General features: G+C 33.2%; 5 protein-coding genes and 2 long non-coding RNA genes across 12 annotated transcripts; 3 read left to right on the top strand and 4 right to left on the bottom strand.

Moving 5' to 3' along the window:
- Nucleotides 1-7,036: 7,036 nt before the first annotated feature.
- Nucleotides 7,037-21,002, top strand: LOC145328697 (uncharacterized). Of its 2 annotated transcripts, none has more exons than XM_080172493.1 (19): nucleotides 7,037-7,275; nucleotides 7,717-7,808; nucleotides 8,177-8,358; nucleotides 8,851-8,892; nucleotides 9,580-9,662; nucleotides 10,041-10,131; nucleotides 10,694-10,768; nucleotides 14,169-14,266; nucleotides 14,646-14,748; nucleotides 15,065-15,138; nucleotides 15,871-15,971; nucleotides 16,265-16,385; nucleotides 16,804-16,920; nucleotides 17,197-17,300; nucleotides 17,600-17,744; nucleotides 18,089-18,210; nucleotides 18,725-18,836; nucleotides 19,179-19,254; nucleotides 20,829-21,002. In XM_080172493.1, the coding sequence occupies exons 2-19, from the start codon at nucleotides 7,724-7,726 to the stop codon at nucleotides 20,925-20,927; spliced, it is 1,830 nt and encodes a 609-aa protein (XP_080028619.1). In that variant the 5' UTR covers nucleotides 7,037-7,275; nucleotides 7,717-7,723; the 3' UTR covers nucleotides 20,928-21,002. The 2 variants fall into 2 exon arrangements, with proteins under 2 accessions (XP_080028619.1, XP_080028620.1); XM_080172494.1 differs by having other exon boundaries at nucleotides 7,264-7,434.
- Nucleotides 21,003-31,221: 10,219 nt separating this feature from the next.
- LOC145328696 (uncharacterized) lies at nucleotides 31,222-37,156 on the top strand. The gene is made up of 3 exons (XR_013882549.1): nucleotides 31,222-31,793; nucleotides 36,692-36,782; nucleotides 37,045-37,156. It is a non-coding gene; the product is annotated as an uncharacterized LOC145328696 (long non-coding RNA).
- Nucleotides 37,157-40,557: 3,401 nt separating this feature from the next.
- Nucleotides 40,558-43,305, bottom strand: LOC145328681 (uncharacterized). 2 transcript variants are annotated; one of them, XR_013882548.1, is made up of 2 exons: nucleotides 42,971-43,305; nucleotides 40,558-42,113 (listed from the first exon to the last, which is right to left on the bottom strand). It is a non-coding gene; the product is annotated as an uncharacterized LOC145328681 (long non-coding RNA). The 2 variants fall into 2 exon arrangements; XR_013882547.1 differs by having other exon boundaries at nucleotides 42,982-43,305.
- Nucleotides 43,306-54,822: 11,517 nt separating this feature from the next.
- LOC145327472 (soluble guanylate cyclase 88E-like) lies at nucleotides 54,823-93,418 on the bottom strand. The gene is made up of 28 exons (XM_080171019.1): nucleotides 93,362-93,418; nucleotides 91,032-91,088; nucleotides 90,113-90,214; nucleotides 89,562-89,641; nucleotides 89,116-89,201; nucleotides 88,331-88,404; nucleotides 87,733-87,810; nucleotides 87,117-87,205; nucleotides 86,487-86,556; nucleotides 84,588-84,707; nucleotides 84,423-84,487; nucleotides 83,857-83,950; nucleotides 82,996-83,105; nucleotides 82,358-82,445; nucleotides 68,381-68,467; nucleotides 67,052-67,111; nucleotides 66,724-66,790; nucleotides 65,923-66,001; nucleotides 65,177-65,216; nucleotides 64,609-64,716; nucleotides 64,213-64,252; nucleotides 63,792-63,874; nucleotides 63,297-63,358; nucleotides 62,651-62,687; nucleotides 60,093-60,152; nucleotides 57,482-57,586; nucleotides 57,089-57,202; nucleotides 54,823-56,699 (listed from the first exon to the last, which is right to left on the bottom strand). The coding sequence occupies exons 1-28, from the start codon at nucleotides 93,416-93,418 to the stop codon at nucleotides 56,613-56,615; spliced, it is 2,199 nt and encodes a 732-aa protein (XP_080027145.1). The 3' UTR covers nucleotides 54,823-56,612.
- Nucleotides 93,419-94,081: 663 nt separating this feature from the next.
- Nucleotides 94,082-106,159, bottom strand: LOC145328695 (uncharacterized). Of its 2 annotated transcripts, XM_080172490.1 has the most exons (16): nucleotides 106,067-106,104; nucleotides 104,872-104,910; nucleotides 102,494-102,538; nucleotides 101,913-101,967; nucleotides 101,567-101,614; nucleotides 99,992-100,076; nucleotides 99,000-99,072; nucleotides 97,939-97,981; nucleotides 97,567-97,640; nucleotides 97,153-97,194; nucleotides 96,670-96,723; nucleotides 96,090-96,156; nucleotides 95,778-95,834; nucleotides 95,321-95,404; nucleotides 94,885-94,968; nucleotides 94,082-94,234 (listed from the first exon to the last, which is right to left on the bottom strand). In XM_080172490.1, exons 1-16 carry the CDS (start codon nucleotides 106,095-106,097, stop codon nucleotides 94,150-94,152), a joined length of 966 nt encoding a protein of 321 aa, XP_080028616.1. In that variant the 5' UTR covers nucleotides 106,098-106,104; the 3' UTR covers nucleotides 94,082-94,149. The 2 variants fall into 2 exon arrangements, with proteins under 2 accessions (XP_080028616.1, XP_080028617.1); XM_080172491.1 differs by lacking the exon at nucleotides 104,872-104,910 and having other exon boundaries at nucleotides 106,067-106,159.
- Nucleotides 106,160-109,042: 2,883 nt separating this feature from the next.
- On the top strand, nucleotides 109,043-120,769 carry LOC145328693 (uncharacterized). 2 transcript variants are annotated; one of them, XM_080172489.1, is made up of 16 exons: nucleotides 109,043-109,195; nucleotides 109,887-109,927; nucleotides 110,270-110,320; nucleotides 110,742-110,834; nucleotides 111,350-111,444; nucleotides 111,717-111,774; nucleotides 112,437-112,486; nucleotides 113,092-113,131; nucleotides 113,718-113,993; nucleotides 114,380-114,447; nucleotides 114,803-114,895; nucleotides 118,527-118,613; nucleotides 119,214-119,355; nucleotides 119,741-119,813; nucleotides 120,160-120,227; nucleotides 120,649-120,769. In XM_080172489.1, exons 1-15 carry the CDS (start codon nucleotides 109,164-109,166, stop codon nucleotides 120,212-120,214), a joined length of 1,254 nt encoding a protein of 417 aa, XP_080028615.1. In that variant the 5' UTR covers nucleotides 109,043-109,163; the 3' UTR covers nucleotides 120,215-120,227; nucleotides 120,649-120,769. The 2 variants fall into 2 exon arrangements, with proteins under 2 accessions (XP_080028615.1, XP_080028614.1); XM_080172488.1 differs by having other exon boundaries at nucleotides 109,141-109,204.
- A 900-nt stretch (nucleotides 120,770-121,669) lies between these two features.
- On the bottom strand, nucleotides 121,670-198,822 carry LOC145328692 (inter-alpha-trypsin inhibitor heavy chain H4-like). Of its 2 annotated transcripts, none has more exons than XM_080172487.1 (32): nucleotides 198,672-198,822; nucleotides 195,488-195,544; nucleotides 189,441-189,512; nucleotides 187,809-187,856; nucleotides 173,369-173,470; nucleotides 171,513-171,616; nucleotides 171,145-171,220; nucleotides 170,855-170,923; nucleotides 170,562-170,627; nucleotides 169,648-169,706; nucleotides 169,334-169,364; nucleotides 168,748-168,808; nucleotides 168,364-168,444; nucleotides 163,589-163,671; nucleotides 163,030-163,119; nucleotides 153,225-153,307; nucleotides 152,698-152,754; nucleotides 152,433-152,468; nucleotides 151,767-151,849; nucleotides 130,337-130,385; nucleotides 129,610-129,685; nucleotides 129,190-129,230; nucleotides 128,558-128,632; nucleotides 128,178-128,215; nucleotides 127,609-127,689; nucleotides 127,173-127,231; nucleotides 126,462-126,503; nucleotides 125,547-125,619; nucleotides 125,398-125,452; nucleotides 124,943-125,015; nucleotides 123,213-123,267; nucleotides 121,670-122,424 (listed from the first exon to the last, which is right to left on the bottom strand). In XM_080172487.1, exons 1-32 carry the CDS (start codon nucleotides 198,773-198,775, stop codon nucleotides 122,293-122,295), a joined length of 2,211 nt encoding a protein of 736 aa, XP_080028613.1. In that variant the 5' UTR covers nucleotides 198,776-198,822; the 3' UTR covers nucleotides 121,670-122,292. The 2 variants fall into 2 exon arrangements, with proteins under 2 accessions (XP_080028613.1, XP_080028612.1); XM_080172486.1 differs by having other exon boundaries at nucleotides 124,943-125,018; nucleotides 198,672-198,821.
- Between the last annotated feature and the right edge of the window lie 3,959 nt (nucleotides 198,823-202,781).

Here is a 202,781-nt window from a genome sequence, read left to right as displayed (position 1 = left end):
CTAAGAAAAGTGGCCCAGCATGATTTCTACTTTAACAGAGGTTATAATCTTGGAGAGAGAGAGAGAATAGATGAGAGATTTATTTAAAGATAGAAAGAGAGAGGTAAGGAGATCTAGCGATAGATGGATAGCAAGACCTCTGCCAAGGAAGGCTACAGGTACTGGGCCTGGCCGCCCTGCTGGTGGCTGCCAGGGAGGAGGACAGCCGGTACTTTCAGGCCGCGTCACTGAGTCTAGTCTCAACACATTTATTTTAAATTTTTAACTTTTACAAATTTATTTTCTGCTGCTTTCTTTTTCAAATAAACAATAATGCTAAAATTCATATATGATATATGTCTTGTAGAAAAGCATTTTTTTCAAACTTAGCTTATTATCTTAAAAAGGTAATTTGTATGCTAAAAACAGAACACTATGAAACGGTCAAGCAATTGTATGAACTGTAAGAGTGTGTTCAAGGGGTGGTATATTTAAATTTAGTTCCTGGATAAAAAAAGTTATACAAAATAAGAAAATTTATGACGTCTTAATGAAGATTTTATTAGATAAAGTGTTTTTCCAATTATTTGCTAATTTGACTTAACAAAAACGTTTGCTATACAACCCATCCCCATCCCCAGCAAAAAATACAAATTAGGCCCCTAAAATTAGCTTTTCCCTTTTCATGACTTTTTTTGTTTAACAAGAATAGGGTTAAAGAGAAAAAAGGGGGAAAGTCAACCCCTTGAGTGATTTGAAAGTAAATTGAAAGGGAGATAATTTAGGATGTAAAAAAAGGAGAGGTCAAAACTAAAAAAATATATATATAAAGGATTTAACCAGGAAGGGGGATTTTTTTCTAATTTCCCAAGTTTATTATGTTAACAATCAATTCTACACTTTTAACAGTTATAAATTTATCTCAACAATAACATTTATAAATTAGTAACTACTGCTGCTTCATAACGAAATATATTTCAAAGAAAAAAATCTTCATTATCAATCGCATCTGTAATAGAAAACAACAACATAAATAAATGAAAAAAAGCATTAAGAATTATACAAAAATAGTCAAAATGCTGACAGTAGGTACCTGGCCAGATGGTAGGGCCGAAGTAATCTGAGAACATGGAGGGCTGGAAGCAGGGCGGGATAAGGCGGCATCCGCCCCATGGCCTGGGCCCGCCTCCTGCTCAACACTGTTGTGCACTGGAGATATACTATTTGTAGTGTATGATAACAAAAAGTTAGAATCTGTCTCAAAGATCACTGGAAAAATTACTATGGGATACAGTAATGTATTCACAAGGGATAGAATTTTCATCGTAAGCACTTTTAACAGTTATAAATCTATCTCAACCATAATCAATTCTACTTTCATTTATTTATCGCCTTTTTCTTTTATCTTTTCAAATTTATGTGTTATCTATTTTGCTTAATACATTATTAATACAACTAGCGGAAGCGTCCCTAGTACCTAGTGCATAATAATAGCATTAAACCATACCCAGACCTTTTTTTATACAAAATAGAATAGCTTTAAACCATTCCATGGCCTATAAAAGGCTTTACTAAAGAGGAGGATCATATTGATTCAGCGGTTAGCAAGATGGGCCGCTACAGACAAAAAAATCATACTACTTTACATAATTGGATATATTTTTATACTAATTAATGGGTTCCTGGTTCGGCCTTAAATCATCCAAAGAACTTCCCTGATAGGCACAATTTAAACCATCCAGTAATTTTAGAGATACTTTGATTTAAACCCCCCAAAAAACTTACTACTTTATAATATAAACTTGAGGATGCCCCTAACTATCCAGCCTCTAGGGGTTTTGATAAACAAAGAGGTAGGAAAGGCCAGGATATAGCCTAAAACCTTCCTGGGACCAAAAGGACTATTTCTTAGGATAGAGCATTCAATTCGTTCGGTCGTTAATGCTATTGAATTCTAAAGCTACAGATGAAAAGTTTAATAGGATATAAATATCGGCTGCGCCCTAGCTACTAACGGACCCAGAAGGGGAGGAAAGGAACAGAAAAAAACATCCCAAAACTTGAATTTAAACCTTTCCGGGACCTTTGTGAATCTCCCTTAAAATGTAGAGCCTGACCCGATTTTGAGGTTTGAGAAAACTTAACGGACAGACATAAAAAAAATACTAGTTTACATAATAGGATAATTGTGTTTTTATAAGAAAATATATTGATTAATTAGTTTTAACTAGCATTGCAGGGCTCAGCTAATCTCAGTCTTCTAGAAAGGAGCTTCTAAAGAAAAACTTTATGAACAAAATACTCTAATTGGGTAAGCTATAATAAAGAAATCATTTTTAACTGTTAGGTTGCGAGATTTTTATTAATTATCTTATATTCTAAAGCATCATAATGTCTACAATATATTAAAGTATGCCACTAAGATATCGTAAAAGTGGGGATCATTCACTCTAAAATGCACCAATAGAGCCTTGATTTGGAGGCGGGGGGGGGGGGGGGGGGTGAAATTAAAAAAATTTGAGAGGACCAAAATATCAGATAAGAAGTAAGGTTTTCTTCGGTTTTCAATAAGATCTCAGTAAACATTGAACATATTGAGATCTGCAATTTGGAAGAGCCTCAAATCGATGGTTTTTATTTAAGTTTATAATTTTAGGCTACTTTTATGCTCCTTTAATATCATACCCCTTAGTTGCTAATAAATTAAACAAATTATTAGAGTTAGACTTTGATGCAAAAGTTTTTAACTCAAAAAACTAAATTGATGAATTAATCTGCCAATAATCAGTTTTAATTTTTTAGCAGTAAAATTCATTTGAATAATTTGATTGTTGTAAAAGGAAAAGTGGGTTGAACAAATGAAAGTAACAAAACAGTGTTAGCACTCAATAATCATTTCAAACTTTTTACATCAACATTATTCTATGTCATTTCTTTTCTTAGATGCGCAGCTACTCTACTTAATTGCAGGTATCTTAAGTGATAAGACAATGGACTTTAAATGAATGTCCAACTACACCCTCCATATACGATAAACACAATAACCCTTTCGATATATAAATATTGGTAGACACTGCTGATTCGCACAACTTTGATGAAAGTCTCCAAAGGTTTTAGGGAATGAAGAAATTGTTTACAAAACTTTGGAGACCAATAAACATTAGAGTCAAGTGTCCTATCCCTCTCTCATACCTGGTAAAATTTACTCGTAAGGAATAAAATAAGATAAAATTTACTTGTAAGGAATAAAATAAGATAAATGATTTTTACTCTTGAGATTAGTTTGAAATCTTCGCCCCTGTTGGAAAAAAATATACTTTTCTTGTTTTTTACTTCAATTTCTTAATGTAACAACTTTTTGTTACCATCTTGTTGTTTTAATTTTCAACATACTTTTTATTTTTGACAAGGAAAGTTATTCTGAAAAGTAATGTTGAATCGAAGCAATAAAAAATAAGTGAGTTAGGTATATTCTTATTTAAAAGTAACAGGATGTATAACTGTCTGAGGGACCACGCTAATCCCTGAACCGATATATAGTTATCCTTTACATTGAAGCTTATCATTTGACTTTTTTAGGGGAGGTTACAACAACCCTTCCAAGATAAACCAACCCCCAAAAAGGTTTTGTGTGTTTTTTTAAAATAATTTTTATGAAAATTTCGCTTCATCTATCTTTAATATCAGCCCAGAAAATAATGTTTTCCTTTTACTCTTAAAATCTTTAACCATCCTGTTTAAGAAAATATTTGAAGAGTACTTATGTATGCTTTTTTATAAATAATGTATTTTTAGCTGTAATAATAATGCCTCTACGTGATTTTCATAGAATCAAATAAATAGAATGCCTATAAGAATGATAACATTTTTATCCCAAAAAGGCCTAAGATATCAAAGGGGGAATTCTCAATAATTTTTCTGTGAGTAAAAGATAAAAGGGCATGATTAATTTTGAAGTGTAGTAATCAGACAAAAATTAGAACTATAATTCTTATGATATAATGATGCTGGCTGGCACAGGATGCCAGCAAACCTTGCTGGGCTATCCGGGTAAAGGACAAAAATATTTTTAGGACTTTATTGGCATTAAAATATGATAATTTACTGAAATATCTCCTTATCAGGGTCAATGGACCAGTTTCTATGTGAAAATATTTCCCTCCTATTTTGCCCACTTCCCTTTAGTTACTACACAAAACAATTACGCCAAATAAATATCCAATTTTTCCTATCAAGATCAAAAAGAAATTCATTTGCTGAATCACGGCAACTGTCCCTAATAAAACAAGTTTACAAATCACATATAGATTCAAATTATAATCCTGCAGGTCTCCAGCAATCCATAAAAATATACATTTTAATATAAGTTTTACTTATTCTATGCAGTTTTTTATTGACAGTAGGCTGCTATTTTGTTCTAGCCTTTTTATGGCCATGTGTATAACAAGGAACATTATGTCCATGAGCAGCGAAGCAAAACAAATTGATAGCACTTGTAAAAAATAAACAGAATTGTTGTATAATAGAAAAATTTGTGTTTAGGTATCTAAAGGGATATGACAATAGCCGATAAATTTATGTACATCCTCAATGATGATACACAAAATTATCCCATTTGTAGATTACAATTAGTGGTTGAAACGTTTAGACACTCCGCTTAATGAACAAGCTAATCAAAATTCAACAAGAGTCTCAAAAGTGGTTAAGCCAACGAATAAAAAAACGTTCTGATAAAACTGTGGGGACTAGTGTAACAAACATTCCAAAGTACCCTCCTTCCCTTAAAACTGTTACGTGTTGCATTTCTGAATTAATACAAACAATACAATTATGGACGTGTCTAAAATATATTTATGAACGTAATAACGGATGTACGTACATACCGTAATTGTAGTGAGCAGCTAAGATAGCAAGATAAGCGTTTCCTTATAAGTAATTGTTGACTGTATAAACATTACAAATAATGATTAGGTTCTTTTCCCGCAGAAATACCATATAACAAATGCAGAAAATACATGATTTACCAGAGATATTTAGAGGGGGCAATGGGCTGTTTATTACAATAGTCCCCAAAATTTTATAACGTTTTCTTATTCGTTGACTTAACAACTTTGAGTACTTAAATAAATTTTAATACTTGCATAAGTTGCATTCATGAAGTTGAGTGTCTAAACGATTCTACAACTTATTGCAATCTAAAGAAGGAGTAATTTTGTGTGCCATCATTGAGGATGTACATCAATTTATCGGCCATTGTCTTTAGATCCCTGACGATGTACAGAACTTGCCTTGCATTTTTTTGCCTCAGAACCGTATCACCAACGTACGGATCTAGAAGTCTATGGAATAGTTCTTCCTCGATACTTAGAAATAGATAGAAATTCTATAGAGAAACAAGGATGACAACGTCCATAAAAGGAAAGCTCTAAAATAATTGGATAAACGAACTTAATAAGCAGAATATAATAATAATATATTTATACTATCTATTAATGATATTCGGATTGCAATGCTGCGCTACTTATGAAAATAATATTTCATGTTCTGTTAAAATTTTCTATCTGCGGCGGTCATATCTAGCCCTGCAGGGCGCTAGCCCTGCCTGGCTCTCCTAACCCTTATTTATACAAGACAAAACCTAAAAAAGTTTGATTTAAAGAACAGTAATAAATTGCCAGTGGCGTGCACAGCGATTTAAATGGAGAGAGGAGGGAAAAAAGGGAAGATAGACCTCCCAATTTAAATTTGCAGGGGGTTGTTGTGTTGACACTCTTTTCTTACACCTCCCTACGGCACGCCACTGATGTCAATCCAAAAAGATCTAAATCCAGAAAGAAACATGCTTCTTATAAGTACGGATATTATCTTAACCTTCGCCTAGTTCATTTTGGCCTTAGTAAAGTACGCTACTACACGGGAAAGGGATTAGTTATTAAATGCATCGTATTATAGACAGCTATACGTGAAAATTAAAATGAAAAGTTATAAGATTAAATCAGTTTTGTTAGACAAGAGGGGCCGAAGGTACGGGCTAATAAAATTGGTACTAATTTTAATTTTTTTTAATATTCGAGGGAAAATTTTGTAGTACGGTGCTATACATGATTTTTCAGTATGGCTCAGAACCAGTTCTAATCCAACCGATATTAATCGGTTTCGAAGACAAACTGGAAGAGTAATTATATCTTTTAGCAATAAGTTATTGGGAAAAAATATTAAATTTTTTATTTTTATGCAATCAACATTTTTTTCAACCATTTTAGCTTTAATAAAGTAAACTACAAGAAGGAAAAGGTAAGAGTTAGAAGGATAATTATGTCATGTACCAATAATTTAGTTAGAAAAAAAATATGATAACTAAAATTGATGGAAGGACAAACAGACAAAATGAATTATAGAAAAGATGTTCAATAAATAAATGTGCAAAAGTTCTTAGAAATCAGAAGAAACCTTTCTGAAATCTGAAATAGTCTTTTATGTATAAACGACACACTGATGGACAAAGAAAATAAAACACAAAAAATTAGTCGTCAATCTTCAATAGCAGCCGAATCAATTGCATTACTCCCATTGCGTTACGGGCGGACTGGCGGACAGATTGACGGTCATACAAAGTGAGTTATAGAGTAGCTACGCTACTGAAAAGTATTGTCACAAAATCAATTATATTATTTTAGATGGTTCGCATTTCTATTTAATAAAAAAATTTTAATTTTACTATTTGTCTGTTACGGATGGGCAGACGTTTAAATAGGTCAAAGGGAATCAAATGGGTGGAGGATTCTCCGACCTCTCAGGAGATATCGCCCCATGTGATTAGTCTACGAAAAAAACATTGGAACATGCTCGCATACATTTTTTATATGAGCCAAAATTAAACTCCCCCCTTCCCCTTTGGCTTGCCTTGGATTTATTATTTTTTTTTAAATTTTTGTGTATAAATTTATTTTTCTATGGCACTAAACATCGCTTTTTAACTGACTTTGTCTTTTTGTCCATGTATAATTTCTTAAGCTTTGCTACTTACAGATGTTGACATCCTTATTTGTTTAATCTCAATAGGAGTTCTTGACAATTATATTTTAATATAATAATAAATTTTAAAGGAACTTATATAAGTGGTCTTTTTTATATTTAAACGTAGGGGATTAAGAATATATTTTTTGTACAATGTTTCAAAAGTACGAATAGTACAATTCATTTTTTGTTTTGTTTTTATTTTAAACTGGTTTCTACTTAATATACCGAAATTTTACAAATAATCAGTAGTTGAACTATCTTAGTGGGTGAAGTAAGGTTTGTTAATGTGTTAGTTTTATCATCTTATGTTTTATTTCATTTTTTAGTTAAATATGTTTTTTGCATAAAATTGTATTTCTATTTTATAATGATACAGATTTCAATAACAATTTAACAAAATTGTTTTCTCCCGTACCGTTAAGGAAATATTTCTGGGTAGTTTTTATTTTTTAATTTAGTTTCTGATGGTTATAATAAATTGTTTTTAAAAAATAATGCCTTTAAATTCTATGGGGCGCATTAGCTAGTTAATATATTAATATATCTTAAAAATTCTATATTATGATTTTTAAATAGCTGATCTACTCTAATTTTAATACTAGGAAGTGCTTTTTTTGATTATGTGTTTTTCAACAGTATTTGAAGTCCTTCACTTTATATTTGTTAATTTGTTAAGGCTATTGTTAGTTTATTTGATGTATTACTATTTATTTTTAGGTGAATCATGCGTGGAATAATTGTATTATCCGCGCTGATCGCTGTGGCGAGTGGGTATAAAGTGAGTGAAGAATATCATGCTCATCCACCAGGTTTGTCAGCTTTTGTGTGTGCTTCGCGCACAATACTACAAAATATTATGTTAAATGCCTAAAGACTAAATGAATCGCAGGTGTTTTTTTTTATTTTCAGAGGGTAAACTAACTTTATTTGGGTGTAAAAAAAATCCAGTTTGTTAAAAGAAATAAAAATCGTCTAATAAGATTGGGGATTTTTTACGTTTAACTAAAAAAAATATGACTTTTTTGGGTGTTAAAATCCCGTACTCCCCTTCCCTTATCCTTTCGCAAAAAAAATTGTGACTGACCCTTGTACAAACACTTCCTTCCCTCCCCCCCCCTCCCCAAACAAAAAATGTATGTCTCTTAATTATTAAAACTTTATGTTTATTATTTTTAAGGGTATGGTGCAGAGCCACCGCCACCAGTATACCATCCAACAACCCCACCTCCTCCTCCAAGCTATGAACCGTCAACTCCTCCCCCCAGCTATGAACCTTCAACTCCGCCCCCTGCCTATGAATCCCCTGTTTATGAACCAGAGTATCAAGGAGAGTATGTTGAAGAATACTACACTGATAATGTAAGTTTTCTGCTTAAGTGAATTTTGCATCTATCTTAATGGATATTCCATTCCTTTATTTTGTTTGTTTTTTAAACTAGCGCTTACGCCCCCTAGAGGCCTCTAGGGGCACTTGAGAAGGGTGTAGTTTAATTCGATAACTAAATTTTATAATTTCAGGTTTTAAAAAAAGTACAAAACAAATTGGGAACTTATTTTGTTGTTTTTTCTTAAGGGATGGTACCCTCCCATAAAATAGTTATAAACCTTCCCGGGACCTATGGAAGATCCCCTGTAAAGGAGAACCATGACGGTTCAGCGGTAAACGAGATCCTTTGGTACAATCAGACATCCTGCTACTTTGTTAAGGATAAGACTATGTACCTAATATTACCTTGAGTATAAAAAGACTCCATATTTCAAGCTTTAAATAGATATTCCATATTGGGTTAAATATTTTTCTTTCTTTAAAGATATTTTAGTATGTGATTATAATGCTCTTGCTTGTTATAGGCTCCTGGACCAAAACCTTACTCTCAGCATCCTCAGTACCAGGTAAACTTTATTTATTTAAATTTTGTAAGTTTAATGAGGGATTTAAAGGGATAAGACAATGGCAAATAAATTGATGTACATCCCTAATGATATACAAAATTACCCCCTCTCAGTTGATTACTATTAGTGGTTGAGACGTTTTAATAATCAACTTAATGATTGAACAAATCAATTCATTTAAGTCCTTAATTTTAAGCTAATGAATAAGAAATCGGTATTTTAAAACTTTGGGAACTATTGTTATTTGTTTTTAACAGTTAATGTCTCCTCTATCTGAGCAGATTTTATGTTAGTTAGGTTCAACCATATACTAGCTCAACAGTAAAAAAAAAAAATCAAAGGGTGCTGAATAGATCTTTGTTTTGCACAATAAAAAGAATAACCTTTCCAGTATTGCTTCGGAATTTATTAATATACGCTAGATTAGAACTGGTTATATGCTATACTGAAAAACTAAGTATATTATTAACATTGTATTATATTCATTTTTCTATGAATAATTAATCTAAGCCATTAGATTAATACCATTTTAGCCCGGGCCTTCGGCAATCAGGCTTAAAAAAACCATTTAATATCTGCGGAATGACGTCTATAATACGATGCGATAAAAAAGAATGAATTTTATTGACTGTTTTTTTTGTTATACCAAATTTCTATGAAGAGTGCTAATAAATTAACATATTTTAGAACTTTTACTATGAGGATGATAATAAAGTAGTGACTCCTTCAATGTCTTTGAAAAATGGATACATCCCAAGAGAAATTGTACAGTAAGTTATTATATTTTGTGATTTTGTGGATTTTGTTTATCTATTAAGATCCTTAATGCTACCTTTTTATGAAAGTTAGAGTTATGTTTATCTCACTGCCTGTACCTAAAGCTCAAGATCTCTGCTCGATTGAACTAACTTCCTTTTATTTTCCTGAATACAAATTCCTTGATTGAATAAAAATTACTTTATACTTATTTTAAAATTTTACATTAGACATATGGCAATTTTTAAAATGCTAATTTAAATTCTGTTAGCCAGAGTCCCATTATGGGTAAGTTATGTACTTACATTTAATACATAGAGAAGTTGTGCTACTAAAATTTCATCTAAAACTATATAGAAAAAATCATAGATTCTATGGCGTTTATAATTTAGGTTCCGTGAAAATTTCAATGCTCTGCGCAGAAGATATCCCAACCTTCCCCTCTTGGCTCCTGAGGATTTCGGTTATGATCCTAAGAAATCGGTTTGACTTATTTCAATTTTATCTAAATTTATTTTCTAAATCTATATCCTCTTTAGTAAATTGGACCATTTAGAACAAAGTTATTGGTTAGAGCTTTTCAAGATTTATATATAGATTGCTTTAGTTGGTGAGATAAAGCAAGTTTGTGATAAAATATTTGCTAAAAACTTTTGTAGTATTCTTTTGATTGAATTTTGCACTGATTATTGTTAGACTTATTCTGATTATTTTTCTATCTATACAAAAATAAGACTCTTAATTTTTTTAATTTTATAAATATTTTGTAATTCTCATACTACCAAACTATTAAATACCATAACATCTCATAACCATACTCTCCTGCAATGGATATAGAATACATGAATATTTTGACCGGGGAATACATTATCTATGGCAAGGGGAGGGGATGGGGTAAAGTCATGATGGGTGGTTGAATTTTAGTCTCCTGGAAAAATCATTTAATCAGGTTATGCGAGAATTTTGCATGTATTTTATATCTGTTCTAAAACCATACCATATTTCCATTCATCCTTCATCTGCATATTCATATTCAATATTTAAGAATGGAGGAAGAGATGGTAAGATTTTTGGACCTGGATTTCCCTTTGTTGGATGGCTACCATATGCGTTTGGAATTGTAAGTTTTATTATTTGTTGCATTTAGAACCTTGATAGGAATCCTAGATTTGGGTTTCCTTTGGAGTTTCCGTTTGGAGACTGGTTTCAAAATCCAGTTAATCTTGGCTTTTAGTTTGAGGTAGTGATGATAATTATTAAAATAATTTGATTGTTTTATTTTATCGAGCTTTATAAAACCTTTTCTTTGAAACTAATTAATATTTGCTGGATTAGAACCGGTTCTCAGCCATACTGAAATGAAAAATCATGTATAGTATCATATTATATAGTTTACTACGAATGTAAAAATTTAATATTTTAAGATTTGAAAAATTTTTAGCCTGTAACTTAGGCATATTTAATATTTATATCCGCGTAAATTTGTTTATAATACAATGTGGAGTTTGGAGTTTTATTCTTTTTTGTTATGGTCTCATTATTAGCGAGCTACACTATAGTTAATTTTGTCTGCCAGTCTTTCCGTAACAATTTTGGGAAATGGGGTATTCATATCCAGTTTTTTTTGTTTAGGAATGAATATTTTTTGCCCGAGGGAATAAATGATGGAGCGATAGCTCATCATTTATTCACGAGATTATTTTACAGATTGAATTTCAAAAATCAGTTTGACAGTTTTTCCAAAGTCGGGAAACTATCGAATGGAAAAGGTTTGAAACTGATAGAACATTTTTTTTATCACACCCCACCTGAAGGCGTGTTAGGTTAGAAAAAACCCCCCGCAGAAACAGTTTACACAGGATGTACTGGGACCTTATGGTGGTTTCAGAACATGCTTTCCCAAAATTGAGTTAGTACCTTCCCATTGTAGAAAATTTTAAAATTACTTTTGGTGATCAAATATTACTTTTATTTTTAGACTACCTTCACCTAACCTGCTTTATTGTCTTATTTTGTCTTTCATGTTTATCATGCAAATTCCCTGACATTGCAGTTGAAATGTCAGATATTGGAGCTTTCTAAAAAGGTCTCTAACATTTTTCTAGCTTTAATACTTTTTTAAATATCTTATTTCAAAGTATTGCTGTAAAATCATCTTTAATACAGCAAAAAGTTGAAATATGAAATTAGTTATTTTATAGAAAATTACAAGTATCTTCATGTAAATCTTTCTAATATTGCTCCAAATTGACCAAATTGGACAGTTAATGTGCCTAAAACTATCTACTTTCAATGGACAATCCAAATACATAGTTTTTAAGACTATATAAGCCAATAGGAGCATGCTGAAATGAATTTTAAAAATGCTAAAGGAAAAAATATTTCCTATTTTTTAAAATAAACTGAAATTTAATCGACTTTAGAAAGGATTTTAAGGTAAGTTATGGTGTATAAAGTTGTCACTTTGTAATTAGAAAGCCAATAAAACACAATCATCTGATATTTTGAACCAATAGAAACATATCTTATGAAAAATAGACATAAACATTGAAAATAAACCAAAAATTGGTTAAAATTTTAATCATTTCCAAGCAGGTTACAAATGTAATCTACTAATTCTAGTAATTTTTTAAAGAATAGTTGATTGGCTTTTTTGATTTTTAATAACCTTATGAAACAAAATTAGTTTTTGCCATCTTAACTAAAAAAAACGTAGTAATTAAAAGACTTTTATGGATGATCTCACATAAAATAAAAGAAACAATTTATTCTTAGGCCACATTTTTTTTGTTGATAAACACTATTAGGTACTCTAAACTAGTGCTGAGATTTTTAAAAATAATAAATCATAATTAATTATGAGTTTCTTGTACCTTAATACTCCTTTTACATTATTAAAAATGCCTTAATAGTGATTTTTAATTAAAATTAAATTACATTTGTTTCTTTGATATTTCATTTTACCCTTCTCCTGTTGACTTATAAAGTCTCAAAAAGTGTGTATTTGGATTGTCCATTGAATGTAGATAGTTTTAGGCACCTTAACTGTCCAATTTGGTCAATTTGGAGCAAAATTATAGTGATTTATATGAAGATACATCTAATTTACTCTAAAATAACTAATTTTATATTTCAACTTTTTGCTGTGTAAAAGATGATTTTACAGCAATACTTTGAAATAAGATATCTAAAAAAGTATTAGAGCTAGAAAAATGTTAGACCTTTTCAGAAAGCTCCTATATCTGTCATTTCAACTGCAATGTCAGGGAATTTGCATGATAAACATGGAAGACAAAATAAGACAATAAAGCAGGTTAGGTTAAGGTAGTCTAAAAATAAAAGTAATATTTAATCACCAAAAGAATTTTAAAATTTTCTACTATGGGAAGGTACTAACTCAATTTAGGGAAAGCATGTTCAGAAACCACCATAAGGTCCCAGTACATCCTGTGTAAACCATTTCTGCGGGGGGTTTTTTCTAACCTAACACGCCTTCGGGTGGGGTGTGTTATATTAAAACATATTTTAAAGAAATGAGTTATTTAAGCATAAAAATGACTACCCCCAGGAAAAAAATGACTACCTAGCTCCGGGAAATAAATGACTACCTCAGGGAAATAAATGACTACCTCAGGGAAATAGATAAATATTTACATCCACTATTTAAGGGGTCGTTCATATGAGAATGCAAATTTCTCCAAATTAATACTAATATTGATATTTAGAATAATGTTAAGATTTTAAAAGCTAAGCTTTATATCATATATTATGTAAGTCCGTTAGGGTGGGTCCATTTCCCCCTTTTTTTTAGATTTTACTGTTATCATAAGTTGTGGAAGTCATATATATGTATGATAAGCCCCATTCAAGTTTCAAAAGTGACTTTGCTCTAATGGCTGCCGGCGCGCGGGGGGGTATAAAAAGTGCCCACCCCCTTATAAAACCAAAAATTTAAATTCCTTTAAACACAGGCATGTTGCATATCAAAATGACCGCATTGAAATGCTGATTACGAATCTGAAAACCGTTTTAAAAAATATTGCTCATAGTTCGAATAAGATTTTAAGTACCTAAAACAGCTGATTTAGTCAAAATATTTCATTTTGGTGGGTTTTTTGAAAATCATTTCAGACTGAATCAATATTTTTCTAAACGGTTTTCAGATCTGTAATCCGCATTTCAATACGGTCAATTTAATATGCAACATGCCTGTGTTTGAAGGAATTTCAATTTTTGGTTTTATAAGGGGGCGGGAACATTTTATACCCCCCGCGCGCCCGTTTTTTTTTTTTGATTAAAAAACCTCTTTCAAGTTTAACAGGGTTTAATATTGGCTCTGTAAACCTTGCCAATGTCTACTAATGTAAAATTCCAAAATCGACCCACCCTAATATCCGTCTGTAAGTAAGTGTTAGCACTTGGTAAATTTAGGCATATTAGAATTGTCCTAGATTTCTAACTTTGCTGGATTCCTGTAAATTTCCTTGTAATGTTATATTTCACATAATCTAATCTTGTAGGGTGGAGGTGTTGGTGGTGGTGTCGCAACTGCCAATGAAACTGTTACTACCCCCCCTCCAACTGGTCCACAATGTTATGATTATCCTGGTGTTTGTAGGTAAGAATAATATTTTTTCTCGTTTTCATTCGAATCCGGTGGATAAGAACCGGTTCTATTCTATACGAAAAAACTATGTCTAGCTTTGTTTTATATTCAGCTTTCTACCAATATAAAAATGTACAATAAAAAGATTAAAACCAGTTTTTAGGCTCGTGCCTTCGGCACCTCAGGGTTAAAAAAACTGGTATTAATATTATAATTGTACATTCTAATATTATTTGTTATTTTCGTTTAGTAATGTTATGGGGATAATGTGATATATGTATTTACAGGGTTAATCTGTGATATATAAAATTAAGCTGATGGGTTATTCTAAATTTTCTTTGACAAAAATTTAATGGAGTGTGGATGATGGTATTATATTTACTTCCTACAGAAATGGGGATGGATTATGCCAGAGCGAGGAAAGATGTTTGAAGAATGGAGGAAAGCCAATTGGGAGATGTTCATACCTTGAAAATAATAATATTTGCTGCCAGGTATTTATTCTTATAAAATTAAAATTCCCTGGCTAATGTTTTAAGTCTTCTTTATAAATATAAAGTTATTTATTTATTGAAGTAACTAGGCTTCTTAAATTTTGGGTGTAAGAAATTTTTTTTGAAGACTGTATTTTTTTAGTTTCTAGAATGTTATGAGTTTAATATGGGAACCTTAGATTGTTTGGGTGTAGGTCATTAATCACTATTTTATCTCTTCCCACTCTTTTGGCATCCTTGATAGGCATTAGATTGATCTGATCTACTGGTAAATATAAGTTTATGTATGATTATATTTTTTTTTCTTTACAATTAGTACAACTTTTCTGAAGAGTCTACTACTGATGCAGTCATCTCATTCTTGTCCAGCCCTGGATTTCCTAACCCTGTGTAAGTATTGGAATTTAAATTGCAGTATAGCAGCTTTAAAACTGATTAATATCCGCTGGATTGGAACTTTTTCTCAGCCATACTGAAATCCTATATACTATCATATTACAGTCAGCTTTCGCACATAGTGGCGAAAAAAACTAGTTATAATTTTAATGTTTCATTTTGATATCACGGAAAGCTTATGATTTTACTGAAAAAAAATTTAAGTGTGATTTCAGATAATATACTTTCCATTCCCATTCTGGGTCAAAGTAAAACTTTATTTAACTTTTATAAGGGGGGGGGGGGGTAATGCAATCATCTCGTTATCAGTGAGCAAATGGTACTTAGAATTACGTAGGAATCAACTTTTTAAAACATATTTTTGGTATTCATGTTAAATGATAGCAATAACCATTTTAAAACTTCTAATACCAACAGCTACCGTCTAGAACCATTTGATAGCGTTTTGGAGTGGAAAAAAGTATTATGTGGAGATAGGTTTTGTGACTAATTTGCAATAGATATTCAAGAAATGGCAAAACGGCTGAGCCGCCAGCCATTAGCAGTTACTTTTCCAACTTTTTGTTCGATTTAGGGAAAATAGACCTACCAAGGATTACTCAGACGGAAATTCGAATTCTAAGTGCCATTTGCTCACTGATTACGAGATATTAACCCCCCCCCCCTTATGTTAAACTTTAGTCTACAATCTATTTTGAATTCTGATAACTTAGTAAATATTAATAGGAGAGCTGCAGAGAGTTATACTTTGTCTCTGAAAGTGAGAAGTGACGTTGATCAAGTCTTGGTGGAATTCATCAACTTTGAACTTGCTGTTGGACCCACAGGTATTACACTTTTTATATAGGATTACATTATTTGTCTATCTAAGGTGTGCGGACTGTAAATGGACTGTATTAATCACTGTAATTCATTTCAGTAAATTTAAAACTTAATATTTAAAAGCAAATAGTTATCACAAAGTATATATTTCTGAAGTGTTTGATTTGTTCCTGCATACTCAATATAACTCAAAGCTAGATAAAATGTAAATAAATGGCTACTAATATAACCAAAAATTCTGTTTGATATTGTCCTTTTAATTACTTAGGTAACATTTCATACACTTTTGTTAATTTAGGATGTAGCCAGTTGGAGTATGTTGAAATCATAGCCCCATCATATGCTGGAGGTTTATTGGGACCTGGTAACTCCAGATTGTGTGGAATGAATACCGATCAACATTTGTACATGGATGTCAAGTCAGTATATTTTTTATTAATATACTCTGCTCAATAAATGTAATAAGTATAGGATATTTAACTCAGACAAGTACATGGCCCCTGTTTTGGACCTTTTATGTCTGCTAGCAAACTGCTTTCTGCTCTTTTGTAGCTACTTAGTTGCGAAAATTTTTCTGACCCTAATCAATGTTTGCACATGGTCCACAGGTTGGAAAAATAGTTATTTTACCCCTTCCCCCTCTATTATTTTACTCTAATCTCTGATCTAACAGATGATTGAATAGATTGTTATATTTTCATGCATTATTTTATTTACTTAATTCTGATTTTTACCCTAGATTTTGTTTCTATTTATTTTAAAATTCAATTTAATTTGTTAAATATTAAGAAGTTAATATTAATCTCTTTAAAAAATTAATATTTTTTTTTATCATAGGCCTGGAGACACCATTATCTTCAAAGTTGTTCTGGCTGGTCTAGTAGTCAAATTTGATGAGCTTCCTCCTACTGTTAAAAACAAATATATGTACCACTACCGTTCAGACGATTCTAGGTAATTTTAGTTACTTACCTAATGCTTTTTATTATTTGGAAATTAAATGCATATTAATACCGGAAAATTTTCGGGTTTGTTATAAAATAGACCTTTTAATTTTTGTTTCCTAAATTCTTCAAAAACTTATTAATCTAATACTGAATTATGTTTTAGTTAAACAGTGTTAGTTTTATTTTAATGCTTGTTAATTTGGACCAAACATAGCATGACTTTTTATTAATCGCATCAAATCTGGTTCAAATAGTGATACATAATTTTTTATGCTCATTTTAGATTCAAGCTGAAGATTACTCAATTGATGTCTCCTGTAATCTATGAAGAGAATGTTCAAACGTACTATTACAGAAATATTGCAAGGCCTGGCATGATTAGCTATGGTAATGATTAACTTTGCTTAAACTAAAGTCTGACTTTTATTTCCTATAGCTCATTTAATCTTTTTTTAGTAAATTTTTTTTTAAACTCTTTCTGCTTTGGTATTAAAAGATTTTTAAAGTTTATTCTAAAATTTCGATTCTAATCTGTCAAATCAGCAAAAAATAATTTAAATGTATTTGTAGCAAATATTTTATGAAGACTTCAGATGTATTAAGCTGAATTTGTTAAATATCAATGTCTAAACGCTGTCCTTTGTATAAAGTTATAAACACAGCTCACAACTAATTTTTACTTTAAGAATGTATTCCCGACTACTACCTGAAGCTTAGACGCCCTAAGAACTGTCTCCAATACTACGCGGACTTCAGAGGAACCTTCATGAACTTCAACTTTGATGGGAAGACCTGTATGCCCCCAGATCTAGACTACAAGATTTGCTTTGCGTAAGTTTTCATGCATTTTTTCTTTACTTTCTATACAACTTTCATGAAGTATTAATTTTAACCTTTCCTAGTGTTGCTTCTAAACCTATTTATATCAGCTGAATTAGAACTGGTTCTCAGCCGAACTGACATTATTTGTATCATCTTATTGTATAGTCTCATTTGTGTTCTTTAATGTCTCTGGAAAGCTGTCAATAATGCGATGCATTTCAAAACTATGATCTATATATTATTTTAGTAAGATTGTACATTGCCAAAAATATTTGAAATGTAGATTCCATCATAATCAATATTTCGAAGTTACCATATTATTAATATTATTATATAAGATTATTTAATTTCAGCCACCCTGACAAATTTTGCGGTATTTCACTGTCTGCCCTAGAGTTTGATATCCCCACAATTGCGCCCAAATGTATGGATGGGCATGATGTTGTGGACGGGCTTTATCCTTGTTGCACTGGAGGTAAAGCTGAGTAATCTTATTTTTCTTTATTTGATAGTTTTTTTTGCAAGAATAGGTGTTGGAATTTAATAGTGAAGTCAACTGCTGTTTTGCCATATATTTATATTTTTTTGATAAGGTGTAAACTCTCAATTTTATTGAAGGTGGTGGGATTGCACCCCCTTCCGGATGTTTATATTAAGACATTACAATTTCTTTTAAACTTACAGCTAAGCTCTAAGTGGCTTCTAGGGCCAATATGTGATTTGAGCTGAACACTACCATATTTTAGTAAGAAAAAGTAATAAAATAATTTTTGGGGTAAATTTTTTGGTAGCGGTAATTGGACACTCTCCCAAAAAAGCTTCTTTCCAGGGCCAATGAGAAGCTTCACTACAGGAATACTGTATTGTTCAGCAGAACCCTTCCTTATGACAACACCCTATTACTAAATATCAGTGTTATCTTAGACTTAAGCCTTTTTTGAGTCTGTAAAATTACAAGCTTATATTATAATTATCTATATTTATTGTAGCTAACAAGAGAACTGGAGAGGTATTGCCAGGATATGTGCAGAAGTATGTTGGTCTGGATGGTTATTCTGATGGCAACACAAAGGGAATCTCTTATGTTCATAACCAGATGAGGTAACATTTAGATCAATTAATCTTTACTTTTTGTTAGGAACCTTGTTTTTTATAAATTTAATTTAAACTTTATCTGTTTAGTAAGCTTTATTCGTTTTTCACTTATTAAGAGATTCTCCCAAACCCTGTTAAGTTGATAGATTTCTCACAGCTGGCTGACATAACTATCCCCTACCTCCCCTCACCATCTAAACAAGTATTGAACAATTTGAGAATTTTAGCAATCCTAATTTCATAGAAATTTCTTTTTGTCACAATATTTACGAAGTAATATTAATAATTATTAATATTAAGCTAGGAAAGTTTCTTATTTTCATTGATGGTAATTCTATAAATCTTTAGATATTTCTTCTGTGGATCTAACCTTGGCAGGACAAACTATGTTGTGTCCGAGGCTCGTGGTCCTATGGTTGTACAGGTAGCATATTTTCCAGTATAGCTTTGAAACCTTTTATCTGCTGGATTAGAACCGGTTCTCGGCCGGTTCAGGGCTTTAGCCGCTAGTAGGATAATATTTGATAAATCAAAAATTGAATTTTACTTAGAGTTGATTTCAATCTTAAAAATTTTTATTATAATATCTGCGGAAAACTGTCTATAATATGATTCGATAAATAACTAATAAAAAATCTAAGTAGATTTTATCACTAATTTTTTTATCTTTTTAAATTGGCACAGTACGTTAAATTATACTTTATAGCTTAATTTGGGGAAGTGTGACTCAAAATTATATTTCTACCCAATATTACTGACTTTGAGACTTTTGAAATTGAGATTAGTTTGTTCCTAACTAGCAGTGTTACAATATTTAACCATTTATTTAAAGGGGGGGGGGGCGAAAGTGACACTTTTTGAAACTAAAACTAAAAGTCAAAGGAACTCCACTAAAAAAAGAGTTACAGGTCTGACATTTTGCATGGCAGTTGCTTTATAGGGGTACATTATGGAACTGTGAAGAAACGGCGTCGCAACCGCCGAAAACCGCTGAGAAAAGGCAAAAAAAATTTCGGTGGGAAACGGCGGTAGCGCCGCCGTTTCTTCAGTTCCATATTTTTCCCCTATAAAGGAACTGCCATGCAAAATCTCAGACCTGTAACTCCTTTTTTAGTTGAGTTCCTTTGTTGACTTTTAGTTTTGGTTTCAAAAAGTGTCACTTTCGCCCCCCCCCCTTTCTATGTGTTATGATTTTCTTATGTTTACCTTGTTTAACTTAAAGGAAGCTTGCAAGAAATACCACGTTTTAACTGCTGAAAGACTGCCACAAGTAGACCAAATACCCCAAATTTGAAGCCTTCAGCTTCTATAACAAAAGAGTTCTAGGCATTTTAAAATGACATTTTATGTACAATGAAAATTTTGAAAGAATTGCAATGTTCATGTTGAAAACTTTGAAATTAAACTACGTGGCCTAGAAACAAAATTATAAGCTTATTTTTGTCATAAATTTAGGTTTCCAGTAACTAATTATATTTTTACAATAAAAATACCCATTTTTATAGTCAAAATCATTAAAAAAATTAATTTTAGCTTGCGTTGTACCGAGTGTACTGTAGCCAATCAGAAGGCTGAGTCAGCTTAATAACCAATCACAGCTGAGCTTGTAATCGTTTCACCCTTTGTATCCGCTATGATTTTCGTTTAAAAATGCAATTTAAATCTATTTTTTTCACAGATTTTAACTATGAAATGTGGTGTTTTTATTGTAAAAATGTAATCAGTTACAGGCAATCTAAGTTTCTGACAAAGATAAGGTTATAATTTTGTGTCTAGGCGACGTAATTTAATATTGTTTTTTTCTTTTATGAGCATTGGATATCTTTCAAAAATTTCATTGTACATAAAATGCTATTTTGAAATGCCTAGAACTTTTTTGTTATTGAAGCTGAAGGCTTTAAATTTGGGGTATTGGGTTTACTTGTGGCAGTCTTTCAGCAGTTAAAGCGTGGTATTTCTTGCAGGCGTCCTTTAATCTTATATTATTTATTTTTCTAGGTTTATTCTGATTCTACACCTTGCACTCTCTGTGATGGATATAAAAACCATGGAGTCGGCTTCAAGATCAAATACAACATTAACCTTGGCCACTGCTAGTTTCAGTTTCTAATTTTATTTATTTTAACACTATGTATCTATAGAAAATTATTAAATATATCTTAAAAATTTTAAGTGGTTTGTTTCATTTATTGTTTAATTTGTTGGATTTTTTGACTGCTCCGTTTTTTTGCTCTGTTATTTTTTCTCTGGTTCTTTCACTCTTAACAATATCTGTACCTTAGTTATTTTTTTTTTGTAAGATGCTGATTCTGAGCAGAAGTATTATAAAATTGCGGATTTTTTCTAAATAATATTTGATAGTAATGTCGCTATTTTTGCGTTTTAATAATTTTAAGAATCTTATTTGCATAATCTGTGAAGCTGATTAATATCTGTCGTAAAAGATTGGTCATAATGAAAAATCATATATCATATGGAGAATTATCAACTAATTGAAACCATAATTATAACACTTGTTAAAATTCTTTAAATTTTTAAGTAAATGCTAAAAGTTTTCTTGATATGAAGCGATAAATAAATATTCTAGCTCTTAAGACTAAAATTTCGTTTATTGGCTTATTTTTTGTCTGAAGTTGTTCTTCCGTATGTATTAGGCGTGCACAGGCAGAGTGTATAGTTTAGTAAGGTAGTTATAAACTTAAAACTACAATAAACATCTCCAAAAAATAAAATTGTCTAATAAATGATTTTCCTTTTAATATTATCTTCTTAAAAGTCAGTATCTACATATGGCCAAAGAGGACTATCCACGAAACAGAGCAAGTGATTCTAAGCATCTTTCAGCATTGACCTATAGTATTTTTTTAGTGAATATACTAGGTATATGTTTAATATTTGCTTTATCGTCTAAATTGTTAGGTTTCACTATGGTTTTATATGAATAAAACTTTGAAATGTAAAGCAATTTTTAAAGCAATATCATCAAATGCTTTATTGAGTTCAAAGGACAAAATAAAATAACACTGCAGAAAAGCATCAAATGTTGTAAATTGCAAAAGTACATTAACTGAACTGTTACAAGTTACCAACCCTTTTTCTAAATATACATTTTTAATCACAATAATATACTTTTGTGTCAAAGCTTTTAAACAATAGTTTAAACTCATCAAAACATTCGATGATATTGCACCAAACACTGCTTAACATTTCAAAGTTTTTTTCATATAAAACCATGGTGAAACCCAGCTCATACCAATAACGAAATTAATTCGGAAAAAAATCACGAAACCTATAAGTGTTTTTCAGCTGTCGTTGGGGGGCAACACATCGTAAAATTGACGACCTCTCCATGTGCCCCCCAAATAATATTTTAGATTTAATTCTCTTGTTGGTTATACCTTATTCCTGGGTGAAACCTAACTATTTAGTCGATAAAGCAAATATTAAACATATACCTAGTATATTCACTAAAAAAATACTATGGGTCAATGCTGGAAGATGCTTAGAAACACTTGCTCTGGTTCGTGGATAGTTTTCTTTAAAGTTGATATTTTAATCCTTATATAAAAGTAACCCGAGAAAAAAGAGATCTATCTGTATTGAAGAATCTCACTAACCTCTGAACCGATATATTTCTCCTTTTCATAGCTCCTGGGAATGTTCTATTTTTGGGGAGGGTACCACCACCCTCTCAAGAAATCATCCGTAAAAATATCCATGAAAAAATAAAATAAAATGCAGTTAGTAGGTAGCCTTCCCCTCCACCTATAAAACCTTCTTAAATCTAAAATAAATAATGTGCCCATTTAGGCCTCTAGGGGCGTGGTGGCTAGTGAAATATATTGTAAATTTTGATTGTCAAGTAAATGAACAGACCTTACTTATAGAATAAACTTGATTTTCTAAATGATTAATTATTATTGCTAACAATATGGTAGAAAACTATTGACAATGCACTTGCAATGCAAGTATTAACTAATCAAGATTCAATATAAATCGTCATAGTTTTCAACCCAACAAATGAGAGAACCTGTTTTAAAAAAGTAGGAAGTATAATTAATATCCAGATGCCCTACCTTCCCTTATTCTATTATAGATTGTCTTTGAGCTTCGATTATTGTAATCCTTGTTTTAATTCAAATTCAATTTATTAACCATAGATCCAACAAACCCCGATCTTGGACAATTATCCTCCACCAGGAAATAAAATTCTTTATGATAAATTTATACAAGATAATAAATATGATTTTAATTGCATATTATCACATTTTACTATATTTATATGATGGTTTATATTTATTTCCCATCCAATCATTATGACATATTATTAGCGATAATAATAAATAAACAGTTTTAATAATGATAGCGGATAATGCCCATGTCTGACTAGCCAGGTGCAGTACGTAGCCCTAAGGCTGGAGCACGCCCTTGATGACGTTCGAGCGCTATTGCTGGCCGGCATAGTCAGACTAGTGAATTTGAACATTGCTGTTATAGTTCAATAATAATAAAATTCCGCAATTATGCTTCAATATGCTTGCTACACCCCCAGAAGTCAGTTCGCCTCCCTCTTTGGTTGTCCCCCACCGCCGTGCAATGCCTCCAAATGTGATTCCTAAATAGTAAAGTTAGTACAATTCTTTGGTCCTAGGACCAAGGAATAAGGTTATCAATAGATAGAAGCGCAACTCGTAACAACAATCCATAATTCATCCTATACGTCTATATTCAGTAAGACTAGGTACCTAATTACAGGGAAGTAAACAAAAAATAAAATAAAAAGTCAAGAAGTCTTAAGAATAGGTACCTAAAGAGAGTTCTACTTGCAGTAACCATGCTAGTGAGAGGGAATACAAGGGGTAAGGACAAAAGGAAGGAAAAAATAAAAATAAAAATAAAAGGTGAAAATTAAATTAAATTGGAAGTATTTTGATTTTAATTTAAGTTTTTAATTTTAGTCCAATCCTAATAAATGTATATTCAAGCGTAGAAAAGATTGAAGAAAATGTGCCCATGACCCCCCCCGCTCGGGGTGCCGCACCCCATCTGCCAAGGTCCGAACAACTATGCGTCATGAATCATGCGTCATGAAGAATAAACGAATAAAATTAACAAAAACTTGAGAATTGGATGAGTTCCAATATTCATGAATGCAACAGAAAATATTCAAAAGTGAATATTCTAAAACGTGGGTTTTGTTGCAACAAAACTGCGTCAAAATTCAATTAAGTCTGACAAAAACAAGGACAAAAAATCTTCAAGCGAGAAAAATAACGCATTTTTGTTCGAAAAACGGCATAGGACGCTGTCACCGTCGCGGCGGGAGTCACTCACCACAAGTTTCTTCACCTAACCCCACAGCATTAAGCCGTAGTCCCAGCTCAACAACAACTCCCTAAAAAAGAGAAGATTAATAAACAATTTAAGATAAGTTGAAGGAAAGATAAATTACAACCAGGAATGTAGTTAAGAAAAGAAAAGAAAATTAAAGTATTCTTTCCGGCCGCAGCCCGCAATCCCAGCCCCCGGACAAACTTAGCTTCGATTAAAGTAACTTAGAAAATGACTAAAAATAGTCAATATATCAAGTACATTAAATATTAATCTGCCACACGTCATAAAAAGGTTAAATTTAAATTTAATTGTAGTTAAGAAAAAATGAAAATTTAAACAAGTTAAAATAAAATATTTGGGTTGACATTTTACACAATTCTATTGAGTAGGTAGTTAAAGACTCTTTTTTTGAAAAGTTTAAAATCTTGGATAGTTTTTAAGTTTTCTGGTAAAGAGTTGTAAAGAGTTCTAAGACAACTTTAGAAATTTTCATGAGATCTGGAAAAACACCTGTGCTTATGCTCAGATTATAGATGTATTGCAGTGGAGCCGTAATCGGCCCCGCTGTTCTACATAACAATTTCATAGATACATCAAAAAAATCCTGGCTTTCTTTTGGCTTAATACTAGTTATTAACTCAAATGTTTTCTGCAGTGTAAGGGGGGGAACAAAGATAGTCTCTTCAATTTGTGGAGGGAGAAAATCCCTAAAGTTTTTGTTTGAGATGGGGATGTCTGGGGTTAAACTAGCACCCAAATTACCGAAGAAATTGTTGAAATGGTTGGCGATTTCTTGCTTATCGGTGATCTTGCGATCACCGACTTCAAGATAATCCATTGTTTTTGTGTGCTTTTTTACTCCCAGAACCTCCCTTAATACAGACCATACTTTTTTCCCATCCTTACCCGCAGATTTAATTTGGCTCTGAAAATAATTTTTCTTAGACCTACGGACGCTTCTAAAGTACTCATTGCGGTACGCATTGTACCGCGCCGTATTAAACTCAGAGGGATCATTGCATTTTATCCTATAGAGTGTGTTCTTGAAGGCTTTGCATTTTAAAATGTAATTATTAATATAGGGCTCCTGGGGTATGCAACGCCTGTTGTTTCTAATAGAAACTTTGGGGCAATGAATGTTATATAGGTCAATGAATATCTTTAGAAACGTCTCATAGGCCAAATCAACATTATTTAGAGTAGTAACCACAGACCAATCGGTATCATTTAGCGCATTACAAAGGTTATCATAATTCTCATCTGATAACAGGCGCTTTGTGAATGTTTGAGGTTTTTTTGTTTGTTTGAAGTTTTCTTCATAAAAAACACCAATAGTTATTTTATTTATTGCTAGCGGCTTCGCCCCTAGAGGCCTCTTGGGGCACTTGAGGAGGGGAGAGTCGAATTTGATAAACGCATTTCCTATTTCAGATTTTAAAAGAAAAAAAAAATTTTGAGGGCGGCGGGAAATTTTTTTTTTTTTGGTGGGGGTGGTTGCCCCTCCAACCCATTTTTAATTTGTTAAAAATATAAAAAAGAAATTTTTGGGGAGGTAATTTTTTTAGGGGTGATTTCTCTTGGGAGAGTGGTGGTACCCTCCCCCAAAATAATTATAACTCTTCCCGGGACCTATGAGAAGCTACCCTATTAAGGAGAACCCGATCGGTTCTGCGGTTAGCGAGATCATTCGGTACAAACAAAGAGACAGACATATAGACAAACACACTTCCTGTTACTTTATTATATGGATAAAAAATGCATATCTTGCAGAATCAATTATTTTATGAATCTGAACTGTGGCGTGCAAAGCACTCTGTCTATCCCCCCCCCCCCTCTCCCCTAATAAATTTATGGGAGGATTTTTTTTTTTGGGGTAGAGGGGTGGGGAAGGGGTATTCAAAAGCATATTTTGGATGTAAAAAGACGAGAAAATTACCTTATATGTTAGGCTTTCAATTATTTAACAAAGCGCTTAAAAATATGATAGTTAATATTTCTTTATTGGCTAAATAAAAGTTGAGACAATTTATTTTTTAATGAGGGGGGGGGGGGGGATGGTGCATTTTGTTCAACAAGGGAGTAGTTCGCACGCCTCTGTATTTTATGGAAAATTGCCTTCGTTTAGAATCAAGTTTCATATGAATCTGAAATGTTAACATAAAGGGTCTTTCAAGAGAAATGGATTTTTGCTAAAGAAAAAAGGCTCCAACTCAAAAAAATATTTATATTTTATTTTTTCGAAACTCCGATATTTACATTGCTAAATATGAAATGTTAATTTTGTAGATGCGGACAATTTGGCAGATTTTTAAATTAATTATTGGATTTTTGCATCCATAATTGAGGTGCTTCTACAAGCCTCCAAAGTTTTATAATAACGTTTTCTTATTCGTTGACTTATTAACTGGGGACTTTAACTAAAATTTGATTGGTTAGTTCATTAATTTGGGTGTCCAAACGTTTCAACCTCTAGTAGTTTCTTTAGGGGAAATTTTGTGTATGATCATTGGTGTTGTACATCAATTTATCTGCCATTGTCTTATCCTTTTACGTAATTATGTAATTTTAAGTATTCTTAAGCCTGTAAAATAAAAGTTTAATCAATGAGTGATTTACAAAACAGGGATATAGGAATGGGAATATTGTGAATTTGGCAGTCTCATTGAATTTCATAGGTGTGAAAAACACAATATTATGACAGCGGTAAAGGTATAATATTGAAATTTCTATCATAAGCAATGAAAATCTTTCAAAATTTTCATTGTACTAAAAAAACATTTTGAAATGTCTGCAACTTTTTTGTTATTGAAGCTGGAGGCTTCAAATTTTGGGTATTAGGTCTACTCGTGGCAGTCTTTTAACAGTTGAAGCAGTGTATTTTTTGCTGGGTTCTTTTAAATGTTAATGCAGTGTTAGATCCCCCCCCGCAGAGGCTAGAAATAGGAGAACGTCTACTGTGAAAATACGACGAAACCCGCTACTTCGTTTTCTTTCCATTGTCCCATCCATGTTTTATTTCAGGCCATATAGAATATGCCTGGCATGGAGATGGCGACCTGGAAACTGATTTTAATCAGCTGTATCCTGGCTGTTTATGTTGCCCAAGTATAAATTTATTATGCATGCTCTAGTAACATTTAAGTGTCCATTTTAAGAATCCCTGATTTTAAGGAAAAGTCATGGTAATGGATAAATAGACCGCTTGGCTTTCTGCTTTAATGAAAGCTTACAAGTGGTAGAGTATAACTTTTTTCAAAAGGTAGGAAATATTTACTTCTATTTAGCGGCGGTTTTCCTCAAAGTGCTTATTAAGCACAACCCCCCCCCCCCTTATCTTGAATTAATTAAAAAATAGGGGTTGAGTGAGCCGGATTAGTTGTTTAAATTAGGTAAGGATAAGATAATCTGGGTACTGTGTAGCCCCTGCAGGGATAATGTACCATAAATATAGGTCCCGCAGGCGTAAGACATTGTAAAATAACCATCCCCCTCTTTCTTTAATTCAGTTTATAAATAAGTTGAGGGGGGTGGGGTGGATAATTCAGTGCTTAATATACACTTTGAGGTAAGGTATCCATACTTTGAGGATGATGTCATCATCTTTCTTTTTCCTATTTGAGTAAATCTCTAAGAGATGTTAATCTGTTTTTTTTTATTCTAGATTTCTGCTACGAGTAAACTAGAACAAGCATATGAATCACAGATTAAAGAGGCGTAAGTATAAATTAGTAACTTGATCTTATATATATATCTGTTTATCCAATAAGATCCTGTAAGCTGCTTCGCAATCAGATCATACTTTACACAAATCTTTATCCTGGTCAGTTATTAGGCCATTTGACGTTAGGGTTGAGTTGAACTTCAACTAAAGACTAAAGTGCAAACTTTGACTCTAAGGGCACTCTAGAAATAAATAGTATACGACTTCGCCTCTATTATAAGATACTTGTGGTAGGAAGGGGATAGGGGAGTCATTTTTATGGGCGATTTCTCTTGGGGGTACGGTGTTGTGGTACACCCCCCACAAAAAAAATAGTTATAAACCTTCCCAGGACCTATGAGAAGTTACAATGTAAAGAATAACCATAACGGTTCAGTGGATAGCGAAAATCTTCGGTACAGAAAGACACACTTCCTGTTACTTTTATAAAATAATACTACATTTTTGTTGAAATGAGTAAGTCAGTAAGGAAAGGTTATACATTTAGAGATGCTATGCACCTCAAAACAATGTTAGATGTAAAAAAATTAAATTTTGTTGATCTTGTATAAAAATCATTTTTTGTCTTTTTTTAGAAATATGTCTAAAGAAGAGGCAGGACTTTATACAGCTTTGTGGGATAAATATTTTCCACCAGATAACAACAAAACAGAAACGTAAGTAAAATTTAATTTTAATTACATTGTTGGTGTTTGCTAATCTTCGGGAAGGTAAGGAGGTCATATCTCGACACCACGTCAAAACTAAAGACGTTAAACTGTTTCCTACTGCTGCTATGTCAGATGCACGACATTAATGGTTAGAGTATGGGGAATTCATTAGCCCAAAACAGGCTTGACTCAATGCCATGCACAGTTAGAACTTCTAGACAAAGATCGTGGAATCAAAGAGTTGGTTGTCTATTGGTTGTTACCTTACTTAATACACTAGGCGATTACACTAGGCGTTACACTGCAATTCAAACGCTGAGTATGTTCAAGGTGGTGTGGAGAGGACTTATACCCAAAGCGTTACTGAATATACCCAAAGCGTTACTGAATATACACATACCCAGCGAAACCTTTTAAAAAAAAGGTAGCATGCTACCTTTTTCGATATCTCTAAGAGTAGCATTTTGGCGAACTTTTGTGAGCTCGTATGATGGTAGCTAGCTAGTATTTTAGAGCTCCTACTTTAGTAGCTTCCTACCTCATAAATTATTAGCTTTTCTGCTAACTTTGGCGACCTCGAAAATACTAGCAGAAGAAATAAACGCGATGCCGCTCAAACGTAGCATTTTACAGTGTTAACACACACATACATCAAACACACAATCAACCCATGATCAAAATTGATAAGGAAAAAATATAGTTTATAAATTTGCCACTAGGGACTCAAATAATTTTTTAAAGACTCTATCAATCTTTCTGTTTTCAAACTGAAAACAATAAAAATGGTATACATAATGTTATAGAGTGTTGATAGTCTTTGGTGAAAAAAGTTATTTTTAAAAGGCATTCTTTTTTTTAAAACAACAACAATTATAGAAACATATCTTAATGATCAATATATTAAGCTGAGAATGGTATGATGTCTGCTATGTTGAAAATTTATTCAACTAAGCAATGAATTAAAACATGAATACATTGAGAGACATGAATGAGAATGACATATTCTTTCAATCTTCATCTCTCTCTCTGTCTCTATCTCTCTCTCTTTCACTCTCTTCGTCTCTCCCTCTATCTCGTCCCCCCCCCCTCCCTACATGCGCCTTCCACTTTTCTCTATGATTATAGCTTCCCCCTGAGTTTGGAGCATTTAGGAGTTCGTATAAGAAATGTTTCGAGTCGCCGTCGATATCTCCTTTGACGCATTTTAATGTGTGCTACTATTGTGCGACTTCGCTTCATACTCTGCTACGATATCGATGGCGAACTCGCATGCTACCTTTTGCTTGAAAGGACGATTTTCCAACGTTGTTCGCCAAAAAATTAGGTGTTAATTCATGGCGAATGGGATTCGAGGTAGCATAGGACTCCATACATATATTGCACGAGCTCGTAGGCGACTCTACGGAGAAATGTCTCGCTGGGTAAGGGCTATAGTAACGGTGTCAGGGACTAGTCTCTTATTTGTATTGTGGCCTCTAGAGAGGGTGGGAGAGGCTGCCTTTTCTGTTTAAAAAGAAAAAGTAAAATATATATATATATATTTTTTTTTTTTGGGGGGGGGGGGGCATTTTGTATTATGAGGTTGGTTGTACCCTTCTTCAAGATAGTAACCTTCCCTGGACCTTGAAGAAAATTCACTGTAAAGGAGAACCATTGCTATGACTATTTATCTTACTAGAATTCGAAGCTCTTGAACGGTAGGTCAAATGAACACTATCACGTGTAATGTGCAAGAACTGAATAATCAGAATATGTTCGAGTCTAAACATAATTGAAAGTATTTATTGCAAAACTGCTTAAATACAGGATATTGTTTAAGAACATACTTACATTTTTAGGACTTATTTATAGAGATTCTTCGCTTAAAACATAGTACCTTGATGTAATTCCTATTATTCCAAAAATCAGATGAATAGGATAATTATAACACATAAAAACAGTTTGTAGAATAGCAATAAGATAGGAAAATTTTAAATAGCTTCCCTTTTAAAAATAAGAAACTTTGTTTGAACAGTTATACCTACACCCCGCACTATTCCCACGTTGGATATGAAGTTATCATAATTATACCAGGTAGGAAAAGTAATCTATCCAAGCATATCAAGGTTTTAACTATATTTGGATAGAGTATCTACACCCTTCCATTAAAATGTACACATCCCTCCAAAAAAATATTTTTTCTACTTTTTCTTGAAAGAAGGTGTCCTAAGCCCAGTTCACAAAAGGTAAAAGGTCGACTGAGAGAAATTAGAGGTCAACCTTTTTTGAGGTCAACCGTTTTTCAGTCGTACTTTTGAAAATATACTCAGAAAAAAAAATATTTAATGTTCCTTTTTCCCTGAGCAAACAGCTGTTCAGTTAGCTTCTAAAAATTTAGACGGACGTCCTCATGATCCCTAAAAAATAATTTCAATAATATTAAATTTTTCTTGAAAATTAAAAAATGATATCTGCAATCTTAAAGTACTTTGAATGTAATTAGTTATCGAAATCAAAATTAAATATTTTGGTGTTAAATTAATTATAGAAATTTTGCATTGTTGAAGAAACGTCTATCAAATTTATAATAATTTTTTTACAACCTACAGCTGTGAATTGAGCTTAATCAGCTGATAAAAGTCTGACTAACTTTGAAAAAATGGCGGACCAAAACAAACTTATCGAAATTACATTAAAATTAACATTTGTTACAAATAATACTTATTCTTTAAAATGCATTATTATATTATATTTATTTTATTTGTGATATTTTCATGTATCACAATATTAACGTGTGCTTAAAGTTAATAAAAATCTTGCGATGCGAGGCGGGGAGAAGGGTTGGTTTGGGATATAGGTTACTTGTGCCATGTATAATTGTGTTTGCTTAAGCATAAGCTCTTTAAATGAAACTCATTAGTTATTATGTACACTATAAACGTTGGAAACAATATCATCTGATTCTCTTTATAAATTAATACATAAACTGTAGTTAGGGGGAATTTCCAGACTTTATATTATTTTTTTACGTTGTTAGTTTACGTTATATATGTTTAAAATATATATATGTTTAAATATGCAAAATATAACATTCCTTATAGGTATGGTGTATAGGAGGACGCAAAATAATTTATCTTTTGGTGATATATCCCTGTTTTGTTACATATACTCAAACGTTGAAATCTTTTCAGATATTAACTGAAAATGAGGTGCAATCTTTTTTCAAGAAGATGAGTGACGCGGGATAGATTTTGAACGATTTTTTATCAAACAAAACAGGTTTTACATTTTTTTCTTTTGATGTACAATACAAACCACATACCAAAACTTGCAGCCGACACTATTAAAATATTCAAAAAAGTAAAAAGGCAAAAAAGAACTAGAGTAAGTTATTTTTCCTAAGCTTTTTATGTTGTTTAATATATTACGTTTCTGTTAAAATAGTTCAACGAATGCAAAAGTTTTAGCTAATCACCCCCCCCCCCTTTGGCTTCCCCTTTTTTTATCCCTTAAAGGTTTTACACCCCCCTAGTTAAACTGGATTTTGACCTCTTCGCTCATGGTATTATTAAGTAAGGTAACACCACATAGACAACCAACTCTTTGATTGCACGACCTTTAACTTGAAGTCTTACTCTTAACTATGCATGGTAATAAGTTGTGTTTGTTTTCGGCCAATGCATTCCCTTACTCTAACTATTCAATTGCGTATATTGCATAGAAGCAGTAGGAACCATTTTTAACTTCTCTAGTACTGTCGCGGTGTTAAGCTGAGATTCGTAACTATCACATCCCCGACAACGAGCGGATGCAAAATGTGTTAAACCATGGTCACGGGGATAAAAACGCTGGATTTTAGAACAGCAATATATTTATCAATCGGGATTCATAATATTAGTGATTGCTTCGTCCCTAACCTCTTGACGAGGCGAGAATAATAGTCTAAAACCTACCCAAAGCATTTATAAAGTTTCGCTGTAATAAATCAATTAGGATGAGTATTTTATAAATTTATGAGATCTTAAGCTTCAAACTGTCTTCTTTATTATTACAATTTGTCTATTTGCTTCACCTCTAGCCCCGAGCTAGGTCAGAAAAATAGCACCCAACGAAATGTATACAGCTTCTATGAAAAGTAAAACCACGTTGGACCAGCAATATCTGAGATATTTATCTACGCCCTAGCCTCTACATGACGAGATCTTAGCTTTATTCATGAAAAACGTTTCTACTTTATATTTTAGGAAGTATGTCCTTCTGCCTTTTATTGAATTAAAAGATACTTTAGTCGTTGATTCTTTCATTAACATGGAATTGTCGTTCACTTAACCATACCTAACACAACACTAGAATATTCTAGATTAATTTAGAGTTCCAGTTACTTCATTTAATCTTAACAATAACGAGAAAAAACTAATAATGACAACACTGTGAGCTACAATTGAATCAAGACAAAAGTAAGTGCCGAGCCCTGGGACCTATGTAGGGTGAAAATAGACATAAATCCTTGATGATTCCAGGTGGAGACAAAATATTTCAGCGGGGTCTTTTGGTTTTTTTTCAATTTAAAGTTCTGAAAAAAAATTAAAAAAAATATGAAAATCATTAATAAAAACCAAACAAAAAATAATTTTCAATATTTTTTTTCACAAAAAGATACAAACAACTTATATACATGCCATAAGCTTTAAAAAAATCATAATTTTCAAATTTAGACCTTTAATATAACGATTTTTAGAAAAAACCTAACAACAAATTCTAACATACTTCTGATGAACATAGCAATAAAACGTCTTTTGCAAAATATTTAACATCAAAAATAAATAGCACTTACTAAAGACTTTTTTTCATTTAAACTTATACTTTTCACATTAATTAACTTTAAAGATTGATTTTTTAAAAAGAAAGGTTGCGTGATTTTTTTATTCATAATTAATTGCCTAATTTTGAGATTCAGATAAAAAACCTTACTGCTTTATATCATGGGATACTCTACGAGCAGCGGCTACGCCTCTAGAGGCATTTAGGGGCCCTTAGTTTGGGGGGGAAGACGAACCCCCCCTTACAGTTACAGTTTTTTTTAATGAAAAAGTTAAAAACATTTATTTTGGAGAGTTAATTCTCTTGGGATAGTGATGGTACCCTTACCCAAAATAGTAATAAACCTTACCAGGACATATAAGAAGCTACCATGTAAAGGAGAACCATATTGGTTCAGTGGTTAGTGAGATCCCTTGGTGCACAAAGACTCACATAGAACCTGTTACTTTATTATAAAGATACATATATACACAGAAACTCTACAATCAGAGTATGTCTGTTTGTTCATCCGTCTGTCTAATAACATTACAGAATATATTTATTTGGTACTAGCGGCTACGCCCCTAGAGGCCTTTAGGGGCACTTGAGAGGGGAAGAAGTGGTTGAATTCTACAACTAGATTTTTATTTTAGACTTAAAAAGAAAAAGTTATTTTTTGTGTGTGAAATGGGGTCCTTTTTTAGGGGGTGATTACTCCTAGGATGGTGGAGGTACCCTCCCAAAAAAAGTTATGAACCTTCCAAGAACCAATGAGAAGGTACATAGAAAAAAAAGAACCATTGATCATTGTTAATTACTATTCAGGGATCTAAAGGAATAAGACAATGACCGCTAAATTGATTTACATTCCCAAATATGATACATGGATAACCCTTCTGTATGTTTCAGTTAATAGTTGAAACGTTGGGCACTTAATTTAATAATCCAACCAAACAAAAATTGCAACAGGTCCCCTAAGTAGTTAAGCCAACGAACAACAAATTGCTATATTAAACTATGGGAACTAATAATGTAATAAACAGCCCATTGTCCCATCTCGTTTTTGTATCTGTATGTTACACTTGATATTTTCTTTATTTGTATTCTTTTAAACGTAAGAGCTTCACTAATTATGGATGTTGTCTTTTTCCCTTGTTAAATCCAATTACCTAAATCTGAATATTCTTTGAGGTTGATAATTACAATTATATTTTATTAAATGGAAAAAGAACAATTTAATCATAATTCAAGATAAAAATTATTTCATCACTAGCGGTTTTGCCCCTAGAGGCATCTAGGGGGCTCTTGATAAGTGGGGGGAAGTTGACCCCTCCCCTACTTTCAGTTATAGTATGTAAAAGAAATTTTTTTTTTAAATGTTTGGTAGGAACTCATTTTTTTCTAAACTCAAAACTTCTCAATACCATGAAAAGCTGGAACCAAGAAGAACTATATCAGTTAAGCGGTTACAAAGAATCTTCGGTACCGACAGACACCCTCACACACACACACAAACACACAAACAGACGGACAAAGAAACTGTTACTTTTATATAAGGATTAATAGACACTAAACTACTCCTTAATATGTTGATCCTATTATCAGTCTAAAAGATAGGTCAATAAAGAAGAACCAAATTGGTCCAGCGGTTAGCAAGAATTTTAGGCACAGACAGAAATCACACGGACATCCTATCTTTTTTATACAAGGATATAACTTTTAAACGATAGGAAATTTTTTTTTTCCAGATGATATTTCTCTCCCTTCTTTAAAGCACTAAATAGATTGATGTCTGTTTGTCCATCTTTCTGATGCTTAAGAACTGATATGGTTCTTTTTTTACTTTATTATGTAGCTTCTCATTGGTCCTTGGAAGGTTCATAACTTTATTTGAGAAAGAAAAGAGAAATTGCCCCTTAAAAAAGGACCACAACACACAAAAAAAAACTTTTTCTCGTATTCATTCGAATCCGGTGGATAGGAACCGGTTCTCATCCATACGAAAAAACTATGTCTAGCATCGTATTATATCCAGCTTTCTACGAATATAGAATGTACAATCATAAGATTAAAACCAGTTTTTTTAGCCGGTGCCTTCGGCACCTCGGGGCTAAAAAAACTAGTTTTAATCTCATAATTGTACTTTCTATATCCGCGGAAAGCTGTTTATAATACGATGCGAGAAATAAATATTCTTTTTAAGCCTAAAATAAAAATATAGTTGTTGAATTCAACCCCTTCTTCCCCTCTTAAGTGTCCCTAAAGGACTCTAAGGGTGTAGTCGCTATAGCAAAATAAATATATTCTGTATTGTTTTTATACAGACGGATGAACAAACAGACATACTCTGATTGTAGAGTTTCTTTGTATATATGTTTCTTTATAATATAGTAACAGGTTCTATGTGAGTCTTTGTGAACTATGGTTCTTCTTTACATGGTAGCTTTTCATATGTCCTGGTAAGGTTTATTACTATTTTGGGGAAGGGTACCACCACTATCCCAAGAGAATTAACTCTCCAAAATAAATGTTTTTGACTTTTTCATTAAAAAAAACTGTAATTGTAAGGGGGGTTCGACTTCCCCCCCAACCAAAGGGCCTCATATGCCTCTAGAGGCGTAGCCGCTGCTAGTAGATTATCCATTAATAAAAAGTTTTTATCTGAATCTAAAATTAGGCAATTAATTATGAATAAAAAATCACGCAACCTTTCTTTTTGAAAAAATCAATCTTTAAAGTTAATTAATGGGAAAAGTATAAGTTTAAATGAAAAAAAGTCTTTAGTAAGTGCTATTTATTTTTGATGCTAGATATTTTGCAAAAGACGTTTTATTGCTATGTTCATCAGAAGTATGTTAGAATTTGTTGTTAGGTTTTTTCTAAAAATCGTTATATTAAAGGTCTAAATTTGAAAATTATGATTTTTTTAAAGCTTATGGCATGTATATAAGTTGTTTGTATCTTTTTGTGAAAAAAAATATTGAAAATTATTTTTTGTTTGGTTTTTATTAATGATTTTCATATTTTTTTAATTTTTTTTTCAGAACTTTAAATTGAAAAAAATCCAAAAGACCCCGCTGAAATATTTTGTCTCCACCTGGAATCATCAAGGATTTATGTCTATTTTCACCCTACATAGGTCCCAGGGCTCGGCACTTACTTTTGTCTTGATTCAATTGTAGCTCACAGTGACAAGATACTTTTAATTTTAAAAGTATGAACTAAATTTTGAACTTAATCAGAACCTTCACTGTAAGAGAGAACCATAGCGGTTCAGCATTCAGTTAAATCTTTCAGTACACACAGAAAGACATCCTATTACTGATATTAGGATGTATACCAATAATACTGTTGTTTATGTTATTTATAAATTTTAGGGTGTAAGCAGACTGGCCTACAAGCACTTATATACAACACTCCTTTCACCACCAACATAATAAAATTTGTCTGCACACTACATCCTATAAGGTAAATATGCGCAGCATCTCTTTTAAAGGATAAGACTTCACTTTATTTATTTAAAGACAATAAAATCCCCTCCTTTCGTAAAGTTTTCCTATGTGGCTTTATAAGTATAGCCGCTAGTACCTATGTATCTTGTATGTATCTTAATTACCAAATGAGAAAATATTTCCCCCATAAAACGAAAAACAAAATGAATTATGCAGTACCTTTGCTTCTAAAACAAATGGTTAGAATCTACTATTTAATTAAGTATTGTTTTTTTCAGGAAACAATGACGTTTAGTTGCATGGAAGAAAAAAAACATTCAAATATTAATATTTTAAGATTCCTAATTATACTTAAATGATTTGTAACAAAATAAAATAAGATAATTCTTATATTTTTATTAATTCTTTGGTTTAATGTGTGAAGCTACTCTTTAATTCCACGTTTTAAATATGATCTTTTCTGTTCTGTATCCCATAGCAGCTGGTCATCCCTATGGTATGGGAGGCTATTATCTCAGACTCATATTTTTTTTCGATTTTCTTTATATTCTATTATATTTATCAGGAATCTAATGGGATAAGACAATTGCCGATAAATTGATGTACATCCCCAATGATAACATAAAAATTACCCCTTCTGTAGATTAATATTAGTTGTTAAAGAATTTGAACACTCAACTTAATAAACCAACCAATCCAAATTCAGTAAAAGTCCCCAAAGTCAAATGCAATGGTAGTATCCTCTATATTATGATAAACAGGTATGAATCTGTTTTGCTTTTATTCTTTATGAAAAAGAAAAGAGGAGGCGTCGAACCTAACACGTTTTTCTGTCTGACTCAAAGGAGCTCGCTCATTACTGGAATTATATGTTTCACCTTTACAGTAAAGCTTCTTACAAGTCCTGGTAAGGTTCATTTTTATTTTGTGGAGTAGGTTATTCACCAAGATGAGAAAAAAAAAATTAAGATTTAAGGGTAAACCACACAGCCTCCATCCTCTTCTAGAAGCGTAACCGATGTATTATATACAGTAAATTGGCCCAGAAAGAGGCCTAAATCATATTTCAATGTGCTGGACCGAGCCTAATTATAGAAAAGCTTCGCTTAAAAAAAATAATTTAAAATATTCATAAACTGTAAAGATATAGTGGCGAGACCGCTGCTGTTATCGAAAACAGCTATCTCCTGCCATTTTTTTGTGCTATTTATCGTCAATAATTTTGAAATATTTGCAGGTAAGGGGCGGGGGGAGGCTGTTTATTACACTAGTCCCTAAAGTATTATAAAAACATTTTCTTCGTTGGCTCAACAACTTTGGGGACTTTTATAGAATTTTGATGTTAATTTATTAAGTTGGCTATCCAAACGATTCAACTACTTTTTGTAATCTACAGAAAGGGCAGTTTTGTTATTCATGGTTGGAAATATACATCAATTTATCAGCCATTGTCTTCAGATCCCGGATTATTTAAGACAAAATTATTAATTTCTTTGATAAAAGTTCACCTTATGTTTGCACTTATTTTTTTTTGTTCTTGTTTTTTAAACAGGAAGCAAAAAAAGTTTTCTCAATGATTTAAACTTGTCTAGGTAATTTAGAGAGAAATAACCAAAAAGGACGGGAGTAGTTTATTATTGAACCACATTAAAGAACTGCCATGTTTAATCTTTTTAGTACAGAAGCTACTCTATAATTTGAAATGTCTTTTTGTTGAATAAGGATGACAAAAATCCATAAAAGTGAAGCTCTGAAGTGAAACGGTAGTATAAACAAACATTATTGAAATGTAACAGGATCTCTGTAAGTCTGTTCAAATGGATCCCTCTTTAACGTGTAACTTCTCTTTGGTTGTGGAAGGTTTTTTAGCTATTTTTGTGGAGGGTACCAATACATCCCCCCCGTCTAAATTTAAAAAACTTTTTTTTTTAAACTAAAATAAGATAGGTAGTTGAATTCAACCCCCCCCCCCCTTCCACTCTAGTGCCTCTAAGTGTATATTTACACTAATAATGAATAATTATCCTATTATTTAAAGAAATCAGTTTTTGTTTGATTATTAAGATCTCGATACCAAACCACTGAACCACTAAGCTGTGTTGGAACATTTCTGTCGCCTTTTGATGCTCAGCATGCATCTGCTAGTCATCCTGATATAAAACCAATGGGATGTTTGTCTGTCTCTACCAAAGGATTCGCTTGACCTATAAGGTTCACTTTAACAGATTCTAATAGGTTCTGGGAATTTTCAGTAGTAAGGTATAAATCGCCCTTGGAAAAAAAAATTAAAGCTGAAGGTAAACTACACACACCTCCCTTTTAGGATAAAGAAACCCCTAAATGCTAGAGTGTAGCTTCTATTTGAATATAATATCACGCAGTGTCTAATTTTTTTGATTGTTAAAAAATCAAGGTTAATAGAAGAATAACTTAAATAAGTTTCAATGGACATTCAGACTTTCCAGAAATGTACAGTTTATATACACGCTAAATTTTGCATATTACAGAAATCATCTTTACAGGACTAAGTTAAAGGAATCATCAAGCTAAGTTTGAATTTAATTACATTTGAACTAACCTAAGAACATCCATAAAAGCGGAGCTCTAAAAGTAACAGTACAGTAACAAGCCCTTTTCACTCCACAGGGGGAGCATAGGCCGCTGACAATATGTCAGTGTTTCTGTAACAATGTGGCTTTTTTTATGGATATGGGATCAGGAATAAGGTATAACCAACAAGCAAAATAAATCTAAAATAATATTTGGGGGGCAAATGGAGAGGTCGTCAATTTTACGATGTGTTGCCCCCCAACGACAGCTGAAAAACACGTATAGGTTTGGTGATCTTTTTCCGAATTAATTTCGTTAATGGTATGAGCTGATATGGGATAGGGTTGTCAGCCCTAAGCCCTATGATTGCGGTGTAATGCATCCATTTGCCCATCCGACAATCAACCCTTTGATTGCACGACCTTGGTCTGAGAAGTCCTAACTGTGCATGGTAGTGAGTTGCGCCTGTTTTGGGCCAAGGCAATCCCCCTACTCTAACTGTTTATGTCGCGCACCTGACATAGTAGCAGTAGGAACCATTTTTAACGTCTTTAGTTATGACGCGGTGTTGGACCGAGATTCGAACCTATCACCTCCCTGACGACGAGCGGATGCGCTACGAGTTGAGCTCTAAAACATTAGGACAAATGTGCATTAACACTTATAGAGTGTCAAAACTGAATAATCAGAATTTAAATGTATAAGAGTTGAAGCAAAATTGTAAGAAAATTTGTTGAAAAACTACTTGATACAGATTAATGTTTATGGACATACATACAATTTTAGGACTTGAATATGGAGTTGCTTTGCTTATAATATTGTACATTGTTGTCTCAGGAATTAGTATACAAACAAGGGTGACAACATCCATAAAAGCGAAGCACTGAAACATTAGGACAAATGTGCATTAACACTTATAGAGTGTCAAAACTGAATAATCAGAATATAAATGTATAAGAGTTGAAGCAAAATTGTAAGTAAAAAAAAACTGCTTGATACAGGATAATGTTTATTTCTAAGTCGTACCTAGCTATTTTAGGAATCAACATGCAAAGTTTGAAATTAATAAGACAATTCTAACCTGTTTAAATTAACGAAAAAAACTAACTGTAACGGACGGACGGATGAACGGACGTACGGATGGACGGACGGACGTACGTATGGACCGACCCTAATTATAGAAAAGCTTTAAAAACTCTTGTTAAAAAGAAGCCATGATGTTAAGAAATAAAAAGGATTGATTGAAGGGATGATTATATTTTATTATAGATTTGAATATCATTATACAATCATAATTTGAGGATGAAATTGAGTAAAATATGTAAAAGTTATCACAGAAACATTGAAAGCAGGTTTTTTTTTCTCGAAATGTTGATGCTTCAAATTACATGTGATTTTGTTGCTAAAAACTTTAATTTAATAATTTAACATAAGGGATAGTTCTTTGACAGATATAAAATATAAAGCTTGCGAAAGTTGATTTACAAAAAAATGTATTAATAATAAAACAAAGTTGACAATGTACATTAGAATTGAAGCATAAAAAATTAAAAGATGACTAGAAAACAGATTAGGTAACAAATTAGCATTTATAATGAATGCTAATAAATAAGATAACTCATCTGGAATAATTTTATAAGCATGTATAATAATGCAATTGAGTTACATGCATCTTTATCTACAATAAAAAAGCCATTAGAGCAACGAGAACTCAAGTTCTTGCTAAAACATAGAAAGTAAAGATACTTGTCCTTTCATCTATAGACACAAAAGTCTCGTAGAACAAAGTCAAACTTTAAATTGATAGGTACTTTTATCTAAAAAAAATGAAAATTAAAGGGGGGGGGGGGGAATGTGGTGACTCGTCACAAGACTTACCAGCAATTTTATTTTGGGTGCTACTCCCTAACTTTTAGAGATAATTGGGTAAAATTTTAAATTTCTTTTGGTTGTGTCTCTAATTACCCCAAGTTTTGGTATCTTTAAAAAACGGCGGACATACCGCCATTTTCCGCCGCCAAAAAATAACATGGCGAGAAATGCAATAAAATTTTTTTTTTGGAGGCGGCGGAAAACGGCGGGAGCGGTGGTACTGCCGCCGTTTTTTATCAAAATATTTTTTACTGACCAACCCAAATATATTTTGTTTCAATATCTTTAAAAGTACAGGATAACACTGAATTTAAGATATACCTTGATAAACAAGAATTTGAAAAAAATGACGTGTTGCTTGTAAAGGAAAAAAATTTTGCAAAAAATAACATGGTCTTAAATGATTCCAAAGCGTAATTCGGGGAGAAATGCATTAAAAAAAAAATTTTGGGCGGCGGCGGAAAATGGCAACGAACGGCGGGAGCGGCGGTCCCGCTGCCGTTTTTTTTAAAGATACCAAAACTTCAGGTAATAAGTGACACAACCAAAAAGATTTTACCCAATTATCTCTAAAACTAAGGGAGTAGCACCCAATATAAAATTGCTGGTATGTCGTGTGACGAGACACAACATTTACCCACCCCCCTTAAAACACCAAAGATAGACGGACATTTCAATTAAGAGTTGAATTTCATAGTTTAAATATAAGAGGGATGTGTGCAAGGGCAGATTATTTATTTTTTATAATAAAGTTGTATCAAAATCTTTTCATTGGTTTGGTATAGACTTTGGGCTAAACCATGCACACATTCTTCTTATTATATTTATTACTATACGTCGACAGATGATTTTTCTTGTGTGTTGGTATAAAATTGAGTTTCATCTCGTTGGTTTGATTTCCTCCTACTTAGGCTAACTGGAACCTCTAAAAAAGTAAATACTTTTAGTTGCAAAGGTACTCTATAATTCGAAATTTCTGTCCATTTTCACATTGTGACATATTACAAGAGGAGCTTTGGACAAAAAGAGCAACTACATCTGTCATAAATGATTACAATCTTTTACTAGCGGATACACTCAAGAGCACTTACCTGCACCTATAGGAAGCTTCACTGTAAAGGAGAACCCTATCGGTTCAGCAAATAGCGAGATTTTTCGCTACAGACAAAAAAGCATACTGCTTTATAAAATACTATTGTTATTTAGGGCTCTGTATTCGAAAATGGCAGAAATGGTCTAGGAAGATAGCTTAAACCCATAAAATCGGAAATTAAACAAGCATAAAACCTTCACAGGACCAATGTGAATCTTGCATAAACTAGAGAACCCAATCGGAACACTAGTTACTTAAATCTTAAGCTTCAGACAAAAAATCGTATTACTTTATATAATAGGAGGAGGAGGATAGGATACAAAGAAAGTTTTTTTTGTCCGTAGCACTTATCATTGAACCTATAGTTAACTATTTTGAGGAAAGATTTCTCCACCCTCCCAACAAAAATTGACCTTGCCCCCCCCCTAAATTTTTTTTCTTTAAAAATTAAAAATGAAGGGGGGGGGGGAAAGTCGACTACCACCTCTTTTGCGCACACCCTCCTGGCACAACACTGTGCACGCCACTATATATTTATCTGTAAGTTCTAATTTAGCATGGTTATAAGTTGCACCTGTTTTGAATTTTAACGTCTTTAAGTATAACGCCGTGTGGGGCCGAGATTCGAACCTAACACCTTACCAAAAACAAGCGGATGCGGTTCGTGTTACGCCTCAGCCGAGACTTACCTTTATATTACCTTTTATAAATAACGGAGAGAAATAAGCTGAAAATCATTTCTTAATCTCTGAAATTTAACACGGAATAATACTCAACATTCTAATTGTTCACACTTATTTAACTAAGATATAATGGAATAACATAGTGGACTTCTAGCTTTCATTAAAGATTAACAATGAAAAATACACGATTAAAAGGTAAATAAAAGTTTCAAACAAATTAATATTTTTGATGATTGCTAACAAAATCACTATCCCTTTTATAATCACATTTTTCGACTTGCAAATAACTTCTTGTAAAATTAATTCTTCCCATATTTCAAATCTTTAAACTGTTGTTTACAAATTACGAATCTCTTCAATCATATCAGCTGATCATTAAAATATTGATTTTTAAAAAAATACAAATTGGTGAGTAGCTAGCTCAATATAATTTTTTGGTAAAGGTCTCAAAAAATAAAAAAAAATCATTATTTTTTTCCCTTCAAAGTTAAAGTAAAAAGAAATATTATTACAAGTTTTAAAAAGACAGCTTTTGAATAATTTTTAAATAAACTTTGACCACGATCAGGGATAGAAAGATAAACCAACGATTTATAATATATATGCAAAATGAGACAAAGTATAGAGTAACTTTTTTTTCGTTAAACAATATAATTATACTTGTAAATAGGAAAAATGGGGTTATTATTTCAATCTCTAATTATTTTCATGTACAAAAACTTTGTAATAGCAGCAAAAAATAAGAATGTGTTTAGGTTGGGTTATATTTCAGTTGTACTAAAATCGGTTGACCTACTGAAAAAAAGGTCGACCTCTAAAAAGCTTTTGTGAACCGGGCTTTAACTTTTATTTGTATAGCTAGTCGGTGTTTTTAGTAAGTAGTAGATGTAAAATTTTCCATAGAATTCAGATATACAATCGGTTTTTTTTGTAGACCTCTTATTTTTTAAGTAATTTGAGTTTAATAAAAATTAAGTTGGTTTTAAGGTACTAAAACGCAATAAAAAAAAGAAGAAAATGGCCATTGTGAACAAAAAAAGTAAGATCTTTAATTTGACACCTTACTTTTTGAATTCTGTCAGGTAATTATCAAAAAATCGATTTTTTAAAACCTCGGTTTAATCAAAACTTTCAAGGTAAATATCCTAAAATAGGCATAAAAAATATGTGTTCTTATATACTTTTAGAATCAGAAAAATATTACGAATCCATTACAAGCAAAAATGAAAAAAGTAAAAAAAATAAAAATAAAAAAAAATGGCCTGACATATTATTTTGTACAGTGTGTCGGTATGTATTTCTTGTATTCCCCGGCAAGTTCGAACCCATTAATCCCTTTTTCCTTACACCAGAATTCCCCAGAGAATGAGTGTGTTACGTGGCATTCCTAACTATCTCCGCGCGTGGCTTGTAAACAAACAAAAGAGACGCGCACTTTTCCTTTGATATTTCCCATGTGAGGAGCTACGTGAATGAAAATAATGTATTGCTTGAATACATGTGCTCTGATATGTGGAAGATCTCAAATAAGCCTTCCTGCTTAGTTTGACATCATATGTGGTAAGAATTTATCTTTTAATTCTTGAAAATAAGCGTAGAATGGTACAAATTTATGAAGAAATTTAAATCATTAATTTTTCAGCAAATAGACCATTTAACTGCTAAGTTTTGATATACGAACATTTACTTTTATATTGTTGATTATTTTATTTTAAAATTATCAATTTCTGATGCGATTTAATATGATTCGTGCCAATTTTAAGTTTTTTAGAAAATTCATATTTTTTATTAAATTAAAATCACGCAACCTCGATGCTAAAAAATAATAACAATTAATTTTATGTAATTAATTCTTATATTTCTGTTTTAGACTTACTGTTTTCATGGTAATAAATACACATTCGTAAACTTCACTATGTTGGTCATTCGGGAGGCTTCGAGATAAGATTTCGAGAACGGCTAGGCATTGCGTTCCGAAACAATGAAAACAAGACAGAACAGATGCAGCTAAGAAGAATCTGTGAAGTTTTGTGAATGTGTTGGTTGTGATACCTTACCACACATTATTATAGTCATAATCAGTACAGTTAACTTTAGTGACAATCATGGGTCCTAAAAAGAATAAAGGTGATCAATTGGGAAAGCGGCTGCGCCCAGCCGTTGAGGCCCTAACCAGTGAGCTAAGTAGAGTGATGAAGTTGGTCAGTGATACTTCAGAACTTGATGTTAGACATCTCACTAAGGAGTCAATCCTTGTCCACGACAAGTTCGAAACATTCGACAGCATCATGGTCGGTTTTAGCAAGCTTGGTTTGAGAATCCAAGAGCTTGATGAGTTTAGTGACATTTATTCTGATATAGTTACTGTGCAAAAAGACTATAGTGCCTTGAAGGATGCTCTTGATGCTATAGAAGAGCTTAGTGACATTCAAAGTGTTGTTGATTTAGTTGGTGATAATTTGCCTAACCATCAGGCTGAACTATATGATCGATGCTTGAAGATCGTGAAAGTTATTAAAGGGTCATATTTTCCCTTGCCCGATCCAATTATAAACACTTTGTCTGCATTGATGAAACAATTGGCTGAGGTTAAGCTTGAACCTGTGAAGCCACCCACGACGACGGCGGGTGCCCCAGCAGCATCGCCATTTGTGTCACCGTTTGGCACACCACAGTTCGCCACCGGTTCTATGTTCACGCCAGGATATATGAATCGTGTTGATGAGCGGCTTCTCCCCTCATTCGACGGCCAGGAAGCATCTTACGTAAGTTTTAAGGACAATTTTAAAAAGCTTACTGTAGGACAGGACCCGTCGTATTTGCAGTTATTGTTGAGCAGTGAGAAGGTCTGTAAAAATAAAGAGCTGAGACTCCAATTAACTCAGATTCAATCGCATGAATCTCAGTGGGCTTACCTTGACTCGCGTTTCAAGTCTAAGACACGTCAAATGCTCTGCCTTTTCAACCAATGGGAGAAAAAGTCTAAGCCGTCGGACTCCAACCAGATTGTGACTGTGTTAGCAGAGTTCGGTGGTGCAGTTAGCCAGCTGGAGCAGCTGACTAAAGATGACGAAGATGATGAGGTTACCACCAGCCAGTGGTTGACCGTGATCCTTCTGGAGATGTTATCCAAGAAGTTACCTCGAGACTTTCAAGACAAGCTTAATTTGGCATTGGGCTCAATGGACGTCCCAAATGTGCCAAAGTTAATGCAGATTATCGAAGAGCAGAGGGGCGCTATTTTAATGCGGTGCTCGACTGATATGGACACCCCCTCTAAGAAGAAGGGTAATCCTGCGGCAGCAGCTACAGCCGTAGGTAAACCTGGGTCTCCAGCAAAGACCAAGAAGAAACAGCCTTGCCCGTCGGAAGGTTGCAGTTCTGAACACTTGTTATTTAAGTGTTCCAAGTTTAGGGATCTGTCTGTTCCTGAACGTAAAAACTTTATCAAGAAGATCGGCGCCTGTTTGCTTTGCCTTCAAAAAGGACACAGGGTTGCTGATTGTCCTAAGGCCGATAGACTTGGCAGCTGTACCATAGACAGCTGCAATCAGCCTCATAATTCATTATTACATGAATCTGTTGCTGGTGGACAAGTTGCGGCAGTTTATGAATCACAGTTGTTCAGCAAGAACAATTATATGCTGATGTTGCAGCAGCTCCCAGCCGTGGCGGCTGACAAACGCCAAGTCACCGTCAACGCGATGTGGGATAGTGGAGCAAATCTCACACTAATTTCTAGAAGTATCGCCAAGAAGTTAGAGTTGCCATCAACTGGTCGCACAGCTACTATTTCTTTGGCGGATGGAAAGAGCCAAGCATGTCCTACGGTTAAAATCTGCTTGGTTGACCGCAACCGGAATTGCCATATTCTGGAGGCGGCGGTAGTGCCCAGCATTGGTACTGATGAAGGGTTACGTTCTATTGATCCTGCAGCCGCCGCCGAGATTTTCGATATGAAGCCTGATAATTTCTCTATGGTTGATGGTAAGATAGATGTTCTTATTGGGCACCTGACACCAGCTATGTTCCCATGTGCAGATAAAATGGTTGGTGATTCTAGACTGTACAGAAGCTTATTTGGTACAGGTTATCTAGTTGTGTCTGCAGACGGCAGGACTGTTGCTAATCCTGTCGCTTGTAAAGCTACTAAGCTAGAGGTCAGCAAGATGGAGTTCCTTTCCACGGAGAGTCTGGGAATACAGCCGCCATCAATGTGCAGCGGCTGTAAGAACTGCCGCCATTGCGCTGCCATTGCCGCTGGGCAGTCCGCCTTGGACGTGCGCAAGCGGCAGCTGATTGAAGAAGGTTTGACGCTGGATCTTGAGAGCCGTATCTGGACGGCTTCATATCCTTATAAGACGCCGCCAAGTGTGTTGTTTGATAATTCAGAGCAGGCGTACAAGATTTGCCTGCGTGACCGGCAAAGAATGGTCAAAAAAGGCGAATATGATACTTTCTGCCAAGTGTTTAAAGAAGCTGTTTCTCGTGGCGTGTATGTTAGAGCGTCGCCAGAAGATCTGTCTTATACTGGGCCTGTTTATTATTCGAGCCTGGTGTGTGCATATAAAGAAAGTATTTCCACGCCGTTGAGGATATGCGCCAACAGCAGCCTCTGTTGCAAGGGGATGAGTCTCAACAGTATTATGATGGATGGGCCAGTTCCATTATATTCCCTGATGCATAATCTTATTCGGTTCAGAAGCTACAAGTGTGCGCTTGTGGCTGATATCCAGAAGTTTTATAACAGTTTGTTAGCTACCTATGAAGATTCTCAGCTGAAACGCGTATTTTTTGCTGATACAGTTGATGGAGAGCCGGAGGTTTACCTCACCAAAACTGTTAATTTTGGCGAGGCCCTCGCAGGCGATATGGCCGTGACCGCCCTCAGACTCACTGGTCGTATTTTTGGTGGAAGATCCCTGCAGGATGTTCATGATGTTTATGGATCTGAGAAGATTAGAGGTTCTGATGTTGTAGCCAAGCAAGATGTGTGGAGAGATGTTCAGCAGCCGCTCAGATCTGAATTTGTGTTGTATCAAGATCCTCCTTCTGTGAAATTGGAGACTTGTACTTACGTAGATGACCACTTAAGCGGTCATAACAGTAAACCTGAAGCTGTCCAGCTGGTCCGAGAGCTGGAGCAGATGATTGAACCTGGAAATTTCAGATTTAAATCTGTTATTTATTCTGGAGATGATGTTGACAGAGCAAAAGTTTTGGGCATTGTTTGGGACCCAAAACAGGATATATTGTTTTTGCCTGTTAGAGCCAACCACGGCGCGAAGATTAAAGGTAGAAAGTTGCTGGAGGACCTGGACTTGGAGGATCTCTGGAGAAGTCTACCTGAAACGATAACTAAACGAGAAGTTTGGAGAATCGTACAACAATTGTACGACCCGTTGGGTTTAGCTTCACCATTGTTGCTTAAATCCAAGCTGTGTCTACGCTCAGTTTGCATACATGGATGTGACTGGGATGATTCCATACCTGGAGAGTTGAGGTCTGAGTTTGTGAGCAGCCTCCAGGACAGGGCGGCGCTTGGAAATGTGTCGTTCAGACGTTCGATGGTTCCTGATAAGCCATTGGGGCTTCCAATGGTAATTGGTTTCTGTGATGCATCAAGCTCAGCCTATGCAGCCATTATCTACCTGAGGTGGCCAATTGCTGGAGGATTTGATGTAGTTTTGTGTTGCGCCAAGTCACGTGTCGCACCAGTTAAGATGGAGTCTATACCGAGGTTAGAGATGCTATCTTGTCTAATCTTGGCAAGGCTTGTGGATACAGTTGTCAGAGCCCTACCATTTGACATCTCTGGCAAAGTATTTTTTAGTGATAGCAGCTGCGCCCTAGCACAATTATCTAGTGACAGTGTTATGCTAAATGTCTTCAACAGTCATCGTGTTTCTGAAATACAACAGTTGACGAGCCCTGAAGATTGGAGATGGGTACCTACCCAACACAACATTGCGGATTTAGCTACGCGAGGTTTGTGTACAATTGAGGATGTACAACCTGGATCTACTTACCAGGAAGGTCCAAGCTGGTTGCGCCTGGAACAGGACCAGTGGCCCGTTAAAACGGCGGGTGAGGTTAACGCATCTATTCCTGAGAGTGAGCTTAATCCAAAGATGGCGAAGCTCAAGGTAATGTTCACACAAATGGTGGACAATGATTTCTGGAGGTCGCTGGCAAGGAGGACCTACAAGCAGGCAAGAAGGACTGTAGCTGCAGTTCTTAAGGCTGCTAACCTTTTCAAATTGTTACTTGTCAAGAAACGTGGTGTTGCAACAAATGAGGATGGTGGTAGCAACAATGATAGTTCTAGGTATTATGAGAACTATACTTTCACAAACACTTACTTGGATTCTGTTTGTGACCTGTTTTTGACATCCTTCAACCAAGAGAAGGAGATGACCATGGACGCCGAGGGGAAGTTCGATTCTCTTCAACCGTATCATCACAAGGTCCAGGTTTGTTGGCCCATAGTGGGTCACGATGGATGTTTTCCTCTTCGGACATTTACAATACTTAAAATGGCCGCCAGAGGTGACGAAGCTCTTGAGGCCGCAGCTGGAGGCCCAAGGAAAGTTATGAAGGACAGCCCAGGTGTTGTCTTGCTTAGCCGCCACAACAGGCTGGCAAAGCTGATTCTACAACAGTCTCACGATGAGCTGGGCCATGGAGGCCATCGTAAGACTTTGGCGCAAAGCCGAAGGTATGCTTGGATCACACATGGCCGCATGGAGGCTATGAAAGTGGTCAAGAATTGTGCTGCATGTTCCATTGAGTATGCCAAGCGTTCGAGTCCCGCAATGGCTAATATTCTGCCCGACCGTGTGGAGCCGTCAGTACCCTTCAAAGAGGTCCATATGGATCTTGCGGGACCCATAGAAGTTGTAAAACCTGGCGTTGGCCTGACATATTATTTTGTACAGTGTGTCGGTATGTATTTCTTGTATTCCCCGGCAAGTTCGAACCCATTAATCCCTTTTTCCTTACACCAGAATTCCCCAGAGAATGAGTGTGTTACGTGGCATTCCTAACTATCTCCGCGCGTGGCTTGTAAACAAACAAAAGAGACGCACACTTTTCCTTTGATATTTCCCATGTGAGGAGCTACGTGAATGAAAATAATGTATTGCTTGAATACATGCGCTCTGATATGTGGAAGATCTCAAATAAGCCTTCCTGCTTAGTTTGACATCATATGTGGTAAGAATTTATCTTTTAATTCTTGAAAATAAGCGTAGAATGGTACAAATTTATGAAGAAATTTAAATCATTAATTTTTCAGCAAATAGACCATTTAACTGCTAAGTTTTGATATACGAACATTTACTTTTATATTGTTGATTATTTTATTTTAAAATTATCAATTTCTGATGCGATTTAATATGATTCGTGCCAATTTTAAGTTTTTTAGAAAATTCATATTTTTTATTAAATTAAAATCACGCAACCTCGATGCTAAAAAATAATAACAATTAATTTTATGTAATTAATTCTTATATTTCTGTTTTAGACTTACTGTTTTCATGGTAATAAATACACATTCGTAAACTTCACTATGTTGGTCATTCGGGAGGCTTCGAGATAAGATTTCGAGAACGGCTAGGCATTGCGTTCCGAAACATACAGGCAACACTTACTTTACCCCCTCTTTACCCCCTATTTACCCCCTTCCCATTTTCACTCTCAATGATTTTACTCTTAAAGATTTAAGATGGTTGCCTGTATAATATAATATAATATTTTCATATAATTTCTTTTATCGTAGTTTATTTATTATTTTGTAAACTTTTTATTTCAATTTTGCTTAGAATGGATTTGTAATATTTTTCTCATTCTAAAAGTATATATAACGCCTATTTCTTATGCCTCTGTAATGATATATTTAAGTTGAAAGTTTTTATTCTTGTGGGTTCAAAAAATAGATTTTTTCAATAATTACTCAACAGAATTTAAAAAGTAAAGTGTCAAATTAAAGATCTTACTATTTTTGTTGCGTTTTAGTACCTTAAAACCTACTTAATTTTTTATAAAAAAAAAACTTAAATTACTTTGAAGATAAGAGGTCTACAAAAAAAACAGATTGCATATCTGAATTCTATGGAAAATTTTACATCTACTACTTACTAAAAACACCGACTAGCTATAAAAATAAAAGTTAAGACGCCTTCATTTTCAAATTGATTATTTCACCTTATGTGCTCCCAGAGGCTTATGACTGTGTGTATACCAAAGGATCTCGTTAACCACTGAAGTAATATTGTTATTCTTTACTATGTAGCTTCTCTTAGGTCCCGAAAATGTTTAGCTGTAGCATAGCCGCTAGTCCCAAAATAAGCGTCGAAGTAATAGTAATCTTTTAGCTGCAACTAGATTTATTTGTTTTACTGTTAACCAAGGAAGGGAAGCTGCAAAGGGCAGTTTATGAGACTAGTCCGCAAAGTTTTATTTTAGAAACTTCTATTAAAATTTTGATTGGTTGGTTCATTAGGTTGAGTGTTCAAATGTTTCAACAACTATTGTAATCAACTATTGTTTCATCATTGGGGATGTACATAAATTTATTGGCCATTGTATTATCCCTTTAGATCCCTGGGACAGCCAAACTTTTTGTATTTTTTAGTTGGGGGATTCACGTATTGTCGCCGTAAGAGACAGAAAAAGGAGATGAAACAGGCAGGCAAAAATGGATAAGTATAGTAATTTATCGCATCATATTATAAACAGCTTTCCGCTGATATTAGAATGAAAAATTGTAAGATTAAAACCAGTTTTGTTGGCCCCAAGTAGCTTTGTACTTAAAGCCTTATGATAAAGTAACATGATCTCTGTGTGCCTGTCTGTGTGTGTACCGAAGAATCTCGATAACTACTGAACCAATAGGGGTCTACAGAGGGGGTAATATTTCGTATCATAATTGGGATGTACATCAATTAACCGGCCATTGTCTTATCCCTTTAGATCCCTGCCAATTTCCCCTATCTCCCTGTTATCATCCATATACTTATCTCTTTACCGTGTGCTACAGGCGCTGGTAACTGCAGAGCAACCTCCCGCACAAGATCCAGAAAGCCAGGGCCCTCCTTCATACGAAGCAGCGTAAGTTTATAAAAAACGTATTTGTTAGATTTCCTGCCCCAATATAAAAATATGCCCCCAACACAAATATCTTATACCACCTAAAATAATATTGCAGAATGAAACAGAATTGAACTATAACAGGAGACGAGATCTTTGAGGCTGTTGTTTTGTTGGACTGGTAAATAACAATGTGATCTACGATTTTACTCAAAGTGACTAGTCGAGCATACAAAACTCCCTCCCCCCTTATTTCGAAATAAGTTTTTTAAAAAGGTGGCGTTGGTTTTTTCGTGTGATTTATAAGGTCAGGTTAGGTAACGTTACATAGGGTTCAGGGTAGCCCTGCAGGGCTAGGACAGGCATGTATAGGCCAGTAAGGTAAGGGCCTCTGTAGGGTTAGGCACAAAACTTCCACCTCTCTCTTATTTCAAAAATATAGGATTGGAGATTTGGGGGGTAATATCGATATGCACTTTCAGGAAAAGCACTCTGTAATCAATTGGAGAAAATCAAGTTTTTAATTCAATGATTTTTTCTCTTAATTTAGAGTTCAACTGAAAAAATAAGCTAGAAGAAACAAATGAGAGGATGCCAAAGTCGGCCCCCGACCAAAGACAGCTTACCAACCCCCTCGGGGATGGTTTAAGACCTGTTTGCTGATCATACCCCTGTGGGGCCTCTGAAAGTGATGGCTTGCACCCTTTTGAGCAAGTTTTCTTTTAAATTAAGTAACTCTTGTAATTTGTAATTTTTTTTGTATCGTTAAAGTTCAAATTTTCTTCAAAAATCTAAAAAATTGGAAAATGATCTGTAAGAAATCTCATAATTTCTAAATCAAAACAAGTATGTTTTGCTTCTATTGAAATTGTATGTCTATAGCTCATATGTTCATTATTTTGTATGACATTAACTCTTAATATTCACTTGCTTTACATATAATTGTTTCCGCTTTATTAGATGAATCAAAATCAATTGATTTCAAACGCACTAATCAACATTTATATAATCTACAACGACCAAGCTAATATTGCTTGATTCACTTCTACAAGAGACAAAATGAATTGAAAATGATAGCTAAGATATAAGTATATCTTCATGTCTTAGAATAGTGTACTTTTTAAATAGGTTTAAAAGCGTCGTAAAATTTATTAAAATTTGAGCCAGTGCAGTGTTGTTCAATATTCCGTTGTCAGCCTCAGTTTTTCCTTTTTACAACTTTAGGTGGTTCAAAAATTGATACTTTGGGACTTTTGATTAGTTGGCTCATGAAGTTAGGAAAACGTTTCAAATTGTAATCTACAAGAGAGGTAACTTTGTGTATCATCAATGGGTACGTACATCAATTTATTGGCTATTCTCTTTATCCCTTTATATTCCTGCTTAAATTTAATTTCCTAGGGTACAATTAAAGGATTTCTTTGTGGCTTTGATTAATAGTTTAATTAAAATTGGATTAAAAAGCTGACTTGTAAACACTAGAGTTATGCTTTCTAGAAGCATCACTGATTGTAAACAACCATGTTATACACTTTATCCTTATATAAAAGTAACAGGATCTCTGACTTCATATCTGATTGCCTCTCTGTTTGTCTGTCTTTCTGTTTGTCTGTACTGAAAGATCTTGAAAACTGATGATCCGGGGTGGTGAAATCCCTTATCCCACCCCCCAATTTCTTTTTCTTTTTAAATCTAAAAAATAAATTTGTCGAATTCAACTCCCCCCTCATCAAGTTTCTCTAGCGTTGCTGCAATTTGTTATAAGTTTAAATTTTTTTTTTTTGGGGGGGGGGGATCTGGAAACGGGGGGTGATTCATCTTTTAGGAGTGAAAATAACTTGAATTAGTTTTTTCCCACCACTCAAAATAAGAGACTTTAACCATAGGCAATAAATGTGAAGCACACCCCTAATCTGGAAACAAAATTACCCATTCTCTAAAATAAAATTATTGGTTAAAAAGTTCGGACATTGCTAGTTTAAACTAATTTAGTACAATTCTGAGCTTCTCTACTAAAAACATTCTTAGCTCTAATATAAAGAAAGAATGGATAAAAAAAATCCGGAAACATTTATTTGAGTGCATATCACTAGGGTTATTCAGGGAGGGAGGGGACATTCGGATGTTTATTCCACAAGGTCCCAAAGTTTTATAAGAACGTTTTCTTGTTCATTGGCTTGACAACTTTGTGGACTTTTATTAAATTTTGTTTGGTTGGTTTATTGGGTCAAGTATCCAAACGTTTCAACCAATATGTTTTTACAGAAAGAGTGTTTTTGTGCAAAATCATTGGGGATGTAAATCAATTTATCGCCCATTGTCTTATACCTTTAGATACCTGCGGGTTACAACTCAGTGTTTTAGGGAAGGAATAATGGACGATAATTTTTTTTCCCTTTAATGTCAAGTGTTATATTCTACCTTTGGTAGCTTGTAGATTCTAGTGGGAAGAAAAGGTGGTGTAATAGTTTGACTTTCAGTGTCCCCTCCCTCCCTGTTTAGTTTACATCTAGTTGATAATGATTTAGTTCATTAAGCATTCGCAGAATTGTAAGTCTACTAATTATCAGTACTTAATCTTGGACTTTTGCGTAATATATATTCTAATGGCCCTCGAGGCTAACAAAACTGAATTCAATCTTTTAATTTTTTTATTTTAATATCCGCGGAATGCTGTCTATAATACGATGCGATAAATAATTATTCTATGGTTAAGAAAATTATGTAATACCCAAGTTAAAGCTCCACAACTAAAGAAAATAATAACATTTCCAAGTGATAATATTTATTTACTTTAAACATATACATTCATATATAATATAATATAAAGAGTAAATATGCATCAAAAAATAACATTTAAAGCTCTTTACACACAAATCAAGATAATCTATCTAAGCTAATTATCTAAGCTAATGATTAAATATAACAAAAATCATATGATTTTATGAAAAATGCTTCCCTCCAAAAGTTTTAAATAATTAAGGCAGAATTTACATATTTTGATGTGGCTAATTGTGAAAAAAATATCTAACCACTGAACCAATGAAATTCTCCATATCAAAGAAGCTTAATATATTTATTGAGAATCTGTGCCTACCCAATAAAGTATACCTAATGAATCCGCTAAAGGGTTAAAGTTAAAACATTAGTCTTTAACTTTCAGTTAGAAGGACAAAAAAGGATTTAATTTTAGTATTTACACAAATAAGCTAAAATCATATACCTTCGAAAATATAGTTAATATTATGACTAAACGCAATTTCTATGTTTTATATGGCATTAAATTAAAGGGGTCATGACTGAGTTTAAAATACGACATAAAGTTGTTGTTTTTTTCAGTTGACATCAAAGATTATTTATGTCGACTATACACGGCATTAAATATGCGCGGTCATGGCTTACTATTTTCACCATATGTAGCTAAATTTATTTATTATTGCTTGGATCTTTCACTAGATTTGCATGTTCTCTAATAAAGTGAAACTTGTAGCTGGCTAAAATAACGATCCCCGACATCCACCCCATTTACACTATTCCCTCTCCTCCTACTTGTCAAACGAACTGGTCAATAAGTAACGCCGTGATAGCAACCTAAATTGAAGACATTTTTATTGTCATAATATCCACGTATATTCTATATACTTTTGTAGCTATAACTATCCTAAATAATATTGTGTGGGAACATTTTTATTTTTAGCAGGAATTCCTACTACAACACTCACAAGGAAATTTTATCAGGTTTTTTTTACTGTAAAGGAATTAACACAAATGTTTTGTTTGAAAAAAAACTTATTTAATTGAAAACAGCTATGGGAATTTCTAAATTTAGTTTAGGGGGTTGTTTTTAGCATGTAAAGAATTTTTCCTTAAATAAAATAATTTGAAACTATTGAAAGTTTTATTTATATATTAATATTTTATAAAGTCTAATTCAAAACAGCTTATAGTCCATAATAAAAAACCGCCATACAATACAAACGACCAATGATGGGCAGAAAACATTTAATTGTCCAAAGGTAAAATGAAACTGGTCTATCATCGGTCATACTCATTTGTATTGTATGACGTCATTTTATGCACTATAAGCTGCTTCGTCTAATTCATATTGAAAAATAAATTGCCACATAGAAAAAGATATGTCTTTAAAGTTAGAGCGAATTATAAAAGCTTTGTATGTCTATTTACAATGATTACAAGTTATTACAGAATTTTACAATTAATTATTGTCTTATTTGCGCAAAGGCTTGCCAATTTTTATGCATTAATAATGTATAAAGATATGTTTTTTATTTATTATAATTTACAATTATGTGGATCAAAAACCTATTAAAAACAAGTTACTTGATATCAGAGGCGTTCAGAAGGGAGGTGTTTTCACATAATTAAGGAAGGTTGTTGAACAACCCTAGGCAAAATTAAAGGGAACTGTAAAACACCCCTCTTGGTTTCCACCCCTCTACATCTCACCCCTTCCTAATACAACCCCCTTAAACAGCCAAATACTATATTGATTTACTAAGGTGTTAAAAGCCATTAGACGCCATTACAAGCTTTTTGTTTACAAAAGATTGCAGAATCCACTTTTAACCACAATCTGCGCAAACTTTGATCTTTCCTTCATTGGTTTACCCATTATTTTCGTATCCTGAAAAAAAACATTTTCTAAATGCAAAAGCAATCCAATAGCTAAAAACTTCAGTTCAGACGTTTACGAGATTTTCAAGAACAAAAAGCGACAGCATATGAGGACATTTTTCTCTTCAATGTTTTAGGGTCAAATATCATTTTCCTTAAAATGTTTTCACCTTTTTAATGCTGCGCCTCTTGCAACGCAAATTTACTCTCAAAAATGCACAGGGAGAAAGGAGGCATTGGGCTGTTCATTAAACTAGTCTCCAGAGTTGGCTCAACAACATTGAAGACTTTAATTGAATTTGATTGGTTGGATGATAAACTTAAGTGTCCAAACGTTTTCAATAGGATGTACATCAATTTATCAGCTATTGTCTTATCCCTTCAAATCCCTGGAAATACCTCATAGCCAGTAATCTTTTTGGCCACCTTGCTAAACTTATCTTTAGCAGTTTCCTCCTCATTATCCGCATTTTCTTCATGTGCTTCATTATCCTCGTTTTCATCTGTTGCAGCCTGTTACATAGAATACTTTTCATAAAGATTTGGACAGATAAATATTTTCTTACTTACCTAGTAGTTTAATAAAATCTTTAAGTAAAATAAAAATATGTAGGAAATTTTGACTAACAATCTTTAATTTTCAAAAAAATGAAATATTATCATTCTAGTTTATATTCCTCAATCTAACACTAGCGGCTACGGCCCTAGATGCCTTTATGAGCACTTTAGAAGGAGGGAGTTGATTTCGAGTTGGGGAGGATAATTTGTATAGACAGACAGACATCCTGTTACTTTTATATTTATCATATAAGTAATCCATTCCTGTTCAACTTTTGCAGATTCTTTTACTTTTCCATTTACCACTTGTACTGTAGACTCTCCTTTTCCAAGATCTTTCTAAAAATATGGAAGAAATGTAGCTGGACAAACTGTCCCAAAAATCATACATGAGACGTCATAAAAATGATGGCGATGATAGGAGAAGTGGGAAAGAAAACCCCTAAAAAAGAGATGGATAACCCCCCATTTTAATGACATCTGGAGGCTGATTTTTTGGGACACTTTGTCCAGCTACGAAAAAATCTTTGTTAATCAACATTTAAAATATTAACTTGATAAGAATGGATATATAAAATATGTAGATATTATGATATGTGAAAAATTGTCATTTTTGGTTACTATTTAGCATTGACATCACTTATTGGTCTGTTCATTCATCAAGAAGAAGGGACGGAATGGGGTAAAGGTGGGGGGGGAGGGTGTTCGCTATTTCAGCCTGCTAAAATTTTCACTTTATTTGAGTACATGATAATCTGGTGTAAGAATTAATGAATAATAAATTCATTTTGATAAGTTCACTTTCACACAATGTACCTTCCTAATCACTGATACCCCATAACACTTATTTTTCAAATAAATTGAAAATAAAGGAAGGGAGGGGTTATTTATTTATTAGGTTGTTTATTGCTTACTTTAGGGGAGGTTAAGTCTAATTATGTAGGGTTTTAACAGTAAGTAGCCTCGCAGGGTTTGAACAACTCAGGTAAATGCCTCTCAATTTTCTTTTAGGACGGATGGACGGCCACAAAAATAATATAATGGGTGTAGATAGCTTCGCTACTATTAAAAAAAACGGTAGGACAAACGAACATTACCACTTGTAGAGTGTCAGAACTGATAAATCAGAACATAATTATTAGGGTTGGGCCGGATATCCGGCCATTTTTAATATCCGGCCGGATATCCGGCAATATATTATTTTATATTTTACAACAAATATTTCTGCTTTTTTTCTTATAAATGGCTGTAATTTTCTTATTATTGAAGCTATAAGAACAATTTTTTTGAATATGTTTATCTTTATGTAAATTTTATATTAGAAATCTCAAAACATAAATTTTGGCGGGGGCAGCAGTTCTTGGCAGCTGCCAGCCTCAAACTGGCAGTCGGCAGGTAAACAGCAACGGATTTTATGAAATTGTAATATGTCATGAAGACATATAAAAAGCCTAAATTTATAATTTGAAGTGTCTAAGTCAAAAATTGCTGTCACAGGAACCGTTTAAAGATTTCTGGAAACCTATAGGTTCAGGACTTGCAGGACTATACCTGGAACCTGAAATCGACTTGAACCACTATATTTCTTATGGGGATGTACGACTTTAGAATATTTAATTATTTGATAACATGAAATGCTTTGTAAAAAAAATGTTTTTAGGATGTCTATAAGTTTGTCTGTCTGTCTGTACTGAAGAATCTCGCTAACCGCTGAACCGATCGGGTTCTTCTTTACAGGGTAACTTCTCATAGGCCCTGGGAAGGTTTATAACTATTTTGGGTGAGGGTACCACCACTCTCCCAAGAGAAATTGCCCCTAGAAAAAAATACCCACCCCCCCCCAAAAAAAAAAAAATATTTTTATTTAATTATTTAACTAAATATAAAAATAAGTCAGCCTCCCCAAAATTCAACTCCCCTCCGCCCTCAAGTGCCCCTAGAGGCCTCTAAGAGCGTAGCCGCCAGTTTTATATAATAAGACGCCAGTAATTTGGCCGGTTATCCGGTATCCGGCCAAAAAACTATCCGGCCCAACATAGACGTCCAAGGGGGGGGGGGGGTAATGGGGCGATTACCCCCCCCCATTTAAAATTTACCCCTACCCTATACCCCCCCAAAATAAAAAATCTCTAACAAAAAAATTTTTTGCGCGCTTCGCGCGCATTTTTAATACTAATTTGTCAATAAAATTTAAATTACCCCCCCCAAAAATTTTACCCTGGGGGTAAATTTTGGGGGGGGTTACAAATTATACCCCTGCCAACAGATTTCAGGGGGGTAATTACCCCCCCCCAAGCCAATTTTACCCCCGGGGTAAAAATTTTAAGGGGGGGGTAAAAAAAATTTGCGGCGCGCTTCGCGCGCCATTTTACCCCCCAAAAAACGAATTACCCCCCCCCTTAAAAATTTTTACCCCCCCAAAATAAAAAGCTTGGACGCCCCTGCGGCCCAACCCTCATAATTATATAAATGTCGGATCAAAATTCTAAGTGAATTTGTTGAAAAACTGCTTAAGTACAGGATAATGTTTAAGGACATACTTACGTTTTTAGGACTTGATTATAGAGATGCTCCGCTCATAAAATTGTACTTTGTTGTCCTAGGAATCAGTATTCTAAAAATCAGAAAATGGAAAAATTCAAAAAATGGACGTACGGACATTCGGGTAACGATTATAGAGTTGCTACGCTATCTAAGTCGTACCTAACTACTACAGGAGTCACTATGCAAAGTTTGAAATCGATAGGATAATTCTAACATGCCTAAATTAACTAAAAAAGCTATCCGTTCCAGACGGACGGACGGACCCTAATCATAGAAAAGCTTCACTTTTAAAAACACTTACAGAAATGGGAAGCAAAGTTTTTATGTTGGATTCCTTTAGTTTTTGTCTTCCTTGTCTCTCCTAAAAAATAGATTAATTTATATTAAAATGAAAAATTATAAGATTAAAACCAGTTTTGTGAACCCTGAGGGGCCGAACACCAGGGCTAATATTCGCCCATTTCTTATACCCTTAAGCTAAAATAATATCCGGTCACAATAAATTACAGACAGACAGGCGTACATTAATATTTACTATAGTAAAATTATATTTTATTATATATACATATATATTTCTTCGACAAGGATGACAACATTTATAAAAGCGAAGCTCTGAAACGGTAGGATAAACGAATATTAACTCTTGTCAGAACTGAATATGCAGAATATAAATATATACAAAATTGTAAGCAAATGTGTTGCAAAACTTCTGAAATAGATGATACTGTTTGGACATACTTACATTTTTCAGGCTTGAATTTTAAAAAATCAGATGAATAGGATAATTATATAACATATTTTTTTGTAAATAAGGTTAACAATCAGTATGTTTTAAATGGACGTACAGACATTCTGGTGACGATTATAGAGTTGATTCGATTTATAAACCATACCTAAATGTTATAGGAATCCTCATGTACAGTTTAAAACCGGTAGGACAATTCTAACATGTCTAAATTAACGAAAAGAGCTAACCGTTACGGACGGACGTACGAACTTACCTACCCTAATTCCAAAATACTATTGAACAAGAATGACAATATCCATAAAATCGAAGCACTGAAACTGTAGGACAAACGGACATTAACACTTGTATAATGTCAGAACTGATTAATCAGAATATAAGTGCATAAGAGTCGATGCAAAATCGTAAGTGAATTTGCTTTGAAAAAACTGCTTAATACAGAATAATGTTTATGGACATACTTACATTTTTAGGACTTAATTGTAGAGTTTCTTCGCTTATAATATTGTACTTTGATGTCCCAGGAATCAGTATACAAAAAATCAGATCGATCGGATAATTAGATCATATAAAAATTTGTTGTTAAAAAAGTAAAAAAATCAACATGTTTAAAATGGACGTACGGACATTTTGGTAATGATTATTGAGTTGCTACGCTTTCTAAATCGTACCTAACTACTACAGGAATCACCATGCAAAGTTTGAAATCGATAGGACAATTCTAACATGCCTAAATTAACGAAAAAAGCTATCCGTTACGGACGGACGTACGGACGGACCGACCCTAATTATAGAAAAGCTTCGCTTTTAACAAAACTGTCCTTTCTAAGTGACAAGCGTATTTCGTCTGAATGTCAGTCATAACTTCCAGGGAGGAAGGGGACAATGGACTGTTTATTATATTAGTCCCCAGAGTTTTGCAAAAATGTTTTTTATTCGTTTGCCAAACAACTTTGTGGACTTTTATTGAACTGTGATTGGTTGGTTTATCAAGTTAAGTGTCCAAACGTTTCAACCACTAATTGTAATATACAGAAGGGAAAATTTTGTATCATCATTTAGGATGTATTATTCGGCCATTGCCTTATCCCTTTAGATCCCTGCATAACTTTACTTCAAGTAAAAGTTTGCAATATTTGAAATGCCAGCTTGCTAAATCTTTGCAATACTTGCAAAAATTTTCATACATGAATATGCTGCTTAATTGACAACAAGGGCGTTCAAAAAGTATGTCTAAACAAGGGGGTACGTGTGTTAACCCGATTTCAAGTCATTAATTTTAGAGCTTTTGGATCATGGAAAGAAACCGAAGTTGCGGGCTTCGTCGTATTTTCACAGTAGCTTTTAATAGGTTTTTTTTAAGGTTAGGTAAATGAAAATGACTACCCTGCATGGTCAGAGCCTCCTGCAGAAGTTAGAAATAAGAGAAAGGCTACTGTGATAATACAATGAAACCTATTACTTTTCATGGTCCAAGTTTATATAAAAATATCAATGTTATTTATAAAGAATTATAATGACAAGTTGAATTATAAAAAATCTTATTTCATATTCAAATAGTTTACCCTCTGGTATAATCTTGATTACGCTTAAGATTTTCTGATTATATACTATTTTCTTTGCATTCGAATAGTATTCTTCAAAGCTTAGATACAGAAATATTTAAAGAAATAGGATTTAATTAATTTTGCATTATCTAGTAGTCTAAAAATATTATGTTGCACTCTTTCTATGTTCGCATAAAAAAATATGAAAAAGGGCGAAAAGATTAACATAAAAAATTTGATACATTGATTTTTCCATCAATCCTAATATTTCTATGTATTCATTAATTGCTAAAGATACATGAATAAATCCAAATGCGTTCACATTTTTAATGAAGTTGTTTTCATATAAAAAGAAGGAAATAAGAATAACTATTCACTGCATCCTATTATAAACACTTTTCTGCGGATATAATGAGAACCGGTTCTATTCAACCGGATATTAATTGGTTTCGAAGCCATACTGTAAAAAATTTTTCAAATAATTAAACAAAATTTATACTGTTTTATTATTGGCTGGAAAAGGTTTCGTGAATTTTCATAAAAATCTATCAAATATATTTTACTTACCTTCAATTCATAAACTTGACCAATTTCTGGAATATTCCTTAATAAAAATAAAACATTAATTAGTAGCGGAGCTACTGTACATCTAAGGTATGTCCGGTTGTCAGACCGTCAACCAACATTTAATAAAATAATAAGGTTTAGTGGTTATTCTATCTTAATTTTTTTTGTTTAAATCATAATTACTTTTTTCTTTTATTCGTCTATATTTTTGTTCAAATTCATAAACAAAATGATATTGTTACCGTTTAGGTATTAGAGCAGAACACTAAAGGGGGAAGGGGTTGAATAACTTTCAAGGACCTTTTGCCGACTTTCAGTTTGGTCTTTGAAAATCAACGAAAAGCGTCGGGAATATGAGAAAGCCTAAAATGTCATGTGCGACGTCATAAAAATACGTCTAAAAAGGAAGGATGAGATGAGAAGTGGGAAAGAAAACCCCAAAAAGAGATAGATTTTTATGACGTCAAACGTGACATTTTAGGCTTTCTCGGGAGAATATTAACACAGCCAAGTCGCTCCAAAAGAGCAGAAAGCAATTGTTAGCAGACAAAAAATATCCTTGGAAAAGGGGGGAAGGTAGTTTGTTATATATCTTTACTATACATTTATTAATTACACTATTCTTCTTTTCATTTATAAATCTTACTTTGTTTGTTTGACATTATAGTCACCAGATAGAGAATTCTTGGCTTCTTCTGTCAACAAAATCTAAATTATTAGTATTATTAAATATTAAAGTATTATGATGATTGTCTGTGTGTAGCTAAGAATTTGCTAACCAACAACCGGATATGGTTTTCCTTCTCATAGGACCGGAGAAGGACTTTTTAAATCTATTTCAGAGGTCACTAGAGATGTTTTTAAAGAAAACAATGATGGACAAGGTCCAAAATATGACAGACAAACCTTATAACTTCATAATTGTTTGGTCGATGACGAAACCGCCACTTTTCCAACAAGTTTCAATACCTTATAATGAAATGTCAAAGCAGCTTATACTGCCTAATAAAATGATGTCATACAAATGACCAATGAAAGGCCAGTATATTTTGCCATTGGTCAATTACAATGGTTATTGTATGTCATTGTATGACGTCATTTTTTATTAGGCACCATAAGCTGCTTCTGAAATGTGAGGTACCTGATTTGCAGAACATTCCAATAACAGATCTTCTGCCTCATTTATCGGAGCTCCAAGAATATCATACTTCGGAATTACACTTCCTGGGTAAATACAGACAATTTTACGCGGAGCACCATTAAGATTATCGCAAGCATTATTAGATGTTTTTAACTGTTCAATGAGTAAACTTGTAGCATAGAAGATGTAGCAAACATGTTGAAAAAACATCGAATTTCAAGAAATTAAAGAAATCTAAACACATAGATAAATAAAATACCTATAAAGATCATTCGTGATTTACCAATACAATAAATATTTTCTTCACATTACTTCAAATCGTAGGAAATGCAACAAGACATATGTACTATGTAGTGTATTTACTACAGTTTGACTTAAACAAAACATTTAACAACTAAATAAATATAAAACTTAGTGTTACCTCGAACTACAGTAGCAATGTTACCGGATGATATACCTATCTAAAATTAGAATAGATTTAGTGTCCAATTTTAGTGGCTTTAAATGCTACCCATATGGCATTTCCCTAAAAAGCTGATCTATCCTAACCTAACTATGATAAATCTTTCAAAATTTAAAATAATATGTAATATGCATGACAAAAAGGTATATAAAAAAGTATATAAAAAGAGAAATAAAGGAAAGTGTTTATAATATTTCAATGTACAGACAAACTGACTGAATAATTCAGGATTTTAGAAGCTAAGCTACTCTATAGTTCACATTCCATTTGCCTGACAGTTCGTCCGTTACGCTATGGGGGGAAATTTAATTTTCTTAGCTGATATTCAAGATAACCTGTAAAAAAGAAAGTTACCTTTATTTTGATAGTACTTTTTGGATTAGTAGGATCAGCTAGTGCCCGGCTGGTAGCATCAATCATATCCAGTGCCAGGTCGCATATAACTTGACTCGCATTTGCTACCTATGTAACTTTAGTTGATTAACTAAATAATCTTTATGTTATAAAGTTTAATGTGTTTTCTCTCGGTTTAACGAAGTATCTTGTTAACTGTTTAATTCATATGGTTCTCCTTTAAATTGAAATTTCTCAAGGATTTTAAGGGTGGTCTCTCACCCCCCCCCCCCCTCCCTTATCATTCTCATGCCCATAAAGGCACATAAATCATTAGATTTGTATATACTGATCCAATATTTTCTTGTCTCTAAATGATCTTCGTTTACAATATAGCCAAAAACCATCCCTGGAGATATTAAAATCTTTTGTGAACTCAATTGTAGCACTGCACTGGTTGGCGAGATCTTAACAGACAGACAAAAAGACTTGAAACATTTTTGTTTCATTTCAATAGGGAGATTCTCTGAAATACGTATTCAACGGTTAGCTAGATCTTAAACAGACATCCCAGAATGAAATAGTTTACCTGGGTAGATGCCCCTGCTTCAATTATGTAGCTTGTCTTACTAAAATTATATAAAAAAAGGTTGAAATGAAAAGTTTAGGTCTTAATAACAACACACACAATAGCCTAGGGCTCGTCAGCCGCGCGTAAGCCGTCAGTAGGCCTCAGAAAAAACCTTTTGCAATTTAAAAAATCAGCTTAAAGTCTAAACATGACCCAAATATGACAATCCCTTTTTTAAAAGAGAAATTAAGTATCCAAACGGGTTTTGATTTGGGGCTTATTCGCAGCTGACGCACGGCTGCTGAGGCCTGTAATAGCCTTGACGTTAGAGTGGTTTGCTGTAAGATAGTTGTGTCGGATCCTAGTCTGGATCACACTAGAGACGTTAAAATATTACTTGCTATATCAGTAATCAGACACGTCACATTACTATAAGTTAAAGTATGGGGAAAGCCTTGACACATAATTAGGAGCAACTCATTACAATGAACAGATGATACTTCCGTGCAAAGGTCTTGTAATAAAAATTTGGTTGTCTGAGTACGCTCCCATTGGTTAGCTTTGGTTGTTGGACCTGGTGTCAAATTGTAATGGACAGCAGTCTTGCCAATAAGAGGTAATCTACTCAATAAACAAGATAAATCTGGGGACACTTTTCCAAAATCAAATGGCAACAATTTGCACCTGGTGTTTAAATGTTTGAAGCCTAGCAAAATGAAAGTTTCTTGCAATAAATAAGATATAAATAAATTGTTAATTGTTACCTATCAACTCTGAAACAGTTGTGCATCTTGACAAGATGATCAAAAACATTTTCCATGTTTGTTATCAGATCAATCAAATCTAAAACATATAATTTCACACTAAAAGGTAAAAATAGATGTATATTGAAATGTCTGTTTTTTAAAAGTATTATCTAGTTAACCACTGGACCTATTCGGTTCTCCTTAAAGGTTAGTTTAACACAGATCCATAAAAGTTTTTTTGTAGTGACTTTTTAAATGTGAGTGGAGGTTAATTGTAGAATTGTTATTTATCGCATCGTATTATAAACAGCTTTTCGAGGATTTAAAATGCGTTTAATTATAAGATTAAAACCAGTTTTGTTAGCCCCGAGTTTTAATATTATGATTGTACATTTTTATATTAGTAGAAAACTGAATATAATACGATACGATAGATTATGTTTCAGTATTGCTGAGAACCAGTTTTAATCCACGGGTTTCGAAGCTATACTGGAAAATAAATTGTCCACTATTAAAGTTTATCCCCCTAAGTACCCCTATTGATTAATGATTATACCATTGCATTGTTTGCACTTATATTTATTGATATTATATCCTCTTATACGAAGTAATAGGTTGTTTTTGTATGTAGCGAATGAGCTCCCTATTTGCTGAACCGATATGGTTCTCCTCTTCAGCAAAGCTTCTTTTAGGTCAAGGGAAGGAATATTATTTTTTTGTTGGGTGGGGGGGGGGGGGGACGGTAACCACTCTTTCATTCCATCAAGTGTCCCTAGAGGCCACTAGGGGCGTAAACGCTGGTAATTCTTGAAGTATAACCTGCTCCGGATTTTAGTTTACTGCATAGCTTTTCAAACTCAAATATTTCTACGATCAGAATTGACACCTGAAAAAATAATACCGAGATGAATTATCTAATGAAATAAGTCGCTCAAAAAATCAGCATGTGACGTCATAAAAATGAGGGATTATCCATCTCTTTTTTAGGGTTTTTCTTTCCCACTCCTCCTCTCCTCATCCCTCATTTTTATGACGTCAGAATTATTTTTAACGACTTTCTCCTTTAACGACAATTAAACTTAAGCCAACTAATAAGATAAACATTACTTGAAGATTGTCTTCTATTAATTTGTATTTTATTTTTTACCTTATCTTTTTTAGCTGCAAGCTCGGTTGCTGGCTTTCCTTGAATAATATCAACTGCCATCTAAAGTAGAATATATATTATTTTCATATTTCTAGTAGTTAAGCATTAACATGTTTAGAGCATTATTGAACAATCATTAATGGTATCAGAGTCCAAATTTCATGCGGTCATACCGTCATTAAAACAACATTGTGTAGATATTATTTCAGCAATTACTACTTTTATCTAATTCTAATGCTATAAATTCGATTTCAACATGTATATTCTGTAAGTAAACAAAGTTTCTTCGAAAGGTTTTCGACAGTCGAATTTACATACACTACAAATAGAGTAGCTCTACTATTAAAAGGCATCTTTTGTATGTTCAATAAATATCTAGCAACTGTTCTCAAATAATGTATGTATGTGGAAGCTTTTGATAGTGCATATAATAAATGGCGTCATATTGGCCTACCATTGATCAATTAAAATTTATAATGTCCTGCCATTGGTAATTTAGTCGCTATATTGGCCTATAATTGGTAATTTCTATTGTATGATGTAATTTTTATAGGCACTAATAAGAGCTTATATTTTGTTATGCAATTCAAATGATTTAATCTATAGGTATAGCATATCCTCCCTAACTCGACTACCTTAACTACTGTTTTAAGAAGAGGGCTGTTAATTTCACTAATCCCCAAAGTTTTACTATAACATTTTCTTATTCAGTGACGTGGCTTAACTATTTTGTGGACTATAGGGAATTATGGTTGGTTGATTCTAGGGTTGGGCCGGATATCCGGTGTGGCCGGATATCCGGCCATTTTCAATATCCGGCCGGATACCGGATATTGAAACTATCCGGCCGGATATCCGGCTCTATAATTTTTTATACTTTACACCAAAAATCACTGCTTTTTAAAATTTTAAATGGTTATAATTTTCTTATTATTGAAGCTAGAAGAACTTTTTTTCTGAACAAGTTTAACTTTATGTAAATTAATATAAGATTTTTGAAGAAATTTTTTTTTGCTACTTTAGTATCAGGTAATTTGGCCGGTTATCCGGTAATTTGGCCGGATAACCGGATATTTGCCGGATATCCGGCGTTAGCCGGATATCCGGCCGGTTACCGGATATCCGGCGTTTGAAATCAGCCGGATATCCGGTATCCGGTATCCGGCCAAAAAAGTATCCGGCCCAACCCTAGTTGATTCATTAAGTTGAGTGTTCAAACGTTTTAACCACTAACTTTAATCTACAGAAGGGGTAATTTTGTATGTCATCATTGGGGATGTACAACAAGTTATCTGCCATTGTCTTATCCGTGTAAATCCCCGTTCTTACCTCTGTAGGAAGATACATGTAGCCCATGCTATCATTCTTAGATTTCAAATCAATAATTTTCTCTGTATTATTTGTTGTTGTAGTCACCTAAGTAAACAATATAATAACTAGAAGCGAAAATTTTCTTACATTTAATGCTCGTTTGTAAGCTTGTTGATTTAGACATGTTACACTCATCCATATATACATTTAAAACCATACACACTGTGGAACATCACGAACTTGGCACCTATTCGAGCTTTATTCAGATTATGTATTTGAATAAAAATGCCAATACAATATATGGTATATTGAAGGGCAAGCATATCTTTTCAAAAGTAAGTATACCTACGTTTTTACAAACAATTTTATGAAACATGAAAAATAAAGCAATCAATCTTTTTTTTAAATTTATTTCAGAATCTGTCAAACGGAAAATTTTGTTATAGATTTGGAGCTCTACGAAAAAACTAAATGAGAATAGTTATTTCGGGTATAGTCCTTTCCATGACATCGCTCCATATGGGGCGATGATTTTCTATAGCTCCTTCAAGGAGCTATAGCATAGCTTCTTATCATATGGAGCGATGTGATAGCCCCTTTTAAGGAGCGTTCATATCGCCTCTTATGATAAGAGGCTATGCTATAGCTCCTTCATGGCCTCTTAATAGCTCCTTTGAAGGGGCGTTAATATCGCCTCTTATGATAAGAGGCTATGCTATAGCCCCATGATGGCTCCTTCATAGCCTCTCCATCGCCCCTCCGTAGTCCCTTACCTTAATTTATATAACAACCCACTTGATGGCCCCTACATCGCTCCTCCATCGCCCCTTCTCCAAATTTATATTACATTGTACTTTGATGGCCCCTACATCGCTCCTACATCGCCCCTACATCGCTCCTACATCGCTCCTTCATCGCTCCTTCTCCAAATTTATATTAAATTGTACTGTGATGGCCCCTACATCGCTCCTACATCGCTCCTTCTCCAAATTTATATTAAATTGTACTGTGATGGCCCCTACATCGCTCCTTCATCGCTCCTACATCGCCCCTTCATCGCTCCTTCTCCAAATTTATATTACATTGCAACTTGATGGCCCCTACATCGCTGCTACATCGCTCCTTCATCGCTCCTACATCGCCCCTCCATCGCTCCTACATCGCTCCTTCTCCAAATTTATATTAAATTGTACTGTGATGGCCCCTACATCGCTCCTACATCGCTCCTACATCGCTCCTACATCGCTCCTTCATCGCTCCTACATCGCCCCTTCATCGCTCCTTCTCCAAATTTATATTACATTGAACTTTGATGGCCCCTACATCGCCCCTCCATTGCCCCTCCATCGCTCCTACATCGCCCCTCCATTGCTCCTTCATCGCTCCTTCTCCAAATTTATATTACATTGTACTTTGATGGCTCCTACATCGCCCCTCCATCGCTCCTACATCGCCCCTCCATCGCTCCTACATCGCTCCTTCTCCAAATTTATATTAAATTGTACTGTGATGGCCCCTACATCGCTCCTACATCACTCCTACATCGCTCCTACATCGCTCCTTCATCGCTCCTACATCGCCCCTTCATCGCTCCTTCTCCAAATTTATATTACATTGTACTTTGATGGCCCCTACATCGCCCCTCCATCGCTCCTACATCGCTCCTTCATCGCTCCTTCTCCAAATTTATATTAAATTGTACTGTGATGGCCCCTACATCGCTCCTACATCGCTCCTTCATTGCTCCTACATCGCCCCTTCATCGCTCCTTCTCCAAATTTATATTACATTGCAACTTGATGGCCCCTACATCGCTCCTACATAGCTCCTCCATCGCTCCTCCATCGCTCCTTCATCGCTCCTACATCGCCCCTTCATCGCTCCTTCTCCAAATTTATATTACATTGCAACTTGATGGCCCCTACATCGCTCCTCCATCGCCCCTTAATAGCCCCTTACCTTAATTTATATAACAAAGCTCCTATATGGCCTCTCTATCGCCCCTTAATAGCCACTTAATTTAATTATATAACATTGCCCCTACATAGCCTCTCCATCGCCCCTTAATAGCCCCTTACCTAAATTTATATAACAAAGCTCCTATATAGCCTCTCCATCGCCCCTTAATAGCCCCTTACCTTAATTATGTAACATAGCCCCTACATAGCCTCTCAATCGCCCCTTAATAGCCTCTTACCTTAATTTATATAACATAGCCCCTATATAGCCTCTCCATCGCCCCTTAATAGCCCCTTACCCTAATCTATATAACATAGCCCCTACAAAGCCTCTCCATCGCCCCTTAATAGCCCCTTACCTTAATCTATATAACAAAGCTCCTACATAGCCTCTCCATCGCCCCTTAATAGCCCCTTACCTTAATTATGTAACATAGCCCCTACATAGCCTCTCCATCGCCCCTTAATATCCCCTTACCTTAATTATATAACATAGCTCCTACATAGCCTCCCCATCGCCCCTTAATAGCCCCTTACCCGATTTTATATAACATAGCCCCTAAATAGCCTCTTCATCGCCCCTTAATAGCCCCTTACCTTAATTTATATAACATAGCCCCTACATAGCCTCTCCATCGCCCCTTAATAGTCCTTTACCTTAATTTATATAAAATAGCCCCTATATAGCCTCTCTATCGCCCCTTAATAGCCAATTTATATAACATAGCCGCTACATAGCCTCTCCATCGCCCCTTAATAGCTCCTTACCTTAATTTATATAACATAGCCTCTCCATCGCCCCTTAATAGCCCTCCATCGCCACTTAAAAGCCCCTTACCTTAATTTATATAACATAGCCTCTACATAGCCTCTCCATCGCCCCTTAATAGCCCCTTATATCCTCCTTCAAAACAGTTATACACCTTCCCAGGATCTATTGGAAGCTACCCTATAAAGGAGAACCATATTGGTTCTGCAGTTAGCGATCTTCTTTGATACATACAGACAATGATCCTGTTACTTTTTATAAGGATTAAAAATAAAATGGCCTAAAGCCATCTCATTACCCATAGGAAGCTTCACTGTAAAGGAGAACCATGTCGGTTTAGTGGTTAGCAAGGTACAGACAGACATACATACAGACAAAGATCCTGTTACTTTATTATAAGGATTAAAATAAAATAGTTATTAACCTCCCCAGGACCTATGAGAAGCTACCCTATTAAGGAGAACGATCTCAGGACCTATAGGAATCTTCACTGTAAAGGAGAACCATATTGGTTCATCGGTTAGCAAGATCCTTCGGTACAGACAGACATTCATACATACAGACAAAGATTCTGTTAATTTATTTTAAGAAATACAGATAAAATTGTTATAAACCTTTCCAGGCCTAAAACCATCTCAGGACCTAATTTCTGCCGTTGACAACTCGAGTTAAGTTACTATATTATTTTTACAATGTTTAACTTATCTGTTATTATTGGCTGACGAAAAGTTTGGGCAAAAAAAAAATTTATTCTTCAATGAAATATCTCTCCAGTATAATTTTGCCAAGTGCTAATTTATTAAGAATAAAGTTTGCCACAAATTTACCAAAAAATCTCATTGTCATTTCGCCAGGGAGGATTAGGATAGTTCCCAAAGTGTTATAAGTTGGCTTATCCAAGAGTGCTGTCTAGTCTCCAAAGTTTTATAATACCGTTTTCTTATTCGTTAGATTAACAACCTTGGGGACTTTTTATTGTTTTGTGATTGTTTAGTTCATTAAGTTGAGTGTCTAAATGTTTCAACCACTAATTCTAAACTAAAGAAGGGGTAATTTTGTGAATCATCAATGGGAATAATTAATATATAAACATACATATATATACAGTGTTTTTTTTTATGAGAGCATTTTTGAAAGCAATTTTACCCTACTTATAGTTATCAGAATTTAATGATTAATGGCTTATTCTCTTCGTTTTTTATAACCATTAACAGAAAAGCAAAAAAATATTTCAGTTTTTATTTAAAAAGTACAGTAAATTCAAAATTTCAAAACATGGGTGTCAACATCTAAAATAGTTATTTCTCGCATCGTATTATAAACGGCTTTCCGCGGATATAGAAAGTACAATTATGAGATTAAAACTAGTTTTTTAGCCCCGAGGTGCAGAAGGCACCGGCTAAAAAAACTGGGTTTAATCTTATGATTGTACATATCTATATTCGTAGAAAGCTGGATATAATACGATGCTAGACATAGTTTTTTCGTATGGATGAGAACCGGTTCCTATCCACCGGATTCAAATGAATACGAGAAATGGTTTTAGCGCATTTTTCTTATGCTCAAATCTTCTACCCTTTCCAAGAATGGAGGGAGTACATTGGGGGGCCAGTATTCCCTCCCTGGTTGAGATATGGCCTTCAAATTTCAAAATGTTCTAGTACATGTCACAAGTAGTATCTATATAAATTTTTAGCTCAATATCTCAACTTTGAAGCGTTTTGCAGCCATTCTTGCAAAGGTAGATTATAAGAAAAATGCACTAAAACCATTTTTAGATGTTGACACCTAAGTTTTAAATTTTTTAATTTACAGTACTTTTTGAATAAAAACTGAAATATTTTTTGCTTTTCTATTAAAGGTTATAAAAAAGAAGAGAATAAGCCATTAATCATTAAATTCTAATAACTATAAGTAAGGTAAAATTGCTTTCAAAAAAGTTCTCATAAAAAAACACACTGTATATATGTATATATATCATTTTATCGACAATCGTCTTATCCCTGTAGATCTCTGATTATCAGAGCATTTTTGAAATATTTGCTGCTTATTTTTTGGCTGCCTTTGGCAAAATAATTTTTTTTCATAAAAAATGTATACAAAATTATCGTATTAATTTGGTAAATATATCATTGCACTTGAATTATTTTTAAGTCACTAACGGCTAATCCCATAGATGACCCTAGGAGTACTTTAATGAATAGATGTGGTGGAGAGGGGGGGGAGGGGGAAGGTTAAGAATTTAAGGGAAGTGATACCTTCCGGGGGCTGAAAGTGTTAGTCCCCTCCCCAAAATGAAAACTTTTCCTGCGAGTAAAATAAGCTTCAATGTAAAGGAGAAGCATATCGGTTCAGTTGATACTGATAAACATCCTGTTACTTTAATGTAAATATTAGTTTAAGGATAGTCTGTATAATCTCAGGGATAAAGGAAACATTAGGCAATTTTTACAATAGTCTCCAAAGTTTTATAATGAAGTTTTCTTATTCGTTGGCTCAAAACTTTGGGGACTTTTGTCATATTTTGGTTGTAGTGTTGCAATTTTGTGTATCGTTATTAGGGATGGATAAAAATTTATCGGCCATTGTCTTATTCCTTTAGATCCTTGGTATAATCAACTGAATAACAGTTCCAACAACAAAAATTAAGATATTGCTTCGCTTTTTATGGACAAATATCCTGTTATTTTATTATAAGGAAAAAAAATAAACTATCTTAAAATCATCTCAGTACTCAGCGGTTAGCAAGATCCTACGGTATAGACAGACAGACATACATCATATCGGTTTAGCAGCAAACGAGATCCTTTGCTACAGACAAAAAAAAACTTTGTATATCGACTAGCGGCTACGCCCCCAGCATCTATTGGCTCTGTATTCAAAGGGGAATGAATAAAAGCCTAAAGCCTTCCCAGGACTTAAAATAGAATAGCCTAAAACCATCCCTCGACTTAAAATAAAATAGCCTAAAGCCATTACAAGACAAATATTAAGCTTACCTGAAATAGAAAGCCCAATCTGTTTAGTAGTTATTGAGATCTTAAGTTTCAGAACAGAAAGCCTTACTAACGTGGACAAACACAGGATATTTCGGACAAATGTCGGAGTGGACATTATATAAGTAAAACGCAGAAGTGTCTATAATATCTTAAAAATTAGGTTTCAACAACATTTGTTTAGTTATTTCTACACAGGTTAGGTTAGGTTAAGATATAAATATACAAATAAGCCCCCTGCAGGGGTTAGGCATATAAAAAAACCTATTTGACAGTTGTAAACAATGTGAGAAAAAAATATGTTTTAGTTTAATGAAATGTTCTATCTGTTTCAAACCTTTGCCTTTCGATAGAACTTACCTACTTTGGAAAACTGTTAGACTGATTTTAAAATTTCAGTCTGTGAGAAAAGATATTCAAGATTTTTTTTTGTTTTGAAAGATTTTTATCTTATAAATAAAATAAAAGACACTCCTGCGTTTTACATAAGCAATGTCCACTCCGACGATTGTCCCATTCCTAGGTTTGTCCACTCCAACGTTTGTTTATGTTTTACTACTTTATATAATAGGATAATATGTATTCTTCTTTTATATTTCTCTTTTCTTATTCACTTGCAGCTGCGCTCTTTTTAATGTAAGGAGGCAGAAAAATAGCCTAAACCAATTAGGGGCTTAAATCTGAAAATGAAAAAGCAAAAAACCATCCCATGACCTATGTGAAGCTTCCCTTAAATGGAGAATTTAGTCAGTTTATGAAATTTTTAAGCTTCAGACCAAAAAAAATACTTTTTTTGTTAAAAGAGAGACTTTTCTACAATTAGGGCTAGTCCTTTCGTCATTGCTCTTCTCATTAAGTTAAGCATGTGGTTTTCTCTGCTATTGTTAAAGATAGACTGTTGAGATTTTTAGTGAATATTCCCATGACATATGTATATCCAGTCTATAAATTATTTTGTCTGTCTCTCAATTATGCTTCAAAAGACTTAGGTTTCGTGATAATCTTTGAGTAATAGCATATTCTCTTAAAGTCTGCTCTATAACTTACTTTGTCTGTTTGTCCATTATATGATCCTTATTCAATATTCTATTTAACTAAAAAATTTCATTCTCTTAGTTTATTTTTTTTCTTTATTTCATTATGTTATTATATTATTTATATTTATTTTATTAATTCATTATATTTTCATTATAATTTTCCTTTTTAAATGCGAAACTTTTCTATAGTAAGGATTGGTTTGTCCGTACGTCCAAACGGTTAGACGACATTTTCTTTAATTTAGACATGTTATAAATATCCTATCGATTTCAAACTTTGCAGAATGATTTCTATAACAGTTGGGTACAATACTATATTCATTACTAGAAAGTATGTACGTCCATTTTTTTGTATAATATCATTGTCCCATTCATCTGGGTTTTGGAGTAATGTTTCTTAGGACAACAAGGTTTAGTATTATAATCAAATACTAAAAATAAAATTATGCCCTTTTACTATATTCTATACTAGCAGATTCGCCCCTAGCCTCAGGGGCTTTGCCCCAAGAGGTGATAAAATTTTTTTTTGGCGAAATTCGTAATAGGACCAAGAAAATCTTCAGCAAAAAAAAAAATGGGGGGGGATTTTTTTGTTTTTGGGGGGTTTGGGGTATCCCACCCCCCAAGAAAATAGCCTAAAACCACCACAGGACCAGTAGGTATATTCCCTGAATAGTAGAATATAATCGGTCCAGTGGTTACCGAGATCTTAAGGGACTGACAGACGGACAGACAGACGGACAGACAGACGGACAGACAGACGGACAGACAGACGGACAGACAGACAGACGGATGGACAGACATCATTCTACTTTGTATTATAGATTTACGCTAATTTTAACAAAATTTATGTTTGACCTCCTGATTTTAGAGCTTTGCTTTTGTGAATGTTGTTATCCTTGTTATCTTGCTTTTTTTTCCTTTTTCATAACCTATTATATAAAGTAGTAATCTTTTTTTTGTCTGTAGAAAAGCTAACCGCTGAACCTATATGGTTCTCCTTTACAGTGAAGCTTCTTTTAAGTTCATAGAGGGTTTATAATTATTTCGAGGGAGGGTATCTCCACCCTCCCAGAAAATTCACCCCAAGAAAAATATTACCCCATCCCCTCAAAAAATCTTTTTAACTTTTTAAAAGCAAAGCTTTTCTATATTAAGGGTCAGTCCGTACGTCCGTAACGGTTAGCTATTTTCGTTAATTTAGGCATGTGATTCCTGTAGTAGAAAGGTACGATTTAGAAAGTCTATAATCATTATCAGAATATCCATACGTCCATTTTAAGCATACTAATTATTAACTTACAACAAATTTTTATGTATCAAAATTATCCGATTAATCTGATTTCTGGGATACTGATTCCTAGGACAACAAAATAGAATGTTATAAGCGAATCATATCTATAATCAAGTCCAAAAAATGTGAGTACGTCCTTAAGCATTTTCCTGCATGTTAGCAATTTCTCAATAAATTTACTTACAATTTTGTTTCGAATTTTAAATTTATGTTCTGACTATTCAGTTCTGACACTCTACATTATTAATGTTCATTAAAGGACGCCTGCAAGAAATAACACGCTTTAACTGCTAAAAGACTGCCACAAGAAGACCCAATACCCCAAATTATAAGCCTTCAGCTTCAATAACAAAAAAGTTCTAGGCATTTCAAAATAGCATTTTATGTACAATGGAATTTTTGAAAGATTTCCAATGCTCATAAAAGAAAAAACAATATTAAATTACGTTGCCTAGACATAAAATTATAACCTTATCTTTGTCAGAAACTTAGATTGCCTGTAACTGATTACATTTTTACAATAAAAACACCACATTTCATAGTCAAAATCTATGAAAAAAAATCGATTTAAATTGCATTTTTAAACGAAAATCATAGCGGAAACAAAGGGGTAAACTAATACAAGCTTAGCTGTGATTGGTTGTTAAGCTGATTCAGCCTTCTGATTGGCTACAGTACATTCGGTACAACGCAAGTAAAACTTATTTTTTTTTAATGATTTTGACTATAAAAATGGGTATTTTTATTGTAAAAATATAATTAGTTACTGGAAACCTGAATTTATGACAAAAATAAGCTTATAATTTTGTTTCTAGGCCACGTAGTTTAATTTTAAAGTTTTCAACATGAGCATTGCAATTCTTTCAAAATTTCCATTGTACATAAAATGTCATTTTAAAATGCCTAGAACTTTTTTGTTATAGAAGCTGAAGGCTTCAAATTTGGGGTATTTGGTCTACTTGTGGCAGTCTTTCAGCAGTTAAAGCGTGGTATTTCTTGCAGGCTTCCTTTAAACTTTTTTCTACCGTTTCAGAGCTTTGCTTTTATAAATGTTGTCATCCTTGTCATCCTTTTAAAACTTAAATTTAAAACTGTAGAGGGTCACATTCCTTCCTTACCTTAATGCCCTACCTTCTATAATGAAGGGGCAATACAATTACAGAGGCTGTACAGGAGCCATAAAGGGCCTATGTTATATAAATTAAGGTAAGGGGCGATGAAGAGGCTATGAAGGGGCTATGTTATATAAATTAAGGTAAGAGGCTATTAAGGGGCGATGGAGAGGCTATGTAGGGGCTATGTTATATAATTAAGGTAAGGGGCTATTAAGGGGCGATGGAGATGCTTTGTAGGGCCTATGTTATATAAATTAAGGTAAGAGGCTATTAAGGGGCGATGGAGAGGCTATGTAGGGGCTATGTTATATAAATTAGGGTAAGGGGCTATTTAGGGGCGATGGAGAGGCTATGTAGGGGCTATGTTATATATATTAAGGTAAGGATTATATAAATTAAGGTAAGAGGCTATTAAGGGGCGATGGAGAGGCTATGTAGGGGCTATGCTATATAAATTAAGGTAAGGGGCTATTAAGGGGCGATTGAGAGGCTATGTAGGGGCTATGTTACATAATTAAGGTAAGGGGCTATTAAGGGGCGATGGAGAGGCTATGTAGAGGCTATGTTATATAAATTAAGGTAAGGGGCTATTAAGGGGCGATGGAGAGGCTATGTAGGGGCTATGTTATATAAATTAAGGTAAGGAGCTATTAAGGGGCGATGGAGAGGCTATGTAGGGGCTATGTTATATAAATTAGGGTAAGGGGCTATTCAGGGGCGATGGAGAGGCTATGTAGGGGCTATGTTATATATATTAAGGTAAGGATTATATAAATTAAGGTAAGATGCTATTAAGGGGCGATGGAGAGGCTATGTAGGGGCTATGCTATATAAATTAAGGTAAGGGGCTATTAAGGGGCGATGGAGAGGCTATGTAGGGCTATGTTATATAAATTAAGGTAAGGGGCTATAAAGGGGCGATGGAGAGGCTACGTAGAGGCTATGTTATATAAATTAAGGTAAGGGGCTATTAAGGGGCGATGGAGAGGCTATGTAGGGGCTATGTTATATAAATTAGGGTAAGGGGCTATTTAGGGGCGATGGAGAGGCTATGTAGGGGCTATGTTATATATATTAAGGTAAGGATTATATAAATTAAGGTAAGAGGCTATTAAGGGGCGATGGAGAGGCTATGTAGGGGCTATGCTATATAAATTAAGGTAAGGGGCTATTAAGGGGCGATGGAGAGGCTATGTAGGGCTATGTTATATAAATTAAGGTAAGGGGCTATTAAGGGGCGATGGAGAGGCTATGTAGGGGCTATGTTATATAAATTAAGGTAAGGAGCTATTAAGGGGCGATGGAGAGGCTATGTAGGGGCTATGTTATATAAATTAGGGTAAGGGGCTATTTAGGGGCGATGGAGAGGCTATGTAGGGGCTATGTTACATAATTAAGGTAAGAGGCTATTGTGGGGCGATGGAGAGGCTATGTAGGAGCTTTGTTATATAGATTAAGGTAAGGGGCTATTAAGGGGCGATGGAGAGGCTTTGTAGGGGCTATGTTATATAGATTAGGGTAAGGGGCTATTAAGGGGCGATGGAGAGGCTATATAGGGGCTATGTTATATAAATTAAGGTAAGAGGCTATTAAGGGGCGATTGAGAGGCTATGTAGGGGCTATGTTACATAATTAAGGTAAGGGGCTATTAAGGGGCGATGGAGAGGCTATATAGGAGCTTTGTTATATAAATTTAGGTAAGGGGCTATTAAGGGGCGATGGAGAGGCTATGTAGGGGCAATGTTATATAATTAAATTAAGTGGCTATTAAGGGGCGATAGAGAGGCCATATAGGAGCTTTGTTATATAAATTAAGGTAAGGGGCTATTAAGGGGCGATGGAGGAGCGATGTAGGGGCCATCAAGTTGCAATGTAATATAAATTTGGAGAAGGAGCGATGAAGGGGCGATGTAGGAGCGATGAAGGAGCGATGGAGGAGCGATGGAGGAGCTATGTAGGAGCGATGTAGGGGCCATCAAGTTGCAATGTAATATAAATTTGGAGAAGGAGCGATGAAGGGGCGATGTAGGAGCAATGAAGGAGCGATGTAGGAGCGATGTAGGGGCCATCACAGTACAATTTAATATAAATTTGAAGAAGGAGCGATGAAGGGGCGATGTAGGAGCGATGGAGGGGCGATGTAGGGGCTATGTTATATAAATTAAGGTAAGGGGCGATGGAGAGGCTATGTAGGGGCTATGTTATATAAATTAGGGTAAGGGGCTATTCAGGGGCGATGGAGAGGCTATGTAGGGGCTATGTTATATATATTAAGGTAAGGATTATATAAATTAAGGTAAGAGGCTATTAAGGGGCGATGGAGAGGCTATGTAGGGGCTATGCTATATAAATTAAGGTAAGGGGCTATTAAGGGGCGATGGAGAGGCTATGTAGGGCTATGTTATATAAATTAAGGTAAGGGGCGATGGAGAGGCTATGTAGGGGCTATGTTATATAAATTAAGGTAAGGAGCTATTAAGGGGCGATGGAGAGGCTATGTAGGGGCTATGTTATATAAATTAGGGTAAGGGGCTATTTAGGGGCGATGGAGAGGCTATGTAGGGGCTATGTTACATAATTAAGGTAAGAGGCTATTATGGGGCGATGGAGAGGCTATGTAGGAGCTTTGTTATATAGATTAAGGTAAGGGGCTATTAAGGGGCGATGGAGAGGCTTTGTAGGGGCTATGTTATATAGATTAGGGTAAGGGGCTATTAAGGGGCGATGGAGAGGCTATATAGGGGCTATGTTATATAAATTAAGGTAAGAGGCTATTAAGGGGCGATTGAGAGGCTATGTAGGGGCTATGTTACATAATTAAGGTAAGGGGCTATTAAGGGGCGATGGAGAGGCTATATAGGAGCTTTGTTATATAAATTTAGGTAAGGGGCTATTAAGGGGCGATGGAGAGGCTATGTAGGGGCAATGTTATATAATTAAATTAAGTGGCTATTAAGGGGCGATAGAGAGGCCATATAGGAGCTTTGTTATATAAATTAAGGTAAGGGGCTATTAAGGGGCGATGGAGGAGCGATGTAGGGGCCATCAAGTTGCAATGTAATATAAATTTGGAGAAGGAGCGATGAAGGGGCGATGTAGGAGCGATGGAGGAGTTATGTAGGAGCGATGTAGGGGCCATCAAGTTGCAATGTAATATAAATTTGGAGAAGGAGCGATGAAGGGGCGATGTAGGAGCAATGAAGGAGCGATGTAGGAGCGATGTAGGGGCCATCACAGTACAATTTAATATAAATTTGAAGAAGGAGCGATGAAGGGGCGATGTAGGAGCGATGGAGGGGCGATGTAGGGGCTATGTTATATAAATTAAGGTAAGGGGCGATGGAGAGGCTATGTAGGGGCTATGTTATATAAATTAAGGTAAGGGGCGATGGAGAGGCTATGTAGGGGCTATGTTATATAAATTAAGGTAATGGGCTTTTAAGGGGCGATGGAGAGGCTATGTAGGAGCTATGTTATATAAATTAAGGTAAGGGACTATTAAGGGGCAATGGAGAGGCTATGTAGGAGCTTTGTTATATAAATAAAGGTAAGGGGCTATTAGGGGCGATGGAGAGGCTATGTAGGGGCTTTGTTATATAAATTAAGATAAGGGGCTATTAAGGGGCGATGGAGAGGCTATGTAGGGGCTATGTTATAAAAATTAAGGTAAGGAGCTATTAAGGGGCGATGGAGAGGCTATGTAGGGGCTTTTTTATATAAATTAAGGTAAGGGGCTATTAAGGGGCGATGGGGCTATGGAGGAGCGATGGAGGAGAGATGTAGGGGCCATCAAAGTACAATGTAATATAAATTTGTGGAAGGAGCGATGAAGGGGCGATGTAGGAGCGATGGAGGAGCGATGGAGGAGCGATGTAGCAGCGATGTAGGGGCCATCAAGTTGCAATGTTATATAAATTTGGAGAAGGAGCGATGAAGGGGCGATGGAGGAGCGATGTAGGAGCGATGTAGGGGCCATCAAGTTGCAATGTAATATAAATTTGGAGAAGGGGCGATGTAGGAGCGATGAAGGAGCGATGTAGGAGCGATGTAGGGGCCATCACAGTACAATGTAATATAAATTTGAAGAAGGAGCGATGAAGGGGCGATGTAGGAGCGATGGAGGGGCGATGTAGGGGCCATCAAAGTACAATGTAATATAAATTTGAAGAAGGAGCGATGAAGGGGTGATGTAGGAGCGATGGAGGGGCGATGTAGGGGCCATCAAAGTACAATGTAATATAAATTTGGAGAAGGAGCGATGGAGGAGCGATGAAGGGGCGATGTAGGAGCGATGTAGGGGCCATCAAGGGACTAAGATATATATAATAGTGAAGGGGCCATGAAGAGGCGATATTTAATTAAATAGCCCCTTGGGATAAGAGGACATATCATCTCCTCTTTAGAAGGGGCGATAAAGGAGCGATAAAGGATCATTTAATCGCCTCTTAGGGCAAGGGGCTATTAAATCGCTCCTTTCAAGGAGTCATAACATCGCCTCTTGTTATAAGGGGCTATTAAATCGCTCCTTTCAAGGAGCCATTACATCGCCCCATGTCATAAGAGGCGATCAATTAAAATCATCGCCCCATATGGAGCGATGTCATGGAAAGGACTATACCCGTTATTTCTCGCATCGTATTATAAACGGCTTTCCGCAGATATAGAAAGTACAATTATGAGATTAAAACTATTTTCTTTAGCCCCGAGGTGCCGAAGGCACCGGCTAAAAAACTGGTTTTAATCTTATGATTATCTTATGGTTTTTTCGTATGGATTAGAACCGGTTCCTATCCACCGGATTCGTATGAATACGAGAAAAAACTTACAATTCTAGCCAGCTGGATTTTCTTGATATTTTCCTCCATCTGGTGCTGGGCATTCGCCAGCATAATATCTCGAGAATAGTCATGCATACTACAAAAATAATGTATATTAGCGTATACGCCTCTAAAATCCTCTAGGAGCACTTAGGGTGGGCGGGGAAGTTCCATTTTTATTTAAGTTTTAAAAAGAAAAAGAAAAAATATTTTTTTTTTTTTTGGGGGGGGGGGCAATATTTATTGGGATGGTAAAGATACCCTTCCCTAAAATAGATAAGATCCTTCCCTGCACCTTTGAGAAGCATTATCGGTTCAGCGGTTAGCGAGATCCTTCGCTACAGACAAAAAAGCTCACAATTTTATATTATAGATTTACATTGACATCTCAAGAGAGCAAACATGATCAAAACATTTTGTAATGTCTGAAGAAATATGTAAAATTCATATATTGATAACCGTTTATGTAATACTAGCGCGCCAGCCGCCTGTAAGCCCAAGGGAAATCAAACTTTTAAAATTTTAAAAATAAGTCGGAAGTCTAAACCTGACCAAAATATGGCATTAAAAATCCAAATCCAACAGGGTTTAAATTTGAGTCTTAGTCGCGGCTGAAGAGCAGCTGTCGAGCTCTGATCATATCTTACCTAAGATCATTGACAAAAAGTCCCGACCAAACTAGGTTATTCAAATTCTTCATAATGGGACAAGCTAAGAATAACATCAAGTTCCACTGCGCAACATAAATCATTTGACCCTAAAAAAGCAGATTTTTTTGTATTAAAGCTACTCTATAATTCGAAATGTACGTCTGTTTGTCTTTCCCTTATCAATTACAATCCAGTGTATAATTTACTTGGTCCGTCGGTCTATTGATCATGCTTTAAAGATCAATACAAAGGTTTCGAGACTTTTCCTATCTAGGCATATGTTATTTTTATGAAACTGAATATCTGGTCTACAACTCACTTTATCCGCTGGTGCATCCACAAATTTGCTGCTCCGCTATTCATAGATAATTTCATCTTTGTTTATTTTCAAGAAATAATTAGTCAATCATTTTTTTATTCCTTCCATTCCTTCCTGATGTTTTCCTTCTCGTTAATCTCTGTGCACGCCAATGATTTATATCTTTAAAGAAGCAAAACTACTCAATATATCTGTATGTCCGTAATGTTCTGGGTAAATTGAGATTTTCTCAATTGCTATGTATATAGGCTAGATTGCTGTTTTTTTTTTTGTAAAGTCATCCCTTTACAAAGAGCGGTTCGTAAGTCATGCTATATAGGTTATAATATTGCTGATTGTTCTTAAGGCATGCTATAATCTACAGAAATATTTTTCTATGAAAGTTTATGATGTTCTATCATTCTTCTATCCCATCTTCTATTCTAATGTCCTCTTGTATAATTCATTTTGTCCGTTTGTCAAGCCTTGACTTTTTTGGAACTTCGCTACTTATTGATGTTGTCATCATTGTTAATGCTATGGTTTATTGATTTTCTTACTTTAATATGAAGGTTCTTGTCATTTTCATCCGCAATATCAAGCAGGTCTCCACTAGTACTACTCTTACCTACACCACCACCAGTTGTTGTTGTTCTAGATAGATAGCTAGATTTAAAAAAAAAACAGTACAAGCCGTTTTCACTCCACAGGGGGAGCATAGGCCGCTGACAATTTGAAAATGTTTCACTTACAATGTGGCTTGTTTTATGGATATGGAATAGGGTTGTCAGCCCTAAGCCCTATGATTGCGGTGTAAAGCGTCCATTTGCCAATCAGGCAACCAACCCTTTATGATTGCACGACCTTTGTCTGAGAAATCCTAACTGTGCATGGTAGTGAGTTGCGCCTGTTTTGGGGCAATGGCATTCCCTATACTCTAACTATTTTTGTCGCGTACCTAAAATAGCAGCAGTAAGAAGCATTTTTAACGTCTTTAGTTATGATAATGTCGGACCGAGATTCAAACCTATCACCTTCCCGACGACGAGCAGATGCGCTACATATTGAGCCACGGTCGCGGGTAAATAGATAGATAGATAGATATGTAATATAGTGATGTATGTACCTAAGTTTATCAATTTCATCTAGTGTAGCCAGCTCAAACATGCTGTTCATTCTCGTTTCTATTACCTTAAATTGTTTTAGGTTAGAATTTGAAATATTAAAAAAATAAATTATTTGTAGGAATATATATTTTTTTAACATTTTAAAAAAGGACGGCATCCCCTACCTCATATTTAAATTCCACTAGGGGCTTGATGAGTTCAAAGAATTCAGTAATTTTTCTGCCAACCATTTGTGGGATACAATTTCTCAAAGCAGAGCCCATGTTCTTTACCACCATATTTTTCTAAATAAATTTTTATAATAAAGTAACAGGGTGTCTGTACCGTAGGATCTCGCTAACCGCTGAACCAATATGGTTCTCCTTTACAGGGTAGCTTCTCATAGGTCCAGAAAGGTTTATAATTATTTTAAGGGAAGCATACAACCACCCTTCCAAGAGCAATCTCAAAAACAACATAACCAACCCCATTTTGTGGCAAAAAATTATATTTGGTAAACAGCTGATCTCAACATAGATTGAAAGGAAAACATTTTACGTGCCCCTAGAAGCCTCTGGTGGCGTAACCGCTAGTTTCTATAAAAAATATTAATCAGAAATATTCTCTTACATACTACCATAGATGAATCCACAAGGTTTTTCGGCCATATATATTCACATATTCTTTTAGTTATTAGAGCGCAGGGATATTTCAGTAAGTTTATTAATTTTTCATGGCTGAATATCCTCGAGCGTTTCCTATTTGTGTCCTTTATTACAAGTTTTCAAGAAAAGAATTCCACTAAAAGTATTTAGATTTATGTAGATTTTTTCCGAGATGTAAAATTGTATCAAATTGATATCTAGTTTTCTGTAACTGCAAACCCTGGGATCTAAAGGGATAAGCCAATAGCCAATAAATTAATGTACGTACATCCCAAATGGTGATAAACAAAATTACTTCTTCTGTAGATAATAATTAGTGGTTGAAACGTTTGGACACCCAACTTAATAAACCAACCAATCAAAACTCAATAAAAGTCCCCAAGAGTGTTAAGTCAAAGAATAAGAAAACGTTATTATGAAACTTTGGGAACAAGTGTAATAAACAGCCCAATGTTCTCCCTGAAATTAACTTTTTTGTTGGTTGAGATTAATTAAGGGTATAATTAAGTCAGTGTCATTAGATCTATACACATCTTATAAATTCGCAGGAAATGAAGGTCCAAAGTAGTTTGATTGTAATAAAGTTTTCCCCCAATCTTCCATAGCTTATAAGGATGTTTTAAAACAAATAACATGTTAGGGACTTATTATAACCCTATCACATAATTTCCAAAACAATTAAGATTAAAGATTTAGGGTTATTTTTTTCCTGTCAAAAAACAAAAAAAAAATTTAAATTGGGAGAGATTATTTTATCATCCAATTTCCTATCCCTGTTGTAAAACTGAGACTGATAATAAAAGTTGGCAGACATCATTGCAAACTTTTATATTGCACAGAAATCTAAGGGATTTGATATGAAATACACAAAATTTATAATTCAACATCAAATGATATGATCAAAACTAAAAGTAAGTCTTAGATAAGCTTTAGTATTATCCATTTTATTATAGAAGCTACTCTTTAATTCACTCGTCAGTATGTAACGCCATGTGGGAAAAGTATTTTTATTGGATGATATGGTAAAAGATAACCATCTGAAATGTTATTATTTGAGGAATTTAACTTTAAGGATTCATTATATGATTTACTTAGTTTGTCAGACAGACAGTTATGCTACAAAAATAGAATACAATAGCTTTTAAAATTGTTTCTAACTAACATCTAGGAGTGTTTTTTAAAGGGCAAGAAAATCATACCTAAAAACATTCAAAAACCTAAATCTAAAATGGAATTTCATTAAACCTTCCCGGGACCTATGTGAAGCTTCCATAAAATGATGAACTCATCGGTTTAGTAGTTCAAAATCTTATAGACAGAAAACCTTACTACTTTATATAATAGTATTAATTTTGCCTAATTCTTTATAAAATCAAAAAATAATATTTTCAATAATGATTGTATTCCGTGTAAAATTACCTCAAATAGTATACAGAAAGGAAACATGCTGAATAAGATATTTGCTCGAAACGGCATAGAAGATTCACTCCTGTAAATAAAACACAAGTATGCATTTATCCACAACTAGCTAATACGGACAAACGGCACTTTACCTATCCTAACCTATTTTAAACCATCCAATAGGTTTTTAAATGTCTAACCCCTGCGGGGCGTTATTTGTATATTCATATCTTAACCTAACCTAACTTGTATAGAAATAATTAATTAACATAATATTTAAGACACAGCTGCGTTTGTCCACTCCGATATTTGTCACTTCTGCTTTTGTCCTGGGACTTATAATGGTAAAAAAAACTTGTGGATAAATTGGGCAAACTAAACTTACAGAAATAATATGGAACTATTATATTTATAAAAAGGTTTTACTTTTGTTTTATATAGATCCAACAACAAAATAAACTTTCGGAAAAGTTCAATTTTTGTACATAGCAGTAAAAATCCATATATTTAGAATATAAAAATATAATGAGTTAAAAATTAAAAACACTCATCTTAATGAACCAACCAATCCAAATTCATCTAAGAATCTTCTAATTTAGATCAACTTATTATTTGAAAGCCCTACATTATTTCAAACGAATTTAACACCTGTTTTCAATAGATTTGGTAAAGTCCATGTATCCAGAGTTGTCAAACTTGAGTTCATAATGGTACACCACAGTGTCAAAAATAACCTCCTGAAATAGATATTAGAAGTTTGGCAAAAAGATTATTAGAGGCGGTTTCCCTCATAGTGTCAGTTGAACACTATTAAAAAGTTAAGTTAGGTAATAATGGTAGTGCGGCATGGTTTTGGCTTCGCAGGTAATGGCCACGCAAGGGTTAAGCAATAATCATAGGTAAAAATACTAACGACACCTATTTATTTTAGAATAAGGAGAAGGGGGTTATTAGTGCTCAACTGGAACATTGAGGTAAAGCAAGTAGATATAAAATGAAATCCTTAAATATTGGACAATATTTAATCCGTAAGGACAAAAAGATTGAAAAAAACTAGAAGCTTCTCTACATAGCTGCACATAATCAGTACATGATTTTGCTTTCAAAGAAAGACAAACAGAGAAACTTATATATACTAGTATTTACTAGCTTCAGAAGGCACAATTTCAAACATAAGATTTATATATCATCAAATGTTTAATCCTTATTATATTGATTGAAGAACCTAAAACATTTGGAATAATATCGTGATCTTCAATTTTACCTGCTTCATAAGCTTGATTGCCATCTTATTGTTTGCTTGTCTGGAGGCCAGAAATAACATTTTTGCAATCTCTTTTACCTTAGAAAAAATTCTTGTTTTATCAAAATAATCATATTTGAAAAAAAAACCTAAATTGATGGTATATAGGTGTCCTAGTCTAATAATGTGACAATTCTTTATTATAGAGAAAAATATTAGTACCAGGTTAGGTTTTTAGAAGGTAAAATATTATATGTTTAGTGATTCAACAAAATAATAACTGAAAGAGCTTTCTTAATTAACCCTGGCAATGTGTCAAGTGTCCCATTAATAAAATAATCTCTAATAGCGGCTGCGCCCCTTTAATATATGGCTATGTCTTCAAAGGGGTAAGAAGAGAGCAGAAAAATAGATTAATGGCTTACTCTAGGATAATATAGCATAAAACCCTTTTGGGACCTATGTAAAGCTTCCATAAAAAACTAACTTAATCAGTTCTTTAGTACTCGAAATCTAAAGCCACAGACAAAAAGAAAACTTTACTACTTTATAATGATATCTGAAGCACGTGTCTCTTTAACTCTTTATTTAATATTAATTAATTGATTATGCTATATACCTGTCCTTGAACATAGAAATGGAAGCCTCTCCTCCTTGTTCTGTACTGCATAACAATACTATCTGCTGTCTCAGCTTAACATTATCATTATGTCATGTTATGTCATGCTAATACTTTATTATGTCTTAGCTAAAGATAAAATTTATGTCAAGCTATGTTATGATAATACTTTATTATGTCTTAGCTAAACATAAATTTATGTCAGGTTATGTCATACAAATACTATATTTGTTTTAGATGGACATAAAAATTATGTTAGTTTATGTAACTTTTGCTATATATACTGCATAACAATGCTATCTGCTGTCTCAGATAAACATAAAATTATGTCAGGTTATGTATACTATTTTATGTATCAGCTAAACAAAAGAACTATATTAAGTTAAATCATATCAATACTATATTATGTCTTAGATAAACAAAAAAATTATGTAAGGTTATGTTATACCAATATTATATTATTATTAGATAAAAATGAATTTATGTCAAGTTGTGTAACATACATCTATACTGCATAACAATACTGTCTGGTGTCTCAGCCTAACATAAAAATTATGTCAAACTATGTCATAGCAATAATATATCATACAATGATAATATTAATTCATGTCATCTTTATATCATAATATGTCTAAGCACAAGTTTTAAAAGAATATAATTTCTTCTATTTATTTGCTAAACAAAATATGATACCTGTCATAAATTTTATACTACATAATGTATGTATTAGCTACATATGAAGATTATGTCAACGCTTTATGTATGGTTTATGTCGTTTGAGTTACCTTCAATAAAAAATGAAGGAGGCTTCATTTTTGGAAACTTGTACTTCAGGTAGTCATGAAGGTTATCCAGATTCAGAAAAAAATCTCTGAAATTTCACAATTTTTATTTCAATTTATACCAAATTCTTCTTTTAAATATCTAATTAAACAAGAATGGCAACATCCTCATAAGGTTATAAGACAAAACTTCAAAATGGACCTACAAACTTTAATTACATAATTCTAAAGTTGATGTAATAGATTTTCTTTTATATATTTTTAAAATAGCTTTACTCTAAAAATTTCTCCAAAATTTATTCAAGATTATATATTATTCTTTTATCAAACTTGATTTAAAAGTTCAACACTTCAAATTAATGTTTAAATACATGTTAGCGAGTAATAAGTTATTATTTATTTGAATTTTGTATGCCATAGTTATATACAATTAATGAAAAAAAATCTACCTTATTCGTCTACCAAGTTTAAGAAGTGTAGTTTCATATCCAAGACCTCGAATGATTTTCACAAAATACTTTCCCATCCCCTGGAAAAATATTAAAATGTGATAAGTTTTTATCCAGGGATCTAAGGGGATAAGACAATGGCCAATACATTGATGTACATTCCCAATGCTTACAAACAAAATCATCTCTTCTTTAGATTACAATACGTGGTTGAAATATTTGAATCAAAATACAATAAAAGTCTCAAGAGTTGTTGAGACAACGAATAAGAAAACGTTATAATGAAACTTTGGGGACCAGTTTAAACACAACCTTCACGCCCTTCCTCTCCCATTAGACATTTAGCCCCTTGAAAAAATACTTCCTTCTGTACCCTCCCCAAAATGTTTTCTTTAAATAAGAATTTTAATTTGCATTGGGAATATCAATATCCGCTGGACTACAACCGGTTCTCAGCCACACTAAAAAATCATGTAACAAGACAGGTTTAAATTTTCATTTTCTTTATTTTAATATCCGCGGAAAGCTGTCTATAAAATGCTACTAATTACCTCATAGAACTCTTCATCTCTCATACCAATATGTTTCATGGCTACCTTACCAATCTTAGCTACTTGTGTCTCAGGATAAGTTTCCATTATATCAAATTTATCCTAAACAAAGTATTATTTTCATTTCAAGACAGGTAGATGGGGTTACCTTCTTTGTGTGTGACATTATCGAAAAAAATAATCAAATTGAAACATAATTTAAAGTAAAAAATAACAAAAAAGATTTTAATATTTAAAAATATGGTTAGCAAATATTTATTTAAACTAATTATTCATATTTTACATTATTACATATATTGTAAAATATCCTTTATTTATCTTTTACTAGCCGTTAAAAATTTCTTTTTGGAGTGAGACATTTTTTTCTAGAGTCAATTTCTCTTAACGAGGTTGTTGATACCCTCCCCCCCAAAAAGATATAAATCTCCCCAGGACATGTGAAAAGTTAATCTGTAAAGGAAAACTATAGCGGCTAGCAAGATCCTTTGGTTCAGACAGGCAGACAGACAATTATTCTGTTACTTTATTATAATGACCAGCGGCTTTGTCCCTAGCCTCTAGGGGCTTCGCCCTATGAGGTAATGAGAAGTCAACCCTCCAATATATAATTTTTCTTATATTCTTCTATAGATATTTTCAAAATTGTCAAATTACTCTGTGGCAAATTTAAAGCCAGCTAGGTTGTTCGCTATATATACAGAAATTAAAAATTTAAATTTGTAAAAAAAAAAGGGTGATTTTTTGGTTTTTGGGAGGCTTAGGGGTGTCCCAACCCCCAAGAAAATAGCTTAAAACCACAACAGGACCAGTAGACAAATTCGCTGAAGAGTAGAATCCAGTCGGTTCAGTGGTTACCGAGATCTTAAGGGATAGACGGACATACTTTGTATTATAGATAATTATTTTTGAATGAAAAGACCTGTTCTATTTTCATATGCTCCTTCACTGCCTTCCACACGTCATCTCCATAAACATCCTAGTTCCAAAAAAGGGTTTTTAGCGGTACAGAAAAAGACAGAAGTTCAAATTCTAATTGTTGATATAGACTTAATTCTCAACTATGTGTAGTATCTTTTGCTAAAACAATGGAAATAATCAGTATTCTATTCGTAATTTCCTTCGTACTACTTTGTTCAAACCTGCTAGCAAATACCTGGACAAAGTGTCTAAAATATCAGCCATGTGACGTCATGAAAATGAGTTAGATGAGAGGAGAAGTGGGAAAGAAAACCCCTAAAATAGAGATTGATAATCCCTTATTTTTAGGACGTCACAAGGCTGACTTTTTTAGACACTTTGTCTAGCTACGCTAGCAAAGTTTTTATCTCAACATCTATCTTTTGTAAAAAGTCGATATATTATTACTGGATGTTGCACCAGATTTTTATGTGTGTGTAGCCATAGTTCCTTAGTGTTTGGATCTAAGTAGTCATGGAGTAGGACGAGACACTTCAAGGTCCACGCTCAAGTACAAGTACTTGACCCGCTGTCTCAAGGGCCCTACTCTTTATTACCTCACCCTCGCCAAGTATGGCAGGTGTCCCAAATTAAGTCACCGCAATTAATGACACTCTCCATAGAGGAGCTTGGGTAAGGGTTGCACTGATATCATGTACGAGACCATTGGGTATCCAAACTACCCAATTGTCACCATTCTTACACAACCAAGGGTAAGTTGCGTGAATGAATTGCGACTGAACGAACTGACCAACAAACTTTCCCTGTCAATATATCCACGTATATCTTATATCCATTGGTAAAAACCCATTCCTGAATATATTCCGCCAAGTTCTGCACTAGTAATCCGTACATTTTGTCTTAGCATGTATTCTAAGTTATTATATGGTTGTATTAATGGGCATAATATAAAATGATTCTGTAATAAGTCTTTTTTTAACATGTAATATAACATTAGATTATGCAGAGAAAATCAGTAGAAAAATGGAATAATATACTTGGTAAGGCTAAGAAACCGACTAATATCCGCTGGATTAAAACCAGTTCTTAGCCATCTGATTCTTAGCCATCTGATTTAAACCAGTTTTGTCTGCCCTGGCTATCGGCTTCTCGGTGCTAACAGACTGCTTTTCATCTTATAATTGTACTGTGTACATTTTTATATACGCGGGAAGCTGTCTATAATACGATGCGATAAATTACTATTTGCGTCTGCTAATGTAGGGATGAAAAAAAAAGACATATATCTAAGTTTCTTTGAAAAAGGCACGTTTATTTTTTTACATCCATGACTCTAATCTTATCACGAAAACATTGAAAATAAAAAAGCAAATCCATGCATATTGACAAATTAAAGAAATATTTTTAAATAGATATCATATTATAGAAATGTATTATCTGTAATAAAAGTGAATCACATGACAAATGAATAATAACTAAATAATTTTCAGATAATTTTTGTTTCAACTTTCCTTGATCTTTATTTTTCATGTCAAGATTCCAATTTAACTTTCTAACATGTGGACACAGAATAGAATTATAAAAATAACTGTTGAAAATATGGAGGGAGTGGACATTAAGCTGTTTATTACACTAGTCCCCAAAGTTGTATAGGAACGTTTTCTAATTCGTTGGTTTAACAACCTTTAGGACTTATATTGAAAATTATTGGTTGGTTCATTAAGTGCAGTGTTCATATGTTTCAACCATTAAGTATGTAATCTATAGAAGAAGCAATTTTGTGCATCATTATTGGGGATGTACAAGACATTTATATATTGATCGTATTAGCAATCCACGTATATTTAAAATGAAAATTACAAGTTAAAACCTGTTTTGTTAGCCTGGATTTTCTGTTAAACGAGGCTATGCATGAGTTTTCAGTATGGCTGAGAACCGGTTCTAATCCATCGGACATTAATGATTTTTTCTTTCACTCTTCCATTTTCGCATGTTCTCTGTTTTGCAAGGTCACATGTGGTAATTAGATATTGGTTTTATGATAATCCATTAAGTTTTAAAGTTTTATTGGAATTCATATCAAAGGAAACATATTACTTTCAAAACTATACTGTTGCATGAAATAACAATATTTCTTTTCTTGAAATAAGCTTTTTGACTGGGAAAATCTGATGCCTTTAACCATAAGGGTACCTATCAATCACCTCATACTTAAAACGTCAGGTCCAACTACCAAGGATAACTAAGGGGAGCCAAATCTTTCCTTTTCTGTCCAATCATTACCAGTATTAGGTTATGTAACATCCAACAGACAGCTTTTAATTGCACAACCTTTGCCTGGAAGTCCAATTTTTGTGGCACCTCAGACTTAGTTGCAGTATGAAACATTTTTAATGTCTTTAGTTATGACGCAGTATTGAGCCAAGATTCGAAGTCATCACCTCCCGACGACGAAAGATGCGCTAAGTGTCATGTCAGAAGGCTTGTTCATCAGTCTCTATAGATTGTATTAATTACTCGCGTGCATCTTGCGAAGGAATTGGGACTGAACTCTGTTTGACGTGGAAAATGAAAGAAAATAAAAATGTTAATCTGCTCAACTGAATTAAAAGATATTAGAGGCCTTGTTGAAATTTAAGGTTAATAAATACGAATGATTTGCAAATATAAAATTTACCATCCATTTCGTGATAAAGCCTCTTAAGGGGCATTTCGTCTTATTTTCACAATAGCTTTTCTCCTATTTCTAGCCCCTGCGGAGTGCAATCACCTGACCTAACCCGAAACATAATCATATGAAATACAAAAAAATTAAATAAAAATTAGATTAATATTAACATATGGATTCAAAATTAGTAAGTAACCAAAGTTTCAATGCTTTGTTACTCCCATAATACTAAATATATTTCATTAAGAATACTTGATCTCTTTTCTATAACCTACTTTGTCTCTTTGCTTTTTAAAACAATTAAAAGAAAACTTTGCTTACCCAAAACAAAACTATGGTAATTCCATTTAAGAGATCTTATTTGAAAAAAAAAATAAAGTACATTAAATGGAATAAAATTGTATTCTAATTTATTTATATTTCAAATCATGCTAATCAGATAAAATATATATCAATAATAATGTTCAAAAAATGTTTTTATTATTTCAGCAAGTTTTCTTCCATATTTAGCATTCACTTCTGGTCCTCCTTCATACCTGAATCAGGGATTTTAAGGGATAAGACAATGGTCTATATAATTCATATACATTCCCAATGTTTATTAATTTTTAGATTTCTATTATTTGTCGAAAAGTTTATACACTAACAGAATTAAACTAGCTTACTAAAATTCAAAATAATTACTCATCGATTTTTATATCGTTGTTATAAAACTTGTGGTACCAGTGTAATTTTCAGTCCTATGTAATCTCCCTTCCTTGTATATTTAATTTGAGCTCGTTTGACTTAAATAAAGGGTTCGATAGATACAACGACTCCCACATTGCCAAGTACTGTACTTGGATGGTGTAAAGGAATTCCTTTACTAATAAACAGGCAATATTAATCAAATTAACTTTAGGTCAGGTTAGGTTATACTTGGTACTGGGTAACCGAAAGGTTAGGCATGGGAAAAATGAACTCTTCCCCCTTTGAATTCAATATATTTCAAATCTAGAGGGAGGGGGATCAGAGCTCGATAATCACTTTAAAGAATAGCAAGAATTCAATCACTTACCAATTACTACCGGAAATTTAAAAATATTTCAAATTAGTCTCAGGTTTTGTAAGGTCGTGTAATAAGTCCCCCACCTCAAAATCCTTATTTCAAAAGGGGTAGGAGCTTTTCTTTGATTTGTTGACTTACCTTATTTCACTTGGAACCTCAATCTGGATTGCATCAATGTTTCCCCCATCCCTGGATCCATATTCTTGGGTTATATATCCTCCCCTGGAAAATTGTAAAAAAAAAGATCGATCACAACATCCATAAAAGCGAAGTTTAATTCATCAAAAAGTCAGACAAATGAACATTATCAAATATATTAGAGTAACAAATTTTATTTTCAAAATTTTTTACATATTTGAACAAGAATTCTGTATAAATAAATTCCAAAATTACTTTTTTTTTGGATGCTTCATATTTAAATATTTATTTTCTAATGCTTGATTATATATAGAGATGCTTCGCTTATAACATTATACCTCTTGTTCCTCGGAATATACATTTCCAAAATAAAGTAAAGAGCAACAGGGGGATTCAGGTAGTTTTCCTATTATATATCTGTATTTATATATTATACCTGTAATATCTATCACTGCCAGGGTTAATCTGCCTGTTGGATGGGACAGCTTTATACCCTGCCTCTTCAAGCATATACCCTAAACTAAACAGCAAATACATTGATTCATATCCTATCATATAAAGTTGTAAGCTTTGTTGTATGTAGCGAAGGATATCAATAACCACTGAACTTATCTCTTCTAGATAAATGACGCCCCAAAAATATTTTTTTCCTTTTTTTGCAACTTGAAGAGAAAATCGGGGAGGGGTCGACTTCCCCTCTTTCCCACAGTAAGTGCCCTAGAGGATTCTAAGGGGCGTATCCGCCAGTAAATACCAAATTAATTCTAGAAGAATGTGTTAATATAATCAAATATTCATTTCTGTTTATTATGCTTTTTTGATGGGACACCTCCGATTTAGGGTCTGAAAGGGGGGTTTCAGTGCTTGATAGGTACTTTGTTGGAATTCCATACCTGGTAAAACCAGAAATTATTTCTTTGGCTGTAACTCCTTTCCTTTTCATTAAACCTCTAAAACATTGTATATAGATAAATTGTTTTTTAGTCTTTTAAAAGGTTTACACTACACATACATACAAAGTATGTCGGTTGATCGGTCTGTAATGCTAAATCAGGTGATTCAAACATTTTTACGGTATCCCCTTTTTTTCTCCCATATTTAAAGTGAATAAAAGCTTTAATAAAGTATATATTGGCCTTAAAATATTTTTTTCTTTGCATATTTTGGACTTTGTCATCCTTATTTTTTTAGAATATAAATTTTACTTGACACTTGAAGGAGAGGTGTAATCAAAATTATCCAATTCATCTTTTGTCCATAGATATCCGAGTTCTGGAATAATCAACAAATTACAAAAAAAAGTGTTATTTTTAAACGTCCCCCCTGCCTCCTCCCCCTCCACTAAATTTTCAGATGTAAAACAAAATGATTATTTGTCAATGTGTAGGACATAGACCTTATTTAATAGTAGTTGCTGTTTAGTCAGGAGAAACTTTACTTACATTCATAACATTTTTCTTTTACACAATTGATGGACTAGCAAAGGTAAATAATAGAATTTCATTTCAATTGTAAAAATGTTCGGTTATGGTCCATTTCGTGACAACGCCCCTCTTACACATTAGCTTTTGATAAGTTATTGTAGGTTATATTAGAATTGGTGTGATTGCCCCGCAGGGTTAGAGACCAGCGCAGTGGCTCGAAATAGGAGAAACGCTACTGAGAAAATACGAAGAAACGCCCCTTAAGAGGCGTTGCCACAAAAGGGACTATACCCAAAGATTTTTTTTACAAAAAATTGTGTCACGTTTATGAACTTGATAAATAAATAATAAATACCCATACCTGTTGAATTTTGTTTATGATTTTGTCCATGTAAATCTATAACAAGTCCCTGTCCTAAATTTATTTTAAGATTCATATCTAATAAATAAGCATTCTCTATTTTAAACTTTTAATTAAAGTATTTCAGATGATATAGAGTTACTCTATAGCTTTATTTAATAAACTTTCTTTCCCTATTTAAAAATATAAATTATTAAATTTGTTTCCAAGCTATGTTAAATATTTGAAAATACATGTTTACCAAAAAATCATTTGTTACATTTCTCTTGGAGGGTGGTCGTACCCTCCCTCAAAAACGCTATAAACCTTCCCAGAGTTTAAAAAGCTTTGAACTTTGAAAAGCTACACTATAAAAGATAACCATATCGGTTCGGCGGTTAACGATCTCCTGTGGTACAGACAGTCAGATATCCTGTTACTTTTACATAAGTATAGATACTTCTAGTTTCTTATGTTCTACCTAAGATGTACTTATTGTTTTACCTCTAAATGTTTGACGGACTTTCTTGATCATTTCATGGTAATCTAAAATACACAACAAAATTTAATTTTATTTATAAATAACACTATTACTCTGCTTCTCTGATAATTTTAGAACATTTTCATACAATACAAATGACCAATGATAGGCTGTATACATTTTAAATGAACAAAAATTGGTAAAATGGTGTATACTTGCATTTGGTCATTTGTATTGTATGACGTATTTTTTTTAATGCACAATAAGCTGCTTCAGTATTTAATTATTCCTTAAAATTTTTATGAAAGCTTCCAAGACATTAAATATTGTAGTTTTCCCTAATTGTAGTATAAGTAATTTGTATTATCTGAAGTTTATACTACTATAAACTGTAAAATTAAATATAATTGTTTATTTGTATATGTTAATAATGTAACCTTTGTAGATGGTTTCAGCTAGCGGGTGTTCTTGGGCAGCCTCATTTATACCACGGTTAAAATCTACTTTGGTCCTTTAAATGATAATATATAACTTTTGCATGGCGTATACAGAAATTCACGCAGGGAAGGGGGTTGGGTGATATGTTTATAAAAATATTTTTTTTAGTAAGTGTTGGCACCCCCTTAAATCATTTTATTTTCACTTTAATGTGCAATTAATCTATGATTATTATTGACTATTTTAAGACTTATGTGTATCGTATGGTACGTATTATATACAGTTATCCACGGAAGTATGGCACAGAACCGGTTTTAATCCAGTGCAGCGGAAAGAAACCAGATTCGGAAAATAAGTTAGAAAACTCTTGCCTGTGAAGGTTGGCTATAACAATATGTGGCATTGCTGTAAAACCTGAAAAAATAGAGATTCATATATGTAGCAATGTTCATTCAAATTATATAATTAAATTAAATTATTTAAATTAAGGATGGATTTAGAATATACAAAATATATTTTATGACAGGAGAAAAATTGTCGTCAATTTAACTTGTTGACATGGAACTCGTGTATTGGTCAGTTCATTTATCCAAAAGGGGAGGAGAGGATTGGGTACATGGGATGGAAGGAAGAAAAGTTATCTTGGCCCACTACAATTTTTATTTTATTGTAAAATATTTATAAAAATAGCTTGTGACGGTAAGCAATAAAAAGTATAATTTTCAATTCACATTTTAAGAATTAATTGATACAGGAGGGTAAAAATCTTTAAACCCTTCTGAATAATAAAGATAACAAATGAAGGAAATTTTTTAGGCTGCAAAATAGATAATTCGGAATTTTTCCCTTTTTATTAAATGTTTTAAAAATATAAATTGGGGGGATTTCAGTGCTCAAACGGATCTTTGAGGGAAAGGGTAAAATTTGGGTCAAGTAGAAATGAAGTCTAAACAGCACAAACGTTTTGCCGAGACAGTTTTAAATTAATTTTCCAGTTTGGCTTCGAAACCGATTAATTTACGCTGATTAGAACCCATACTCAAAAAATATATATATATAGCATCGTATTACAGACAACTTTCAACGAATATCAGATAAAAATAATAAAAATAAAAATGATACCAGTTTTGTTACCTAGGACTTCGGCCCCTCGGTGATAACAAAACTCGTTTCAATCTTATCATTTTTCAGACAAAGACCAAATTGTGTCAAAAAGGATCCATGTGACGTCATAAAAATGAGGGATTATCCATCTCTTGTTTAGGGGTTTTCTTTCCTACTTCTCTTCTCATCTCCCTAATTTTTATGACGTCACATGGATCATTTTTTACACAATTTGGTCTTTGTCAATTTTTCATTTTGATATCCGAGGAAAGAAGTGTATAATACGATGCAATAAATATCTATTCCGAATTTGTGTCACATTCTTTACCTGACAAAGTTTGATATTCTTGTAGCAAAGTTTTGGCAATATCTGAGGCATATAAATCTCTTCCTGTTACTATCTAATTTATCAAATTTTAACTAAATTCATTTATTTACATTAGATGAAATAGCATGTAGCCTAGAATATGTCAATATTTCATAAATTTACTTTTCGTGTATTTTATGTTATCATATAATAAAAATTCACTTTTTTGGGGATGGTAATTGGTTCGAATCTTAATTTAAACTACGTCATAACGAATAAATTTGAAATTCACATTGCATTGTCAAAAATAGATACAACTCATTGTCATTCACAGTTAGGGATTCCAGCAAAAAAAATATGTTATCAAGGGGTTGGTTGCCTGTAGGATGTTGGCTAATTTATCTATCATAGACTTGAATTAGCAAGATTTGTTCTAGGTGCACTAAATAAAGTAATAAACGTTTTTGATGTAGCATATTTATCAAATTTTAACAATTTTACAATTTATTAAAAATATTGAAATTAAATTTGAAAATGAATATGGATCTTTTGAAGAAAATAATATTTTTTACATTCATAATACTCGCAAATATGTTTTAGAAATTTTTTTAATTTTGTATATTTTTATCATGATTAATGATTTATTCAGTATATACTTGAATTATATTACTTTACAAATAGCCACATGTTTAAAAATTACTAACTATTCATAATTTAAAATGATTTAATTGAATAGCAGTCAAAAAAGTAGCTGATCCAATGATATACAATTTTTGCACAAAACTGAACAAAATTGGAATTAAATTAATAATATCTATAGGCCAATATAAATAATTCAACTAATAACTGGTGTGTACAGTTACACAGTACATCGCAATTAATATTTAGTTAGTTTGAAGCCAAAGAATAAGAGAACGTGTGGGGATGAGTATAATTTAAGTCCAATGTTCCCTCCCTTCAAAAAGCAAATGAAAAAAAAAAAATAATTGTCAATATGAATTAAAATTGCCTACCTTACAAATATCGCTTGGGTTTACAGCATTTAGGTTTATGCCAAGAGTATTATAGTTACACATCCCATTGATTTTAATTCCAGCTCTAAAAAAATAACAATTAAAAATAAGAATAGCTATTTATCGCATCGTATTATAAACAGTTTTCCGCGGATATAAAAATGTACAAATAAAAGATTAAAACCTTCGGCATCTAACAAAGCTGGTTGTAATATTATATTTATACAGTGTGTTTTTTTCTATGAGAACTTTTTTGAAAGCAATTTTACCCCACTTATAGTTATCAGAATTTAATGATTAATGGCTTATTTTCTTCGTTTTTTAAGGGAAATTATGAAACAACAAAAAAAATACAGTTTTTGTTGAAAAAGTACAGTAAAGTTGAAAATTAAAAACTTAGGTGTCAACATATAAAAATGGTTTTAGCGCATTTTTCTTAAAAAAATGGATTTTCTGTAGTCGACTTTGGAGGGCCAGTACTCCCTCCCTGGTTGAGATATGACCTTCAAACTTTGATATGTTCTAGTACATGTCCCTAATAGTATCTGTATACATTTTTAGCTCTATATCTCAACTTTGAAGTGTTTAGCAGCCATTCTTGCAAAAGGTTGATTATTTGAGCATAAGAAAAATGCGCTAAAACCATTTTTAGATGTTGACACCTAAGTTTTTAATTTTCAACTTTACTGTACTTTTTCAACAAAAACTGTAATTTTTTTTGTTGTTTCATAATTTCCCTTAAAAAACGAAGAAAATAAGCTATTAATCATTAAATTCTGATAACTATAAGTGGGGTAAAATTAATTTCAAAAAAGTTCTCATAAAAAAAAACACACTGTACATACATTTTATATTCTTAGAAAACTGGTTATAATACGATGCAGTACACGATTTTTCAGTATGGCTGAGAACCGGATCTACTACAGCGGATAATAGTTGGTTTCGAACAAAACTGAAAAAAAATTATAAAAAAGATAGAGAGGACTATTAAATTTTGCATTTACCTTTCCCTGTAAATCGTTTTATCGTCCATAGATCGATCAATTTTAATTATGCTATTGTTATAAAGTACAAGTCATAACATTCATATACAATCAAGTACTTTGATAAAGTTAGGAAAACTTAACCCTTTTTAAAGATAATAATGTAATTAAAAAAACCTTAAACCGAAGATAAACTTATAATATATCTCTATACTTTTAATCCTTTTAAGGGACTAATTAGTAGGTTTAAATACAAATTATATAATGTTAGAACTAAATAAGCAGAATGTTAATGCCCAAGACTAAAAAAATTGTAAGTAAAATTTTTGTAAGAACTGCTTAATACATGATATTGTTTAGTGACATACATAAACATTTTTAGGACTTGATCATAGAGACATTCTGGTAACGATAATTGAGTTCTTACGCTTTCTAAATCGTTTCTAACTGTTATAGGAATCATCATGCCAAGTTTGAAATCGATAGAACTATTACAAACTTGCGTAACTTAACTATAATAGCTATCCGTTAAGGACGTACGTCCGAACCGACCCTAACAATAGAAAAGCTTATCTTTTAAAAAAATACTTACGTCCTATCTGGAATAGTTTCCAACTTTACGGTGCCATCATGAGGGACACTAAGATAAAATAGAGTACTGGTAATGATTAGTTTAGGTTAGGTTAAGTAAAGGTTAGCAGAGCATGCAGGGAGTGTTTCCCATGGGGAAAGAGCCCCGAATCATAAGATACTCCTACAGGGGCTGGGAACAAGTGATTCATTTAATTGTTTGAGTAAAAGTACTAAACTTTTTTATTAATTATTATAATCATTTCAATATCTTTATTTCCATTACTTGTTTGTGGTTTAAAAGGCCCTGAGGGATAATAATAAAGCAATGGAAATAAGTTTTTAGATTAAAATGATAAATTGTTTACCTTATTAGAAGATTAATATTACCAGGAATATATTCTACATATTCAGTCGTTGGAGCTAGAAATTATAAAAAAAAGTTTCAAATATTTCGAAGTTACATATTCCCCACTTTAAAGGGCCGGTGCATTCCCTCAAAGTGTATGTGGAGCTTTGACCCCCCCCCCCCCCCCCTTCAATTTTCTATAAACAAATTTGAAATATGGGGGGGGGGGTTAGGTTTTTACCCGCGGGGACCTTAACCATGCGGAGATACTAAGTACCCTTTATAACCCAACCTAACCTGAACCAAAGTTTAAACAAACAAAAGAAGAGCGTTTTTATAGATCCTTATATTAGATTAACCAGCGGCTACGCCCATAGAAGACTGAGGGATATAGAGGGACTGCTTCATATAATAAGACTAGATATTTCGCCCCTAGCCTCTAGGGCAGGTCAAAGAATGTCAGATACATTGCTTTAAACCATCCCAAGACATTTATAAGGCTTCACTGAAAAGTACAATCGATTCGGACCAGTAGGTACGAGATCTTTAGCTTCATACAAAAAAAAACTATACTTTATATTATAGGATTACTATTATTACCAATAGTTGATGTTGGTAAAGTTAAACTCGTTGTTGAGGTCAAAACTAAAATCATAAAAAGAAAACATGATTAAAATTTTAAACTTTTACATAATATAAATAACATTAATTAGTAATGATAATTTTAAAATAATCAACAAAATTAGTTGAAAAATAAGAAAAAAAAACACCATAATCTACATAGGTAAAGTTAGATTAGTTCAGTTGTATCAAAGTTATGATATGATAGCCCAAGAAGAGTTTAAACATCACAAGGTTAACCCTCTTTCCTCCCGCAGGGTTACAGTTAGGGGCATGTTCTTGATGCATCCTTTGAATTGAATTCCCATAGAACAGACATTCCATACAAAAAACATGAAAAATTGAAAAAAAGAGAGAGAACTTACAAAGAAATAAATCAAGAATTTAAAAAGTCTTAGAGATAAAAGCAACATGCGGTTGAAGAAAAATTGTAGAGTAGTTTTGCATTCAACAAAAACAAGTGCTCGGCAGCCGCGCTTAAGCCATCTATAAAAGTTCTTTATAGGCACACAAAAGGGTGTAATTTGACGACTTAAACGTGGTTGTTAAGCAACACAACACAACAATTTTCAATTAAAAAATGTATGCAATGTAATAAAAAGCGTCACACATTAAATACAAATATTTAAATAACTAAAACACTTTTTTATTATGATTATATTTAATACGATTTTAAATGATCAGCAGTGGGTATTTTTATATAGTTTAATTGAATATTTTATTATTCTGTAGCGCAACTACAGTGTAACTTGTACTGTATGAGAGGCCAAAAAAATCGAAGTGAAGATTTCCCTCCTCATTCAATAAATTTGAAGCTATAATATATTTGACACAATAGGACAAGATAACCTTCTAGGTTTCAAGAATAATGTACAATATAGAAGTCCAATAACCGATCATCCAAAGTATTAAAGTAAAGTATTCTTTTATTGATCATATCAAAATAATACACTTGTATAAATATGTACTTTTGTATTGCAAATATTCAACTTAAAGCAATAAATTAGATAAATTTAAATATTTATGTAAAGAATTTGTACCATCATGTTTTGAAAAATATGAAAACGCCCAATATTTAAAAAACGCAGATACCCTATAAAATGGTACAAATGGCTGTTCAATAGACTGTAAGTGAAACTAAAACACAACCACACATAAGCTATGTAGACAAATCTGGGAGAGAGGGGTCATTGGTGGGCTGTTTATTATAATAGTACCCAAAGTCTTATAAAAAGAATTTCTTATTAGATGGCTTTGGGTACTATTCTCAAAATTGATTGGTTAATTCATTAAGATGAGTGTACAAACGTTTGAACCACTAATTATAATCTGCAAACAGGGCAATTTTGTGTATCAAAAATTCCAATTTTGTTGGCGCCAACCAAAACTTTTTGCTCTACTTATGGATATATTTTTTTCTTATTTTCTAAGCTTTAAATAGGATAATGCATTTTTTTTCATGGATATTGGAATAAAAAATTGAACCAAAAATTAATTTTAAAAAGTTATACCTAACCTAAGTATCTGAAATTTATCAGTTCGAATATTTTGGTACATTTCTAAATAACAATACCACTTTATTTTAAAAATCAAGAATGAGGGCGGTAAAACATGAATCTTTTTTTCAATTCAATTATATAAAGGTTTAACCATATGTATGAAATATTTAGTTTCAGACTATAATTTTGTTATTAAAAACTAAATGAGAAGCCATATAGTTATTATTTGTTGCCTTATGAATTCGCTGATCCAAAGATTTTTTGAGTATTTTTCTACCTAGGTTTTAGAGAGATTAAACGACGGCCGCTCGATTTAGGATGGATCAAAATGATTCCAGAAATAAATTGTACACTCTATAATTATATGTACATATGGCTAATTTAATGATACCCCTCATCAACCACATGTACCCCATCCCCTCCCCTCCTACTGGCCAATAAATGAGGACCATATTATTAAAACAGTAAAAGTGTCTGACTATGACGTCAGAAAAAATTAACAATTAACCAATGAGAGGCCGCTATATATTTTACCATTGTGAATACTGGCTTCTCATTAGTTAATTGTTAATTTTTTCTGACATCATAGTCAGACACTTTTACTGTTTTCATACTATGGTCCTCATTTATTGGCCAATAGGAGGGGAGGGGATGGGGTACATGTGGTTGATGAGGGGTATCATTAAATTAGCCAGCTGGAAGTAGCATATTTTTAGTGTAAGCAAGAATCTCTCACACTATTCACGTATTCTGTATATATTAAGATTCAAGATTCACCGCCCTTATACATTATATTTGCAACAACAACAACAACAAAACTAACAAATTTCAACACAAAATAAATAAACTAAAATTTACTCTGTTTGCATGACAAAGTTTTGCCACAAACCAAATAACCTTAAGAAAGAATATCAATTCAGAAAAATGTATATATATAAAATATGTAATATTTTGTTACATTAATTTATTATTAGCGGCTGCTCCCCTAACATCTAGAGGGCTCTGTATTCAAAGGGTATATAGGGGACAAAATAATAGTCAAAACCTATTCCTTGACCTATGTAAAGATAAATGTAGAACGCAATCAGTTTAGTAGTGGAAATCTTTAACCTTAGTGTTTTCTATTATGGAAAATGATGATTTCAGAACCATGATAAAAATTATAAAAGCATTAAAAATTTATCTTAAAGCCTTCCAGTTCTTTTTTAAAGTTTATACCAAATTATTGCCTTCTTTGAATTTGAATTTGGTGGGGTGTGTTATCATTTGCTTAGCTCTACTATTAAAACTGAATTTGTAAAAATAAAATATGCCTATATAGATATTTAATCTAAAAATATGTTTCAGATTTTTTGTTAATATAGTTATCTCATTCATATAATCTAGAAAACTGAATAATTCTAGATTATGACTAACATTTATTTGAAAGTTCAATAATAATGACAAGAATCACAAAAAGTGATATCACAACAATAGTTTTGACTAAAATATTATTGAAATAATAATAATACGATCATTTTATAAAAATATTATTCTTGTTTTAGGTTAGGTAAGATTCAGTAGAAAATCCCTGCAGACAAGATTTTAAAATTGTAGGGTATTATTGGCAAAGATGATTAAAGTCCCTCAACAGATTATGACGTCATACGATTAAATAACCAATGAGAGGCCAGCAAAAATTTTACCATTGGTTAATTACACTGTATACTGGCCTCTCATTTGCTATTCCATCGTATGACGTCATAATCTGTTGAGGTACTTTAATCATCTTCAATGTTGGCCAACTTTCCAAATAAAAAGTTCTTTTTCCTAATTTCAATGTAACTTATTAATTTATGTAAACACCATGTTGGTATGTTTTCCCACATGATTATGTAACATTGTTCATTATGTTGGAGTCTAACAAAGGTTTTCAATATATTTAACAGTTTCATTACACATTTTAAAAATAAAATAGACAAGCAATTGAAAAATACACTGGTCCAACCCAAATGTAGAAAATCATTGCTCTTAAAAAGACTGATAAATATACATATTAATGAATAAAACTCACTAGCCAAGCAGAGTTCTAACAATATCAACATCTTGTTCGCAACTGAGTTGTTTCAGTAGTTGTAAAGTTGTAGGCTTTCACTTCAGGGATCTAAAGGGATAATACTAATACTTAAATAATAATAAATTTATGTACTTCCCTAATGGAGATACACAATATTACCCATTCTGTAGATTATAATTAGTGGTTGAAACGTTAGGCCACTTAACTGAATAAACCAACCACTCAAATTCAATAAAAGTCCCCAAAGTTGTTAACCCAACGAATAAGATTATTATAAAACTTTGGGAACTAGTGTTATTAACAGCCCAATGTACCCTCCATCCCTGCTTTAACAAGTCGGGAGAAAACGAGAATCACAGGGGTAAAGTCATAAATAAATATAGAATGAAATTGAGTATTTTAACCCAGGAAGGAGCGAACATTAGACGTAAAAATAGTTTAATAACAAATGTATCTAATTATTTGGCTAAACTATCTTGGCTTATTGAAGCTAGGAGTGTCAATATTTAAAAATCAACTCTCAGACCCCTTTTTTAAATCTGGATCTCATGGGGGGCGGGGAGGAGGGTGAGAGTAGGGTGTTGAATGCCCTATCCCCCTCAATTAAATAACAATTATTTAAAAAATAATTATCCTATCTATTTATCCATTGAGTAAGCAGATATTTAGAAAAATATAATAAAATGAGTAGGACAAAATGAAGAGAAAAAAATATGACAAAGGAGATAAAAAATAAATTAGGATGAAAAAAAAGAAGAGAGATAAAACAATATAAAAAGTAATATAATTAAAAATATAAAATATAAAATACGAGAACAATTATGTAGTAAATTCTCCAAAAGTAGCACGAATTTGATGACAATTAAAATATATACATCAACTTTCATTAACCTATCTTTTAATCCCTGGTTAAAATGAGCTGAAGCATAACTGATTTAATAAATTTGTGATAATTTAAAGCATAGCTGCTCTATAACCCATGGTATAATGCATGTCTGTCTGTTTTTGTGTAGTATTATAAAAACTAATTGCCTTGTAAAGATCCGTAATTACACAATTCTGGCTTCGTAACCTATTAATATCTGCTGGATCAGAACCGGTTCTTCGTCATTCTTAAAAATCATGTAGAGCATCGTATCATAGACAATTTTTGGCGTTATCCTCTTAGAAATTTTTTTTTTAATTTTTTTCAATTTTTTTAAAAATTCGTTTTTTGTATAATTCTTTATCTAAAAGCAGAAATACAAATTAAGTTAATTAATTTTGACCAATAGGATAGGTGGATTAGAAACTACCTGCGCTCTAATTGGGTAAATAATGTACGACACTTAAGCTTCTCCAACCAGAGCGCAGATAGTTTTCAATCCACCAATCACAGATGTCAAAATTAATTAACTTAAATAGTATTTCCGCTTTTAGATAAAGAATTATACAAAAAACGAATTTTATAAAAAAAAACTTAAAATTTGATGCAGATTTCAAATCTCCCTCTAACATTAAAATTCCTTCCAACTTATATATCCTACTAGGTATATTGTTTACACAAATCAGATATAAATGATATAACCAGGGATAAGACAATGGCCAAAAATTGATGTACATCCCAAATGTAAATACAAAAAATTACCCTTTATATAGATTACAATTAGTGGTTGAAACGAATAAGAAAACGTTATTAGAAATCTTTAGTGTAATAAAATTATCCCCATTATCAAAACATATGTTTTATATTCTTAGAAATTTAACGCTAAAATGTTATTTTAAATGTTTACTCTTTTTTTAAAAGTCAACTTTTAAGAAACGCAAACTTTTTAAAGCTGTGTTTTAATCGAAAGAAATTTGTTTAACTCTCTCAACTGTACAAATAAAGATATGAAAAGATAAGAAAATCTCAATCTTGAACAACGTTACAGATTATTCTGGTGGCTTTGTCCTAAGCCTATGCAGGAGCTTCAATATTCGAATAGCGTCAAATAATCATAATGGATATTTCCTATAATGATGTAGATAGTTAGCTTAATTCAGACGGACAAACTAACGTTCATAGACAGATAAACTTTATTTTAGTTTATTTTAGATTGAACAATTAAACGGCCAAGAAAATTAGAAAAAAAATAAAATTACTCGTTTGGCTAGGTTGGCCAGAAAATTTATAGATCATCTATTTCATAAAAAAAAACAAGGATGACAATTTCCATAACAGCGAAGCTCTCAAATGGAAGGACAAACAACATTAACACATGAAGAGTGTCAGAACTGAATACACTGAATATTAATGCATATGTATATCCAAATACTAAGTAAAATTGTTCAAAACTGATTAAATACATGTTACTATTTAAGGACATTCTGACGTTTTTAGGACTTTATAATAGAGATGCTTCGATTATAACACTATACCTTGTTGTAAAAGAAATCAGTATTCAAAAAATCTGATGAATAGGATAATTTTAACATTCATAAATTTTTTGGCAAAAAAGTAAAAATCAGCTTGCTTTAAATGGACGTACGTACTTTCTGGTAACGATTTTAGAGTTAAAATCGATAGGACAATTATAACCTGTTAATATTAACGAAAATAACTAAATGTAATGGACGGACGGACGTACGGACTGACCCTAATTATAGAAAAGCTTCGCTTTTAAAAAGAAGGTAATTAAAAATAATATATGTATTATACTCTTTGTATGTTGTGAATTCATTAGCAACTCTTTGTGTCATAGAAAAAAATAAGGATAAAATGTATCTATAAAACATTTTCAATAATCCAATAAATATAATAAGGCAAAATAAAATCTTATAAATAAAATCTTATAAATAAAATCACAATAAATATTTTTGTTAAAATTACAACAGACTTCATGGTTACCAAATAAAAAATTTATTTCTTTATTTTCTTATAGGTAATTAAATATCAAAGAAAAAAAAAGATTAATTGATGCTCCAATAGGTAATTCTATTTCTTTTTAAATATTTCAAAAATAAAAATGTAATTGTTATCATTTATTTTTTTCATTAAAAAATATTGTGGGTTTTGGAAACCATGTCTTATATACATTACAGCTAGTACATAAATTGGTTAGTTATTATCAACATGCGGCGGGTACCACATCTATCCTGTGTCACGTACGTCAGGAATGATTTGTGATCATTTTTTTTAGTAGCGAAGCTACTCTGTAATTCGAAATGTCCGTCCGTCTGTCTGAGAAAAAATGGGGGAAACGTGATTTTCTCGGCTCCTATGACAGATAGAAGGCTGAAACTTCTTGACAACATTCACATTACTAAGGAGCATAATTAACTTTAACACATCAATGGCGGTCGAACTGCTTTTTAGCTGGTTTTATGCTATTTTTGTATTTTTCACATTTTTCACCATAACTTTGGCATTTATGGTCCGATTTTCAAAAAAATTTAGTTATGGAGGTTGAACAGCCGATTTAAAATTTTCAAAATTAGTATGTAATTTACTTTTAACGTTGGTATGTCATACGAAATAAAATAAGGTTTTGTGTTTTTTTCTCCAATAAATCTATTCTTGATTTAAAAGAATAATCTTCCTTTCTACTTGTACGCATTTCCATCCACAATTTTTGTGCTTTGCTACTTATGGATGTTGTCATCCTTGTTAAACTTCTAACGGTTATTTATAGCATCTCATTATAGACAGTTTTCCCCTGATAGTAATAACCAAGATAAAAGATCTATAATTATTCCATTTTCGGTATGGCTAAATATTATTTTCGTTTAATTTCTTGATATATCTTCAAAATTGGTAAATCAATAAATATCACAAATCATTGAATATATTTTTTAGTATTTTGTGTCTTTTATTTTGCGTTACAAATGTACACGGAGGTAAGATCATTTTTAACATCGAAGCTACTCTATAATTAACTTTGTTTGCCTTGAAAATCTAAACAAAGCTTCTAGGTAAGATTTTACAAACTCAAATCCATCCGAATGCAATTAAAATAATGAACGATTATTTGTCAAAATTTTTGTATCACTGTTAACACTCTCCCCCGCTCCCTCCATTAAAAAAAATTTATGACCCCATTAAATTTTTTGCTACTTTGCTGCTTTCAGTTAAGCTTAGACGTCTTTGTTCATTGATCTTTGTTAATTTACCTACTACTTAATTTACTATTGCAAATAAATTAAATGTTCATAATGTTAATCTAAATACCTATATTATAGGAAAACTGTTAAGAAATCTAGAAAATGAAGATTCTCCTTCTACTGATACAGGCAATTTTATAAAAATTTGCATAAGCTTCGAGTGTGTAAAAATATCTAAATTCCTTATATAATAGCAGATTTTACTACTAAAAACAGTCCTATTATATAAAGTAGACAGCTTTTTTGTTTGAAGCAAAGAATCTTGCAAACCGCTGAACCGATATGGATCATCTCCATTACAGTTAAGCTTTTTAATGGTCGAGAGAAGGTTATAAGTGTTTTGGGAGAGGGTATCTTCACTCTCGCAAGAAAATTCGCCCCTTCCCCAAAACTCAACTCCCAACCCTCTTCCTCAAGTGCCCCTAGAGTTCACGAGGGGCGTAGCCACTAGTCATTGATAAAGGAAATGTTTAAAGAATTGCCTCCATAAATTATTTTTGTTTGTCTTATCCTTATTGTGTTACTTGTGTAAATAATTGTCCTTGCTTAGATAAACCTACTGATGTAAAAATCGAGTCTGCTCCAATTGAGAATACAGACACAGTGACAGCTACATCTACTAAGGACGATCATGATGCTGCAGGTATAAGTAACAAGATAACCGTTTGTCCGTCTGTCTGTAGAAAGGATCTCGCTAACCACTGGACCACGATATGGTCTTCTTTTCAGTTCCACCGATCAATTAAGCTTTTTTCAAGTCCAGAGAAGGTTTAAAGTCGTTTTTGGGAAAGTACATAATCTTCCCAATGGAAATCACCCATAGAAAAATATTCTAACCTAAGTATTTTTTTTAGATTTTTACTACCTACCTATTAGTTTGTAACTAAATTAAAGATGGAGTGTCGATTTCCCGCCCTTAAGTTCCCCAAGAGGCCTCGGTGGGGGGGGGGGGGGAGGGGGGGGGTTAACCTTAAGTGATTAAATATAAAGTAGTAAGATTTGTGTATCGACAAAAAATTTCACCCATCACACCTTTTTAAAAATATATTTAAAAAATAAGAGGGAGGTGATTCTGAATAAGCTTAACAAGGCACTTTGTTTGAAAGCCCCAAAATATCTTTGACTAAATTTCACCTTTGTTAATCTAAATATTTTTAGTGAAAGCCTATGACGGAAAGGGAGCAAAGGTGCTGCCAATTCTGGCAAAACTTCAGGCTAAATATGAATCTATGAATGATCAGGATAAAAGTAAGGTAGGATAATAGATTTTTTCAGCGAAGTAACATTGAAGATAACATCAGTCTGGCCCTTAGCCTTTATTTTGTATCTTAAGTCCGCAATGTTGTTAAGCCAAAGAATAAGAAAACGTTATTATAAAACTAGTGTAATAAACAACCGAATGTCCCCTCCCTCCCTTAATTTTATGAATCTCTGCTTTTACCTAACAAACTGACGTTTTAGATAGTACATATATGTAGATGAACATAGAAATTTAACTGAAAATCAATCTTTTTTTTAATTCTAGCTGTTAGAAAAGGCTGATACATACAGAGCAAAATTCAAGAGTGCCATCGATAAAATAGGTAAACCACTAACCACTGAACCGATTGGGATTTGCTTTGCTCTTAATAGTTATTTCTCGCATCGTATTATAAACGGCTTTCCGCGGATATAGAATGTACAATTATAAGATTAAAACCAGTTTTTTAGCCCCGAGGTGCCGAAGGCACGGGCTAAAAAAACTGGTTTTAATCTTATGATTGTACATTTTTATATTCGTAGAAAGCTGGTTATAATACGATGCTAGACATAGTTTTTTCGTATGGATGAGAACCGGTTCCTATCCACCGGTTTCGAATGAATACGAGAAAATAATTTACCATAAGCCTATATATAAAGTAGTAAGCCTTTTTTGTCTGTAGTGAAGGATCTCGCTAACCGCTAAACCTATATAGTTCTCCTTTACAGTATAGCTTCTTAAAGATCCTTAGATGGTTTTAGGCTATTTTATTTTCATAAATAAGTAGGGGTATGGTTTTAGGCTATTTTTCTGTCCTTTTTCTCTTTGAATATAGAGCTCCTAGATGCTAGGGGCACAGCCGCTAGTTAAGAATATATCAGATTACAGTTTTACACTCAAAAGTTTCTAAATCTTTTTTATACAAAACTTGGACAAAAAACCCTGGAATTTGAAATCATTTAACTTATTCACATTTGTTAAAATTATATTATTGTCTTCATTTAGATGATGAAACTGCAAAGCTTTTTGGTCTTAATAGAGAATTAATCAATAAGGTAGAGTTTGTTTTATCAAATTGACCCATTTTTAAAAGCAAAGCTTTTATATAATTAGAGCCGGTCCGTACGTCCGTCCGTCAGCTAAAACATGTTGATTTTTTACTTTTTTGTCGACAAAGACAGGGGTAGGTTTCTGGTAGAATCCGTAAAAGTGTGTGTTTTAAGGCTTAAAAATAGTAGTAGAACGATAAAGTTAACATAAATTTTTATCGTTCTATTACTGTTTTTAACTTACAACACAACCTTTACGGATTTTACCCGAAACCTACCCCTCTCTTTTTTAATGTTATCATATTCATCTTATTGGTAGAATACTGATTCCTATTACCACAAGGTATAACGTTATTAGCGAAGCATCTATATAATCAAGTCCTAAAACGTAAGTATGTCTCTAAACAGTATCCTGCATTTAAGAAGTTTTGCAACAAATTGACATACAATTTTATCAAGATTTGTGTTTTAACATTCTACTTATTCAGTTCTGACCCTTTGTAAGTTTTAAAGTTCGGTTGTCCTACCGATTCAGAGATTCGTTTTTTTGGATTTTGTTATCCTTATTTTTTTAAATTTTGAAAATAAAAAGAACAAGTTTTATGTTTTAGATTTTGGGACTAGACAAAGCTAACAAAACGAAGGAAATAGGTAAACAAGATTTTAAAAATTTCAAGAATACTGTTTAACATATATTAATTTTGTATTACAATAAATATTAAACAATTAGTCACTATTAAAATAGCCGTTTTTCTTTTTTGTGTGAAATTAAGACAGTCATACAAGTTGCATATATCATAAGAATAAGTTTTTCAAGTTTTGATATTTTTAAAACTACGTGATAGAAAATGTAAATTTTTTAAAATATACCTATAGATGTGGTTTATACCATTGAACAGGAACATATATATGTAGTTCACTTAATTCAAGTTTAAAGGCAATGTGCAACTACCCCATTAATTTAACATTACTTAAATAAAAATATATACTGAGAGGTTTAATTAAGCATAATAAATACAGAATACAAAACATAAAAATCACGGAACCTTTCTCAGTAGTAGTTTTGGAAATATTTAATTTATACTTGCTTGCTACTAGTGACATTACAATCTTTAATAGATTTTTTATCAGATCACGTTGATATTAAGTTTATATCTCCCAAAACTTTATATTTACCATGTTAAGTATAACAAGTACTTCGTTATTCTTGAATTTAATCATTCTTGTTTTAAAACAGATGAAGCTGTTGTGGAAATAGCTGAAGAAACTCCCGAAGAAAATATTCCAACTTCAGATGATAACCCCCAACAACAAACAGCTGATGAACAGCTGGAAGATGGACAAGGCAATGTTCCAAGTGAAGAAATGAATGGACAACAAGATGAGTTACCTCCCCTGCCGTTCTTTGGCAATAATGATGCTTTCTTACCATTTTCTGATTCTATGGAGGTTATTTCAACTATACTTGGACAACAACAAGAATTATGGTCACCAGAGGATATGCAAAGTTTTGGTGAGGCTTAGGAGTACAATTGAAAATTAATTTATCTTATCTAAATACCTCATTTTATGAGTGGCTTTTCCTATAGATAGGGTAGGGGAATATCCAAAATTTTATATAGAAATTAAAATTTAAAGAAATGGACAATTACCTTTTTAAATAGCCTTAAACCTGCCCGTACTCAAGTAGGTATAGTAACATTTAGTCCAAATTGATTATTTGATTAGACATTTCTAATGTTATAAAATTCTTTTAGCAGTTTTGTCAGCTTATTTACTAAAATTTGCCTTATTTTTGCAGCAAAAATACAAGATTACGAATTTCAATTTAAGAAAGATTATAAATCTCCAATCTCCCCCCCCCCCCCCTTCCTCTAATAGATTGTATTTTTTTTGTAGAAGGTGAAACTTCCGAATCAGATTCCACAGAAGAGAATTATGATCACCTTCTGAGAGATTACACCAAGGTGTTTCTGATCTGTTTTAATTTCTATTATTAGTGTTGTATTTTTGCATCTTAATCAATGCAGTTAATTAACTTTCTTTTGATTAAGCAGCTAAACTTCTCTATATAAAAAAATGCTTTTTGTATGCTTTTCCGTTTATGATCATTGTTTTAAGTAAGACAAAATCTCCGCACCCCCCCCCCCCTTTCTTACTTTTGATCAAATTGAAAAAAAGGGGAGGGGGGTACTTTTTGCTTCACGTAAAAAACAAACTAAAATCTCTTATTTGTAATTTATTTTAATTAATAAGTGGGAGGGGGGTTTTGTGATCAACTAGGCATATTGAGGGTATACGCAAAAATGATGATTGTTTCAGGAATTTTTACCTGTACCCGATAGTTTCAACATTGCTGACCATCTAGCTGTAGACCATGTTTATGTCCCAGGGGAGGATGATCACTATAGAGGGGTAAGTATTTATCTAGCTGTAATCCATGTTTATGTCCCAGGGGAGGATGATCACTATAGAGGGGTAAGTATTTATCTAGCTGTAATCCATGTTTATGTCCCAGGGGTAGGATGATCATTATAGAGAGGTAAGTATTCATCTAGTTGTAGACCATGTTTATGTCCCAGGGGAGGATGATCACTATAGAGAGGTAAGTATTCATCTAGCTGTAGCCCATGTTTATGTCCCAGGGTAGGATGGTCATTATAGAGAGGTAAGTATTCATCTAGTTGTAGACCATGTTTATGTCCCAGGGGAGGATGATCACTATAGAGAGGTAAGTATTCATCTAGCTGTAGCCCATGTTTATGTCCCAGGGTAGGATGGTAATTATAGAGAGGTAAGTATTCATCTAGTTGTAGACCATGTTTATGTCCCAGGGGAGGATGATCACTATAGAGAGGTAAGTATTCATCTAGCTGTAGCCCATGTTTATGTCCCAGGGTAGGATGGTCATTATAGAGAGGTAAGTATTCATCTAGTTGTAGACCATGTTTATGTCCCAGGGGAGGATGATCATTATAGAGGTAAGTATTCATCTAGCTGTAGACCATGTTTATGTCCCAGGGGAGGATGATCATTATAGAGGTAAGTATTCATCTAGCTGTAGACCATTTTTATGTCCCAGGGGAGGATGATCATTATAGAGAGGTAAGTATTTATCTAGCTGTAATCCATGTTTATGTCCCAGGGGAGGATGATCACTATAGAGGGGTAAGTATTAATCTAGCTGTAGACCATGTTTATGTCCCAGGGGAGGATGATCACTATAGAGAGGTAAGTATTCATCTAGCTGTAGACCATGTTTATGTCCCAGGGGAGGATGATCACTATAGAGAGGTAAGTATTCATCTAGCTGTAGCCCATGTTTATGTCCCAGGGTAGGATGGTCATTATAGAGAGGTAAGTATTCATCTAGCTGTAGACCATGTTTATGTCCCAGGGGAGGATGATCACTATAGAGAGGTAAGTATTCATCTAGCTGTAGCCCATGTTTATGTCCCAGGGTAGGATGGTCATTATAGAGAGGTAAGTATTCATCTAGTTGTAGACCATGTTTATGTCCCAGGGGAGGATGATCATTATAGAGGTAAGTATTCATCTAGCTGTAGCCCATGTTTATGTCCCAGGGGAGGATGATCATTATAGAGGTAAGTATTCATCTAGTTGTAGACCATGTTTATGTCCCAGGGGAGGATGGTCATTATAGAGAGGTAAGTATTCATCTAGCTGTAGACCATTTTTATGTCCCAGGGGAGGATGATCATTATAGAGGTAAGTATTCATCTAGCTGTAGACCATTTTTATGTCCCAGGGGAGGATGATCATTATAGAGAGGTAAGTATTTATCTAGCTGTAATCCATGTTTATGTCCCAGGGGAGGATGATCACTGTAGAGAGGTAAGTATTCATCTAGCTGTAGACCATGTTTATGTCCCAGGGGAGGATGATCATTATAGAGAGGTAAGTATTTATCTAGCTGTAATCCATGTTTATGTCCCAGGGGAGGATGATCACTATAGAGGGGTAAGTATTAATCTAGCTGTAGACCATGTTTATGTCCCAGGGGAGGATGATCACTATAGAGAGGTAAGTATTCATCTAGCTGTAGACCATGTTTATGTCCCAGGGGAGGATGATCACTATAGAGGGGTAAGTATTCATCTAGCTGTAGACCATGTTTATGTCCCAGGGGAGGAGGATCATTATAGAGAGGTAAGTATTCATCTAGCTGTAGACCATGTTTATGTTCCAGGGGAGGATTTTTGTTTAGAAAACCCTAATTCTATTATCCTTAAATAGCAACGGGATGTTTGTTTGTGTGTCTGTACCGAAAGTATGTTAAATCTATTCTAAAAGTATTTTTTCTGTCTTAAGCTTAAAAGAGGACTATCCAAGAGCAAGTGATTCTATGCATCTTCCAGCATTGACCCATAGTATTTTTTTAGTAAATATACTAGGTTTATGTTTAATATTTGCTCTATCGACTAAAAAGTTTGGTTTCACCATAGTTTTATATGAAAAAAAACTTTGAAATGTTAAGCATTGTTTGGTGCAATATCATAGAATGTTTTGATGAGTTCAAACTGTTGTTTAAAAGCTTTTTTTAGTAAATATACTAGGTTTATGTTTGATATTTGCTTTATCGACTAAAAAGTTAGGTTTCACCATGGTTTTATGTGAAAAAAAACTTTGAAATGTTAAGCATTGTTTAGTGAAATATCATAGAATGTTTTGATGAGTTCAAACTGGTGTTTAAAAGCTTTGACACAAAATAAATTATTGTGATTAAAAATGTATATTTAGAAAAAGGGTTGGTATTTTGTAAACAGTTAATAAAGGGGGGGGTTTTTAATGCAACCATCTCGTAATCAGTGATTAAATGGCACTTAGAATTCGAATTTCGATCAGAAATTTTGCATGAATAATCCTTGGTAGGTCTATTTTCCCTAAATCGAACAAAAAGTTGGAAAAGTAACAGCTGGCGGCTCAGCCGTTTAGCCGTTTTTTGCCTATTTTCAGGACAAATTCATCATTAATTACGTAGGAATCAACTTTTTAAAACATATTTTTGGTTTAATTCATGTTAAATGATAGCAATAACCAATTTTTAAATTTCTAGTACCAACAGCTACCGGCTAGAACCGTTTGATAAGGTTTTTGAGTGAGAAAAAGTATTATGTGAAAATAGGTTTCGTGACTTTTTTTGCTCTTAAGATAGTAATAAAATAGCAAAACAGCTGAGCCGCCAGCCGTTAGCCGTTACTTTTCCAACTTTTTGTTCGATTTAGGGAAAATAGACCTACCAAGGATTATTCATGCAAAATTTCTGATCGAAATTCGAATTCTAAGTGCCATTTAATCATTGATTACGAGATGGTTGCATTAAAAACCCCCCCCTTATTGTGATTAAAAATGTATATTTAGAAAAAGGGTTGGTAACTTGTAAACAGTTTAATTAATGTACTTATGCAATTTAAAACATTTGATGCTTTTCTGCAGTGTTATTTTATCTTGTCCTTTGAACTCAACAAAGCATTTGATGACATTGCTTTAAAAATTGCTTTACATTTAAAAGATTTTTTCATATAAAACCATGGTGAAACCTAACTTTTTAGTCGATAAAGCAAATATTAAACATAAACCTAGTATATTCATTAAAAAAATACTATGGGTCAATGCTGGAAGATGCTTAGAATCACTTACTCTGGTTCGTGGATAGTCCTCTTTCATTTACTACTGAACCGAGGGAAGCTTTATTAGATAGATGCTTGGATGGTTTTAGGCTATTTTTTTTTCAAATACAGTGCCTCTATATGCTAGGGGTGGAGTCGCTAATAAACAAGGTGTAAAAAAATATAAAAACTTCTACCGAACATAATAGAATTTTATTAAGAAATAACACCCTATATAAATACTAGCTGCATAGTTCTAGCCTCTAGTGTTGCAGGTCTCGAAACTATCCTGAACCATCCATAAGACAATTTTGAAAACATAACTAACTTTATTATTGCATTATATTATGTTTTGCAGTTTTTATTTACAAAAACTCCTAATCTAAGACTTTTCATGTAAAAATGCCTATTTCTAGTGGGCTGATAACGTGATGGATATGGCTAAATCTCTGGATAGAAGTCCTGAATCTGTTTATCAAGATATGCTTGGTATCCCTGATCAGGTAATGGATATGTTATTACTTGGATGTTGCACCAGATTTTTAAATACTGTGATAAAGTGATGCTCGCAGCGGTATACATTAACAATCCATACCCTTTACCTCATTCCCTCCCCTCCAACTGGATGAACCAACTGGCCAACAAATGGGGTCCATATTAGCAAGCTAGATTGACTACAAATTTTCCTTTGTCAATATATCCACGTATATCTTATATCCATTGAGCAGGTAGATGTTATATTTAGTCCACAATTATAATTATTTTGCTGCCAAAATAAAACTAAAAAAAAATAGCGAGTATGCCCCTAGAGAACTCAAAAAGCACTTGAAGGATGGGGGGGGGGGGAGGAAGTAGACCTTCTTTTTAGTGGGTGGTGGTACCGTTGCCAAAATATTTATTAACCTTCTTTGGTTCTCTGTTAATAAAAATTATCCTGTTACTTCTTTAAATGTATTTCGTCAACTGTAAATAAAATTGTTTTAAATTCACGAAACCTCATACCATTGTAGCTAAGCTAAATTACGTACACGTATTGACTACTGTAAGGACATACACTAGTCATGGTATTGCTACGCTAATAAAATGTTTATATAAAATTTCAGGGTTTCCACGCTGGGCTTCCATATGACCCCTATTCCTATGACATGATGGACCCTCTGATGTATGATCCAGAGTATCTTCACTTCCTGGAGGTTCAAGCTGCATTGGAACACCAACAATACCTACAATTTCTACAGATGCAAGGTAAAGCTCTAAAGTAGAGTTTGATTACAGCGGTTTACGTCAGGTATATTATCATTTTTTGTCTAAATAAAGGATAAATGTTATAAATATAACTATTTGAAACCTATATTGCTATTCTTTATGGCAATAACTTTAGTTTAAAATTGTAAATTTTACATTCAAAAATTGCACTTTTTCAATTCAAAACAGCGTTGTGAAAGTGCATGTTTTAAAGTTGACTTCTATTTGTCATATTCTAGACAAGGGAGGACCACTCCATTTTACCTTAACCTATTAAAAACATTTTGTTGAATTATCCCTTTAGTTGTAAATAGCTATTAATTATCTATTCAAATAACTAAGATTTACTCAACAAAAACTTACAAGATTTTTTTTGGTAATGAAGGTATGGATGATTATATGATGTGGCCGTCCATCCAGGTGTCTAGTGGTACTGGAGGTCCTACAGGATACAACAGGTTGGATTACAAGGATGTGCATGGGAAGGGATGTGGAAATGGGTGTTATATCTTTAAAAAATTTTGGTGCACCCAAATTTTGGAATGTAAAAAAGTATTATGGAACTTGTCATAATCAAAAAGTGTTCTTGAAACATATTTGATCATGTATTTACATGAGAGGATTTTTATTTTATAAAAATATTACAATACAAACTAAACATTCCTCCCGTTCTTTTGGGGGGGATTGTAAAATTAAAGAAATTAAAAGTTGTATGTAATATTTTCTAGGAGAGATTTCTCTTGTTAGGGGGAAGCAAAAAAGAATACTCTCGATTGTTTTAACAAAATAAATCTTTTCATTTAGGATGATACATTCGGATGCTGAACTTCACCCTTCGTACTATGAAAATTATTCATAACATTTCTATCAAGGTAGATTTTATCTGCTCCTGTCAATTTTGTGATTGATTTCTAGGACAATAAGACAAAAGTTAAAGGCTAAATAATTTTATAATATATGATCTATTTTTATTATTTAGCTTGCCACTCAGTTTGTCTGTAGATTTTTTTACTAAAATTCTATAATTGAATTTATATTTATTCATAGAAATGCAAAGTATAGAACATAATTGATATATTATTACTTGGATGTTGAACCATATTTTCATATACTGAAGCTCGCAACTGGCTAAAATAACGATACATTATCACAATCCTATCCACACCCTCTATCCCATTATAACCATTACTGACTATTTAATGAGGTCCAGATTAACAAGCTAAATTAATGGAAAGTATCCCCTGTCAATAAATCCACGTATATCCTATATCCATTCAATTATTATTTTTACAGGTGCTAAATGTGTAAAGAACCTAAATCCAGTGATTGAAAAGAACAATAACAAATAAATAAATTAAAATTGTTGATAATGTTTGGATTGTTATTATGTAAATAAAACTTGTTTTATATTTAATAAGACTAGATTTCTTTTTAACATTACAAAAATATGTTTTTTTTCGGTTTAAAATTTATTTTCTCTTATTCATTCGAATCTGGTGGATAGGAACCGGTTCTCATCCATACGAAAAAACTATGTCTAGCACCGTATTATATCCAGATTTCTACAAATATAAAAATGAACAATCATAAGATTAAAACCATTTTAAAAAAACTGGTTTTAATCGTATAATTGTACATTCTATATCCGCGGAAAGCTGTTTATAATACGATGCGAGAAATGACTACTATCCTGTTTAGTAGCAAAGCTGCAGTATAATTCACTTTGTCTGTCCATTAGTCAGTTAGTTTTTTGGAGCTAATTTTATATATAACTGGCGCGTATTTGTAGTTACAAGTAAATTATTTTTTTGTGATATCCATATCCTTATATTAAACGCTTTTAGGTATTCTAATCTAGAGGACCAAGGCTACTAAATTTTTGCCAATATTTCTCAGAATCTAGCCCATTAGTCACTTAGTTTAGAGTTTAGTTGTTAAAATGGATGTAGAATAATCGTGGATATTATGACGGAAACTTGTCAATTTAGGCTACAAGGACTACATGATAATTTAGTAAGATCCAAGTAAAATAAATACATTGCTATTTAAATTTCTGTTTTTTGCTCAGGGTATTGTAAAAAGCTATACCAATAATGAAATTAATTCGGGAAAAAATCACGAACCTATACGTAATTTAAGCTGTTGTTGGGGAGCAACACATCGTAAAATTGATGACCTCTCTATTTGCCCCCCAAATATTATTTTAGATTTATTTCACTTGTTGGTTATACTTCATACCTGTAATGTAAGTCTTGCAAAAAAAACGGATCAAATAGGTTTAAAAACATAACTTTTTAAGAATTTAAATAAAAAATAGGGTAGTAAGGTACTTTTATTATATACACGTAGTAAAATAAGAGATTATAATACAATATTAAAATAATCAGCAAGGAGCAGAGACATAACCTTCTATCAAAAGATGTAAAAATATAGAAGATTAATAGCGACAACTAAAACAGTTTAAAGGAAGGTTTTAGGCTATTAGGGGAGACATTTCCATCTTTATGACCTTTTGAGATGGGTTTTTAAAAGTAGAATGCCGCGTTTTGTTATGAAATTATTATGAAAATGCCTCGTAGGATTTAAACAGAGTATTCAACTATTTATTTAATTATTTCGCTTTTGTTGGTACGGCTTTTATAGAAGAAAAATAAATAATCTTAAATTCATTTTTACCGTATATTAATTAATGCATCTTTTTAGAGCTTTATTAGAAATTATACAAATGGCTGAAATAATAATTTTAAAATTTTGAATTCCTAAGTTGTATACTCTGTTAAAATCCTACGAGGCATTTTCATAATAAAACGCGGCATTCTTCTTTCAAAAACCCAACTCTGGCCAAAAAATAAATTTTTACTAAAATTAAAACTTTCCTTTTTTAAAATTATTCTCTCCCTGCTTTATAAAATCACTAGGTATACAACTAAGCAATTATTATGCCTGTAAAGATAGATAGATAATTATGCCCAGGAAGATAGAAAGATAGTTGTGTTGCATTATTTGTTGTGCAGAGTTGAAAGAGATTTCTTGTCCGTATTTATCTGCTTCTCCGAATTCACCGTTTTCCTAAAAAAATATTAATGTATCTGAAAATATTTCTAATTTAATTCATTAATTAATATAACATTTAAGATCAGGAAGAACGGGTCATTGGATTGTAAATTATACTGGTAGTTTTAAAACATTTTCTCTTTTTGACTTTGCATATTTTTATAAGATCTTGATTGGTTGGTCCTAGCTAATGAATAAAAAACGTTTCAACAAATAATTATAATCAAAAGTTCGAAAGGGCAATTTTGGCAATCCTAAATGGAATTGTATTATCAATTTATAGTACATTGTCTTATCCTTCAAGATTCCTGTTTGATATTAAAGTGTTTATAATTGAACTTTTGATTGTAGCAAAGCATTTGATATATCAAGATGGGGGCTGATGTTATTTTGAGGTAAAGTGCAGTGTTGTAAGACTTTCAAATGCTTTTTAGAAAATAAATTGGTAGTATAGATATAATACATATAACTACCTGCCCCCCTTTTCCAAGGACCTTTTTCGTCAGCCAGCAAATTGTTTTCTGCTATTTGGCTGTGTTGATATTCCCGACAATAGTGGTAAATTTGAAGACCCAATTGAGAGTTGGCACAGGGTCCTTTGGATGGGGACATACATACAGTTATTTAACCCCTTCCCCCTTTAATGTTTTACTCTAATGTTTAGAACGCTGAAACTTATGAAAGTATTTATTATTTAATTAGAATATAATAAAGTCAAGTTGTATTTATTTAGCTTGATATAATTTTCACCAAGCCAGAAATTAAGCTTATTGGAAATAAAGCTACTCTGTAGCAAGTTTTACCTTTTTATCTGGTTTAACCACAACCAAGGAAGTTAATGGTGTTACAAACTCGTATCTAAAAGTAAAAATGATGTATCAAATTTTCTACAATTTTTAGGTACTGTATAAGTTTTTAGAATATTTTTTTTATTTTCTAAATATAATTTATATATACTTCAATTCAACAAGGCTAATTAAAAATATATTCATTTTAGTAGGGTTGGGCTGGATATCCGACCGGATATTGAAATTATCCGGCCGGATATCCGGTAATACAATCTTTTTTTGATGTGCTGAAAATGGATTGCATATTTCTTCCCTAATTTCCAAAGTTGTACAGCAGATAACCATATTATTGCAAACGCTATTTTCAGCTACTCCGGTCAAAAGGATTTATACATTATACATTCAAAATTTTAATTTTTAAAAATTTTGATTTTTTTGGATGTTTGAAGCTTTTTTAGCTAGTAGTAAATATTGAGATAGGACGCGGAAGCTAGGTACACTTTCGGAAACTAAAATTCAGTACATCCACTTTTTATACAGTAAAGCTTACTACCCCTTCACCAGAATCTATAAATTACTCCCAAACAAGGAAGGTAACATCCATAAAGCGAATCTATAAAATCATAAGGAAGAACAGACAATAACTCTTGTAGGGTGTCAGAACATAATAAGCAGTACAATTACTAGTAGGTCTAAATAAAAAAGCATTTTTTGATATTTTAAAGGTTTTTTTATACAAACAGACATATAAACATTCTAGTACTTTACATGAAGAATACTTTAATGAAAAGTCATTCCCATATAAACAACCCCTTAAATAGTAAATGTAAATATTCATTCCCATATAAACAACCCCTTAAATAGTGGATGTAAATATTCATTCCCATATAAACAACCCCTTAAATAGTGGATGTAAATATTCATTTATTTCCCGGAGGTAGTCATTTTTAGAAGATTTTTAATTTTTTTTTGGAAGATTTTAGAATTTTTATTAATTATTAAAAGAAACTTGATATCAGGGATATAAATGATCATAGCCGGGAAATAAATGAAAATTAAAAACCAAAATTAAACCACATTTTAGCATAAAAAATGAGTTTTTTGTTTAAATGAGAATGATATTCCTGTCCAGTTTTTTGTTTAGGAATGAATATTTCTTACCCGAGGGAATAAATGATGGACCGATAGGTCATCATTTATTCACGAAAAAACTGGACAGGAATACCCCATTTATTTCCCGGAGGTAGTCATTTATTTCCCGGAGGTAGTCATTTTTAGAAGATTTAAAATTTTTTTTTGGAAGATTTTAGAATTTTTATTAATTATTAAAAGAAACTTGATATCAGGGATATAAATGATCATAGCCGGGAAATAAATGAAAATTAAAAACCAAAATTAAACCACATTTTAGCATAAAAAAATGAGTTTTTGTTTAAATGAGAATGATATTCCTGTCCAGTTTTTTGTTTAGGAATGAATACCCCATTTCAGTAAAACTTTAAAGGGACACATAGACTTTTTACTACTTTATATGTTTGAAGCAACTTACTTTAATGAGAGGTAAAGAGGTTTTGGAAGATTATTGCAGTTAAACTTTAAACAGACACATAGACATTTTACTACTTTATATATTTGAAGAATACGTACTTTAATGAGAGGTAAAGAGGTTTTGGAAGATTATTGCAGTAAAACTTTAAACAGACACATAGACATTTTACTACTTTACATGTTTGAAGAAAACTTACTTTAATGAGAGGTAAAGAGCTCTTTGAAGATTATTACAGATAACCACCCCATCTCCTGCAGATTCCCCATCCTCTCCTAAAAAAAGTAAAAATATAACAAAGATAAAACGTTAACATCCATAGAAGCGAAGCTTGAAAATTTAGAGGAAAAGTCATACACAACATAACCAAATATAGATTACCAGCTAAAAATCTAAAATGTAAAATCATTATGATTAAAAGCGACCTAATGACTATCTTGTAGTGATTATAGAGCTGCTACGCTTTCTAAATATTACCTATATGATATATTTACATTGTCAAGTTAAAAAGCACTAGGGCAAAGCAATTCAAACATGTCAATAATAACGACTAGCCAGCTACTATTTATGAATAGATGGGTAGACTCTAAATGCAGAAAATGTCTGTTTTTAAAATATCTAATTCAATGTGTAAACGAAAAGATTTTTACTTACCAAAAAGTTTTGGAATAGGTATGCTAGGTTTTTCATCACATGCGACTAACTCTCCCTAAAAGCAGTTAAAAAGCATTAATAAACAAGGATTATTATATTTCTATTAAGAATAATAGTGTCAGTTAAAAACAAGGATAACAATAATTTACCTTTGAGAGTTTTATAAATAGATTCTGTACAGTTAAATATGCCCATAGTCTTTCCAGAAAATTATACTCAATTCTATAAAAAGAAAAAGTTAATAAATGATATATTTTGATTTAATGATGATTAGTACAAGGAGGATATAAATAAACAAATAAGACAAATATTCAATATTAGAAATATATTTTGTTTTGAAGAAATAATATATTCTAAATAAAAAATAAACTAAAAATGTTCATAATATTTGTAAATGATAAAAATGAGACGAAGGACTGTCATGTACACATCCGCAGGGTTGCTTGTAAGGAGAAAAATAAAAAAAAAATAACATTTTCTCAAATGATTACCCAATTCGGCGAGAAATGCAATAAAAAATTTTTTGGTGGCGGCTGAAAACGGCAGTAGACGGCGCCAATGCAATGGATGTATTTATGACAAACTGAATTTTTACTGTACAAATGACAGTAAAATCGATTCTCTTGCCATTCTCTTGCCTAATCATACTAAAAATCACCAAATGAAAAATAAATTTACTAGAAATTATTACTTTTTTTAAATATAGTCCATTCTAGACAAAAAGAGTTATTTATCTCATTGTGTTATAGGCAGCTTTTCGCGGATATCAAAATAAAAAGGCCCGTGCAGAAAAAAAACTGGTATAAATTTTATGATTTGTATTTTAATATTCGTGGAAAATTGTCTGTAATATAATGGTTAACATGATTGTTCAGTATGGCTGAGAACAGGTTGTAATCAAACGGATTTTAATAGGTTTCGAAGCCATAATGAAAAAAAGGTCATTCTATAATAATCAAAGACACAGCGTACAAACTGGTTTAAATTTGAGACTTAGTTGCGACTGACTCGCGTCTGCCAAGCCCTGGGATTTTAAATTAATAATGAAATGATTAGGTACTTACTTTTGATTTGGAAGAAAATCAATATAAGTATCCACAGTTTCACTAAAATAAGGAAAGGATGACAACATTCATAAGTAGCGAAGCTCAAAAATTATAAATGGATATCGTGAAAAATTTACTATAGAGCAGTGTCATATAATAATCATAAACTTGATAAAATAGGGAAATCACTAAGCCTTTAAAATCACGCAATCATTTAATCACAGAAACTTAAAAATCTAGGAATCGATCTAGCACCCCAAGTAACAGACAGATGAACAAAACAATGTATAGATTAGATGGACATATGTCAAAGGAATCTTCACTATAAAAATTTTAGCTGTCTATCTTAAATAGGAGCCGAGTAAATCACGTTTCCCCCAATTGGTTTCAGACATACAATTACAGACATACATACAGACGGACATTTCAAATTATAGAGTAGCTTCGCTACTAAAAAGAATATTTTAAAGATATTTTCTAAGAGTAAAGGAATGACTTGAGTCATGAAAAGGTGCATGTGAAGTGTTTACAGTCTGTAAAGCACAGGGACCTTAAGGTTGATAATATGGACGAATCATTGGTTGAAAAGATTAGACACTGCTAGTTTGTAACAACCTATTAAGGATTTCCTAAAAACTATGGGCATCAATATAACATATAGTCCAATCGGTTCAATAGTTATAGAAATCTTAAGCTACAGACAAGAACCTTACTTACAGGAAAACAGACCTGATAGGAACCATATCCTCTGCGGGGGAGAAACCTTCTTGTCTGTATAAACCATCATGCTGCAATAAACAAGAAGCTCTTTATACCAACCCAATGATAGGCTAATACAAAGAATAGATTACCAATGGCAGGCCAGTAAACATTTTAATTGACCACTGTTAAGCCAGTATGACGTTTTTTTATATGCACTGTAAAAAGCTTTAATACACAAGAATGATTATTGAGTAACCAAACGTTTCAACCATTAATCTACAGAAGAAGTCATTAGTTGCAACATCATTGGGGATGTACAGTACATCAAATTATCGGCCATCGTCTTATGCCTTTAGATCCCTGATGTTTTTATTTTTGTTGCAACAAACTTCGCTACGCATTCGTCCTTGTTACATTTTGTTTTCATGCATTTGTTTCGTAATTTGAATATCTGTAAGTCTACCTGATGTGCAGTTATTTCATATTCTATTATTGGATACTGGATGTCAGGATCCAATAATCCTGCCACTACAAGCTCACTTCCCTGAAAATATAAAAAATGACGTCATACAATACAAATGACCACTGAAAGGCATTATACATTTTAATTGACCAATAGAAGGCCAGTATAACGTCACTTGGCACTATATGCTGCTTCCTAAATAAATGCACCACTTTTGAAGCAATAACGTTGTCAATGCTTATTTTAGTTTAGGATAAATAAAAGGATCCCCACAGGGATGTTGTCCAAGGTCAGTTAGAACCCTCCTCAGGTGCTAAACCATGTTCTATTATAGTTAAAGTAAGGATGGTTAACTCTTAATTTTGTAAAATTATAACAATATTTTCAGAGTAAAATTTATTTTTTGTATCAATGAATGAATAAGGAATTGAAATTCTATAGATCATCTATAATTGTCAACAATCCAATGAAATTTTAGGAGTCGTCATTTAGTAGAATTTACCAAAGTAAAATTTTATTTTAGTTTTTTTTACACATTTTAATTGTATTATATCTGAAAATGATTTTACCTGATAAAATGTATGAAAAACAGTCTCTGTCACCGACTAGGCGTGAAAAATCATATCATAATTTTATTCTTATTCATTGGTTTAAAAAACTTTGGGTACTTTGATTAAATCTTGAGTTTTACAAGTCTGTCAATAAAAATAACTGGTGAAAAATTTTGTGTCTTAGTTAATTATATTTTATTTAATATTTGTTGTTTGTTTGTCCGTTAAGATCTCGCAACCGCTACACTGATCAATTAATTTAGTCTATTCATTTAGGCTATTTTAACTTTAGTCTTGGGATGGTTTAAGGCTATATCAATGATTACCCTCGATCAAATCAGAGAATTAGATGCTAGGGGCGCGACCACTGATATTATCAATTTTGATATAATTTTCCTGAGTTAATAATGATGAATTCAAATAATCAAATGCGACATTTGACAATATTGGACTTGATACTTCTTTGTATAAACCTACACACAAAAAGAAATATTAAATGATATCCTTATATATACTAAAGTAACAGGATGTTTGTGTGTCTGTGTATCTGTGTGTCTGTACCGAAGGATCTCGCTAACCGCTGAACCAATCAGGTTCTCCTTAACAGGGTAGCTTCTCATAGGTCCCGGGAAGGTTTATAACTATTTTCTTGGGAAGTGGGACACCCCCAACTCCCCCAAAAAATGAAAAATTCCCCCCCCCCCCAAAAAAATTTTTTTTTAATTTTTTTAACTAAAATTAAAAATGAGTGGGGGGGCACTCTCTCCTTCTTAAGTGCTCCTAGAGGCCTCTAGGGGCATAGCCGCTAGTACAAAAATAAAGCTACAATTTTAAACTTTATATTTGAAAGCCCTTTTGTAAAATATCTGCAGTGTAGGAATAAAGAACTAAATCTAACCCCCTTCTCCACTGAATAAAGATTATCGGGAGCCCGACCCACATGTATATAACATGATTCCTACTTGAAAAGTATCTGTAATTTACTATTTTTTATATCATTTTACAAAATATCTATAAAGATATAGTTTACCTTCAAGTTGTAATTCCGCGTCTGCTGCTGCATAAATCTTTCTAAAAATAAAAAAGAATATTTAGTACAAACATTTTTAAAAACAGCTATTTACATGATTTTTTTTATATTAACTAACTTAAGTTCTACCCTATAAATCCACTTCACTTCCGCTACATTCAAAATCAATATTTACTTCTACAAAATACAAACATTTCCTCAATTTCAAGTTTAATCAAGTCGCGGCTACATTGTAAACGGAATTTGATATTTAAGTAAAATTAATTATCATTTAAGGATTTTGCTTATTTATTAATAATATTTCCATCTTAATCTTGTTTAATAAGATGAAGAATAAATAAAATTTGTTTAAAAATAAATCGATTAAGTAAAAAAGATAAAATCATTTTCCTTTATTCTTGCCCCTCCCTTTAAACTTACCTAGCAAAACCATTATTTTGAAGAGAAAGTGTTTTGAGCATATCAAAATCAGTATTCATTCCAAATGCCAAACTGATAGCAAATATTCAATTTCTTCAAATATTCAAATTATTTTAGACATATACAACACGTTTTTGTATGGTTTCGCCCCTAGTATACAGGGGCTATATTTTCAAAGAGGACAAATATTAGCCTAAAACTATAAAGACCTAAACCCATAAAAAATAGCCTAAAACAATCTATAGATTATGTGGTAATATTAAGTAGTTTATTAGTGAGATATTAGCAGACATACCAAAAGCTTTACTTTTTTCTGTATAAAAATAATATACATAATATATCTAGTTGGTCCATCTAACTCCATTTATCTTTAAACTTTAAAAAAAGGGATTTTTAGCAGACAAAAACCTTTGCTTATTTTTTGTCATACACGAAATTCTTCGATAAAATAATTTTTAGAAAGCTAACTTTATCCTAAGAAATTTAATTATTCATAACTATTGTATTATAAGTTTTGTCTGTGTCATTCACATTAGACGAAGCTTTATCCTAACATATGCGACAATTTATAGATAAATCATAATACGAACGAAATAAAAAAAATTATTTCCTTAATACAATGACATGTCTGGAATGTATGTCCACTATTATCCTATTGGCTGATTTAGAGAGGGTGTGTCTCTAAAGTATCTCTATTGGTACAAGTATTGAAGAAATATTTTCCTGAAAATGGCCACATCTGCAGCCTCGTTGGCGTCTCGGACATTCTTCATTATCTAAATAACAACAATTATTTCAGTATGGCTTCAATTCGAAACCTAATATCTGCTGAATTAGAACTTTAAAAGCATAATATGAAAACTATCTTTAATAACTAATCATGAAAACTAAACTTTAAACCGAAAAGTATCCTTACTCTTGTTAATTATGTAATAAAAAAAACACTAAACCCTATAGAATACTAAATGCATTTTTGATGAAATTATAAAGATATCAAGCAATAGCCTAATATCAAAATGATATTAAATGTCCCTAATTATATTTTACCAATATAAATGATCCAATCACAGTATGCTTCTTTGATACTCATCATAAATGTCTATAAATTTATCATTTTAATGCACATTTAAGTATTTATAGAAAACAGTATAAAAATTATATCCTAGGTCCTGTAAATGTTTATAACTAATTTTGGGATGGATACCACCACTCTTCCGTGTCAAAGAACAAAAAAATACGTTGAAAATGTGAAGAAAAAAACAATAATCATTTAATATATATGATAATCATTTAAATGATCCAATAACAGTATGCTTGTTTGATACTCATCATAAATGTTTATAACTTTATCATTTTAATGCACATTTAAGTGTTAATAGAAAACTGTATAAAAATTATATCCTAGGTCCTGTAAATGTTTATAACTAATTTTGGGATGGATACCACCACTCTTCCAAGAAAAATCGCCCCTAGTAATAAAATAACAAAAAGTTGCACATTTATTTAAAACAAAAAATGTATTACTATGATTAATTTGCTTTCTAAAACAATGTTATTTTGTATGAAAAGCGTCATTTTTCTTGGAAAATGTGAGCTGACAATTTTAAGTTTCTCCATTTAGTCCCTTATTGGAATACAAAACTTTACAAAAATCTACTGTATCTTAGAAATATTAAAAAACAATCCTATAACAGTTAGGGAGTTGAATCCATTTTTATAGAAGCAGAAACATAATCTATGATTATGGTTTGGACCCTATAAAACTGTAATCTACCCTTTCACTTTCCCCTCTCTTGGTGAAGATATCTTCAACGCCGATACGATTTTTGAAATGTAAGATTCCACTTTCAATAGAGGCGAAACTGGAATCATACATTCATGTTTATGTGGTATCCGCCGAGGATAAATGGCAGACACCGGAGTTCAATTAGATTACGGCAGTGTGACAGACGTGGACACCTTACTATAGAGAAGCTACGCTTCTCTAGCTTTCACTAGATAATGATCAACATCTATTTTCAGTTGTCACTTTATTGAAGGGTTAAGAGATACTGAAGCTATATACAACAAACAATAATTACATGGATAGGAATAAATAATCATAACATAAAAGCATAAATAATACATATACAATGGTCAGTTTGGGCAATAATGATTCCCCCATCCCTGGAAAGGGTGGGGGAGAATTAAGAATACAGTTAACCATAATAAACATGACAGATGCAATCATTAATTCTAAGCGTAGGGAGGGGGTCACTAGACCCCTTCCCCAGGACTCGGGGTAGGGCCATTGACCCTCCACCGAACCCCAGATCAGGGGTGCCATAGACATGGCTCACGGTTGCCGAATACCACAACTCTCCCCTCGGAAGGCTGGGAGGTGGTTTCCCTACCAGACTTCCGACAGTGGTTGAGGCCTTCGGCCCGCTCCTTAGGGCTAAAATATATACAAACGATAATGATTCAATGGAATCCTAGTGGTGAGTATCTTCTTAGGGTTGATGGGCTCCCAATGTGGGATAGAAGGCAGAGGCTGACTTGGGTTGGATACGTTGGTCAGCGCCGGCAGGTATCAGGTTTGCTGGTGGCACAGTTGTTGCTGGAACGGTCAGCAGTGGGGCCTGCTGGTTGTTGTTGGCAGCGGCTGGGGCACTGGCTGCCAGGTTGATTGTCTGAGCAGCGGCCTGTCCTCCTGAGGGGCCGCGGGGTCTGCCAGAGGGCGGTCCTGGCCTACCTGAGCGGTCATGCCCGCTGTCAGTTGATTTCATTGACACCATTTCCTCGGCTGCTTCCCTGCCGATGGGAATGGCATCCCAGTCCACTGAAAAGTCCCGGGACTTGGCATGGTTGAGCCTGGCTCTGGCCAGCGCCTTCCTATATAAAGCTGGATGGTACAGGAACACTTGTGATATCGCATTCAGGGCTGCCCGGACTCCTCCCTGTGCTGCTGCCAGAGAAATGATGGTTAGATCCCCCAGCAGTTTGAGGATCAACAACAGCAAGCACAGTATGGCTGCGCCATCTCCCCACTCGTGGATGGCTTGTCTAGATCCTGCCCAGACATCCAGGGCTGCCTCTCCTTCCTCCGCCAGTCGGTCAATGTTGTAGGACACTATCCCATGGTCTCCTGTGGCCGAACAGCTGCCTTGCTGAACGCAGGAGCCATAGGATAGGCCGGTCAGCATGGCACTCTTGTATGCTGGGAACGCCAGCAGTTGTTGCCAGTCGTTCAACTCAGCCTGCGAATACAAACCACCTGAACTGAAGTCATCCAAGGGTTCTGTCAACAACTGCTTAGGCGTATCCAGCGGGGGTGGCCTCTTCTTGGGAGCAGGGGTTAACTCTATCCAGCCTTCCTCCGCGTGCACAGTCAGGGGGTAGGTGGAGGAGCAGGGAATCTTGGTGGCGTGCTCACTGTATACCCGTGTCACAGCGTCTACAAAACCTGTGGGCTCTACTGGCACTTTGTCCCAACACTCCTTGTGTTCGCGGACAACGTACTTGTGCCTTTGGCAGGTCAGCTGCAGCAGGATGTCTCCCCTCAGTACCGAGAACGTGCTCCCCTGGACACGCACCGGGTGGGCCGGATCTAGTTGCTGGAGCTTCCAGCAGTTGGCCGCTACTTCTTCTGCTGCAGTGCTTTTCATGCGCGTTTCCAGGGTAAACCCAATATAACCTGCATGGATCTGTGCTTGAAGGGGAACGTCAACATCCCTGGCCGACACTCTGGGCAGCGCAGCCGCGGCTGGGTCAGCTGCCACGAACAACGCTGGATGGTTGGTGGCATGGGCCTCGAAGTCGCAGTTCACAATCGAGGTGGGGTTGGTCATGTTGATGAAAAACTGGGCCTGATGGTCAACCAGATATGCATCCATCACCAGGCTGGGCTGGAGGCTGCGGATCAGCCTCAAGGGGCAATCTCTTCCCAGGTGGTCCCACACGTAGGTTGCTTCCCCAGTGATGCAGGACAGCTCAGAATGGGGACACTCTAGGGTCAGGTGGTCAGACTGGGACTCCACCCGTCCATCCTCCACCACATAGGTCTCCTCCTTGACCAGCAGCCGCCGCTCCTGGAGCACTAATTCGTTGCGGTATAGCTGGCCCTCAAAGTGGACGTCCTCCCCCTCGCAACCCACCCCCTCGGGGCTGTTGACGAGGGCGCCCACCATGTCGATGGTGAAGAACAGGGGGTGGTTCAGCTGGAACGTCAGTGGCTGGGTCTTGCCTGGCAACGTGTATACTCGGTTCCTGGCCAGGTCTCGGCACGCTTCTGGGTCTATCTTGGTTGGCCTCATGAGGGTGGGGACCGAGGTCACCTTGAGGTGACCCCATACCCCACACCTGAATGTCCACTGGGACACGGTGAGCTGACAGCTGAACCCAGTGGTTTCCCTCACCTTGACTTGCTGCAGGACGTGTACTTCATGGCCCAGGGGCACCTCCTGGTGTAGGGGCTCCGTTTCACACATCTTTTCTTTATTGTAGGACGTGACATGGGTGGGGTTGGCACAGTCCCACCCCACCAGGACGTAGCTGGTTGTAGGCCACACGGCTGCCAGCAGGAGGCCCCACAGGACCATCCACCAATGGGAGAGGCTTCCAGGTAACCATCTTCCTCGTACACGCGGCTGGGGATCTTCAGCTCTGGTCACGGCTGCTTCTTGGGGCTGGACACGGCTGGGCTGCTCCTGGCTAGATACAAATTTCCATTGAGCGTTATCTGTATGCGGCCGAGGCACCCCGATACCCTCCCCAATGACAGACTGGCAAGCGACTGGCACTTGCCTGGGTGTCGGCTCCCCTAGCCCTAAGTGCTCCCTTCCCTTGTCCAAGGCATGCCCAGTGGCATGGGGCTGAAGTGCATGTGGCACAGGCTCGCCCTTACTCACTGCCCTCCCCTGCCCTAGGAACTCAGGTGCATGTGGCACAGGCAAGTCCTTATTTTCCCAAATTTCAATCTCCCCAGCCTCAGGTGCAGGGGGCACAGGCAAGGCTGGGTGTTTACAATATTTTGGATACAACACATTTAACAAATTCAACTTATCCTGATGTTGAGCAGCTGGGTTCCCTTGGTTGGCAGGGGGCTCTGGATGGCATGTAGCTGGACTCTCCCTGCAGGCTGGTGGCGCTGGCTGGCATGTAGCTGGGCTCTCCCTGCAGGCTGGTGGCGCTGGCTGACTGGGGGTGACGGGTGTCACCCCTTCCTCTGGGACCGCTGGCTCGTTCAAGGACTCAGGTCTCTCGGTGGCGGCGACGGTTGTCGCCCCAGACATCAGGTTGGAGGCTGGCTCATTCCAGGATCCAGGTATCTCGGTGGCGGCGACGGTTGTCGCCCCAGGCACCAGGTGGGAGGCGCTGGATAGCACCCCCCCATCATCCCAGGTGGCGACGCCGGGTGGCGTCCCATACATCGATGCAGAGGTGCTGGCTAGCACCTCCTGCCTATCTCGTTCAGCGGCTGCCAGGGCCTCCCCATACACCGTCTCAGGGACGCTGGGCAGCGCCCCTCCACTCTTGCTGGGTAGGCTCAGTCGGGCAGGTTCCATCATGTTGAGGCTAAAAGGCTGGGGCCTCAGCACCTCTGGCTCGGCTATGTTGTTGGGCTGTATCAGCTCTGGCCCCAGATGGTTAAGACTGAAGCCTAGGCCAACCCGGTTGGGTTCAGCCGCGCCGCCCAGTACGTTGATCCTAGCTGGGACAGTCCCGAACTGCGGCATCCCATCGGCTCGGTCCGCAGCTCTGGGGGCGGCTGCTTGCTGTGGTGGTGCTGGGGGCGCGCTCCCTTCCATATGGGCCACTCTGCTGGGCTACCCTGGAGGGGCACCCTTGTCGGCGGTGCGCCTGCGGCTGGCTACCTGGGCCCAGTCGGCTCTACAATCGGCCGCCGTGTGACCGTCATAGTGGCAACGCTCACACTTGGCAGAACGGTCACGGCGTGGCTGGGTGCGTCTCTCCTCTAGGCTAACTTCCACAGGCGTTGGGCAGTCTCGAGCTCGGTGGCCTCTCCACTGGCAGCGGTAGCAGCGGCCTGGAACCTTGTCATCTGGAGCGACCTTCCCCATCTGGTGGAGACCCGGAGCCAAGGAGCCAATCTCCATTGGCTCCGACTCGTCATATTGGGGCAACTGGATGCAGGCAGATCCAGTCAGCCCGTCGGTCGAGTCCACTAAGCACACACCTTCCTTCAGCTGCTTAGTAACCATGGTCACGGTGAACATGGCCTTACGAGTGTACTCAGGTACACTCGTAATTTCATGGTTCATCATGAGGCGTTTTACGTTGGCGTTACGAATTCCACGATTTAATTCGTCCACCAACAACTCAAGATCCTCATGGTTGTAGGCGTCCCTATACAAGGCGCACTTAGTTGATATGTACGCTTGTATAGGTTCTGTCGAGTGTTGCTTGTAATCCCTAAACGCTTGTTTAAGCGTTTGGGATTCAAAAGCAGGGCGAAATAGCAACTCACACTCGGTCTTGACCTGTTCGTAGGTCAAGGCTTGGCCTGCCTCGCCAAACAGATGGGACGCCATTTCCGCCGCTTGCCCTACCAGTGACAGTAGTAGGGCGTTGCGGCGGTTGAGGGAATCATGAGGTGGTACGCGGTAAGCCGCCCATGACATCTCAAGTCTGCGGATATGTGCCGACCAGGATTGCTTGGGCGGCCCTCTAAACTCCGGCAGATTGCTCAGCATCAGCTTGCGGTACTCGGCTGGGGCCAGCTGAGGGTCATCCTGGAGCCATCCTGGGGCTTGGTCACCTCCTGGGGCTTGATGCTGGTCCATTGGGTCAACGGTGAAACGGCGGGCACAAAGTTATACAGTACTAAAATTGAATGGTTTGTCACTTGAGGCTTCCTAGCCTAACAGCCAACACTGTTTGTATCACTAGGTTGGGAGTTTAGTTACAAAGATATAACTTAGCTGTACTTATCACTAGTTAGGTGTTGAGGTTGTAGGGTAGGCTGGTAGAGGTAGATAGGTGTTGAGGGTCTGAACTGCTGTCAGGAACTGATTGGGTTTTCCCTTATCACACTAGAGCTAGAAGGGAAGAAACTTGCAATTCTTTATTTGCTAAAAATACCCCTACTAAATGCTATGGAGTAGCTCCGCTCTGGTGTGAGTGTGTGTGTGTGTGTGTGTGTGTGTGTGTGTGCGTGGAATCTCCTGTCCTTGTAACGCGCGTTCGCGCCGTCAAATCCGCGCACACGGGGAAAACGCGCTCTCACCCCTCAACTCGCTCTCTCATTGGTCCGCTTCGTCCGTTGGCTTTATGATATTTTCCGCACGCTGTTGCGCTACCCGTGAATGGCGCTCTGTGTATCCGATCGCTCGCTCCACACTACAGACGGACTTAGTCTAGTGTGGGTAGGAAGGGGGAAGCGCGTGAGGGGACGGGGGTAACTCCGTCCGTTCCCCCTGTGAGGGAGGGGGGGTAACTGTGTGCTGGTGTAATAGGGCCTTTTCTTCTTAATCTTAGGCTTATCTATTATATCACCCTGATTGTATTTGCCTTCAATGGAGAGGGGCCCCCTCCCTTTCCCTTGGAATAAGGGGTGTATTGTTGTTGTGCTGTGGGCTTGAGATTGTTTTGATTGTATATCAGGGTCTTGATTATATTACATCTAGCTTCTATTTTTGTCCTTATCACAATTGCATAACAGATTTGTTTACCAACTCTGTTCTATTTTTAGCTGTTATCACAATACACAGTAATCCAAGCCTGTTCTATTCTTAGATTTATCACAACACAACAATTTATTTGCCAAGCTTTGCTCATAAATCTATTGTTTGGCCATCACACTAGGGTGGTAATCCCTGCAAATGTGATATAATATCTGTTTTCTAGATGGGTGGCTGCGTTGTAGCTTCTCAGGATACTCGGGGTTGACGTAGTTTTTCTCTGTTCTGGTGCACTACACTCGTATGTTAGCTCGCAGCTTGCAGCTATGTGGCATGTTTCAGCCTATCGGCGGCAGGGAATGTCCCGTCCTGCTAGCGCCGCTGATCCAAATCCGGCTGATGGCGGCAGGGAATGTCCCGTCCTGCTAGCGCCACTGGTTCGGATCCTGCTATTTCTTGCAGTAAAGTTGGCCTATTTCCAGCCGTTTACACTTATTTGGCTTGTTTCAGCCGGTCCGCAGGCCTGTTTCAGCCCTTTTGGCGCTCAATTCTCCGTTAGATATCAGCGCTGCTCGCGGTTATTCGTCAGATTTCGCTGTCTCGCTTCCACAACTGCCGGATGCAGAGTTAAACTTTGCTGTCCAGGGTGGGTAATTCAGGTTGCTTGCGTCAGTTTTGCCAGATTCACTGCTGGGAGTACCTTAGCCTCAGATGCGCGTCTGCTCTACACTTGTGGTTCACCGTAATCTCACACAGCTGTCACCAAAGTTGTGGTATCCGCCGAGGATAAATGGCAGACACCGGAGTTCAATTAGATTACGGCAGTGTGACAGACGTGGACACCTTACTATAGAGAAGCTACGCTTCTCTAGCTTTCACTAGATAATGATCAACATCTATTTTCAGTTGTCACTTTATTGAAGGGTTAAGAGATACTGAAGCTATATACAACAAACAATAATTACATGGATAGGAATAAATAATCATACATAAAAGCATAAATAATACATATACAATGGTCAGTTTGGGCAATAATGATTCCCCCATCCCTGGAAAGGGTGGGGGAGAATTAAGAATACAGTTAACCATAATAAACATGACAGATGCAATCATTAATTCTAAGCGTAGGGAGGGGGTCACTAGACCCCTTCCCCAGGACTCGGGGGAGGGCCATTGACCCTCCACCGAACCCCAGATCAGGGGTGCCATAGACATGGCTCACGGTTGCCGAATACCACATTTACATATCAGCGTTTTCATAAACATTGATTTCACTTTTTATATCGACATAATAGTAATGTATCATTCTACTTTCAATAGAGACAAAACTGGAATGATACATTCAAGATAACATATCATATATTTAAATCGACATAGTAGAAATGGTACATATTAGTTAGTTTTTTTTATATTTTTATTAGTTTGAAGTTTTTAAGAAAAAAAGGACCTAAAAATAAAGGTTGCTAACACTTAACAACCAGGCCCATTTCCGGACCTTAATAGTTCAACGCTCCCCCCCCCCCCCCCCACATATCATCTCAGCTCCTATTAGAGTTAGATGGCAAAAAAAATTGTGCATGTTCCCTGTTAAATAATAAATTTCCGACTTTAAGTGAGACAAAGTCATTTTTTGCTTACTTCACCCTTTCATTTAACAACTTTCTTTTTAAGGTTAATTAAAATGTTAAATGGTTTTAATTTCCTTATTTTTGAAGCTAGAACAATTTTTTTCAGAAAATTTTTATCTTAAAGTAAATTTTATATTAGAAATCTCAAAACATAAATTTTTTTATTCGTTGGCTTAACAACTTTGGGGACTTTTACTGAATTTGGATCTACTATCTATAATACAAAGTAGAATGATGTCTTTCTGTCCGTCCATCCGTCTGTCCCTTAAGATCTCAGTAACAACAGAACCAATCAGATTCTACTCTTCAGGGTATATACCTATTGGTCCTGTTGTGGTTTTAAGCTATTTTCTTGGGGGGGTGGGACAACCCCAACCCCCCAAAAAATGAAAATTCCCCCCCACCCAAAAAAAAATATTCTGGTGATGCTCATAAATTATGGGCGCAGCACCAGAATTTTTATTTTTTTAAAAATTACCTCATGGGGCAAAGCTCCTAGAGGCTAGGGGCGAAGCTGCTAGTACTTAATAACCTAACCATTCAAAATCCAATAAAAGTCCCAAAAGTTGTTAAGCCAGCTAATAAGAAAACGTTATCATAAAACTTTGGGGACTAGTGTAATAAACAGTCCACTGTCCACCTCTCTCTATGCTAGTTCCCAAAGTTTTACAATAACGTTTTCATTTTTGTTTGCTTAACATGTTTGGGGACTGTTCCTGAATTTTAATTGGTTAGTTTATTTAGTATAGTGTCAAAACGTTTCAACCACTGAAGGCAAATTACAGTAGGGGTATTTTTGGGAATGTACATCCATTTATCGGCTATTGTCTTAAACTCATCAGATCACTAGTGGCGATAAACTTGAATTAAAGTACCTAGAGGTTTTGGACCAGCTAAGAAGGTAATTTCAGTTCAATGTTCCCTACCTCCCTGGGTACAATAAAAGTTGTCTACAGGGAGGGAAAAATGGACGAAAAATTAAATAAATTCTGTCTATAATAACATGAGAAAACAGAATAAGAAGGACAGTAACACCCTGTAATCGTTATCAGAAAGTCCTGAATGTCCATTTAAAACATTTGACGAAGCTTATTATAATAAGAGTTATGACAATATAAATTGATAAGATACATACAAAATGTTATTGCTTCTAAGTGACGTTTTCTACAAAAAGGGTTGGTAGAAGTCTATATGTATGTCTAAAAAAATCACTCTTATGGTTTGCAGGTTTCTATAACTATGTCTTCATAATAATGCCTATAATAAGGGAGGGTTTAAATTTCAGTAGTACCCAAAGTTTTATAAACAATTGTTGGATTTATAAATTTTTTTACTTTTATTTAATCTTAATTGGTTGATAAAAACTGGCATTGTCAAAACTAAACAGCCAAGATTAGTTGTTTATTGCATCTGTTTTTCCAGTTTTGTTAGTCCTGAAGGGGCGAAGGCCCAGTCTAACAAAACTGGTGTTCATATTACAACTTTTTACTTTACTATTTATAGAAAAATGTCTATAATACAATACAATACATGGTTTCAAGTATGGATTAGACGAGTCTAATCCAGCAGATATTAATTGGTTTTGTAGCCATACTGGAAAATCATAAAAAATCATGGACAGAATGGCGGACAGGCAGAAAAGTGAATTGTAGAGTACCATCGCATTTTATTCTTTCTTAGTTAGTATTCGTATCCAGAGAGGGAGGAGACAACTGACTGTTTATTACAATAGTACACAAAGTTTTACAACAACGTTTTCTTATTCATTGGCTTTGGGGATTTTTACTGAATTTTGATTGGTTGATTAAATTGTGTTTATAAACGTTGGAACCACTAATTTTAATCTACAGAAGGGGTTATTTAGAGCGTCATCATTATGAATGTGCATTAATTTATCGGCCATTGTCTTATCTCTTTATATCCCTGATATGTTTCATAATTTTATTTGTTTGCTTTGCTTAAAGGGACTGTGAACGAAAAAATTTCTCATCAGATTATCAAACCTTAACATCATATCATTAATATAATCTCAAATATAGGGCAAAACTGTCTCTTGTTTCCTTAAAAAACGGCTTTTTCCAACGATTTTTACTATGTCCAAGTTTGGGGAAAAAATTTCCTGACTATATAAATGTGCAGTTAATTGTCTTTTTTTCCTTCTATAGCTAAAACTAAACTTTTTGACATAGTTCTCTATTTTTCCTAACGGTTAAGCTCACCTTTAACAATATCCTTTCTGTAAACCAATGTATAGTTACTTAAAAATTGATAAAGTAATATTTTTTATTGAAAACCAAATACAATAACAAATCTAGAAACAGGTTATTTTATTAGTTTCCAAGTAACTTTAGATGGCCCATCTCTTGCCCACCTTTATTTACAAATTTGTAAATAATAAAGGTGCAATATTTCTTTATAAACAGTCTGATAAAAGTGTAAACTAATTCTTCAAAGTAGGTTATTTATTGTCCAACACAATAAAAAAGGATATCATTATTTTAAATAACCTATGATATTCAACCCGTTGTAGACTTTGAGGTATTTTTTTGTCAATAATACAAATTTAAGATAGATCTTTATTACCTAATTACTACGTTATAAAAAAAACTAATTGGCAATTTTATATTACAAAATAAATTCCTTAACAGTAACTAAATTGTTTCAACTATATATGACAAGTTAAATACCCCTACAAACATTTTAAGAAACAAAAACGTTCAGATTTTCCTTGTTTTTTCCTTTTTCCCTCCAAAAAAAACCCCATAAAATCAATGCATTATTCCTAGATATTTTTGTTAATAGGACATTTTTGGTTGATCAGTGTAGTGAAATGTGCTTAGAAAATGTTAAGATTTGATAATCAGATGAGAAATTTTTACATTCACACTCCCTTTAAGTGAAAGCTTTTCATTACATTAGGTTTTATTAAGTATGTGTTATAACATATAACATAGGCCAAAGTTTAAACTTTATCTGAGAGTGATAGGACAATGGCAGATTGGTTATCATACCTTTTTACATAAAAATGAAATGGTTTGGCAAGGGTAATTAATATTCCATTGTCCTTTACCATTATCCCAAAGTTAATTAAATCTATAAGGCCTTTGAATCTAATTTATTAAGATCTTAATGCTAGCAGACATATGTTTATCAACATTAGCAGAAAACTTTTTCCACAAGAAAAATTATTCAAGTTTCTACTTTATAATTTAAAATATTTTTTCTGATAAAATGTTTGACATATATCGTATAATCATTTACCAAAAAATTATTTTGATAATTTAGATTTCAGAGAATATAGATCCCTTAGAAAAACTAAGACGACATTTTTCATCTTCTACTATGACATTTTTCAAAAACAATAAAAAAACAAAATTTAGTATGAAAACTATTTTCATCGATTTTTCTGAAGTTATTATCGTATTTTATGGGTTTTTTATTATCATTTACTTATATCGAAAGTGCCAAACATTGTACCCTAACTTATTCATTTAATAAAAAACGAACCGTGATGCTATTTGCTAAAAAAAACTCCAACCAATGAGAGTCACACTCGGAGGAAGGGGGTAGTTACCAAAATTTTCAAAATTGATTAAAAAAAATTCTAAGAGGATAATTCCATTTCCTTTTATATGCACAGATACCAAAAAATCAACAGAAAAAAATACTTATTTTTTCTTTTCTCTCAGTGATAATAATCAGCCCAAAAAGTAAAACAAAATCATGCATGGTATATTTATCTTTTCTTAGACAAAGATTATTTTAAATGTGCATTTATTTCAAACCAATAAAAATTCAAACTGAAGTACAAAATAGAATTAAGAAGTTTTGCCTGATATTCTCTGAAATCTAAATTATCAAAATAATTTTTTGGTAAATGATTATATGATATATGTAAAACATTTTATCAGAAAAAATATTTTAAATTATAAAGTAGAACTTGAATAATTTTTCTTGTGGAAAAAGTTTTCTGCTAATGTTAATAAACATATGTCTGCTAGCATTAAGATTTTTGTACTGCCAATACATGTTGAGTTTTATATTTAAAGAATTTCTTTAAAATGTTGTTTTTTTACCTCGTATACCAATAACGCAATATTTGCTATCAGGAATTTAGGTACATTAAAAAATCATATTATAAAGCATTTGAATTAACAAAGGTTATGCTAATATTTTTACCATTTAAGTTTATTTAATATTTTAAAAAATATCACAACCCTCCAAGTTGTAGCTACTTTTCCTGGACATATGATTTGAAGAATATGATGTCATATAAGGAAATTTTAATATTCATTAAAAAAATGTTATTTTTGCATATATGAAACATTTTAATGTGTTTGATGGCTAAAAAGAAAGATAATTAAAATTTATTTCATATTATATAGTTTGGGCTTGTAAAGGAACCATTTGAGTATCTTTGGTCGAAAAAGGTCTGATTTGTGAGCATTTTTGACCAAGTTGTGGCCAAATAATAATGAAACATATAAAAAGGTAGCACACTTTAAATACTCAGTCATTTATAGTAAAAGTAGCTTATATAAGTTGAAGTGAAGAAAAAGGAGGAGTAATAATTGATCCCTTCCTTCCTGTATGCAGTTAATGAAAAAAATTAAGATTTGACTGATATAAGCCAAATAAGCAATGTTTTTCATTGATTACCTGTAAGTAATTTATCAAAAATAGCATAATTTGTTATATAAGCCAAATAAATAATAATTTTCATTGATTGCTTATATGTAACTAGCGGCTTCACCCCTAGCCTCTAAGGGCTTTGTCCCAAGAGATAATAAAAAAAATATAGTACTACTGGTGCTGCTTATAGTCTAATGTGTTCCCAAGAAAATTATTTTTTTCGGGGGGGGGAATTTTCATTTTTGGGGGGGTTGGGGGTGTCCCAACCCCCAAGAAAATAGCTTTAAACCACGCAAGAAATACCATGCTTTAACTGCTGAAAGACTGCCACAAGTTGACCCAATACCCCAAATTTGAAGTCTTCAGCTTCTATAACAAAAAAGTTCTAGGCATTTTAAAATGACATTTTATGTACTATGAAAATTTTGAAAGAATTTCAGTGCTAATGTTAGAAATTTTGAAATTGAACTACGTGACCTAGAAACAAAATTATAAGCTTAATTTTGTCATAAATTTAGGTTGCCAGTAACTAATTATATTTTTACAATAAAAATACCCATTATTATAGTCACAATCATTAAAAAAAATTAAGTTTAACTCGCGTTATACCGAGTGTACTGTAGCCAATCAGAAAGCTGAATCAGCTAAGCAACCAAACACAGCTGAGCTTGTATTAGTTTACCCCTTTGTTTCCTCTATGATTTTGGTTTACAAATGCAATTTAAATCGAATTTTTTTCATAGATTTTGACTATGAAATTTGGTGTTTTATTTAAAAAATATAATCAGTTACCAGCAATCTAAGTTTCTGACAAAGATAAAGTTATAATTTTGTGTCTAGGCAACATAATTTAATATTGTTTTTTTTTATGAGCATTGAAAATCTTTCAAAATTTTCATTGTACATAACATGTTATTTTGAAATGCCTAGAACTTTTTTGTTATTGAAGCTAAAGATTTTAAATTTGGGGTATTGGGTCTAATTGTGGCAGTCTTTTAGCAGTTAGAGCGTGGTATTTCTTGCAGGCGCCCTTTAAGGGTCTCAAAGTTGGACAAAATAGTAGGTGTTAAAGATCGACCTACATAAAAATTGGTAAGACCTAGAACTAATCCGTAAAAACCTTTTTAACGAAGAATTGTCCATACTTTTCAAATCGGTTGAGTGCTTTAAAATAGAGTTAATATTTTTTTTTAAATGTCCAGAGTTGGTGAGGGGGTATTTTCAGGTAATTTTGAAAAAAAATTTAAATTTGATTTTTAAGGTCCATTTTCAGGTTTTCAAAAATTCAATATGGGCTTTTTAAGAATTAGGCCAAAAAGTGGGTAGGACAGTGGATTTTTATGAAAATATTTTATTTTTAAAGAAAATTTTTGCAAAAAAAATAAAATTTCCCATCTTTAAAAAATATGATTTTTGACATAGAAGGAATAGTCTAATCCTTATGAAATTTTTTGTGGATAATCCCTCTAACCTAACCTAATTATGTTTGATTGACTGTTTTTCATTGATTTTTTTAGGTTGAAAAAACGTTATTGGTTTAGCCCCCCTGTGGGGTATTAATCAGTAACGACTTTAAGTCCAATTATATCAAACATCTAAAATCCTAGGATAACCTGATAGTCTTTTCCATAAGCTTTCTAACATTCTTGGTTTCATTAGAAAATATTAAACTGTTTTTAACCTATTTTTATATGGGGTGTCAAAAATATACTAGGACATCTATAGAATCAGACTGCAGAGCCCAAATTTGAATTAAGTCCCCAATAAACTTTTTTGGGGGGATTTAAAAATTATTTTTTAATGTTGCTCTGGTCATTTTGATATAGAGCAAAAGGTCTTTTTTACTCGGGGTAATATTGTGGCATTTGGAACAATTTATATATAATTCACTTTATATTGATACAATAAAAAACATAACTCTGTTCAATGGAAATATTTTTTTTTCTAAAACAATTAATTTCATTGAAAAATCTAACATATACAATAAAACATATAATTCTAAAGTCTGAACCAATAAGAAGTCTTCTTTCATTTCAATTCTTTACATTTCAAAAAAGAGTGTTTTCACAAAGTGACTCATTTCCAATGTAGTTAAATAATTTTCATTTAATCAAAATGAAAAGAATGAAAACCATACACATAAAACATACATACTTTTTAAAAATATTTTAAAAAATAAGTTTGAATAATCCTATATTATATCATATTTGTATAAGTGACAAAAATAAATTTGTTGTATTGCATAAACATTTGTTGTCATCTTACATTATTAATAATATATTTAACCCTTTACAGCTGATTTTTATGTGTTTTAAATAAGTGATAGAAAACAAACATGATAATGTTAATTCATTGATATATTGTAAAGAATTAACTTTTTAATGAATTAATTTAGATGAAATCAAAAGGCCTAATTTTACTCTATACCAGAATACAATATTTATGAAGCAAAACATTCTAAAAGCTATGAATTTTAACCAAATAAAAAAAGAGCGTTTGCTCTGATCACAAAGGACCACAGCAACAGTAAAAATTAATTTTTAAATCCCCCCAAAAAGTTTATTGGGGACTTAATTCAAATTTAGGCTCTGCAGTTTTATTCTAATGGTGTCATAGTATATATTTGATATATGTTTTAAAAATAGGTTAAAAACAGTTTAATATTTTCCCTATTTTCTTTCTTCAAAAACTGAAAAAATTACCGGTTTAGTTCGCCCTCACCCTAATGCAAGAAAATTTAACTCTTTCATTTTGTACAAAAAGAACTTTTGATTAATTGTTTATAAGAAATTAATGAAAGTTTTTGTATATTAAGCTTTTATACCAAATCATGCCATTTGTTGATAAATTACTTTCAAGCAATCACTCAAAATTTTTGCTATTGTCCAAATCATGGTAATTTTACGAAAAAAATACTCAAAATCAATCAATAAAAACTATTGCTTATTTGGCTCATATACCAAATCATGCTATATTATGATAAAATACTTTTAAGTAATCAATTTGATTGATTAGCCATAGATTTGTATAGTTTTGACCTGGAGTAGGCGGAGACACTTTTCCATAGAAATAGGGCTATCAGGCTCCATGTTCAAGCACATTTTGACTTGACTTGCTATCTCATAAGATCTACTCTTACCTTACCCTTGCCGAATATGGCCCAAATTAGTCCCAAATTAAGTCATGGTAATGAATGACGCTCTCCAAAGAGGAGCTTGGGTTAAAGGTAGTACTGTAAGTAAGTGACTATTGGGTATCCAAACTTACTCAATAATCCCCATCTTACACAACCAGGGGATGATGCACGATTAATGTTGCGAATGAGAAATTAGAGTCAACCTATAGAGAATTGAACTTGAACTCTCACCAATTTAGCTCAGTGTGCTACTACTAAGCATGACACCCCTACTAAGTAATCAATGAAAATTATTTGACTTATATATATATACAAAATCAGGCCTCCAGGTGGTCTCTCTACAGGTAAAAATGAAAAAAAAAATTTTTTTAAGAGTTAGAAGTCAGCTTATGAGACAAAATATGTATGTTTTTTCTTCAAATAAGTGAATAACAACAAAAAAGAAGCATATTTTGTTTTATAAGTTAACCTTTAACCCTTCAAAAAAAAATCTTATTTTTAATTTTTATCGGTACAGAGACCACCTGGAGGCCTGAAGCTCCGGAACCTGGAGGCCTATCCAAAAAATCTTAAATCTGGGGGAAATTCATCATATAAGAATGATTTTATTCCTAATAACCTATCCTCTCAGTCCAAAGATAAAGCCTATACACCAGGTTTACGCAAATGTGTCAGAACTTCCCCCCCCCCCCTTATTACTGTCATATATTCAAGTTGCAGACAAGTTTAAGTTTTTACTCTTAATTACTCTTAATTATTCTGGAAGAGTTAAGAGAACATTTATTAAAACAGTTGCAATTGAGAGTCCACACACAGAACACTTCTGGTTTGGAGTCGAGTCTTATTAGACCAATTCAGCTATTTACAGACATCCTACTACTTCAACAAGTTTGCACAGGCAGATATTCCACCTCTTCAAAGTGCATAGTTAATTAATACATTTGTATTAATTAAACAGACAGCCATCCTACTGCTTTGGTGTCCTTACACACAAACAGACATCCTGCTACTTCAGAACTTTCCAGCTTAAATAATCAATAGTTTGAATCATTTAATACATTTAACCATTTAACCATTTCTAAATAAAGTATACATATTTAATCATATTTACCCAAAACTGCATTTAATCCAATATAAATAAATACTTAAAAAATCTGTTTGTATTTTGAATTAAATATTGAATCTACTCTATCATTAACTTGTGTAAGTCTGTCTACATTTCATTACTCCTCCTTCTTTTTCTTCACTTCAACTGATACAAGCAACTTTTACTTTAAATGTCCATTTATTTACTCCATCCACTTTTAACTCACAAATCAGACCAAATTGTTCAGTAATTGATCAGTAATTTACCACAAAAATGCACAATTAGATCAGCAACTAACCTTTAAGTGCTTACTTACACGGTGAGAGATTACTAGGGAAATATTAAGATGAAATAAATTGAACAAAAAAATTACAAATATATACAATTGAATTAATTAATAAACGACTTTCTTAAAATAATTTTCATTACTCATTTGACACACTTTTAAAAGTATTTTTTAAAATAAACAAAACATCTTTTATAAAAGGCTCTTTGTATGTTTTGTTTACTTAATTAAGAATATATAACAATGTTTAAATTATGTATAAAATCTATGCTTTTTTTCACAATTGACATAATTTTAAAATAGTATGGTACATTTCTATTATGTCGATGTTAAAAAAGTAATGGAAGATTACAGAAACATAGATATTAAAAATGTAAACCATGATTCTAGTTTCGCCTCTATTGAAAGTGGAATCTTACATTTCAAAAATCGTATCAGCGTTGAAGATATCTTCACCAAGAGAGGCAAAAGTGGAATCTTACATTTCAAAAATAGTATCGGCGTTGAAGATATCTTCACCAAGAGAGGGGAAAGTGGAAGGGTAGATAACAGTTTTAGAGGGTCCAAACCATAATCATAGATTATGTTTCTGCTTCTATAAAAATGGATTCAACTCCCTAACTGTATAATATAAAGTAATAAGCTTTTTTTGTCTGTAGCGAAGGATCTCGCTAACCAATAAACCAATATGGTTTTTCTTTACAGTGAAGCCTATTATAGGCTCTGAAATGGTTTTGGCTATTTAATTTATTTGGTATGGTTTCAGGCTATTATTCTGCCCTAGATGCTAGGGGCACAGCCGCTAGTTTATAATACAAAGTAGCTTGATGTCTGTCTGTCCGTCCGTCCATCTGAAGCTTAAGATCTTGGTAACCACTGAACAGATTGGATTCTACTCTTCAGGGTATATACCTATTGGTCCTGTGGTGGTTTTAAGCTATTTTCTTGGGGGGTGGGACACCCCAACCCCCTCAAAAAATGAAACCTCCCCCCCCCAAAAAAAAAATTTGGGAACATTAATCTATGAGAGCATTATTTCTTGGGACAAAGCCCCTAGAGGCTAGGGGCGAAGGCGCTAGTAATATATACAAAATTATATAAATTCTTGCAATAATAAGATTTGTTGACATAAATAACTAACAAAACAATAAAGAATATTCAATGTTATATTTGGTGTCAAAGTTTTTAAAAAATATATAATGGGGGAAAATATTAACATAAAAACTGTTTTTTTTTTTTATTTAGAGGGTATTATCAATTATTTATTGCATCGTATGATAAAACAGCTTTTCGCTTATATTAAATGAAAAATGATAAGATTAAAACCAGATTTGTTAGTCCCAGTATGTGTGTGGAAAATTTTATGTAATACGATGCTTTACATGATTTTTCAGTATGGATGAAATTAATCGATTTGGAAGCCATCTGGAAAATCTATTACAGTTAGGGAGTTGAATCCATTTTTATAGAAGCAGAAATATAATCTATGATTATGGTTTAAACCCTCTAAAACTGTAATCTACCTTTCCACTTTCCCCTCTCTTGGTGAAGATATCTTCAACGCCGATACGATTTTTGAAATGTAAGATTCTACTTTTCCCTCTCTTGGTGAAGATATCTTCAACGCCGATACGATTTTTGAAATGTAAGATTACACTTTCCCCTCTCTTGGTGAAGATATCTTCAACGCCGATACGATTTTTGAAATTTAAGATTCCACTTTTGCCTCTCTTGGTGAAGATATCTTCAACAAGAGAGACAAAAGTGGAATCTTATATTTCAAAAATCGTATCGGCGTTGAAGATATCTTCACCAAGAGAGGGGAAAGTGGAAGGGTAGATTACAGTTTTAGAGGGTCCAAACCATAATCATAGATTATATTTCTGCTTCTATAAAAATGGATTCAACTCCCTAACTGTATTATTATCAAATAATCAGCGTATTTAGAAATGCACAAATTAGGAGAAGTGTTATGGGTAGATTTATTTTCGCTCTATTAGAGGAATTCTAAGAATAGAGGGTGTGTCATACATAATACCTATCTATACGAGCTAGCTTTTAGTAAATATAAATATAGATTGGATATCAACAGATATCAATAGAAATAGATAGGTTAAATCAAATCAAAGTCAGTTATACCTATCAACTTGTATTTATTACCTTGGTAGGGTGGTGGTACCCTCCCCCAAAATAGTTATAAACCTTCCAAGCAGATCCATCTGTTCACACAGAAAGACATCCTGTTACTTTTATACAAGAATTACAAACAAAATAAATAGTAAACGGAATGTCTATTTATGACTGTTTAAAAAGTAAAGATAACATATTTTCCAGTATGGCTTGGCCTCCAAACCGATTTTTTTCCGTTGGATTTGAACCGGTTTCAGCCATACTGAAATAACATGTTTTGCATTGCATTACAGACAATTTTCCACGAAAATTAAAATACAAAAAAATCAATACTAGTTATGTTAGCCTTGGTTTTTCAACCCTCGTGGTTAACAAAACTGGTTTTAACCTTATAATTTTTAATGTTGATATCCGCGAAAAACTGTCTATGATAAGATACAATAAATAACTATTATGTGTAAAATTTTTCTTTTCTATGAAAAATACCCTGAAACCATAAATTGGAAGAAAATGTGAGGTCTATACATTTTAAAATGACCAATACTATTACGCTTCCTTTGTATTTTTTGTTCATTTCAAAAAGTACCATTTTTATTATAAGCAGCAAAGTAACATCACTACGCGAAACGTACACGAGGTGCGTGCGAGGAATGATGTTATAATGCAAACATTTATTAAAACTATACAAAGAATTGATTCCAAGCGTTGGTCATAATTTTTTCATGAATGTGAGATCTTTAATTCATCAATCATTGATATCTTTAGAATGGATGTATCATTACTTGGATCTTACACCAGATTATCATATACTCTAATAATGTGAAACTCAGAGCTATCTAAAATAACAATACCCTCCTATCCATCCTCATTACCCCATACCCTCCCCGCCTACTAGAAAAAAACGAACTGACCAATACATTATGTTAATCTCTGTAACCTAAATTGTCGTTAATTTTTCCAATATCACAATATTTACGTATATTCTATATACATAATCTTTAGCCATTTTATACAATTCTAGGAAATTGAAGTATTGGTGTTTTTGTTGTTGATTTTCAAATTATTTCTTCTTTTAATAAATATCATCTGTTAGTTAATCAATATGTTTACCCGGCATTGGGCTGTTTATTACACAAGTTTTCAAATTTTTATTAACTTATTCATTGGCTAAGCATCTTTGGGGACTTTGGTAATTTTGAATGGTTGATTGAGTTGAGTGTTCAATCGTTTCAACCACTAATCTGCAGAAGGTGTGAATTTATGCTTCATTGGGGATGTACATTAATTTATCAGCCATTGTCTTATCCCTTTATATCCCTGAAGATGTTAAATCATGTATGTCCATCTAGCTTCCAAAGTCAATCACCAAAAAAGAGAGAGAGGGGACAATGAGTTGTTTATTACACTAGTTCCCAAAGTTTTATTATAATGTTTTCTTATTTGTTGGCTTAACAACTTTGGGAACTTTGAACTTTGATTAGTTGATTCATTAATTTGAGTGTTCAAACTTTCAACCACTATATTAATCTGCAGAACGTGTAATTTTGTGTTTCATTATTTTCCCTCAGTTGGATGTCCATCTGTGAGGAAGAATTTCATGTATGTCCATCTATATATACCTTTGTCCATCACTCACCTGCATTGTGTCTGTTACTCCTTCAGTTGGATGTCCATCTGTAAGGAAGAATATCATGGATTGGACATCGTCATCTAAAACTCCTAGAAATAACAAAAACTATTATGTGCATAAAAAGATTGCCAAAAAGCCTACCATATAACGTAGTAAGCTTTTTAGTCTGTAACAAAGAATCTCGCTAACCGCTGAACCGATCTGGTTATTCTTTACAGGGTAGCTTTATATAGACCCTGAGAAGGTTTAACTATTTTGGGGGAGGATACCACCACCCTCCCAAGAGAAATCGCGCACAGAGAAAAAATACCCTGCTCCAAAAATTTGTAAAACTTTTCCTTTTCAAAAATACAATTGAAAATATGGGGGTGGTCGATTTCCCCCCACCCCCTACACAAGGACCCCTATGAGCCTCTAAGGTAGTATCCGCTAGTCAAATACAAAAGGAAGATCTTAAAGGTACAAAGTTAAAACCTAACTATACATATGTGCAAGAAAGTCATAATCATTGTTTCTGCGCGGTACGTAAAACTAAAAAAAGCAGACGTACAAACCTTATCAAATTTATAGAGAAGCTTTGATTCCCAAATTATGCAAAAGATAAAACTTCAAAGAGATCTTTTAACAAAAAATACTACTTTATATTATAAGATTGATTAAAAAGTAACTCACCTTTTTGTTTTACGTGTGTAATAATTGTAAGAGCCTGAACAATATGACAAATAAATAAAGATTTATTTTGTGGACTTATTTTTTTTACTTTTCAATTTTGAATATTATTTGCCTTATGTAGGGTTTGTGCTTATTTTTTTTAAGTGAGTCTATGAGAAAAACTATCAAATTGTAAAGAATCGTTTAGCCTTTTAAATATGCAATTAAAAATGAAAAGTCGATCTACTCTAAAAATGTTTAAAAACGTAATATTTGGTAAATTCCTTAACAAGAGCTGAGTTAATATTCGTGCCTCCTTGTGCTTCTAAATTTCCAACATAATCTAAAAAATAAAATAAAATAATCAATAAATAAATGTTAATTGTTTTATTTAACAAGGTCTGTGGCATAGACGTCCAAGGGGGGGGGGGGGGTAAAGTGGGGATTACCCCCCCCCCAAAAAAAAAAAAAAGCTTGGACGCCCCTGGTCTGTGGACTTATAATCGAATGGTCGAACATATCCAAAAAGTTAGACACTAGACAATAGTTCTCTACTATCAAATTGCCTGAATTTTCCTTATCTCAGAGAAAGACTGTTATAAAATAAGCTATAACCGGTTTCAGTAAAAATAATTGCTTACCCTTTTAAAATCAATTTTATAAGCTATTATCAAAATATTTTGGTACAGACAAACACTAAAATCCTCTTTTATAGGAAAACTAATTAAGGGACCAAGAAAATATATACTGGATGCTAATTAGTAAAGGGAATCTTCACATAAAAATCAACAGTGTTCAACTAAGAAAACAAACCTATAGCTGCTCGTCTATTTTCCGGGGTTGCCTGGACGATGGAATCATCATCTACTTCCCAAACACTGATGTTGTTGGAAAACCTAAAATGGAAATGATGTTGGATCTTCTTTAAATTAAAATGTTACTTTTGATTTGAACGTAAAGAGACAGATCACACTGAAAAAAAACATAGTCAAAGGCGAATAACCATAATGTAAGTGAATCTTTTACCAACATTATGATACACATTTTAATGGTTTATATTTACGTATTGGAATCTAAGTCAAAATCTCAAAATGGATCAAAGTCGGGTATTACCAAATAGGGCCAATACAGTATTTAAAACAGGGCCGCTTGTAGGCCTATGAGAAATCAACCTTTTAGCTTTTTAAAAATCAGCTGTAAGTCTTAAAATGACCCAAATACTATTTCAAAAAATGTCAGAGCACCCAACCGGATTCGAATTTGAGGCTCCGTCGCGGCTGACGCGCTGCTGCCGAGCCCTGATTTAAAAGGGCACAGTATAGTTCTCACAAATACTAAAATTTTATTTCACAGTCCCTTTAAAATTGCCATGTATGTAATTTTTATTTGCATAAACACCTTGATTTTCTTAGATGTTTATTCAATACTGCATATATGTATTCAAAATAGTGTTTTTAAATATTTGTAACTTAAATAATGTCATGAAAAAATCCTGTAATGTTTTTGTAAAAATCTTTGAAACTTTTGATTTTGTTGTCAGTATTAAAATATAATATACTAGCGGCTACGCCACTAGAGGCCTCTAGTGGCACTATAAATGTTTGTTTAAAAAAATAATAATACTATGCCTTGCAATGTTACGTAGGAGTCTCTATTCGAGAGAAAAAAATTTCGATTTATTGTGATCTTGGGAGGGTGGTACTGGTACCCTCCCCCAAAATAGTTAAAAACCTTCCCGGGAACTATGAGATGGTACCCTGTTAAGGAGAACCCGATCGATTCAGCGGTTAGCGAGATCCTTCGGTACAGACACACACAAAAACACACATAGACATCCTGTTACTTCAGTGAAAGGATAGCTTATTAAAGGACAACAATTAACTGGCATACCTTATTATAATTATTTATCACAAAAATAACATTTTTGATGACATGTTAGCGTTAGGTTATATGGAAGATAAATTATATGAACCAAGGGATCAATTTGACAGTTATTCAAAGGAGTATGAAGGAGGTGCGTCTGACGAGCCCTGATAAATATACTGTAGTTATATAATGGCTGTGTTACTAAAATCTATCAATTTACAACTGTTTTGTATGACAAACCATTGATTTTTGCTCATATACTGCTTATGGATAATAAACCAAGGATCTAAAGGGATAAGACAATAGCCAATACATTGATGTACAATCCCAAAGATGATAAAGAAAATTACCCCTTTTGTAGATTACAATTTGTGGTTGAAACATTTGGACACTTAACTTTATAACTAACCAATCAAATTCAAGTCACCAAAGTTGTTGAGCCAACGAATGATTAAACGTCATTAAATTACTTTGGGGACTAGTGTAATAAACAATCCAATGGTCCCTTCCTCCCTAATAGTAAACTCTATAAATTCAACCATTACACAAGTTACATATAAAACTGACACACAGGTGTGTTTTTGATTAAAGGGAATGTAGGGAGAGGTAAGTGAGAGAAAAATATGTATGCATAACATTAAAGCGTTATTAACTGGCATATGTCGATATGCTTTTATAGGAGCTAATTTACCTACATATCGACATAAGCACTAAAATCAATCATACATATTTCAACATGCGTCTATCATCTTAATATATTTATCCTGTTAGATAAAGTAGTAAAGAGTTTTCATCTTAAGCTTAAAATTTAGAACTACTGAACCAATTGAGTACTTCATTTTATGGAAGCTTCTTATAGGTACCTTTATGGTTTAAGGCTATTTATTTATCTAAGTTTTGTTCCTATTTTGCTCACTCCTTTCAATAAAGAGCTCCTAAAGTAGTAAGGGTTTTGGTATCAAGCTAAATATTTCGATAACTACTGAAGCGAATGAGTTCTCCTGTTAAGGGAAGCTGGGCATAGGTCCAGGGATGGTTTAAGGCTATTTAAAATGAATTTACATAGATTCCTATATTGTTTTAGGTTATTTATTTTCCATAGTAGTGCCCCTAGATGATAGGGGCGCAGTCGCCAGTATATACATATCATTATGGCCTAATTTTGAATATATTTATCATAGATATTATGGTAGTTTTTTTGCCCATAACACCTACTCATATAAAATTAATGTTCTATTTTTTTCAGGGCAGAGGATTGTGCCATTGGTGCTTTCACTCAAATTATTTTTTGGTCAGCTACCAATTACCCCTACCCCTTTTGATTTTATAACCTTTAAAAAAAAAATTTTTTGGTGAATTTTTTTCTTCGGTGCTCTTCTAACCTTAACTTAACTTAACAATAACATATACTTTTTTAAGTTCGATTTTAGGCTAGTACAATAAGATGGAAACCGCCAAAAGGATAAACAGAGAGTCTAACAATCTTAAAGTGATGTACAGTTGGGCGGACAGCAAAACGTACAAACTTAAGCATGCTATGAAAATATTTGCATTACTCTATCCCTTATCTCTGAGGTATAATAATGTTAATTGTATATAAAATGGTTGTAAATATTCAAGCTCCTAGTTAATAGCTATAACTATATATGGAAAGAAGTTTTTATACTTCTTATAGATTATTTGGTTTATGTTTTTATAGGGCATAGATACCCTATAAAGATGGTATGCCAGTGCGTCTTATACAGGTCACTCATACAGTCACTGTATAATACCCTCACCCGAACTCGAACACAGAGAAGCTGTAAGTATTCTGAATTTTTAGAAGCAAAGCTTTCCTATAGTTAGGGTAGGTCCGTCCGTCCATCCGTTCGAACGTCCGTCCACAACAGTTAGGTCACGGTTAACTCTTTACGTTAATTTAAATATTATAGAATTGTTATATCGATTTTAAATTACAACGTTATAAGCGGAGCATCTCTATAATCAAGTCCTAAAATGTAAGTATATCCTAAAACATTATCCTGTATTTAGGCAGTTTTGCAACAAATTTACTTTCAATTTGTTTTTACATTTGTATTCTGATTATTCAGTTCTGGCACTCTTTAAGTGTTTATGTTCGTTTGTCCTACCGTTTTAGAACTTTGCTTTCATGGATGTTGTCATCCTTGTTCTCTTATTAATTGTTGACTTGCTATTGCAGGCTACTTTTGACACCATACAACCAACTTTACCTATTATTATGTTAATATTAAGATATATAGTAGCTACACTCTTAAATATAAGAATAATAGCTCTAGTTTACCTATTATTATGTTAATATTAAGATATATAGTAGCTACACTCCTAAATATAAGAATAATAGCTCTAGTTTACCTATTATTATGTTAATAAATACTTACACCCATATATGTTTTACTTGGAAAAGATTAGAAAATTTAGTTTCAAAACTTGTTTAGTTTGTGAAATATTGTACAGGAATAATAATTTGATAAAATACACTGCAACTGAAAAAAAACGAGATACTCGAAGCCGCAAAAGGGTCATTAAATCCCAATATCAAAACCTTCGGATGCCTTATTCATGGAAATTAGCTGAGACTACAGTGGCTTTTGTTTTCACAAACAATAATTATTGTCAAAAGGGGTAGTTTCACGAAATGCATTTGAACTTAATTTAGTGAACCGCATATTTTTTCCTAGTTAATGGGTTAAACTACATTTATTTACTAAGTATATTTGCGATAACTTTTATTTAATGAAATCTTCCAATTTTTAACATGTACAAAACGGCCTGCTTAATTGCTTCAAGATCCATGTCAGACCTATATAGGAAATAAATGTCTATAAACGAGCTTAAGTTTTCCAAGTAATATTCGTTGAAAACTCATAGTGCTCCAATAATCCATAATAAACTCTCATTGCCCAGAACGATAAGACCCATTATTTTACTTTATTAAAAATAAATTCATTTTTTTCATTTCATGTTGCTATTTACATTATAATGAAGTATTTAATTTCTAATCATAAAAAAGAAAATTTAAATTTATAATATAATGAATTAAAGAAAACTCTGTTTTAAAAGAGTTCGATTGTGGCGACACTTTGTGTGTTCAAATATTGAACTAAAATTGTAATCATATAATAAACCCTTTGGTGATGGTAATGTAAAGAAAAAAATATAATTTAAAAAATCTTTTTAAGATCATTTAAATTATTAAATATTTACTTCCATTTAAATAGTAATGCCCGGTGAGTAAAATAGATTTATTGAGAAATATAAATGCATATAGAAAACTAGCCAATAGGGAGATAGTTATATCGAGCCAACTCTAGTATAGCATATATTTGAAATAAATTCAATTTTCTACTACGTAATTTTAAAATATCAAGACTTGATAATTGTCTTTTTGTGATATATGCAATTTAAAAAGATGATTTTCAAGTCTTGGTATTTTAAAAACTACGTGGTAGAAAATTGAAATTCTTTCAAATATTTGCCATATAAATGTAGTTTAACCATTTAGCCAGAAGAAAATATGCGGTTTACTAAATTAAGTTAAAATGCATTTCGTGAAACTACCCCTTTTGTAATAAACATGGAACAAATCTTGTAATTTAGTGTGAGCGACCGTTTCAAGTTTCTTACTTAGACAACAATATATGGAAAAATCCACACACAAAAAATATGAAATTTATCTTAGAAAATATATCTTAAAGAATAGCTACTCTATAATTTGATATTGCAAAAGCAAAAGTTTATTTCTAACAATTTGTTGCAATGGCCTTAGGATATGAAGTTAAAAAGACAAGTGATGCCAGTTCTCGATTGAGGGTAATTTTAGCGTTTTCCTTGTCGAGCACGGTAGTTTGGAGAAAAAAAATTAATTAGGGGCAAATTGCTTTTGTTTGATTATAAACCCCGAACAAACATATTATGCAAATCTGAATTTTCAAAATAGCAGCTTTATTATTCATTTAGGATGATTTTACAATAAAAATGAAATGTAGATGCCTCTTTTGGTTACAAAATTCCACTGTTATTTTTTGATTTATCAGCACCAATAAAGCACAAGATCTCAAAAACAGCATTTGGGGGTAATACTGGTGAACAAATATATTATGCAAATCCAAAACAAAGCAACAAAAAAAAGGTTTTTTGGCACTTTTCTCCTCTTTTAAAGATTGATTATGATAAAATAATATTTCTTTAAGGGATTTATGCATTAATTTTTATGAAATATAGTATAAGGTAGTAATTAATGATTTTTCTAAATAAGAAATAATTGAAAAAAATAAATTCGATCCCTATCACTTTAGAGGACAGCTGCTGACCCCCAGTCTTATGGATGAACCTAAATACATGTTAAAGATAAAAATTACCCTGAAAATTATACAAAAATGTTTTTTTATGTGTTAAAAAAATTCATTTTAAAATCTTGATTTTGAGAATGATGACCTTTCAGATGCTCCTGTTGGTGGTGATGGTGAGCCAAATGTTACCTAAGTACATGCCCATTACAACAACTTGTCTATTAACCTATGTACCATTTTTTGTAGTCATAGCTGCCTCCAATGGAGCCTTCCGACAAGAAATATAACCATCTTCTAAAAACTACAGTATTCACCTTTGAATTGAAGTAAATAAAAATGCAATTCTTTTCTTTTTTAATAAAGCTGGGCTGGAGGATGCTATAACTACAAAAATTGGATCATAGTTTAATATATAAGTTGTCATCATGGACATGCACTTTGATAACATTTGGCTCACTATCACCACCAATAGGGGCATCTTACAGGTCATCATCCTCAAAATCAAGATTTTAAAATAGATTTTTTCAACACACCAAAAAACATTTTTGTATTTTCAGGGTAATTTTTATCTTTAACATGTATTTAGGTTCATCCATAAGACTGGGGGTCAGCAGCTGTCCTGTGCCAAAAAACCTTTTTTTTGTTGCTTTGTTTTGGATTTGCATAATATATTTGTTCACCAGTATTACCCCCAAATGCTGTTTTTGAGATTTTGTGCTTTATTGGTGCTGACTAATTAAAAAATAACAGTGGAATTTTGTAACCAAAAGAGGCATCTACATTTCATATTTATTGTAAAATCATCCTAAATGAATAATAAAGCTGCTATTTTGAAAATTCAGTATTGCATAATATGTTTGTTCGGGGTTTAGCTTAAGGTTAGGTTGTAATGGTTATTGAATAGTCCCGCTCAACGGGTATAGATCCTGCATGGTTAAGACTCTTCGCAAAGGTTAGGCATAGGGTTATTTATTAGGAATAATGCTTCGCTTAGCTGGAATATTATCATCCTTGTGTTTATATTGTTCTAGTTTTTTAGGGGTGAAACGCAGGATTTAAAGGGAAATGAAAATGACCGATAAATTGATATACATCCCCAATGATGATTCACAAAACTATTAATTCTATAGATTACTTTAGTTTTTGAAACGGCTGGACACTCATAATTCAATATTTGTCCAAAAGTCATTGAGCCAACGAATAAGAAAAACTTTGGGGACTTGTGTAATAAACATTCCAATGTCCCCTCTCTCCCTGGGTGAAACGTGAGATCCTCTCAGTAGGATTAAAGTCTCACAATGACACAATGTATCTTTGGTTATATTCAGAGGGAGGGAGTGGACATTCGGCTGATTACACTAGTCCCCAAAGTTTTATAATAACATTTTCTTATTAGTTGGCTTATCAACTTAGAGCATTTTTATTATATTTTGATTGGTTGATTGATTATGTTGAGGGTCCACACGTTTCAACCATTAATTGTAATCTACAGAGGGGGTAATTTTGTGTATCATCATTGGGTGACAATGTACATCAATTTATCGTCCATTCTATTATCCCTTTTGATCCGTTGCATTGTGATAATTTATAACCGTCTTTTGATTTTTTGATGACTTGAAATTGAAGCAAATATAACAACATCTATAAGTAGCGAATCAAAAAAAACCATGAACGGACAAACGGCAAAAGTGAGTTATTGTGATGTTCAGAATTGTCATAGAGAGATTATGTGTAAAATAATTTTGATTGTGATGCAATCTAAAAAAATGTATTCTACGCCTTTTTGTCAAGTAATTTAAATACTGGTTGCTCATTGGTACAAGGAATTTGTACCAAAATTCTTAGTCGTCTACCTTAATTAGCAGCTGAGAAAATCACGTTTCCCCCAAAGCGAAGGATCTCGCTAACCGCTGAACTGATATTGTTCTCCTTTACACTGAAGCTTCTTAAAGGTCCTGGGAAGGTTTTTATACTATATAACCGCAAGTATATGTATATTCGACCCGCAGGTATTTGGACACAAGAAAAAAAAAACTCTCCCTTCCCCTTACATTATTTTAGATTTATTTCAAAAAAAAAAATTGATGGTTAGTTAGCACCTTTTTAATATTACTTGAAAATTTACCCCTTCTCTCTTAGAGAAAAGAAGCCCCAGAAACTAGGGCCAACGCAACTTAACTTAACTTATAATTGAAATATCTAAAAAAAGGTTTTCTTTGCTTAAAACAAAAAAAAGATATATTTTCAAACAATATCAAATATCATTACAACATTTTAGTTTTACAAACACGTTTTCTTTAAATATCACTTATCAAAATATACATTCTTATCAGGGATCTAAAGGGATAAGACAAATTGATGTACATCTCAAATGATGATACACAAAATTATCCCTCCTGTAGTTAAACTTAGTGGTTGAAACGTTTAGACACTCAACTTAATAAATTAACCAATTAAAATTTAATTAAAGTCCCAAAGTTGTTAAGTAAAGAATAAGAAAACAATATTAAATCTTAAGGGACTATAATGTAGTGAACAGCTAAATGTCCCTTCCTCCCTGCATTTTTTACACATGAGTGACACAGAAAAATATAGAATGAAATGAGGAGAAATCATATATAATAAAAATATAATTGTTTGTAAAGGTTAAATAAGGTGATTTTGATACGGCGTTGGTAGCTTCCAGGATCTATAAAAAGATACAATAGAAAAGAAACATGTCGGTTCTGCGTTTAGAGAGATCCTTCGGTACAAACAGACAGACACAAATAGACATCCTATAACTTTCAAATAAGGATTAATGTGTATTAAACAAAAAATAGACGATTCTTAACTGCAAATTTTATTTAATTATCTATGAGATAAATAAAAATGATCTATTCCATTACAAACATAAAATTTTTCGGCTTCATATTGAATCATGATTATCCTTCACAAAATAACAGTATCCATACTTTTCCACCAATAATGTACTTTTTAAGGTTTTAATTTTTATCATTCATTTATCGTCCATTGTCCTCTTCCTTAAGATAATTATTTGTCTATTAAGGGTAAAAGTAATCTTAAACATACACAAAACCATCCTAGGATTAAGAAATTTTACAACCTCCCTAAAAAAGCTAAATCTCTATGTCCTCTGGTTAAATAAACAGACGGACAGACGTACAAAGCCGAAGTTATGAAGTAGCTGCACAGTAATAAAGACTCGTTTGAATGGAATGTACAGACGCGCTTTTTGTGGATTTATGATAATTAGAGTCGCGCAGTTTCTTTAAACAAGGATAGGGATAAATATTATGTAATTTAATTCATTTCAATTATATACAAATTGGGCACAGTACTAAATCCCTCCTTTTTAAAAATATTTTTTTATTAACTTTATTGTTTGTTGATGTCCCTTATAAGATTAGTTTAAATAAAACGACACTGAAAAAAAACAAAATTTCCCCAAGAGCAACTGAGCATTTAATTAGTTATAGCAACACATTGTTTCCGACCTTTGTCTTAAAGTCCTAATTTGCACCAGTTTTTATGGGTCAAGGTATTCTGCCCCAACCCCTGGTATGAAAAAGCAGTAGGAACTGTTTTAATGTCCTATCCTTATTCAAAACTTCTTCATGTTAATGTCCGTGTTCAATATTCAAATTGTATTTTTGTGTGATAATCCAACCCCATCCCTGTTTTGACATTTTTGATTTATAGACCCAACACCACGCTTAACTTATTAATATTCTAGTGCTGCTCAAAAAGGACAAATTTTCTGAAGAAGGAAAAACCTACAAATATATATATTATAGCAGGGTCAGTGAAGTTCAAGAAATCTAATATGTCTCTAATTCATACGCAGATTTCTTTGCCTATAAACAGACACACAAATTGCCTTTAAAGTAATATATGTAATTTTCTACCTTATCTTTTCCAGCATGGAATCAAAACCGATTAATATCCGCTGCATTAGCCCGGGCCTAACAAAACTGTTTTTGATTTTTAATATCCGCGGTAAGTTGTCTATAATACGATGCTATGAATAACTACTCTAAAATCTTTATTAGCATTGGCTTCATTTGTTTTTTTTTTAGAATAATTGCCCTTTCAAATATTTTGTAAAACAGTTACGCATGTTAACAATTGTTGGTTTTAAGATGTTAGAATTCCATTGTATTCAGAAGAAACATTAAAATTTTATGAAATACATACAAAATTGTGCTTTTCCTCATTTCCCGGTTGAGCACTGAAACACTCCAGCCTCCCGTATTTAGAAATAAATTGAAAAAGGGTAGTCTCATTATGCCTTTCCACTCCAAGTGAAGGCTTTTCGGCGCTTGACAAAGCACAAAAAACATTATATGGTAATATTGTGGATGATTGTCTGTAATACGATACACTGGAAAAGAAACTATTTTTTCCTAGAATGGAAGAAAAAATATTTTTTAAATTCTTACCTTAAGATTGTGATAAAGTCTTGGTCCCTCATTTCTCCAAGAATTGTTTTCATGGCATTTTTGGTCTGCTGCATTTTTCTTCGCATCATACTAAATATATTAAAGTTATATTCTCTGTAATTTGATAGCACAGTTACTATATACATTTGTTAGTATCTAAGACACAGTCTAACATCAATTGATTATTGTGCAATTTAATAAAAATGACAACTATAAAGTTGTTATTTTTTCTTTTCTTATTCATCCAAAATTTTATTTTGCTACGACGATGATCTAAAATATGATTGTTCTTGGAAACTCTGTCTTTATATTGTTCTATCTAATTATTTTCTTTTTCTCAAAATCTTAAACTAACATTCTGAAGAAAATGGCCGGAATTTTATGGGGGGGGGGTTTTTTTTGGGGGGGGGGGGGGGTAAGGTTAGATAAAAAGAAGTGCCCAAAATTGAAAATAATAAGAATTCTTTCCAGTGGTTCATAAATAGATTTTTATGGTAAGCACAATTATATATTTCTATCTAATCATAAGTAAAAAATCTATAAATCTACGTTTGTTTACCTGCCCGAGGTATCAAGAACAAACACTACATGTTTCGGAATTGGGGGTAGATTACTTGGAGCAACAAAATGCACAAAATAACCCTGAATAATTAAACAATTATCAAATTCTATATATTTTTTGCAAACAACTTTTCTGAGGGTGAAAACTAACATATTTTTTTTAGATTTGGTAATCACATCATATAATATGAAAAGTTTTTTTTTATAATCAGCTTATTTACAATATTATAAAACTGAGGTTTTTAAGGTATAAGAAATGGATAATAAATTAATATACACCTCTAACAATGATATGTAAAATCATGAAATATACTTTTATGTAGGTTAAAAACATTTGTGCAAGTTTTTACCACCCAATCAAGATAAGTCATTAAATTTGTTAAAACAACGAATAAGAAAATTTGTTTGAATTTTCAGTACAATGTCCCCTCCCTCTCTGATGAAACTACCTACACAGAAAATTTAATTTTGATTTTATTGCAGTTTTTTTGCAAACAAAAATATTTTGCTGATCCTTTGTTTAATATTGTTTGCATAGCTGTCTGATAGCTGTCTCCTGGCTATTTATTAAACAAGGATGTCAACAACCATAAAAGCAAATCTATGAAATGGTAGAACAAACGAACATTGTGGAGTGTCAGAACTGAATAAAGATAATATAGATATTTAAGTTTAAAATGGACGTATAGACATTCTGGTAGCGATTATAGAATTGCTACGCCTTCTAAATCGTACCTTACTGTTATAGGAATCTTGATGCAGAGTTTAAAATCGTTAGAACAATTTTAACATGTTTAAATTAATGAAAAGAGCTAACAGTTCCAGATGTACGAACGGACCTACCCTAATTATAGAAAAGCTTCGCTCTAAAAAATGCACATGAACAGATATAAGTATTACGAATTACAAAGAATAATAATATTTTAATTTATATGGTTTAATACAGTGCACATTGGGGCATATCAGCCAAAAAGGGGATTTAATTATTTAGAGCCCGAATTTCGTGTTCAAAATGTCAAATTAGAATGTTTGAGGTCAGGGAATGCATTTCTCAACTTATCAGAGCAATACAAAAAAATTTCAGTAGCGCAGCTACTCTATCACTAGCTTTTTGGGCCCTTTAAAGTGTATCTATGTCAATTGTAGTCCGATTTTAGTGTTCAAAGTGTCAAACTAGGGGTTGTTGGGGCCTGGGAATTCATTTCGGTAGAAGGGGAGGGGATGGTGTAAAGGGGGTGGATGGGAAATCCTTATTTTAGTCAGCTACAAGTTTGTTCAGTGATGATAAATCCATTATAAATGTAGGCATGATTGACATCAATTTTAATAAACTAAAATCTATATTTATAATGAAATTATGATTCTTGTTTACTGTTTGTGTATATTAAACCTTAACGGTTAGGGGGAGGGGGTCATTTCCCCCCCCCCCTTCTCCCCTCCGTTTTTTCTATCATATTTTCTGTGTGTGAAAGATAGAGGGCTATAAATGAGTGACTTCTTAACTATGGCTATGCCACATAATTGAGAGTTGGAATTTTTTGAATATCTCCAGCCTGGCGGGCACTGCATGCCAGCAAACCTGACAGGTTTATCCAGATAAAAAGCAAAACATTTTTTCTGACTTAAACAAAGCCTTTTATCTTACTAGAATATCATCTAGTAGTAAACCCTTATGTAAAATATAGGTATTCAAGTCAATTTTAGGTTCCAGGTATGATCTTGAAGGTCCTGATCCTCCAGAGGTGGGTTCTTAAAAAAACTTACCCCACTGAACTTTGGAACACTCCTTTGGAACACTCAATTGCTCCCTTGTTTTTCCCATTTTTTTGGAACATTAAATGGGGTAAATGCGAATGTCATTCTTAAAAAAAAAGACCGAGTGGGGTACCCACAATTAAATTTGAAATATTTTTGTTTTTTAATTCAGAGATTTTTCAAATTTTCAAATATCTAAATTAAGCCTAAAAAATATGTCTAATATTAAATAGTAATGTTTATTGTAAGAGAGAGTGTATTTTCTGTCCACACGCACAAGTACAGCTGCGGCCGCCAAAATTTATGTTTTGAGATTTATAATATAAAATTTACATAAAGATAAACATTGTACTTGTAGCTTCAAAAAAAAGAAAATAACAGCTATTTGAAATTTTTAAGTAAAAAAGGACCTAAAAACAAAGGTTGTTAAATAAAAGAGCGAAGTAAGCGAAAATTGACTTTGAATCACTTATAGTCGGAAATTCATTATCAATCAGGGGACCTGCAAAAAGAATCCCCGACTGATAAATGTGCAACAAGGGGCCCAACTGTTAAGGGTTAATTAACAAACAGGGATCTAAGGGACAAAACAATGACCGATTAATATATGTATCATTGTATATTGTATATACCTACATAATATTGATACATCAAATTATATTACGAAATTGATTTCTGTAGATGACAATTAGTGATTAAAATATTTCAACACTCTACTTAATGAACCAAGCAATAAAAAATCAATAAAACTTCCTAAAGTTTTTAGGCCAAAAAATATAAAAATTTTATTTTGAAACTTTGGGGACTAGTGTAATAAACAGCCCAATGTCCCCTCCCTTCCTGAATAAAACTGCAGATTTTAAAATGAAGACCAAGTAATTACATAATTTAAAAACAAAGCATTACCAATAGACAGACACATAACAATTCCAATTTCTATTAATTATAAGAACACCACGTTATTTGGATATTAACTTAACCTTTGGGACATTTGGCTGTTTATAACACTAGTCGCCAAAGATTTACAGTTGTGTGTTAAAATGTTTTGACTACTAATTTTTATCTACACAAGCAGTAATTTTGTGTTTTATAATTGGGAATGTACATCAATTATATTGACCTTTGTCTTATCCCTTTAGATCATTGATAATGGTAATAATCCTTAGAAACGATTAATTAGTTACATTAAAACTTCGAACATAAAGAGGTGTTGATTTAGTGCAATAGAACTTACAAATATTCATTATTATCATTAGTTCAAAGTCTGAATAAATAAAGTCTGTCACAATCAGATATCTATCCATCTATATAGTGTGGTAAATTGCAAAATCCATCTATCTATCTATCCATCTATCTATTCATTTATATATCAATCTATCTATCCATCTATTTATCCATCTATCAATCCAGATATCTATCCATCTATCCATCATCCAACTATCTATCTGTCTCAACCTCTAAGGAAAACAATAAAGATGATACAATTCATAAGTAACGAAGCACAAAAAATCTACTGTGATAAATTGCGAATATGGACAATTAAAGAGCAAATGCTTAAATCTAGTAATAAATTACATACTGAATAGCTTTTATAGTGTTTCCAATTTATTTAAACACTATAAAATAATAGACATAATATACGTGGATATTATAACTGGGTAAATTTTGTTGTCAATTTAGGTTGCTAATTTAGTCCTCATTTATTGGTCAGTTCTTACGTCCAGTATGAGGGGAGGGGATATTGTTATATTAGCATGCTGGAAAGACCATTTCATTTTAGTTGGAGAAAATATGGTGCAACATGCAAGTAATTATATATCCCTTTTTAAGATTCTAATTTCGGGTTCTTACAATATTGACAGGAAGAATTATCTAATAAATTAGCGCAGCAATATCAAACTTGAAAAAAACCATATACTTTAGAGGTAAAATAAAGCAGGGATTTAATGAAATAAAACAACTATGTTCTTAAATTTTGACTTTAAAAGCGCCTTTAAAAGCATTTTCTTACAAAGTTTTTGTGCACCCACCTTCAGAAAACAGGCTAAAAACCCCTACGGGGGCGCGGGGGGGTAAATGAAACCAGTACTGGCGATTATAATATGTCTTTTGGTAATCAAATATCGCTTTTTTAGCCGGTGGCACCCGGTGAAAACATGTTTCCTGATACTGTCTACTTAAATGTTGATTTTAAAACAAACAAAAATAAACTAAAATCTTGACTTCAACTAGAATTATTTAGGACTAATTTCTTCAATTTGTGTTTTTTTCTTTTATACTGTCAAAATATATGTAATGCATGACTCATCAAAAGTTATTTTGTCTAATTACGTTAATTCTAAGAGATTTTATAATACTTTTAAAATTGTTGGTGAAATACAAAAAGTATGCCTTTTTCTGTAAGAAAATTTTTGCATTTCTTGACTTCCATGCATTAGAATGCTTACTTAAAAAGCGTATTTTAACGATTCCTTTGAAATCTGATGTACATTGGGTATGATAATACTCATAGAATGTTTAAAACTTGATTTGGGGGTGGTGAATTGATGCCCCTTGTTGCCCCTATGTGCAGTGCAGTGGCGTTCACAGACTTTTGCAAGGTGGGTATCTTGACACCCCCCTCCCTAAACCAAAATCAAGTGATCTGGGGTATAGAAAGATGTCATACAGAAAACAAGAGGGGTGTTATTTTATTGGTAGAGGTAGTGGAAAAAGCACCCCCTCTCACACATTTAATATAATATAAGGCAAACAAAATTCTACCCTCACCCTTAACTTTAACTAGGGTGCTACTCTTTTAAAATGACATCTCTCTTGGTTTTTTTTAAGGTGGAATATCAAATATGGTTTAGAGGGATTATAGGGGTCCACCCTCCTTAATTCTATCAGAACGGTTGACACCTATTACATAACCCTCCTGTACCCTTCTAATATAATATCAATTTAAATAACAGAAAATGGATAGATTTTTAGAAAAAGTCAAGTATGTATATTTGATTCTGGTAATTAAAATCTTACATCATAAAGTTGAAGTTCACCACCTATATCAGGTCTTTCTATTTCATATTCAACCACAAACTGTAATGGGCCGTCTTTTACCTAAATATAAGTTTGATTTCGATAGAGCTATTCTAAATAGTATTAATAATCAGATCTATTTATAGAATAAGATTCAAATGGTGAATTCAAAATTTCAAATAAATCTTTTATGGAAAGCCAAACCCCAACCATTATTTTTTCTATGATTAAATAGATTTCTAGCCCATAATGGAGTCTCTAGCCTTACGGAGCTCTAACCTTTAATTAACTGTCTATTATATATATAGGCATCAATAAAAAAATTTTATGGATAGTTAGATATAAAATAGAAAAAATAAACAGTTAAGATAAATTAAATTTTACCTTTTCCATTAATTTGTAAAGATTGGGGGCATACTCTACACTTGCACTCAGAGCGTCAGTACTGAAAAAGTTGATTATTTCATCAGAGCTGGATCTTTAAATCATTTTAGTGGTGAACCAGATCGGGGTGCGCCAAATTTCAGCCAATCACAGCGCGGCATTTTAAAAATGCCGCGCTGTGATTGGCTGAAATTCAGCGCAACCCGATCTAAATCACCATTAAAATGATTTAAAGATCCAGCTCAGTTAAAAATTACTTAATCTATTTTAATTTTTCTTTATTACTTTACTAGCGGATTCGCCCCTAGCCTGTGGGGCTGTGTCCCAAGACCAGGACCAGTAGATATATTCCCTGAAGAGTAGAATCCAATCGGTTCAGTGGTTACCGATATCTTAAGCTTCAGACGGACGTACGGAGAGACAAAAAACTACTTTGTATTATAGATACAAATACTGACAATAATCATTTTCAAAAAAAGTTAAAAATCATGCAAATATTATTTTAGATTCTACAAGAACAACTAACTGAAATACAGTAATATTTGAAAAAAAACGTATCCATTTTGTAAAGTAAAGAAAAATTCACCTTAATTTGATAACAGCATCAGTTAGTTGCACTGAAATAAAACATAAACTTAAAAGCCATAAATGTAGAGATTAGATAAAAGGTAGCGCATTTTTCACCGTCCCCCTGATGATCCTAGTAAAAACTTTATTGGGAAGTTGAAAGTTTTCCTCCACCTTCTCGGGAGAAATCACCTTTTAGAAAAAATCTCCCCCCCCCCCAAACTTCTTTTACATTTTATTTCTCAAGTACACCCCCTCCCCCTGCCATATATATAGTTCTATGGAAACTATCTCAAAGATTTTAACCAATATGGTTGCTTTTGGTTGTAATACCTGGTTCAGATGTTGGTTCAACGCCCATAAAATGCTTTTTCAGCTCTGGCACTGTTAATCTAAAATTTTATTTCATGAAGTTTAAAGTTAGGACTATCTTCACATTTGTAAACCTATCATACAAAATGGTTTGTAAACTATGATCTTTTATAAGCATACTGGTATTCCTTCATTTTGATCTGATATAATTTCAAGTTTAATTTGAATGTCATTCTTTCAACTTCTTTGGGGGGATTACATTGGGTACTGGGCAGGGTTATTGCATCAAGGGTGTAGGGAGTGTTTGGGCACCCGCTGGGGCAATGCATAAGAAAAAACTACCCTTCTTTTTTTTCAATATATTTCAAAAATAAGGGCAGGGGGGTCAGTGCTCGACAGCACTATGAAGGAAACCACCACTATTTATTTGGTAGTATACAATACACCAATAATACAAAGTAGCTTGATGTCTGTCCGTCCGTCCCTTAAGATCTCGGTAACTACTGAACCGATCGGATTCTACTCTTCAGGGAATATACCTACTGGTCCTGTGGTGGTTTTACGCTATTTTCTTGAGGGTTGGGACACCCCAAACCCCCCCAAAATATGAAAAAATCCCCCCCCCAATTTTTTAAAATTATTTGAAAATAGTGAGGGCATCTCCAGAGGTACTTAATTTTTTTAAATTACCTCTTGGGCAAAGCTACTAGAGGCTAGGGGCGAAGCCGCTAGTATATATATAAATAGAAGGGTAGAGTGATAGATGGATAGCAGAACAGTAAGTCATCCAGAGAAAGAGAATGTTAGATATATTGATTTATATGTATAGATAGTAAATTTGTTTTGTTGTATAGAAAGATGGATGGATAATATACAGATATAGACATAGATAAATATATATGTATATGTATATAAAGATGGATAGATAGACATACCTTGTAAGCTTATTCTGTTCCATAATATTAACTTCTACTTGGTAGTCGGACAGCTTCTGATGAGGACTTAACAAAAAGTGTTTCGACGTGTAAATATCTAAATTCTAAATTTGCTAGAACTGTCCTATCGCTCTTAAGCCTTCTGTGAAATATTATCTGGAAATCAAAGCAAATGTATAATCTTCATCAGAATAGCAATACATTTTAAACGATGGTTTTAGATGGTTTGATTGTTTTAAAAGAACAGTTTAGATTTGAAAAAATTGTCCAATCTAAAATGAAATCAAACTTACTTTATATTTATGATGTAACTGTAGATTTCATTCTTTCTTCTTAATAATTCTTCATATAACAAGTAAAATCTAAAATTATATATATTATAAATTAATATATATTATATAATTAACATTTCGCTTTAGAGGAATCCTTCTCATGATTAATGTGTGGGTAGGTCAACCTCAGAGATCTAAAGGGATTAGACAATGATATAAATTGATATGCATCCCCAATTTTGATACACAAAATTACTCCCACTGTAGAAACAGTTACTTAATAACCAAACCATAACACATGTAATTAATACCTGACTATTGCTTGAGGTTCTGTGTTGACCGAAACTTTAAAGCTGTTACTATGCCTTGCAGTCATACCAACATGACCTAAATAAAATCTAAAAATAATCGTTGCTTTCATAAAAAGTGCTTGGTAAGCACTGAATATCCCCTAATTTAAAAAGTCCTAACCATGTTGGGCTATCCTGTACCAAATATAACCCAACCTAACCTGACCTAAAGTAATATACAACAAACAAAACTTAAACTTAGAAACCTTCAAATGAAAATATTTTTTTTAGCAGTTTGTTAACTTAGAGTTAAAGGCACAACAAAATTTAAGTTTGAAATTCCAGATTCTAAGATTTATAGAACACTTCTTGCAAGTTAAAAAGCTAACCTGCAGATTTCCCTTGCTCTTTCGCCTCTTTATAGGTTTTCCGTGCTTCCTCTTTTTCTTGTATTTCAGCAAGATAAACCTTTCCATCTATCTCTAATGCAAACCTAGAAAAGTAGAACATGTGGGATTACAAAAATCATACTATGTAAAGTAGTAAGATTTTCTGTGTTTTATCTTCTTCAAGATCTTGCTAAACCGATTGAGTTCTCCATTCCACTTGCTCCTTGGGGATAGCTTCAGATTGTTAAAAATTATTTTTGAAATGATTTTATCCGCTATTCATCCCATAAGTGAGGGGACATTTGGCTGTTTATAACACTAGTCCCCAAAGTTTTTACATAATTTATGAAGATGAGTGTGCAAACGTTTAAACCATTACTTGTAATCTGAAGAGTGGATACTTTTGTGTATCATCATTGAGAATGCACATTAATTTATCGGCCATTGTCTTATCCCATCAGATCCCTGTATTTCTCCCTATTAAAAATGTAAAGTCACTAAGAAGAGACAAACAGATAAACATATTGGAAATAATCCCTCTAATTGTTGTCATCCTTGTTTTCAAAAGAGATCAATAAAGTTTTTCTTCTTCAAAATGAAAAGAAAAATTGTTTCAAATACAGGTCAGTATAAAAATACTGATATTGCAAGAGAAATTGAGCACTATTTCCTATCTATTTATTGTCTGCATCTGCCAGGGATCCTAAGAGATGAGAAAATAAACAGTATATTAATTCACATCTTTAAATCCTGTTTTTTTGATTAAAATCATTAGTTAACAGTTTGGACACAAATATATTGTTTACCAATTAATGAATGTTTTAACTTGTTAAGCCAACAATTGATTGGTAAGTTTAATAATCTGTTAGGTACCAGTTTATTTTACAGTCTAATATCCCCTCCCTGCTATTTTTCGCCCAGACAATTTATCAGGTGCATTTGTCTGAAAATCTAGACTAAGTTTTTACTATCATTCAATAAAATATCTTTTTCGCTCCCCAGTTGAACCAAAGATCATTCTCTTAACATACTTCTTAAATCTTTGATATTAGCAATTTTGAAAGCTTTTCAAATTTTGTATTATATTTTAGATATTCTGTTATAGTATCCTATTCGTCTTAAATCAGCGATCTATCTTCAATAGCAGTTGAGAAAATTAAACATATGTGAAAATTGGTAATAGAGCTACTTGTCCTTTCATCTATAACCTCAAAAAATCCTTTTTAATTTTGATAAATTTATCCACAAAAATTTTGAACTCGGACGAAAACATTAAAGATACAATGATACAAAGTATGGATAACAGAGTTTAACTTATCTTAGATTCCATTTGTTCTTAAATAAAGTGGGTTCAATTGATCACACGATTAATGATCTCTTTTATTTGCAAAGTTTAACAGAGTAGCGAAAATGGATCTACTAATACGTTTTTTAAAAGAAATGTCAGGGCTCGGCAGCTGCAAAGTAGCTGAAATTAAACTTAGTGGCTGATGATGAGTAAGACAGGGGGAAGCTGCGACTGAGCATAACATAAAATTTGCTGGCTGATGGTTAGTGTTGAGGATTCTTAATCCATACCGCTAAGCTTACTCGATGCCGTTAATGATGGCTGCGGAATTTTTGTAAGACTTAAAGTGAGTTAGATGCTATAGTAGATGCTTGCAAGAAAGAGAAATATTCACAAGAAATCTCTATATCCGTCCGAAGGCTTATCTTAAATAATCTAAAACCATCCCGAGATTTATGAGAAGATTTCATAATAAAGAAGACCTGAATCGATTCAGTAAATACCGATAACTTAAGTTTCAGACAAAAAAAAACTTACTACTTTATATAAAAGAATATATAAGACTTACTTAGAAATGAAGGCAGTTTCAGGTAGAATAACATTGAAGAACACTTCTCTTGAAACATCTTCATCATTCTGGACCTCGTTTTCAACCAGTGTTAGAGCATACCTAAACACAAGAATTACATAGTGAGGAATGAGACATTTAGCTGTTTTTTACACTTATCTCCAAGTCTTATGATAACATTTTCTTATTCGTTGGTTTAAAAACTTTGGGGACTTCTATTGCATTTTAATTGATTGTTTCATTTAGCTGAGTGTCCAGATATTTCAACTAATAATTGTAATCTACAGAAGGGATAATTCTGTGCATCATCATTGGGAATGTACATAAATTTATCGACCATTGTCTTATCCCTTTAGATCCCTGAGAATAACTTCATATTTAACAGCAAAGCTCCTAATTAAGAAACAAACTATCTTAAGATGAAAGACAATGAACGACAGTAGATATGTCGCCTGATGGTAAAAAAATTTACGCCTTTTGTGATTAAAATTATTGGTATATAAGTTTGAACCTTACCTTTTTGGAACCAACCTATCATAATCTAAAAAAAGTGTCTACAGTTTTGAAGCCAACGAATAAGATAATATTAGTGAAATATAAAGAAGATTTGAAATAAAATTAAAGAATATATTTTTTAAAGATGTCCTAATTTTATCTATGTTTATTTGAATGATAAGATATTAATTTTGGCTTTAGCAGTCGATAAGAATGATCAAGAAAAGAAACTAATATTATCTTCAATTTGTTTTCTTAGATTTACAATAATATAAGATAAAAAACCGATGTTATATGGTTCAAATTGAATATTTTTTATTAAAGATTACGAATAGATGTTATACATATATGACAACTAGCCTACAGCTCACGTTGTTCGCTGGTCTGTAATGCTCTTGAGAATATTAAAGGAAAGGTAGAAGGCTAATGCAATTATTAAGATATGACGAAGCGGCATCAGGCCGCCTTAGGGTCCGAGTTATTAGGAAAAATTGTTATATTATGAATTATAGAGTAGCTTCTCTACTAAAAAATATTTTAGCAGAAAATCTTACTTGAACTTTGTATGTCTGTCTGGTACAAAATCAGAATTATGATTTACTTAAAATTAAAAATGAAAAGCAAATTTTTCTGTGAGGATTTCGCTGACTAAAAAGCATCATATATATTTAGTTAACTTTGTCAGTCAGTCCGTTCATTATGCTAAAGTTTTAGTAATTAGATTTTATGGTATTTTATGGTTTACTGTATATATTTCTATTGACATCTAATGTTTTAACCATATTGTCCGTCTATTTTATTAGATTTTTATGAACTTCACAAAGTTTATGGATATTATCATATGTTTCTTGGTACTCTAATTGAAATGTATGTCTGTTTGTCTGAAAGAAACCGTAAAGAAGTAAACGTGAATTTCTCTTCAGTTATAAAAGATCAATGGCTGGAATTAAAAACATCCCCATACTGATGAACTTACTTTGTCCGTCCGTCTGTTGGAATGCTTTGATATGCATCTACTATCAAAGATATTATATATATTATATTGTAAAGATTTCCATGTTTATTAGCTTTACTAAGGACTTATAAATGATGTCATCCTTGTTTAGCTTTAAAATTTCTAAGAAATTCTATATGTTCTATAATTAATATCGTATCAAGAGTAAGGGCACATCAAACGTAAACCTTGGTGGGTTTGGGCCCCCTGCAGGAGTTAGGCTTATGCAAAAAAAAACTATCCCTTCTAATTTACAATTTATTTATAAAATATGGAAGTGTATTTTCAATGCTCGATATGCACTCGATATGGGAAAGCACCCTAATCCTCACTTTGGCTGACCTTGCTTTTTTATTAAATATAATATTTATTACGCGAAGCCCCTCTTTAATTAGAAATGTCCGTCTGAGGGTAAAACATAATTCACCATCTATTAAAGATAGACAGTTTTAATTTTTGAGAATATACCCTACACCTTTAAGCATCCAATATGTGATTTACTTATTCCGTCAGCCTGTCGGAAATAACCTGCAAGGCATTAAATTTAAAATGTAAAACTTTTATTAATCAAATTCTAAATTAGATAGACGATCACTTCTGATTTTTTCTAGAGAAGATTTTCCTGATAGATGAATATCTACTCTCTACCTTATTTAGTCGGTTAGTCTGTCTATAACCCTCCAGATGACATCAATTTCTGTAGGGAAATGTGCCTTTTCTTCTATTGAAAATAGAAGTCTAGCCTATAGTCCTTAAAATAAAGTAAAAGGATCTCGGTGTGTGTGAGTGTCTGTCTGTACTAAAAGATCTCTATAAACGCAGAATCGATATGGTTCTCCTTTACAAATAAGCATCCTTTATATAATTTACCTGGTCTGTCAGTCTATCGGTAATGCTCTGATTGTCATTTGATTGATAGAAAGATGAATTTTTCCCTGGTAAAATTTTACAGGGTGATGAGCATCTACTCTGCATCCTAATTGGCCCGTCAGTCTGTCTGCAAAAATATGTTTTTCCCCTTTTTTATGAAGGTTAAGATCTCAATAAATACTGAAGCAATTGGGTTCTCTATATAAGGTAAGCTTTAAATAGGTCCCATGATGGTATTAGGCTATTTCATTTTCAGATGGTTTTGAGCTATTTTTTCTAGCCTGTTTCTGCCCCTTTTAATTGAGAGCCCCTGGATGCTAGGTACACATCCGCTAGTTTAAAATATTCTTATGCATTTAGAATAGAAAGAGATAAATATATTAACTTACACATAAAGATTACTTCAAGTTCAACTACTTACGTTAGAATTTCTGTTTGGCTGATTTTAGTTATTTATTTTATAATAAAAGCCTTTGATACTATGAACGTATTGACATTCTGCCTTAGCGTTTTCTTGTTTTTAAAAAAAAACCTCTCTCTAACTTGCTTTTTCTTTAATTTTTAATTGAGAGCCCCTGGATGCTAGGTACACATCCGCTAGTTTAAAATATTCTTATGCATTTAGAATAGAAAGAGATAAATATATTAACTTACACATAAAGATTACTTCAAGTTCAACTACTTACGTTAGAATTTCTGTTCGGCTGATTTTAGTTATTTATTTTATAATAAAAGCCTTTGATACTATGAACGTATTAAACTGTTTTTAACCTATTTTTAAAACACATATCAAAAATATACTATGACACCAGTAGAATTAAACTGCAGAGCCTAAATTTGAATTAAGTCCCCAATAAACTTTTTTGAGCGGATTTAAAAATTAATTTTACTGTTGCTGTGGTCATTTTTGATCAGAGCAAAAGGTCTTTTTTTATTTGGGTAAAATTCGTAGCTTTTAGAGTGTTTTGCTTCATATATATAGTATTCTGGTATAGAGTAAAATTAGGCCTTTTGATTTCATCTAAATTAATTCATTAAAAACTTAATTCTTTACAATATATCAATGAATTAACTTTATCGTGCTTGTTTTCCATCACTTATTTAAAACACAAAAAAATTGGCTGTAAAGGGTTAAATAGTGAAAGATGACAACAAACGTTTACGCAATACAACAAATTTGTTTTTGTCACATATACAAATATGATAAAATATAAGATTATTCAAACTTATTTTTTTAAATATTTTTAAAAAGCATGTATTTTTTATGTGTATAGTTTTCATTCTTTTCATTTTAATTAAATAAAAATTATTTAACTACATTGGAAATAAGTCACTTTGTGAAAACACTCTTTTTTGAATTGTAAAAAACTGAAATGAAACAAGGCTTCTAATTGGTTCAGACTTCAGAATAATATGTTTTATTTTAATGTTAAATTTCTTCTTTATAAATTATTGTTTTAGAAAAAAATTAATTGCATCGAACAGAGTAGAGTTTTTATTATTGTATTGATATAATCTGAATCACATCAAATTGTTCTGTAAGAAACAATTTAACCCTAAACTAAAAAATGCTTTTGCTTCCATCAAAATGATCACAGCAACATATAAAATTGATTTTTAAATCCCCCAAAAAAAGTTTATTGGGGACTTAATTCAAATTTGGGCTCTGCAGTCTGATTCTACTGGTGTCATAGTATATTTTTGATATATGATAAAAAAATAGGTTAAAAACAGTTTAACATTCTGCCTTAGCGTTTTCTTGTTTTTAAAAAAAAACCTCTCTCTAACTTGCTTTTTCTTTAATTTTTAATTGAGAGCCCCTGGATGCTAGGTACACATCCGCTAGTTTAAAATATTCTTATGCATTTAGAATAGAAAGAGATAAATATATTAACTTACACATAAAGATTACTTCAAGTTCAACTACTTACGTTAGAATTTCTGTTCGGCTGATTTTAGTTATTTATTTTATAATAAAAGCCTTTGATACTATGAACGTATTAACATTCTGCCTTAGCGTTTTCTTGTTTTTAAAAAAAAACCTCTCTCTAACTTGATTTTTCTTCCATTTTCTTTTGATTTCTTAATTTAATCTTGAAATACGTATTTATAATAAAGCCATTTTCATTCTTTCAAAAATGCAATTTAAATTACGGAATTTATTTTCCAATATATATTTTTTATAACCGTCAGGAAAGGGTTAAAATGTTTTTAATTTTTGTTTCAAAATTTGGACACATTAGGGAGGGGCGCTAGAATCAACTCATTTTAAAACTAAGTTTTCTTAAATTTACTACATTATGAATTTAAATTTTCTTTTTTAAGAATAGTAATAAAATAACCCAATATTATGTAAATAGCAAGATGAAATAAAAAAAATTTATTTATTCTTAATAAAGTAAAATATTGGGTTTTATTGTTCTGGGCAATGAGAGTTTATTATGGATTATTGGAGCACTATGAGTTTTATACATTTATTCCTTGGAAAACTTGAGCTCGTTTATAGACATTTATTTCCTATATAGATCTGACATGGATCTTGAAGCAATAAAGCAGGCCCTTTTGTAAATGTTAAAAATTGGAAAAATCTATTAAATAAAAGTAATCGCAAATATACTTAGTAAATAAAACGAATATCAAGCGTTTTCTTTTTTAAGATTGTAATAACAGTTTTATTAAATATGTAAATTTCTCACAAACAAAAAATAAAACAAAATATTTTATTGTAACATAGAAAAATTACAGAATGTAAAAAAAACACCAATGTCAATTTTTGGTCATCACTGCAAGTAATTAGTATGCTTCAAGATGATCCTTAGTGCAGGGATCTTCAGTAATAAGAAACTGGCTAAAAATTATTGACGTAGGAGTTGAGGAGTAAATTACATTTTTGGTGGTTAGTTCTCGTCACTGTTAGTTTGTATAAAGCTAAATCTAGATCTAATAACAATCCCAAAGTATTAACTTCATATTCAACAAATTAGGGAACGTGTTTATAAACCATATAAACCAGAGCTGGATCTTTAAATCATTTTAGTGGTGAGCCAGATCGGGGTGAGCCGAATTTCAGCCAATCACAGCGCGGAATTTCATAAAATGCTGTGCTCTCATTGGTGGAAAGTTGGCTCACCCCGATCTGGCTCACAACTAAAATGATTTAAAGATCCAGCTCAGTATACTTGACACTCCATCGTCCCCACCTTTCCTGTCCTTATTTGCACAAATATGGTATTGTTGCTAATTTCATGCACTACGCAAATTTAAGACTCAGGGATATGTCATCTGCAAATAATTTTTAAAGGACAAATTTCATGTAAATTTTCAAAGCTTTACAAAGTTTCTAAAAATCAGCCATGTGACGTCATAAAAGTAAGGGATGAGAGGAGAAGTGGGAAAGAAAATCCCCTAAAAGAGGTGGATAATCACTTATTCTTAAGACGTCACATAGCTGATTTTTTGAGACACTTTGTAAAGCTTCTAAATTTTCACTTTGGTTTTGCTAACCATGATAAAAAACATCAATCCTACAAATGAAATGGATATGAAACTATAAGAATTAATTTTGTATAATGGAAAGAAAACAAAGTTATTTTAGGTTAGGTTAGGTAAATGTCAATGATTGCCCCGCAGCGTTAGATCCCCCCACAGGGGCTATAAATAGGAGAAAGGCTACTGTGAAAATACGACGAAAACCACTACTTCGTTTTCTTTCCATGAACTTTTTTTCATATAACATATATGTATCTTTGTTTTTTATTATTTTGCTAATTTGAGTGTGTTAAGAGAATAAAGTTTTTAAAAAGGGGCTATTTTGTACTTTGGTTGTATACAATTATAATTAGCGTTTCTGATAATGTATAGAATCATAGATAGATGTATCAGAAGTGATAAAGCACTATTATTCAAATTCAATAAAAGATGTATAAATCTTTTATCATCTAAAATGGCCTAGCCTTTGAGTCGAGATAATTAATATATCTTTTAACAGTATCTTCAACAAGAACAAATAGTCCTTAGGTGGCATAATAACAATAAAGCACCAAAAATCGAAAAATAACTTCATTTATACTAGCGCGCTGCAGTGGTTAGCCCCTAGAGGCCTATGTGGGACCTTGAGGGGTGAGATTTCGATCTAAGTTTAAATTGTTGTTTTAAAAAGAAAAATTTCAAACAAAATATTTTTCTAAGGGCGATTTCATTTGGGAGGATGGTGGTACCCTCCCCCAAAATAGTTATAAACCTTTCCAGGGCATATTAGAAGCTATCCTTTAAAAGGACTCTCCACAGAAAAATCAACTTTGGATTTTTGAAAATCTAACCTGAAACTATTATTCTCTGTTCAATTTTAGGCATTTTTTGTTTTTGTGGCATCGCGATCGAAGCCCTTTGAAAATTTTGTCCGCCGCCTATTTGTACTGCCGCTATAACAATATATACTACACTTTCCTCCACTCAATATATGTTTGCCGCTAAAGAACATTTGCTCCATTGCAACCGGCCGCTCTACGATTTATCCTCTTCCTTGACTGGACAATCCTGCCGCCTCCATTTTGTGTTCGCCTCCGCCAAATATAACCATCTTTTGCCGCAGTTGCCGCATTCATCGCCCTTCTCCGCCGCTACTCCGCTATACATTGCGTACGTCGTTATACACAACACCCCCAGCCTCCATTTAATTTCTGAACAAGGGAGAGGGGAGCATGTATTAAAAAGCGATGAACAGCGGAGTAGCGGCGGAGAAGGGCGATGAATGCGGCAACGGCGGCAAAAATAGAAGCTAAAAATCACTAAAGCAGCACAAATTAAATGGCGGGAGGATTCACTTAAAGGAGGTAAAAAATTTCAAAGGGCTTCGATCGCGATGCCACAAAAACAAAAAATGCCTAAAATTGAACAGAGAATAATAATATCAGGTTAGATTTTCAAAAATCCAAAGTTGATTTTTCTGTGGAGAGTCCTTTTAAAGGAGAACCACATCGGTTCAGTGGTTAGTGAGATCCTTCGGTAAACACAGACAGACAGAAATCATGTTATTTTATTATATGGATTTTAGGCAGGTATAGTTAATAAATCTTAGAAAATAAAATTTTCGTTAAATTACTGATTTAAATTTTCAAATTTAATAATTAATTTATTAACTTTGATACGTTGTATGACTAACGGACATTCCTTAGTTATATAATAGCTTCGCTTTTTAAACGTGCCTTTATGTCTGCATGTTTGTTTGTCTGTCTGTTAATCTGTCAGTATGTTTGTGAATAGAAAGAGATATAAGAATTGATGTTTACAAAAAGCAGATTTTCTGCCAGACAAAAAACCCACATAAAGAATATAAAAAGATACAGCTTCATTTAGAATTAACAAACAAAGTGGCGTATCTGGAAAATAGAATACGGGGGGATAGGGTAGGGAGAAATTTTCACTCAAGTGTTTATTAAAGCACAGATCACAGTAGTTTTTTTAAAAGTTAGGTTAGGTAAGTTATATATGGTACTTAAAAGACCCAGGCACCGCAGGTATCGACGGATCAGTGTTAGGGATATGAAAAAACACTTTCTTTGTTTATATTCAATTCTAAAATAAGTTGAGGGGGGTTAGTGCTCTATGTTAACTATCTATGTATCTGTCTTTTAAGATCTTCTGTCTACACAAATGGTACTAGGCATTGGCCAAGATTTATGTTTTTAAATAGGGGGGTGTGTCAACTCAATTGAAAGAATATACTCTTTATACGACACTAAGATAAATAAGACAGCATGTGCGATTCTATTTTGTAAAATTAAATCAACAAATGATAATTATTTGTTTTCAACTAATTATTTTTCGAACAATTAAAAAATATTATTTGAGATTTGAGGCAATTAAAAAAATCCAAAACACAACAGTGTGTTTAAAACTTTGCAGGTAATGGCAAACAAATCATTAATATTGCCCATAAACACGAAACACTGAAACAGCGGCAGTCCTGAAGCCAGACATACAGAAATATACTAGTTATAAAGTAGCTACGGTACATAAAGTGAACTATCAGTTATTTATCGCATCGTATTATAAACAGCTTTTCACTGTTATCAAAATGAAAAATTATAACATTAAAACCAGTTTTGAAGGTCCCAATATGCCGAAGGCGCTAACAAAACTAAATATTAGATTTAATATTATCATTTTTATTTTAATATTCGTAGAAAAACTGGATATAATACGGTACGATACATGATTTTTCAGGTATTACTTAAAGCCGGTTCTAATCCAGTGGATATTACTAAGTTACGAAGCCTTACTGGAAAAAGAGTCACATTCCGAAAAGAAAGATATTCTTGTAGCTGACTATTTACAAATAAACAAGCTTGCAGATAGCAAGCACTGTTTCAGGGAAGGAGAGAACAATTGCAGAATAATAAACAATAAATCGGTGCTTTTCCTTTAAGTGTCTGACGAGCACTCCCCACCTTGTTTTTAAATAATTTTTTTAAAAAGTGGGTGGATAGTTTTTCATATGCCTAACCCAAGTGGGTTCACTAACCCTCCAACTCTATACCTGTGGTGACCTAATGGGGCTGCCTAGAACCCAAAATAACCTAACATAACCTGACCTAAAGTAATATACAATCAAACTAAAAACTACCCTTTCCCCATATTTTCAATTTTTACAAACAAAAATCAATATGGCACTTTATCGGAAAAGTAAAAACTCCCAAAAAATACCTCTCATTGCCCCAATACTAAATTACAAATAAGAAGCAAAATTACAGTTGGAAATTGAGGATAACATGTTTTATAATCTGTTGTTTTATCCCTGTATTCTTGGTAAGATAGAAACTACAAGTTAATTGTCCAAAATACATTTCATAATGTTCTGAAAATGTGATTCATATAGTAAATATTATGTAGATTAGAAACACAATAGAATATAGTTTAATAGCCAATGTAATTTACCAACCAATAAAAATTGTCTACAGTCCTCAAAATTGTAAGGCAATCGAATAAGAAAACGTTATAATAAAACTTTGTGGATACAAAAATAAAAATATCTTTGAGAATGCCTTCTTGCAAAATATCTTCTAGAATCTAAGATATTATCTAGTCTCTGAAAAATTGCAACTAGCAATTGAAGATGTTTACTGAGTAAATGCTAAGAGCTTTTCATGGATGCAAGGGGTATGTCAAAGACTTAAAATTTACGTTATATACAAAAATATATTATTGCGAAAACCACCTACTGGCTAATATGAAAATAGCCTAAATCCAACCCGGTACCTATGTCAAGCTTGCTAAAAAAAGGAGAACTCAATCAGTTCAGAGATAATCTTGGGCTTCAGAATAATATACCTTACTACTTTATATCTTATTTTTTATATATCAAACCATTCTTCTGAATGACATCATGATAATTGACGGATTTCTATACAAGCCAAAAGTTACTCATTGACAAGTTTAGAATAATTGCACAAAATTCGTAAATAAGCCTTTTTTCTTTTCTTTTTTCATCTTAAATTTATCTTTTTATTATGAGATGATCTAAATAGCCCCTCCTAATGTGTATGTTGTTTCTGACACTGATAGAGCAGAAACTCGAACCTATCACCTTTGCACCTAGATTATACCCAATCGCGTAAAAATAACCGACAGTCAAACCAACTAGAAACACACAATAAAACTGTTCCTTTACCCTTTAAAGTCTTTGAGAGATAAATTATTTTTGGCGTGTCGACTTTATAAAAATAAATATATGTTGATAATGCACTTTATATTACTAAAACATCAAGAATAAAAGCAGAGATAAGGTTTTCAGTTCTGAATCTGAAAAAAAAACAGATCAAAATTTAAAAAAAAACTCAACTTAAAAATTTTCAGCATTGTTACTAAACCGAATAATATACGATGGATTTGAACTAGCCTATCAGCAGAGTTAGGGGATTACAATTATGAAAACTTTTATCTCAAAAATGGTCTAAAATATAACGAAAAATTTACGTTAAAAACTTAATCTGAAATATGATGAAACAAAGAAAATACTAAAATAAAAATGCTCTCGCTCCAGCCATTTTTCCCCATTCCCTCCTCTCCTAAGGGATAAACAAACTGACCAACAAATGACTTGGGAAATAGAAAAATAAATTGACGACAATTTTCCCCTGTCATAATATCCAAGTATTTGCTACATCCATTACCTAGATACTTTATCATTAAAATTAAATTAATTCAATTCCTACTTACATTTGTTAATTTTTGATAGTTTAAAAATAGGTTACCTAACTTTGACAGAAAGTGTGTGTTTTGGTAATAATTTGCAACAACCGCATTTGCGTTCTAGAACATTTTTACATTTAAAAATATTTACCGAAAATCAGAGAGTTAAGGAAAAGTAAATCATTCTTATGCAATTTATTTTTCTTATTTAGCTACTTTAAATTTCAGAAAACGGCAAAGAATATTTCCAAAGCCAATTTGAAAAAAGGAAGGAATAGTACATTGGACTGTATTTATCCTAGTACCCAAAGTTTTACAAACAAATTCACTCATTATCTGGCATAAAAACTTATGGTAAGGTAAATAGAAGAGGTAAATCAGTTATCAAAAATGGGAAGGAAGAAAATAAATTTTTCTGTTTATCCCTCAAGATCCCTTTTTAAACCCAGGAATTTAAAAGGATAAGAAAATGGCCGATGAATTGATATACAACCCCTATGATAATACACAAAATTACCCCTTTTGTAGATTACAATTATTGGTTGAAATGTGTGGACACTCAACCTAATAAACCAACCAATAAGATTCCATAAAAGTCTTCAAAGTTTTTAAGCCAACGAATGAAAAAACATTATTATTTAACTTTGGGAACCAGGGGCGTCCAAGCTTTTTTTTTTGGGGGGGGGGATAAAATTTCTTTAAGGGGGGGGGGGATAAAAGTGCCGCAAATTTTTTTACCCCGGGGGTAAAATTTGCTTTAGGGGGGGGGGGTAATTACCCTTCCTGAAATCTGTTGGTAGGGGTAAATTTTGTTTACCCCCCCAAAATTTACCCTCGGGGTAAAATTTTTTTTGGGGGGGGGTAATTTAAATTTTATTAAATATTTAGTATTAAAAATTTTTTTTGTTAAAGATTTTTTATTTTGGGGGGTTATTTAACCCCCCCAAAATTGTTTGGGGTGGGTAAATACCCCATCCTAGATGGTTAGGGGTGCCTACGGCACCCCCAGGGTAGGGGTAAATTTTAAATGGGGGAGGGGGGGGGGTAATCCCCACTTTACCCCCTCCCCCTTGGACGTCTTTGTTGGGAACTAGTATAATAAACAGCTCAATGTCCCCACCCTCCCTGGTTTAAACCACATTTACCTATAACCTTATCTCTTATGTAAATGTGTTTGTGAACATGGACCACTGCACATGCAAATAAATTTGCCAAAAATATTTGCAATTTTCTAGAAGGACAGGGATTGGGATTATGAAAAAAATGTGCCAAATAGCATTCACACTGGGAAGGGGCGAACAATGGACTGTAAATTATTCTGGTACCCAAAGTTTTTAAAGTACGTTTTCTCTTTTGATAGTATAAAACTTTGGTTACTTTTCAAAATCATTGATTCGTTTTACATTACAAAAATGTAAAAAAATTTACACCAATAATTTTTAACATATTCTTACATGGAGTTGTTCATTATGTCAATAAAAAATCCCTTTTTTGTGTTAAAAAGTATTTTGATTGCAGCCGAGAAAATCAAGCTTATCTTATAGAAAGGCAAAATGGTGGCAAATGTTAATTTTCTTTTGATTTCTTTTATTTTTAAAAGAATATGTCAAATTATCTATTTATCGTATAAAAGCAGATACATTTGAGTGCTAAAATGAGACTTTCTAAATTTGTCAAAAGACATGATAAAGTGTTATTTAAGGACAGGTGTCCTATCTATAAATCCATAGATTGTTTATTCTTGAAAGCATCTAAGATTTGGTCTAAATATTATATTTCTATTCAAAACAAAGATATTATAAGTAGCGAAGCTCATAATTTTCACTCAATTCTCTTAAATAACGACTCAATTGACAGAGAGCAGACAAAATAAGTTATCAAGTAGATGTTCATAAGGAAAATTCAGCCATACTAAAGTAACAGGATGTCTGTGTGTTTGTGTGTCTGTGTGTTTGTGTGTTTGTGTGTTTGTACCGAAGGATCTCGCTAAAGGGTTCTCCTTAACAGGGTAGCTTCTCATAGGTCCCGGGAAGGTTTATAACTATTTTCTTGGGGGGTGGGACACCCCCAACCCCCCAAAAAAATTAAAAAATCTCCCCCCAAAAAAAATTTTTTTTTTAATTTTTTTAACTAAAATTAAAAATGAGGGGGGGGGGCACCCCCCCCCAAAAAAAAAAAAATTTCGCCCCCCCAAAAAATTTTTTTTACTTTTTCTTTTAAAATCTAAAATAAGAAATTTAATTATTAAATTTGACTCTCTCCTCAAGTCCCCCTAGAGGCCTCTAGGGGCGTAGCCGCTAGTATAAGAGAAAGTAGTACGATGTCTATATCTCCCTCTAAACCTAAAGATCTAGGTAACCGCTGAACCCATAAGATTGTGCTTCTTAGGGAATATACCAATTGGTACCTCCCAAGAAATTTATCAAATTTTTTTTGTTTATTTAAAGAACAATTTTACTGCTAGACTTTACTCTTAACTTTTACATAACCCATAAAAACATATTTAAATTTAGAATTTTACAATTTTTGCAAGTTGAAAACAAACAAGAGAAATAAAAGTCAAGTCTGACCTAGAATCCTAATCTTTGGGTGCATTTCAGTTGCAAAAATTTTCGTGCATAGCATTTCTAAAAGATATATTTTACGAAAATTGACGATACTTTTTAGGTATTTTGTTTTTGACTATTAATACTCGAAGTATTAATTTTTCTTATTTCTCTTCATCCATCAATGTATTCTTTTCTCTCCCTTCCTCTTCTCTCTGTGTGTGTGTGTGTGTGTGTCTTCCTCTCTCTATCTTTTATAAACTGATTCTTTTTCAATGTAACTCTTCCTATTAGAACTCTTTTGTAATTAATTCTAAAAAATATATTGAATTGTAAGTTTATAATGCATGTGTGAGTCCTTGTTTGAATAATCAGGGATTTTAAGAGGTTCGTCCCTAAAATTTCTTTTCTTTAAAGTTTGGTCGCTTTTAGATTGAAACCAACCAATCAAAATTCATTAAAAGAATCAATAGTTTTTGAGCCAAAGAATAAGATAACTTGGTGGTTATGAAGCCAGTGTGTCCTCCCTCCCTGACCCTAGCCAACTTTAGATAAATACAAGAGCATTCCAAAAATAGAGGGAGAATGGGATAGAGATAGAAAGGGAGAAAGAGAAATCTCGAATTTAGATTTATAACAAGCCACTTTAGAATTTGGTTTGATATGCAATTTAATCTGATGCTGGTTTTACAACATTTAAAGGAAAGGGTCGTGTATTCAAACAATCCATATATTATTAATTGGATGTTGCACCAGATTTTTATGTACTCTAAGACGGTGATACTCGCAGCTGGCTAAAATAACGTTTCCCCCGCAATCTCCACCTTAGCCCCTCCCATTCTACTGGATGAACAAACTGACCAATAGTAAGTTCCATATTAGCAAAATAAATTGCGATAAATAACTATTATAAAAACCAATCGCTTTACAGACAAACAGACGGTTAAATCAACGGGCAAAATTAAGTACAGAGATGCTTTGTAAGTGATAATGAATTAAATGGATCAATAAGCAATAAACTGTAATAATTATTGCATAAACAAAACAAAAAAATCATAAGGAAAAGAAAAGGTGTGAATCATTTTTTTAAGTGCATTTTTAATGCAATTACATAACTATTTAGTTCATAATAAGCATGAATTTGTAACCATTATATTAATCTTTTCATCTCATCATGGCACTTACATTATTGATATGACATATGTTTGGCTTTTAAATTAAAAAAGCTTGGTACTTGGGAAAATGTTAGTAAATGAATAGGGAATGATAAATTAAAAGATGGGTGGAAAAAAGGGGGGAGAGCTTATTAATTAATGGTAACTTAAAATAAAGGGAATAGATTTACCTGCTTCTAATTTCTCCTTTTATATTGATAGCATGAGCCAATCGCCTGGATTTATTATCATAAATACTTCTCTTTTTAAAAATATATTTATTCGACAATTTTTTTTGTGATGTTTAAGAACAGAATCTGAATAGTAGTATAATGATGTAGGAATCATTATGAAATTTCCAAATCTTGTTTATTTTTTGGAAGATTTTTATTTTTTTCCGATGCGAATTTTTTAGTAACTCTTTGAAGCTTCACTATAAATTAGGACCTTATCGGTCCAGCGGTTAGTGATATCCTTCGAGACAAAATGATGCATAGACATCCTGTTATTTTTAAATAAGGCTAGGGACTGACGGTTATTACATGATATTTAGAGTTGCTACGCACCTAGCAATCAATCTTTCCTAAATTGAAAATTAGCTATTACATCAAACATGCACTTTTAAGGAATAAGCACAATTATGAATAACTAATTTTTCTAAATTGGTCTTCGGATAAAAATAAGTTTATATTTGATTTAGGGAGTGTTATGGCATTAGCAGCGAAGCTTCTCTGTAAATTGTAAATTCCTTCCTGTAACAAAAATAAAAATAAAAAGAAAATGGGGAAAAAAATTATTGGCGTTTTTTAAATGGCAAATTGTAATTGTAATCTATAATATAATCTTGTAATAAGCTCTTATGTTTGCACGATAAAAGATGGACGGTAGAAAAAAAATAATTTTTCACGGTGACAATCATAATTATATTATCAATAGATTGCGTGATTAATGGGTCTTTGAAGATCAACCAATGTGTCGGGAATATTAACACACCCAAGTAGCAAAAACAATATGCTAGCAGACGAAAAAGGTCCTTGGAAAAGGGGAAAGGTAGTCATCTGTATATACATCTATACTATAGATCTAATTCTTTGTTAACTAAAAAAAATCTTCAAAGAATAGTTTTTTTTAAATGCAAAAAAGTCTCAAATTTTTCTGCTAATTATTTTTAAGAATGGGTGATTAACTAGTCTTTTAAAGATGGTCCTAACAAAAATAATAAATTTAAATTTCACTAGAATTAATCCATTTCAAGTCAGCTATGGTAATGTTATTAAACTTTACCATATGAACTCTGGAACCTGAGTTTTAACCTGCAATTTTGCAATTTTTGGAAACATGACACTAAATTATTTACACTCCGACAATTTAAATATTTAAAGACAAAATTTTAGGCTTAATTCTAATACAAGTACAAATAAATTCAAAGAAAAAAAATTCGTCCTTAAGTTAAGTAACGTAGCAATAATAAGAAAACTGCATTTGACCAAAAAGAACAGTAAAGTTTTTATGCATATTAGCTATCTAAAATATAGGTAAAACACATTTTAACCCGCGACCGAGGATCAACACGTTGCGCTTTTGAGATAGGTTTGAATCTCGGCCCGACACCACGTCATAACAAAAGACGTTAAAATGGTTCCTTTTCCAGCTATGTCAGGTGCGCGGGTTAAATAGTTGAGTAGTGGGAATGCCTTGGCCCATAAACAGACGGATGATGTTCAGGATTCTCTATAAGATAACATTAAAATCGAAGGGGAATCAGGCCCTTACGAGATAAGGTAAAAATGCACATTTAGATGGAAGTATTAAAAATTTTCCTGTATTTTCTTTTGTGATCATTTGCGCCATTTTTGTTATCATTCTTTGGACGTGGCTCAACTTTTCTCTTTATCCTAAAATAAAAAAAAACATTATTATTTGACTGAAAGAACCAAATATGACAAAGTAATTGCTTTGCAAAATAACATTGAACAACCAGAATTTTGTAAAAAATCTTATAAATTAAAAAAATCCAATGCAAGCCAAGAATTACAACCTAACCTCACATGGAAATATGCTCCCATATGGTTTAGTCACAAACAGATAGGATATTTTTTCAAAACAAACTCAAAACAACATAAAAATTCACGTTTTAACCCCTTCTTACATTATGGCTATTAAAATAGCCAGTGTTGAAGGAAAATTTTCCTTATACAAATATGTACACTAAACATTATATATTTCCTGTTTTAAAACAATCTAACTATTGGCTTATGTGTTAATTACTTATATGCTTACTCACAGCTGTCTAGGGGAATATTAGACAGTAAAACATGTGCTCTGAACAAGACAAGGTATAAAATTGTGATTTTACTTAACTTGAAAAAAATGCTTAAAAAAGTGATAAAAATACATAATAGTGAATTGTTAATACAATAAACATAATCATAACTAAATGCTTTTTATGTGTATAGATTCGTTTTTTTTATACAGTGAATACTTTTTTAGTTTTATCTAATCAAACACAAATTTTCACAAAAATAGCCATTAATGGAGAACACACTTTTTCCCTTACCACTTTATTAGCCACTTATGTAAATACTGTTAGGGAATTTTCAGTAATTGATAATGCATTTTTATTCTGTTTTCACTTTTTTCAAAAAAATCCAAGACCTGTGAATTGGCAATTGCCTCTAATATATGTATAAAGCTTAAAAAAACATATTCATGTAATAAAAAGTATGATTTTAAAAAAAAGTTAAAAATTAAGTTTTTTGTGATTTGACCAACTTTTTTCAAATGGGAAAAAACCGGTCAAAAAATTGTCTGATCTGCATGCGTCTAGTACTGTTAGAAAGCTTATGACCTAAGCTTTCCATTTATAGTTTAAAATATTGATAAAAATTATTTTAAGGGGGTGAAGCATCCCCCCAAAGTCAAATGACCAGAGTGGGGTAATTTCGGTCTATGCCACCCACCTCTCTTTAGACCAATTTTTGACCAACTTCTAGTTGCAAGATCTTAATGGGACCAAGACAGGCATCAACCTCAATGCCATAAGTGTAATTAGCAACGAAAATATTCTGTAAAAAAGTTATTAGAAGTATGTTTTTTTAGGAAGAAGAAAAAAATTGACCGGAATTCCCCCTATTAAGCATTTACATAAGTGGCTATTTTTTTGGCTAAAAAGTGATACCAAGAAGCATAGTTCTCCATATCGGCTATTAAAGTAGCCGGCTGGTTCTGGTTCCCTGGTTGAGGTAGGAAATTTTTAAAACCATTTTTGAAATGCTTGTGCCTTGTATGTTAAGTAGATCTTTTCATGAAAATATCCTTTTTCGAATTTCAATCTTCTGCTAACCTAAAAAGTTACTTTAGGGGCCTAGAAATATATGTACAAAATTTCAGCTCTCTATCTCTACTGGCGACCTAGCGCCAGGCATGTAAAATATCAACAGATAACGGTAGCACGGCGGTTTTAACAATATCTCAGTAATGTGCAGGTTTTTAGCTCTTCTGCATATTTCAATTTAAACACATAAGGCCAAAGATATTTTATCCAAAAAATCTTTTGTCAAAGTCTACTCTAGACCTAGCGCCAGTCAGTTTTCTAAAATCATGCATTTTATACCTGTGAAAAATGAAATGACCAGCGCTAGGTGTAGATCGTAGACTTTGACAAAAGATTTTTGGGATATCATATCTTAGGTCTTATGTGTTTAAGTTGAAATATGCAGAACACCTAAATTCACCTTCCAAGCCATTCTCTAAGCATTTAAATTTTTTTTTTGAAATAACGGGATTTCAAAACTGCCTTTTGTAAAGGCCTAAAAAATATCTTTTTTGTCCCTTTTTTCACTGTATATAGTTACAACTTATTAAGATATTATTCTCAGTTAAAAAAAATTGGCGCTTCCAGCACCAAAACCGGCAAAAACAGGCAGTTAAACTTCTAAACCCCTACTTAACCCCCTGACAGACCCCCCCTCTATCTCGGCTCCTTTTACAGATAGAGACATAACACTTTTTTCTGGTTGTTCATGTGTATTTTTAGAGAATTGCTTTTTCTAGTTATAGCGGTCAGACCGCTCCTTATTCGCTTTTTAGCGGCCAGTCGCTAAATATTAAAACAGCTGTAGAGCGGCCAATTTTAAAGCTAAGAAAACCAAATTTTATGACAAACTCTTAATTTTTTATAATAAAAAAATACCTTTTCTGACCATCGCCAAAAAACGACAAATAACGGAAACCGCCAATTTTGGCGGTAAAACGTCGGTTGGCGGCGCTAAATAATATTTTTATCTGTTTATAGTTACAACTTATTAAGATATTATTCTCAGTTAAAAAAAAATTGGCGCTTCCAGCACCCAAACCGGCAAAAACAGGCAGTTAAACTTCTGTATCCCTACATAACCCTATAACAGACCCCCCTCTATCTCGGCTCCTGTTACAGATAGAGACGTAAAACTTTTTTCTGTTGGTTCATTTGTATTTTTAGAGAAAATTACTTTTTCTAGTCATAGCGGTCAGACTGCTCCTTATCCCTTTTTAGCAGCCAGCTGCTAAATATTTAAAAAGCTGTAGAGCGGCCAATTTTTAAGCTAGGAAAACCAAATTTTATGACGAGCAATTATTTTTCATAACCAAAAAAATGCTTTTTCTGACCAACGCCAAAAGACGACAAATAACGGAAACCGCCAATTTCGGCGGTAAAACGGCGGTTGGCGGCGCTAGTTTTATCTGTTTATGATCACAATAAAGACTACATACAAAAATTGGCTGGTCTAGAGCTGTTTTAGAATTCCGCTACTGGCAGCTTAAAAACAGCAAAACTACAGGTAGGAAATAAAAAATCAGTTAAAAATCGGTCAAGGAATGGCCTTACTATTCACGGAAGTTTATTATTACTCATGAATTAATATATATTTATCAAAAAATTTAATTGATTTGAAGCTTACATGGACTGCCGCCACTGGCTGTGGTCAGCTGGAAACAACAGCTGATTTAAAAAAAAAAAATTAATATGTCATGTAGGCATGTAAGATAAGCTTAATTTTACAATTTTAAGTCTATGAGTAAAAAAATAAATACACTGGAGTCATTCAAAGTTATTTGAAGACTAGGAGGATTATATCCTGCTGGATCATACCTGAACACCTAATTTTCATCTTATTTTTTACTAAGGTTGATTAAATATTACAAAAGTAATTACAAGAGAGTTGTCCTTACTTCTGATCTTAGAGCTTTGTCTTTATGGATGTTGTCATCCTATTTTTTGTCTGTATTTAATCATTTATTAATGTTGTCATCATTGTCATATTATTTGATAAAAATATCAATGCTTTACAAATAAAATTTATAGAGAAGATCATCTTGATGTTTATAATAATTAGATTTGTATATTTTAATTTTGTTGTTAACCCTTTGTAGACAAATTGATAATATTTCTAAATGTTATTTTTTTTTAATTGTCTGCATCTGGCATCTGACTAAAATAAAAATCTATTACATTAGTTTAAACAATTAACTGTCTTGACCCTTTCCAGACCTTAATCAGCCAATTTTTGTATGTAGTCTTTTATTGTGATCATAAACAGATAAAAATATTAATTGGTGCCACCAACCGCCATTTTACCGCGGAAATTGGCGGTTTCCGTTATTTGTCGTTTTTTGGCGATGGTCAGAAAAAGCATTTTTTTTTGTTATGAAAAATAATTGCTCGTCATAAAATTTGGTTTTCATAGCTTTAAAATTGGCCGCTCTACAGTTTTTTTAATATTTAGCGGCTGGCTGCTAAAAAGCGGATAAGGAGCAGTCTGACCGCTATGACTAGAAAAAGTAATTTTCTCTAAAAATACACATGAACCAACAGAAAAAAGTTTTACGTCTCTATCTGTAACAGGAGCCAAGATAGAGGGGGGTCTGTTATGGGGTTAAGTAGGGATACAGAAGTTTAACTGCCTGTTTTTGCCGGTTTGGGTGCTGGAAGCGCCAATTTTTTTAAACTGAGAATAATATCTTAATAAGTTGTAACTATAAACAGATAAAAATATTATTTAGCGCCGCCAACCGCCGTTTTACCGCCAAAATTGGTGGTTTCCGTTATTTGTCGTTTTTTGGCGATGGTCAAAAAGTTTTGTTTTTATTATAAAAAATAATAGTTTGTCATAAAATTTGGTTTTCTTAGCTTTAAAATTGGCCGTTTTACCGCCAAAATTGGCGGTTTCCGTTATTTGTCGTTTTTTTCGGCGATGGTCAAAAAAGGTATTTTTTTATTATAAAAAATAATAGTTTGTCATAAAATTTGGTTTTCTTAGCTTTAGAATTGGCCACTCTACAGCTGTTTTAATATTTAGCGGCTGGACGCTAAAAAGCGGATAAAGAGCGGTCTGACCGCTATGACTAGAAAAAGTAATTCTCTAAAAATACACATGAACAACCAGAAAAAAGTTTTACGTCTCTATCTGTAACAGGACCCGAGATAGAGGGGGGGTCTGTCAGGGGGTTAAGTAGGGGTTCAGAAGTTTAACTGCCTGTTTTTGCCGGTTTGGGTGCTGGAAGCGCCAATTTTTTTTTAACTGAGAATAATATCTTAATAAGTTGTAACTATATACAGTGAAAAAAGGGACAAAAAAAGATATTTTTTAGGCCTTTACAAAAGGCAGTTTTGAAATCCCGTTATTTCAAAAAAAAAATTTAAATGCTTAGAGAATGGCTTGGAAGGTGAATTTAGGTGTTCTGCATATTTCAACTTAAACACATAAGGCCTAAGATATGATATCCCAAAAATCTTTTGTCAAAGTCTACTCTACACCTAGCGCTGGTCATTTCATTTTTCACAGGTATAAAATGCATGATTTTAGAAAACTGACTGGCGCTAGGTCTAGAGTAGACTTTGACAAAAGATTTTTTGGATAAAATATCTTTGGCCTTATGTGTTTAAATTGAAATATGCAGAAGAGCTAAAAACCTGCACATTACTGAGATATTGTTAAAACCGCCGTGCTACCGTTATCTGTTGATATTTTACATGCCTGGCGCTAGGTCGCCAGTAGAGATAGAGAGCTGAAATTTTGTACATATATTTCTAGGCCCCTAAGGTAACTTTTTAGGTTAGCAGAAGATTGAAATTCGAAAAAGGGTATTTTCATGAAAAGATCTAATGTTAAGGCCCTAAAATATGCACAATGTATCTCAAAGCACAAAAAACTATGTAAGAAGGGGTTAAGAACTTAAGAAGAAAAAAATTACGATTTTAGATTCATAAAACAACATTTTCAATTATCTTTTATATGTTGTCGGCTGGATAGTCGAATGTTTGAACGTACGAAAATTCCTTTTTATAGAGTAGTCGTATTAATATCAAGGATGACAACATTCATCAGTAGCGAAGCTCTAAAATTATAAATGGATATCGGGAAAAAAATTACTATAGAGCAGTGACATACAATAATTATTAAACTTGATAAAATAGGAAATTCATAAAGCCTTTAAAATCACACAATTTTGAATCATGGAAACTTAAAAATCTAGGAATCGATATAGCACCCCAATTAATAAACAAATCTTAATAAAACTTGGTGAAAATATATTGAATGAAAAATACATTTATCTCGGAAAGTTTCAGCCTTCCATCTTGAATAGGAATTAAGAAAATCACAAAAACTTGATAATCTAGGAATCGATCTAGCACCCCAAGTAACAGACAGATGGACAAAACAATGTATAGATTAGATGGGCATATGTCAATGGATTCTTCACTAAAAATTATAGCTGTCTATCTTGAATAGTAGCCGAGAAAATCACATTTCCCCCAAAACGTCTCAGACATACATACAGACGGACATTTCAAATTATAGAGTAGCTGCGCTACTAAAATTGTATTTACCTCTGATGTATAGGGGTTTCTACTCCTCTGATTACAAGTCCAATATTTTCTAAACCTACATACACACATGAAACATTACTTTTATTTCATTTTAGAAGCAGGGATCAATAAGGATATGACAATGGTCAATAAGTTGATATACATTCCCAATGATGAATCACAAAATTATCCCTTTTGTAGAATAAAATTAGTAGGTTAAACGTCTGGTCATTTAACTTAGTGAACCAACCACTATAAAATGCAAGAAAAGTCCCAAAAGTTGATAAGCTAACGAAAAAGAAAAAGTGAATGTAAAACTTTAAAGACAAGTGCAATAAACACTGAAAGCTACTTTACTATCCTAAGATAAAAGTATCAGGTTGTGTGTGTGTTTGTACCATTATTGTAAGTCCAGGGAGGTTTTTTTTATTAGGGGGGCGATGCCTTCAAAAAGATTTTTTTTAAAACTAAGATTTAAAATGGAAGTTAGCCCACCCCCCGTACCCCTCCTTTCCTATCCTCCCTGTTAAGATTCTATCTATCTAAATTTGTGTAGAAAATAATTTGAAATGTTATTGACACCTTAGAAAGACTAAAAAGTATGAAACTAGGGGTAAAAAGAATGAATATATACATAGCAAGCAAATCTTAACTATAAACACATTCATGAAGTTTTAAATTCAATAGGACAACTTTAACAAATCAAAGTTTATTTTCTCCGTCCAACAGACAAACACTTATAAAAACTATAAAAGTTTTGCTTTTAAAATGTATGTGTATAAAAGCTTTGAAAGCAAATTGAATATTGAAATAATTGACACCTCGGAAATACGATACAGATATAAATATATATACTAAGTGGGGTTTATACAACAAAACTAAATTATAAGATGCTTTTCAATCTTTACTATCTATAATCCCATTGAAGGATCTCTACACTAGTTATCTCAGTCAAATACAGTTTAAAATTTAATTGTTGCCAAACAAGATGCTGCCGTAAATATAATCTATATTAATATTTACCAGTTTATGTTTGTTTGTTTATTAATTTAGGACATGTTACTTGTAGGTTTAGCGCTAAACCTACAAGTAACATGATCCAAATTCACTTTAGAAATAAGGAGGTGGTAGGTTTTGTGCTATGAGGGAAAGCACCCAATTGATTCTTAGCATTCTTCATTTTTACACAGGTCACTAGAAAGAATAACATTAACATTATAAGATGTTTTAATCAGAGAATTTTTTTGAGAAACCTAATCTTTTTGGGAATCGCTAAAACATTCTAGTGCTTGAAAAATACTTGAATGTTTTCTGTTTTTTGTAGAATACAATTAGTTGTTGAAACGTATGGATACTAAATCTAATGAACCAGTTAAATTAAAATTAACTAAAGGTCCCCAAAGTTGTTAAGCCAACGAATAAGAAAACTTTATTATAAAACTTTGGGGACTAGTGCAATAGACAGCCTAATGTCCCCTACCTCCCTGCGCTTTATCGCTAGAATTCAAGAAATGTAAGCAAGCACAGAATAACTTAATATTTATATTTTAAATATTTCAGGGCTCGGCAGCCGCACCTCCAGCTGCAAGTCTGTAACTGCAGATTCATCAATAGTTGCAGTTGAGATTATTTTCGGCTGCGTTTTAGATGCGGCCTTAAGCTGCGCGGCTTGAACTCTGGCTAAATAGAAAATTATGCCTGGCTTCTGTCAATAGTATCAGGGATCGAGGAGACATTGGGCTATTTTTTGCACTGGTATCAATAGTTTTACTATAGCGTTTTCTTAGTCGTTGGCTCAATAACATCGGGGATTATATTGAATTTTGACTGGTTGGTTCATTAAGTTGAATGTTCAAACGTTTCAACCACTAATTATAATCTACAAAAGAGGCAACTTAGTGTATCATCATTGGGGATGGATATAAATTTATCGGCGATTGTCTTATCCCTTAGATCCCTGCAATAGAATTCTTTTAGGGTACTTTAATAAATAATAAACTGCCTACTCTAAGTACATTAATCTATGAACCTATATAAATATTCTATGTAAGTATTTAGGATAATTAGTAAAATTTTGACACTAAAATTACTTGGGGATATAATTATGAAAAATATCTTAAATAATTAGTATGAAAATGTTAATTCATTAATTGAAATCAAATTAAATGATATTTATAACAAAAAATTTAAATTGATTATTTAGGTAGCACAGCAATAACAAAAAAACAGTTTAATGTAATACAGTAATTATTGGAAATATTGCAAGGCAACTTGGGAGGTGTGGACAAAACATAAATTATTTTAATATAATTCAATTTAAAGAGATAAGAAGGAAGCAGAATAATAGCTTAAAACTATTTAAAATATATTATAAGCATCCCGAGTCCTATTTAGATCTTACCTTAAAAGGAGAACTCGATCAGTTTAACACTTGTTGATATCTTAAGCCTCAGACAAATAAAGCCTTACTACGTTATAATAGCTTAAAACCATCCATTGACCTATGTGAAGCTTCCCTACAAGAGAGAACCTAATCAGTTCTGGAGTTGTCTAAATCATAAAATTCAGACAAAACAAGGATGACAACATCCATAAAAGCGAAGCTCTGAAACGGTAGAATAAACGAACATTTATACTTGTAGTGTGTCAGAACTGAAAAAAAGAACGTAATTATAAATTTCGAATCAAAATTTTAATTAAATTTGTTGAAAAACAGCTTAAATACAGGATAATGTTTTAGGACATACTTACGTTTTTAGTACTAGATTATAGAGATGCTTCGCTTACAATATTGTACTTTGTTGTCCTAGGAATCAGTATTCCAAAAATCAAATTAATCAGATGCTTTTATCACATACAAATTTGTTGTTAAAAAAGTTAAAATCAACATGTTTAAAATGGACGTACGGACATTCTGGTAACGATTATAGAGTTGCTACGCTTTCTAAATCGTACCTAACTACTACAGGAATCACCATGCAAAGTTTGAAATCGATAGGACAATTCTAACATGCCTAAATAAACGAAAAAAGCTATCCGTTACAGACGGACGGACGGACCGACCCTTATTATAGAAAAGCTTCGCTTTTAAAAACCTTATTACTCTTTACAATAGGATAGAAAAGGTCTTTTCAAGAGGTTCTAGTTATAGAGTAGCTGCGATACTGATAATTTCAACTAAAAAAACTTTAAAGTATGTTTCCCTGAATTAAAATTTGATAATTCTGGCTCCAGATGTCTATCCTCTGGCAACTGAACAACTCCAGGTACTACTGGCAACACACACAACAGAACAAAAATCCACAACATTTTTATTTTTCGTGGATTTTTTCTTGTTTTTCGTGAATTTTTTCTATGTTTTGAATTCAAACTTGCTGTGCACGCTAGGAATGCGATTATAAGAATTTTTATAGGGTTCAATTTCTGAATAGATATCTTAGTTTAGACTTTTATGTTGATTTTTCCTTAATTCAACTTACTATGATAAATATAAGAAAGTAATTTGATATGGAAAAACTATTTTGCCAATTTTATTTAATCATAATTGAGACAAATTATGTAATAATGGGAAAGATGTGCTAAAATTATTAACACCAAAAAATAATCTACATATAATACAAAGTCTGTCCGTCCCTTAAGATCTCGGTAACCACTGAACCAAACGGATTCCTCTCTTCAGGGAATATAACTACTGGTCCTGTGGTTGTTTAGTCTATGTTCTTGGGGCGTGAAACACCTCCAACCCCTCAAAATCGTGGTCCCGGGCTACAAATACTGGCATTAGTTTTATAATTTTTATTCTATTATTCTTGGAAAATTGTCTTCAAATGTATGCTATACATGATTTTTCAGTATTACTGAGAACCAGCGGATATTAATTAGTTTCGAAGCTATACTGGGAAAAGATTTGAATAGTTTAAAATAATTTGATTAAAATCTCATTCGTTCAATAAAATTAAATAAAATACCACCACTGCAATTATTCTTTTTTCAATTCTTCGCCCATTGTATGCTTAAATTGTTTGCTTCTTCCATTAATTATTTTTAGAATATAGCCCCAACTTGTTGGACAAAACAGTGCTTAACTTCTAAATGTCTTTCAAGCTACATTTACAAAATGTCTAAATTTTTTGACAGAATTTACTCGACTCTTTCTTAGATTTCTTTTTGCAAAACACAAAAACATAAGAGTACAGGGGTACTCTGAAAGTTAATGAATTTGTTTTCAAACAAAACAGGTTTTGATCCTAAAATTTTTAATTTAAAATCGACGGATAGCTACATATAATACGATGCAACAAATAACTATTTTTTGAATGTCACTGTGGCTTGTTCCAGCTGTAGGCATTAAAAAAATAGGCCGAATATTTTAGGAATTTAAATCCAGGATAACTTAAACATTTCTGGGATGTAAAAGAAAACAAATATCAGCATTTTTTATGCGTAATTCCCTTTTTATTTTCTCACAAAGTATAGCGCATCTACTCAACTGGGTAGAAATAAATTGGAAGTTAAGGAGAATATAAATTTTTATAAATGCCTAACCTAACCTAAATGATTTTTCTATCTCAACAATTTTGTTCTTACCTTGTTATTGCTGTGCTACTAGAACTAGTGGACATTTTGTCCTTGTCCATAAAAGGCTGTCTATTTATTAAGTCTACTATTTTTGTATATTTCGCTACATTTGGACGTAATCATACCTGAACTTTAATATACTTCCATGGTAGAGCGTCAAATAAAAAAAAATCTTCTAAGTATTTAAAATCGCAGTCCTTTCCTTTCGTTTTAACTTATAGTTTCTCATTATTATCTGAAATAAAATATACAAAAAATAATTCATACAAAAATGAAATGATTTCATAAGTAAGAATTTCTCTACCATATATGCTTTTGATAGCTTAATCATTAAAACCATACTAGGACTTGTGTGAAGCTTCCCTAAAAAGGACAAATTAAAGGGTCTTTTGTACAGTAAATCTTATGTGCTAACGCCTTCTGTTCAATCTGATTATCAAATCTTAAAGGGACTAACAAATATAAACCAGAGACTTTCAGTATGGGGGGGGGGAGGGGTATCCAACCACCTTAAAAAATTATGCCATGGGGAGTAGACATATAGGGGGATGCATCTAATCAATACCCTTTAATTTTGAAAATGAACACACTTCGATCCAAATGTCTGTTTTACACCTCCCTGAAGCTCAAAAGTCAAATATTAAAATTGAAATCTAAAATTTTGTTTTGTTTTGTTAAGAAATCTGGTGGCGTAATAAACGCTACACAAAACAAAAATAATGATGGCGATAATTTTTTTCTACAAGCATTTTTGCACGGAGAATGTGTTCTATAAAAACTAATATTCAGACACTAAAATAACAATGTTTTAGGAAGCATAGAACGCAGAAGAAAATTATAATTAATGAATTTTTAAGGAAATGAAGTAAGGCATAGTTTTTAACCCTTAAAGATCGGGCCCTCTAAGAGTTCTTAACTCGTTTTCACCCAAACTTCTAATTCAGCTAGAGAGTTGAAACTTGAAAATGTATGTACAGTTTACTCTAGTTTTATAGAAGTTAATATAGAATGGTTAACACAATATTTTGCTTCATAATTTTATTTTGCAACATTTATCATTTGGTCCTTTGCTTTGCTTACTTAGCGCTTTACCTTAACACAATGTACCCTTGTGGTAGATTGGCTTACTTAAAGCATAAGAAAAGTAGTTTTTACATTAAGGACGATCACTTCCTTGTTCTTAGAAAATTTTTACTCAATTATTTCTGTTTACTTTTGAGAACAAAACAGCCGCTAAAATCAGGAACATAGAAAATGTATTAGAAATCTAAATAATAGAGGAAAAATCAAAATATAGAATTAATGACATTGAAATAGGTATCTAGGTAAATGAAATTACGGGACAATGTTCTTTCGGATCCTGGAAAGAAAACGAAGTAGCGGGTTTCATCGTATTTTCACAGTAACTTTTAATGGGTTATAATTGGTTAGATTAGGTAAATGTGATTGCACCGCAGTGTTAGGAAAGAGGCCCCGCAGTGGCTACTTTCTTTCTATGGTCTGTTTTTTCTTTTCAATTAAAACCCCAAACCCTCTCAAAACACTACGCCTCCAACCCCTATAGAATCCCCTGTATCCATTATTTTGAAATAATGTGAGGGGGGTGGGGTATATTTTGAGTGTTAACTATAGGTGATGCAAGGTTAGGTTATATTGAGCACAGGGTAGCCCAATAGGGGTTTGACATAAAGAAGAAACTACACCTTCCCTAATTTACAATTAATTTTAAAATTAAGGGGGAGGGGGTGCTCTTTTATCAAGCTTTCCTTAACAATATTTACTTCTCTTCTTTTAGTTTTAAAGCTGTAGCATAACTTTACAGATGCAAATCATCATATATTGTAAAACAAAGGTGAAATTAGTTTTCAGTACAAATATCCCTTCCCATCTAAAAAGCTAAAAATGATACAGACGCTTTTCTGACCTCAAAAAATCATTTGTTGCGATTTTTATGCTTTTACAAACATTAACAAGTAGGATAATTTGCAAAGAAAATGTAAATAAAATACATTTACAATTTTGCTATAAATCAGTTATTGAAAACGGCTGAAAACTTTTTTAGTTTTATTGGGCATCCAAAAATAAGGGGAGGTTGTTTTCCTGTACCCAGTATAACCTAACCTAATCTGACCTAAGAATAAGATTATAAAAAATAGCAACCGAAACCCACGCCCCCCCCCCCACTTTTTTTTTTAAAATCGAAATAGGGGGGAATAGTTTTCTGTGTTCAACTAGGCTTTTTTAGGAAACCGTAAAAAAAGACAAAGTAAGCTAAAGAGCAGAACTCTACGTCGAAAATAACCCTATGATGCAAAAATTGACAGATTTTGAAAAATATTTCAACGCCTTGTCTATATTGTTCTTTTTACAGTAACAAATTAAATCTTTACCATCCTAACCCTTTTTAAAAGCGTAACTTTTCTATATTTGGAAAGCGTAGCCACTCTTTAATCGTTACCAGAAAGTTCGTACGTCCAGTTGCTTTTTAACCTGTCAACAACAAGTTTTATAATCTTTATAATCAAGTCCTACAAATATAAGTATGTCCTACACAGTATTCTGTATTTAAGCCTTTTTGCAACAAATTTCCTTACAATTTTGTTTAGACTTACACATTTTTATTCGGCTTTTCAGTTCTGACAATCTACAAGTGTTAATATTCGTTTGTCCTACCGTTTTAGAGCTTCGCTTTTATGAATGTTGTCACCCTTGTTTTATGAGTAATAAATGATACAAA

The sequence above is a fragment of the Acartia tonsa genome, chromosome 9, assembly GCF_053477335.1.
Source record: "Acartia tonsa isolate MP-2025a chromosome 9, ASM5347733v1, whole genome shotgun sequence".
In the NCBI taxonomy this organism is placed as follows: Eukaryota; Metazoa; Arthropoda; class Copepoda; order Calanoida; family Acartiidae; genus Acartia; species Acartia tonsa.
This window is presented reverse-complemented; position numbering and strand designations above follow the sequence as displayed.

Excerpts from the sequence above, each read along its gene's own strand:
- LOC145328697 (XM_080172493.1), top strand. The coding sequence starts at position 7,724 with ATGCGTGGAATAATTGTATTATCCGCGCTGATCGCTGTGGCGAGTGGG. Across the intron at positions 15,972-16,264 it reads ACTTGCTGTTGGACCCACAG|GATGTAGCCAGTTGGAGTAT; the intron begins GTATTACACTTT and ends TTGTTAATTTAG. Across the intron at positions 18,837-19,178 it reads TATGTTCATAACCAGATGAG|ATATTTCTTCTGTGGATCTA; the intron begins GTAACATTTAGA and ends ATAAATCTTTAG.
- LOC145327472 (XM_080171019.1), bottom strand. The coding sequence starts at position 93,418 with ATGTTTCATACTGCAACTAAGTCTGAGGTGCCACAAAAATTGGACTTC. Across the intron at positions 84,708-86,486 it reads CTTTCTGTATACTATTTGAG|AAAAATATGGTGGTAAAGAA; the intron begins GTAATTTTACAC and ends AAATTTATTTAG. Across the intron at positions 67,112-68,380 it reads ACATGTATCTTCCTACAGAG|ATGGCAGTTGATATTATTCA; the intron begins GTAAGAACGGGG and ends ATTCTACTTTAG.
- LOC145328695 (XM_080172490.1), bottom strand. The coding sequence starts at position 106,097 with ATGTTGATATTGTTAGAACTCTGCTTGGCTA. Across the intron at positions 100,077-101,566 it reads GAAACTATTCCAGATAGGAC|AGCTGGAATTAAAATCAATG; the intron begins GTAAGTATTTTT and ends TTATTTTTTTAG. Across the intron at positions 97,195-97,566 it reads AGCTGAAACCATCTACAAAG|ATTACCATGAAATGATCAAG; the intron begins GTTACATTATTA and ends TGTGTATTTTAG.
- LOC145328693 (XM_080172488.1), top strand. The coding sequence starts at position 109,164 with ATGCGGCGGGTACCACATCTATCCTGTGTCACGTACGTCAG. Across the intron at positions 109,928-110,269 it reads CGTTACAAATGTACACGGAG|GAAAACTGTTAAGAAATCTA; the intron begins GTAAGATCATTT and ends CCTATATTATAG. Across the intron at positions 110,835-111,349 it reads GGACGATCATGATGCTGCAG|TGAAAGCCTATGACGGAAAG; the intron begins GTATAAGTAACA and ends AAATATTTTTAG.
- LOC145328692 (XM_080172486.1), bottom strand. The coding sequence starts at position 198,775 with ATGTTGTGGATTTTTGTTCTGTTGTGTGTGTTGCCAGTAGTACCTGGA. Across the intron at positions 152,755-153,224 it reads AAATAGACGAGCAGCTATAG|ATTATGTTGGAAATTTAGAA; the intron begins GTTTGTTTTCTT and ends TTTATTTTTTAG. Across the intron at positions 123,268-124,942 it reads GCTCTTTACCTCTCATTAAA|ATACGAGTTTGTAACACCAT; the intron begins GTAAGTTTTCTT and ends TTTTACTTTTAG.